A 288,358-nucleotide genomic window follows, 5' to 3' on the forward strand; every position below is an offset into this window, starting at 1 on the left:
TTATCAGGATATATCAAATCTTTCTGTACTATGGTGTGAAATAATAGGAAAATATATATATATATATATATATATAGGACTCTGACCCCAGTTCCTGGCACAGAGCTCCTAAAATCCTTGTAATTTCCTTGTAAGTAATAGGAATACCTGGAGTATCTCTTATTGTTTCTTTTCTTTTTTTTTTTTTTTGGAGTATAATTGCTTTACAATGTTGTGTTACTTCTCCATAGCAGCAGTATCAATTTACATTCCCACCAACAATGCAAGAGAGTTTCGTTTTCTCCACACCCTCTCCAGCATTTATTGTTTGTTGATTTTTTGATGATGGCCATTCTGACTGGTGTGAGGTGATATCTCATTTTAGTTTTGATTTTCATTTCTCTAATGATTAGTGATGTTGAGCATCTTTTCATGTGTTTGTTGGCCATCTGTATGTCTTCTTTGGAGAAATGTCTATTTAGGTCTTCTGCCCATTTTTTGACTGGGTTGTTTGTTTTTTTGATATTGAGCTGCATGAGCTCTTTGTATATTTTGGAGATTAATCCCTTGTCAGCTGCTTTGTTTGCAAATATTTTCTCCCATTCTGAGGGTTGTCTTTTTGTCTTGTTTATGGTTTCCTTTGCTGTGCAGAAGCTTTTAAGTTTTATTAGGTCCCATTTGTTTATTTGATTGATTTATTTATTTAAAAAATTTAGCTTCCACTTATTTTTTAAATTTTATTTATTTTTATTTTTGGCTGGGTTGGGTCTTCGTTGCTATGCGTGGGCTTTCTCTAGTTGTGGCGAGCGGGGGCTACTCTTCGATGCAGTGCGTGGGCTTCTCATTGCAGTGGCTTCTATTGTTGCACAGCATGGATTCTAGGTGTGCGGTCTTCAGTAGTTGTGGCATGTGGGCTCAGTAGTTGTGGCTCACGGGCTCTAGAACGCAGGCTTAGTAATTGTGACACACGGCCTTAGTTGCTCCATGGCATGTGGGATCTTCCCACACCAGAGCTTGAACCCATGTCCCCTGAATTGGCAGGTGGATTCTTAACCACTGCGCCACCAGGGAAGTCCCCCATTTGTTTATTTTTGTTTTCATTACTCTAGAAGGTGGGTCAAAAAAGATATTGCTGTGATTTATGTCAAAGAGTGTTCTTCCTATGTTTTCCTCTAATAGCTTTATAGTGTATGGCCTTACATTTAGGTCTTTAATCCATTTTGAGTATTTTTTTGTGTATGGTGTTAGGGAGTGTTCTAATTTCATTCTCTTACATGCAGCCATCCAGTTTTCCTAGCACCATTTATTGAAGAGATTGTCTTTTCTCCACTGTATATTCTTGCTTCCTTTGTCAAAGATTAGGTGACCATAGGTGGGTGGTTTTACCTCTGGGCTTTCTATCCTGTTCCATTGATCTATATTTCTGTTTTTGTGCCAGTACCATACTGTCTTGATTACTATAGCTTTGTAGTATAGTCTGAAGTCAAGGAGCCTGATTCCTCCAACTCTGTTTTTCTTTCTCAACATTGCTTTGGCTTTTCGGGGTCTTTTGTGTTTCCATACAAATTGTACAATTTTTTGTTCTAATTCTGTGAAAAATGCCCTTGGTAATTTGATAGGGTTTGCATTGAATCTGTAGATTGCTTTGGGTAGTATAGTCATTTTCACAATATTGATTCTTCCAATCCAAAAACATGGTATATTTCTCCATCTGTTTGTGTCATCTTTGATTTCTTTCATCAGAGTTTTATAGTTTTCTGAGTGCAGGTCTTTTGCCTCTTTAGGTAGGTTTATCCCTAGGTATTTTATTCTTTTTGTTGCAGTGGTAAATGGGATTATTTCCTTAATCTCTCTTTCTGATCTGTTGTTGTTCGTGTATAGGAATGCAAGAAATTTCTGTGTATTAATTTTGTATCCTGCAACTTTACCCAATTCATTGATGAGGTCTAGTAGTGTTCTGGTGACATCTTTAGAATTTTCTATGTATAGTATCATGCCATGCGCAAACAGTGACAGTTTTACTTCTTTTCCAATTTGGATTTCTTTTTCTTCTCTGATTGCCATGGCTAGGACTTCCAAAACTATGTTGAATAATAGTGGTGAGAGTGGGCATCCTTGTCTTGTTCCTGATCTAAGAGGAAATGCTTTCAGTTTTTCACCATTGAGAATGATGTTTGATATGGGTTTATTGTATATGGCCTTTATTATGTTGAGGTAAGTTCCCTTTGTGTCCATGTTTTGGAGAATTTTTATCATAAATTGGTATTGAAGTTTGTCAAAAGCTTTTTCTGCATCTCTTGAGATGATCATATGGTTTTTCTTCTTCAATTTGTTAATGTGGTGTATCACATTGATTGATTTGCATATATTGAAGAATCCTTGTGTCCCTGGGATAAATCCCACTTTATCATGGTGTATGATCCTTTTAATGTGTTTTTGGATTCTGTTTGATAGTGTTTTGTTGAGGATTTTTGCATCTATGTTCATCAATGATATTGGTCTGTAATTTTCTTTTTTTATGATATCTTTATCTGGTTTTGGTATCATGGTGATAGTGGCCTCGTAGAATGAGCTTGGGAGTATTCCTCCCTCTGTTATTTTTTGGAAGAGTTTGTGAAGGATAGGTGTTAGGTCTTCTCTAAATGTTTGTTAGAATTCACCTGTGAAGCCATCTGTCCTGGACTTTTGTTTGTTGGAAGATTCTTAGTCACAGTTTCAATTTCATTACTTGTGATTGGTCTGTTCGTATTTTCTACTTCTTCCTGGTTCAGTCTTGGAATGTTATACCTTTCTAAGAATTTGTGCATTTCTTCCAGGTTGTCCATTTTATTGGCCTATAGTTGCTTTAGTAGTCTCCTATGCTCCTTTGTATTTCTGCAGTGTCTGTTGTTACTTCTCCTTTTGCATTTCTGATTTTATTGTTTTGAGTCCTCTCCCTTTTTTTCTTGATGAGTCTAGGTAAATGTTTATCAGTTTCATTTATCTTCTCATAGAACCAGCTTTCAGTTTCATTGATCTTTGATATTGTTTTCTTCATTTTTATTTCACTTACTTCTGCTCTGATCTTTATGATTTCTATGTTTCTACTAACTTTGGGCTTTGTTTGACCTTCTTTCTCTAGTTGCTTTATGTGTAAGATTAGGTTGTTTATTTGAGATTTTTCTTGTTTCTTGAGGTAGCATTGTATTGCTATACACTTCCCTCTTAGAACTCCTTTTAGTTTCTCTTGTTCTAATAGTTGTTTTGACCTCTTTTCTGACACAGAGCTTCTGAAACCCCTGCAAATTCCTAATTGATAAGAGTACTAGGAACATCTTTTGTTCTAATAAGGTGACTCTGTGTGGACTCTTAGACGGCTTCTGGGTGGGGACTGGTCACCAGAAAGACGGTCATGACTAGAAGCTTGGAATTTTCAGCCCTGACCCCAATACACTAAAAGAGGAGACAAAGGCTGAAAATGGAGTTAATCATTGATCATGATTAACTACTTTAGGCTACGTGATGAAGCCTTCATAAAAATCCCAATAATATGGGGTTCAGAGAGCTTCCATATGGGTGACCACATCCACATACCAGTAGGGTGATGCATCCAAACTCTATGGGGACAGAGCTCCTGCACTTGGGTCCCTCCCAGACCTCTCCCTGTGTATCTCTTCATCTGGCTATTCATCTGTATTCTTGATCATATCCTTTAATGAACTGTTAAACATAAGTTTTTCCATGAGTTCTGTTTGCTACTCCAGCAAATAATCGAATCCAAGGGGGAGGGGTTATGGGAACCTCCAATTTATAGGCAAATCAGACAGAAGTTGTGGACTTAGGGACCTACTATTGTAGATTGGCCTCTGAAGTAGGGACAGTCTCATGGGACTGAGTGAATCCTTAACCTGTGGGATCTGACACTATCACCAGATGCATAGTGTCAGAATTTAGATTACAGGATACCCAGCTTGTGTCACAGAATTGCTTTGGTGAGGGGAAAAAAACCCCACGCATTTGGTAACCAGAAGTGTCAGAAGTGAATTTTCCTGTGTGAATCATAAAGGAGGCACACAACCATTATCCATTAACCATTATCACAACCACCAATGCCACCACCTTGCATCAAGGAACTCTTCGAGGACTGGGTATTTTGTATTCGATCCTCATTTTCTTAGTGTGAGTTATTGGCCGGGGTAGACATTAAGCATTGTGCAATTCTTATTAGATAACTGGGTCAAAGTCTTCTTTAACTATCCCAGTGTTTACGTCAGTTAGTGAGGTGTGTGTATGTGTGTGTGTGTGTCTAGTTTTCTAAGGGAAAATGTGACAAGGGGCTTGGATGATTTCACCCAGTTAAAGATACAGTTGTATAAGCTATAATTTCACTGTAGAGTCAACTCCATTGTTTATGTTCGCATTTCTTTCCTACTACTCCCCAGTCAATAAAAAAGGGGGAAAAATGGTTTCTCTCTAAATTTGGTATATGTTGGTTTCCTAGGGCTCCTGTAACAAATTACCACAAACATCGTAACTTACAACAACAAAAACTTATTCTCTCACAGTTCTGAAGGCTAGATGTCTGAAGTTAAGGTGTCTGTAAGACCATACTCCTTCAAAATCTCTAGGGGAGAATCCTTCCTTGCCTCTTCCAGCTTCTGGTGACTGCTGGCATTCCTTGGCTTGTGAGTATAACTCCAGTCTCTGCCTCTATCTTCTCATGGACTTCTTCCCTGTGTCTGTGTGTCCTGTCCTGTATCTGAATTTATGGCATAACTTAATCCAGTATGATCTTGTTGTGATCCTTACTTTAATTACATCTGCAGAGACCCTATTTCCAAATAAAGACAAATTCTGAGGTTCTAGGTAGACATGAACTTTGGGGTGACACTGGTCAACCCACTATCGGTATACTAGAAAGAACTTCAAAGATTTTGCCAACACACCCACAAATCTACTGGGTCACTGAGGATTGGCTGTATCCCCTCTATTAAAGGCCATTGCTCATGACTTACAGACCACAATCTCTAGATCTGGTAAATTGCTCCTTCAGCCCTAGGTAATAAGTATGTTCTTCTCTGTTGCTAGCCTTGGGGGTGCAGCAGCATCCTTGTTAGTTTCCCTTAACCCTCACCACAGCTTTGTAAATAACCACATTAGTAAACTATTACCGACTACCCCAATATATTGTCACATTTGCTGCTCAGTCCCTGCCTGATTCTACCTCCATGCCTTATAACAGATTTTAAAGGTAGTGTTTCTAGTTCCTCAATGAGAACTATATTTATTGTAGGTTTTTCAGATGTATACTTTATCATGTTAAAAAAAAACTTTTACTCATTTAATGAGGTTTTTAGATTATTTTGTACACTATCAGTTTTTTCTTCATGTGCTCAGATGATTGGATTTTCAAGTTTAATCTGTTTAACGTGTTGTACTGACCTGGGTTCTCTAGGAAACAGAACCTGAGGCAAGGATTAAAATGTTAATACTTTATTTGGGAGGTGCCTTGCGAACCCAGGGTAGTGAGAGAGAAGGAAACTGGAAATGAAGCAAGGAAAGATGGGAAGCTCATGAAGGGATGGAGTACCATGCCGACCACTTCATGATTAGCCATAAAAGAAACCCAGCTGTTCTCTTGGTAGTTGCATTCATTCAGCATCAGGAACTTCCGGAATGGGCTAAATAGAGAACTGTGTCTCCAAGCAGTAAACGGGAGGACGAAGCACATATCCAAGTTCCATCATCTGGTCCCTTTGATGGCAGTTCAGAATGCCAGGTTCCATGACCTGCAGTATGGCGTTTCATTCACACCTAGAATCACATGTCAAGAATCCAGGTATGTGACTGGTTGGCTCAGTTCTGCAGTGATAGCCAAAAGGGAGGGCCTGGTACTAATGAGGGAAAATGTCTAATCAGGTCCTAATGGTGATGGAAAGGTCTGTGCAGCATTTGAGCCGAGGCACAGATCTGAAGAGGCACGCAAGATTTGGGTCTAACACGAGGTGGGGGCCACCTTTATAGATCTTTCTAATACTAAACATTTGGATTCCTGGAGAAAACCCAACGTGGTCACTGTGGCAGCCATGAACATGTAGGGCTCAGATCTATTGTGCAGAGTATAATTGATTGACAGCCCCAGTTGCTGCCCTCTGGATGAAGCACCACCTTTGTGTTATGGCCATGTTAACCACAGGCCATGGTTGATCTTATTGGATGCTCAGCCATTATTTGCTCAGCTGATGATTGAGCCCAGTGGCAATACCAATACAGGCTCATTCCTGAGGGACATGGGAGTCCTCTGATGGGTGACTGACTTATGGACTCCTCAATGGCCTTGTCAGTACTTCCTGAGAACAGCACTGCAGTCTGAGGTTCTTTTTACTCCATTTCCTTTCTGCCCTCCTTTCACACCAGTCTGAAAGTTCTGCTGACTTGTGTTTCCTAAGCTTCACCCTTCACAGGAATTTCCCTCAATAAATCTCGCATTCATATTATCCCATGTCTGCTTCTTGGCGCACATGTATTAGCACAGTCATGGTCTATTACCTGTTTAAACATTGTTAGATTTGGTGTACTAACATTTTGTCTAAATTTCCCTATGTATTTTCATGAGGGAAATAGGTTGATTATTTTTTCTCCTCATGCTGTCTTTGCCTGGTTTTAATACCAAGGTGATACTGTCCTTGAAGTTTGGTAGAATTCATCTGGAAAACCATCTGGGCCTGCTGAGTGAGTGTGCGTGCGTGCGTGCCTGTATGCATGAGTGTGTGTGTGTGTGTGTGTTTGTGTATGTAGGAAGGGTTTAAACTATTGTCTCCTTTCTTTAATGACTGTTGGATTCTTAAAGCTTTCTATTTGTGTGTGTGTGTGTGTGTGTGTGTGTTTGTGTGTGTGTGGCAGTTGTGTAAAGATTCCTAGAAAACTCTTTTCAAATCCATTTGCAGAAAACGTTGCTATTACTATCTTTTCAAATCTTGGCTGTATTTGTATTTAGCCTACCTTTTTCATAGTTATACTTTTTCTCACCTAATGTTGCGAGAAGTTTGTCTGTTATTCATATTTAGTCTTGTCAATCAATTTTTGACTTTATCCTTTTCAATTGTATATATTCTATTTTATTTATTTCCACTATTTTCCTGCTATTTTCTTTTGCTGTTTTTCCAACTTCTCAGATTTTATGGTTATTTCATAAATTTTCAACATATATCCATTTTTAATGTGTTTATGACTATAAATTTCCCTTCAAGGACTGCTTTTACTGCATTCCACATATTTGTATATGTTGTATTTTTTGTTTGCTTGTTTGTAATTAAAATTTTAGTTTGGAGTAATTTTAGAGTTACAGAAAAATTGCAAGAATATTAGAATTCCTGTTTCCTTTGATAAGGAAAAATGTTATTTATCCAACCATTTTTTATCAGTACGGACACATGGAATTTTAAAAAAATTTGGGGGGTTATAATCCAATATTATAATTTAATTTGCTGCTTAAAATTTCCAGCTTTGGCCATTAGGGGCTCTTTGAGGTCCTTTGATATGCCCCCATTTTTTAAAATTAGCACTTTCTTTCCCCTCTCTATCACCCCCAAATTTGTATTCCTAGACCCCTCGTATTTACCTAGAATAGAGCAAATATATTTTTCTAGAGAAAAATTCTAGACTAAATTAATAAAGCATATTATGGTATCTCCAGTTTTGATATTTATTTATAAGAAAAATCAATTCTTACATGGATAAAAAGTAGTTATATATCTTTTAACTTGCTTTCAGGCAAAAAAATTAAGACTGCAAAATTTGTCAAAAGTGTCAGTTAATAACGTGTTATTTTCATTAATCATATTCTGTTGGAGTTAATAGCATATTGTTCCCCTCTTGTTTGAAAAAATCAGCTGGCTTAATTGTTAATTTTTTTGAAATTTCTTGTCAAGTCAAAGTAATTCATTTGGATTATCAAGAGAAATTTTATAGTATAATGGTCTGAATTCTGATTCTCAAAAGTTGTTAATCACTAGAAATTAATTGCATCCCACATCCATATTGGCAGTGAGGATGAATTTGCTTGTGTGTTATGATTATAGATTTGATTTCTCATCTGAGCAGATATAGAACTGGATGCCCCTCTGGTGCATCTCAAGATTGATTTGAAACTTTGAGAGTCCACTTAAAATATGGATTTGAGGAAGAGGTGAGTACTTGCTGTATTATATTATATATATTTGGCTCTATGTCATTTGCCCCAGTATATACGTATTATATACTTTTTTAATGCAACATTTAACAGACATATTCAGTCTTTTTTTTTTTTTAACAAATGGAGTTTTGGCAACTGTGTACTAATATGCCCACATACAAATACTATTTCTTGTGTAAGATTTTACCATTCACCAAAATGCACTGTGGATTTAGTAGAGGGTTATAGCTTACAGATCTTCCAGGTTGTTTTAAAGAAATAGAGAGTTGAGAACACTTAGGAAATTCAATTATTTATTTTCCTCAGTTTACTACATGGAAACAGGTGTGTATTATTGGAAAATTGTTCCACTCCTGGCAAACCTGTGTTTTTTTTCTCCAGGTATTTGATTTGCAAGTGGTTGAGAACAACACCTGGGAGGCTTATCTTTCTGTGTTTTCTAATAAGCCTATAATCACTGTTAAGCCCCTAGGGGCAGCCTTTGCCTAAACTGTCTCTTGAGTGGTCCCAAGTACTGACACAAATTGACAAATAATTAGACACATGTAAATATGCCCACTAAATTTGGACCTTGGGTTAATGTTTAATTATGTTATTTAGCGCATGGTAAAACACTTCAGATGATGACTAACATTTTGAAAATATCAAGTAATATCCAATATTAAGTATGATTTATCCAGGTGTGTAAAGGGGAAAATGGAAATTCAATCAAAGGGAAGGTCCTGCCAAGTCAACCTATGCCAAAATTATTAATAAAATGGAACTCAATTCTTTTTTTTTTTTTTTTTTTCTGCGGTACGCGGGCCTCTCACTGTTGTGGCCTCTCCCGTTGCGGAGCACAGGCTCTGGACGCACAGGCTCAGCGGCCATGGCTCACGGGCCCAGCCGCTCCGCAGCATGTGGGATCTTCCCAGACAGGGGCACGAACCCGTGTCCCCTGCATCGGCAGGCGGACTCCCAACCACTGCCCCACCAGGGAAGCCCCTGGAACTCAATTCTTAATGTTACCTTCAAAATCCTCCAACTTTTCCCTATCCCTTTGCCTAGATTTTATTTGGGGCTGGGACTGGACATTGGGGGGCCATCAAATTTGGTCTCTTCCAAAAAGGAACTGAGCTAGAAGAAACAACACATGGTGTACATCTGATTTCATCAACTAAGACCTGACATGAATTTTATTACTTCTAGATTAATCCAAAGAGATGTCTGTGTCGCCAAACTGGTTTATTCTATAAAATAGCAGAGAAAACGGATGACACACAGTTGTTTTGGTAACCTTATAGCTCACTTGGTAGAAACAGAAGTATGCAGGTGTACTGTAGTGGCTGTGTCAGTTACCTGCCTGTTGGCTCCTGTTCTCTTTCTGTCCTTCCCGTACTCTGCTGTGCATCACAAGGAGCTACATTTCTCTGGCCCTCTTTCTCTCTGGCTTCTGGTAGGTTTTCTACTAGGAAGTACAGGAAAAAAACTTGATTGCTGGAGGGGGAAGCCGGACTAATGCCCCCATCCTTACTTCCTGGGGTGCCTCCTCTGCATCCTTCAGGGATTCTACCCCTACACCCCTGACTGTTAACACCACCTTCCATTGTCCCTCCAGCCCTAGGGGTTGTAACACCTTTTTGTTACTGCTAATCACTGGACTGCCTCACTCATCTCTGTTGCTTGCCACCTCTCCCATCACTCATACGGCCAGTTTCCTGTAATTGATTTCTTCTTTGTGAAAGACCTATGGTTCTTGCTGTTTCCTGCGTGGACCTTGTAGACTGCTAGCTATGTCAGTGGACAGGTGTCAGTATGAGCGGTAGCCCCTGTTGATGTCCTGCTTGGATCCTGTTTGCCAGACAGGTGCACCCCACCTCCAGCTGTTACGAGTGTTGGCTACTATTAGCTCATAGACGTACTCTTCTCCAGAGAATTGCCCTTGCCCACAGATGCCTGGGAGGCTATGCCATCCCACCTGTGATGGCCCGTGACCAACGACTGACTGATTGAGGATACAAAATGTTGATACCTTGACTCAAGGATGAGCAAGACCATGGTGCCATTCATGCTCCAGTGCTTCCCATGCCATTCGTCAGAGACCAGACTTAGCCAAACCCATCTTCACTTGGCTTCTTTCCCTTCTCTATCCTGCTTCCCTTACTTCCTTACAGCTTTTCCTTTTTATTTTTTCATTTCACACTGTATTCTTTTTTTTTTTAACAACCTTATTGGAGTATAATTGCTTTACAACAGTGTGTTAGTTTCTGTATTATAACGAAGTGAATCAGCTATACATATACATATATCCCCATGTCTCCACCCTCTTTGGTCTCCCTCCCATCCTCCCTATCCCACCCCTCTAGGTAGTCACAAAGCACCCAGCTGATCTCCCTGTGCTATGTGGCTGCTTCCCACTAGCTATCTCTTTTACATTTAGTAGTGTATATATGTCTATGCCACTCTCTCACTTCATCCCAGCTTAACCTTCCCCCTCCCCGTGTCCTCAAATCCATCCTCGACGTCTGCATCTTTATTCCTGTCCTGCCCCTCAGTTCTTCAGAACCATTTCTTTTGTTTTTTTAGATTCCATATATATAAGTTATCATACAGTATTTGTTTTTCTATTTCTGACTTACTTCACTCTGTATGACAGACTCTAGGTCCATCCATCTCACTACAAATAACTCAATTTCGTTTATTTTTATGACTGAGTAATATTCCATTGTATATATGTGCCACATCTTCTTTATCCATTTATCTGTTGAGGGAGACTTAGGTGGCTTCCATGTCCTAGCTACTGTAAATAGAGCTGCAATGAACATTGTGGTACATGACTCTTTTTGAATTATGATTTTCTCAGGGAATATGCCCAGTACTGGGATTGCTGGGTCGTATGGTAGTTCTATTTTTAGTTTTTTAAAGGAACCTCCATACTGTTCTCCATAGTGGCTGTATCAATTAACATTCCCACCGACAGTGCGAGAGGGTTCCCTTTCCTGCACACCCTCTCCAGCATTTATTGTTTGTAGATTTTTAGATAATGGCCATTCTGGCTGGTGTGATATGATACCTAATTGTAGTTTTGATTTGCATTTTTCTAATGATTAATGATGTTGAGTATTCTTTCATGTGTTTGTTGGCAATCTGTATATCTTCTTTGGAGAAATGTCTATTTAGATCTTCTGCCCATTTTTAGATTGCATTGTTTGTTTTTTTGATATTGAGCTGCATGAGCTGCTTGTAAATTTTGGTGATTAATCCTTTGTCAGTTGCTTCATTGGCAAATATTTTCTCCCATTCTGAGGGTTGTCTTTTTGTCTTGTTTATGGTTTCCTTTGCTGTGCAAAAGGTGTTGAGTTTCATTAGGTCCCTCCCATTTGTTTATTTTTGTTTATATTTCCATTTCTCTATGAGGTGGGTCAAAAAGGATCTTGCTGTGATTTATGTCATAGAGTGTTCTGCCTATGTTTTCCTCTAAGAGCTTTCTAGTATCTGGCCTTACACTTAGGTCTTTAATCCATTTTGAGTTTATTTTTGTGTATGGTGTGAGGGAGTGTTCTAATTCTTTTACATGTAGCTGTCCAGTTTTCCAAGCACTGCTTACTGAAGAGGCTGTCTTTTCTCCATTGTATATTCTTGCCTCATTTATCAAAGATAAGGTGACCATATGTGCATGGGTTTATCTCTGGGCTTTCTATCCTGTTCCAATGATGTATATTTCTGTTTTTGTGCCAGTACCATACTGTCTTGATTACTGTAGCTTTGTAGTATAGTCTGAAGTCCAGAAGCCCAATTCCTCCAGCTCCATTTTCCTTTCTCAAGATTGATTTAGCTTTTTGGGCTCTTTTGTGTTCCCATACAAATAGTGAAATTTTTTGTTCTAGTTCTGTGAAAAATGCTAGTGGTAGTTTGATAGGGATTGCATTGAATCTGTAGATTGCTTTGGGTAGTAGACTCATTTTCACAATGTTGATTCTTCCAGTCCAGGAACCTGGTATATCTCTCCATCTGTTAATTTCTTTCATCACTGTCTTATAGTTTTCTACATACAGGTCTTTTGTCTCCTTAGGTAGGTTTATTCCTTGGTATTTGATTCTTTTTTTGCAGTGGTAAATGGGAGTGTTTCCTTAATTTCTCTTTCAGATTTTTCATCATTAATGTATGGGAATGCAAGAGATTTCTGTGCATTAATTTTGTATCCTGCTACTTTACCAAATTCATTGCTTAGCTCTAGTAGTTTTCTGGTAGCATCTTTAGGATTCTCCATGTATAGTATCAAGTCATCTGCAAACAGTGACAGCTTTACTTCTTCTTTTCTGATTTGGATTCCTTTTATTTCTTTTTCTTCTCTGATTGCTGTGGCTAAAACTTCCAAAACTGTATTGAATAAAAGTGGTGAGAGTGGACAACCTTGTCTTATTCCTGATCTTAGAGGAAGTGGTTTCAAGTTTTTCACCATTGAGAACGATGTTGCCTGTGGGTTGGTCATATATGGCCTTTATTATGTTGAGGTAAGTTCCCTCTATGCCTACTTTCTGCAGGGTTTTTATCATAAATCAGTGTTGAATTTTCTCAAGAGCTTTTCCTGCATCTATTGAGATGATCATATGGTTTTTCTCCTTCAGTTTGTTAATATGGTGTATCACATTGATTGATTTGCATATATTGAAGAATCCTTGCATTCCTGGAATAAACCCCACTTGATCATGGTGTATGATCCTTTTAATGTGCTGTTGGATTCTGTTTGCTAGTATTTTGTTGAGGATTTTTACATCTATGTTCATCAGTGATATTGGCCTGTAGTTTTCTTTCTTTGTGACATCTTTGTCTGGTTTTCATATCAGGGTGATGGTGGCCTTGTACAATGAGTTTGGGAGTGTTCCTCCCTCTGCTATATTTTGGAAGAGTTTGAGAAGGATAGGTGTTAGCTCTTCACTAAATGTTTGATGGAATTCACCTGTGAAGCCATCTGGTCCTGAGCTTTTGTTTGTTGGAAGATTTTTAATCACAGTCTCAATTTCAGTGCTTGTGATTGGTCTGTTTATATTTTCTATTTCTTCCTAATTCAGTCTCGGAAGATTGTGCTTTCCTAAGAATTTGTCCATTTCTTCCAGGTTATCCATTTTGTTGGCATAGAGTTGCTTGTAGTAATGTTTCATGATCCTTTGTATTTCTGCAGTGTCAGTTGTTATTCTCCTTTTTCATTTCTAATTCTATTGATTTGAGTCTTCTCCCTTTTTTCTTGATGAGTCTGGCTGATGGTTTATCAATTTTGTTTATCGCCTCAAAGAACCAGCTTTTAGTTTTATTGATCTTTGCTATTGTTTTTACAGCTTTTTCTTGAAAGTACACTCTTAGAAAATCAATTGCATAAGAATCCCTATATCTGTTTGTGCTTCTAGGGAACCTGACCTAAGAAAATATATTTCACAGAGGAAATGGAGAAAATCAGTTAATCTTCTGAAATGGTTAAATGGAAGTTGTGAACAGAGTTTCAACTACAGTGCCTAATAGGGTAGTGATGATGAGAATGAAAAACCCATAGCTGGAGGATCCTTGGAGGAATCTGCAGTTGTTGGAGAACTCAGAGTTTAAATATATAGGAAAATAGTGCCTTATAGAATTAAGAAGATGTAGAAAGGCTATGGCAAAAAGATGATACTGTGTTTTTGACTAAGTGTAGAGTGTAGAGCCCCAAGAGTATTCAAGGGTTAAATACTGGGGGGTGATTAGAAAAGCAAGTATGATCTAAGACTAGGTATACAAACTCTCTGAGACAATTATATAAAGGCCACTTTTCTCAGATTTGAATAACACGTAATTATCCTTTGGAGGAAAAATTCTCTTGTATCCCCCATTATGACTTAAATTATTTTTAGTACAAAATTATTGCTTTTTTGAGGTACTGGTGACCCTTCCATGTGGCATGTTATTTGGTCTTCAGTTGATGAAAACATGGCTGCCCTGTCCTTATTAACATGGGACAAAATGGTCCAGCTTGATGCCAAGCAAAGGCAACATTAACACTGAAATTGTGTAGCAGCATTTTAAAGTGGTCACCTAGGAGACTGAGAATAGGGGTCAGTTTATCACATAAATAAACATAAAGTTCCTCAGTGACGTTTAGATCAGGAAGAATACATCATTGGACCATTTGAGGGGAAGGTGGAGGGATGAAATCTCAAGAGTGACTGTCTCTCAAAAAAAAAAAAAAAAAAAGAGTGACTGTCTCAGACTCTACTTTGAGGGCAACACAAGCTACGACAAAGACTGGCATACCCCCTTCAGGGTTACAATGACTTCATGAGAGCCCTCCTTTTCTCCTCAGGCCCCAACTAAATTCTCCCTAATTTACAAGGCACAGTTCAGATAATATATTTGAGGGAGCATGGATGGCTTCACAGCGGAGGTGTCACTTTCTCTTCTGAGCATACATCATTCCCAGTAGACGTCTAGCGCGTCCCACGTTTAGTGTAGTTGTATATCCCTTTCCGCCGGACTGGACTGTGTGAAACACATTTATTTTTGTCTTTGTGCCCAGAACACCAGCAAGTTGGCAGTCAAACTGTTGTACTAACAAGTACTATTAGTATAAACTGTTGTACTAACAGAGAAAAAGATATTGAGAGGGAAAGTAGAGGAGGTTAGGGGGCAGCCATTGAACCACACTCCATATCTTTGTGAGCACCTACTCTTTTGTCACCATGAGCAAAGCAAATCCTGTAGTGTCTCTTGGAAAAAAGCTGTCTCCACTCCCACATCCTTAGACTTGCCTTTAGCCGTTTTGTGGATTCCTTCTTCTGTTGAATCTGTTCTTGAAAGTCATTGCTTCTCAATTTTAAAATATGACAGGAATACTGTTGGGGGTGAGGGAAGTTGGCAGGAGAAGATGAGGAGCTTGCCTTGGCCCCAGATTTCTTAAGCCCTGGCCTGGCTATTCCCACAGCTCTTTTCTCCATGTCTTTTTTTTTTTTTTTTTTTTTCCCCGGTATGCGGGCATCTCACTGCTGTGGCCTCTCCCGTTGCGGAGCACAGGCTCTGGACTTGCAGGCTCAGCAGCCATGGCTCACAGGCCCAGCCGCTCCGCGGCATGTGGGATCTTCCCGGACCAGGGCACGAACCCGTGTCCCCTGCATCGGCAGGCGGACCCTCAACCACTGCGCCACCAGGGAAGCCCTTCTCCATGTATTTTGCAACTTCCTCCTGTCATAAGACAAGCTGAAAAGACAACAGAAAGTAAGGAGAGGATGATAGAATGTGAAAAAATATTTGTGTACCTACCCTGTAGAGCTAGACATTTTATTTCATCAAGTTGTTGTGGGGATTGAAAAGCCTATTTGTATCCACTGCTACTCCCAACCCCCATTTTACAGGTGAAGGAAGACCTTAAAGACTATTGTATGATCAAAGTCCTATAATTAGTAAGTTTTGAAACTGGAAGTAAAAAACCAGGCCTAACTCCAGAACTCATGCTCTCACCTGCCTCCTGCTAAGGCACCTCCTGGTATTGACAACAAGGCTCAGGTTCCCCACTATGGAAGGAGCCCACCACTCTGAGTTGGGACTTGACCCCCTACTCATCTGAATACAAATGTTGCTGTGCCTACCGAGAAAGATGCCAGGCTCTGTACCCAAACTTCTTTTCAGCTCTTCAGAAGAACAAATGCCCTTATTTTCCCAGATGGATTGAAAATGGTGCTTTTTGTACTCATGTTAAGTCTTTCTTCAGGGTCTCTCACCCTGTGAAATTAACTTTAAGGTGGCTCAGCGAGCATGTGCCAGGTTGCATTCTTCTGTCTCCCCACCCTCGGAAGAGCTTTGAGATCAGAACTGAGCCCTGGGTGTTTCATACAAGTGCCATGCACACTGACTGAGTGTATTCTGTGGCTCTGGAGACAAGGACGTTGGCAGCTGGAGAATCCTCAGATATGACAGTGAGAACGTGGCCTCTCACTGTGTGGAATGGGAGTAACAGTCTCCTGGAGCTTAAGCGCGTGCTCAGGGTACATGTCTGTGTGCTGCCTCAGAGCTGTGAGCCTCTCCTTTGCCACTTGACTCTTCAGTTCATCCTGCCGGCCAGTCAGTATCTCCCGCAGCGGCTGCAGATTGAGAGGAAGCACTTGGTGCTCACCGCTGCTCACCCTCTGTGTAGTCTTAGGCAAGTCTGTTAACTTCTGCTACAGTTCATCTGTCATGTAAGAGGACAAGGCTGGCTAGCATTCCAAGAAGCTTTTGACTTTGAGGATTCTAATCTGCTTGAGTAGGCAAGCTATTAGATAAACTGAGATGACTTATCTTACGGTGGGAACTTTCTCTATTGGAAACTCAGGGGGCTTTTCTCTGAGATAATAAAGCTCTGTCAGATGCTACAGGTGATGGATGCCTTAGCTGAGTAATGAAGCCAGTCGGGGGTTATTAGCCTACATATGTTTTGGGTTAAATCCTTTTTATTAGAAAACAATGCAGAATTAGAAGATTAATTGAGATTTGGCCCAGTTTTAAGTACTATTTACCAAGCTAGAGATGGCTAGTCTGATCATTTTGAATGTTAAAAGCAGACCTACAGAAGCCTTGTTTTCATGGGAGAAAAGAGTCTTGATGCTTCTTCAAGTTCTTTGGAAACTACGTCAGCTGGCAGCTGGCTTTTCTTGGTGTTTTAAAAGGCACATAATAATCATAAATAGAAATATATGTGGTGATTTTCTTAAGGTTGATTGTTTGTTTTTAAACTGGAATGCCATACCTTGCATATTCTTTTCTCTTGATTTTCAAATACCTATTGCTCCCTTAAAACTACCTCCATTCACAAGCCTGATCTATTTGCGTGGTTTGTACGTGGCTGATGTTTATTTGGGTAATCTGAGGTAGCAGAAGAGGAATATATTTAATCATCTAACCTTTACAGTAAGGAACATTTGAAATGTCAGCATTTTATTTCAGGAACAGGTGAGCTATTGCACTAGAAGGCCTTTATTTATTTATTTACACCCTGTGTCTTTCTGAAAAGGAATCTGAAGCAGCTTAAAGCAGCTTATAATAAAGGGTAAAATAATATGAAAAAAATAGGAAAGAGGAAACAGAGTAAATATTCCAACCACAGGAGTCAACATAGTTGCTGTGATGAAATATGAACCTGTGTCTAAGATTCTTGGAAACTAGGCAAGGTGAGAAACAAATTATATAATCTTTAATATTCAAAAGAAGGGAACAAGTTCTTCTGGTTCAAAACTCAGATCTCTAAGAGAGCACATTATATAAGAGATGTTGGTTTAATCCATTCGACAAATATTTAAGCACCTATGATGTATTCAGATATGTGTCAGGTGCTGGAGGCAAAGCTATGTAGATTTGAGCGCTCTTTTCATGAAGCTCACAGTCTACAGGTGTGATAAATATTAAACTTATGGATCTATAACCAATTCTACTTTTCTTTTGTATCAATTAGTGAAATAATAATAATTCTTATATTCGCTTAAATGTCTCGCCTTAGTATTCTTCCCTGATTTTCCAATCTGAGACCTGAAAGATGAGTAGACATCACCCAGGTTAAGAGAACAGAAAGAGGAGGCTGGGTGGGCTGCAGAACCTGAAGAGAGTGGTACAAAGGAGCCTGCAAAGGCAGGTGGTGGCGAGCATGTCAGCAGTTCCCCAACACACTGATTCAGCCTTACTTTATCAAAGTAAAAATGTGGGTCTAAGTAGATAGCTTTTATTTCTTGAGAAATATTGCCCTTTTATTTTAAAATTACTATGCTGAGTAAATTACATACTTTAAGTCTTATTTCTTTCAAATAAGACTTGGCAACCCTATGTCAGTTCCCAAAATAACTTTAAAGAAAGTTGGTCCCTGAAATCCGAAAAGCTGGGAAACATTGGTCTGCATAGGATCCTCAACAAATATGGCTAGAGAGATGTCTATCAGGATAATAGAGGTTTAGAGCTGAAGCATGATTAAGTAACAGGATTTCCTCAGGGAACTAAGGTAATGTCTTCTAAGCACATAAGCCATGGCTGCCCTGGACATGTATTCAAATTACACAGTGTACTAGGGCATCCGGCTCTGGGATGAGTGGAGATTGAAATTTTGTCCGCATTCCTGTCCCCAAATCATGTACCCTGGTTTAGGGCAGGGTCTGCCTGGAAGAAAGGGAGCCGCCTTTTTCTTTTTTTTTTTTTTTGCTGTACGTGGGCCTCTCACTGTTGTGGCCTCTCCCGTTGCGGAGCACAGGCTCCGGACACGCAGGCTCAGCGGCCATGGCTCACGGGCCCAGCTGCTCTGCGGCATGTGAGATCTTCCCAGACCGGGGCACAAACCCGCGGCCCCTGCATCGGCAGGCGGACTCTCAACCACTGCGCCACCATGGAAGCCCGCCTTCCTTCCTTCCTTCCTTCCTTCCTTCCTTCCTTCTTCCCTTCCCTTCCCTTCCCTTCCCTTCCCTTCCTTCCCTTCCTTTTTCCTTTCTTCCTTTCCTTTCCTTTCTTTCCTTCCTTTCTTTCTTTCTTTCTTTCTTTCTTTCTTTCTTTCTTTCTTTCTTTCTTTCTTTCTTTCTTTCTCTTTCTTTCTTTTTCTTTCTTTCTTTCTTTCTTTCTTGACACTGTGGCAACACACATCATCTTCCAGCAACCTAGTCTGATTCAAGGATAGAACTTAACAAGCCTATAGGAGTGTATATGGAATGCAGTTAGGATCTCTGAGACAATTCTTTCAGCCAGGTATATTTTTTAACATACACAACTATTCTTCAATACCCATCAGCTAGCTGCTGATGATTAAAAATGGATCTAGATATTTTAGAAATTAAGCTGACAAGTGGAATTGTAAGTAACAGTAAGGAAAGAAGGGGATAGCTTCATGTCCCAGTCATTGATATAGGTACCCTATTAACGTAAATAGTACATAAGTTTACCAAAAGAATCCTGATGAGTCATATCCTAGAGAGGGTAAGGTAGCCTATAATACAGGGAGTTTGCTTCTTGAGAAAAGTATTAGCTTTAACTACAGTCAATTTGGAATTTAGTCCTTATTGGAGCAGTATTTTTCTTAAGCCCTATTAAAAAGTAGAGATGGTTCTCTTTCAAAGCTTTTTAGAGAGGGTATAGCTAGTTATCATCAATAGCCATGGGAAAATAGATCTTGACTAAAAGGTCTACTTTCACAAATATGACCTACTAAATATGCCTCACAGGATGAATTAGCTGCAAAATGCATCCATAGGTTACAGGGTTAATTGACCTGTTCTATGGAGTTCCTTTATAATTGACCATTTATGTTGATGACTGTGCTGAAAACAATGACTTGACTTTGCTAATGTTCAGTCTAATTGCTGGAAATAAGTAATTACTCAAATCATTTTTTCCCAGCATCTTTTTCTTCATATTATACCAATTCATGTTCATTGTAGAAAAATTAGAAAATACAGATAAGAAAAGAAATCATTCATAACCCTATCCCGTAAAGAAATAATACTAGCATTTTATTCATGCTGTCAAATATTTTCTACTTACATATATTTTGTGTCCATGTATATTTTTAACTAAGATGTCAGTTGTGCTGACCCTGCCTCTTTCGATCTACCTCAGATCAGCTTGTAATACCACTGCACCCCCCCAGTCATATGGGAAGTTCAGTGAATGTCCTAAGATTCCTAGAATTACTCAGGGACTTTGTTAACCTTGATTATCATTTCTTTCTTCATCTTGTAGATGTTTCCCTATCTCCACTTGGCATACAGCTCCTTTTCCTCATTCTCCAAAACACATACAGTGTCACTCACAAGGCAGCATAAAGTCCTTTGGCCTCTGAATGCCTTATTATTTTGCTCTTTCTCTGTTTCTTTGCTCTTTTCTTCTTCACATCTCCCACACCACAAATTCACAGTGTGTCTATTTCTTATTCACAGTGCCTTAGGAAAAGGCCTTGATAAGATCACTGCATGTGGCATTTAGGACCTAGTGACCTGGTTGGGAAGATGTCAATGTCCCTAAAGGAATTCTAGTGATAGTGAGTAAAATGCTTTAAAAAATCCCATCATATAATGTTATTGACTTTAAAGTAAAGAATGGGCCCATGCTATGTTTACATTGAAACCACACACATACATCTAACTATGTTGTTAACAGATTTCAGCGAATTTGGCCTTTTTACAACCGTCAGATTGCACTCACAATCTCTCTTCTCTAGATGGTTTGTCTCCATCTGAATTCTGCCTCACATACTATGGCAGCCATGAAAATACTCAGGTCTCCTGCTGGGGGGAGTATAATTGACTGGCAGTGCCAGCTGCTGCAACTCTGGATCCACCACCTCATTTGTACTAATGTCATGCTTCCCATGGCCAATCCCAATCACTGAGCACAGTTGGAGGTATTAATGCAGGCCCTTTGCTGCAACACGAGTGACTTCTCAGATGGATGACTGACATAAAAATTCCCCATCAGACTGGTTAAGGCTTTCTTGGAACCCCACCGTAATCTAAAACTTTTCCCACTCAATCTTCCTCCCCTGTCTTCTTTACAAGTGTCAGAACTTCTTCATCATCTGAAGGCCTTCTCTGCCTTCTCCAGCTCCCTTCTGTTTTCCTTCATGGGTGTGCCCCCCAATAAATCTCCTGTAATAATCCTCTCGACATCTGCTTCTCAGAAGTACCCAAACTAATACAGACATTTAGCAAGTGACCATAAAGCGTCATAAAACCTGTTTCTGCAAGTTTGGTGAAGTACTGAAACTCTTGTCCTATAGGTACTCAAAGTTCCTTGCCTGACAGGTTTATAAGAGGCAGACACTGCTCTTATAAACTAATTCTAGTGCTAACAGCTCTTGTAGTCATAGGCTTCTATTACACTCCTGTTTATGCAAGAGCAGATATGCTTGTACCTTTCACCAATGAATAAATATTTTTAGCATCTCTCATGTTAGTTGGCAGGTCCTTCAGTGCTGATGGAGTTAGTTATCACTGAAGCACTGACAGTAGCTGCTTCTGAAGCACGTGCTCCCGAGTGTACACACTGAACAGTGTTCCTCAAATATTAACTAACTACCCCTGGGGAGTAAATTAAAACCAGTGCATACACCTATTATATGGTCTATGCTTAATTATTTTAAACTAATCACAGTGGAATGTGAACTTTACCCATGTCAGTGTGTCAGTAAATGCGTCATATCTAATGACTGCATAGAGGTCAATTGCATGAATATCCCACTTATTTTAATCAATTCTGCAAGAGTTGGGGTTTGGGATTCCTAATTTTTAACTGTCAGTTTCTGATTTAGCAAAGCCTTTGTGTATACTTTGGAACATTGTCCAAATTTTTATAGAATATATTTTAGAAGTAGAATTATTTGGTCAAAAAGCATACACAGCTTTAAGGTTGTTTTTTTTTTTTTTTTGCGGTAGGCGGGCCTCTCACTGTTGTGGCCTCTCCCGTTGCGGAGCACAGGCTCTGGACGTGCAGGCTCAGCGGCCATGTCTCACAGGCCCAGCCGCTCCGCGGCATGTGGGATCCTCCTGGACTGGGGCACGAACCCGTGTCCCCTGCATCGGCAGGCGGACTCTCAACCACTGTGCCACCAGGGAAGCCCAGCTTTAAGGTTTTTGATATTCATTGCCAAAGAGTCATCCAGGAAGTTTGTTCCAATTTACAGTCCAACTATTACTGTATGAGTAGGCTTATTTCTTTATCCTTTATTTTCTGCATGTGAAATTACGTGTAAAATGTAAATGTTTAATCGAAACAACAACAAAAACCTTTGAATCCTCCACCCAGGTTACAAATTAGAATTTAAAATCCTTCCGTGTTTGTTGCTTCGAAACATGCCTTACCAGGCCTCCCCTCCTACAGCGGGGCAAATACAAAGCTAGCTGTGCGAGGGAAAAAAGGCAAGACAAACTCAATAATCTCTGGCTCTTGGGCTTCTGCTTCCAGGGAGTTTATAAGAGCACCTTCTGGGGTATTCAGTGGGAGAAGGCCATTCATGAGTTCTAGGAAATCTGAGGCTCACCACAGTCTATGAATTTGGAAGGGTTGTAGTGTAAAACAGGTACTAAACATCTGATATGCCAGAGTGAAGTGAACTGCCCTAGGTTTCTTGCTTCCAAACTCACCATGGCCTTCTTTCAGCTCTCAGAACTAAATAGAGGCAGGAAAGTTCAGTGGGATGAGATAAATGCCCACAGGCAATATAGGCATCAAGACCTGAAGGAAAGAGCAACACACTTATCAGCAAATTGTCAAGAAGACCACATTTTTACCTGGGTCAGACTCTCCAGGGCATTTATCCAGGTGTTTATTTTAAAAAAGACTACACCAAGGCAGTAGGGATCATGGCCATACATCCTGTAGCATGTCTATGTGGACTCTTGATGCCCCAATCTGGTCTAGTTTCCATCTAGCATCTTGGGATGTCTGTTCCCTGTCCTCCTAGGAATTCCTTCATCCCTCTTCTATCTGGAACTCTTTTTGTTTCTCCTGTACCATGTCTTCCTTTTTCTTTGTTTATACTTTCATTTTGGTGGAACACATTTTCAGTAGCTTCTTGAGAAAGCTTATGGGTAGTAAATTCATTTTTTTGAGGCCATCATTCAACCCTCACAAAGTTTGAGAGTTTGACTATAACTTTATGTTACAAGTTATTTTCCTTCAGGAGTCTGGACATAACACCATTTTCTTTCTGCTTGCAATGATCCTATTGCAAAGTCTAAACTCATTATGATTCCTCATCCTTTCTGATCTGCTTTTTCTTCCTGGAAGTTGATAGAATCTTCTTTTCCTCTAGTGTTTTTAAGTTTGAGACGTCTTTGTGTAGATATTTTCATCTACTACTTCCATTCAGTAAGATTTTTTCAGTAATAACAGTTTACTTTCTATTCTGAGAAATTTTCTTTTTTATTGAAGTATAGTTGGTTTACAATATGTTATCACTTATATGTGGAATCTAAAAAATAAAATAAATGAATGAATATAACAAAACAGACTCACAGACGCAGAGAACAAACTAGTGGTTACCAATGAGGAGAGAGAAGGTGAGCAGGGAAAGATAGGGGTAGGGGATTAAGAGGTACAAACTACTGGGAAATTTTTTTGAATAATTTTTTTTGTTTTCTGTTCTGTTTCCTCTTTTCTTTCTTTTTTTTCTCATCAGTTTTCTGGGGTTGTCATCCAATTTTCTTTTTTTTTTCTCCCATTTTCTGCTTCTTTGTCTTTTTTGCTATACTTTCTAGGAGACTTCCCCTACTTGTTCTTCTAACCTTCTAGTGACTTCATTTCTGTTATGTTTTCATTTCTAAGCTCTTGTCTGTTCTCCTAAATTTTTATGGCATCCTGTTCCTCTTTTATAGATGTAGCATTTTCTTATTTCTCTGAGGATGATGATAATTTTATTTCATTTGGTTTTGTTGATTCCTCCCCCTCCTGCATTATTTATTTACTTCAAGATGCCTTTTTGAGGGAGATCAGTTTTTTTGGTTTCTTGGTTTTTGTTTTTTGTTTTTTGTTTTTGCGGTACGTGGGCCTCTCACTGTAGTGGCCTCTCCCGTTGCGGAGCACAGGCTCCGGACGTGCAGGCTCAGCGGCCATGGCTCACGGGCCCAGCTGCTCCGTGGCATGTGGGATCTTCCTGGACCGGGGCACGAACCCACGTCCCCTGCATTGGCAGGCGGACTCTCAACCACTGTGCCACCAGGGAAGCCCGGGTTTTTGTTTTTAATTACTGTCTTCCATGATAGGAGCTTTCCTCAGATATCTGGTAATATCTAAATGTCTGCTTAATATAAAGAATGAGGGGATCTAAAAAGCTCCTCTGTGGCTCTCAGAGCTTGAACTATGGGCCAAGCTTATCAACTGAGTTCACTGTAGAGTGATCTACAGTGAGGGTGGGGGAGGATCTCTGTATTCAGCATTAGGTGTAGGTTGGACGCTTTATCTTAACCTTTACTCTAACTCTAATCTGTGCCAGGATCATCACTCCAGACATCTTGCTTTTAGTTTCTCCAGAGAACAAGCTTCCAGATTTCTCTTGGGAAGGGCTATTACTCAGCAAAGTAGAATAGAGGAGGGAATCTGGAAAGTTTAACTTCTTTTTTTTTTTACATCTTTATTGGAATATAATTGCTTTACAATGATGTGTTAGTTTCTGCTTTATAACAAAGTGAATCAGTTATACATATACATATGTTCCCATATCTCTTCCCTCTTGCGTCTCCGTCCCTCCCACCCTCCCTATCCCACCCCTCCAAGCAGTCACAAAGCACCGAGCTGATCTCCCTGTGCTATGCGGCTGCTTCCCACTAGCTATCTGCCTTACGTTTGGTAGTGTATATATGTCCATGCCTCCCTCTCGCTATGTCACAGCTTACCCTTCCCGCTCCCCATATCCTCAAGTCCATTCTCTAGTAGGTCTGTGTCTTTATTCCTGTCTTATCCCTAGGTTCTTCATGACATTTTTTTTCTTAAATTCCATATATATGTGTTAGCATACAGTATTTGTCATTCTCTTTCTGACTTACTTTACTCTGTATGACAGACTCTAGGTCTATCCACCTCATTACAAATAGCTCAATTTCGTTTCTTTTTATGGCTGAGTAATATTCCATTGTGTATATGTGCCACATCTTCTTTATCCATTCATCCGATGATGGACACTTAGGTTGTTTCCATCTCCGGGCTATTGTAAATAGAGCTGCAATGAACATTTTGGTACATGACTCTTTTTGAATTATGGTTTTCTCAGGGTATATGCCCAGTAGTGGTATTGCTGGGTCATATGGTAGTTCTATTTGTAGTTTTTTAAGGAACCTCCATACTGTTCTCCATAGTGGCTGTACCAATTCACATTCCCACCAGCAGTGCAAGAGTGTTCCCTTTTCTCAACACTCTCTCTAGCATTTATTGTTTCTAGATTTTTTGATGATGGCCATTCTAACTTATTAAATAGTATAATAGGGTCTGACTGCATATTTTGTAAATCTCTGATTGCTAAGAGATTTCAAGCTCTAGTTTATTCCTGCCTCTTCTGCCCCCTATTTGGGCAAGCTGATAAAAAAAGCCAGGGCACTCCTTCCTTTGGCACCAGAGGGAAGTTCAAACCACTCCAGGAGTGAATTCTTCCATAGTCCCACCCCTTAACCATGATAAACACCAGGGCCACTCGCTCTCACTCTCAAGACACTCAAGCCAATTCCAGACCAGCTTGAGTGCTGTCCTGCTCTGCCCAGAAAGTTTCATGATGTGAGTAATACAGTTTGTTCTTACCTCTTAATGTATGCATGGTGTCATCAATCTAGATGTCCCACCTGTTAATAGGGAGGGCATCTTAGTGTGCTTGGGCTGCTATAATAAATTACTATAGACTAGGTGGTTTAAACAGCAAACATTTATTTCTCATAGTTCTGGAAGCTGGAAAGTCCAAGATCAAGGTGCTTGCAGATCCAGTGTCTGGTGAGGGCCCAGACATCTGGTTTGTAGATGACTGTCTTCTCACTATATCCTCACATGGTGGAGAGCAGAGAGAGAAGAAAGTTCTCTTCTTATAAGGACACTAATCCCATCTGAAGGGCCCCATCTCCCAATACCATTTCATTGGGTTATTATAGGTTTCAACATATGAATTTTGGGGGGATACAAGCATGAAGTACATAACAGAGAGGGTCCATGTCACCTGCATTGGATGGCTACAAGAAATAGCTTTCATGGAAGATTTTCTTAGTTTTTCTTTTCCTGCCAGTCCTATGCCTTTAAGCACATTGTGGTATAAATTGACTGGCTCCCACACCTTCCCAGTAGTAGTAACTAGAGATTAGATTTATTGGGTCTACTAAGCCAATTACTACTTGCCCACCTATCTCTAGCTTCCAAAATTTTGCTTACTTTTTTCCCTTTTCTGTTTTTCTGGTTTGTATCTCTCTCTCTCTCTCTCTCTTTTTAATTTATTTTTTATTTAAAAAAATTTTTGGCCAAGCCACACCGTTTTCGAGATCTTAGTTCCCAGACCAGGGATCGAACCTGGGCCTACTGCAGTGAAAGTGCTGAGTCCTAACCACTGGACCACCAGGGAATTCCCTGTATCTTTCTCTTTAAAAAAAAAAAAAAAATTCCTTCCCTAAATTTTTATTGACTTAAGAAGGTAAAAAATAAAATTAGAAACATGCATTCAACTGCTGTTTTAACCTGGAAATCCTGGGCAGCTCATTTCTTCAGAACTTGTAGACAATAGGTGCTATCTTTTCATTTATTGCTAAATTCCTGAAATGTATACTGCATTTAGTTCTAATTGCTCTGACAATTCAGATTATTGATATTATTGGATTCTGATCTGGTCCTCTGTTCATATGACTAAAAACCTAAAGTACAATTTCATGAGTCATGGCAGATTCTTAAATTCAGCCATTCAGTTTTCCCTAACTTTGCTTCCTAATTTTAGTGGCACTCCATTGTAACGCAGATGGAAGCCTTCTATCAACGTTCTAGAAACAAGTTGAAATGAAAATGAATTATCTATATCTATCTCTATTCCATTTGTGTGAGAGATGGAAAGATAATCAATTCATGGGTGTCTGTTTAAAATGAAAGCCACTCTTCTTCCCTTCCTGGTTATGAAAATTTGACCCATCTTTTGAACAAATTTAGCAATGATTTAAAATTCTTGGTTATACGTTCCAGATTTAAATTATGATTTCAAAATGCAGTTGTTAAGTTGAAAATAATGATCTTATCAAATGGTAAGCCTGTTTTGGCTTCACATTTGATTTATAGGTTGGTAAAAAAATTTTATTATTAATTCAGAAGTTATGTTTACAGTAAAAGCATATAGATGAAAATTAGTCCCTTTCTTCCATAAACTTTATCAGAGTCCTAGTTTTCTTTCTTACAAGCAGCAGGCCATATTAAATTTATGTCTTGAAAAATGATCTGTGTGAAGATAAGCAGGTATATAAGTATGTGGGCTTTTTTATGCTGACAAGATCATACGATGTATGCTGTTCTATACCTTATTTTATTTAACTGTATATTTCTGAAGATTATACCATATCATCACAGTTAGATCTCCCTTATATTTTTATTATGGAAATAGAATTTTTTGTGGAAATAAAACAAATACAGGAAAGTACACAAAATACATATGTTAAATGAATCAGCACAAAGCAAAAGCCCATCAGTTAAACACCACCTGGCCAGCCAAGCAATAGGATGTTCCTAACCCTTTATGTCCCCTCCAAGTTTTTACCATCTCTCCCTCAAAGGAAACCTCTTCCAAACTTTTATGATATCATTTTCTTTCCTTTAGTTTTACTACCTACATATAAATCCTTAAATCTTATAGCTTAGTTTTGCCTGTTTAGAATTTTTTGCCTGGGTTAGGATTTCTGGCAATTTAAATCCTGCAAATTTAGCAATGATTTAAAATTCTTGATTATACATGAATTGTTTCATGTCTGGCTTACTTAGTGCTTTCTATTTGTCCCATTTATTTTATGTTTTTTTTTCCTTCAAGAGTTTCTTCTTTCTGGCCCTTACCAAAAATTTATTACTCTACTTTTCTCTTTACTACCTTGAAAGTTACACATTATTTTGCAGTTCTTTTACTGGCTAACCACGAAATTATGACATACATTTTTGGTTTTGAAATCCTTATATTAATTGGTATTTACCCTCTTCATGGGCAACGCAAGAACCTGAGACTCCTTTTAGATATCTTAACTCTTTTATCCCTTTTATCCCCTCCGTTTAACCACTCTAAACTTTTAAGCCAGTATTGTTATGTCCTTTAGTTCTGTCTATGTTTGGAACACTATCATCATTGTCATCTCATCATCATCATCATTGTCCGTTTACTTATTTAAATTCACCTTTTCATTTCTCTTCATTCCTTCCTAAATCTGGGACTTCTGGTATCATTTTTCTTCTTCCTGAAAAAACATGCCTTTAATATCCCTTTTAGTGCTGATCTACTGGTTACAAATTTTGATTTGTGTGTCTTAAAATTATTTCACTCTATTATTGAAATATATATTTTGCTAAACTTATAATTCTAGGTTGGTAGTTATTTTCTTTTAGTATTTTGAAGATATTATTTTGTATCTTCTGGTTTCCATTAACTCTACTAAAAGTCAGCTATCTGCCTAATTGTTGCTCTTTTGAAGGGCAGTCTGTCTTTGTTTACTTCCAACTGCTTTAAGATTTTCTTTTTCTTTGGTTTTTAACATTTCACTATTAGGTGCCTGGTTGTTTGCTCATTATGTATTCTGTTTAGAGTTGTTTTGCCTTCTTAAATCTGTAAATTAATGTCTTTCATTTTTGGAAAATTCTTACCCATTATTCCTTCAAATAATTCTTCTTGCCTATTCTCTCTTTTTCCCCCTCCCTAGAATTCTACTTATATTGCACTTTCTCACTGTATCTTCAGTTTCTTACCTTCCTTTTTAATCTTTCCAGTCTTTTGTTTCTCTTTGCTTCATTCTGGATAGTTCTTTCTGACTGATCAATATCCAGACTACTAATTTCCTTTGACTCTCTAAACAGCTGTTAAATCAGTCTATTAAATTGTTGTTAATTTTAGTTATTATTTTCCAGTTCTTGTAATTTCTGTTTATGGTTTTCAGTCTTCCGCCAAAATTCTCTATCTTGTCCTGATTCCTTGAACAAAGTAAGTATGGTTATTTAAAAGTCTATGTCTAAAAACTCTGCCTCTGAAGTACTTGTGAGTTTTATTTTCAGTTATTTCTGTCTGTTTATTATCTTGTCTCTGAGTGCCCGGTTACTTTTTATTGTGTGCCAGATGCTGTATTTACAAAAATGTTTTAGAAATAATTTTCAGCTTGGAATAATATCTTCTTGTAAAGAGGATTTGCATTCTGCTTTTTTTCAGTCATATGGAGTACCAGTATTCTGAAATAACCTTAATCTAATTTCATCCACACAGCATGTAGAAGAGTACAAATGCTACACAAGATGTGATGGTGATGCCTCTTTTGAATGATGCTAAAGTATCTTCTATGGTAAATTGGGAGATACACAATCAGATTTCAGTATAATCTGTACTGGCTACTTGTCTAACCATCAACTGTGTACCAGGTAGTAGTTTAAGTGCTTTCAAATATCATTAATATAGTTCTTAAAACAATGATTCCAAGATGGATATTACTATTATCCCTATGTTACGGATGTAAAATTGGACAGAGAGGAGTTGGGTTACTTAGCCAATGGTACATGGCTTTAAATGGAAAAGCTGAGCTTTGAATCCAAGTAACCTGGGTCCAGAGTCTCTGATCCTAACCAATGAAATAGAGTGAGAATTTTCTTTAGGGGAAAAAAATTGTAGGTTATTGTTTATGCCAATTTCTCTGAGCTTCTTTAGCTCAGTTCCTGGATGCTGAATGTACTGAACCAAAGGGCAAACACCATTAATAGAATCATTTCACTTAAGTTCTTTCTAGGGGCAAGTTTTGTGAATGGTCACTAGGCTAACTTAAAGAAATTGGTTTGCTAAGAAATAATACTGTTGAGGTGAATTTAGACTCTGAGTACTATATTATTCTGGGAAATGGCAAAATTTGGAATTATGTGGGGAAGGGCAGCTAGGAGTGGGGCTCTTGACTTTGTTTAATGATTACAAATTTAAATTAAAAATGCATTATCTGTTATTTTGGCAGTAGTGTTGAGTGTTTAGGAGAAAATCACAAAAGGATTATTATGTGGGTGTGGGGATCGCATTTTGTGTAAACTCACTGCTGTGGTTCAGAATTGGGAGGAAGCAGAATGAATAGTGGGTTAAGTGTGTGGCCTCTATAGACTCCTTTGCACTGAGAGTAGTTGGAGAAACTGCATCTTAAAACTCAGGATCTTTGCTTGATTCATGTGTGGGATTTGTTTATTGTGTTTCTTTTCACAGTGACTGCTCAGGCTGTTTCAGAACAGTTGGCTGAATACCCAGAGAGTGTTTGATTAGCTAAGTTAGGAAGCAAGATGCCATCCAACATAGAGGAAATTTATCCTGGATAAATGTAGATCATTTAGTCAAATTGCTAGACTCTCAGCATGCTATGGCTTCCCTGGGAGAAAATACCATAGGCACTTTCTTAGAAACACAAGTAAACAGAACTTATTTTTGAGGAACCTGAAGAGCATGACTTAACATATGATTCAGGACCAGCCAATATGACCTTAGAGGGAAAGATTCAATAAGAAAAGAAAATGATCAGAGTAAGGCATGAAACTAATCCTACAGAGGGCTTTTTGAGTCAGAACTCCTCTTAGTTGCAAGTGACAGAAACCAGATTTCAGCTTAATCACAGCCATCAAGAGATGGGGAAGAGGACCAAATTATGGTCTTTGGGCTTACTACACTGCATTTCAGTATAAATTTATGCTCATTTTGTTGGATGGACAGAGGACCAAAATAGTTTCAACAGGACTAAATGTACTTTGGAAGGCTCTGAACTTAAAGGGGGCGGGGGAGAGAAAGAATGCATTGGCTCATAATACTGGGAATAACAGGCATGGCACTAAATTACACTTGACTGGATCCAGAGGCTGAAAAGATACCACTGTTGCCCTTGCACCATCCAACATACCCTTGCTCTCTGTTCCTCTCTTTGTGGGCTTATTAACTCCTACTGCATACGTGCTTCTCCTATGTTATTAGAGAAGAGGGACACAGATATATTTCACTCTTTCTAGATTAGTCAGGCCTGAGGCAAGTGTTGTATTGGTTACCTACTGATGCATAACAAATAATCCCCAAACTCAGCAGTTTAAAACAACAAACGTTGATCATCTCACACAGTTTCTGAGAGTCAGAAATCTGGAAGCAGCTTAGGTTAATGGTTCTGGGTCTCCCATAGGACTGCAGGTAAGATGTTGGCCAGGGCTGCAGTCATCTAAAGAAGCTGGAGAAACTGCTTCCAAGCTTATTCCTGTAGTTGTTGGTTGGGAGATTCAATTACTTGCCACATGGATCTCTCCACTAGGGCTACTCATACAGCATGACAGCTGGCTTCCCCCAGAGTGAGCAATCAGAGAGCAAGAGAAACCAAAATGGAGGCCACAGTTCTTTTATAACCTAATCGCAGAAGTAACATATCATTTCTGCAGTAGTCTGTTGGTTACACTGTACCAGAGTTGGTCTGTCTAGGATACAAGGGTCTGAATGCCAGGAAATGGAGTGATCATTGAGGGCCATTTAGAGGTCGGCTCCCACAGGGGCTGTAATAGGCAGAACTCTCAGGTGGCCCCAGGATTCTTGCTTCCTGGCGTACACACTCTGTATGATTCCCTTTGAGTGTGGGCTGGGCCTGTGAATATGACTGGGTAGTCACAGCCTTGATTAGAATACACTCTGTGACAGAGGTGAAGGGATTTTGCAGATGTCATTAAGGTCCCATAACAAATGATTTTGAGGTAACCAAAAGAGACATGATTCTGAGTGGGTCTGACCTGAGCAGTGAGTCCTTTAACAGAGGGTCCGAAACTTGAAGCAGTGAAGACACTCTCCTGTTGGCCTTGAAGCAGCAAACAGCCAGGTTGTGGAGAGGGCCTTGTGCCAGGGAATGATGGGTGGCCTCTGGTTGCTGAGGGTTTCAGCACTACAGCTGCAAGGAACCAGATGCCACTGATAGTTAGCAATCTTGGAAGACAACTCCAGGCCGCAGGTGAGATAGCAGCCCTGGCTGACACCTTGATTGCCACCTGGTGAAACTCTGAGCACGAGATGTAGTCAAGCTGTGCCTGACACCTGACCTACACAGATTGTGAGATAATAAATGTGTGTTTTTCTCAGCTATTAAATGTGTGGTATTTGTTTTGCAGCATAGGTACTAACATAGGTGTCTACCTGTGAAAAGAGATAGGTGGATGTCACCTCTGTTGATTTCTCCTCATATTGTGAATTGGGAGGAAAATCCCCAAGGAAGGAAAGACGCTGTTAGAGAAATGAGGGAATGGCAAGGCTGCTGGCAAAACAAACTTAGCTCTCAGAGTTTATTATAACATTTCAAACCTGGAGACCCTAGCTATTTCAAGGATGTGAATCATCAAGCAAACAACATCCTCCACTAATGTCTAAAACATTGTTCTCAAAATGTGATCTGTGTACGACCTGTAATGGAACTCTCTGGAGTGTTTGTTAAAATATGGGCCTCACTCCAGATATAGTGACTTAATCTCTGTGGGGGATATAGCTTAGAGCCATGCATTATTTTTATTTGTCACTTCACAGAGTTTTTTTCATTTGGAAGATTTTTGAAATCAGAAAAAAGTTGAAGTACAGCGAACACTTGCTTGCCTCTAACCAAGATTCAGTTGATGAATATTTTACCCAATTTTCTTTATTTCTTGTATACATGTATGTGTACACTATTCTATTGCTGAACCATCTGCAAGTAAGTTACAAGCATTATGACACTTTACCCCTAAACACTTTAATATAGATCTCCTACAAATGAAGTAATCTCATATAATCACAGACCCTTACCACACTGAAGAAATGAAACATTGATGTATTATCTAATATATAGTAAATTTTTTCCAGTAGTCCTCAAAACTGCCCTTTAGATTATTGCTTCTTAAAGTTTGATTCATAAACCAGCAGCTTAGGTATCACAGTATTTTAACAAGAATCCAGTGGTTTCACATGCGCATCAGTTGGAGAAGCCCCGTAGCAATTTTTTGATTGAGGACCTAATCAAGGATCACGTTGCATTTTGATTATCAAAGTTTTCTTTACCCTCTAACATCTTTAAACTAGAATAGTCCAAGGTTTTCCTATTTTCTTTCTGTTCTCTCCTTCTGCTCCCTTTTTGTTTACCTTTCTTCCCTTCATCTACACTGGCAAAAACAATGTGAAATTTAAAAACTCCTCTATGCTTTTGAAACTAACCACAGAAAATTGTGTAAGTGTTTTTTTTTTGTAATAAAGTATTTTTACATTAAAGTATGTACATTGTTTTTCTAGACTTAGTGCTATTGCACATCTAACAGGCTACAGTATAGTGTAAACATAACTTTAAAAAAATTTTATTGGAGTATAGTTGATTTACAATGTTGTGTTAGTTTCAGGTGTACAGCAAAGTGATTCAGTTATACATATACATATATTCTTTTTCAGATTCTTTTCCCATATATGTTATTGCATAATATTGAACAGAGTTCCTTGTGCTATACTGTAGGTCCTTGTTGGTTATCTATTTTTTCAAAGTATTTTTTAAATTTTTCTTTTATTTGTTTATTTATTTATTTATTTATTTATGGCTGTGTTGGGTCTTCGTTGCTATGCATGGGCTCTCTCTAGTTGTGGTGAGTGGGGGCTACTCTTTGGTTGCAGTGCATGGGCTTCTCATTGTGGTGGCTTCTCTTGTTGAGGAGCATGGGATCTAGGCACATAGGCTTAAGTAGTTGCAGCATGTGGGCTCAGTAGTTGTAGCTCATGGGCTCTAGAGCTCAGGCTCATTAGTTGTGGTGCCCGGGCTTAGTTGCTCCATGGCACATGGGATCTTCCCAGACCAGGGCTCAAACCTGTGTCCCCTGCATTGGCAGATGGATTCTTAACCACTGCTCCACCAGGGAAGTCCTGGTTATCTATTTTATATATAGTAGTGTGTGTATGTTAATCCCAAGCTCCTGATTTATACCTCCCACCATGTTTTCCCTTTGGTAACTGTAAGTTGGTTTTCAATATCTGTGAGTCTGTTTCTGTTTTGTAAATAAGTTCATCTGTATCATTTTTTAGTTAGATTCCACATATGAGTGATATCATATGATATTTGTCATTCTCTGTCTGACTTACTTCACTTAGTATGATAATCTCTAGGTCCATTAGACCTAGAGATTATTCAAATGGCATTATTTCATTCTTTTTTATGGCTGAGTAATATTCCATTGTATATAAGTACCACATCTTCTTATCCATTCCTCTGTCAATGGACATTTAGGCTGCTTCCATGTCTTGGCTATTGTAAATAGTGCTGCTGTGAACATTGGAGTGCATGTATCTTTTCAAATTATGATTTTCTCCAGATATATGCCCAGGAGTGGGATTGCTGGATCATATGGTAGTTCTATTTTTAGTTTTTTAAAGAACCTCCATACCATTCTCCATAGTGGCTGTACCAATTTATGTTCCTACGAACCGTGTAGGAGGGTTCCCTTTTCTCCACATGCTCTCCAGCATTTATTTTTTGTAGACCTTTTTTTTTTTTTGCAGTACGCGGGCCTCTCACTGTTGTGGCCTCTCCTGTTGCAGAGCACAGGCTCCGGATGCGCAGGCTCAGCGGCCATGGCTCACGGGCCCAGCCGCTCCGCGGCATGTGGGACCTTCCCGGACCGGGGCACGGACCCGTGTCCCCTGCATCGGCAGGCGGACTCTCAACCCCTGCGCCACCAGGGAAGCCCAACTTTTTGATGATAGCCATTCTGACCGGTGTGAGGTGATACCTCACTGTACTTTTGATTTGCACTTTTCTAATAATTAGTGATGTTGAGCACCTTTTCATGTGCTTCTTGGCCATCTGTATGTCTTCTTTGGAGAAATGTCTATTTAGATCTCTGCCCATTTTTTTACTGGGTCGTTTGTTTTTTTGATATAGAGTTGCATGAGCTGTTTGTATATTTTGGAGATTAATCCCTTGTCGGTCACTTTGTTTGAAAATATTTTATCTCATTCTGTAGGTTGTCTTTTCATTTTATGTACGGTTTCTTTTTCAGATTATTTTCCCATATAGGTTATTACAAAATACTAAGTATAGTTCCCTGTGCTATATAGTATGGAAACTATTGACTGTGAATAGTAAAATGGTCTCTGGGTGGTGAGACTAGTGAGTTTTAATTTTTTAGTGTATTTCCTGCCAGTTTTTTGCAGAAAGGAATAATTGTAAAATCCTGACTTGCATTGTAAATTTCATAGGAGAACTTCCCACAACATTAAATATCAATCTAACATTTAAAATCACCTCATAAATAATGTATGTTTATATACCATATTATGGTATATATTTTAATCATATACCATATATGGTATATATTTTAATCTTCCTTTTATTGGACATTTAAATTGCTTCCAATTCTTCACTGTAACAGAAAGCTTTGTCCATACATCTATTACATCTCTGATTATCATTATAGAATCCTAATGGGGTTGCTGGTGCAAAGCTTACAGTAGACTCTAACTGGGGTGTGTGCCCAGCTCATGTTGACTCCTTCAGAGGCTCTGGCTATGTCATCATTCTCAGTCCTTGTACCTCTCATTCTGATCCAGGAACAGAGCACTTGAATTCAACCTAGTCCCCCTAAAAGATTTGGAAACCTGACAGAGGTAGAAAAGATGGGGTCATCTCAAGTAGGGACGCGGTGCAATGACCTCAGTCTTCTGCAGCTGGGTTTTGACGCTGCAGTACTCCTACTCCTGTCCTTCCTAAAGCTAGTTCGTGCAGCCCTTGTTTGAATCATTTGAGCACTTTAACTCCTTCCTTTCAAATCCATGTCTTACTTGTTATTCTGGGTTCCTTTCTCTAACTGATCCTGATGGTGGTTTGCATACAGCAGGCACATAGAGAAAGGTAGTACTGATATTTGGAATTAGCCATTGGACCTTGCTGAGGTAAAAGGCAGTGAGGCTCCCTTCTATGATCTGGGATAGAAATGTGAAAGCTTGTGGTAAGGGGTTGTCAAATATCTCACCAATCTCTCACTCTCAGGCAACTGGGCATCTCCTTGGGGGTATAGCTGAGTGTCTGGATAGCTGTTTCCAAAATTAAAAGAATGGAGGCTGATGAGTCACCCTGGCCCTGCCTATTATACTGCTGGTTCTGGTCCAAGATCACAAAGTCTTTAAGTGTATGTGATAGGATTCAAATTTAGGCAATCTCACTCTTTAGCCTTAGTTCTTAACCACTTCTTCATAGGCTCTGCTAAATGCAGCTAAGTCATCTTTTATGAAAAGATGCTAATGCCAACTGCCCCCACTGCAGAGTGCTGTTAGAGTTAACAAACCAAAAAACAACTATCCATTAAATCTGAATTCCAGATAACCAATAAGTGATTTGTTTTCGTGTGCATATGTCCCAAATATTGCCTAGGACATACTTGTACTAAAATATTATTAGCTGTTTATCTGAATTCAAATTTCACTGGAGGTCTTATATTTTATCTGGCAATTCTACATGGCCCAACTCTTTATGTCTCTTTTCATTATTGTTCTCTAAGTAACACAAAGTAATTTAAATTCAGCACACACATGCCTTAGAGGAGACAGTGAAGAAAACATTTTCAGAGGAAATTTCAGAAATTCAGATTTGCTAAAATCATGGCAGTAGTGCTCACCAGGTAGTCTGTATTCAGTGAGCTAGCCTAGGCCGCCAGCTTTAATTTCAAGTGTGATGGCCTGATAAGTGCAAACCATTGCTTACTACTGTCCTACACTAGGTGACATTGAATTTCTTCTCCTCTATCATTCTGGGGTTTTCCTTGCTCTCAAAGTCTGCAAAAACTAAAAAAAAAACCCATTAGTTTGGATATATCTGTATGTGTCTGGCCCATCTACCTCTCATTTTGTTCTGCTATTGGAGGTCAGAAAAATCTTCTTTCCTACAAGAGACAGATTGCTGAGCCAGGCTGAAGAGTCCTGTAAAAATGCACATTGCCAACTCTTTTCGTAGGCCAGGACTACAGAGAAGATGCAGTGAAAATGGGATCCCTAAACTCAGCAGAGTTAAGAATCACAGTGAAGGCAAGTGATTGCAGCCCAGGTGGATGTGGTCAGAGATCCAAAGCCAGTGTAGTAATCAGGGCTCAGGAAATAGACAACCAGAAATCTTTGGCTCAAATCAAACATGGAATTTTTAGGAATTAAATTGATGATCCAGCCTTTATAGTCTAGTTTTTGTTTGCTTGTTTGTTTTTACTTTTTTGATATATTTAAAAAAAAATCTTCAATTGTCATCAATATTTTCAATAGCTAAACCAGGGCACTGGATGTGAATAAGGTATGACTATCCATATGTACATCTTTCAAGATTTTGAAAATATCCTAGGATGTGGTGTTGCTTTTGATCAACTCTTTTGAAGGTACGGGGCATGCGAATAGTTACCATTTGGCTTTCCTACTCTAGGTAGCCTTCATAAAAGAGGTCAAAGAGCTGATGTAGGGATTCCAAAAGTTGTCAAGGATAGACATTTCTAGTATATACTCAGAGAAAAATGTGTTAATTATAGTCCCTCGGGGACTAGTGTGAGTAAACCTAGCTGACCCACAGATAGTCCTTCTGGGAAAATAGCATCCACTTCAAGTATTTACAACAGAGAGAATTTGATGCAGGAAACCAGGTGATAGAGAAGTAGGGAAATCAAATAGAAGAGACTGAGGAACTCAGGAAACAGTAGGAAGTTACTTCTATGATGGAAGGAATTGATGCTATGGGATGCCAAGAATGAGGTCACCCTGTGGAATCTGGAACCCTGGCAGGTCTGCCTGACAGAAGTGTGAACCATGGAAAAGATGGAGCTCGTGCCAGAAATGCTGCCCAGCACATTATTCTTTACTCAGGTGGTGATTCTCATTGTAACTGCTGTCCATATGTTGTTTCCTGGTAGGTCAGCCTCTGCTCAGTTCTGTTTGTTTCTATAGCTAGAAATTCTCCTACAGGGGTTCCTGGGTTCAATAAAGACACTGGAAAATTCAGGCAGAGAGAGGGAGATACCAACCAATGCTACTAGGAAGATTTTTTAAAGTGAGGTGTCTTTGCCCGTGTCCCCATCTGTTCAGGCAGTGAGATCCAGGCCCAGCATGATTCACTGTGGAATGATGATTCTGCTTCTCCTTGCATTGGATTCTGGTCCTTACTCTCCAAAGATTAGCTATCACCTTTGAGAAATATAAATTCTCTCATCTACTCACCTCTTTATCAAACCTATCTTCTGGTAATTCCTCCTTGTCTCACTTCTGTCCCCTCTTTCTTTAGACCCTAGCCCTTCTATGGATCTACCACCACCCTTGCCCTCCCTCTCTCCCCATGCCTACGGACACACTGAGTAACATTCCTTGGCCGCATTGCTCTCTCTAATTATGATCCTAATTCCCAACTACCTTACCTTAACCTTCTGAGTTGTATCTGGGACCATATCTATTGCCGTTCCTTCTCACTACATACTAACTAAAGTTCTGTGAACCAGGCTTTTTTCCCTACACAGCTGCTGCATCCAGGAGTAATAATAGACTTGACAAAGCCAATGCTTATTAAAATCAGTGCTTCTCAGTTATCTGTAGTTAAATGAACAGGAAAGTTTTGTTTCTAATCTGTCATGGATAAATTCATCAGGAAGATGTAATAAAAATGGATTGCCAGAAAAATGAAATTCAAAAGAACATAAAATGCAAGCCTTGATTTTTTTTATTATTACATACAGTAAGCATAGAGACTTTGATACCAATTTGACAGAGTAATTTTAAATGCTTATTCTCTATTCCTATACTTACATTATGAACCAGTAATAAACAGTTCGCTGACTGGCACCACCCTGCAGATCCCCCACTTTGAGTAGCTCTGCTTTAGATAATATTCCCCCTCAAATTCTGCTTCTGTCTGTGGTCCAAAAGAAATACTTCACCACTACCAAAACACTCTCATACAATATAGATATAAAAGAAGGCGTTTTATTCTAAGACATGGCACAGGCTATAGTCATTCTTTCTGCCACTTACCCCTAAGCCAGAGCTGACATTTATGCCTTCCTTTTCCTATTACCCATTCTGTAATCTTACCTTGGGCCCGTCCCTCAGCTCTTTCCCCAGCAGGGTAACCTGAACCTTGATTCTTGAGCTGTTTTATTCTTGGTGCTCTTGCCTATAAAACAGAGATGGTCTCCCATTAACTTCTTCCACAGAACATCAAAAACAAAAGACAAAATGGAAGGGATCCACTAAGTTCCTATCATATTCCTCCTAGCTGTACAGCAGTAATTGCAAGTTCCCTTATTAGTCGTGGTCAATCGCCCCAGGCAAGACAGTTTCCCACTTTTCTGCCATTTTCCCCTGGCATGAAGAACCCAAATGACCAGTTTTAGCTTCCAGTTCAGAAGAACCATGCTGTGTCCCATGATAAAAGCATTCTTCCCTTAAGTACTAAAAGAAAGGATGAATGGACACTAAAAGGACAGTGAATAACAGTCATGAGAGCGGGTTAATCAGTTATACTTGTTAGACACACCAGTTCCTCTTCACTCCGTGGTTCTTAGATCCACATCTTGTAACCAAGGGGAGGCAGTGCCTTATTTAGCACACGGTTCGGAACCTAACCAGTAGTCTGCCAAGTAGTTATGTCATGTAGCCTCCAAGGTGGAAGAAGATGCCCTGTAAGATAGCAGAGCTAAGTTCTTATAGGCATTCCACTATGTTAGAAGGCTAACAGCTTCATTGATAGGGAACATAAAATAGTGAATTACATTTGAATTAGTCCCTGGCCTTCTTTCTTTGTTTTTGACCAAGGAACTCCCTTCACAGCCAATTTGAGTGGGATAATATGATGGTATATGGAGTGTTCAGTAAGTCTGCAGTTGGTAGTTCTGACTGAGGCATGGCCAGGAGGAAGTGGAAAAGGGAAATACTGTCCCCTTCTCTAATGAAAGTGATTAAATATTATCCAACAAGAAGCAGACTTGTCTTTGTTAGGTATGATGCCACATCAGAGATGTGAGCTGATCCCTAAGGCTGACAAGTTGAGCACTCAGCTGTGGCATAGCCTAGTCCACTTTGGTGCAGGAAAGGATTAGAGGGAAAGAATCTCTCTCCCTGCTGCCATGGCTGCCTTATTCAGGTTCCATGTGAATGCTTGCCAGAAAGGTTTCACCACCGAAGAGGCTCTCAATCACATGAATAGGTAATGATGGAGTCAGGTCAGCTGGGCCTCCTTTTCCTGCTTGCTCAATGGACTCCTGAACAATCTCATGCTCTGGATTCATTCGGAATGTTCTATACTAACACCGCTTTTCTCAATCTTCTAATCAGCCTTCTTCTGTAGCGTTGCCCAAAAATGTCCAAAAAAGTGGTACAGAGCCTGGCTTAAGGCCTCTTCTTCATTTAGCCAAAACTACATTACCCTCTACTCAACGTCCTACTGGACTGGAAGTTTCCCCTACTCCCTTGTCCTTCAGGGTTACCCACCAGGGGCTCTAGTCCTACAGAGCCTATTTACAGGTGGTGGCAGCTATTACTCTGCAGAACCGTCCTTGGTGCTCAACAGCTTGTTAGAGGAACCCCCTTTGAGGCCATAAGTTCTGGTTGAAGATGAAACAGCAGCATGGTAGGCTCCATGGGCATGTAAGCAATCTGCGTGTGGAATTTATTTGTTCTTTCAGAGCTTGATGGAATGCTGGAAGGTGCGCTCAACTTTGTTTTTACTTTTGTTGTAGATATTGGATCTCTGATCTGTAGAATCTAAAACTCGAGTATCTTCTTCATAAACTCTGTTATCTGATCCTCCTAGACACAATTTCTGGAAGAAATATCCCTTGCTAAAGGGAGTAAAGCCTTTCTTCAAAACCTAGGAGCTTTTATTGCAATTCTCTTATTAGGAATTGTCACAGGCATCGTTCAACATCTGGACCTGCCTCAGTCATTGTATTATCTGGTCAGCTTGGTCTGTGAGGAGACCAATATATTCATGCGCACAGATGTGTCAAACACATATACCCTGTGTTTGAAAGGTCAGAAGACCAACTTAAAGCTTTTATATTGTCCCTTCTTTAGTCTTAACTCTACAGACTCAACACTAAACTTACAGTGTTGAAGTACACATGATTATGTCATGACATGTCCAATTTATTCTTTCTACAAATGTTCATATCCTAATTGTATACTAAGTTACCTTACTGCTATATAACCTTATTTTTAAAGGCTCCTTGAAACAATTATTTACTCTTTTTTTCTTTGAAAGAAAGAAGGAGAAGCAGGAACCCTAGAGAGTAAAATAGCTAGGCAAACTCTTTTCTAGTTGTATAATAGAAAACTTCCATTATTTGCAAGGTAAAGCTTCAGCTGAGAATCAGTATTTTCCTTTTAATGCTTACACTAGAAAGAAATAGGAATTTTAAGGTTAGTGTGGTTTTGTTGTTAGAAATCTCTTCCTATAAAAAACATAAGGCACATTACAAACTTCCGTTGACTCGTAACTAATGTTTATTTTAGCTTCAAGATTAAAAGTAGTTTTTCACCATTAGCAAGAAAATGCATGTCTCTAACTTTACTCTGAATGCATGTCTCTAACTTTACTCTGGTACAACGTGATACAACTTCCTTCAGTATTTTGTTGTAGTGGGAAAAGAGATTATTTTTTTCTTTTATTTATGTAGACAGAAATGGAGCCTACTTCCTGTGTCAGCAGCTCTTCCTCAGGTAAAAGACTTATTTTTATTTTGTGTCACTTTGGAATGTTTGGAGACATTTGAAGACCCAACTAACAGCAATTTAAACTTAACAGGAAGTCTAAAGATATAAAATCCATAACAGGCAGATATAGGGACTCAAAATATTATTAAAAGCCCAGATTCTTTCCATCTTTCTGCTCTGTTATTCTTATTTTGTTGACTTTGTAATCCTCATACTTGTTTCCTCACATCTGTAGGATGGCTGCTACAGCTCCAGGCATCAAAACAGTGCTCAGAAAGTAGAGGGAAGGGGTTTGCCATTAAGTTCTGCTCTTGCATCTATCCCTGTTACAAGGATTCCATAGAAATCCTCCCAACAGACCTCTGTTTATTTTTCATTGTCCAAAATAATATCAAAATGTTTGTTTTTTCTGTTTGATTTTAGTAGTTAATTTTGGATACAAAGCAGTACAAGAGGCTGGCCACACTTTCCTACTTCTTTAGTCTCAGAGTTAGGAGGAGGAAAAGGTGGACATACAGACATATAATTGGTTCAGTACTCAAGAGTGGGATAAATATGGTTAGCTACCAGACTCTCAGTTTGCAAGAAAGTTGGGAAGTTCTGACTGGTTTGCGCCCCTGATGCAGGCCCAGCTCTTCACAGTGTTCAGCACCCTAGTTTCTCCTTTCCCAAATGAAGAGGACTTCTATCCCACATGAGTCATGGTCATCTCATTTACATTTTCTGAACCCCACCTCAGTTCTCCTTTTAGCTAGAGGTGGTCATACCCTGCACAAGGCTGGGTGGAGGGCGAAGGAGTTTGGTTAGCAAGAAAGGAAGGAAATGGTACCAGTGGCTATCACAGTGTCCTTTTCACTTTATCTATTTCACACTGTTAAGTTTGCTTTTAAATGGTTTTCTGTCACATCTATGTATTGATGCTTACAAGCTGGCTCCTTTTATTCATTTTCTGAAAAACAAATCTGACTTCATCATTAGCTTTCCATTTCCTTAGTATCGATTACAGAAATGGTCATGATTGAACCCTTGCACACCTTTCCAGCATTTTCTCTTCCAAGTTGCCTGCTTGTTTTTTTATGTTCTCTCTTTTAGCTGTATCTTTGTTCTATTGTCTGCCTAGACTATCTTCCCTCATCCACTTCCCTCTTCTCTTCTTTACAGGTCAGTTTCTCCTTATCTTTCGAAACCGATGCTTCAGGAAGCTTTCTTTAACACCCCGTCCCCTCTTAAGCTCCAATATTTTTCCTCTGTGCTTCCAGAGCACCTGGTGGGAGTCCTTGGTGCTGCCTGTATCTCTGCATTCTGATTTATTTGTTTATATAATCCATCTATCTTTTGGTACCACACTGAGCTTTTTGAGATGAGGGACTATCTGACTTACAGTCCCGTGATCTGTAGGAGATGTTCAAATCGTGTGGGTTTTTTTTGTTGTTGTTTGCTTGTTTGTTTGCTTTTAAAATAAATTTATTTATTTTATTTATATTTTTTTGGCTGAGTTGGGTCTTCGTTGCTGCGTGCAGTCTTTCTCTTGTTGTGGTGAACCGGGGATACTCTTTGTTGTGGTGCGCAGGCTTCTCATCGTGGTGGCTTCTCTTGTTGTGGAGCGTGGGCTCTAGGCGCACAGGCTCAATAATTGTGGCTTGTGGGCTCAAGAGCGCAGGCTCAGTAATTGTGGCGCACGGGCTTCGTTGCTCCGCGGCATGTGGGATCTTCCTGAACCAGGGATCAAACCCATGTCCCCTGCACTGGCAGGTGGATTCTCAACCACTGCACCGCCAAGGAAGCCCCAAGTTGCTGTTTTTAATGACAGAAAAGATGGTAGGCTTGATGGATGACTGGGGTTCCATACAAAAAAAGATCTAGTCCTGTATCCTAGAAGGTCAGGATTAATTTGAGGTATTTCACTTTCTCTTGTTTCTCAGAACTTTAATGTTTTCTGACTTTAATTTAGAAATGAGTTGTGAGTAAAAGATAGGGCTGAAGCAATAGAGCTTTACAAACAAAAGTTGTTTGGCAGGATTGACTCTGAGCTGTACAGAAAGCTCGTTGGTACAAAGCCAACCTGATAACCACTGTACTTTGGCAATGACCCACTGAGCTGTGCACACAGAGCTAGGCCAGCAGTCTTTCTTTTCTTCTGGTTTATTCTTTGAGTTAGCTACAGCTTTAAATTCTAAGAACTGAAAGCCCCTAATTCAGGTCTACATAGGCACATGTACCCGCCAGAAAGCAGTCCATTGTAAATCATCACTTAATGAACACTCTAAGTGTTGCCGAATGAGGTCGTATAGACCCCTGCTTGGGCCCTAGGCTGGCCGAGGGCCCCTGCCTCAGTGGGGAAGTTTCTTTTTCTGCTCAGGTTCATGCAGCCAAAAAACAAAACTGAATCAGAGATTGAAGCAGCACAAGCTTTGTTCAATGGCCAGAGAACGGAGAAGCAGGAACTTAGTTCACAAATAACTGCTCACCTGGGGGACAATTAAGGCAAGATTTTAAGGGCAAGGCTAATGAAGAGAAGGCATATGCACTGGTTTTCTGGGAATAGGCTGGATTCTTCCTGGAACTGGGGTGCCATCTCTTTTCTGCCCTTGTATGGTCCTCTAGCATCTGGGTAGGAAGCAGGTCGAACCATCTTGGTGCAGACAGGCAGAGATCTTACTATAACAGTGAGATGGTAATGAGCTGCAGGGGGACCTTCGTCCCACTTTTGAAGCTCAACCAGCTTGCACCAGTTTTCTTGTAGTTAGACTCTCTTATTCCTGTGCTGTGAACACAGCTAGAGAGTATGGTTAGTTGTGGTCTTCTGTAGGTTTACCTGGAGGGAGGAGCAGGGGTAGGTTCTGGGGCAACAGCACTGGTAACATAGCAGCTAAGAATAAGTCTTGTCAAGATTGCGTTTTGCCTGTTCTTCACACTAAATCCTTGATTCTGATATTTCGCTATAGGTCACTCAACCCTAAAACACCCTGATGTGTAGATACAAAGAGGAGTTATTTACTTCTGTATTTGAAAGGATGATACAGGGATTGAGTTAGGATGGTTAATCTCATTCTGAGGAATACTGAATATATCACTTACCCTACAAGGTATTTAAATGCAACAACTGTGACCATCACAGGATGGGACTCTGATATCAGAATTAGGTGATAAACCTAAATCAACGTTAGGAAGGAAGCCTTCTATTGCAGTCTAGCCCAGATTCTTTGACCTCCAGGTACTGTTGCTGGCCCTCCGTAGTACAGAAACATTGTCTCACACTATCTGTGGTGAGAATGCAGAGTACCGTTTTAGAGCTTTCATTATTTAGCTGAAATCCTTCCGTTGGACACAATCAACCCTAGTAGTTGGTCTGGTTAAAAAGAAGTGAGGTATCCAAATTATGTATTTTTTTTTTTTTTTTTCTGTACGCGGGCCTCTCACTGTTGTGGCCTCTCCCGTTGCGGACCACAGGCTCCGGACGCGCAGGCTCAGCGGCCATGGCTCACGGGCCTAGCCGCTCCGCGACATGTGGGATCTTCCCAGACCGGGGTACGAACCCACGTACCCTGCATCGGCAGGCGGACTCTCAACCACTGCGCCACCAGGGAAGCCCCAAATTATGTATTTTAAACATTTTTAAACTTAAAATACACAGCTGTCTATTCATTTTCTAATTTTTTGAGTGGAGAGCACCAAGGCCTTGTTCTGAGTATAGGGCCACTGTATGATTTTCTATATTATCTTTCTTACACAGACTAAATCAATAACTCACCATCCAGTATTTCCAGTTTTTGTTTCTTAAAAGTGTCCAGGGAGCTTGGCATTTAGATTGTTAAAAAGAATTCAATTCCTTCTAGAGCTTTACAATTTGCTTTCAGTCTTTTACTATTGTTTCTCCCACACCTAATATAAATAGCTGAATTTTCTTCCCTCCTTTTTTGTGCTTTTATTTAGCTTCTCCAAAGCATTCATCTTATTTAACTTAGTTGTTGGAGAAACACCAAGTTTGTCTTGTCCTCCCGTTTAATCAATTAACATAATATATAGTTGAATTATTTAATGATGATAACACACGTTCTGAACAGAAGGGAGTAGAAGTAGACAGGCACAGCCAACAGGCTTCCTGGAGGCATTTGATGTGCCATGGGCATTTTTCAGTGTCTGTTAAAGAGGGAGAGGTGACTGTTTCCAGGAAGTCCTTGGACTTACATCTGCACATGTTCCAAACTCACCTCACTTAATGCAGTCTTGTTCAATTACTTACTACCTTTATGTGATTGGCAGAACACCTGCTGTCTGCCTTGTTAACCCTGGCATTTTTTTTGGTCTGTCACATTGGCTTTGCAGCCTTCTTGCTAAAACAAAACAAAAAACAAAACAGAAAAAACCCCTCCACTCTGTCCAGCTATATTCTTTCTCATATAGAGCACTGTTGAGGAGGATTATGTAATCTATGCTTTTGCCAAGAAGAAATATTTCATGATAGAAGTCTGAACTGGAAAATGGTCCTTGAAGGCTAGTAAGTGCCCTGGTCCCTTCTATGTAATGTAGTTTCCTTTACATGTGCTTTGTCTAGGGCTCCACTTCTAGGAGACCAACCCCTTTGGAGATGGGGGTTTATGGACAAGAATGAAGCTTGTCCCATAAGGAAGAAAACCGTAAGGAAGTGTGGGAAGCAGGATGGGGCAGAGATAGAAGCTAAGCAAGGATGGGGCTTTAGGTGAAATGTCAACCTCATTTCCATGGTGGGGCTCTGGACCACAGAATGTCTCTTGACTTGAAGCCACCACTGGGGCGCAGAGTAGGGAGGGAGTGTAACTGCCAGAACCATAGCTTCCATCACCTCAGGACAAGCCTCTGAAAAAGGCTACAGTGATGTGAGCAGGTAGCACTAACTGAGCAATGTGTGCTTGAAAATGAATGGATAAAAGTGATCGCAGGGGATCTGAACAGGTGATTAATGGTCTGCTAACATACAAAATATTAAATATGTGGCATTTTTGAAATAGCTACTATTATTCGGCCCAATTTATGACCTCCCTAGATTTTCTTGGCCTCACCTGTTTCCTGGGCTTTTAACTGGTTGGACAAAGACAGCTCCTTCCCCAATGCCACTGCCACATTTCCAAACCTCAGCAGCTGACCCTGCCTCCCCTGGGGAGGCCAACTTCAGCATGTCCTCCATTGTACCCTGCACAGTGGAAGCTGCAACAGCTACAGGATCCAGACATGACCCAAGGAGACTCCCAGAGGCTGCAGTTTCCCTTGCCCCATATTTCCAGATTCAAAGTGTCATCCTGGGAGACATGACGTCTGGCTTCCTTAGCGGCTGTCCTGAGGGGCCAGGTGCACAACCAGAAAGAGCATGAGAGTTCAAGCCCCATGGGGTAAACTTTGACCAGTGGAGAAAACCTATAGATAAGTTCCTTTTGTTCTCCTCCTCCGATGGATTGTTCTGAGGTGCTGTGTTTCTGCAGAGGATGCCTGGAGAGCGTCCCCTGTGACTGAGCAAGTGGCTCTGCGTTCTAAAGCTATGGCCCGCAGGGCAACCGCTACCTCGTATCTGCTTTTCCTCCTTTCTTGTTTCACTCCCCTTCTCCTTCACTCTTGCTGCTCTGTAGCTGCACCTTTTCACCTCCCCCAAAATGTGTTAGCACGTGCTTTTAACCTGGGTTCCAAACAAACCAAGAGCTACTCCCTACACCCGCACCCCACCCCCAAAACGAACTTGAAGCGAAGACAGTACCTCTAGAGATTCAAAATTTCAACCCAATATATGAATCCTCAAGTGGAGGATTTTCATCATAAAACAACGGGAGATTTTTTTGAGTAAGGAGAAGGTAATCCTAAAATTGTTCTTTTTTCTATCTAAACAAAGTCAATCCTATTAAGATCTAAGTGGATGCTGAGGAGAAATCCCTAGGATGCTACAGAGTTTTCCTTTGTTATGACTTCTTTCACAGATTGCCTCAGTGCCCTGAGCACTGTGGAGAGGCACTGAATTTAAAAACAATGCAGCGGAGAAAGGAGCACCCTGGAAGCCACTTTTCCTGAAGGAATTCATAACGTGAACCGGCATGATTCAAGTGATGTGAAACATTCTTGTTTATCGAACAAGAAAATTGACCTTCTATGTGCAGCTGGTCATATCTAGGCCAGCAGTTATGAGGCCAGGACTAGTCTTGACTGTTACTAATGTGCAGACTAGAGAATCTGACCTGAACACAAGTGAAGTTTGTCATTGTCCCAATTAGTGCTGATGGCCTCAGTCAGTGTGGTCTGTAGCTATTAAGATGAGTATAGGAGTAGCTGTTCTGTTCTCTTTATTTTATGTTGTAGAATGGCCTCAATTTTTTCTTCTGTCTGGTTAGTCTCAGCATCTGGATTTCTTTTTGCCATGTTTCATTACAGAGGCTGCTTCTCTTTGCCTTTCTCCCCCACATCTGGAATCCAGCCAAAATGTACCAGAACAAGATGCTTTCTAACATTTGAGCCCTTTTGTGAAGGGTGCTGATTGCAACTTGGGTAGTTTCAGTTTAATCCAAGGTGGAAGATTTCTGCTGCTTTTAGGGAAGAAAATAAGTGTCTAAAAATAAAACTTAGGCATGAAAATAGGGCCAAATACTCATTAACTGCCTCACTTAGCTGAATGCTGAAATTATTTCAAAAGCATTAAATCAAGCATTTGTGTAGAAGAGGTTGAGTGTGTTTTTTTATTCACAGTACTTTATCTTAGATGATAAACGGGTTACTGTAATTTCTCATTTTATCCAAAAGACATGAATTAACTAGTTTTCAGGGGCCTAATTTTCAGCTCATGCTGACCCTTGAATTGGAGCCCTTGTGTTCACAAGCCTTTTGGAATGTATGGTGTGGGCGAGTCAGGGTATCCATCCAAAGCTTGATAGGCTAGGGTTAAGAATTCGATCCGAGTGTGGCTGGAAGTCTCTGAAGGGATTTAAATAGGAGGCTGTTGTAGACTCATTTATATTTTTAAGGTGCGACCTCGTATGCTGTGTTGACAGTGGATTATAAGGAGGCAAAGGTAGAACAGTGGTATCCATCCAGATAACTATTTTCGATATCCAGGTAAGAGATGTTAGTGGCTTTGGAGTAGAATGGTAATGGTAGAGTTGGAGAGAAGTGCACAAATGATGGAGTTTTGTTGATCCATTAACAAGAGACTGGTTAATGGATTAGATATGGGACATGAGGGAAAGGAAGAATCAAGGTTGATTTCTAAGTTTCTGGACTAAACAGCATGGAGGATATTGAGATAAAGACTGGAGGAGAAATAGGGTAATTTTTATGGTCTTGTTCAGGGTGGAGAACAATGGTAAAGGGAATGAGGTATAAATCAAGGGATCATGTTTGTTGTGTGATGCCTTTAAGGCATCTAAATGAACAGGTCAAATGGGCAATTGAATATATGACGTTGACTCAGCAGATAAATTTAAGAATCCTTGGTGTACAGATGTCACTCAGAGCCATGGAATACAGGGATCTGTAAGCAGCTCTTTGCAGGAAACCACACTTAGCAGGAAACACCTTTGTCTTGTCACTTTAGCAGAGCTATATTGTAACTAATCTTAAACCAGACACCCCCATGCTCTACTCATCTCCAGCCCAAGCACACCTATCAAGTCTTTGGATCACACAATACCTTGCCTAACCTGTTGGTTCTTTCCGTAGATCAAAGAAGTAGAAATGAAGGATAAGTAATCAACAGATGACCATATCTCTTCCCTAGCTTCCCCTTCAGTAATCTTGTGAACAAACTCTGTTAACAAGACAGCATCTAAAGAAAGATTACAAGAAGTCGAAAAGCCTGCACACAAGCCTGTACACAGTCGGGGCTGGTGACGACTCTGACCCCCTATCTCAATGATTCACTGAAATTACTTCCCTTTAAAAATTTTCACAGCCAAGCAGAATCTTCGGAGTTGGTTTTGTGGGGACATGAGACTGCCTTCTTACCAGATTTCTGGCTTTCTGATAAAAAGCAGCTTCCCTTTCTATCAACACTTGTGTTTCTCTCAGGTATTGATTTTCAAGCAGCAAGCAGCCGGACCTGAGTTCAGTAACAGGCTTATCTAGGGAGAGAGTACCATGAAAGTATAAGTCCTGAGAACTTTCTATACTTCCACATAAATAGGGCAAGCAAAGGAGGAGGTCCAGTAAAGGACTAAGGAGGAGCAGCAATGAGGAAGGAAAAACTAGGAGAATGTGGTGGCCCAGAAACAAAGAGAAGAATCCTCCATAAAAAGGACAAGAGCCAATTGTGTTGAATGCTGCTGTGAGATTGAATAAGATAGGGACGAATTGTATCCACCATTTTTGGCAACATAGAACTTCTTGGTGTTACTGACAAAGGGTAGTTTATGCCATGTCATGTAAGCAGGGGCCTGGAGTGGATTGGGGGGAAATTGTAAGGGGGAAATGGGGGTGCTATTTAGACAATTATTTCACAAAGTTAATAGAGCTGAGAAATAGGTATATAGTTAATCCAGAGTCAGAGGAGAACGCTGTTTTTTCTCATGTTCTTTTTTTAAAATATTTATTTATTTATTTGGCTGTATTGGGTCTTAGTTGCAGCACGTGGGATCTTTGTTGCGACATGTGGGATCTTTCATTGCGGCTCGTGGGCTCCTCTCTAGTTGTGGCACACAGGTGCCAGAGCGCGCAGGCTTAGCAGTTGTGACGCGTGGGCTTAGTTGCCCCATAGCATGTGGAATCTTAGTTCCCTGACCAGGGATCGAACCCGTGTTCCCTGCATTGGAAGGCAGATTCTTAACCACTGGACCACCAGAGAAGTTCCTCTCATGTTCTTAAGATGGGACAGGGCTTCCCTGGTGGCGCAGTGGTTGAGAGTCCGCCTGCCGATGCAGGGGACACGGGTTCATGCCCTGGTCTGGGAATATCCCACATGCCGCAGAGCGGCTGGGCCCGTGAGCCATGGCCGCTGAGCCTGCGTGTCCGGAGCCTGTGCTCCTCAACAGGAGAGGCCACAACAGTGAGAGGCCCGCGTACAGAAAAAAAAAAAAAAGATGGGGCAAATTGAAATATTTTGCTCATGGGATGGATCTAATAGAGAGAAAGAACCTAATCATAGAGTAGAGAAGGGATGTAATTACAGGGACAGATTTCTTGAATATAAAAAATGATGTGCGATGCAGAGCAAAAGTGAAGGATTTGGATTTGGGTAAGAGGAGAAGGGGAGGCAGAAAGAGTGGACAGGTGTTAATGGGTTGGTTAAATTGGTGGTAGGGGGATGAGGGAACATCCCTGGTTAATTTTAATGAATTAATGAATCAAGAACATTAGCTAAAAGGAGGATGGGAAAAGGGGATATTGGAAATTTCAAGAAAAGGTAGAAAATATTGCAGTCATCATGGAGAATGGGAAGTTGAACCTGTAGTACAAAAGTGGAAATGGAATGCTCCAGAGTTACATTAAACAAAGTGGAGTTAGTTTTTGCTTGAAAGAGATTGATTAAATCTTAAATTGTTTTTTAATAGCCTATAAAGGTGAAATGTATTATTACATATTTACATATATTCATAGTAGAAAATGAATTTAATGATTACTTTTAATCTTACTATTCAAGAGATAAACCTTGTGATATATATCTTTTCATATATTATACAAGCAAATACAACTATAAGAAAAAATACAAAGGTCTTATTTTCATAACTACTACTCTTTTACAAGTTTTTACTTTGCCAAGCACTTTATTTTATTTTTGTTTTATGTTACATTATTTTAATACTATGTTGGTTCCTATTACACGAGAGTGATTTAATATTTCTATATATTTCAAAATAACCACCATGGGAAGTCTAGTTATGATCTGCCACATTACAAAGATATTACATAATTATGTACTATATTTCCCCCACACTGTACATTTCATACCATGATTCAATTATTTTGCAATAGGAAGTGTGTACCTTTTAATCTCCCTCATGCATGTCTTTTCTTCCCCCTACTCCCTTCACCTGTGGCAACAACTTGTTTGTTCTCTGTGTCTATAACTCATGCTATTTTGTTATGTTCATTTGTTTTGATTTTTAGATTCCACATATGAGGGAAATCATACAGTATCTGTATTTCTCTGTCAGACTTATTTCCATTAGCAAAATACCCTCTAGTTCCATCCATGTTGCCACAAATGGCAAGATTTCATCCTTTTTATGGCTGAATAATATTCCACTGTATATGTATATCAAAACTTCTTTATCCATTCATCTATTGATCAGCACTTATGTTGTTTGCCTATTGGCTATTATAAATAATGTTGCAATAAACATAGGGGTCCATATATCTTTTCTAAGTGGTGTTTTCATTTTCTTTTTATTTAGTTATTTAGTTAGTTGCACCAGGTTGTAGTTGCAGGAGGCAGACTCCTTAGTTGCAGCTCGTGGGCTCCTTAGTTGTGGCATGCAAACTCTTAGTTGCGGCATGCATGTGGGATCTAGTTCCCTGACCAGGGATCAAACCTGGACCCCCTGCATTGGGAGCACGGAGTCTCATCCACTGCACCACCAGGGAAATCTCTGGTGTTTTCATTTTCTTCAGATAAATACCTAGGAGTGGAATTTCTGGATCATATGATAGTTGTACTCTTAATTTTTTGAGGAATCTTCATACTGTTTTTCACAGTGGCTACATCAGTTTCCATTCCCACCAACAGTGCACAAGGGTTCCCTTTTCTCCACATCTTTGCCAACAGTTGTTATTTGTTGTCTTTTTAAATTCTTTTTTAAATTGAGGTATAGTTGATGTACAATATTATATAACTTTCAGGTGATTCACAATTTTTAAAGGTTCTGCTCCATTTATAGTTGTTATAAAGTACTAGCTCTATTCACTCTGTTGTACAATATATCCTTGTAACTTATTTATTTTATACATAGTAGTTTGTTCCTCTTAATCCCAAGCTCTATCTTGCCCCTCACCCCTTCCCTCTCTCCACTGGTAACCACTAGTTTGTTCTCTATATCTGTGAGTATGTTTCTTTTTTGTTATATTCAGTAGTTTGCTTTATTTTTAAGATTCCACCTAAAGTGAAATCATACAGTATTTATCTCTCTTTGTCTGACTTATTTCACTTAGCATTATACCCTCCAGGTCGAACCATGTTGTTAAAAATGGCAAAATTTCATTCTTTTTTATGGCTGAGTGGTATTTCATTGCATATATATACCACATCTTCTTTATCCATTCATCTGTTGTTGGACACTTAGGTTGCTCCCATATCTTGGCAACTGTAAATAATACTGCTATGAACACTGGGGTACATGCATCTTTTCAAATTAATGTTTTTGTTTTTTTCAGATATATACCCAGGAGTGGAATCGACGGGTCATATGGTAGTTTTATTTTTAGTTTTTTGAGAAATCTCCACACTGTTTTCACAGAGGCTGTACCAATCTACATTCCTACCAACAGTGTAAGAGGGTTCCCTTTTCTCCACATCCCCACCTACATTTGTTATTTGTGTTCTTTTTGATGATAGCCATTCTGACAGATGTCAAGTGATAGCTCATTGTGGCTTTGATTTGCATATCCCTGATGATTAGCAATGATGAGCATCTTTACATATGCCTTTTGGCCATCTGCATTTCCTCTTTGGAAAAGTGTCTATTCAATTCTTCTTCCTATTTGTTAATTGGGTTGTTTGTTTTTTTGATGTTGAGTTGTATGTGCTGTTTATATATTTTGGATATTATCCACTTATCTGTCATATCACTTGCAAATACTTTCTCCCATTTGGTAGGTTGTCTTTTCATTTTGTTGATGGTTTCCTTTGCTGTGCAAAAATTTTTAAGTTTAATTAGGTCCCATATGTTTATTTTTGCATTTATTTCCTTTGCTTTAGGAGACAGATCCAAAAACATATTGCTATGATTTATGTCAGAGTGTTCTAACTATTTTTTCTTCTATAAGTTTTATGATTGCTGGCCTTACATTTAGGTCTTTAATCCATTTTGAGTTTATTTTTGTATATGGCATTAGAGAATATTCTAATTTCATTCCTTTACATGTAGCTGTCTAGTTTTCCCAACACCACTTATTAAAGATTCTGTCTTTTCTCCATTGTTTATTCTTTCCTCCTTTGTCATAGATTAATTGACCATAAGTGTGTAGGTTTGTTTCTGTGCTCTCTATCTGTTCCATTGATCTATGTGTCTGATTTTGTGCCAGTACCATACTGTTTTGATAACTGAAGCTTTGTAGTATGGTCTGAAGTCAGGGAGCATGATGTCTCCAGCTCTGTTCTTCCTCAAGATTGTCTTGGCTAGTCGGAGTCTTTTGTGTTTCCATACAAATTTTAAAATTATGTGTTCTAGTTCTGTGAAAAATGTCCTCGGTATTTTGACAGGGATTGCATTGAATCTGTGGATTGCCTTGGGTGGTATGGTCATTTTAACAATATTCTTCCAATCCATGAACACAGTATATCCTTCTCTCTGTTTATGTCATCTTCAGTTTCTTTCATCAGTGTCTTATAGTTTTCCAAGTACAGGTCTTTTACCTCCCTGCGTAGGTTTGTTCCTGAGTATTTTATTCTTTTTGATGCAATGGTAAATGGGATTGTTTCCTTAATTTATCTTTCTGATAGTTCATTGTTAGTGTATACAAATTCAACAGATTTCTGAATATTAATTTTGTATCCAGCAACTTTGCCAAATTCATTGATGAGCTTTAGTAGTTTTCTGGTTGCATCTTTAGGATTTCTATGTATAGTATCAGGTCATCAGCAAACAGTGACAGTTTTACTTCTTCCTTTACAATTTGGATTTCTTTGTCTTGGCTGATTGATGTGGCTATAATTTCCAATACTATGTTGAATAAAAGTGGTGAGAGTGGGCATTCACTGTTGAGTATGATATTAACTGTGGGCTTGTCGTATATGACCTTTATTATGTTGAGGTATGTTCCCTTTATGCTCACTTTCTGGAGAGTTTTTATCATAAATGGATTTTGAATTTTGTCCAAAGCTTTTTCTGCATCTATTGAGATGATCATATAGTTTTTATTCTTCAAATTATTAATATGGTATACCACATTGATTTGTGGATATTGAAAAATCCTTGCATCCCTGGGATAAATCCCATTTGATCATGGTGCATGATCCTTTTAGTATATTGTTAGATTTGGTTTGCTAATATTTTGTTGAGGATTTTTGCAAGTATGTTTACCAGTGATATTGGCCTGTAATCTCCTTTATTGTGATATCTGTGACTGGTTTTGGTATCAGGGTGATGCTGGCCTCATAGAATAAGTTTAGAAGCATTTGTTCCTCTGCAGTTTTTTGGAATAATTTGAGAAGGATAGGTGTTAACTCTCCTCTAAATGTTTGGTTGAATTCACCTGTGAAGCCATCTGATCCTGGACTTTTTTTTTGGGGGGAGTTTTAAAATTACTGATTAAATTTTATTACTGGCAATAGGTATGTTCATATTTTCTGTTTCTTCCTGGTTCAGTCTTGGAAGATTGTACATTTCTAGGAATTTGTTCATTTATTCTAGGTTGTCCATTTTATTGGCATTTAGTTGTCCACAGTAGTCGTTTATGATCCTTTGTGTCTCTGTGGTATTGGTTATATCTTCTTCTCTTTCATATCTGTTTTTAATGATTTGGGCCCTCTCTTTTTTTTTCTTGATAAGTCTGGCTAAAGGTTTATCAATTTTGTTTATCTTTTCAAAGAACCAGCTCTTGGTTTCACTGATCTTTTCCATAGTTTTTTTAGTCTATTTCATTTATTTTTATTCCAATCTTTATGATTTCTTTCCTTCTACTAAATTTGAATTTTATTTGTTCTTTCTCTAGTTGCTTTAGGAGTAAGGTTAGATTGATTATTTGAGATTTTTCTTGTTTCCTGATGTAGGCTCGTATCACTATAAACTTCCTCTTTTAACTGCTTTTGCTGTGTCCAATAGATTTTGGATCTCTGGTTTTTCATTTTCATTTGTCTCCAGGTATTTTTTTAATTTCCTCCTTGATTTCTTCAGTGATCCATTGGTTGTTTAGCAGCATATTGTTTAGCCTCCACATGTTTGCTTTTTCAGTTTTTTTTTTTTTCTTGTAGTTGATTTCTAGTCTCATAGCATTGTGGTAAGAAAAGATGCTTGATATGATTTCAATTTTTCAAAATTTACTGAATCTTGTTTTGTGTCCTAGCATGTGATCTATCCTGGATAATGTTCCATTTGAACTTGAAAAATCTGTATAATCTGCTGCTTTTGGAAGGAATGTTCTATATATATCTCTTAAGTTCATTTGGTCTAATATGTTTTCTTATTGATTTTCTGTCTGGATGATCTATGCATTGAAGTAAGTGGGGTGTTAAAATCTCCTACAGTTATATTACTGTCAGTATTTCTCTTTATGTCTGTTAATATTTCCTTTATCTGTTTAGATGTTCCTGTGTTGGTACGTATATATTTACAGTTGTTATATCTTCTTGGATTGATCTCTTGATCACTATGTAATATCCTTCTTTGTCTCTTGTAACAATCTTTATTTTAAAGTCTACTTTGCCTGATAGAAGTATTGCTACCCTGCTTTATTTGATTTTCATTTGCATGGAATACTTTTTCCACCCCCTCACTTTTGGTCTGTGTGTGTCTTTAGATCTGAAGTGATTCTCTTGTAGGCAGCATATATACAGGTCTTATTTTTGTATCCATTCAGCTACTCTATGTCTTTTGACTGGAGCATTTAGTCCATTTACATTTAAAGTAATTGTTGATATGTATGTTCTTATTGCCATTTTGTAATTGTTTTGGTGTTGTTTTTGGTTCCTTTCTTCTTTTGCTCTTGTCCTTTGTTATTTGATGAGTATCTTTAGTATTATGTTTGGATTCATTTCCCTTTTGTGTGTGTTTATACATTATAGATTTTTGGTGTGTGGTTAACATGAGGTTTATATATAACAGCTTATATATGTATCCATGATTATTTAAAGTTGCTGATCTCTTAAGTTTGAACACTTTTTTTAAAATGTAAATTTATTTATTTGTTTTTGGCTGCATTGGGTCTCCATACAAATTAAAAATTTTTTTTTCTTTTTTTAAATTAATTAATTTCTTGGCTGCATTGGGTCTTTGTTGCTGCACGTGGGCTTTCTCTAGTCACAGCGAGCAGGGGCTACTCTTTGTGGTGGTGCGCAGGCTTCTCATTGCAGTGGCTTCTCTTGTTGTGGAGCACAGCCTCTAGGCACGCAGGCTTCAGTAGTTGCAGCACGCAGGCTCAGTAGTTGTGGCGCACGGGCTTAGTTGCTCCACGGCATGTGGGATCTTCCTGGACCAGAGCTCGAGCCCATGTCCCCTGCATTGGCAGGTGGATTCTTAACCACTGCACCACCAGGGAAGCCCTGAACACATTTTAACAACTGTAACAACCTTGCATTTTTATGCCCTCCTCCATGTTTACTGTTTTAGCATAATATTTTACATATTTTGTGTATCCCTTAACTATCCATTGTGGATATAATTTTACTACTTTTGTCTTTTAGTCTTCCTCCTAGCTTTATATGTGGTTGATTTACTACCTTTACTGTTTACTTGCCTTTTTGAGGTTTTTCCTTTTGTAATCTTCATACATGACCTTTTCTTTGTGCTTGGTGAAGTCCCTTTAACATTTCTTATAAAGTTGGTTTTGTGCAGCTGAGCAATTTTGCTTTTGCTTGTCTGTAAAACTTTTGCTCTCTGCTTCAGATCTGAATGATAGCCTTCCCTGGTTGAGTATGCTTAGTTGTAGATTTTTCCCTTTCATCACTTTAAATATATCATGCCACTGCCTTCTGGCCTGCAGAGTTTCTGCTGAAAAGTCAACTGATAGCCTTATGGGAGCTCCTTTGTACATCACTTGTTGCTTTTCACTCACTGCTTTTAATATTCTTTATCTTTAAATTTTACCACTTTTTTTTTTTTTTTTTTTTTGTGGTACGTGGGCCTCTCACCGCTGTGGCCTCTCCCGTTGTGGAGCACAGGCTCCAGACGTGCAGGCTCAGTGGCCATGGCTCACAGGTCTAGCCACTCCACAGCATGTGGGATCTTCCTGGACTGGGGCACGAACCCGTGTCCCCTGCATCGGCAGGCGGACTCTCAACCATTGCGCCACCAGCGAAGCCCTAAATTTTACCACTTTAATTGCAGTGTGTCTAGGTGTGTTCTTCTTTGCGTTGATCCTGTTTGGGACTCTCTGTGCTTCCTGGACCTGGATGTCTGTTTGCTTTCCCAGGTTAGGGAAGTTTTCAGCTATTATGTCTTCAGATATGTTCTCTGTCCCTTTCTCTCTCTCTTCACTTTTTGGTACCCCTATAATGTGAATATTAGTGCATGTGATATCCTGGATGTCTCTTAAACTGTCCTCATTTCTTTTTATTCTGTTTTTTCTATTCAGCTTCAGTGATTTCCACTACCGTTTTCCAGTTCACTGACCTGTTTCTCTGTATCATCTAATCTATTGATTCCTTCTAGTGTACTTTTCATTTCCATTATTGTATTCTTCGTCTCTATTTGGTTCCTCTTTATATCTTCTAACTCTTTGTCAAAAACTTCTGACTTTTCACTCTCTTCATCCATTCTTCTCCCAAGTTCTTTGAGCATCTTTATAATCATTCCCTTGAATTCTTTATTGGGTGGATTGCTTACCTCCACTTCACTTAGTTTTCTTCTGGGGTTTTATCTTGTTCCTTTGTTCAGAACATACTCATTTGCTGCCTTAATTTGCCATTTTTATTTCTATGTATTTGGTAGGTTATATTTCCTGACTTTGGAGATATGGCCTTTTATGGGAGGCATCCTGTGTGTCCCATCAGTGCTGTCCCCTCTGGTCACCAGAGCTGTATGCTCTAGTGGTTCTCCCTTGTGGGCTGCATGTGCCCTTCTATTGTGGTGGGCTGACTACTGTGGGTGGTCTGGTAGGTGTGGCTGGCCCCTGGTCCTGCGGGTTGCCAGGCCTTGTGTTGTATAGGGGCTGCCAGCCACTGGTGGGTGGGCCCACATCATGTGGTGGCTGGCTGCAGAGCCCCAGGGGGCCCTGGGGCTAGTTGTAGCCCATTGGTGAGCAGAGCTGGGTTCTGGGTGGGTGGTTGCTCAGCCAGGGGTCCCAGATATAGTGTCAGCCTACTGGTGGGCAGGACCAGTTTTCTGACACTGCTGGTTATGGGCTCTAAGTTGTCCCAAAGCTGGTATTGGCCTACTGCTGAGTGCAGCTGGATCCTGGGGAGGCTGACTGAGGGGTCCAAGGTGTCTTGTAGCTGGCGTTGGCCAGCTGGTCGGCATGGCTAGGGTTCAGGGGTGTCCAGAGCAGGTGTCTTCCTGCTGGTGGATGGGGCCTGGGGCCAGGGTGTCCTGGGAATAGAGCCTGTCAACTGGTGGGTAGAGTCATTTCCTGGGGTTTCTGGCTACATGGCCCAAAGTGTCCCAGGGCTGGTATTGGCCTGCTGGTAGGTGGGGCAGGAGCCCCAGGGGTTCCAGAGATGATGCCATCCTGCTGGTTTGTGGGCTGAATCCTGATACAGAAGGCTGTGGGACTGCAGTGGTCTTGGGGCTGGTGTCCGCCTGCTGGTGGGTTGGTCCATGACCTAGGGGATCCAGGGCTAATGCTGGCTCAGTGCTGGGCCAAATTGTGTCCTGCAGTCTCTGGCTGCCAGGCTAGGGATCCTGGAGATGATGCTCATTCTCTGGTGGTCTGTGCAGGGTTTAATTCTGAATCATTGGTGGACCAAGCCAAGTCCCAGGTTCTCTGGCTACAGGGCCTGGGTGTCCTAGAGCTGTTATTGATCATCTGGTGGGCAGGGTGGGAGCCCAGGGGTCCCAGGGCTAATACTGGTCCACGGAGAGTACAGCTGTGTCCTGGGGCCCCTGGTTACAGGGACCTGAAGGTCTCAGAGTTGGTGTTTGGCCTGCTGGCGGGTGGGGTGGGGTCCCAATGGCTAGCTTTGGAGCCCCAGGACTCCCAGGCCTACTGCTGGTGTATATTGGGTGGGGTTGTGTCCTGGGTCCTCTGCTGGACAGGGCTGGGTCCTGGGGCTGTTGAGGCCTCAGGAGGTCTTGAGGTAGCAGGCTTGCTGGTGGGCAGGGCTGAGTTGTCCCCACACTGGTGCTGACAGGCTGGTGGGCGAGGGCAGGTCCCGTCACTAATAAACTAGAGGGAGGATTCCAGAATGGCACTTGCCAGCACCAGTGTCCTCACCATAGAACGACCTCCCCAGAATGGCTGCCACCAGTGTCTGTGTCCCCAGGGTGTGTTCCAATTGCCTCCTGCCTCTCTGGGAAGCTCCTAAAGACCAGCAGGTGAATCTGACCTAGGCTCCTTTCAAATTACTGTTTCTGCCCTGGGTCCCAGAGTATGTGAGATTTTGTGTGAGCCCTTTAACAGTGGAGTCTCTATTTCCCACAGCCATCTGGCTCCCAAATGTAAGCCCTACTGGCCTTCAAAGTCAAGCATTTTGGGGGTTCATCTTCCCAGTGCAGGAAACTTGGCTGGTGAGGTTGATGTGGGGCTCAGACGCTTCACTCCTTGGAGAGAAGCTCTGCAATTGTAATTATGCTCCTGTTTGTGGATCACCCACCCAAGGGTGTGGGTCATGACCATACCACATCTCTGTCCCTCCTACCCCCCTCTTTGTGGTTTCTTCCTTATATCTTTAGTTGCAGAAGATCTTTTCTGGTAGTCTTCAGGTCTTTATCATCAACAGTTGCTCCGTAAATGTAATTTTGATGGGCCTATGGGAGGAGATGAGCCTAGGGTCTTCCTACACTGCATTTGGCCACTTGCCAAACATTTTAGCTATTGCTCTGAGAAAGATGGAAACTATTAGAGTGATAATTTTGACATATGGCAAATGTTTTCCCTATTTATTTGTATTTTAATATGTTTTTCTTGCTTTTCCAGTTTTTTAAAGTTTTTTTTTTTGTTTTGTTTTTGGCTGCTCCACTCGGCTTGCAGGATCCTAGTTCCCCAACCAGGGATCAAACCTGTGCCTTGGCAGTGAAAGCACGGAGTCCCAACCACTAGACTGCCAGGGAATTCCCTGCTTTTCCCATTTTTATGTAGACATATCTGATATAGAAAAGTATAGCCATGTTAAAAAGGCCCTTTTCCAAGGCTGTATATTCATTTATTTTATTTTAGTATTTAAAATATAAAAATGAAACTATAAATTATTAATTTACCAGGTTTCATTTTGATAGGATATTATGAAGGAATCTAACTTTATTTTTTAGAATAGTTTTAATCATTCTTGCAACTCATATCCTACAACAGATTGAGTACAACTTTGTAATAGTAGAGCTCCCAAATGATTTCTTCAAAATTTTCTTTTAGAGGTTTTAAAAATTATCTATAATCCCATCACCAGAGAAAATCAGTTCTATTTACTTACTTGAATTTATACCATGGGTGTATGCATTTTGCCATCTATATTTTCTCACTTTTTTTAGTTTTCAAAGTACTGTTTGTAAACCATGATTTTAATGGCTGCTTCATAATTTGCACAATTATTGGACTTAAGAATATGTTTTCAGGTTTTGTTTTTTTAATGTGTGATTATAAATAACACCATAGTTAACATCATTGGCATTTAATTTTTTTTTTTACATCTTTAATGGAGTATAATTGCTTTACAGTGGTGTGTTAGTTTCTGCTTCATAACAAAGTGAATCAGTTATACATATACATATGTTCCCATATCTCTTCCCTCTTGTGTCTCCCTCCCTCCCACCCTCCCTATCCCACCCCTCCAGGCAGTGACAAAGCACCGAGCTGATCTCCCTGTGCTATGCGGCTGCTTCCCACTAGCTATCTACCTTACGTTTGGTAGTCTATACATGTCCACGCCTCTCTCTCGCTTTGTCACAGCTTACCCTTCCCCCTCCCCATATCCTCAAGTCCATTCTCTAGTAGGTCTGTGTCTTTATTCCTGTCTTACCCCTAGGTTCTTCATGACATTTTTTTTTCTTCAATTCCATATATATGTGTTAGCATACGGTATTTGCCTTTCTCTTTCTGACTTACTTCACTCTGTATAACAGACTCTGGGTCTATCCACCTCATTACAAATAGCTCAATTTTGTTTCTTTTTATGGCTGAGTAATATTCCATTGTATATTGTGCCACATCTTCTTTATCCATTCATCCGATAATGGGCACTTAGATTGTTTCCATCTCCGGGCCACTGTAAATAGAGCTGCAATGAACATTTTGGTACATGACTGTTTTTGAATTATGGTTGTCTCAGGATATATGCCCAGTAGTGGGATTGCTGGGTCATATGGTAGTTCTATTTGTAGTTTTTTAAGGAACCTCCATACTGTTCTCCACAGTGGCTGTATCAATTTACATTCCCACCAACAGTGCAACAGGGTTCCCTTTTCTCCACACCCTCTCCAGCATTTACTGTTTCTAGATTTTTTGATGATGGCCATTCTGACCAGTGTGAGATGATATATCATTGTAGTTTTGATTTGCATTTCTCTAATGATTAATGAAATTGAGCATTCTTTCATGTGTTTGTTGGCCATCTGTATATCTTCTTTGGAGAAATGTCTATTTAGGTCTTCTGCCCATTTTTGGATTGGGTTGTTTGTTTTTTTCTTATTGAGTTGCATGAGCTGCTTGTAAATTTTGGAGATTAATCCTTTGTCAGTTGCTTCATTTGCAAATATTTTCTCCCATTCTGAGGGTTGTCTTTTGGTCTTGTTTATGGTTTCCTTGGCTGGGCAAAAGCTTTGAAGTTTCATTAGGTCCCATTTGTTTGTTTTTGATTGTATTTCCATTTCGTTAGCAGGTGGGTCAAAAAGGATCTTGCTGTGATTTATGTCATAGAGTGTCCTGCCTATGTTTTCCTCTAAGAGTTTGATAGTTTCTGGCCTTACATTTAGGTCTTTAATCCACTTTGAGCTTATTTTTGTGTATGGTGTTAGGGAGTGACCTAATATAATTTTACATGTACCTGTCCAGTTTTCCCAGCACCGCTTATTGAAGAGGCTGTCCTTTCTCCACTGTACATTCCTGCCTCCTTTATCAAAGATAAAGTGCCCATATGTGTGTGGGTTTATCTCTGGACTTTCTATCCTGTTCCATTGATCTATCTTTCTGTTTTTGTGCCTGTACCATACTGTCTTGATTACTGTACCTTTGTAGTATAGTCTGAAGTCAGGGAGCCTGATTCCTCCAGCTCCGTTTTTCGTGCTCAAGATTGCTTTGGCTATTCGGGGTCTTTTGTGTTTACATACAAATTGTGGAATTTTTTGTTCTCGTTCTGTGAAAAATACCCATGGTAGTTTGATGGAGATTGCATTGAATCTGTAGATTGCTTTGGTTAGTAGTCATTTTCACAATGTTGATTCTTCCAATCCAAGAACATGGTATATCTCTCCATCTATTTCTGTCATCATTAATTCCTTTCATCAGTGTCTTATAATTTTCTGCATACAGGTCTTATGTCTCCTTAGGTAGGTTTATTCCTAGATATTTTATTCTTTTTGTTGCAATGGTATATGGGAGTGCTTTCTTGATTTCACTTTCACATTTTTCATTATTAGTGTATAGGAATGCCAGAGATTTCTGTGCATTAATTTTGTATCATGCTACTTTACCAAATTCATTGATTAGCTCTAGTAGTTTTCTGGTAGCATCTTTGGGATTCTCTATGTATAGTATCATGTCATCTGAAAACAGTGACAGCTTTACTTCTTCTTTTCTGATTTGGATTCCTTTTATTTCCTTTCTTCTCTGATTGCTGTGGCTAAAACTTCCAAAACTGTGTTGAATAAGAGTGGTGATAGTGGGCAACTTTTTCTTGTTCCCGATCTTAGTGGGAAGGCTTTCAGTTTTTCACCACTGAGGACACTGTTGCCCGTGGGTTGGTCATATATGGCCTTTATTATGTTGAGGAAAGTTTCCTTTATACCTACTTTCTGCAGGGTTTTTATCATAAATGGGTGTTGAATTTTTTCGAAAGCTTTCTCTGCATCTATTGAGATGATCATATGGTTTTTCTCCTTCAATTTGTTAATATGGTTTATCACATTGTTTTGTGTATATTGAAGAATCTTTGCATTCCTGGAATAAACCCCACTTGATCATGGTGTATGATCCTTTTAATGTGCTGTTGGATTCTGTTTGCCATTATTTTGTTGAGGATTTTTGCATCCATGTTCCTCAGTGATATTGGCTTGTAGTTCTCTTTCTTTGTGACATCCTTGTCTGGTTTTGGTGTCAAGGTGATGGTGGCCTCGTAGAATGAGTTTGGGAGTGTTCCTCCCTCTGCTATATTTTGGAAGAGTTTGAGAAGGATAGGTGTTAGCTCTTCTCTAAATGTTTGATAGACTTCTCCTGTAAAGCCATCTGGTCCTGGGCTTTCGTTTGTTGGAAGATTTTTAATCACAGTTTCAATTTCAGTGCTTGTGATTAGTCTGTTCATATTTTCTATTTCTTCCTGATTCAGTCCTGGCAGGTTGTGCATTTCTAAGAATTTGTCCATTTCTTCCAGGTTGTCCATTTTATTGGCATATAGATGCTTGTAGTAATCTCTCATGATCTTTTGTATTTCTGCAGTGTCAGTTGTTACTTCTCCTTTTTCATTTCTAATTCTATTGATTTGAGTCTTCTCCCTATTTTGCTTGATGAGTTTGGCTAATGGTCTATCAATTTTGTTTATCTTCTCACAGAACCAGCTTTTAGTTTTATTGATCTTTGCTATCGTTTCCTTCATTTCTTTTTCATTTATTTCTGATATGATATTTATGATTTCTTTCCTTCTGCTAACTTTCGTTTTTTTTTGTTCTTCTTTCTCTAATTGCTTTAGGTGCAAGGTTAGGTTGTTTATTCGAGATGTTTCCTTATTTCCTCTTTGATTTCTTCAGTGATCACTTTGTTATTAAGTAGTGTATTGTTTAGCCTCCATGTGTTTGTATTTTTTACAGATCTTTTCCTGTAATTGATATCTAGTCTCATGGCACTGTGTTTGGAAAAGATACTTGAAACAATTTCAGTTTTCTTAAATTTACCAAGGCTTGACTTGTGACCCAAGATATGGTCCATCCTGGAGAATGTTCCATGAGCACTTGAGAAAAATGTGTATTCTGTTGTTTTTGGATGGAATGTCCTATAAATATCAATTAAGTCAATCTTGTTTAACGTATCATTTAAAACTTGTGTTTCCTTATTTATTTTCATTTTGGATGATCTGTCCATTAGTGAAAGTGGGGTGTTAAAGTCCCCTACTATGAATGTGTTACTGTCGATTTCCCCTTTAACGGCTGTTAGTATTTGCCTTATGTATTGAGGTGCTCCTATGTTGTGTGCATAAATATTTACAATTGTTATATCTTCTTCTTGGATCGATCCCTTGATCATTATGTAGTGTCCTTCTTTATCTCTTCTAATAGTCTTTATTTTAAAGTCTATTTTGTCTGATATGAGAATTGCTACTCCAGCTTTCTTTTGGTTTCCATTTGCATGAAATATCTTTTTCCATCCCCTTACTTTCAGTCTGTATGTGTCTCTAGGTCTGAAGTGGGTCTCTTGTAGACAGCAAATATATGGGTCTTGTTTTTGTATCCATTGAGCCAATCTGTGTCTTTTGGTGGGAGCATTTAGTCCATTTACATTTAAGGTAATTATCGATATGTATGTTCCTATTCCCATTTTCTTAATTGTTTGGGGTTTGTTATTGTAGGTCTTTTCCTTCTTTTCTGTTTCTTGCCTACAGAAGTTCCTTTAGCATTTGTTGTAAAGCTGGTTTGGTGGTGCTGAACTCCCTCAGCTTTTGCTGGTCTGTAAAGTTTTAATTTCTCCATTAAATCTGAATGAGATCCTTGCTGGGTAATCTTGGTTGCAGGTTTTTCTCCTTCATCACTTTAAATATGTCCTGCCAGTCCCTTCTGGCTTGCAGAGTTTCTGCTGAAAGATCAGATGTTAACCTTATGGGAATTCCCTTGTGTGTTATTTGTTGTTTTTCCCTTGCTGCTTTTAATATGCTTTCTTTGTGTTTAATTTTTGACAGTTTGATTAATATGTGTCTTAGCGTGTTTCTCCTTGGATTTATCCTGTATGGGACTCTCTGTGCTTCCTGGACTTGATTGAGTATTTCCTTTCCCATATTAGGGAAGTTTTCAACTATAATCTCTTCAAATATTTTCTCAGTCCCTTTCTTTTTCTCTTCTTCTTCTGGAACCCCTATAATTTGTATGTTGTTGTGTTTAATGTTGACCCAGAGGTCTCTGAGACTGTCCTCAGTTCTTTTCATTCTTTTTTCTTTATTCTGCTCTGCAGTAGTTATTTCCAGTATTTTATCTTCCAGGTCACTTCTCCGTTCTTCTGCCTCCATTTTTCTGCTATTGATCCCATCTAGAGTATTTTTAATTTCATTTATTGTGTTGTTCATCGTTGTTTGTTTCATCTTTAGTTCTTCTAGGTCCTTGTTAAATGTTTCTTGCATTTTGTCCATTGTATTTCCAAGATTTTGGATCATCTTTACTATCATTATTCTGAATTCTTTTTCAGGTAGACTGCCTATTTCCTCTTCATTTGTTAGGTCTGGTGGGTTTTTATCTTGCTCCTTCATCTGTGGTGTGTTTTTCTGTCTTCTAATTTTGCTTATCTTACTGTGTTTGGGGTCTCCTTTTTGCAGGCTGCAGGTTCGTAGTTCCCATTGTTTTTGGTGTCTGTCCCCAGTGGCTAAAGTTGGTTCAGTGGGTTGTGTAGGTTTCCTGTTGGAGGCAACTAGGGCCTGTGTTCTGGTGGATGAGGCTGGATCTTGTCTTTCTGGTGGGCAGGTCCACGTCTGGTGGTGTGTTTTGGGGTGTCTGTGGACTTACTATGATTTTAGGCAGCCTCTCTTTTAATGGGTGGGGTTGTGTTCCTGTCTTGCTAGTTGTTTGGCATAGGGTGTCCAGCACTGTAGCTTGCTGGTCGTTGAGTGAAGCTGGGTGCTGGTGTTGAGATGGAGATCTCTGGGAGATTTTCACCGTTTGATATTATGTGGAGCTGGGAGGTCTCTTGTGGACCAGTGTCCTGAAGTTGGCTCTTCCACCTCAGAGGCACAGCACTGACTCCTGGCTGCAGCACCAAGAGCCTTTCATCCACATGGCTCAGAATAAAAGGGAGAAATAGTAGAAAGAAAGAATTAGTAGAAGAAGGAAGGAAGGTAGGAAGGAAGGAAGGAAGGAAGGAAGAAAGAAAGAAAGAAAGAAAGAAAGAAAGAAAGAAAGAAAGAAAGAAAGAAAGAAAGAAAAGAGGGAGGGAGGGTGGGAGGGAGGGAGGGAGGAAGGAAGGAGGGAAGGACAGAAAAAAGAAAGAAGGAAAAAAGATAAAGTAAAATAAAGTACAATAAAATATAATAAAGTTATTAAAATAAAATAATAATTATTAAGAAAAAACATTTTTAAAAATAAAAGAAAAAAAAAAGGACGGATAGAACCCTAGGGCAAATGGTGGAAGCAATGCTATACAGACAAAGTCTCACACAGAAGCATACACATACACACTCACAAAGAGGAAAAAGGGAAAAAATCATAAATCTTGCTCTCAAAGTCCACCTCCTCAATTTGGGATGATTCGTTGTCTATTCATGTATTCCACAGATGCAGGGTACATCAAGTTGATTGTGGAGCTTTAATCCGCTGCTTCTGAGGCTGCTGGGAGAGATTTCCCTTTCTCTTCTTTGTTCTCACAGCTCCCGGGGGCTCAGCTTTGGATTGGGCCCCGCCTCTGCGTGTAGGTCGCTGTAGGGCGTCTGTTCTTCGCTCAGACAGGACGGGGTTAAAGGAGCAGCTGATTCGGGGGCTCTGGCTCACTCAGGCCCGGGGAGGGAGGGGCACGGAGTGTGGGGCGAGCCTGCAGTGGCAGAGGCCGGCGTGACGTTGCACCAGCCTGAAGCGCGCCGTGCGTTCTCCCGGGGAAGTTGTCCCTGGGTCCCGGGACCCTGGCAGTGGTGGGCTGCACAGGTTCCCCGGAAGGGGGGTGTGGATAGTGACCTGTGCTCGCACGCAGTCTTCTTGGTGGCGGCAGCAGCAGCCTTAGCATCTCATTCCCGTCTCTGGGGTCCGCGCTTTTAGCTCCAGCTCGCTCCCGTCTCTGGAGCTCCTTTAAGCAGTGCTCTTAATCCCCTCTCCTCGCGCACCAGGAAACAAAGAGGGAAGAAAAAGTCTCTTGCCTCTTCGGCAGGTCCAGACTTTTCCCCGGACTCCTTCCTGGCTAGCCGTGGCGCACTAAGCCCCTGCAGGCTGTGTTCAAGCCGCCAACCCCAGTCCTCTCCCTGTGCTCCGACCGAAGACCAAGCCTCAACTCCAGGCCCCGCCCGCCCTGGCGGGTGAGAAGACAAGCCTCTCGGGCTGGTGAGTGCTGGTCGGCCCTGATCCTCTGTGCGGGAATCTCCCCGCTTTGCCCTCCGCACCCCTGTTGCTGTGCTCTCCTCCGCGGCGCCAAAGCTTCCCCCTCCGCCACCTGCAGTCTCCACCCACGAAGGGGCTTCCTAGTGTGTGGAAACCTTTCCTCCTTCACAGCTCTATCCCACTGGTGCAGGTCCTGTCCCTATCCTTTTGTCTCTGTTTATTCTTTTTTTCTTTTTCCCTACCCAGGTACGTGGGGGTTTTCTTGCCTTTTGGGAGGTCTGAGGTCTTCTGCCAGCGTTCAGTAGGTGTTCTGTAGGAGTTGTTTCACGTGTAGATGTATTTCTGGTGTATCTGTGGGGAGGAAGGTGATCTCCGCATCTTACTCTTCCGCCATCTTCCCGGAAGCCTCGGCATTTAATATTTAATTGAATTTATTTTTAGTATATTTCCTAGAAAAGCAATACATGTCCACTGTAGAAAGCTTTAAAAATAACCGACAAAAACTATTATCCAGAGAACCACTATTTAACGTATACCAAATCTTTATTCATTCAACAGCCATTTTTCAATACCTATTATGTAACAGGTACTGCTTTAGATGTGAAACCTGTTCTTCAGAGTTAACATCCTTCTGTAAATTTAGTGATATGTCATGTCAGCCTCCTATGTGCAGAAATGTGTGTGCTTTTAAAAAGGGACTATGCTTCTTAAAAGTAGCATTGTAATCTGATTTTTCTCCTGTAACATTAAGAGCTTCTTTTGATGCCATTGACCCATATTTTACAGTATTATCTTTAATGGTTGCAGAAGAATTATTTGTGTGAATGTACCATAGTTAATTTAATGAATCTCCTATAGGCAGACACTTTAATTCTTTCTTTTCCAATTCCTGTTTGTACTTAAAATCTGTAACTTGTATATTTTGCTTCTCTTTGATAGTATAACTAATACGACCTCCACATGACATGAAGGCACAGGCAGCTCTGTCTTTCTTCTTCATTCTTATATCATCTCTATGTGGATCTCAAGGTAAGCATCTTTATAATACACCCACGTGTCAGTTGTTTGTATCATTAGATAGGAACATGAGCCACAAGGCAAGGGAGCTGTTTCCTCTGTAGCCATAGCTTATCAACTTTTCTAACTTTTCTTCTATCTACTCTAAGGTTCTTTCTAATCTGTTATCTGCTACCAAATATAAAATCACTAGAAAGGCAAGTTTGATTGATTGGTTGATTTGGTTTTTTTTTTTTTAAGTGTAAGCTTGGTACTTACTTGACACTTGACAAAAGGCGTTATCAGCTTTGCTAGGCCCTGTGGCAGGCATTTTAAATTATCCAATGAAATATTAGAGGTGTTTAGTAGATCAATTAGGGAGGTCGACAAAAACACTCCTTTTCTTTCCCACCTTTCCATGTCTTTCTTCTCAGCTTGATGCCACATTCCTCTAGCACTTGGTACAGAGATAGACTAAATCTCTCTAAGGCAAAGTGGGACATAGAGTGGAAAGAGCCTCAGAGGAGGGGGCAGAGGAAAAAGACTTTGTGACAAGGCCATATGAACACCCGATTATCCCATCTAGGGTAGCTTTGAGCAAGGTCAAAGGAGTTTAGTCCATTGTCCGTAAGATAAGGTCCTTTCCAGTGCAAATATCACAGAATTCATAGATAGGGCATATGATCTACTAAAATGTTTTGTGAATTGGTTAAAAAATCTGGATACTGCCTTCAGTGATTATGAAATGGGTAAGTAGATTTTCTTTGCAAAAACCTGATTGTGATGAGTCCATTTGCTTTTTAAAATCACCTTCTGAAGTTGACAGTAAATATATATATATATATATATACACACACACACACACACACACACACACACATATACAAACATATATATTAGGAGGATTGGACCTCTACATTTATATCCAGAATAATATTCCTTAACTATATTTTGACGGACTCATAGTATATCCTGAGAGTTGTCTTAAAGCCAAAATAAATGAATCACTTCATTTCCCCTTTTGGACTCCTCCTCTTATGTGCACCCTTTCTTGAAACGAATGTCTACATATTCCCAACAGACCCCTTAATGCAGCATTGTCTTCTACATGCTCCAAATATTTCCTAACCCAGCCAAGTTAAGTTTATTCTATTCTTTTAGGGCCTGCTAGCTCCAGCTAGCTGGATAAACTAATTTGTTATTGTTATAGTAGGTGTTAAAAATGAATGTGTTCAGGAAATAAAAATCAACAGGAATCTTTAATTTATATAACATACATAATTTCCAGCAACTGTAGCAGGCCAGGATCAGAGGAGAGATGAGACTATTGATCAAGCATGGAACAAAATTTCTATGCTTTATGCTGTTGTCAATTCTCATGGTTACATTGAATACAACAGATACTCGATTGAAATTTCAGACACTCAAACATAGAGCTTCATGGCTTGTTTCTAGTAATTAGACTAGCAAGTGTTCTTGATAGATGATGTGGTCTGTTAATGATCAGGCTGCTGACCTAGGATAGTTCTTCTAGGTAGTCCTGGTATAACGCTTGATAAGCACCCATCACTAATTCTCTTCATAACTGCTCTTGTTTTTAGATACGTTCTTTTTAGCTTCCATAAGTCATCTTCCTATGAGTGAGCAAATAGTCATTGGAAGACTTGATGAAGATGTAATTCTCCCTTGCTCATTTGAGAGTGGGCCCGATGTTGTAGTTCACTGGAAGAATCAAGATAACTATGTTTACTCATACTACAAAAACAGTGACCAGTTGGAAAAGCAAGATCCCAGATATGTAAATAGGACATCCCTCTTCCTTGATGAAATTCACAATGGGAATGCCTCCCTATCTTTCAAAAGATTAAAGCTTCAGGATGAAGGAACTTACATATGCTACGTGGGAACATCACTTGGAAAAATCATAAACAAAGTGGTACTAAAAGTGGGAGGTAAGTGTACATATACCATTTTACAAAACATGACAATGATACCATTCCATGTTTTCTGTAATGCCTTCTTCTTAATTTAATATGCTATGGGCTTCCTTCCAAGATAATACATACAAACTACCTCATTATTTTTAATGCATAGTGTCTCATAGTTTAGACATGCTATAATTGATGCACCCGTTCCTCCATTAGTAAGTATTTAGGTATTTCTAGTGTTTTACGTTACCAAAAATGTTGTGATGAACATCCTTATATTTAATACTGGGAAATGGTCTGAAACAAAAGTATCAGAAGTAAAATTTTAATATGGCACTTATACCAGCAGCATAAGAGTATACATTTTCCCCTTAAGTCTTATCAACACCTAATATTACCCATCTTAAGACATTCTGCCAATATGATAGCTTAAAAATATTGAATTGATTTAAATTACATTTTTCTGTTTTCTAAATGAAGTTAATTGTAATACTATATGCTTTCCTCCTGTTTGTATTAACTTCATTTATCTAATCATTTATTTATTGGGAGGGGCATTTTCTAATGGGTTGTTTTATCTAGCTCATGTTCTTTCTCCCTCTGTTCCATTTATCTGCTTCAGACCTTGACTCAGAAATCTAAGAATTATGGGTAAACAAAGAATCAAAAAGGCTCTGAGTCAGTACCTGAAGAGTACAAACTGCTGCGTGAGCTCTAGTTTATCAGCTTTGACACCCACATTTTGACTGCTCAGTGAGGCCATTAGATTTTTTTCTAGAATTCTTTCTAGAGAATTGAGCTTTCTAGTTGCTATGTATCCATACATGCTCTTTTTTCCTTGTAGATCACCAGACTATATCTTAAGGTTCTACAGAGTTTTTGCTGTTTTTCCTTTCAGAAACTGCCAAGTTTTGCTCGCAAAGCTTAGCTTTTCATTTCATGGGTATTAAAATAATGTGTTCTGCGCAGATGGGCTAAAAAGAAGCTAATGACAGTTCCTCACGTGCCCTTCTTTCTCCCACATAGCTTTTGTCACACCTGTGATGAAGTATGAAAAGAACACCACAAACAGCTTCTTAACATGCAATGTGTTAAGTGTTTATCCTTATCCAATTATCACATGGGAAGTGGATAATACACCAATCTCTGAAAACAATAAGGAAGAAATCGGATCTTTGGGTCCTTTTTATATTAACAGTAGAGTAAATATTACAGGATCAAATTCATCTTATCAATGTGCTATTGAAAACACATTGCTGAAGCAAACATGGACAGGGAGATGGACAATGAAAGGTAGGCCCCACAAGGCTTTCTATGTACCTGTGCTGTCAGAGATAGGGAGGGAATGGGGTTTGATTTACAGGTTAAGAGAAGAACACAAAGGAAGGAAATGCATTTGCAGCAGTTAGAAGACCAGGACTGGAGTCCCAGATCTAATATTACTGGTTCTGTTACCTCACACAGTCATTTTTACTTCTGAGCGCTGGTTCCTGGTTGGTAAAATGGAAGTAATTCTTACCTTGCAAGGTGTTTATGAGTTGAAGGAAAACAATTGTGAAATGGAAAGCAGAAAATACATCCATGAACATTGTTGTATTTCTCTATGGTTCTTCTACATAGAATTTTCTACTTGCATTGGACTTTAGAAGATCAGAGGAGAAGGAAAGGATACTTGTTTCCGAGCAGGTCACAACCTCTGATTCTTGCCAGTTTTTCAACCAACAGAAATTAGTATTGCTTCTGTTTAGTCTCTTTCTGTTTAGTCTTCTTAAGTAGTATTAGCCCATTAATCTTCATCAGCACCTCTACTCCTTCCTCTCATTTATTTGAACAAACCCAAACTCTCACCAGTCTCGATATCTATAAGCTACTGTTTAAGAAGAGTTTAAGGAGAAGAAAAATTAATTTGGCACCATTTATCTAATTCTGAGGAAAATTATCAATATTCTTTTATACTTCACTAGAAGCAAAGCAAATTTTTTCTGTAAATCTCTATTATGTGGTGAAAGTGGAGGTTAGCTTTCCTTTTTGGCCTTCTCTTCCCCTGAGTTTCTATTTTTAATATTTAAATTTATTGAAGTATAGTTGACTTACAATAATATTAGTTTGGGGTATAAAACATAGTGATATTTTTATAGATTACACACCATACAAAGTTATTATAAAATATTGACTATATTCCTTGTGCTGGACATTACATCTTTGTGACTTATTTATTTTGTAACTGAAAATCTGTATCTCTGAATCATCTTTAACTATTTCGCTTCTCTTCCCATCCCTCTCCCTTCTGGTAACCACTAGTTTGTTCTCTGTATCTGTGAGTCTGTTTCTGTTTTATTATGTTTGTTTTTTAGATTCCACATATAAGTGAAAACATACAGCATTCGTCTTTATTTCTCTACTTATTTTACTAATTATAATACCCTCCAGGTCCATCCATGTTGTCACAATAGCAAGATTTTATTCTTTATTTATGGCTTGGTAATATTCTACTTTGTGTGTCTGTGTAACTCAAATCTTCTTTATCCATTCAGCTGTCAATGGGCACTTGGTTGCCTACATATCTTGGCTATTGTAAATAATTGTTCTATGAGCTATGAACATTGGGGTGCATATATCTTTTTGAATTAGTGTGTTTTTTTTCTTCAGATAAATATGCAGGAGTCAAATTCCTGGATCATATGGTAGTTCTATTTTTAATTTTTGAGGAACCTCCATCATGTTTTCCATAGTGACTGCACCAATTTAAATTCCCACCAACAGTGCACAAGGATTCCCTTTTCTCCACATCCTCACCGACACTTGTTATTTGTTGTCTTTTTGATAACAGTGATTCTGACAGGTGTGAGGTGATATCTCACTGCAGTTGCATTGATTTGCATTTCCCTGATGATTAGTGATGTTGAACATCTTTTCATGTGCCTGTTGGTCATCTGTATGTCTTATTTGGGAAAATGTCTACTCAGGCCTCTGCCCATTTTTAAAAATCAGATCTTTTTTTGTTTGTTTGTTTCATATTGAGTTGTATGAGTTCTTTATATGTTTTGGATATTAAACCCTTACCAGGTATTATATCATTTACAAATATCTTCTACCTTTCAGTAGGTCACCTTTCAGTTTTACTGATGGGTTCCTTCCCTGTGTAAAAGTTTTAAAATTTGATTAGGTCTCATTTGTTTATTTTTGCTTTTGTTGCCCTTGCCTGAGGAGACAGATCAAAAAAGTATTGTTAAGACTTATATCAGAGAGCATACTACCTATATTTTCTTCCAGGAATTTTATGATTTCAGTTCCTACATTTAAGTCTTTAACTTGTTGTGAGTTTATTTTTGTATATGGTATGAGAAAATATTCTAGTTTTATTCTTTTACATATAGCTGTCTAGTTTTCACAACACCACTTATTAAGGAGACTGTCTTTTTTCCACTGTATATTTTTGCCTCCTTTGTCATAGATTAATTGACCATAAGTGCATGGGTTTATTTCTGGGTGCTCTATTCGGTTCCAGTGATCTATGTGTCTGAGCTTTGTGCCAGTACCATACTATTTTGATTACTATAGCTTTGTAGTGTAGTTTGAAGTCAGGGAGCATGATAACTCTAGCTTTCTTCTTTCTGAAGATTTTTTTGGCTATTTGGCCAAAAAAAATCACTAATCATCAATAATTTGTGTTTCCACACAAACTTTAGAATTATTTGTTCTAGTTCTGTGAAAAATGTCATGGGTATTTTGATAGAGGTTGCATTGGATCTGTAGATTGCTTTGGGTAGTATGGACGTTTTAACAATGTTAACTTTTTCCAATCCATGAACACAGAATAGCTTTCCATTTATTTGTATTATTTTCAATTTCTTTTATCAGTGTCTTACAGTTTTCAAAGTACAGGTCTTTCATGTCCTTGGTTAGATTTATTCCTACATATTTCATTCTTTTTTATTTAATTATAAATAAGACTTTTCTTAATTTCTCTTTCTGATATTTTTTATTAATGTACAGAAACCCAACTGATTTTTTGTACATTGACTCTGTATCCTGCAAATTTATTGAATTTGTTTATTCTAATAGCTTTTTGGTGGAGATTTTGTGGTTTTTTTATGTATGGTATCATGTCATCTGCAAATAGCAACAATTTGGATTCTTTTCTTCTAATTTGGGTTGCCTTTTATTTTTTTTTTCTTGTCTGATTGCTGTAGCTAGGATTTCCAATACTATGTTAAATAGAAGTGGCAAGAGTGGCATCCTTGTCTTGTTCCTGATCTTAGAGGAAAAGCTTTCAGCTTTTCACCCTTGAGTATGACGTTACCTGTGGGTTTGTTATATATGGCCTTTTTATGTGAATGTATGTTCTCTCCAAACCAACTTTGTTGAGAGTTTTTATCATAAGTGGTTGTTGAATTTTGTCAAATGCTTTTTCTGCGTCTTTTGAGATGATCATGTGATTTTTATCCTTTGCTTTATTAATGTGGTATATCAGATTGATTGATTGATGGATATTAAACCATCCTTGCATCCCTGGGAAAACTTATACTTGATCATAACATATGATCCTTTTAATGTGTTGTTGAATTAATTTGGCTTACAATATTTTGTTGACGATTTTTGAATCTAATTTTTGGGGGGATATTGGCCAGTAATTTTCATTTCTTGTAGTGTCTTTGATTGGTTTGGTATCAGGGTAATGTGGCATTGTAGAATGTGTTTGGAAGTGTTCTCTCCTCTTCAATTTTTTGGAATAGTTTGAGAAGGATAGATATTAACTCTTCTTTAAATATTTGGTAGAATTCTCCTGTGAAGCCATTTCATCCTGGACTTTTGTTTGTTGGAATTTTTTTAGTACTGATTCAGTTTCATTACTAGAAATCAGTGTGTTCAGCTTTTCTATTTCCTCCTAAATTAGTCCTGGAAGAGTATAAGTTTCTAGGAGCTTATCCATTTCTTCCAGGTTGTCCTATTTGTTGATGTATAACTGTTTATAGTATTCTCTGATGATTGTATTTCTGTGATATTGGTTGTAACTTCTCCTCTTTCTAATTTTATTTATTTAGCACATCTTTTTTTCTTGATGAGTCTGGCTAAAGGTTTTTCCAATTTTGTTTATCTTTTCAAAGAAACAGCTCTTAGTTTCATTGATCTTTTCTATTGTTTTTTGGTCTCTACTTCGTTTATTTTCACTCTGACCTTTGGTATTTCATTTCTATACTAGCTTTGGTCTTTATTCATTTTTCTTTTTCTATATCCTTTAGAAAAGATACGTCATTTGAGATTTTTCTTGTTTCTTGAGGTGGGCCAGTATCGTGATATACTTCCCTCTTAGAATTGCTTGTGATGCATCCCATAGATTTTGGAACATTGTGTTTCTATTTTCATTTGTCTCAAGGTGTTTTCTGATTTCCTCTTTTATTTCTTCATCAACACTTCGTTTTTTAGTAGCATATTGTTTAGTCTCCACGTTTGTGCTATTTCCAGTTTTCCATAATTGATTTCTAGCTTTATACTATTGTAGTCAGAAAAAATGCTTGATATGATTTCAGTCTTCTTAAATTTATTGAGATTTGTTTTATAACCTAGCATTGTGACCTATCCTGGAGAATGTTCCATGTGAAGTTGAAAAGAATGTATATTCTGATGTTTTTTTGTATGGAACGGTTTCTAGTTATCTATTAAGTCCATTTAGTCTAATGTGTCATTTAAGATCATTTGCTTATCTGGGAAACTATTTCTTCTTCAATTCTGAATGATAACCTTCCTTGGTAGAGTAACCTAGGTTGTAGGGTTTTTCCCCTTTCAGAATTTTAAATCTATCATATCACTCCCTTCTAGACTGCAAAGTTTCTGCTGAAAAATTAGCTGATGGTCTTATAAGAGTTCCCTTTTATGTGACTCTTTGTTTTTCTCTTGCTGCCTTGAAAATTTTTTTGTCTTTAACTTTTGCCATTTCGATTATGATATGTTGGTGTAGATCTCTTTGGGTTCATCTTGTTTGAGACTCTTTGAGATTCCTGGACCTGAATATCTTTTTCCTTCTTCAGATTAGGGGAATTTTTAGCCATTATTTCATCAAATATGTTTTCTACCCCTTTCTCTCTTCTCCTTCTGGAACACCTATAATATGAATGTTAGTATGCTTGATGTTGTCCCAGAGGTCCCCTTAAACTATCCTCATTTTAAAAATGTATTTTTTCTTTTTTGTTGTTCTGATTGGGTGGTTTCCACTATTCTATCTTCCAGGTCACTTATGCATTCTTCTGTATTACCTAATCTGCTCTTGATTCCAATTTTCATTTCAGTTATTGTATTCTTCAGCTCTTTTTTATATTTTCTAATTCTTTGTTGAAGTTCTTACTGTGTTCCTCTGTTCTTTTATTGAGTTTGGTGAGCATTTTTTGTTGTGTTTTTTTTTTTTTGCCGTACTCGGGCCTCTCACTGTTGCTGCCTCTCCCTTTGCGGAGCACAGGCTCCGGACGCACAGGCCCAGCGGCCATGGCTCACGAGCCCAGCCACTCCACGGCACGTGGGATCCTCCTGAACCAGGGCACAAACCCGCATCCCCTGCATCGGCAGGTGGACTCTCAACCACTGCGCCACCAGGGAAGCCCCTGGTGAGCATTTTAATGACCATTGCTTTGAACTCTTTATCAGGTAAACTACTTATCTCCATTTCATTAGGGTAGTTCTTTCATTTGGGACATATTTCTCTGTCTTTTCAATTTGTTCAACTCTCTGTTTGTGTTTATAAAACTAGGCAAGACAATTACCTATCTCAATCTTGAAGGTATGTCCTTTTGTGAGAGTCTCCCTATGCAGTCTCCGTGTGCCCAGTGGCTTTGGTGGGAGAGCTGGATATGAAGCAAGCATGGAGAGGGGCCTTTTCTGGGGCATACCAGGGCTATCACTGGCACGGGCTGGAGCTGGGGGGTGGGGTGGGCTAGAGTTGGAGCCTGGTATGGACTGGGGCTTCTCCTGAGGTGTGTTGGGGGCTGCTGCCTTGGTGAGGGGTGGGGACTAGAGCTGAGCCAATCACAGGCCAGGGCTTCTTCTGGGGCATGCTGGGGGTGCAGCCTTGGTAGGTGCAGGCTGGAGCCAGGGGGGCTAGAGCTGGAGTCTGGCACAGGCCAGGGCTTTTCCTGGGGCATATGGGGACTACTGCCTTGACAGGGGTGGAGGTGGAGCAGTGCAGGGTCTCCCTCATGGGTGTGGGTCCTGACTAGATCACTTCTCTTCCCCTCCTATTCACCTTGGTGTATTTTTTTCTTTATATCCTTAGTTATAGATGAGCCATTCTGCTGGTCTTCAGGTCATTCTCAGAGAGAGTTGTTCTATATGTAGTTGTAGTTTTAGTGTGTCTGTGGGAGGAGGTGAGCTTAGGGTCCTCCTACTCTGCCATCTTGGCCCTGCCTGTACCCCTGAGTTTCAAATTCTCAAAATATTCACCAAGAAGACACTAAAAATATGAACTATTCACTACCTTTATATGATGTCAATAGTGTGAGCAGCCAGTGTTCTCTGTTCATCAGCCAGGCAGCAATGGAAACATGGGAAAGGGTTGAAAATATTAAATTGCAAATATTTTCTAAGGAAAATCATAATTTCTCATGTTTATTCAGAAATGAGTATCCTGGAGTTCCAACAGTTCCTTAGGCTCAGCGTTATTTTGTCTTGTTGAGGATCTATTATGTACCAAGCTTTGTCACTCTCAGACTGTGAACTTAAGAACCGGATGTGTACTAGATGCTGTGGACTCTTACTTCTGGATCCACAGCATCTAGTACAAACATGTAAAAATAAAACTAAACCAGGAATGCAGCATACAAAGAGAGTGAGTAATTCTGTTCACCATGGTTGGGTGTGGGTCAGGTTTTTACAGAACATATGCTTAAGGAAGTTGCATAAGGGCAGAATTTTAAAAGAGCAGTAGGAAATTCCAGGAGAACATAGGCATTCCACGCAAAAAAACATACTAGACACAAAAGCACAGAGGAGTAAATATTGCTTGAATTTGTGGAAATATAAATGGTTGAGGGTTAAACTGAAGTATCAAAAGATAAGCCTAGAGTAGAAGGCAAAAACCAGATCAAATGGCTTCATCTTGCTGAAGAGCTTGAGCCAGCCCTGGAGGTAGTATGGAGCCAAAGAAGGATATGAAATATTGGAGCGACTGGAAGTGGCATTTTAGATGGCTTGCTTTGGCATCACTCTCGCACAGGTGGACTGCAAAGTAGGTATGTCTAGAACCAGGGAGAACAATTCATGGTAGTCCATAGAGGCCAGCTGACAGAACTAGAGAATAGGAAGGACAAGATGGAGTTAGCTCTGGAGGGACAAGCTAAGAATACCCAGCAGAGTCCCTGTTCTAAGAGCTCGGTCCAGTGAGGAATTACCTACACAGTTAGAAATATACTTCTTACGTGCAAGAAAAGAGACTCTGTCTTGAAAGAGAGATTAAGAAGTGGTTGAGACCATGAAATTAGCAGAGACTGCCACGGTGTAGATAGTGACAAGGACGTAACTCCAGCACTCAGGGTCAGCAGAGGAAGATCACTGAGTTTAAAAGGCTGATAACCATAGCAACATTCTTGAGTGATCACCGCCAGGCTGTAGGAGTTAAAAACCAGGTGTGTCACCTCCCTAGCTGGCCCAGGCTTAGGTCTCCTGAAGCCTAAGCTTAACCTTGGTGGGAGACTTTGAAATAGTGGTAGTAAAGCTTTTAATAAACTCCACAGTACAAATATCTCATTACTTTCCAAAAGGTATTTTCAAAGATATTTCTAGGTGTAACTTAGAAAATTCATTTGAAAATTTTGTTTTCATTAATCTTTACTTTTCTATTCTGTTTTTAGATGGCCTTCGTAAAAATGAAAGGGAAAACGTTTCACTCTCGTGTAAACCTGAAAACAGTTTTTTCCTACCAAATGAAGATTTCAGGGTCACTTGGTCCAGGGTGGACAGTGGGAATTCTTTGGTCCTGGCTCACTTTCTGAACTCCTCACAAGAAACAATTATCAATGAACCCCTACTTTCACGGAACAAAATTCTGATAAGCCTGCATGACTTCTCTTTGACTTTGAAGGATCTTCGTCTTTCAGACAGTGGAGAATACCTGTGCAACATTTCTTCAAGCAAATATACTTTACTCACCATCCAAACACTGTATGTAGGTAAGTTACAAGTAGGGTTGCATAATGGGTTTCGGGTACAGCAGTAGAGATTGTGAACATCAAACAGGAAAATTAGGTTGCCATTTCAAGAATACCTTTGAATAGAATTTCTGAAAATACTGTTTACAGGGATACTTCCAGTCAAGACAATCTCCTTCCTTCAACCACAGGCAAGTCTTGCATTGAAAAAAAAGAAATTACTCCCAGAAGATTTCCTTTTGAGGGTTTCAGGGCTTCAGAAATGAAGAGGGAACCTATATGTTTTGTTACTCTGTGGGCTGAGCATCTTCAGTTCCTGTTACCACTGTGCCTCAGGGTCTGGGTTTGGGGAGTTGAAGCTGTGTAGGTACAGGAGGAAGTTAGAATTTGGACTCTGCTGGATGCTGGGGAAGCATGGTCTGTGAATCTGGTGAAAACAGTTACCAAAGAGCATTTGAAACATTACGTGTATGCCTGATTCGGCTCATTTTTTTCTTACCTCTATTGGTAGCTAACTGGTAAAACTCATTAATTAAAATATTTCTAGTCCAGTATCCATAGAGTCATAGACTGTGTACTCATGAAGTTGACTTTCAAGGTGGGCTGATCACCCTTACCCTTAAGTGATCAACTTGACATCATGGGAGACCACGGCACTCCTCTTTCTATTCTTTATTAAAATATAAGTCAGTGGAACATATGTTTTAGAAATATTTTTATCATTATAGTTATGAAAATTAGGAGAAATAACAGATTTGAAGGTTTGGAGATTCTATGTAGTGCGTTTTGGAGATAAGAATACAGGGTTGTCCTTGGGTCAAGGACAACTTCAAATAGATAGAAACTTCAAGACACTGAGTGATAACACTCCCTTTGTAGAGTTGCTACTTTGAGGGTACTGAAAACTGAGATGCAGATGAAGCTCCTATTTTTCCCCAAAATAGGACTGTCACTTTTACATAAAATACAGTTAAGCTTTAATTCTATTTTCTTAAATGTCGGATTCATTTTGGAGTTTAGAAAAATAATCAGGAAGAAACAGTCTGAAGACCACATCTGGCCCATCTTTCTAATTAGAGGTCTAATTTTCAGTTTACACAAAGTGAAGCATCATGACCATTCCACCTCTGTCAAAGAAAAGCTTTTCAGAACCTCTCATTCTGAAGTAAAATACTGGTCAGTTGAGACTGCAAGAGGGTTTGCCCATACTTCCCCCCAGAAAGAGGTCTATAGCAGGAACTACCCCATCGGGGCAGGGAACAGGAGAAACACTCTTTCAAGGAAACTTGCTGTTCTGTACTGAACTGCAATTTTCTGCTTGCTGCCTTGCCCAGGAAATACTGCAGTATTTGAAAAGGAGGCCCAGATAGTGGGGCTTATGATTCCTAGAGTCTGGATCTTCTCTAGAAAGGTTGCACTGAATTGAATGAAATTAAATAATTCTTGCTAAATTTTGCTGCTGAATCAGTATGTGATCTTGGACAAATCCCTTTACAGATGGGGGAACTGAGGGTCATGGATAAAGTAAGAAGCTATACATTGCAGAATTTTCTTCAGGAGGAAAAATATGCCTATGAAAACACTTTAGGAAGTCAACATTTCTACTTAATTACTCCTTCTCTACGTGGGTATAGAATTTCAGGATGACAAATGTGTGGAGAGATTAATGTTTTATTGGTTGTAAAACATTAAGTAAAAGTATATTCATAAAAACTGACATCCATTATATAGAGCTGTTCATTTTAAAGAAAAGCCATAATTATCTTCCCCCCTGAATTTGACCTCTGTTCTCTAATGCTTGCTCCTTACTCTTTGGTAGAACATGGATTATAAGATTAGCTGATTCTGACTTTGGTTACTCAAGGTCTCCAAGTTTCTGGCTTCTGAGTTCCCCACTTCCTTTAATACTAATTATACCAATGCTAGTTCCAACCAAGATGCTGAAAAGAGTTCTGGCTCCTCCAGTTATTCCTGAGGAGCTCCAAGCACTATCGGTTATCCTGGTGGTCACCTGTCACCTTTTACTCAAGATCATGGCTCCTACTCAACTCTTCTCATCCCCTCTGCACTGCTCATCTCTATTCCTCTAGGATCCTGCCTTGTCCAAGCCAAGGGTACACTGCAACCTCCCTTCATCCCCCAAGGAATACACTAGGCTGAGGCTAGTTTGTAGTCATAATTATTCCTTTGTAAAAGTGTGTTGATTATCTTATTACAGTAAAAAACAATAGAGACTTAAAATACATAGAAGACTCATTGTCTCTCAAGTTTTCAGACTTTTTCTCTCCTGACTCTCATCCCCACTAGGCCCCAAATTGGTTAATATCACAGCTTTGGCAGGTTTCCCACAATAGACACATTGAGGTTGGGAGTTATTATTTATGCTCATGAACAACTCTGGTCCAGACAGGGCTGTTGTTCATATCTTTAATGGGTCTTTTCACTAGCAAGAGTTTTTTCACTAATATGAAATCTGTCTCCCATCCAGAACGCAGAAATAGCTAGTTATAAAATTAGTAAATATACTCTACTCACCATCTATACATTTTCTTTTATTTTCTGGTAACTTTTCTTCCAGCTTATAGACTTTTTGTTGAAGCAAGTCAAGGAACAGTTGTCGGAATAATTTCAACATTGGTGGCAGTCATGGTGGCAATTTTGTTAACTCTAGCTGTTAAATCAAGAATACGCATGTCTTCCTACACAGGTAATATCTCATGGAGGATTTGGTCTTGTGCCTGGGTGTTCAGGTAGAGGTGTATCAAACATACACCTGCAGCTGCACACCTACACTGCTGCTAGGCATGTAAATAGATCTGAATTTTCTGCAGAGCTGTTTTTAAACTTTTTCAAAAATTCTTTAAAAGGTGCCCACATTTCCACCTAACTATTTACTTCTAGGAAATTATCCGGAGTTAAATGGTCAGAGACACAGCAAGCTATATCCAAGCACATCCATTGAATCACACTGCCAGTTTTTCATTGAATTTTTTTTTTTTTTTTTTTTTTTTTTTTTTTTTTTTGGCGGCACGCGGGCCTCTCACTGTTGTGGCCCTCCCGCCGCGGAGCACAGGCTCCGGACGTGCAGGCTCAGCGGCCAAGGCCCACGGGCCCAGCCGCTCCGCGGCATGTGGGATCCTCCCGGACCAGGGCACGAACCCGCGTCCCCTGCATTGGCAGGCGGACCCCCAACCGCTGCGCCACCAGGGAAGCCCCATTGAATATTTTAATAATAACAGGAAATTGATTAAATGAATTGAAAGTCACGTGTTATTTAAGTTGTTTTACTTCTCTTTTTTCTACTAAAGAGAGAAAATTTAGATATGGCAGTAAAATAATACACAGGATGATCTGAATTATCTTGCATTGAAAAATAGCTGAAAAGAAGCCAAAACGTTCTTTGCCTTTGTAGAGAGGTACTACACATCTCTCCACCACACATCTGCCCAGGTACTTCTATTATGTCTGGACTTCCTTAAGTCCCTGGGCTCTGTTTTCGCTTTCTTTGAGTTTCGCCTACAGTTGCTACTGCTCAAAACAGCATTGTCCTTGATTGGCTATTTTATTTTAATCCTTGTTAAGTTTTTAAAAAAACTTTTTTCTAAGTTTTCTGCTAGAAAACTGTGTTACTTATAGCAGTTTAATTACTTGTAGTAATTTAACATGATACATTAAGATTCCATGGTCACAGGACTTCTAAAAAGACTTTGCTTTTATCAACAGAATTAGATCTATGAAAAGCTTGAATTTACTTATTTCCACATTTTACAGATCAGAAAACTAGAATCCAGAAAGTTAACACAAATTCTAAGTAGGTATGTGAAACAGACTCTTACAAGCACCACCTAAGATGACCCAGTTAACCAGTGGCAGAGGTAGATCTAGGGCCCAAGAAGCTCTCCCTCCTTTCATAATCTCTCCGAGAAAGCTCTGAGTGTCCTGGGAGGTTTAAATAGATCCCATGTCCCTTATTTTGATTGATATTTGCCTATTGCCCCCGCTGAAGTTAGGGTTATTTGATATAGCAGACACCATTATTGAAGGTAGGATTTTAAGGATGATAGTGAGTGAGAATTTCACCAGTTGTAGCCCTGTGATTGTTTATACTAATAGGTCAGTCCCCTTACTTGTTGCTCCTCTTAGCTGCCAGAAGTAGAAAAAGATGGGAGGTTGCAGGTAGTCTAGTTTGTCCCCCACATGTAAACCCTAATATGATGATACTTGTGATTAGATAGGTTCCAATTATAGGAGAGGGGCCACTACATACTGCTCAAGAAGGATGGTTTAGTTTCTATATTGGAAGTGTGCACAAGTCCAACACAAAGTACCTGGCACACTCAAAACTGGACAAAGGGGAGCACAGAAGATAGTGCATTCCCCCAGAACTTTGCTAGAAAACCTGAACTTGAAGGGACAAGAAGAAAGAGCAGTGCCCAAAACCTGCAAGGAGAGTCATGGAACAAGCTGTGTTGTGAGGGCGACCTTCACTCAGAGGACACAGATAGACTATAGGGAAGGAGCTAGAATAAGTACCTGATTTTGCCCTTCCCTCCCTTTGATCTCCACCCCAACTGGAAACCAGAGGGCAGAGAAGCCCTGCAGGTAGAACCCATCCAGGTCAGCTTCCCGTGGCAGAGAGCAGGATGGATCCTGATTCTGGAGGAGCAGTCAGGAGATATCAGAAAAAACCATGTTAGGGTATTGACCACTTAAAATAAAAAGAAGTTCCACAGTTCTGTAGTTAGGTGGGCTGAAAATATATTTCAAGCTGTTAAACTAAAAGTCACAAAACCTCCAGTTCCCAGGCTGTTGTTTCATATGTATGTTTTCTTTTTAAAGTCCCTTTTCTATTACTCTGTTTTAAAATGCCCTTAGTATAAATTATCCTAGATTTTAGCAAGACCCAGAAGGAAGGCCTTCCTTGAGAAATGACATTATGTCTCTTTTTCCTATCCATCACCACCTTGGCTATTTTCCATTGTTTATATCTGGTAGGAATCAGGCCAACAATCTTAAAGAGCCAGGAATTGCTGGCCTGGTTGAATTGCCTTTATCCCTGCTTTGGAGGACCCTGAAACAGCCATAAGAATTTACTGCTGTCTGTTTCTGATGAGGTATTTGTACATTAAATTCATTTTTAATGCTGTTTGTTGGAAAAAAGATTTGAAGAGGGGAGTAACTAACGTGCTTCTAATAATATAATTATACTGAGGAGGGAATAAGGGAGAATTTGGGTGTTTGCAAAGCCATGTTTTTTTAAGTTCTGTTTTTTCTTGTAGTGGGGCATCCATCTACTGATCAGAGATCTAGCCATGACGGTACTGTAGAAGAAAACGTGGTAAGGCATTTCCTTTATCAAACTATTTATAGTATAAGGATGCTTCTGTAAAAGGTAATTGAAGTTTTGACTGATTCACACATCATCATGCAGGACTTTTACACAGAAAAAAAGGCAGGAGGGATTGCAGGATAATAGAATGGGGAAAAAAATACACTTAGGCTTTTCCCACTGTAATTAAACATGCTCTACTTGCTTAAATAAGTGTGTGCTCTTATCATCTCCAACTGTTATTTGTAAAGATGATTTCAAATGGCACTATGTACCAATATACTTATTATTCTGATGGAAACATGGGATTGCATAGGAGTGGAAGGCAATACAGACAGATAAAGAAGAGAAAAGCAGACTATAATTTCTGCCCGGACTCAGACTGCTGACCTTCTACACTTTTCCAGCCACTTCTAGGTTCCTTCAGAACTTATAATTCACTTACGAATTATAGCGTGATTGCATACTTCCTTTTTGCTGCACACCTTTTATTATTTATGAGTTCCATTAATCAGAATAAATAACAGTAAAGAGTGGGGTAAACTTGTTTTTCTACTTGTTAAAATCTCAGGAACATCTAGCAGGAAAATTAAAATTACCTGATAAGACCCAGACTTCATAACTACTTATTTTATAACTGTCTCATGGATCTTGGATTACAGATGCAAACAGTAGCTTAAAGCTCCCTCCTTCCAAAAAACAAAACAAAACACTACCAGCATTTAAATACTTAAGATAAAAATGGTTATTCTGACATGAACAACGGTGATTTTGAGTCCATTTTTCTTGGTTCTAGGCTCTTTCAGAATATTCATTCAGTAAAGGAAGTGAAGACAGGAATTGACAACACAGCACAAACATCCTTAATATCCAGTGATCTCACCTCCCCTTTCTTCACTGCGATTCCAGCAATGGCTTGTCATGACCCAACAATTCTGCCATTGCAAAGACTTGTGATAGTGGAAAGAGAATAATTACCTTCTTTCTCACGCCCTAAGAATCATTCATTGACCCCCCTACATGCATCAAGATTATAAATGCCTGGATGCCAAGGGTTCCAGTTCAGCTTGGAAAAGAACTATCCCATTCATTTACATTCCTGCTGCAATCAGCCCAGGAGGCTACAGTGAGGTTTCCTCCAAGAACTCAGAAGAAATGAATCACTAAGAGATGATTCAAAATCTGATTAACTAATGATGGGTGAGTGGTAGAAGCAGAAGTCACTATAGTGAAAAGGTGAAAAACCAGAGCCTAGAAAACAGGCAATGGATTTGCTAAAGTATTGTACTCTAGTTTTATATGAATGGTTAATATCAGTTTAATCAACTAGATTTAGTATGGTGAGTCTTAGGAGCCCCAAAGAGTAAGAATGTCAGTATCTCTAAGACTACCCAGGGTGCAAAGGGCCCTATCAACTCAAGAATTGACATCTCTGGGGTTGGGTTGTACCCTTCAACACCAGGGTTTGCATAGCCGAGTGACCCTAGTTATGAAGATAATTTGATTTACTCTTTTGGCTCAGTTGTCATATTGTTAATCAGATTTCTAATAAATTTAGATTTTCATAAATTTTATGCAAGGAGAGAATGGATAATTCAGCTGACTAGATGATCTGTTCTCAATTTCATCATCAATATAAAAGAAAGAAAGCCAAACCAAGACTTTTGTTAACTTATTCAAGTTTTTAACCGTATAGCTTACAGGAGAAAACCAATCCTCAATTGTGTATTAATACTATCTGATCGAGAGAGAGGCATGGACATATATACACTACCAAATATAAAATAGATAGCTAGTGGGAAGCAGCCGCACAGCACAGGGAGATCAGCTCGGGGCTTTGTGACCGCCTGGAGGGGTGGGATAGGGAGGGTGGGAGGGAGGGAGACGCAAGAGGGAAGAGATATGGGAACATATGTATATGTATAACTGATTCACTTTGTTATAAAGCAGAAACTAACACACGATTGTAAAGCAATCATACCCCAATAAAGATGTTAACAACAAAAAATACTACCTGATCCAATTTTCTTTATCAGCTGGACTTCTTTCACAATCTCCTACTTTGCACATAGCTCTGTTGACTTCAGGTATTTGCTACAATGTTGTGACCAGTGTTCATCACAAACGGTAAAGTATTAAGGACGCTTAAAGAAAAACTTTAGAAAAGCACATAAGACACTTGGTGAGGAGAAAGTGCTCAGAATTGCTCTAGTCTACTTACGGTGATGAGGGTGATAAATATAAAGACCAAAGCCAACACATTGAGGATGGTGGACAAGAAGGACTCTGTGTCCTTCAACGCCGCTGAGTCCCTGAATTAATCTTAGAGCCACCTGTGTGAAGCAGGTTGGATCAGAGAGGCAGACTGCTGAGAACGACAGAATAAGGATTTATTATAGAGATTCAACATTATAGAACTGTGGGCACTGGTGAAGAAGTCTGCACCAGGCTGTCCCCTCTGCATCTGGTGCTGGGCCTGAGGTCGCTGTCGGTCAGTTGTGCCAGCGGTCAGGAAGGACAGCTGGACACGGACTGAGGATGGACTGGAATTTATAAGAACAAACTGGACCCCATGCAGTCTCTCAGGGCCTCCAAAGTCAACACTGTGAGTGACCTGTAAGATGATAAGCTGGCGCCCATTGCCATGGAGCTGCATACCTGCCGGGCGAGGATTCTGACAGGAGCTGAGAGAGCTGTGGGTCCACAGAGCTGTGGCCCATCCCAGCTAACTCACCTTTTTAGCCTGGAGTAATAGTTGCCAGCTATCACTGTGCCTGGGGCCATACAATGACCTTATGAGCACAGAAAGAACCCAGCTGTTCCTTCACTTCTTCCTCCCAAATCTGGTGCATATTTCTCTTGTGACCAACTTTAATCCAGAACCACACAGGAAACGTACCTCCAGCTTAGCCAAACTGGTACAATACAAAGACAGCATACCAGCTATCACTGATCTGAACATCTTGAGTGGGTGTTGTTTCAGTATTGCACAAGTATGTAGCCTACATGGTTGTCCAGCAGGAGGGTTTTACCCACAAGTGCAAAATGACCAACTATGACTATATGTAAATCACTATAGAATGCTAAGAAAAGCCTGTTGTCTCCCACCATCAGTGGCTAAAAATATAGACTCACGGATGTAGAAATAAGGCCAGCAGAGTTCACTAACTTCAGTAATAACCATTTACCAATATGCCTTAGTCCCCGTGGACCATAACATAGCTCATGTCTTCTGTGAATATTACTCATTAAGAAGCAATATGGACAAAGTATTTTTTTAACATCAGAATTTAAAAGATTCTTGCATCTATTTAATTTTTCATGGGAAATGTTTACTTGCCTCTGAGGAAAGTTAAAAAAAAAAATCAAAAAAATCCCCACTACACTTGGAAGCAACAATATTCCCTTTTATTATTTCATTTTCTGATCACCTTGTTTAAACTACTTTTGACACAGCATAAACATGTTTTTTAAAATGTCTGTCTCACAAATGAGTGGATATATCAAAACAGAGACTTATAGATACAGAGAACAAACTAGTGGTCACCAGTAGCGGGAGGAGTAGAGGGAGGGGAAGGGGATTAAGAGGTACAAACTACTAGGTATAAAATAAATGAGGCACAAGGATGCAATGTACAGCACAAGGAACATAACCAACATTTTATAATAACTTTAAATGGAGTATAATTTACAAATGTCGACTCACTGTGTTGTACACCTGAAACTAATATAACGTTGTATATCAACTATACTTCAGTAAAAAAATTAAGTGTATGTTTCAAATGCAACTTAAGTTTCTGGCCATAAAACAGTACCTCCTTGTACTTCTCCAGCCTCTGTCCTTTATAAACAAGGACTGGTCATTCTTCATGAACCTGAAAAACAGAATATCAGCGTGTTCTGTGAGATTCCTGTGACTTTCATTAGTGCAACGCATACCAAGAACCAAACCCAGTGCTTTCCAGACGTAAGCAGGACTTAGCCAACTCTTCATTAGCTTCAAAGGGAGGCAGGGAATTGAGGCAATTGTCTGCATCAGAGAAAGCAGACACCGGTAATTCACCGCAAGGGTGTGCTGGGTCACTTAATTTTTTGCTCGCCTTGCATTGCCAGCGAAGGCAGCGCGCTCTATAGAAGACCCCATGAGGGAGACACTAGCCACATCACCGATTTGCTCCACAGACCTGATGCACAGTTCTATGAGAAAACCTTTTCCTTTGGTTTATGACAGTTGAAGGAATTTCAGGCTCTCCTCCTGTGAATGGAAAACAGTTAGTCATTGCACTGCCAAGGACGATTTTCCTATTCATCTCTGGCCTCTCAGAAGCAATTTCTGCTTCACTCATTTTATTCTTTGTTGGAAATAATCGTGACAAAGTCGAATGCATTACATCTGTTTCCGAGGCCCTTCGACCTCCTGCAGCTGAGTGCAATTGCCGCACGTGTGAAGTATTTCCCTAAACAAATCCATTACGTGGGGTTGCTGGGCAGGTTCTGCACAGAAGACCCCAATCTGAGGCCATAACTCTTCTCAAACTGAGGCCAGAGTTCAAACCACTTAACTGGATCTCTCCATATAGGCCTTATCCCTGAGACAACTACTTGCTCATCGATAGGAAACTTCTGGAGTCTGCAAATGTCTCATATTTCTCATATTTGGATCCAAATATATTCAATATAACCAACCAGTCTCTTCTTCAAAAGAGATCCTTCACCCTCCCATAAGGTAGTATTTATTATTGGCTGCCCTATCTACTTATCTTGAACGGTTATTAGTAATTCATTTATAATAAATAAGAAAGACCAAGCATGTACCATGTTTTTAAAACTGAAATGATGGTGCCTGTGCTAAGTACTCTGTAGGCATTCTGTGGAGGGTATCCAACCCCCTTTAATTCTCTCCTTCTAAAGCCAGATCACACTTTAAAACTGTGTTTCTGGGAACAATCTCAATGAGGAAGCTCAGGCTACTCTAACTGCCACAGTATGAAGTTTGTGTCCCCGCCCACAAAATTCATAGGTTGAAATCCTAACCCCCATGGTGATGGTAGTAGGAGATGGGGCCTTTGGGAAGTGATTAGGTCATGAGGGTTGAGTCCTCGTGACTGGGATTAATGCCCTTATGCAAAAAAGACCCCAGAGAGCTTCTTCCTTCTCTTTCTACCATGGGAGGTTACAGTGGGAAGAGGGCCGTCTACAGGGAAGTGGCCCTCACCAGATACCAAACCTGCCAGCACCATGACCTTGGACTTCCCAGCCTCCAGAACCGTGAGAATATTTGTAGTTTGTAAGCCATTCAGTCTCTGGTATTCTGTTATGGCAGCCTGAACAGACTAAGATAATGACGCTGCCAAGCCTACAATTTAGTGCTGTCACTCTATCACTTTACCAGGAAAATTAGGGCACTGGCCCCTACTATTGGATCAGAACTAAAGTTTGGGGGACCAGAGATGTAGACAGTCCCTTTCTCTGTTTTAGGGAAGATAGCTAAAAAGCAGGACTCTTGCATTTGTTCTCATTCATGGCCTCAATTTTTTTTTTTTTTTTTTTTTTTTTTTTTTTTTTTTTTTGCTGTACGCGGGCCTCTCACTGTTGTGGCCTCTCCCGTTGCGGAGCACAGGCTCCGGACGCACAGGCTCAGCGGCCATGGCTCATGGGCCCAGCCACTCCGCGGCATGTGGGATCCTCCCGGACCGGGGCACGAACCCGTGTCCCCTGAATCGGCAGGAGGACTCTCAACCACTGCGCCACCGGGGAAGCCCCATGGCCTCAATTTTAAACGTGTCCGCCTGGGGTCTCCATATCAATATGATACAAAGTCACATACTTGCCCACAATAGAAGGAGTTCACTTAGAATTTCAAGCAGATCCATCTGTGCTTCTTTAATCATCTTTGCTCCCTGGACTTCTGACGGTTCTACCCACATGAATCTAGGCCCTGGAGCTCAGAGCCTGCACATTAACCTAGAATTAAGCATTTGAGAATCGTAAATACAGTGTGCATCCCACTCAAATGCTTAGTGCTTCATACTCCCTGGACAAGTAGAATTAATAAATATAGGAAAATTTTGTCAGAACCAGTTGTTTTTGTTTGTTTTTTTTTGCGGTACGCGGGCCTGTCACTGCTGTGGCCTCTCCTGTTGCGGAGCACAGGCTCCATATGCGCAGGCTCAGCGGCCATGGCTCACGGGCCCAGCCACTCCGCGGCATGTGGGATCTTCCCGGACCGGGGCACGAACCCACGTCCCCTGCATCGGCAGGCAGACTCTCAACCACTGTGCCACCAAGGAAGCCCCAGAACCTGTTTATTGATGTAGTTTTTTAAAAGCCTTTAAGAGAGAAACAAGAAATTTCCATGTGATGACATGAACCTGAAACACAAATGCTTTAAAAGTTAGAGCAGAGCTGAATATCTGACGTACCTTTTCCCCAAACTCTTTTGCTTTAATCTTGAGCTTATTAACTTGAGATTCGGCTATCTCTGCCCTTTACTTAGCTTCATTCTACTCATGTTGCTGCTTCTTATACTTGGAAAGTTATGGACTAGCTTCTGCTTCCTGTAAAAATAAAAAATGAAAAAAAAAAAGGAATCCCTGAGCCTACTACTCATATTTTTGTTCTTCTCTGACATTAGAAAGTTGAAAAATGTGTGAAAGTAAACTAAACTTCTGAGTATTGAATGGAATATCATATATTGGTATGATATATATGGATTCAGATTCCTAGCAGGCACCAGATCCATTTTACAACTGTTGTTCCCTGGAAATTTAGAACATGGTCAGCACTTTCCACAAACTGGATGTAGTCCAGCTTTCACAGATTTGGTATGTAATAGATTAACTGCAGTCATTTGTTTTGTAATCAGTTTAACATCCTATTCTGGGTAGAGGGAGCTTGTCTTTACAATTATAAGGGTCAACAGGTAATTATTAGACATAGCAGTATTTTAGCCCAAAGCATTTAAATAATCAATTCAAAACCCTTCAAGATATATTATTATTAGGCATAAGCCATTATATATGGTGCTTTTCAATTACATTCCATGGAGCTACGGCTACTCACCAGGGTTGACAAGTACATTTCAAGAGATGGTAGTTTTGGCCACAGTTATGTCCAGGCGCATCAGATAAAAGGACTGTGGGCTGCATTTATGCTCAAGCAAGGTTTTAGAGTAAGGAAAGCCCTAGGGTGAGGAAGGTCTCAGGGTGATTACGCAACCAAAAATTTTCCATCTTTACATGATACCATGCTGTTATTTGGCTCATTTTTTTGCAATGCACATGTTTGGGCATAACCACAAGGTCAAGGGAGAGAGCTCTGTCTCCCTGAAGGGAAAAGTTGCACAAATTTTAACGATAGGTAATAATTCTAGTATGAGAAAAAACAGAATGAGCGGACTAAGCTGAGCTGGTCCTCTCTGACAAGCTGCTCATCTAGCTTAGGGCCACATATCTCTATTAATCAAAAGTAAATGGGGGGGAGGGGAAGATGACGGAAGAGTACGACACGGAGATCACCTTCCTCCCCACAGATACATCAGAAATACATCTAAAGGTGGAACAACTCCTACAGAACACCTACTGAATGCTGGCAGAAGACCTCAGACCTCCCAAAAGGCAAGAAACTCCCCACGTACCTGGGTAGGGCAAAAGAAAAAGCAAAGACAAAAGAATAGGGACGGGATCTGCACCAGTGGGAGGGAGCTGTGAAGGAGGAAAGGTTTCCACACACTAGGAAGCCCCTTCGCGGGCGGAGACTGCGGGTGGCGGAGGCGGGAAGCTTCGGAGCCGCAGAGGAGAGCGCAGCAACAGGGGTGCAGAGGGCAAAGCGGGGAGATTCCCACACAGAGGATCGGGGCCGACCGGCACTCACCAGCCCGAGAGGCTTGTCTGCTCACCCGCCGGGGCAGGCGGGTCTGCGAGCTGAGGCTCCGGCTTCAGTTGGAGCGCAGGGAGAGGACTGGGGTTGGCTGCGTGAACACAGCCTGAAGGGGTTAGTGCACCACGGCTAGCTGGGAGGGAGTCCAGGAAAAGGTCTGGAGCTGGCGAAGAGGCAAGAGACTTTCTCTTCCCTCTTTGTTTCCTGGTGCGCGAGGAGAGGGGATTAAGAGCGCTGCTTAAAGGAGATCCAGAGACGGGCGCAAGCCGCGGCTGACAGCGCGTACCCCAGAGACGGGCATGAGACGCTAAGGCTGCTGCTGCCGCCACCAAGAAGCCTGTATGCGAGCACAGGTCACTATCCACACCTCCCTTCTGGGGAGCCTGTGCAGCCCGCCACTGCCAGGGTCCCAGGATACAGGGACAACTTCCCGGGGAGAACGCACGACGTGCCTCAGGCTGGTGCAACATCATGCTGGCCTCTGCCACCGCAGGCTTGCCCCACACACCGTACCCCTCCCTCCCCCTGGCCTGAGTGAGCCAGAGCCCCCGAAACAGCGGCTACTTTAACCCCGTCCTGTCTGAGCGGAAAAACAGACGCCCTCCGGGGACCTACATGCGGAGGTGGGGCCAAATACAAAGCTGAGCCCCTGCGAGCTGTGAGAACAAAGAAGAGAAAGGGAAATCTCTCCCAGCAGCCTCAGAAGCAGCGGATTAAATCTCCACAATCAACTTGATGTACCCTGCATCTGTGGAATACATGAATAGACAACGAATCATCCCAAATTGAGGAGGAGGTCTTTGAGAGCAAGATTTATGATTTTTTCCCCTTTTCCTCTTTTTGTGAGTGTGTATGTGTGTACTTCTTTGTGAGATTTTCTCTGCATAGCATTCCTTCCACCATCTGTCCTAGGGTTCTATCCGTCAGTTTTTTCTTTTTAATTTTTTTCTTAATAATTAATTTTAATAACTTTATTTTACCCTTCCTTCCTTCCTTCCTTCCTTCCTTCCTTCCTTCCCTCCCTCCCTCCCTCCCTCCCTCCTTTAGATAACGAATCATCCCAAATTGAGGAGGTGGACTTTGAGAGCAACATTTATGATTTTTTCCACTTTTCCTCTTTTTGTGAGTGTGTATGTGTATGCTCCTATATGAGATTTTGTCTGTATAGCTTTGCTTCCACCATTTGTCCTAAGGTTCTATCAGTCCATTTTTTTTCTTAATAATTATTTTTTAATTTAATAACTTTATTATATTTTATTTTATTTTACTTTACCTTCTTTCTTTCTTTCCTTTTTCCTTCCCTCCTTCCTTCCTTCCTTCCTCCCTCCCTCCCTCCTTCCTTTCTTTCTTTATTCTTTCCTTCCTTCCTTCTTTCTTTCTTCCTTCCTTCCTCCCTTTCTTTCTTTTTTCTTCCTACTTTACTAATTCTTTCTCTCTACTTTTTATCCTGAGCTGTGTGGATGAAAGGCTCTTGGTGCTGCAGCCAGGAGTCAGTACTGTCCCTCTGAGGTGGGAGAGCCAACTTCAGGACACTGGTCCACAAGAGACCTCCCAGCTCCACATAATATCAAATGGCGAAAATCTCCCAGAGACCTCCATCTCAATGCCAGCACCCAGCTTCGCTCAACGACCAGCAAGCTACAGTGCTGGATATCCTATGCCAAACAACTAGCAAAACAGGAACACAACCCCACCCATTAGCAGAGAGGCTGCCTAAAATCATAATAATTCCACAGAAACCCCAAAACACACCACCAGACGTGGACCTGCCCACCAGAAAGACAAGATCCAGCCTCATCCACCAGAACACAGGCACTAGTTGCCTCCACCAGGAAGCCTACACAACCCACTAAACCAACTTTAGCCACTGGGGACAGACACCAAAAACAATGGGAGCTACGAACCTGCAGCCTGCAAAAAGGAGACCCCAAACACAGTAAGATAAGCAAAATTAGAAGACAGAAAAACACACCACAGATGAAGGAGCAAGATAAAAACCCACCAGACCTAACAAATGAAGAGGAAATAAGACAGTCTACCTGAAAAAGAATTCAGAATAATGGTAGTAAAGATGATCCAAAATCTTGGAAATAGAATAGACAAAATGCAAGAAACATTTAACAAGGACCTAGAAGAACTAAAGATGAAACAAACAATGATGAACAACACAATAAATGAAATTAAAAATACTCTAGATGGGATCAATAGCAGAATAACTGAGGCAGAAGAATGGATAAGTGACCTGGAAGATAAAATAGTTGAAATAACTACTGCAGAGCAGAATAAAGAAAAAAGAATGAAAAGAACTGAGGACAGTCTCAGAGACCTCTGGGACAACATTAAACGCACCAACATTCGAATTATAGGGGTTCCAGAGGAAGAAGAGACAAAGAAAGGGACTGAGAAAATATTTGAAGAGATTATAGTTGAAAACTTCACTAATATGGGAAAGGAAATAGTTAATCAAGTCCAGGAAGCACAGAGAGTCCCATACAGGATATATCCAAGGAGAAATATGCCAAGACACATATTAATCAAACTGTCAAAAATTAAACACAAAGAAAGCATATTAAAAGCAGCAAGGGAAAAACAACAAATAACACACGAGGGAATCCCCATAAGGTTAACAGCTGATCTTTCAGCAGAAACTCTACAAGCCAGAAGGGAGTGGCATGACATATTTAAAGTGATGAAGGAGAAAAACCTGCAACCAAGATTACTCTACCCAGCAAAGATCTCATTCAGATTTGATGGAGAAATTAAAACTTTACAGACAAGCAAAAGCTGAGAGAGTTCAGCACCACCAAACCAGCTTTACAACAAGTGCTAAAGGAACTTCTCTAGGCAAGAAACACAAGAGAAGGAAAAGACCTACAATAACGAACCCAAAACTATTTAGAAAATGGGAATAGGAACATACATATCGATAATTACCTTAAATGTAAATGGACTAAATGCTCCCACCAAAAGACACAGATTGGCTGAATGGGTAAAAAAACAAGACCCATATATATGCTGTCTACAAGAGACCCACTTCAGACCTAGAGACACATACAGACTGAAAGTAAGGGGATGGGAAAAGATATTTCATGCAAATGGAAACCAAAAGAAAGCTGGTGTAGCAATTCTCATATCAGACAAAATAGACTTTAAAATAAAGACTATTAGAAGAGACAAAGAAGGACACTACATAATGATCAAGGGATTGATCCAAGAAGAAGATATAACAATTGTAAATATTTATGCACCCAACATACGAGCACCTCAATACTTAAGGCAAATATTAACAGCCATAAAAGGGGAAAGCGACAGTAACACATTCATAGTAGGGGACTTTAACACCCCACTTTCACCAATGGACAGATCATCCAAAATGAAAATAAATAAGGAAACACAAGCTTGAAATGATGCATTAAACAAGATGGACTTAACTGATATTTATAGGACACTCCATCCAAGAACAACAGAATATGCATTTTTCTCAAGTGCTCATGGAACATTCTCCAGGACAGATCATATCTTGGGCCACAAGTCAAGCCTTGGTAAATTTAAGAAAATTGAAATTGTATCAAGTATCTTTTCCGACCACAGCGCTAAGAGACTAGATATCAATTACAGGAAAAGATCTGTAAAAATACAAACGCATGGAGGCTAAACAATACACTACTTAAAAACGAAGTGATCACTGAAGAAATCAAAGAGGAAATTAAAAAATACCTAGAAACAAATGACAATGGAGACAAGACAACCCAAAACATGTGGGATGCAGCAAAAGCAGTTCTAAGAGGGAAGTTTATAGCAATACAAGCCCACCTTAAGAAACAGGAAATATCTTGAATAAACAACCTAACCTTGCACCTAAAGCAATTAGAGAAAGAAGAACAAAAAAACCCCAAAGTTAGCAGAAGGAAAGAAATCATAAAAATCAGATCAGAAACAAATGAAAAAGAAATGAAGGAAACGATAGCAAAGATCAATAAAACTAACAGCTGGTTCTTTGAGAAGATAAACAAAATTGATAAACCATTAGCCAGACTCATCAAGAAAAAAAGGAAGAAGGCTCAAATCAATAGAATTAGAAATGAAAAAGGAGAAATAACAACTGACACTGCAGAAATACAAAAGGTTATGAGATATTACTACAAGCAACTCTATGCCAATAAAATGGACAACCTGGAAGAAATGGACAAATTCTTAGAAATGCACAACATGCCATGACTAAATCAGGAAGAAAGAGAAAATATGAACAGACCAATCACAAGCACTGAAATTGAAACTGTGATTTAAAATCTTCCAACAAACAAAAGCCCAGGACCAGATGGCTTCACAGGCGAATTCTATCAAACATTTGGAGAAGAGCTAAGACCTATCTTAGCTTAACTCTATCTTAACTCTTCCAAAATATAGCAGAGGGAGGAACACTCCCAAATTCATTCTACAAGGCCACCATCACCTTGATACCAAAGCCAGACAAGGATGTCACAAAGAAAGAAAACTACAGGCCAATATCACTGATGAACATACATGCAAAAATCCTCAACAAAATACTAACAAACACAATCCAACAGCACATTAAAAGGATCATACACCATGATCAAGTGGGGTTTATTTCAGGAATGCAAGGATTCTTTAATATACACAAATCAATCAATGTGATAAACCACATTAACAAATTGAAGGATAAAAACCATATGATCATCTCAATAGATGCTGAGAAAGCTTTTGACAAAATTCAACACCCATTTATGATAAAAACCCTCCAGAAAGTAGGCATAGAGGGAACTTTACTCAACATAATAAAGGCCATGTATGACAAACCCACAGCCAACATCATCCTCAATGGTGAAAAACTGAAAGCATTTCCACTAAGATCAGGAATAAGACAGGGATGTCCATTCTTGCCGCTTTTATTCAACGTAGTACTGGAAGTCCCAGTCAGAGCAATTGGGCAAGAAAAAGAGATAAAAGGCATCCACATTGGAAAGGAAGAAGTAAAAGTCTCTCTATTTACAGGTGACATGATATTTTATATAGAAAACCCTAAAGACTTCAATAAAACTGTTAGAACTAATAAAAGGATTTAGTAAATTTGCAGGATACAAAATCATTATACAAAAACCAGTTATGTTTCTGTACACTAATATGAACTATCACAAAGAGAAATTAAGAAAACAATACCATTTATAATTGCAACAAAAAGAATAAAATACTTAGGAATAAATTTAACCAAGAGGAGTGAAAGATTTGCACACTGAAAACTATAAGACATTAATGAAAGAAAGTGAAGAAGACACAAATAAGTGGAAAGATATTCTGTGCTCATGGATTGGAAGAATTAGTGTTAAAATATCCATACTACCCAAAGCAATCTACAAAGTCAATGCAATCACTACCATAATTACAATGGCACCTTTCACAGAAATAGAATGGAACCACAAAAGACCCCGAATAGCCAAAGCAACCTTGGGAAAGAAGGACAAAGCTGAAGGCATCATGCTCCCTGATTTCAATTTCAAACATATTACGAAGGTATAGTAATTGAAACAGTATGGTATTGGAATAAAAACAGACATGTAGATCAACTGAACAGAATAGAGAGCCCAGAAATATTCATATATAAATGGCCAATTTATGACAAATGAGTCAGGAGTATATAATGGAGAAAAGACAGCCACCTCTTCAATAAACGGTGTTGGGAAAATTGGACAGCCATATGCAAAAGTATGAAATTTGACTGTTATCTTACACCATACATAAAAATGAACTCAAAATGGATACAAATTTGAATCTAAGACCTGGAATCATAAGACTCAGACAACAGAAGACAACACAGAGTGTAAGCTCCATGACATTGGTCTTGACAAGGATTTTTTTTCTTATTTGATGCCAAAAGCAAAAGCAATAGAAGCAAAAATAAACAAGTGAGACTACATCAAACTTTAAAACTTCTATACAGCAAAGGAAACTATCAACAAAATGAAAAGGCAACCTGTGGAATGGGAGAAAATATTTTCACATCATTTATCTGAGAAGAGGTTAATATCTAAAAAAATAAAGAAAGTATACAACTGAATGTCAAAAAAATTAAAAACCTGATTAAAAATGGATAGATGATCTGAATAGACAATTTTCCAAAAAAAACATACAAATGGGCAACAGGTACATCAAAAGGTACTCAACATCACTAATCATCAGGGAAATGCAAATCAAGACCACAATGAGGTATCATCTCACACTAGTTAGAATGGCTATCACCAAAAAGATAAGAAATAACAAGTGTTGGTGAGAATGTGAAGAAAAGGAGTCCTTGTACACTCTTGGTAGGAATGCAAATTGGTGTAGCCACTATGAAAAGTAGTATGGAGTTTCCTCAAAAAAGTAAAAATAGAACTACCATATGATCCAGCAATTCCTCTTGTAGGTATTTATCTGCAGGAAATGAAATCACTATCTCAAAAAAGATATCTTCACCCCCATGTTCATGGCAACAGTATTTACAGTAGCCAAAATATGGAAGCAATCTAAGTATCCATCAACAGCTGAACAGAAAAAGAAGATGTGGTGTGTGTGTGTACACACACACACACACACACACACACACACACACACACAGGAATATTACTTAGCCATAAAAAAGATGGAAATCCTGCCATTTGTGACAACATGGATGGATCTTGAGGGCATTATAATAGGTGAAATAAATCAGTCAGAGAAAGACAATATATTATCTCATCTATATGTGGAATCTAAAAAAACTGAACTCACATAAATATGAGAACGGATTAGAGGCTGCCAGAGGGGGGTGATTGGGGGTGGGGTAAATGGGTGATTGTGGTCAAAAGGTGCAAACTTCTAGTTATAGGATGAATAAGTCCTGGGAATGTAATATAGAGCATGGTGACTATAGTTAACAATGCTGTATTGTATATTTGAAAGTTGCTAAGAGAATAGATCTTAAGAGTTCTCATCACAAGAAAAAAAAATTTGCAACTATGTGGGGTGATGTGTGTTAACTAAACTTGTTGTAATAATCATATTGCAATGTAAACATATATCAAATCATTAAGTTGTACACCCCAAAGTGATACAATGTTATCTGTTATATATATATATATATATATATATATATATATATGAAAGGAAGGGAGGGAGGAAGGAGAGTTTGGTTTAACCAACTCTTTGTGTTGCCTAGAGCACTCCTCCCCCACTTCCACCTTAAAGTACAATCTGATAGTAGATAATTAATTACTAATTTTAAACTTCCTAAGGCAGGGGCCAATATATAAGAAATAACCTGACTCGGGAAATGAGATATCTACTTTAAAAATAAAATCCCTCTTTGTTTTAATCCGCCTAGCTCTCTACCTCTCAGGTTTAAGAAACTTGAAGACTCACAGAATTATGTGGTCGTAGGGAATTCCAAACCCAATAGAGGTTTAACTGCTTAAAACCAATTTACTCAGGTGAGTAAATTTACTGTGTGGTAAAGGAGGCCACACAGAAGAAAACTGAAAAAGGCTAGGTGGCTGCTGCTATTAATGTTCCCCCCACGTGGGGAGGCAAAGCCTCTGTTAGGTTTACGTTCATATCTCAGCTCCCTCCAAGGCATTAAGTAACTGTGGTTGCCATAGTTGTGCAGGGCTCAGATTTCCCTTCAAGAAAACAACCTGCCACTCAGCTGTGAGGCGTGCAGGTGCCTGAAACCCTCCAACTGCAGTGCCTTTGGGATCTGCTGTAGCATTTATACTGAGATCACACACTCCCCAAGCAGCCCCCAGCCGATAGTGGGGCACAGCCAAGTTACCAGGAGCTGGCATTTTTGCCCAGCATCGGACTTCTTACAGCAATCTATGTGCTGGAGACTTGCCCAGAGCTGCACTGCAACCGGAGGCTCCTTTTATCCCATCCTCCTTCCTTCACCCTTTCCTTTCACAGGTGTCAGACTCGCAAGGTGCTCTGAAAGCTTCCTCTGCCTCAGCCTGCTTGCTCTCCCCTTTAACTTTCCCAGGTGTTACCTCCAATAAATCTCTTGTACTTTAACCCCATCCTGGCATCCAGTTCCTGGAGAACACACCCAAGACTAAATTTTGTTTTCTTATCCCTAGAAATGAAGATACTATATCCATATTTAGATTGGTAAGGATTAAATAACATCTACACACAGATCCCTGAATATAGGAAGCAGACAAAGGTAACATGGAGCAGGTGGATGGAAAGGTGGGAGGAGGGGAGGAAAACTGTCTTTACCTTCTATAACGAGTACAGGTTCCTAATCCTATGTCCTGCTTTATAGCATACCTTTTTAGACACTGGGGAGAGGAAAATAGGATGAATTTCCAGATGCTAGAGGGACATATTGGGGAAGATAAATGCTCAGTGGGGACTGGCCATAGAACTGTTGTGGATGGGGTGACTCTTGATTCCCTTTTCCAATACAGTATGATCTTCCTGGAGGATTTTTCCTAGGAAAGGAAAACCGTATTTATGTCCCTTTCAAAATGACATTTCACAATGGCATCTACAATGTACTGTCACTAAACACCCTGCCTCATAGTCCTTATGGTTATTTTGATGTTAAAGGAGAACAGATTGAGTTGACTCGACATCTACCTTGAACATTTCAAAACCAGGCATTGATATCAAAGAACGTGGAGAGCTCTCTAATGTCTCTTTAAACTGACAGGGTCTAGCCTGTTATCTTGCATAAAAAGGTACTCAATAGGTATTATCTGACTTGATGGCAGAAAATCACTGCATAATTGAATAGATATACTCTAAACATTGGGCAGACACTTGGAAGAAATCAAGAAGTACACCACCATACTAGTACAAGGGAAACACTAAGATTATTGCTACCAAGAAACAAAGATAAAAATACAATAGAATAAGATTGTATTCCTTGGGACAACAGAAACCAAAGAAAGTATAGCTTTGGTGCATTGTTTATGATGAACCTGTTTACAGAAGAAAACGGTAAGAATAATCCATAGGAAAATAGAAAGAAAAAGCCAGACATAATTAACAAGCAGCATTTTGCTTCCTCGTGTTTTATCCTTGCTCAAGAAAAGAGTAGAATAGCACACCTTTCACGTTCCCCAGGTGTTTACTTCCTCAGCCACACATTCCATGGGCGCATTCCCCAGTGTCAGACTGACCCGCCTTAGAAAAGAACCACTTATTCAGCAAAGAAGAACTGTGCAAATAGCTCATTTCATTTCATCTTAATTAGCCCAAGATGATGCTTCTGAAGCGTTCTGCTTTCTTATCAACACTATCCTTCCTACTGCAAGGAAGGAAGACTTTGATGTCTTTGACACCAACTCAACCTCAGGGACCAGCATCGGGACCAGCAGATCTTGCGTGAGTGCTGTCCAAGTTGCTGTAAAGCAGGCGCCTAGGATGGGTTTGCCTTTTCATTGGAACAAGCTGTACTGTGCAGCGGAGAGGGCTAGAAAGTGACCTTTGGCATCTGTGTTTAACAACTGAAACACGTGCACTTACTCTGTGCTGGGAAGGTGCTGGGCCCAGAGTGATGAGCACTGTGCCACTGCTACCATGGAATCTCTGGTCTTCTCCATTTGAAGGAAAGGGAAGAAAGGCTAGAAAATGAAAACACAAGTGAAGGAGTACGTTGCTAGTTTGGCAATACATTAGTTACCGGTAAGAAGTCTGCCCACCTCTTTTCAGTTATTTGCTTAGACCAAGGCTAGTCCACAGGGAAACAGTCAGAAAGCTGCAGGGGCCTCTCAGCATTTGCTGTGTTTCCACCTGGCACCAGCACCAGATAGAGTCCTCGGTGGCCTGGAGTGTTCATGCGGCCAGAAAACAAGAGTGGAAATGTCCCCTGCTCCAATTAAGCTAGCGTCCCATGCAACCTGATGGCTGAGTCACACACACCCCCCTTCCCCGTCTCTGCCAGTCACTTCATTTACACATTGTTCTCACTCAGCCTCTCACAGGAAGACGTCTTCCTGAAAGTGCTTGCAGACATTATGTGTGAAAAAAACAAGGAGAGTATAAATAGCTTTTCCCTTCTAATTGCAACTTGCTGCTCACATTTTGCCTCCTGAGAGCTCTGAAACGAGACTACCCCAAACCAATAGCAGCACAGGAGCCCTGGAAGGGCAGGTTGATGTCTCCCGCTGAAGGAGACCAAAGATGGAGAGCGAACTACAGGAGACCTAGGGGGTCGTTTCAGACTTGAGGGAGCACACCCGCCCAGGGTGGAGCACAGCCAGGGGAACAGGAAGTGGCTTTCTGGAGTACCTGGTGGGTCAGCTCTTTGATGCATCGCTCAAACCTGCGGGCTCCCCACTGGGCCTCCGCGATGCGTCGGACTTCGCTTTCCAGTTCACCATCCAGTTCACAGACCTGCAAGCAAACCACGGTCTCAGATGACAGGCGGGCAGCCAGCAAGCCAGGCGGGCATTGCATTTGCCTGTCGGCACGATCATTTGAAATAGTGACACCATCAGGGAAGACGGGTGCACTCTCATTCTGGCCGTGGTGAAACAGGGCAAACTCTCTGGGAAAACCGCCTTGCCAAAAGTGAGCTGGCTGAACTATGTGAGCTCATAAAAGGGCTGTTTAGACTCAAGGATGTGAAAGGCTACTCCATGCAGAGGTGATAAACTTCCCCTCTTGGATTACAAAATTACACACACATATGTATGATGAGTGTACGTAGTGTATAGAGAGAGAATAAGCTATATATAGCCCTCTTTAAGAATTCAGCCAATGTACTGCCTCATCTTAAGCTACTTTCTCCGTGTTAAGCTCTGACTCTCTAAAGAAATCAGACTCTGAGTTTTTGTCACACATATGTCACCCACAGCCCCATAGCCCTGCTTTGTGGGAGAGCTGTAGTGCAGATGAACAGCTGGCCTGCAGCCTTACAGAGTTATACAACCAAGGTTAACATAATATTCATTCAACAAATATTTGTTGCCTACTATGCACCAGACACCAGGGCCAGGGATACAGCAGGGAACAAAACAGACAAAAATCTCTCCCCTCTATAAGCATCCATTCTAAGGAAGGGAAACACACAAACGAAACAAAGTAAAATACAGACTATGTTAGATCGTGATAAGTGGTATGGAGAGAAATAAAGCAGCTCACGGGGTAGGGGGTTGAAGGGGGAGGGTGTGTTTCATATGATTTTGCAATCACACCAGCTACACAAGTTGCATTCAGAAGGTCTAGCTTTTATCTCTGTGTTCTCTTCCTATGAGTAATTGTTTTTATTAGTCCTTGTTTTATTCTGTCACCAATTCTTTTTGAAAATACAAGCAAATGTGTACATGTCTTCATATTTCCCCTCTTTCTTGCACAGAAGTTTGTATACCCTCAACATCGCCTGTACCTTTTATCATCATTATACCACTAGCCATGATCTCCAGGACATTACAGAGCTCTTCCTCGCTCCTTTCTAATCAGTGTGATTATATGGATGTACCATAAATGTGCATTGGTATTCCATTATACGGATACACCATAAATGTGCAAAGGCAATACTTTATTTTTCAGGGGCCCTTCTGAACCATGAAATCCCAGTCAAATATTCTTTCCATCCTTATAGCATTTGTCACATGACCTATACGGTGTCACTGAAATTGATTCGATAATTTTAAAAATCCTATTTTCAAGCTAGGTCTTCCTATTTATTTTTGAGCTCCCTAAAGGCAGGTACTACATCATTTCTGTCAGGCCTTACTATATTTTCACTAAGTCTTTTTTGATCCTTGATTTAGTTATTTCCCTCCCCTTTCTCTGGCTGTTAGGAAACGGGCATTCTCCACAGAGGAAATAACAGGAGCAAAGGCACAGAAGCAAGACTGCGAGGGTGTGTTTGGAAACAGTTGGTCTCCCTGGCTGTGGGGAGCCCTAGAGCTGGCGCAGGTGAGCGGGAGGTACCGCATTGTCACTTAGCAGGATGGCGGATTGCACCCAGTCCAAGAAAAGTCCTATTTAGTGGCCCAAAGTCAAGAAGAATGAAAGAATATACTGAGCTCTGACACTGTCAAAGATCAGAGCATGTTACAAGCAAAAGTGAGGAGGGAGGCAGGGACTATCTGGTGTGATATTACGGGACAATAAGCTTCGAATTGGGAGTTGTCAAGACCCCATGATTATGCAGGTGAGCTCCTACCCTGGATTCGAGTTTCTGGCTTTGCTTTCTATTCCCTATCACGACAGTCTGCTCAGCGTCATCCAGCCTTTCCTGTAAGTCTCTGTCCGCTCCATGTTCTCTCTCATCCTCTCCAAGCGGGCATTGGTGTCTTGCTCCTTCTTCAGTTCTTCTGACGTGTTTGCTACCTAGAAAAGAAGGAAAGGGACTGAGACAGTCCAGCAGCCAATCAAGCTTAACATTTCTACCCACAGTCTTCTGTTCCTGATGTGACTAGGTGCCATGCCTTGCCTCTGTGTACTTAATCTCTTCCCACCACGCTCTCCCTGACCTCTGTGGCCCTCGAGTTTGTTAACCAGAAGGCAATCACGATAGCAGCAGCTACTGGAGATTAGGGTGAGGGGTGGTGGAAACAGACCAGAGATGAAACACCATGTGAATATTATTATACAACCCCTGTATTGAAAGAAAGATGACCAACTGAAGGTACAGCTTTTAACTGAGTAAAGCACCAGGACGCGTCCTGTTAACATCATGCACCAGGAAACGTGTGGAGTGCCTATGAGAACCTTTTTCACGTCTCACTTCTATAATTCTGTGATTCGCAACTGCAAACAAATTTAGGCTCCAGGAATTTGGTAGCAGCTGAGGCTCTCAGTGCCAACAATCTGGCACAAGGAGGGTTAATTCTTGTGAAGCCCACTCCTGGCTTTGTCTATGTACACTAAGGGCTTGGCGTCTGGCTGCAATTGTTAAGAACTGTTTCATGACTCTCTCAGTGCCTTTAATGTAAGAACACTGCCCTCCCAGACAAAGTTTCTCTATCTATCAGGTTACCAACCATCTGTATAATTTAAGTGTGAGACGTCTGTGTAGATGGTGGGGGCAAAGAATGAACGACGGAGGTAACTGGGTTCTGCTGTGTGGGGTTGGAACTCACAGCTGAACGATTGGAGGATTAAAGCGAGGAAAGAGGTAGTGAGTTCATTTCTCAACATTGCCAAGGAAATCTTATAAAGGTGAGGTTATGCAGATAGAGTCTTCCTAACGTGTGACTGCATATACCTACCAAGCAGGAGTAAAAGCTCTTTTTATTCCTTTCTATCCATGTGGATTTTCGTGAATGTTAAGCATATTATTTTTTCCTTGGCCAAACGCTTTTAAGCTTTCACACACCTCCTTTCCATCAGAAAGCATCTGCTTTGATACAAAATGGCTGAGTGCTAGGCACGCTTCCCCATTCGTCTGGATTCTACAGTGATCTGGTAGCTAGGATTTGGTGCAAAAGTTTTGTTTAGCTCCCCAAATGCTAAATAACTCAGTAAGCTTTTCCCTCCTCTTGAATTTTAAAACGACTAATGTAAAATCGAATTGAATATCTTGTCTCCTCGATTCCCATATACTTTTTAGCGAGAGCATCAGTTTTCATTCACAGGGCAAGGTCAGGGCTGCTGCATGTGTTTGTGTGTCTGATGGACTACACAGACCACCTGATGGGGATGGAGTGGGTGGAGGCTGAAATCAAGCCCAAGCTCTTCTCAGCAAGTACTGGCACTTGCAAGGCTGGGTTCTTCACACACACACTTCTCCTCACCTCCCTCCTCCATGACATTTTTTTTTTTTTTTTGCTGAGTATTGCCTTCTGCTTGCCATGCCTTTTGAGAGAAGTCTGCATCTACCCACGGTGGGGGTCCAGCAGGTGTCTTTTTCCAGTTCCCACAAAGGTACAGTCAAGGCAGCCAACCCTGAGCTTAGTCTCATTCAGGAAAAGCACCACTATCAACAATTTTAAACTTGCAGATAACGAAGGTACACCAATCCTGAAGCCCTTCTTCACCAACCTGACTCTGTTACTGAAGCAATAGTATGGGCTGTAAAAAATAAGTGAAATAGGGACTTCCCGGGTGGCGCAGTGGTTAAGAATCCACCTGCCAATGCAGGGGACATGGGTTCAAGCCCTGGTCCGGGAAGATCCCACATGCCGTGGAGCAACTAAGCCCGTGTGCCACAACAACTGAGCCTGCGCTCTGCAGCCCGTGAGCCACAACTACTGAAGCTCGCATGCCTAGAACCCGTGCTCTGCAACAAGAGAAGCCACTGCGATGAGAAGCCCGCGCACCGCAATGAAGAGCAGCCCCCGCTCGCTGCAACTAGAGAAAGCCTGTGCACAGCAATGAAGACTCAGTGCAGCCAAAAATAAATAAGTAAATAAATAAATAAAAATTTTAAAAAAATAAGTGCAATAAGCATTCTTTGCAGATCATCATAAAGCTATTACAGACCCCAGGAAAAATAGCTATGGGTAAGGAAACACAAGAGGAATTGTTTCTAGACACTAGATACATTGATTTTCAAGTGGAAAGTGGATTAACTTTTTAAAAAATCTCTTGCTTTCATAAGATTTTGCCTATGGCAATTCAGCTGCTCCTTTTCACTGTGTGGACAGGGTGGAAGGGAGGAGCCAGTTGGCCTAATTTTTCAAAATGGGGACAGAGGCAGAGGGGTCAGCTAACCTCCCGCTAGCTATATGGAGAATCAATGGAATCCTTTTTGTCTGCAGCTTTGCCCTTGCCCCTTGGCTACCGCTCCCATCAACTCTGAAAGACAGGAGTAAGCAGACAGTCAATGGACCCACCTCTGTAGGGGGCTTCTTGACCTTCTCTTCTGCACTTTGACACCCTCGCATCGCCTCTTCAGCTTCCTTCTGCATCCTGGCAACATCAACCTCCAGTTTCTTCTTCTGGCTGAGGAGACTCGCGTACTAAGGAAAAGCAACATCCTCATTAGGCAAGTTGAGATCATTGGTGCAAAGGCAAGCTGGTCTGTTCAGAACATGCAATGGGAGGGGCTCTGACCAGGAGGGTGTTTTCCTCTCCTCAGCCACACTCATGAAGCCATACTTCCAGGCCCAGGAGACCACGTTAGACTTGAATGCAAGGGATTTCATCCATCAAAGGTTTAGTACCGGAGAGATGACAGCCTGAGTCAGAAAGGAGAAATGGACCCAGACAACCTACAAGCCCCAAACATGTGTTTGGTTTTCAGCTGGCTGAGGAATACGTTTTTCTGCCTTTTGCTCTTTGATGGGGAAGGAGCAAGTGTCCCAGAGCAGAAGTCAGGGTCAAAAGCAGACATGTGGAGAGCAGGGGTTTAGGGAATAAAACTCAGTTTCCTGCATGCTGCTCCAGGGGAAGAACATCTTCCTCACTATCTACCTCTGCTTCTATTAATTTTGCAGTGAGGGGGTGGGCAAAGCAATTTAGATGAGCCTCATTCCCCAGGCCTGAGAAACCTCCATTACACTGGAGGATTATTTGTGTTCTTTGGCTGACGCTGCCCTAATCCTTTCCTTCCTGGGTTGTGACATTAGAGGCTGAAACTCCTTTTTGGTCTGTGTTTGTAGCACAGTTTTTCTGAGGGTGTGAAATCTTAGCATAGAGAATGTATTTAAAAGGCATAGCCTTCCTATTTTTAATTTCTCTTCTGTTCATTCACTTTTCCTCTAGCTAGTACCTCTCTCAGTAGCAAGATTAAGCCTTTGGAAATAGGAAGAGAGATACTCCAGCCTCACAGGTTCTACCCTACCTCCTTGATGGCGTGAAGCATCTTCATCAAGGTTGCTTCTTCTGTCCTTATGGAGAGCCAGGCTCTGTGTGCCTCAGGCCTCCCACTGCCATGGGTGTGGCCTGGAGGGATGAGGGTATTTCCTGGAGTATGCTGGGATGTAACTCCATAGGAACTCTTTCTTTGTAAAGAAAGGTACAATATAAATGGTGATTCGTTTATACATAGAATCATTTAAAACCTGCTAGGGAGTTGATGGTTAAAATCTTTTCAAGCTGAATGATTGGTTTGGTTTGGGAAGCAGCGGGTGAGGGAGTACTGTGCAGAAGAGCAATCTAGATTGTCACAGCTCAGGTTTGAAAAAGGACACATGTAATTAGACAAGGATAAGTTTGGCCTCATATGTTTGTTCCACGCTAGAAATCTGGGGATGCAGAAGGTTCTAGAAAATACCCATTGTATGTCAATCAGAAGATTGACGGTGTTCCAGTAATTGCAAGGGGGCCACCAGTGGCTAAGGTGGGGGAGAAGTCCTTCGTGAGCAACACGTCACCTAGGCCAGAGCTGCTCAAAGGGTAGTTTCTGCACTGGCAGCATCACCTGAAAACTCGTTTGATTCCTCCTACTGCAGAGATTCTGATTCAGTGGGTCTGGGATGAGGCCTGAGAATGTGCATTTTTGTGTTAGTTTCTCTTGTACGCGTAAAGTTTCAGAAACTCTGCTCTGGAGATCAGGGCTATTACCTAATTTTCTTTCTTCTTTTTCACATCTATCTCCTTCTCTCTATGTCTGCTTTTGCTCTGGTTGATGTCCTTATCTCTCTCTAGGCTAGTGGTTTTTCATCATACTGGGACCCACTGGTATACCATCAGTTATAACATGCATGGCAAATAATTTGTTACCAACAGATATTAAGTACTACAGACAGTGAATGATTTACTTTTTAAAAATTCAATATTCTACTTTATAAGATTCCCACTCATCGTATTTAGTTAAGTTTTCTTGAGAGATAAAGAAAATATTGAAGTAAGTTAGCCTGTTGGGAATTATGCATAACGTATAGCCTATTTGTTTTATACCACATGGTATCCTAATAGGATCGTGTCATGCACATGGGCACAAACTGTAGGCACAAACTAAATGCACTGCCTTCCAGCAGGTACATCTTTGGTTTATATCAATACTTCCTTTTATCCAGTGTTTCTCAGTGGGGTCACAGTTGGCATTCTGGGAGGAGCAATTCTTTGGGATGTTGAGTTATCCTGTATCTTGCGGGAGCATTAGTATCTTTGGACCTTGCCCACTAAATGTCAGTGGTACTTCCCAGTCTCTATGGCAACCAAAATGATCCCACAGATGTTTCTAAATATCCCAGAGAATGGCACATCTGCCCCTAGTTGCATTAATCCATCCTTCACAACAATCACCAGAGTAAACTTCCTAAAATGCAAATCTAATAACTTGCCTCCCAGTTACTCACAATTCTTCAGCAGACCCCCATTAGCTGCATGATAGAATTCAAACTCCATCAGTCTCAAAGTCAAGATCCCTGGTGACCTGGCTCTACCTGCCTCTCCCTTAGCATCAATTCTGCTGACCTCTCCCACCCACTACCGTATGCTATAGTAAGTATATCAATTTTCCTTAACATCCTAAATTCCCTCTTTTCCCCATGCCTCTGACCTTGACTTTTCTCTCTACTTGGCTGACTTCTTCCATGTCCTTCATGACTCAGATTAAGCATACTGTGCATCTACCTAAGTCTAGGATCATCAGGGAAGGCTTTCTGTAGGGGTGTGCTTGCTTTATCACTACAATCCCAGCAGTGCACTGCAGTGTGTTAACTTAGATCTCCACCTTTTTAGGACGATGGAGATATTTTGCATCTGTCTATACCATGCATACCTGTTCAGCTTACGGTGGGTGCCCTAAAAATGTTTATCGAGCTTTTGTCCTAGCCACTATGGCTTCTCCTGATTCCATGAGAATGGCAACGATTTAAGAATTCTTGCTTTGTGTCACTTACATAACCTTCCATGAGAAGCCAGTCCTGACAGTTCATCATATCTGTCAGCAGCCACTCAGAATTGTTTGAAATCTCCTGGCTCTGAAGCAGGAGCATTTATTTCGAATCCTGGGATGCTCAGGGAATACATGGCTTAGCAGGAAAAGGAGAAGCAGGCAAATGATTCTGGAACCCTAGCGAATGTTCCTCTCTCTCTCCCCAGCATCCTAGCTATGAGTACCCTGACAGTTCATTCTTCTGGCAGGGCTTAGTGTTTTGGTTCAAATTGTGTCCCTCCCCCCAAAAACATATGTTGAAGTCCTAACCCCCCAATCCTCGGAATGTGACCCTACTTGGAAATAGGGTCTTTAGAGAGGTAGTCAAGTTAAAATGAGGTCATTAGAGTGGGTCCAAATCTAATATGACTGATGTCCTCATAAAAATTTGGAAATTTGGACAATGACAGATACAGAAGGAAGATGATGTTAAGACGCAGAGAAAATGCCAAGTGAAGGAGGTGAATTGGAGTGACGTATCTATAAGCTACAGAACACCAATGATTGCCAACAAACCACCAGAAGCTGGGAAAATGCAAGGAAGGACTCCCTGCAAGATTCAGACGGTGCACGACCCTGCCAATGCCGTGATTTCAGACTTCTAGCCTTTAGAACTGAGAGAGATTACATTTCTGTAATCAGTTTGGGAACTTGGCTGCTGCAGCCCTAGGGAACCAATGCATCTGGGGATGAATGAAGGGCGAGACCGCCACTCTACTGCAAAAGGCTCTCCCTGCCTCACCGGCCACCTGCAAGGCTCCACGTGGCAACCGTGTACCGTCCTAGGCCGACCAGTGTGGATCCATTGCCTCCCACCAGCTGACATGGCTAATGGCGAGTTTACGGGCCCCACTTGGGTGTGGAAAAGATTGATTTTTTTCCTGTGGCTTTCAGGAGCTCTTCCTCTGCCAGCCTGCGCCCGCATTCTGTCTGCTCATGCGAGGCCCTCAGCTCCTCGAGTTCAGCCTGGAGAAGAGCGTTGCGCAGCTCGGCCACCGCCAACTGCTGCTTCAGCTCACTGTTCAGGCGTGTGCTGTCCTCCAGCTGCGCCCGAAGGTCCTGCGAGAGAAAACACGTGCGGGGGACGTGGATCCCTGGCAGTTCAGTGGGATCTGCACTTACGCATGCGTGCTCTGAACAAGCCCCAGCGATTCAACGTAAGCATCTTCCTGCTCTCCCGAAGGATTAGATTTGCTGTCCTCACGTTTATTGCTCAACACAACCTGCCGCTTGGTTTGCTCCCATAAGCAGAGACATCCCTGCCTCACCCCTGCATTACAATTGAAAATACCTTGATCTGGATCTGAAGCTGGCCCAGGGATTTGGTTGCCTCTGACACCTGGCGGTTGACACGGCTGAGCTGGAGTTCCATCTCAGTGAGGTTCCCTTCCATGCTCCTCTTCAGCCCAGTGGCCTCAATTCTGCTCCGAACTTCAGAATCCAGACTCGACTGCAGGGAGTCAATAGCACACTGCTGCTTCCTCCTAATTTTAGAATAACATTCAGGGGAAAAATCATACACCCAAATTAAGAAAGGTTACCTGCTTTGTACACACAACTGTTTAGGAATCAGAAAAAATTAAAATTCAAGAAAAATTCTGTGTAATTAACAAAATGGGTCTAAAGGGTCTTCATTTGGAAACCATGGAGATGGAAGGGTTAGATCAGTAAGCATTTGTCCATCATAACAGACTAATGTCCATCATTCCCAGACCAACTTCCCGGAAAAATCAAGAAAAGCACCAGAATCTTTTTGAGGTTCCTGTGGGGCAGTCTTCGCCTTATCTAAGAACCCCTCCAGGACGGTCTAGATTCCCTAGAGTGGCTAAGGGTGAAGGAAGGATGCATTTTCAGACAGGCATAATATTTAAATACTTTCAACGGTGAAACATGTCTGAACACGGCAAGAAAGAGCCACCCAGGTTGGAATAAGTCCTGATCGCCAGCAATCCTGCTCTAACAGCCTGTGACACCAAATTCCCCTAGAATAGCATGGTTATCTTTCTCCAGGAGTTTGGGAGTACAACCAAGGATAGGCTGAGAAAACCAACTGCTGTATGATATTGAATTACTTCAATATGCCTTTATAACAATGAAAGGTCCATGCTGAAATCATTTTTGCAAAGTGACAGAAGCTTACACAATAGATGTGTGTTCAGAGAGACAATGAAAAACTGTGGGGAACCCATGGCAATCATTTCCTAGGACTCTTGCAGTAAGTCTGGGACCATGTGACTGAATGCTGACCAATGGACTACGGCAGAAGTGTTTCCAAGGCTCACACATACAGCCTTTTACTTGTGTGATCCTGTGCTCTCTCTTCCCCATCTATAGCAAACTTGGTGGCCACACATGGATGATCTGGCATCAGAAGATGGAAGGAACCTGGGTTCTTGAGAGACTTGGGATAGTGGCCCACTCTCCATCCTACCCCACATTGGACTCTGACACAAAGCAAAAATAAGCTTTGATGGTTTTAAGCTATCAAGATTTGGTGGTTGTGCGTCAGGACAGTGTAACTCTTATAACACAGGCCCTGTTAAGCTCACCCTATGAAACAGGGCCTAGAACTGGGCAGATAAGACAAGACATACTCATAGAGCCCATCAGCACACAAATGGCAGACACATATTCATCTTGAGTCAGAATTAGGTTCCACACTGAGTTGTCTTTGAGCCTGTATTGCGATCTCTGAGGCCAGCAGCGAGTCACACAGCCTACAGAGGAGTAAGAGTGTGGTCAGAGTTTCCCATTGGGTGACAGGTGGAGGGGCCACTTTTTGTGACCACCCTCCCCCCATGGATGGGGCGGAGGTTTCAGAAGTAGTTATGCAAATGTACAGGAAAGAACTCTTTCTGGTTCCAGAGTCAGCACCTCTCTGTTGCCAGTGCCATGTCCTGGCTCCCACATGCTGTGGCCAGCCTCTCCTGCCTATCCTTAGGTCCTGGGCTTTTGTTCTGCTCCCAGATCAGAATCCTACAGGAATGCCAGCATGTAATGTTACTAGAGACTGTTATGGCTGAATTTTGTCCCTCCTCTCTTCCCCCCAGCCAAATTCATATGTTGAAGCCCCTAACCCCCAGTACCTCAGAATGCAAGTAAATTTGGAGACAGGGCCTTTAAAGAGGTGATTAAGTTAAACGAGGCCCTTAGGGTAGGCCCTAATCCAATCTGACTGATGTCCTTATAAGAAGAGGAAATATGGACACACAAAGAGACACAGGGATGGGTGAGCACAGAGAAAAGAAAATGTGAGGACCCAGCAAGTTGGCCACCTGTGAGCCCAGGAGAGAGGTCTTAGGCCCAGACTCGCCAGCAACTTGATCGTGGACCTCCAGCCTTCAGAAATGTGGTAAAAGAAATTTCTGTTGTTTAAGCCACGCAGTCTATTTTGTTATGGCAGCCCTAGCCCATAATACTACAGTGACACACACTCAGCATCACTGAAAGCTTTAAGACACTGTTCTGTCTTACATGAGGAAACTCATTTTTGCCACAGTTGACTCTCCTTTTGCAGGAACACTAAGGCGTCTCTAAGCTGGTGTCAAAATCCTCTGCACAGAGATATATTCTACTTAGGCAGACAAAATGAATGTTTCAAATTGTACTTTTTCCACCGTTGTTTATGAAACTTCATGAGTGCCTACAGACAAGTAGAAAGTGCTACGGTTTAAGAGGCTTCTGTATAACACAGGCCTAGAGAATGGCCACTAAACAATCAGTGCATTCCATGCAGAGTCAAGAAATCTTTAAAATGAAAGCTCCTTGAGTACGTTTCTTAAGAAAAATGAAGCAGTCAGGACCAGGGCAATACGGTAAGAAGTTCCTTTTCTTTCTTTCCTCTTTTTTTTCTGAACTGTGAAACACAATTTGAGGAAAGAAACCAAATGCAAACAAGAACAGAACCGTTCTTTTTTAAAACTTGAAAAAGTTAAGGATTTAAATTGACAGTCAATTCAATCAGTAATATTTTTCTCTTGCCATGTTGCTCGTCTATATCAGGGAAATGAAAGATTTTCCTTACTTCTAATACATGTGTTTCAGCTTTAAAGTGATTAACAAGATATTTTGCTAACTAAATGCCATGTCTGAGTTTGAGCTGCTACTTCTTGAAGTCGCACTAAAATATTTTACTTAGAAATGAGAAGAGATTTAAACATATTCTTCTGGCAGAGACTCAAACAATAAAAGAAATTAAGTTGGATAGTACATGTAAATTGAGACCACGTGGCAAAGTTCGCTATTACTGAACTCAGAGGAGTGAACAATATGGAAGGAAAAGATGATGGAATGTTACCAGGTACCTGAGGCCATAGGCTGGGGGTGGGCAAACTATGGGCTATGGGCCCAGCCATGACCATTTACTTTCTTATGGTCTATGGCTGCTTTCAAGCTACAATTGCAGAGTTGAGTAGCTACAACAGAGACTCTATGTCCTGCAAAGCCAAAAATATCTACCGTGTGACCCCATACATCTAACCCTTCCACAGATGATCAAACCAAAGCAAACAAGCACACTTCGATAGAGTAAGGCATTTTGATACCTCATTCCCAAAAGCTCCTTCCACAGCACCTCGCTGGGTGTGTCCAGGGAGAGCAGAATGCAGGCCAGGGGCACCCTGGTTCTGGGTCACTGAGAAGACTGCCACACATTTCAGCATTTCCTTGAATATCCTGAGTTGGGAGGGGGATGTATATAGTCAGTGGCCCCAGGAGATTCAGGATGCAACTGACCAACTTGTTCTCGACCCAGTCTGGGGCCTTGCAGCAGGGCCTGACTTAGACTGCAGTCATGGCCGCCAGCCGGCCTTCAAGGAGCCATGATGTCACTCTTCCTTTCCTGTGTGGATGAGGGCAAGGATCAAAGCCGGACATCAAAGCTCCTCCCCTCCTTCCAGCAGTGACTGCACTGTCACCTGCCTACCTCTAGCTCTGCTAATTATAACATTTGTAGGGAAACAAAAAAGCCCTAACACTCCATAAAAGTTTGGGAAGCCCCGTCTAGAAGAGCAGGCACAGCGTCTTGCCAACATGAAGCGCTCAGATATCTGTTGAGCAAGTGAAACATACAACTCGTGTACCAGCTGCTCATTCTTTCACCACCAACAGGCTTCCAGCCCGGCTCATACAGGATCAGTCCTCACCGAATGGAAGAGCAGCGGGCTGGGTGGCAGAGAATGAATGAATGAGTTACCCAGTTTGCAGCTCTACCAAGGTTTTGCCTTTGCCTCTGAGTCTCTCTCCTGTCCTCCTGGTCCCTTCAGCTTCTCGGGTCCTGCTTCACAGGCCTCCTTCGGTTTCTATGGAGCTTCCCAAGGATTATGTGAAAGAGGACCTTGAACCTCATCTTTCCCTCAGGCAATATTTCCCTTGAGTTCTGGATTTTACCTGGTTTACCCCTGATTGCTCAAAATCGTCTGCTTTGCTAGTATTTCCCCCTGGCATTCTCTTCAGTTTCCTTAAGATCCCATCCTCTCCTAGCCCTGAAGTCAGATTAAACCCTTGGATTTGACCGAGGCATTGTGATCCAATCTCCACTGGCACAGGGCACTCACACCGAAAGGGTCTGCATGGTATTTGTGATATTTTGTTAAGATATGCTCATCTTTCCTTTCTGGATGTACCTGTGACAGTTATTATGAATCATTAACTAAAACTCATGAATAGCTTATTCCTCCCTTCAGCCCGCCCTTCTTTTTTCAGCCCCTTCGCAGCTCCTGCCTCGTCTTCAGTTCTTTCTTCTCCCAGCCCTAGCTGTTTGGATCTCCAGCTTCCTTTGCACTGAAATTATTATAATTGGGGAACAGCTCTACAACATTCAGATGTATCTGACAAGATGCAGACTCTCAGGGTTCAGTTGTACTTAGCTGGGTTTATTAATAGGCACAGGTTTGACGTTACCTGAAACGAGGGGGTTTTTTTTGTTGTTTTTTTTTAACGGCGCAAGGAGACATTCGTTTTTGTTCCTCATGGAAGGAAGTAGGGCAAATATCAAGGCCCAATGTTTTTGCCCTCCATCAAAAACAAAAAATTCTTTTACACATGGACTCAGAGCCTCTTAAGTAGACCAGAATTCACCCCTACAGTCAGTCCTACAGAGGAAAGTGCCAGTGAGTGAGAGCAAAGATAACTCAAAGCACACAGAGGACCAAATTTGGCTTGACATCCTCATTAAAAAAATGACCCCCATGGGAGTTTTGTCTGAAGATGGGCTATGGGTAAGAGGCCAGTTCAACTGAACATGGTAACTTTTTCTTTTAATTGTTTAACAAACACGTTAAAAGCAAGTTGCCAGTCGAACCTCAGACTCAAAAATGCTTTTCCATGCTGACATACGGCATTGACTTAAGGGAACAGATCAGATGCATAATACAATCATAGTTAATTCCATGTGTTTATAATTGTGCCTTTGATCTAGAGTGTGAAGTGCTTTGCCAACATCAGCTTACTGATCTTCCTCACCACCTTCTGTGACACGGAGGGGGCTGCTTTCATCCCCTCACTTCACTGAGAAGCTAAGAAGCAAAATTTCTAAAATCATCAGCTTGTTATTATGAAGCTAAGAAGAGATCCTGCAACCCAGGACTCCTGTTTAATTCAGTTTCCTGACTATTAAGACTCAGCTGCTTCAACAGGGATTCATAAGCAGCTTAGCTCTTGGCTCCGGCCCCTCTCCAAACAAACGGCTACAGGTACAGGCAGGGGGGATGTGGAAACTTCACTCTGATCTGACATTAATTTTAATGCCCAGCATCACATCTTTTAGTTCTTTTCCTCCACTGTTTAGCATTACCAGTCAGTGTCTTGAACGCTCAAGAAAGCAGCTTGTTGTAGGGAAACCCAGACAGTATACACGGTCCTTGTCCACATACTTATTCTTTTTTGGTGTGTTATCTTGAGTCTTGTATGCAAGTAGAAGCTGCTCAAAAAGAATTTTATAAGGGCTTCCCTGGTGGCACAGTGGTTGAGAGTCCACCTGCCAATGCAGGGGACAGGGGTTCGTGCCCCGGTCTGGGAGGATCCCACATGCCGCGGAGCGGCTGGGCCCATGAGCCGTGGCCGCTGAGCCTGCGCATCCGGAGCCTGTGCTCCGCGACGGGAGAGGCCACAGCAGTGAGAGGCCTGCGTACCGCAAAAAAAAAAAAAAAAGAATTTTATAAGAAAATCATAAAAAACTGATAGTAATCGTGTAGAGGTATTCCTTTATATTAACAGTGCTGAGCTTACTAGAAAGATTCTAGTGTTGGGTTAGACTGGCTGTTTCTTTGGTAATAGTCCAACAAGGGTCATAAAAGCAGCCAAACACAGTGGGTTCTGTTCAGTTAAGGATTCTAAAATATGCAATTGTTGCTCATCAAAATAATTGTAAATACCTACATTTTTCTATCTCTTCATCTGTCTCTGAAAGCTTTCTTTCAATTTCCGCTTTAGTTTCTGAGAGTTCAAGCTGCAGATGAAGAATCTTGCTTTCGTTGCGTTCCAGAGCCTCCTGAAATATATAAATAAAAAGCACTTAATTCAGCCCACTTTTGGACAAAATTTTTTTTTCTCTAAACGTATATCATTAACGGAGCTCTCTTTAGAATTGCTAGGAATAATCTAAGGTCAGATCACATCCCTGAAGATTGGAACAGGATGAGAGACAAGTGATTACTTTTGTTTGTCACGTCACCTATAGATCTGATGTTCTGAGGGCCTTCAGCTGTAGTTCAAGAACTGGAATCTAAAGCATTTTTAAAATAGACATTTTCAATCTTGTCTGTGACTATATTTCATTTTTTTAATTTATTACCCTTGACTTTTTCTAATGTTTCCATCGTTGGGATGAATCAATAAAAGCATCAAAACTAAAACAAGGAAGGTGATAACTCCTACCTGGAAACTTTTATTTATTTCTGGACATCACAGGGGGATAGAAAAAAAGTTGAAAGCATTCAGAGAGCAAGAAACAGGACAGCACTCAAATAAAGGAATTTATGATTTATGATTAAAGGATTTATGATTATGTACTTGACACATAATGCTTGGTGTGAGCCATTATCACCATAATTACTACTATTATTTCAAATGGATTGCTTTGACAGGCAGGGAGATTTCCTGCCCCCTTGAGTATTTAAATATAGGCAAGGCACATACTGCCAGGGATGTTATAAAGGTGTTTCAAGTTTGAAAGCGTAGGTTTGATTAAATCTTTAAAGCCTGTTCCAAAGATAAAATTCGTATAGAAGAAATAAACAGAACACTGGGGGTGGATGTTTATAAAGGGCACAAGGGGTGACCACCATCTATTAGTCAGTTAACCATTGGCAGACAGTCCTGAGGGCAAACGCAATTTTTCTAGCCCCTTCTGAGGAGTGCTTAGCACATACCATCAAAAGTAAAAGGTAAAACTGAATAGCAATTTCAAAATAAAAATAAGAAAGATGTTGGGACTTTAATATGGCTTACAGCCTTGCTGCTGTTCTCTCAATACTAACTTCAATATAATAGAAAATAAATAAAAAACAAATGCTGGTATAGCAATTTCCCGAGGGAATGATGCCCTTCCTTCAGGAGGAAACTGTCACCTCTAACCCTTTTGAATGCACTGAGAAAGTGAAGCTTTGAAGGTGACCTGGGATAATTTGAGTTTTGTGACTTCAAAAATAATCTGATAACGTTTTTCATAAAGGCTCACTCAGGAAAAGAAATAACCCAGTTTTACAAATACATGTCCAAGCTGATGAAGTATTTATGGATGCAGCTGAAGACAAAACTTGAGAAAATGCGAATAGAATATAATGCCATCTAGTGCTACTGAACGGTATGAGCGCTGGGGCCTTAGTCGTCTCACCTTCAACGGGCAGCTCAATTTAACGTACAAAGATGTTAGTCTACACGTTATATAGGACTAAAGTTGCCCCGCCCAATCACAGCTCTCATTGGCTTCTCATGTTGCTTGAAATTTCCACCATAAAAGTTACTTCTTTGGGTTAAGGTGGTGGCTTTAGAAAGTCCCTAGCCAGGGTGGCCAGAGAACAGACGGGGAACAAAAGGAACAAGTGAATGAGACAAAGTTCACCCACTTTACGAGGACCGGCCTTGTTAGGGGACACCACACTGCCAACTGAAAGGATTCTACATAAAATGTAGAGGCCTCAGAAAACAATTTGCATAAAAAGACAAGAGCTGTGTCAAGAGCGGTCCACTTGACACATCTTCTGTCTGGTAGATTTCTTACAGAAATGTGGTGGTGAGGTAAATTGATCGGACATTGCTTGACTCAGAGCAATCCTCTGGGGTCTAATTTTTTCATTATCACACCTTTGAAAAGGCCCATGCCTGAAATGGACTTGCTATGCCTTTTAAAAATTATTGTCTCTGTTGGAGGGTGAGTGGGTGAGGGATGCATTTTTAATGTGACTGGGTGTTTAGTCAAAGGGTAGGTCAAGAAAATGAAATTCAGCTGCGAGAAAAGAGGCCTTGTAGGCCTTGTTGACTACTTAATGACCGTGACAGGATAACTACCTTCTGAGTTCACCCTCTTTGGCAAAAAGATTTTCTCAGGGGTCCTTTCAATCACTAGCACACACCTAGGGATCAAGTCAGAGATTTTTCCTGAACTTTTAATCCATAACACTGAAAACACTCCTGTCAAACAACCCACACAAAGATAAGCTTTCAGCAACAAATGTTTGAGAACATTGCTTTGAATTCATTTTTCAAACTACCTAAAGTTTTTTTTGCAAAAAAAAAAAAAGTGTTTCGACTGATTTTATTTAAAGAGAGGGGCAGGTATGAGGATATTTAGCTATTCAACATTCAACAAATATTTATTGAACCGCTACTGTATGCCAGGCAATGTTCTAGTCCAGTGCTTCTCAAATGTTAGGGTAAATATGAACCACCCAGGGATCTTGTTAAAATTCAAATTCTGATCCAACAGAGCTGGAGAGAGGCTGAGAGTCTGAATTTCTAACAAGCTCCCCAGTGATGCCCACGCAACCAGTCCACAGGCCACGTTTAGAGTAGTGAGGGTCTAGGTACTGAGGATAAATTAGCGAACAAGATAGACATGGTTCTTGTTTTCTTTATAATCAAGAGAGTTGCATCCACGATTGTTTATCCTGTCCCCCTAGCCTCGATTTCCTCATTTGTACAATGAGGACAATAGTTTGCTAGGGTGATTACATAAAATAGTGCATACAAAGAGCCAGGCATAGTGCCTAGCACGCAGTTAACCCCTGAATAAGGGTCAAGGGTTATAAGCGTGTTCTTGCTGTTGTTGTGACTAGAATGCAGGTCTTCTGCACTGTCACAGTGATGGAAGCCTGCTTTGCTCCCTGGAGGTAATACCTCGGCCTCTTCCGAGGTATGCCATTTGGACTTCAGTCTTTTCTTGTTCAATCTACTTCTTGATCTTTTCCATTTCACTTAAGTTCTTCTTTCCTTCTTTCATCTGATTTTTCAGATTAGAAATCTCTTCTGGAGAGGGATGAAAAACAAAGTTAGTGAAAAGAACCAGTCTCAGATCCATGATGTCAGCCAAAAGAGACTGTTCCCAGAGGCCCACTGGGAGCCTGGTCATGCCATCCTTGGTAACTTGATGGCAAGGCCACCGCTGGCACGTATGGGACGTTTGTTTGAATTAGAAAAAAGAATCCCCTCTTCAAAGTATTCTTTTGGCATCTGCCACAAAGTTGCCTACAACAGCTGGTGAGGATGGTGTTTCTTAGAGTATTGTGCCTTGAACAACCTGTGTGACTGTACATGGCGGTCCTGCTTGTCAGAGCCATGCCAGATATTGCCTGGTGGGGCTCTAGGACCCAGATCTGGAATCCTATCCAGTGGAAGAGCTTAGCTATCAACACGGGTGGCGGCCACTGTGTCAGCTGTCGCTCAACACCAGAATGGGAACTTACAGCATAAGCTGGGTCACTGTCTGCCAGAAGCCAATGCGTGAACCCTCTGATGAACACACGTCTCTGAAAGAGCAAGGCAGCCAGAAGTGACAAAACCTCCAGCACCTGACACTGTTACTGACACTGACTGACACAACACCTGACACTGTTGTTGACACAGTAACCTGTTGTTACTGACACAACACCTGACACCGTTCATGAAGGAAGCCTCTGCAGCCTAAGGTGTGGAGCAGGGCCAAGTGCTCTGGGAATTACCCACAGTCCAGAGGCAGTGGAAGGAATTCAGGGGCTTGACCACTCCTCTGGCTCTGAGATCCCCAGCTAGGATAGGCTGTGACAAGAATTTTTTAGTTACAAAAACAAACCCATGAGATGGCAAGTCTCATGTGAATAATAAATCCTTCTCTGATAAAACTTCTCCAGAAGAGGGGCTCCCAGGAGAAAACTCAAGGCAGTGGTTCTCTACTCTGACCATACCGTAGAATCACTCAGAGAGCTTTTGAAAAAGACTTCTTCCCAGGCTCCAGCCCAGAGCAAGTATGGTCCCCACACGAACAGCCAGCTTCGCTTGGGGACTTCTTAGACATACAAACTCTTAGACCCCCTCCTAGACTTACTGGATCAGAAACTCTTGACGGTGGGACCCAGCCAACCGCGTTTTAACAAGCCCTCCAGGTGGTTCAGATGCCATGAAAGTTTTCTAACTGTTCCAGCACCTCTCACAGGCCCAGTCAGTGACCTGCTCATGGACTAGGTAGGTCAACAGAGAAAGCAAGTTTCATTTATGCCTCCAATAGTAATGAACTTACTCCCAGGGCATCTCAGGGTTGTAATGCACATCACTGTTGGTGCTGGTATAAGTTGGCAGCCTCTTTGAAGGGCTGCTGGGCAATATCTCAGAATTTGAAAATTCACTCCTTTAATCTTGCAATTTCATTTCTAGGAATCTACCCTACTGAAATATTTGTACACGTCCCCATTGTACACGGATGTACAATATAGGATTATTTATAATTGTGAAAAATTTTATCGAAAATTAATAAGGTCTAGTTAAACGTGTTAGTCAGCCTTATCATAAAACACTGTGTCGCTAATAACAGTCACTTGGTAGGGCTCCAGCTACAGGCACATGGGAGGTGGCAGAGCCCATAGTTAAGTGTGTATATGCCGGAATCAAGCTGGCTGGGCTCAAACCTCAGATCTGCTACTCATCAAATGTGAATTTGGCCAAGTTCTTAACCTTAAATGACTCAATCTAATCTGCATTTTACAGATAAACTAACACATAAGGCTGTTCTGAGACTTAAACAATGAATAGTTATATATAGAACAGTGCCTGGCACGTAGTATGGGCTATAGAGATATTTGTTAAATTAGAAAATAAGTTAATAAATGGAAAAAATTAAAAGTATAGAATAACGTGTAATTTAAGTAAAAACTACCTGTATGCATATTATGCAGGTTATGAATATAAAGAAATTCTTAATAGGCTTCCTTTACGGACAGGAACTGGGGCTAAAGTTAGGAAAGTACTCTTATGTTTAGAACTCCTTTAATGAAAATAGTATCTGTAGTATAAAAAAAAAGACAAAATCCAAAGCTAGTATTCAAAATGGAGAAGTTAAGACCCAAGCGAGGCCAGGACGATGCTAAGGTTTCTGCGCATCGAGGCAGCCTTGCCCTTGGCGCAGGGCCCTCCCGGGACCCTGCTCCGGTTCCCAGGGCAACGTACCCTTCAGGTTCTTGTTCTCCCTCCGGAGGGTCCGCTGGCTCGCGGTGCTCTCCTCGTAGGTGTGCCTGAGATCGAGGAGCCGGGCGCTGAGGGCCCGGGCCTCCTCTGCGGGGCGTCGGGCATCGCCTGAGGCTACTCGTGCTCCCGCCTCCAGCCGTGCAGGCACTGGTTGAAGTGCTGCTGCCACCGGTCCAGCGCAGCAGCCGCGCGGTGCACCTTCCCACGATGCGACAGGGTGTCCCCGAGCTCGAGCTACGGTCGGGGCCTGGCCCTCTCCAGGGAGGCCCTTCTGGCATGGGCCACCCCCATGGCTTCGGCAGCCTCCTGCGACCGAATTGCCAGCTTCTTCCTGAGAAGGGGAGGTCCAAAGGGCGAGTGAAGCCACAACCCTCAGAGAGCTCGTGCAGTGTGTCCTTATTAAACACAGCACTTGGGTACAAATGGGGGGTGGGGGGGCTCCTGAGGGTGGCTTCATAGTCTGAAGGGGAAGCAGCTTGTGCCTGACAATGACCTCCTTGTGCCTGTGGAAGCCAGATGTCTGCTGACCACCACACTCTGGCTTCTGTGTCCACATGTCCCTTATTCCCTCCCCACCCTTTGCCAACCTGGACTTGACACTCAGAACCTCTGAATCCCTGTAAGTATCTGCTTCCCCTGAACCTTAAGTAAGCAATACAGACTTTATCAAAGACTTCATAAGAAATGGGAGAAAGAGAAAGATGGTACTGAACACCCAACAGTAAGCAACCGTTAAAAGTTTGGGGGCACGTCTAGTCTCTAAAGAGCTCCTTGGCTTTATTGCTTCCAAGCAGCATTCTTTGGCTCTCTCCTGCTCAGTCTCCCCCTCTCATCATGGGACTCCTAAACATGCCTGAGTATCTTTTCTCTGAATTTCTTCTCCATCTCAGCTCCTCTCCCCAAATTTATATACCCACATCCATCCCAGCGTTATGCTCACTTATCAGGTCCTACTGCTGTCAGGGGTACTTTAGCCCCTGTCTGTCCTCCCTCCAGAATCCTCTGAGATGCAGTGGCTTATTAAAATGCTTCCTCTACCGTCCTTACAATGTTCATTCACTTCCTTATGGATGCAAAGTGTTCTCTTGTTCCCATCTCCTGCAGGGACACTGGCAGTCCCATTCTTACTCATTCATCACACCTCTTAGTTGAAAGGTACTGTATGTACCAAAGCTTTTTCCAATCTCCAGTTATTAAACAGAAAAAGATCCTCAGGAATTAACATGTTCCACACAGCAGCCCAACAGAGCAGTGTGCTCATAAAGCCCCCTTTTGGTGGAATCCTGCAAAAACCAGTCTGTGCTCAGTGTCTAAGAAAGACCTGGGCTCTAACAACTACTCCTTGCTCACTGGCTTTCTAACCATAGTCACTTCACGTCTTTGCTTCATTTTTCTTAACTGGTAAGAAGAGATTCTTCTGTACCACATGGTGACTATCATTAATAATACTGTATTGTGGGCTTCCCTGGTGGCACAGTGGTTAAAGAATCTGCCTGCCAATGCAGGGCATACAGGTTCGAGCCCTGGTCCGGGAAGATCCCATATGCCGAGGATCAACTAAGCCCGTGCGCCACAACTACTGAGTCTGTGCTCTGCAGCCCATGAGCCCCAACTGCTGAGCCAGTTCTCTGCAACAAGAGAAGCCACTGCAATGAGAAGCCCGCGCACTGCAATGAAGAGTAGCCCCCGCTCGCCACACTAGAGAAAGCCCGCGCACAGCAACGAAGACCCAGCACAGCCAAAAATAAATAAAATAAATAAATTTATAAAAAAATAATAATACTGTATCTTATATGTGAGAGTTGCGATGAGAATAGAGCTTTAGTGTTCTCACCATGACAACAACAATAAAATGGTAATTTAGTGGGGTAAAGGAAGTGTTAACCAATCATGCTGTGGTAAAGATTTCTCACATGTGCATATAACGAATTATCACATTCTACACCTTACTTGTACACCCTACACAATGGTATATGTCAATTATATCTTAATAAGGGAGAAAAAAAAAGGAGATTCTGATGCTTTATCCCACCTAAAACAGGAGTCTTGTAAAACAATTACACATATTTTAACTACTTTAGAAATGCTCAGTTGGAACCAGAAAATAGGAATTTTACTTTGGGTGACCAACTGCGGGGGACTGAGGGGTTGTACCAGGACACGGGGCTACCAGTGCTCAAACTGGGCAAGTCCAGGGCAAACTGGACAATTGATCACCTTCATTTGATTGATAACGTTGCTCTACATTTACTACCAGCTACAATTTTGCTGCTCAACTTGCCAACCATAAGCATCTATGTAGTTTCCTAGAATACGCAAGAAGGTGTAGGAGATGAAGAAATCAGATTCCTATCCTTGGGGAACTCAGAAGCGGTAAATGGGGTCTCAGGGGAGCTTGATTCCACTAAACTAACTCATCATGTGAACCGCAGCCTGGAAATCTAAGTAGACAGATCCTCAGCTTTCCAATTAAAAAAAAATGGAATCCTAGATTTTTTTTGCAGTTCCACGTCCCTTAGGGGTTTTAGTGGGAAATCATAATACAGACAATGCTTTATTTATTTGATGTTCAACTAAGTTTAAAGCAAAAAAAAAAAAAGTCTTTGGATATTATCTCATTTGCCCATCATTTCTCTTCAGTTGTCATGTACTACTGGACCACAATTTGTTAGTTCCAACAAATCCATGTGGTCATAAGTAACCTATATACTTTCCCTCTTTTCTGTCCCTCCCTAGGAAACCTTCAAACAGAATGACTGGTAGACACTTTCACCAGAATTCTTCAATTATTAGGAAAAAAAAAATCTTGCTTTAGAAGCAAATGCCATATTTTGGATATGAGGCGCCATTTCAGTTCAAAGCCCCACTTTTCTGCAGTCCAGAGTTTTGAACACATTTACTGCAGGTATTTTTAGTAGCTGTCATCCCAAAGCCCTTTTTAAGTTACTGTGGCTACAGAGACAGATTGCTTGGTACCCCTTCAGGGACAGAACACAGCAGCTGTTCAGCACGTGCACAGCAATGCCTTTCAAAGATTTAGGTGAAGAACTGAAAAAATAATATTTTTGGTTGATGCTAAAGAGAAATGTATTGATCTTCCCTGAATTTCTGCCAAGCTACCAAGCCAGGGATACACTCTTTCGAGTCAACCTTTAATGATTATAAGCCGGGGATGGTTTGACACTTTCTCTCAAAGACACACAGTCCTTTGACCTCTGAGCAAAATGCTTTAGAACTACATCCTGGTACTAAGTCTTGATTCATGTGGGCCCCAAACTTCTGTAGTTCCTGAGAAGAACTGCTAAAGCCATTATGTAGTGTTGGCTATAAAACCGATATCCTAACCTTAGAGGTGACCCCAAAGTGTTTTCTTTTCAAAGAAACCTTTGTCCCATAGGCAGGATGACAAATCCTAATACGTTTCCAGCTGCCCCTGTCCACCTTCACAGACCACTTTGTAGTGTACAAGTTGTAGACCAGAGACATGATGACTTTAAGGTACGGAGACATGTACACACATGGATTCCATTATTTTGGCGTTCCAAATGAAACACAGGATTTTCGTGCTAGCCTACTTTCAAACCCTAGTTCAAAGTCACATCTATGAAGACTTCCCTCGTACCCCTAGAAATAACCTCTTTTTTTCCCCCAGGACTTCTCTCTAGTCTTTGTCACTCTGTATTATAATTTTCATTTTTGAACCCCTCTAGAGCATGTGCTTCTTGCCAGTGGTGGCTGTTTCAGCTTTGGTCTTGGGTTAGTTCACACACTTGGTGAGGATTAGCTTAGTGTACACATGTGGCCTTGAAGACACAGTCACTGTTCTCAGAGTCCTCTGTGCAGCCCTGCCCCACTCACTTGGCATCCTCCAAGTCCTCAGTGCTCCGGATGGTGTCGTCTTCATACTTGGTTCTCCACTTAACAATTTCAGCATTGTCTTTGAACAGGGCCCAGAGCAGCTCAGCCTTGGCCTCTTGCTCTTCCTGGTACTGCTCTCATAGCAGGTCACAGTCACGCTTGGCCGACTTCACGGCCTGGGCCAGGGCACTCTGTGACTGCAGGGGACACAACACATGTTACAAAAAGGCACCACGGCCATTAACAAACAATGAAAGGCTTGGAGGTGACATCATCTTTTTTAGATAAGGTTAATAACCACCTGTCACAAATGCAAGCCGAACCTGAACCTCATAAGATGATACCAGGGAGAGAATTTGGGACAAGAAGAGAAAGGAGAGAGTATCTAACTGCTGCCGTTACAACAAAGAAGAGGGTTCTATTTAGGGAAATGCCAGCCTGACTATGTGGGCTTCAACAATAGACAGGCCTGGAGTTCTAGAAATAGTGCAGAATGCAACGGTAGCAAGAGGAACACTCACCATCATTTAGGTAATCAGATTTCTATTTAGCAATATACAAGAGTTAGATCTTGTTTGGACTAGAAAGGACCAATGAGTTTTGCCTAGCCTTTTCATTCTATTCATAAGGAGAACAGAACCTTTTATTTCACATGTAAATCCCTAAAAACTTTAAAACTTTAAAGCAGTACTAGCCAATAGAACTTTCCATAGTGATGAAAATATTCTATATGTGCACTGCCAATATGGTAACCACTAGCCACGTGGCTGTTAAACACTCAAAATGTGCCCCAGACAAGGTCAAATTCAGTCAAAACTAAATTTAAAATTTATTTGATTTTAATTAATGTCAATTTAAATTCAGGTCGCCACCTGTAGTGTAGGAGTGGCTGCTGTATTTACTGGACAGTAGAGCTCAGTTTAATGACTACTGCTGGCACTTAAGGGGTGGTCTGGTTAACCTAGCAACATCATTCCCAAGAGGTAACCTAGTCTAGTGTGAAGAACCAGGGTCGCTGCCAGTCCTCATGGGTCCTCAATGTAAATTAGGAAACAGCATCTTCTTAGGTAGATGCAGCTCTGAAAGCACAAGGCTTGGTTAATGGCAGTCTCAGGCAGACACCTTTGGGCAGTGAATGAGGAGCCCTAAGAAGGACACAGGCTTTGGAATCTGGGAAACTTGGCTTCAAATTGCTACCCTTCCTCTTATTTAATATATATTTATTGAGCGCCTGTTCTAAGCAATAGTGTTAATTGAAGTAAAAGAGATGGAGACAAAGCCTTTGTCCAACAGAGCTAAAAGGAGTAAGAGGATATGTAAAACAATCATGTACAAAAATTACTAAATAAAATTGCTGACTGCACTGAGAACGTAAAACAGATTGACATGATGAGGAATGGTTGGTTCTTTCTCATCATCCCCCAAAGGCCTTGGGGAAGGGCCTTCAAACAGTGGGAATAGCAGCTACAAACGTCCTAAGGCCTGAATGATGACAGCTTGTATAAGGGGCAGCAAGGAGGCCAGGGTGACTGGAGGGGAGTAAATGACAGAGGCAGCTGTGGAAGGTAAGGTCACAAAAGGAGGCCGGAGCCAAGAAAGGGGGCCTTGTATGCCAGTTGGAAGCCACTGGGAAGTCAGCCAGAGAGATCTTCTAAACTATAAATCTAGTCATTTCACAACCTGCTAAACTTCCTTCACAGTATACTACCAGCTGTATGACCTTGGATGAGTTGTCTTCTCAAAGCCTTGGTTACTTCATGTAAAAAAATATAATTCTACCAGTTTCATATGACTTATATATGAAGGTTTATATGGCATGAGAGAAGCGTCTAGCATGATGTCTGATGCACAAATCATGACAGTAATTTGAAAATGTACATATGATATAGAAAATAAGGAGAGTGGAAGGAATAAAATAAAACATTTAAAAACTGAAGTCTGAAGAGTTGCAGTGAGATTATATGCAAGTGAAGTCTTTTGGGGTCTTAGTAAGAAAGAGGCCTTGAATATGAACTAAGAACAGACTTGAATACCAGGGCTCAAAAATCCATCTCTCATCTTAGTCACTATGCTTTAACATTAAAGAACCACTTTCACTGTGGTCACCTGCGAGCAACATTATATATTCTCTTGGGAAGAAATGACTAATAATGACTAATATTTATAATATATTGACAATTTGAAATAATATTGAGCTAATCCAGCCCCATTCATTTTATCCTGCTCTTTTATTTAATTCTTTTATTTAATTAATTCTTTTATTTAATTTCTTTGTGCAATTCAGAATCAAAGACCCATAAAGAACTTTGCCGACTTTCTGTTCTAGCAATAATGCAAAATGAAAATGCATACTTTGTTTGCTCTAAAGCTGACAAACTAGAGAAGTGATCTAAATTACTGAGGATGTTCCTTCAGTGATCAGAGTCCTCCCTGGCACGTATAAGATCCAACACATCTTTTTCCATAACTTCTAGGGCACTTTCCCCCCTTCTTTTATATGAGAAGATATTCAGGCTGACCTAGCAAGCACTATTTTTTTTTTTTTAACATACAGTCAAGCTCCTGGTGAGAAACAATAGATGCATGACTTTGGTCTCTTCTGCCAATTGCCATTTCAGGTCTTGAGTCTGCAGAGTGAAGGTGATATTTTCCCTGGAAAGTTGGTTTATCAGAGCTTCCTTTTCTTCTAGCCTTTTTAGGAACTCACCTACAAAAAATTTCACAAAATAAGTTAATCATGGTCTTCTTATCTACTGCCTCTCCCACTTAACTTGCTGGCTTAAGAGCAACTAATATGATCCACATATTTTTGATATTTATAAAGAGTCGAGGGTCCAGTTATCAGCAAACCATGGCAATGATCCTTTCCAGAACTCTCGAGAGTGAGCTACCATTTATTGAGAATCTTCCATAGAGCAAGTACTTTATATATATTACCTAGTTTAATTCTCATAGCTACTTGATAACATAGGTATTATGTTACCCATTTTTCAGAAGGGAAAATATGGTAACTGACTTAAACGTGATTGAGACACAAACCTGGTTACCAGCTATGCAATGGACGCAGATTCAAGTTAAGCTCCTAATCCTGAGGAACGCATTCTTCCTTCTGTGCCCTGCTCCCTTGTGTACTATGTGGCTCTACACATTTCTGACCATATGATCTTTAGATAATTACAACTTCTTTGCCTCATTTGTAAATTGAGGATGGCGATAAAATATTGTTAATGAAAATTAAATGAGTGTGAATGTACTTTGTAGACTGACTTGCTAAATAACTATTAGAAAGCGTCATTAAATGGTACAGAATGTGACCAAGAGAAGGGTAAATTTTATTTCACTCTAGTCTACTCTCCCAGCTTAGCTTACTTCATTAATGATAGGTGAGAAATGCCTTGGTTATTAGAAATGGTATTAAAGCAGAGCCAATCCTGATCAAAGGCAGTTACTTCTATTATGCAATTAGTGCAATAATAAAAGCCTCAAATATTTATGATTCCCACCCCTCTTGCTACAAACAAGTTCTAAAACTCTCAACATTATAAGAGTGTTTGGGTTAAAACAGCAATTCCCAAACTTTTGGGTCTCAGGAACACTTTATACGCTTAAAAAATTTTGAGGACCCCACAGAGATTTTGTTTACATGAGTTTTATATTAACAGTGTATTCGAAATTAAAAGAGGAATTTAAGGTATGTATTTACTCATTTTAACATAATAAAAATCTTAATGACATGTTAACAGAAGCAACGATTTTTAGAGGGAAAACTATGTTCCAAAACAAACAAAAAATTAGTGAGAAAAATAAGCTTATTTTATATTTTTTTAAATCTCTGGCTTAATAAAAGTCAGCTGGTTGAAGAATCCAACTGTTCTGGTTGAAGCATATGAAGAAATCCAGCCTCTCATAGATAAGTAGTTAGAAAAGGGAGATGTGTTTTCATAGTCTTTTCAGATAATTGTGACTATTGTTTGATACTGTACCAAAACTCAACAAATAGAAGTTTCTTAAGGGTTAATGGTATAATCCCTATAAATGAATTTTTTATTCTGTTACATTAAAATTCATGCACCTGTCTTAAACTTTGAATGGATCTTTTACCTACACATGATTTTGCAACATCAAGCAGTGGTGATTTGAAAAGTATACGTTTACTGAACTATGCAGATTTTCCAAATGTTAACACATTTCATCACAGAATATTAAAAAAAATCATATCTGTTAACATCACCACTTATCTCATAAGAAAAGCCTTTAAGGTTCAGCTCAAGATGGGGGAGTTAGAAGATCCTGAGTTCATCTCCTCCCATGGACACACCAAAACTACAACTACGTATAGAAAAACTATCTCTGAGAACAGTCTAAAGACTAGCAGAACAGATTTTCTACAACTAAGGCTATAAAGAAAAGGCCATGTGGGGAATGTGTAAGAGGGCAGAGACATGGTCTAATCAGAGCCCACACCCCCGATAAGGCAACTAATAAGTGGGAGGGATATCACAACTGTGGAGGTCCCCACTGGGGAGTGAGGGGTCCAAGCCCCACATCATGCTCCCCAGCCCAGGGTTCTTGCACCGGGAAGACAAGCCTCCGTAATGTCTGCCTTTGAAAACCAGTGGAGCTTAGGGCCGGGAGGGCCAGAGGACTGCGGGAAACTGCAGACAATGCTTGTGTACAAACTCACTTGCTCCTGGTCCAATAGAGAGGCAACAGCTTGAAAAACACCTGAGTCGTACAAGAAGGAAATTCATTGACTAATATTAGGACATATTTTGGAGGGGCAGGGATCTGGCAGAACTTTCTCCAGTGGCAGAAGCACTTGTGCACACCTTTTTATTTTTATTTTTTTAACTCTTCTGCCACCTAGCTGGCTGGCCCAGGACTGGTGGGCACCATTTCTGTTACTTTCAGTCAACCTAGCTAACACAGTGTATCCTGCCCCAACATTCCCTTGAGGACCCACCTTGGAAGGCCCCTCAAAAGCCACTCCATGTCCACTCCATTGGGCAGGTGGCACGAGCTGGCACTGGTGCCCCTCCAAAGTGGCTCTTACCCCGTCCAACCTGGTGAGCCACCTTGGCCAGCATCAGCACCCCCTCCAAGAAGCTCCCACTTGGGGGTCACCCCAAGTGACCCACAGCACACCTACAGCAGTCACAACCAAGCTATGCAGCCAGCCAGGCCTGGGGCCAGCCCCCTCAACCAGTGTGCCCACAGCAATTGTGGCCCAACCACAATAAGAGGGTGCATGAAGCCCAAACAGGGGAACCCCGGGAAAAACTGGCTCTGGTGACCATGGGGAATTGTGCCACACATAAGGCCACTCTCTCAAGACTAGGATATGGGGCTGATCTACCTAATACATAGGAACAAACACAAAGAGTTAGGCAAAGCGAGGAGACAAAGGAATACTTTCCAAATGAAAGAACAAGACAAAACTCCAGAAAAAGAACTAAACAAAATGGAGATAAGCAATTTATCAGAAAAGAATTCAAAGTAATACTCACAAAGATGCTTACCAAACTTAGGAGAAGAAGGGGTGAACTCAGTGAGAACTTTAACAAAAATATAGACAGTATAAAAAAGAACCAATCAGAACTGAAGATTATAATGACTGAAATGAGAACACATTAAGGGAATCAACAGCAGATTAAAAGATCCCAAAGAACAGATCAGCAATCTGGAAGATGAGGTATTGGAAATCACCCGATCATAACAGCAAAAAAGAAATCTCTCTTTTTAAGAGAGATTAGTTTAAGGGACCTCTGGGACAACATCAGGCATACTAACATTTGTGCTATAGAGGTCCCAGAAGGAGGGGAGAGAGAGAGAGAGAAAGACATAGAGAGAGACAGAGAACATATAGAGGGAAAATACCTCAACATAATAAAGACCATCTATGACAAAAGCACAGCTAACATAATACTCAATGGTGAAAACTCAATGGTGAAGATGGCTCAAAGATCAGGAACAAAACAAGGATATTCGTTTTTGCCACTTTTATTCTACACAGTACTGGAAGTCCTAGACATAGCAATCAGAAAAGAAAAAGAGATAAAGACATCTAAATTGGAAAGAAAGAAATAAAACTGTCACTATTTGCAGATGATATGTTACTATACATAGAAAACCCTAAAGACTCCATCAAAAAACTATTAGAACTAAAAAACGAATTCAATAAATTTGCAGGATACAAAACCAATATACAGAATCAGTTACATTTCTGTACACTAATAACAAACTATCAGAAAGAGAAATGAAGAAGACAATTCCATTTACAATTGCATCAAAATGAATAAAATACCTAGGATTAAATTTTTTTGTTTGTTTGTTTTGTGGTACTCAGGCCTCTCACTGTTGTGGTCTCTCCTGTTGCAGAGCACAGGCTCCAGACGTGCAGGCTCAGTGACCATGGCTCACAGGCCTAGCCGCTCCATGGTATGTGAGATCTTCCCTGACCAGGGCACGAACCCGTGTCCCCTGCATCGGCAGGTGGACTCTCAACCACTGCGCCACCAGGGAAGCCCCCTAGGATTAAATTTAACCAAGAAGGTGAAAGACCTGTACTTGGAAAACTATAAGACACTGATGAAAGAAACTGAAGATACAAGTAAATGGAAAGATATTCTATGTTCATAGATTGGAAGAATTAGTATTGCTAAAATATTCCTACCCAAAGCAATCTACAGATTCAATGCAACCCCTATCCAAATACATTTTTGGCATTTTTCACAAAACTAGAACAAATAACCCTAAAATTTGTGTAGAACCACAGAAGACCCAGAATAGCCAAAGTAATCATGAGAAAGAACAAAGCTGGAGGTATCATATTCCTTGATTTCAAACTATGCTACAAAGCTACAGTAATCAAAACTTTATGATACTAGTACAAAACTAGACACATAGTTCGATGGAACAGAATAGAGAGCCCAGAAATAAACCCACACTTACATGGGCGGTTAATTTACAACTAAGGAGCCAAGAACATACAGTGGGGAAAAGACAGTCTTCAATAAATGGTGCTGGGAAAACTGGAAGTTAAATGAAAGGAATCAAAATGGACTATTTTCTCACACCATGCACAAAAATAAATTCAAAATGACTTAAAGACTTAAATGTAAGACTTGAAACTATAAAACTCCTAGAAGAAAACATAGACTATATACTTTTTGACACTGGTCTCAGCAATATGCTTTTGGGTCTCTTTCCTCAGGCAAGGGAAACAAAAGTAAAAATAAACTAATGGGACCTAATCAAACTAGAAAGCTTTGGCACAGCAAAGGAAACCATCACAAAATGAAAAGACAACCTACTGAATGGGAGAAGATATTTGCAAATGATATATACAATAAAGGGTTAATATCTAAAATATACAAAGAATTCACACAACTCAATATCAACAAAACAAAAAATCTGATTTAAAAATGGGCAGAGGACCTGAATAAACATTTCCCCCCCCCAGGGAAGACATTCAAATGGCCAACAGACACATGAGAAGATGCTCAACATCACTAATCATCAGGAAAATGCAAATCAAAAGCACAATGAGATATCATTTCACACCTGTCAGAATGGATACATCAAAAAGACAACAAATAACAAGTGTTGGTGAGAATGTGGAGAAAAGGGAGCCCTCATGCACTGTTGATGGGACTGTAAATTGGAACAACCACTATGGAAACAGTATGGTGGTTCCTTAAAAACTTTAAAAAATTTTAAAACCTTATACAATCTATCAGTTCCACTTCTGGATACTTACTGGAAGAAAATAAAAACACTAATTTGAAAAGATATGTGCACCCCTATATCCATAGCATCATTATTTATAATAGCCAAGATATGGAAGCAACCTAAGTTGTCTTTCAATAGATAAATAATGAAGATGCAGTGTGTGTGTGTGTGTGTATGTGTGTGTATGCAATAGAATATTACTCAGCCATAAAAAATAGTGAAATTATGTCATTTGCAATAACATGGATGAGCCTAGAGGGTATTATGCTAAATAAAATAAGTCAGACAAACAAAGACAAATACCTTATTATTTCACTAATACGTGGAATCTAAAAAAAAAAAGGAACAAACACAACAATACAGAAACAGACTCATAGATACAGAGAACAAAGTGGTGGTTGCCAGAGGGGAAGGTGGTGGGAGGATTAAGTGAAACAGGTGAAGGGGATTAAGAGGTACAAACTTCTTATTTTAGTTATAAAATAGGTAAGTCATGGGGACATGATGTACAGTATAGGGAATACAGTCAACGGTACTGAAATAACTTTGTATGACAGATGGTTACTAGATTTATTGTGGTGAGCAATTTGAAATATAAATAAATGTTGAATCACTATGTTATATACCTGAAACTAATATCATATTTCATGTCAACTATATTTCAATAAAAAAGAAAGAAAAAAGAAAAGTCTTCAAGAATTGATAGCCATCAAGCTTATGATGGTACCTAACTGTTTTCCGAAATCTAATTTTACCTAAAAGCTCCACTTTTATTATTGGCAACAAATATTGTCAGCTGTTTCCCTTGTAGTGACAGGCTCATTTTGTTCATTTTTGAGAAAATATCTGCAATATCTAAGTCTGAATAAGCATAGTTTGTCAAATGTTCTTTCAAGTAAATATGATTCTTCCTGAAAAGATTGCTAGTTCAACTCAGAACTTGCACAATCACACATCCTACTTCAGTATGAAATGGAAGTGCTTTATGCATACTTTTTGTTTTGTCACACAGAATATTAAAAAGATATATACTCGGGGTTGAGATGTAGTATAATCAATTTTTACTTTTTCATTAAAGACATTCTTAAGTAAAACTGACTTTTTTTATTTTAAACTGTTGAGTATGGACCAGCAAATACAATGATTATAACTGCAGTGTGGTGCTACTGCCTCAGCTTGTGATAAAGCTCCAGCAGTTTTAATCGTCATTGCTTTTGCACCATCAATAACAGCAGCAAAAGAATTTAAAAAGCAAACAGAATCTTAGTATTAGAATGAAATAGTTCTAACCTCTTACTTAGTTCCCCTAAAAGAGTCTTGACAATTGCTGGGGTTGCATAGACCAAAACTGAGAAGCTCTGGGTGATACATCATATTTAAAAGTTTTCTGGGGAAATGCCAATCCATTAGGGCAGCAGTCCCCAACCTTTTTTTGCACCAGGGACTGGTTTTGTGGAAGACGATTTTTCCACAGACGGGGTCGTGGGGGATGGTTCAGGTGATAATGCAAGCAATGGGAAGCAATGGGGAGCGGCAGATGAAGCTTCGCTCTCTCGCCCACCACTCACCTCCTGCTGTGCGGCCTGGTTCCTAATAGGTTGTGGACCGCAGCCCAGGGATTAGGAACCCCTGCATTAGGGGGTTAAGACAAACATATCACATATTTTATAGAACTAGGACCCACTTAACATGGCTTAATTGTTCACATTTACTATTGGTCTCCTTTGAAAGCAGAGTATAATCAGTGGCCAGGACAGGCCATGAAAAAGAAACTTTGGTGATAGTAGCAAAAAAAGCAGCAAAAAATCTGGAGCATAGACCTAGTGAGAGGAGGGGAGGTTTGGATAGGTATATACCTAAAATTTAATTTGTACAAAAGCCAAAAGGTAAAGCTAAGAATAAAGGAGGAAATAAAAGGTCCTGCATCCTAAGCAGAATTATCATCTCAGATCCACTTTCATTTCACTCACCCACCAATTTCCTCATCAAAAAAGTGAGTAGAAAATTAATGCCAATAGGTAGAGAGGTAGGCAATGCCTATGAAAAAACTTGTATACAATACTACCTTCAGAGCTGAACAAAAAGGTATACTCCAGCTTAGTCTCTGAACTGAACAGTCCCCACACAGACTACATCCTAAATGGCACAGAAGATCAAACTGGGGGTTTTGTAATGAGGCCAAGTGTGATACACCCTGTCACCAGCATAAGAGTCCTACTTAGTGTCCCTGCTAGAATCCAAAACTCTTTCCTCTTCTAGATTTCCAGGTTTGTTATTTTGCCAGTTCATTTTAATTTAGCTTTGACTCTAGATTAACATCTAGAAACAGAGGTGTCCATAGGCAGAAGGATAAACGGTTTTCACTCTCGTTTTAAAGTGAGTGCCTCTGGGCATCAAAAACACATTGTTTATTTTCATTGACCTAGGAATTCTATCTTTGGGAATATATTACTAAAAATAATTCTAATTACAGACAAACAGCTAGTCACATGCTGTTCATAGCAGACAAGCAAGTTACAGGACAAGATGAAGTAACCATTGTCCATCTACTTGATGGATTCGAAGCACTCTTGTAAGTGATTGAGTATGCAAGATACAAAAAAGCTCATGACAAACTGAAATTGAAAAACCTCAAATAGATTGCCACCATGTAAAATATAGGAAAAAGATCTAACTAACAATAGCGGTTGACAGTTAAGAATAAGCCAACGGAACATTGTTCTACTTTCAATTGATCAAATGTTTGTGGATCTCCAATAAGTGGCAGGCATGGTCTAGATGACTGACAAAAATCAGTGATCAAAACAAAGACCCCTGCCCTTGTGTAGGGTACATTCTGGCAGGTGGAGACATGACAAACTTATTTATTATGTCAAGCATGTAGCGTCTTTGAAGGTATTAAATGCTATGAAAATAGAAGCACATGGAGAAAACTGGTTGAGAGCACTCAAATGTCACCTTCCCAACAAGGCCAATCCTGACTCCTCCCAGATCTATTTGATTAACCCTCATCTTTAAGTCTTTGCTGAAATAGTCAGGACAAGGGGAAATAGTCAGGGCAAGACTCTAGGGTGGGAGTGTGCATGGTATGTTCAAAACACAGCAAAGAGGTCAAAGTGACCAAGGCAGAATGAGAGAAGAGAAAGTAGAAGAGGTCAGAGAGATAATGGGGCCCAAGCATCTGACCCTTGTAGGCCATTGTACAGACTATGGCTTTTTTTTTTTTTTTTTTTTTTTTGCAGTACGTGGGCCTCTCACCATCGTGGCCTCTCCCGTTGCGGAGCACAGGCTCTGGACGCGCAGGCTCAGCAGCCATGGCTTACGGGCCTAGCCGCTCCGCGGCATGTGGGATCTTCCCAGACCGGGGCACGAACCCGTGTCCCCTACATTGGCAGGTGGACTCTCAACCACTGCGCCACCAGGGAAGCCCCAGACTATGGCTTTTACTGAGTGTAAAAAAGGGGTGTGGGTTCATACTACCCGAGGCAATCTACAGATTCAATGTGATCCCTATCAAATTACCAGTGGCACTTTTCACAGAACTAGAACAAAAAAAATTTTAATTTGTATGGAAACACAAAAGACCCTGAATAGCCAAAACAATCTTGAGAAAGAAGGACACGGCTATAGGAATCATGCTCCTTGACTTCAGACTATACTACAAAGCTACAGTAATCAAAACAGTATGGTACTGGCACAAAAACAGACATATGGATTAATGAAACAGGATAGAAAGCCCAGAAAAAAACCCACACAATACGGTCAATTAATCTATGACAAAGAAGGCAAGAATATACAATGGAGAAAAGACAGTCTCTTCAAGAAGTGGTGCTGGGAAAACTGGGCAGCTACATGTAAAAGAATGAAATTAGAACATTCTCTAACACCATACACAAAAATAAACTCAAAATCGATTAAAGACTTAAATGTAATATTGGATACTATAAAACTCCTAAAGGAAAACATAGGCAGAACACACTGTGACATAAATCACAGAAGTATCTTTTTGCATCTGTCTCCTAGGGTAAAGGAAATAAAAACAAAAATAAATTAATGGGACTTAATTAAACTTAAAAGCTTTTGCACAGCAAAGGAATCCAGAAACAGAGGAAAAAGACAACTCTCAGAATGGGAGAAAATATTTGCAAACAATGCAGCCCACAAGGTATTAATTTCCAAAATATACAACAGCTCATACAGCTTAATATCAGAAAAACCAACAACGCAATCAAAAAGTGGGCAGAAGACCTAAATAGACATTTCTCCAAAGAAGACATACAGATGGCCAACAGGCACATGAAAAGATGCTCAGCTTCACAAATTATTAGAGAAATGCAAATCAAAACTACAATGAGGTATCACCTCACACCAGTCAGAACTGTCATCATCAAAAAGTCGACAAACAATTAATGCTGGAGAGGATATGCAGAAAAGGGAACCCTCCTACACTGTTGGTGGAAATGTTAACTGGTGCAGCCACTATGGAGAACAGTATGGAGGTGTCTGAAAAACTAAAAAAAGAATTACCATATGATCCGCAATCCCACTCCTGGCCATATATCTAGAGGAAACCAATGTTCATAGCAGCACTATTTACAATAGCCAAGACATGGAAACAACCTAAATGTCAATCCACAACTGAATGGGTAAAGAAGCTGTGATGTGTATGCGTATATATATATATGTGTGTGTATACATATATACACATACACACACAATGGAATATTACTCGGCCATAAGAAAGAATGAAATAATGTCATTTGAAGCAACATGGATGGACCTAGAGATTATCATATTAAGTGAAGTAAGTCAGAAAGAGAAAGACAAATATCATATGATATCACTTATATGTGGAATTTTTAAAAATGATACAAATGAACTTATTTACAAAACAAATAGTAGACTCACAGACATAGAAAACACACTTATGGTTACCAAAGGGGATAGCAGGGATGGGGGAGGGACATAAATTAGGAATTTGGGATTAACATACACACACTACTATATATAAAATAGGTAAACAAGGACCTACTGTATAGCACAGGGAACTATACTCAGTATTTTGTAATACCCTACCATGCAAAAGAATCTGAAAAAGAATACATATATATGTATAACTGAATCACTTTGCTGTACACTTGAAAGCAACACAACATTGTAAATTACCTATACTTCAATTTTAAAAATAAATTTAAATAAATTTAGATATAAAAAAGAGGTGTGGGTTCATTACTGAAAATTAGGAAAAATACCTATTTCAATGAGGTAGATGTGATGAAGAGGCATGTTTGTAGACTGTGTGGACAGCCTCTACCATCCTTTGATCTTGAAAGCTGCTCCAGTCAACTGCATGTTGCATTTTCCCTTCAAGGAGGAGACCTGGGTGGGGACTCCCAAGGTGGTACAGAGGTGATCTTTCCCAGACAAGAGCGTGTCTGTGGACAAGGTAACATCAAGGGCCTCATTTGTCCCCTAGAATTTTTAAGTGCCCACTCAGGCTCAATAACTGTTTCACCATTTCAGTGGTCTCTCTACCAGTCTATGGGATTGAGACTCATAAGTGAAGCGTCACTGAAAGTTCACTTACCATTTTCACTCCGTAGCGTTGTTTTCTGTGCTGTCAGATCATTTGCCAACTGAGTCACTTCATCTAGTTTTGCATTTTCTTCATTCAAGTGCTCTCATACAGACTACAGAGCTTCTCAGCATTACCCTATGAGTTGAGAAGGAAAGATTGGACATGGTTTATAGAGACCAGGCTGAATTAGCTGCATAAGGAAGGAGGGGAGGGGTGGTTCCTGGGACCCTTGTGCTCTCCTCTGCCCTGAAAGCCACAGCCAGCATTGGGAAACCATGTCTTCTAATTTAGGAAAGCACAATACACTCAGGGTCTGGGCCCCTCAGAGGCCCAAACTTTTCAGATTATAGGTATTAATGGAGAAATGACTCTTTGGGTATCGGGGACCCTCTCTAGAATTCACTGCTTTTCTGAAGAAGAAAACGTGTCAGTGATGAAGTACATATTCACTTCCTGACATTGTATTATATATTTAACCATCTTTCTTTCCTGCTAGAATATGTTTCATGAGGGTAGAGATTCCATCTAATCACAGATTATGCCCCCAGTGCCTTGAATCGTGTCTAGCACGTATTAGGAGCTCAGTTAACACGGGGGTAGGCTCAGAGGGAAGGGAAAGGAAAGATGGGAAGAGATGGAGGAGGAAGGAAGGAAATCCAAAGGGCTGACCAAGAAGGATAGGAGAAAGCAGATGGATCTGAGCTGCAGGAGCACAATCACAGAAATTTAAACTGTCAAAACAACTGGACCCTCCCGATCACTAAGGCTGCAGGCTCCTGATTACCCTGTTGAGTTAACATGTCAATCCTAAACTCTAACTCTCAGAATTGTTCATGTTTGAAGAAATGGATATGCCATGTGGCCTTTGCACTTCTACCTGGTTAAGTAACCAATCTAATCATCAGACTCTTGCCACACTCTGGAAACTAATGCCAATACCATGAAGCCCAATATTTTCAGGATGAAGAGCTGCCAAATGTAAGATGGTGCTACCCTCTTTACCTAGCTATAATTTGCATTCTCATTATTAATATGGTCAGAAGTCATAAAATGACACTGGTGGTACTCTAGAACCACAGTTCCATAGATTTCACATAGCTGTTTTTGTGTTTTGCTCTTTACATGTATTAAATCACAATTCATAAAACAGCCCTATGAGACTTTGTCTCTATAAAGAAATAGTACTATGGAAAAAGTAGGAAGAGGAGGGACAACTACAACAAAGAAAGTATCACACCAATGGCATTCCAAGAAAATAGTGAAAACTGTGAAATCTGGTAGTGAGTCTAATAGTTTCCATGTTAAACTAATTTTTATGATATGGCAATGGCCAAGGACCAAAGACATTTCAAATATGACACCAGGTTTGGTCCTCTGGGAAACTTCTGAATCAGCAAATATTGGAGCTCTTCTGCTGGAGCCTATGCTCTGTTGAAGACTGTTCTCTTTAAGCTTACCCTAATGACTATTTTAAACTCTTTATGAAAGACTCCTAGATTACATCTTATATTCCGAAGGCCAAATGTAGTGCTTGACACAAAATACGCACTTAATAAATGTCTAGGACACTCAAATTACTGCAGACTTTTGTGAGAGGTTGGCCAACATACCCACCATAGTTTACTTAGAAGTCACCTTCAAGTTTTCCTTATAAATCCCAACCTCCAGACTTGTTTTGTTTTGTTTTGTTTTGTTTTGTTTTGTTTTGTTGGTACGCGGGCCTCTGGCCTCTCCCGTTGCAGAGCACAGGCTCCGGACGCGCAGGCTCAGCGGCCATGGCTAACGGGCCCAGCCGCTCCGCGGCATGTGGGATCCTCCCAGACTGGGGCACGAACCCGCGTCCTCTGCATCGGCAGGCGGACTCTCAACCACTGCGTCACCAAGGAAGCCCTGTTTTGTTTTTTTAACTGACTTGGGATATTATCCACTGATTAGCAAACAAGGGAAGAGGCACATCAGGTGCCTGCCCATTTGGAGGCTGACAAGGAATAGTTCTATTCTCAGATGTTCCATAGCACACCCACGCTTAGTGGTGGTTATGAAACCAGACCTGGCAAAGATTCAATGATCAGCTCCCTCTACAATGCCATCAGCATCACGTAGTTTAGAGCACTGATGGCAAATGCCAGCCACACTCAATTATCCACATTCTCCACTTGCTACTAGAAGCTATAGTAGTGACACAGGTAACAGTTTTTAGATAGTCTGTACTTTCTAATATTTCAAAGGTTGAATATGTTTGCTCCCACTTCTGAAAGTCATTTGATAGTCAAAGTTGGCACACTTGCTGTTTTCCTCACAATATTCCTCAAGAACTCAGATTGCCTCTGTTTTATAGATGAGAAAACAGAGTTAGAGAGGCTAAATACCTTGCCCAAATTCACACAGCTAGTATGCATTGGGTTTAGGATTTGAACTGATAATTGCCTGTGCAGATGCAAAAAAAAAAAAAAAAAAAAAAAAGTTAGGCACTAGATACCTAAGCATCCATTGTATGATATAACAACAAAGGAAATGTTAAGGATGAATTGACTTAACGTCCTAGTTGGCTCAAACTGTCATGAATCCTGGGTCCCAGAAGAAACTGGATAAAAATATGATGACTCTGTGAACCATCTTTATTTTATGTTCTCTCCAATAATAAATGACACATGAACTGGGGCCAAGAGGAACACAGCCAGATGGGAGAAATGCCAATTCTGCTTGTGGTCATGAGTGTGCTCTGCTACACGCCTGTTTGCTGAGGGTAAAAGAATACAGATCTCTATAAGACAACTTAGTCAGTTTTGTGGATATGGCAAGCAAAGGAGCCAGAGAATCTCCAGTTTTCAAGAGAAGCTGGCTGTGCACATCTGCAGAGTAGGCAGCCACTGGGCACACAGGAAAGACACTTGCCCTTAGGCACCGCTTCAGGTCGTAGTTATCCATGGGCATTGTTTACACTGGTATAGTATTTTCAATTGGAAAAGTATTTTCATAAGCAGGGTCTGCAAAAGACAATGAGGTTGTTCATCTAAAGGTGGCCTGTACAGAGGTATAACATTCAAAGGGGTGGTACCTTCAAAAGAACTTCAAGTTTAAGCCTAAAGATAGACACTAAATTTTGATACCAAGAAGGAAAAGGTTAATGAAATAATGCACACTCATCCTAAAGCTGGCTCTTAAAATGATGCATAAAAATGCTGCCTCCTAGAAATTCAGGAACCAATGGGAATTCAAAATGATCAAGATAATTGTGAGATTGCCTATAACTTCTAAATTTCCCTGGGCCTCTCTGTCAGCCGAATATACTTTCAAAAATGCTTCAGTTTCCACCGTACCACGGAGTATTGGCATTTCTGGCATTATAAGTCAAGAAAAGATGAAGTAAAAAAAAAAAAGAAAAGAAAAGAAAAGATGAAGTAAACAATACAAGATAAAGTTCAGCATAATGGATATGCCTATGAGGGTGAACAGAATCACTTTATCCCACCAACAAATATGTAAGGCAGAATGAAGTCACCCACAGATATACACAGGATTTGGAGCTGAGGCCCAGCTCTGCCATATAATTTTTGTGACCCTGGACAAATTGTTAAACCCATGAGCCACAGAATTCCCAAGAGACATATGTAACAGATTAATGCTAGTAACTGAGTGTACAGATTATGGAAAGCATGTAGTAAACATGAGTAAAATAAGACCTAGCTTCTGCCTTAGAGATGTCTTCTATTGAAGCAAAGTGAAAAGACCATACAATGCAGCAGTAAAGGGGGACACCAAAAGTGCTACAAGAATTAAGAAACAGATAAAATTTTAATATGAAAAGTTGAACTTGAGCATTCCAGGGGGACAGTTTAGTTGGAAAAGGCATATTGGTGGGAAAGTGGATATTTGGCTGAAATAGAGGGTCCAGGAAACAAAGTACCAGAATCTAAAATATTCAGAGAAAGTGGAGTCAGATCACAAGCCATAGGGTACCTTGAAGGGCACAAGTTTGGAGTTCACTTTGAAGCAGGGACATGATTCAATAAAGCCATCTCTCAAAATATCCATACAGATACTATTTAAAATAGAGGGGAAAAAAAAAGACTAAAAAAACATAATTTAGAAAACCACTGCAATAGTCCAGTTAAAAGATAATGAAAGTCATACATGTGAGTGGGAATGGAATAAAAAATTGCAAGACAGTGCAAAATTGACCTGCTGTAATAATTGACTGGAAAGCCAAGAACAGAGAGGAAACAAATAATCAATTCTAGGCTTAGAGTCTGGGTGACGGAAGAAACAGGGTGCTGCTGGTAACAAAAATGTCCATAGGAAATGTGTCAGCTTCAGGAGAAGGGGATAAGTTTGGTTTTAGACATGCTAATTTGAGGAAAGGGAGACATTACTGAATTTTGAAAGAACCAATTAAGAAAATTCTTTTAAGAGAGACCTTCAAGATGGTGGAGGAGTACGACGTGGAGATCACCTTCCTCCCCACAAATACATTACAAATACATCTACATGTGGAACAACCCCTACAGAACACCTACTGAACGCTGGCAGAAAACCTCAGACCTCCCAAAAGGCAAGAAACTCCCCACGTACCTGGGTAGGGCAAAAGAAAAAAGAAAAAACAGAGACAAAAGAATAGGGACGGGACCTGCACCAGTGGAGGGAGCTGTGAAGGAGGAGAGGTTTCCCCACACTATGAAGCCCCTTCGCGGGCGGAGACTGCGGGTGGCGGAGGCGGGAAGTTTCGGGGCCGCGGAGGAGAGCACAGCAACAGGGGTGCGGAGGGCAAAGCGGGGGGATTCCCGCACAGAGGATCAGTGCCGACCAGCACTCACCAGCCTGAGAGGCTTGTCTGCTCACCTGCCGGGGCGGGCGGGGCTGGGAGCTGAGGCTCGGGCTTCGGTCGGAGCGCCGGGAGAGGACTGGGGTTGGCAGCGTGAACAGAGCCTGAAGGGGTTAGTGCGCCACGGCTAGCCGGGAGTGTGTCCGGGAAAAAGTCTGGACCTGCTGAAGAGGCAAGAGACTTTTTCTTGCCTCTTTGTTTCCTGGTGCGCGAGGAGAGGGGATTAGGAGCTCCGCTTAAAGGAGCTCCAGAGATGGGCGCGAGCCTCGGCTATCAGCGCGGAGCCCAGATACGGGCAAGAAATGCTAAGGCTGCTGCTGCTGCCACCAAGAAGCCTGTGTGCGAGCACAGGTCACTATCCACACCTCCCCTCCCAGGATCCTAGGCAGCCCACCACTGCCAGGGTCCCGTGATCCAGGGACAACTTCCCTGGGAGAACACACGGTGCCTCAGGCTGGTGCAACGTCACGCTGGCCTCTGCCGCCGCAGGCTCGCCCCGCACTCCGTGCCCCTCCCTCCCCCCGGCCTGAGTGAGCCAAAGCCCCCGAATCAGCAGCTCCGTTAACCCCGTCCTGTCTGAGCGAAGAAAACACGCCCTCAGGCGACCTACATGCAGAGGCCGGGCCAATCCAAAGCTGAACCCCAGGAGCTGTAACAAAGAAGAGAAAGGGAAATCTCTCCCAGCAGCCTCAGGAGCAGCGGATTAAATCTCCACAATCAGCTCGTGCCCTGCATTTGTGGAATACCTGAATAGACAACGAATCATCCCAAAACTGAGGCAGTGGACTTTGGGAGCAACTGTAGACGTGGGGTTTGCTGTATGCAACTGACTGGTTTCTTGTTTTATGTTTATCTTAGTTTAGTATTTAGAGTTTATTATCATTGGTAAATTTGTTTATTGATTTGGTTACTCTCTTCCTTTTTTTAAAAATATATAGATATATATATTTTTTTCCTTTTTCTCTTTTTGTGAGTGTCTATGTGTATGCTTCCTTGTGTGATTTTGTCTGTATAGCTTTGCTTTTAACATTTGTCCTAGGGTTCTGCCTGTCCTTTTTTTTTTTAATAAAGTTTTTAGCACTTGTTATCATTGGTGGATTTGTTTTTTGGTTTTCCTGCTCTCTTCCATCTTTCTTTTTTTAAAAAAAAACTTTAATTTTTTATTTTTAATACTTTTTTTAGGTTTTATTTTAATAACTGTAATTCTTTTTATTTATATTTTTTCTTTCTTTCTGTCTATCTTTTTTCCCTTTTCTTCTGAGCCATGTGGCTGAGAGGATCCTGGTGCTCTGGCCTAGTGCCAGGCCTGTGCCTCTGACGTGGTAGAGCTGAGTTCAGGACATTGGTCCACCAGAGACCTCCTGGCTCCACGTAATATCAAACGGCGAAAGCTCTCCCAGAGACCTCCACCTCAACACTAAGACCCAGCTCCACTCAACAACCAGCAAGCTACAGTGCTGGACACCCTATGCCAAACAACTAGCAAGACAGGAATACAACCTGACCCATTAGCAGAGAGGCTCCCTGAAATCATAATAAGGTCACAGAAACTCCAAAACACACCACCGGACGTAGTCCTGCACAACAGAAAGACAAGACCCAGCGTCATCCACCAGAACACAGGCACCAGTCCCCTCCACCAGGAAGCCTACACAACCCACTGAATCAAACTTACCCACAGGGGGCAGACACCAAAAACAATGGGAACTACGAACCTGCAGTCTGTGAAAAGGAGACACCAAACACAGTAAGTTAAGCAAAATGAGAAGAAAGAGAAACACAGAGCAGATGAAGGAGCAAGGTAAAAACCCACCAGACCAAACAAATGAAGAGGAAATAGCAGTCTACCTGAAAAAGAATTCAGAGTAGTCATAGTAAAGATGATCTAAAATCTTGGATATAGAATGGACAGAGAGAATGAAACGTTTAACAAGGACCTAGAAGATGATGAACAACAAACAATGATGAACAACACAATAAAGGAAATTAAAAATTCTCTAGAAGGAATCAATAGCAGAATAACTGAGGCAGAAGAATGGATAAGTGACCTGGAAGATAAAATAGTGGAAATAACTACTGAAGAGCAGAATAAAGAAAAAAGAATGAAAAGAATTCAGAACAGTCTTAGAGACCTCTGGGACATTAAATGCACCAACATTCGAATTATAGGGGTCCCAGAAGAAGAGAAAAAGAAAGGGACTGAGAAAATATTTAAAAAGGTTAGAGTTGAAAACTTCCCTAATATGGTAAAGGAAATACTCAATCAAGTCCAGGAAGCACAGAGAGTCCCATACAGGATAAATCCAAGGAGAAACATGCCAAGACACATAGTAATCAAACTATCAAAAATTAAATACAAAGAAAAAATATTAAAAGCAGCAAGGGAAAAGCAACAAATAACATACAAGGGAATCCCCAAAAGGCTAAGAGCTGATCTTTCAGCATAAACTCTGCAAGCCAGAAGGGAGGGGCAGGACATATTTAAAGTGATGAAAGGGAAAAAACTACAACAAAGAAAGATTACTCTACCCAGCAAGGATCTCATTCAGATTTAACAGAGAAATTAAAACCTTTACAGACAAAGGAAAGTTAAGAGAATTCAGCACCACCAAACCAGCTTTAAAACAAATGCTAAGGGAACTTATCTAGGTGGGGAAACATAAGAGAAGAAAAAGACTTACAAACCCAAAATAAATAAGAAAATGGTAATAGGAAAATACATATCAATAATTACCTTAAATGTAAATGGATTGAATGCCCCAAACAAAAGACACAGACTAGCAGAATGGATACAAAAATGAGGCCCATATATATGCTCTCTACAAGAGACACACTTCAGACCTATGGACACATACAGACTAAAACTCAGGGGATGGAAAAAGATACTCCATGCAAATGGAAATCAAAATAAAGCTGGAGTAGCAATTCTCATATCAGACAAAACAGACTTTAAAACAAAGACTATTACAAGAGACAAAGAAGGACACTACATAATAATCAATGGAACAATCCAAGAAGAAGAAAAACAATTGTAAATATTTATTCACCCAACACAGGAGCATCTCAATACATAAGGCAAATGCTAACAGCCATGAAAGGGGAAATCGACAGTAACACAATCATAGTAGGGGACTTTCACACCACACTTTCACCAATGGACAGATCATCCAAAATGAAAATAAATAAGGAAACACAAGCTTGAAATGATACATTAAACAAGATGGACATAATTGATAGTTAAAGGACATTCCATCCAAAACCACAGAAGGCACTTTCTTCTCAAGTGCTCATGGAACATTCTCCAGGATAGATCATATCTTGTGTCACAAATCAAGCGTTGGTAAATTTAAGAAAATTGAAATCGTATCAAGTATCTTTTCTGACCAGAATGCTATGAGACTAGATATCAATTACGTGAAAAAATATGTAAAAATTACAAACACATGGAGGCTAAACAATACACTACTTAATAACCAAGAGATCACTGAAGAAATCAAAGAGGAAATCAAAAAATACTTAGAAACAAATGACAATGAAAACATGACGACCCAAAACCTATGGGATGCAGCAAAAGTAGCTGTAAGAGAGAAGTTTATAGCAGTACAATCCTACCTCAAGAAACAAGAAACATCTCAAATAAACAACCTAACCTTACACCTAAAGCAATTAGAGAAACAGGAACCAAGAAACCCCGAAGTTGGCAGAAGGAAGGAAATCATAAAGTTCAGGTCAGAAATAAATGAAAAAGAAATGAAGGAAATGATAGCAAAGATCAATAAAACTAAAGCTGGCTCTTTGAGAAGATAAACAAAATTGGCAAACCATTAGCCAAACTCAACAAGAAAAAAAGGGAGAAGACTCAAATCGACAGAATTAGAAATGAAACAGGAGAAGTAACAACTGACACTGCAGAAAAACAAAGAATCATGAGAGATTACTACAAGCATCTATATGTCAACAAAATGGATAACCTGGAAGAAATGGACAAATTCTTAGGAAAGCACAATCTTCCGAGACTGAATTAGGAAGAAATAGAAAATATAAACAGACCAATCACAAGGACTGAAATTGAGACTGTGATTAAAAATCTTCCAACAAACAAAATTCCAGGACCAGATGGCTTCACAGGCAAATTCTATCAAACATTTAGAGAAGAGCTAAAACCTAACCTTCTCAAACTCTTCCAAAATATAGCAGAGGGAGGAACACCCCGAAACTCATTCTACGAGGCCACCATAACCCTGATACCAAACCAGACAAAAATGTCACAAAGAAAGAAAACTACAGGCCAATATCACTGATGAACACAGATGCAAAAATCCTCAACAAAATACTAGCAAACAGAATCCAACAGAGCATTAAAAGGATCATACACTATGATCAAGTGGGGTTTATCCTAGGGATGCAAGGATTCTTCAATATACGCAAATCAATCAACGTGATAAACCATATTAACAAATTGAAGGATAAAAGCCATATGATAATCTCAATAGATGCAGAGAAAGCTTTCAACAAAATTCAACACCCATTTATTATAAAAACCCTCCAGAAAGTAGGCATAGAGGGAACTTACTTCAACATAATAAAGGCCATATATGACAAACCCACAGCAAACATCGTTCTCAATGGTGAAAAACTGAAAACATTTCGTCTAAGATCAGGATCAAGACAAGGTTGTCCACTCTCACCACTATTATTCAAAATAGTTATGAAAGCTTTAGCCACAGCAATCAGAGAAGAAAAAGAAATAAAAGGAATCCAAATCGGAAAAGAAGAAGTAAAGCTGTCACTAGTTACAGAAGAAATACTATACATAGAGAATCCTAAAGATACTATGAGAAAACTACTAGAGCTAATCAATGAATTTGGTAAAGTAGCAGAATACAAAATTAATGCACAGAAATTCTTGCATTCCTATACACTAATGATGAAAAATCTGAAAGAGAAATTAAGGAATCACTCCCATTTACCACTGCAACAAAAAGAATAAAATACCTAGGAATAAACGTACCTAAGGAGACAAAAGACCTGTATGCAGAAAACTATAAGACCCTAATGAAAGAAATTAAAGATGATACAAACAGATGGAGAGATATACCATGTTCTTGGATTGGAAGAATCAACATTGTAAAAATGATATACTACCCAAAGCAATCTACAGATTCAATGCAATCCCTGTCAAAGTACCAATGAAATTTTTCACAGAAGTAGAACAAAAAATTTCACAGCTTGCATGGAAACACAAAAGACCCCGAATAGCCAAAGCAATCTTGAGAAAGAAAACCAGAGCTGGAGTAATAGACTCCCTGACTTCAGACTTTACTACAAAGCTACAGTAATCAAGACCATATGGTACTGGCACAGAAACAGAAATACAGATCAATGGAACAGGATAGAAAGCCCAGAGATAAACCCATGCACATATGGTCACCTTATTTTTGATAAAGGAGGCAAGAATATACAATGGAGAAAAGATAGCCTCTTCAATAAGTGGTGCTGGGAAAACTGGACAGCTACACGTAAAAGAATGAAATTAGAACACTCCCTAACACCATACACAAAAATAAACTCAAAATGCATTAAAGACCTAAATGTAAGGCCAGACACTATAAAAACTCTTAGAGGAAAACAGAGGCAGAACACTCTATGACATAAATCAAAGCAAGGTCCTTTTTGACCCATCTCCTAGAGAAATAGAAATAAAAATAAACAACTGGGACCTAATGAAACTTAAAAGCTTTTGCACAGCAAAGGAAACAATAAACAAGACAAAAAGACCACCCTCAGAATGGGAGAAAATATTTTCAAATGAAGCAACTGACAAAGGATTAATCTCCAAAATATACAAGCAGCTCATGCAACTCAATATCAAAAAAACAAACAACTTAATCCAAAAATGGGCAGAAAAACTAAATAGACATTTCTCCAAAAAGATATACAGATGGCCAACAAACACATGAAAGGATGCTCAACATCACTAATCATTAAAGAATGCAAATCAAAACCACAATAAGGTATCACCTCACTCTGGTCTGAATGGCCATCAATAAAAAACCTAGAAACAATAAATGCTGGAGAGGATGAGGAGAAAAGGGAAGCCTCTTGCACTGTTGGTGGGAATGTAAATTGATACAGCCACTACGGAGAACAGTGTGGAGGTTCCTTACAAAACTAAAAATAGAACTACCATATGACCCAGCAATCCCACTACTGGGCATATACCCTGAGAAAACCATAATTCAAAAAGAATCATGTACCACAATGTTCATTGCAGCTCTAGTTACAATAGCCAGGACATGGAAGCAAACTAAGTGTCCATCGACAGATGAGTTGAGAAAAGATATGTGGCACATATATATGATGGAATATTACTCAGCCATAAAAAGAAACGAAATTGAGTTATTTGTAGTGAGGTGGAAGGACTTAGAGACTGTCATACACAGTGAAGTAAGTGAGAAAGAGAAAAATAAATACCGTATGCTAACACACATATATATGGAATCTAAATAAATAAATAAATGGTTCTGAAGACCCTAGGGGCAGGACAGGAATAAAGACGCAGATGTAGAAAATGGACTTGAGGACATGGGGAGGGGGAAGGGTAAGCTGGGACGAAGTGAGAGAGTGGCATACATTTATATGTACTACCAAATGTAAAACAGATAGCTAGTGAGAAGCAGCCGCATAGCACAGGGATATCAGCTCGGTGCTCTGTGACCACCTAGAGGGGTGGGATAGGGAGGGTGGGAGGGAGACGCAAGAGGGAGGAGATATGGGGATATATGTATATGTATAATTGATTCACTTTGTTATAAAGCAGAAACTAACACATCATTGTAAAGCAATTACACTCCAATAAAGATGTTAAAAAAAAAAGAAAATACTTTAAATATAATCAGAGGAAATAAAAGAAATTGCAGGGGTTAAAGGAGTAGGATGTAGTGAGGTATATACCTACTTGTGGGAACTAGTTCCCAAAGATGGCCCCCCAGGGAGCCACAGTCTCTAGTATTTGCAGCCATGTGTAGACCTTACCCCTGTGACTCATCACTGTTGGGAGTCACACAGAATCACTCCACTGTATTGTAAGCCTTCCTCACAAGAGTTTTTGCACCTTTGGTCTCTTGGAATATTTGCTTTTAGTGCCCTGAATTGCCATGTAAGAAGTCCAACTCCCCTATGCCTGCCATGCTATGAGGAAACCCAAGTTAGCTACATGGAGAGGTCACACAAAAAGAGAGATTTCCAACCAGCCCCCAACTGTCTAGCTATCCCAGCCCAGGAGCCAGACACACAAATGAGTAAACCTTCGGATGATTCCAGTCTCAACCGCTATCTGCGATAAGCCTGTCAACCTCCAGAACCAAGAGAGAGAATAATAAATTATTGTTTTAACTCTAAGTGATTTGTTACATATCAGTAGATAAACAGAACATTACTTTTTGGTCAAGGAGTCAGATTAAGACAGATATGGACAGACTTTGCTTTTTTCTCAAAATACCATTCTTAGTGTGGAAAAGCCTTTTGTTTTTGGCAGTGGGTGAATAATGCCCATGTGGAAGAATATTTTATTCTTTGGAACAAGAAGGAAATAAATGGATGAGTGAATAGCTTATAAGGTGAAGAGAGAAGTTATAATTAATGGTCTTAATCTTATCAGTAAGATGTTAACATTTATTAAAAGGAAGGATTCAGAAAGGCAGCATTTATTAAAAGGAAGGATTTAGAAAGGCAGGGTTAGAAGTCTGTTTTTCTTCTAAAATAAAACAAAGTGAGTTAGAAGAACAAAGAACTTCTGAGCAGCAATGAAATTCTATAGGAAGTTGGAAAGTATAAAATTCACACCTAATTAGTATGGATTTATGGTGAACCTATCAACAGTTTTATGATTTTATGACTTCCTACTAAAATGTACAGAAACAGAAGAGTTCCTGAGGATGAATGAGAGGCAAAGAGTATGAAGAGAGTGAGGTCTTCCAGGGCTCACTTGGGCTGACAAAAGAAGATGAAGCCTACAAGGGCAAGGAGTGAGAATATTTTCATTGTTGAGGACAGAATCGATACAAAATGCAGAATACAGAAGAGACAGAGGAAGAGAGGTCCTAAGTCCTCACTAGATTTATATTCTAAGATAATTGGAGGTGGGTTGGCAGGGACAGTGGAAAGAAAGAGAAGGAAAAGCAGGGTAGTTGTGTTTCTACTCAACGTGGTCTTTAAAGGAAATTAATGCTAAACGTTTCAGGAGTCACTCAGTAGCTGAAGAAATTCTACATTTTTCTGACCACCGTCCATAAAGATCAAGCTTTATTGTTGGTTCGCCTTTCCCGGGTGACTATAAATTCTGCTCACAAGGACAATTTGGCACCAGCTACTTGCTCTGTGTGACCTCAAGCAAGGCTCCTCTCAACTGCCAGGAGGTAAGGCAGCTCTCACCTGTGATCTGATACTAGTCATTCAAGATGAGAGCTGGCAGTGTAGAGATTAATGGGCTCAGTGAAGAAGGAACATGTGATAAAGTTTCTCCTAGTGTTGGCTCGTTAAAGAGATGCCAGAGGACATGAAGGAGAAAAAGTTCTCTCCTCCCCGCAAAGCTATTTGTGCCGCCATTTGTTCAGAAGGACTCAAAGTACCTGAGCCCCACCGTGGAGTGCTCCCAACTCAAAGCCATCCTTCAAGAGAGAAGCACCACTCATGAGCTAGTGGTTTCACTTGTCCAGTCTACTTACTACATCATCACTAGAGAGACTCACAAGGAACATGGACTGGAATTCCAATGAAACCAGAAGCCACTGTCAGGCTACCTTCAGGGGATGGTCATGTGACTTTAACAATCACTGAGATTAGACCTGATCCAGCCAATCTGAAGATCTCTAGCCTCCACTGGCAAATACTCTGAGTCATCAATTTGCTTTAACTTTCTTTTCCTTCCCCTCCTCTGCCTACTTCCATGTCCTAAATCCTCAAGGAGGGCTTGGCAATGTTCCTTACCTTAGCTCTGGTCATCTGCTCAACATGGGTCAGGACATCATTCACTTTGAGCTGCAGGTCACTCTTGTCTTTTTCCAGTGTCTGCTCGACCTGTTGTAGATTTTCTACCTGGCTCTCCAGCTCAGCCAGGCTGTCTCCGTGCCTCTTCTTCAAAGAGGCAGAGGTTGCCTCAAAGTGCAGTGTGGACTCTTCCATGTCTCAGCGGAGCTTCTGGAATTTTGTTTCTTGTTTCTTAGTTATTTCCAGTTGAGCCAAACTGGCCCCTGCTGTCTCCTCCAGCCCCTCATTCAGGTCTTCCAGCTCTCGGTGAGGTCAGTTCTCTCCCTTTCTACCTTGGCTCGAGTGGTCCTTTAAGCTTCCAGTTCGTCTTTCAAAACCTGTATCTGAGCCTGTAGCAATAAATAATTTTGATTTTACTAAGCACTTGTAGCATATTTTATATTCAAGAGCTCTACTGTATTTTTTTTTATTTTTCACAACTAACACTTTTGGTTCTCATTTTATAGTTAAAGAAGATAGAATACAGAGAAATTAAATGATTTGATCCAAACCAATACCAAGAGCAGGATTAAAATTTGTAATTCCTCTCAATTTCCCAGGCTTTGGTGATAAGCAACCTCATTATACTATATACATGAAGAGGAAATTTTAATAAAGAGCACTTTCCAAAGGAATAGAAAATATTTTTCATATAACAAGGAATCATTTTAAAGAGAGCTTATTAAAAAAATAACATGATGAATGTTATATACAATACCTCATTTATCTGGAATTTGCTTACCTGACAACCTCAACTATTGGAAACTTGGGCAAAAATCTGATTAATAGACTAAATATTTTGAGTTCAAGCAGCTAACTCACAAGCATCAATTTAATTTTACACACAATTCTGACAAACCTGGTTACTTGGTTTCTTAGTGTGTAGGTGATTTAAGGTAGCAGGAAAATTGAAATAAAAAATAATTTTATTTTGGTGGAGGAATGAGACTACTAAATTGGATAGTAATCTGATATCATTAGAAGCAGAATTATAAGACAAAGAAAAGAAGTGATAAGAACTCTCAGAGCCCAAAAGTCTTTCAGTGTAACGGCAAAGAGCTCGACAAATCTTGATAGCATCATTGTGGGACAGTACAGTAAAACCAAGGATGGTGGGCTTCCCTGGTGGCACAGTGGTTGAGAATTTGCCTGCCAATGAAGGGGACATGGGTTTGAGCCCTGGTCTGGGAAGATCCCACATACCGCAGAGCAACTAGGCCCGTGAACCACAACTACTGAGCCTGCGCATCTGGAGCTTGTGCTCCGCAACAAAAGAGGCCACGACAGTGAGAGGCCCGCGCACCATGATGAAGAGTGGCCCCTGCTCGCCGCAACTAAAGAAAGCCCTCACACAGAAACAAAGACCCAACACAGCCAAAAATAAATTAATTAATAAAATAAAATTAAAAAAAAAACAAGGATGGTCATTAACATCACCTTAAATAATTAGGCATAGGTTAGAGTATAGGGAAAAAAGGATAACTTCTATTTTAGAATATTAAAAATTTCATTAAATGAGTATGATTGCTGAGAGGAAGCTAATTTCTAGACCAGCCCATTAAGTAAGTCTATCTAATCTGTAGATGAGTTATGACAGAGAAGGTGCCAAAAAATGTATGATTTCCACATCCAGGTAATCGTGATCCCCTTCCAATTAGTTATCTTGGGATCCAATACCTTTATTTATAACAATACTGTCACTGAACCAAACATTTCTGAAACATTTCTTTAGAAATAACTTTAGTGCTACAGTAATCAAGACAATATGGTACTGGCACAAAAACAGAAACATAGATCAATAGAACAAGATAGAAAGCCCAGAGATAAACCCACGCACCTATGGTCAACTAATCTATGAAAAAGGAGGCAAAGATATACAATGGAGAAAAGACAGTCTCTTCAATAAGTGGTGCTGGGAAAACTGGACAGCTACATGTAAAAGAATGAAATTAGAACACTCCCTAACACCATACACAAAAATAAACTCTGAATGGACTCGAGATCTAAATGTAAGACTGGACACTATAAAACTCTTGGAGGAAAACATAGGCAGAACACTCTTTGACATAAATCACAGCAAGATCTTTTTTGATCCACCTCCTAGAGTAATGGACATAAACACAAAAATAAACAGGTGGGACCTAATGACACTTAAAAGCTTTTGCACAGCAAAGGAAACCATAAACAAGACCAAAAGACAACCCTCAGAATGGGAGAAAATATTTGCAAATGAATCATCAGACAGAGGATTAATCTTCAAAATATATAAACAGCTCATGCAGCTCAATATTAAAAAAACAAACAACCCAATCCAAAAATGGGCAGAAGACCTAAATAGACATTTCTCCAAAGAAGACATACAGATGGCCAAGAAGCACATGAAAAGCTGCTCAACATCACTAATTATTAGAGAAATGCAAATCAAAACTACAATGAGATATCACCTCATACCACTTAGAATGGGCATCAACAGAAAATCTACAAACAACAAATGCTGGAGAGGGTGTGGAGAAAAGGGAACCCTCTTGCACTGTTGGTGGGAATGTAAATTGATACAGCCACTATGGAGAACAGTATGGAGTTTCCTTAAAAAACTAAAAATAGAATTACCATATGATCCAGCAATCCCACTGCTGGGCATATACCCAGAGAAAACCATAATTCAAAAAGACACATGCACCCTAATGTTCATTGCAGCACTATTTACAATAGCCAGGTCATGGAAGCAATCTAAGTGCCCATTGACAGACAAATGGATAAAGAAGATGTGGTACATATATACAAAGGAATATTACTCAGCCATAAAAAGGAATGAAATTGAGTTGAATGAAATTTGTTGAGACGTGGATGGATCTAAAGACTGTCATACAGAGTGAAGTAAGTCAGAAAGAGAAAAACAAATATCGTATATTAATGCATGTATGTGGAACCTAGAAAAATGGTACAAATAAACCAGTTTGCAGGGCAGAAGTTGAGACACAGGTGTAGAGAACAAACGTACGTATGGACACCAAGGGGGGAAAGCCGTGGGGGGGTGGGGATGGTGGTGTGATGAATTGGGCATTTGGGATTGACATGTATACACTCATGTGTATAAAACTGATGACTAATAAGAATCTGCAGTATAAAAAAACAAACAAAAAACAACTAATACTAAACTTTCTTTGGGTTATTTGTATGGAAATATGTTAATATAAATGTTTCAGACATTAAAAATAAAAAGAAATAACCTTTAGATAGTATTTTTTAAATCATCAGGGTAAGAAAATTTGTATTTTGGATAAATTGAACATTTTTTGGATAAAGTATCATTTGAAGAGAAGTCTGGTGAATATGATAGGCAGTCACTTGGAGATTAATATTGTCTGAAAGCTTGCCCATAAAGTAGTGAGACTGGTCTAATTTGGCTCAAAATATCTCAGAAAGTAATAATCAGAAAAAAGTTCCAAAATTATTTTGAATAATAGTTACATTAGTGAGATAACTACTTAGCTTCAAAGGAAAAAAATCCATCTGCATGTATACATGAGGAGTTAAACGTATCCATGCTTTAAATTACTTTATAATGTGGTCATATAGTATAAAACAGTTGCCTGGTCTCAAACTTATAAATAGCTGCCCATTATCAAATAATGTTTTGAGGCTACAAGTAGCTACAAGACAGATTTTCAGCATAATTGCCTTCTAAGCACAAAAACTAATCATCATAAAAAATTAAATTGGTAGCATTGAATGCTTACCATGGGTCAGGCACTGAGCTTACCACTTAAATGTACTGTTGCATTTAATTTTAGCTCAAAGGTTGTCAGGAGGATTAATGAGTAAAAATGTAGATGTCCAGGGTTTTAGCACAATACCTAGTTTATGTCAAACGTTCAACAAATTAGCTACTTGTTTTTTTCTTACCTTCGTGATTAGGAAATCTAAGCTTAAACAGTAATGTTCTCCAGAGTCACGTATCTATAGAATGCCAGGTTACCTTCTCAACCACTGCTCTTTTCTGCCTCATCTATAGTTGGCTAGAGCTATGGGTACCTTTGCAGAGCGTTTGTCACTGAAGTCAATCATCACCCATGGATCTAACTACAGGTGCACACAGGTATTTGATAAATGATTCCCTGGAGCCCTTTAACCATCTTCTGAAGCTGAGCCACCAGGCCTTTCTCATTCTCCACCTTTGAGCTCATCTGATTCATTTCTGATTCTTTCCTGTTAGGGAAAAGAGGTATCAAGTGGAATTGCTCAGCGTAATAACATTTTGTTTAAATATTCTTTAAATTATAGTAATAACACATGAAGTCATTCACTGTAAAAAATTCAACTATTACATCTATAGCTGAAGTCTTCTTGGCTATTATACCCAATCTCTCTTCCTTGCCTAGAGGTAACCACCATAATCAATTCGGTGTGAATCCTCCAGACATTTTTCTGAGGATTGACATATGTTTGTGCTTATATATCAGTAGAAATAGTTTCATTTTCTTTACTGTGAAAGGTATAATACTGTATACATTTGAATTTATAATTCTACAACATTTTTAACCCAATAATACATGGAGATTTTTCCATGTTGGCCTACACATAGATTACTTCACTTAAAAATTAACTGTGACATACTAGTTTATGATTTAGATATCATGTGGTTATTTATCCATTTTCCTATTAATAAACATTGAGGTTTTCCCCCAAATTTTACTTTTACAAATAATGCTGTTCATATACATGCACCCTTGTGTACATGTGAGTGTCTCTACAGAGTGGATATTGAGCAGGGAATTGGTGCGTCGGGTATAGGTATGTGTTTAAAAACTTATAACCTTGCCCTTTGGCCTCCAATAGCAGTGTGAGGTTATTTCTCTACATTTACACTTAACATTAGCACACTTCTAAATTTTTCCTAATCTAACAGATTAGTATGTCATTGTTTTATAATGAATGTCCTTGTTTACTAGTGAGGACAGCATGTTATCAACTATGAGGATTTTAAAATGGGCAATAAAACAAATGAACTGTGTCCGTTGCCCATTTTTCTGTTAGGTTGTTCATCTAATTATTGAATTATATATTTTCCTTTAATACTCTTGATCTTTATTTTTTGATATCTGCTGTAGATATTTCTCCCACTTTCTAATTTGCCCCAGTTTTATTTATGTTGGCTTTTGCCACATAAATGTTTAAAATGTCGAGGTATCAACATCAAATTTATCAATATATTCCTTTTATGCCTTTGGATTTTTGTGACTCATTCAGTCTGACCTGCCAGTTTCCTAAGACTTACCACCTATATTGTCTTTTAATGGTTTTGTTTTTTAATGGTTTTTGCTGTTTTTTTTTAATTGAAGAACATTTAACAGGAGATCTACCCTCTCAACAAATATTTAAGTATACAATTTTATTAACTATAGGCACAACATTGTATGTCACTCTAGAACTTAATCATCTCTAGAACTTAATCATCTTGCACGATGGAAGCTTTATGCCCATTGAAGAGCAACTCCACATTTCCCCCTGCCTCCAAGCTCCTGGACGCCACCATTCTACTCTGTTTCTATGAGTTTGACTGTTTGGGATGCCTCATATAAGTGGAATCATGCACTATTTGTCCTTCTGTGACCGACTTATTGCATTTAGCATAATGTCCTCCAGGTTCATCCATGTTGTTGCATACGGCAGGATTTCCTTTAAAAAGAGGCTGAATAATGTTCCATTAAATGTATACACCACATTTTCTTTACCCATCCATCCATCAGTGGGCATTTAGGTTGTTTCCATATCTTGGCTATGGTGAATAATGCTGCATTTTCTAATGATTTTAAAGCTTGATTTTTGCATTTAATTCTTTAATGAAACTGGATTTTGTGTTTGTGTGAATAGCGTGAGGAAGAAATTTAACTTTTATCTCAGAAGATGAAGAGCTTATAATCTGTGTTATTTATTAAGTAATCTATCCTGTCATCACCATTTTAAAATGCCACATTTTCATGTATTGTCTCCATATATACATGGGTCCATTTAGAGAAAATGCTGTATAATAAATTTATCATTTCCTGAAAACATGGGTTTCTGAAATGCCAGAGCTCTTTGACCTGTGGCCTACAAGGACATAGAGTATCATTTTCACTTTGCTGAGCTGAAACACAATCTTCAAAATTGAATGCTTAGGGAACTCTATCATCATTTTACCTTTCACGGTTCCGTTACATTCATAGGGTTACTTATTTCATCTTTTCCTACCTATCAGGTCGGAAACACCTATACAGTTCAGTAACTTATTGGCAGGCTATTAATCAAGTCTGACCACAAGCATGTGTAATGGAAACTCATGTACACAGACAGGAAAACCAGAAGCTCATAGTTGCTCACTTGACTTTCTTCTTCACTGTGGGCTCCAATAACCAGTGGGCTCCCAGCTTTAACCTGGCCTTGTCTCACTCTTAGATCTCACTGTTTCCCTCTCTTATTTGATCTATTCCAAATAACTGGAAAATCCCTAATCGTTAGAAGAAAGTCTAGCTGGGGACTCCCCTGGCAGTCCAGTGGTTAAGACTACGGGTTCCCACTTCAGGGGGCATAGGTTCAATCCCTGGTCAGAAAACTGAGATACTGCATGCTGCATAGCTCAGCCAAAATTTTTTTAAAATATGGAGAAGAAGAAGAAAGTCTAGCTGAACAGAGGAAGACAAAAGGGACAAGGTGAGAAAATCCATTTCACTGAATGATGAAACTAAACTGAGAGGGCCGTCTTGCCCTGAGCTCCTTGGGAATCCATGTGAACTGAAGGTCTACTGATTTTGATCATGTTATGTTTTGCTTTCAATTTTAAGGTTTAATACTTATACGGTAAATTATTTGACCAAAAAAAAGTTAGATAAATGTTAATGAGGTTATATCTGGCAAATAAGTTTTGTTTTGTTTTTTTTTAAATGATCAGATGTTATATGGGACTTCATATTAGGATTTCTTTTCTTTTTTTTTTTTTTTTTTTTTACTTTAGGCCATTGGTCTCATCATGAGTAAAAGAAGTGAGCGATTTTTATTTTGACTTGTAACTTCAAATTCCAATAATTCGCATCTCCTGTGCCTTACACCTTTCATTCGCATCTACTGGTCAGCCTTCTCAGTTACTTTCTTGTAGGTTATTACATAATTATAAAAAGAAAGTTCACATAAAGTCTAGCAAAAGAAAAAAAAATCAATTTCCTAGGCTTGTTATCCTTCTTATCCTCCCCTTCAGGTCTTAAGACATCTGGCCCTAGGGTCATGAGGATAAATGACATGAGAGAGCTGTTTCCTCCGATAAAAGGTCTCCCAGAATCTCGAGTCAACAGAAAGGTGACTCACCTCCTCAGCTTTCCTGCTAGCTGCAGCTGCCTGCTCTCCAGGTCCTCCATGCTTTCCCGGTTCAGCTTTACCTCGCCCTCCAGTTTGCACTCTTCCTTTTCCCAGTTCATTCTCGCTTTGCTCTCCTGTTCAAGGGCACCCTCAAGCTGACAGAAGGAGACATTATTGAGCCCAATAAATAAGTAAAGTTTATACTTTACTAGATGTGTTCATTAACCACTTACCTTCTGGAAAAAGAAAGAAAAATACACGCAGAGTCTGTAAATGATGCCCAGTTATGTAGATATTTTAAAATAAATATTGTACACATCAATAGGACAACAAAAGAATCTAGAAATCATGGTGATGAAGGAAAACTTTAAAGATTAAGGAATACGTGTTCTAGCCTACAGAAGAAGCCAATAATAGATGTCTAGTGAGTCCTTGTTTGATTGCTTTCCAGTGATGGGAAGCTCACTTCTTCACATGGCAGCTCACTTCATGGGTAGATAAGTCCATTTACTCAGGAGCACTTCTTCATAAGAAGCCAAAGTAGTCTCTGTAAGTTCATCCCACCGGCCTAAGCTCTGCTCCCTGGAGCAGCACAAGCAAATCTGTCTCCACATGATCATTCACGAATATTAGGCAGCTGTCCTGAGTCTTCCAACTCAGTATCACTGACCCTTTCAAACGCATCTCACATGGCGTGATTTCCACACCCTCCTTTACCACCTTGGTACCCTCTATGGTCCATAACATTGTGTCATATTCTGGTACCTCCAACAAGGTGATCAGAACATTCAAGTTCTGTCTGTAGTGTTGCCAACCATGATGTTGAGGTTAGCTTAGCGGGAGGCTAAATAACAGTTACAATATGGCTAGTTTTCAGTGATATATTTACTTTGCCACAATAGAAGCTATTTCCCGTGACTAGCAAAAGATATAAAATTCGAATAGGGGAGAAGGGAGAATTTCTGGAGGGCATATGCAAAAACCTGAAGATAAATGAACTCTGCGAGAGAACAAGTGTGTGTGTTGTTTGCACACAACCAATAAATCCCCATATTGAGGCTTTGTGAGATATGTATCAGTGGAAATAGGAAGAGAAGTCAGACGACTAATAGGTAATAGAGGAAACTGATAGAAAGGCATGAGGAAAAAGAAGCAGATAATAAAAAAAAAAACCCTAACCACCCTTGTCAGCAATTTAATAAAAGCTAAGCTTTGGGGACTAATAAAACAGTGAATGCACACAGTGTCAGCTGGGAGGAAACAGGAAGAGTGATGAACCTAACCACTGAGACTCGTCTGAAGCATCTTTATTTCACAAGGTATTTGGAGGCAGAACAGGGGCACCATCTCCAGAATCTTACAAGTGTTTTCCAATAGTGTTGGTAGAACACAGCTTGTGACTTACATATCTTTTTACTTTAATAAACCTCAGTGCATGGCTGGAGACACAACAGGGCCTTAAAGCAATCCTTCAGTACTAGTGTCAGATAAAGCGCCAACATATCTGCGGGGCAAAACACCAGGTTCTGTGGGGAACAGTCAGTCAGATTGATACCCCTTCACGATTCATCTCAGTGTTCTCCCACTGCCCAGGGTTGTGTGAAAGTTGCATATAAAAACAGACAGATTACATGCTGGGGCCCTTCTTCTACTGTAGTGGCTCACCTCTTATTTCTAAATAATGAGGGAAACTAACCATGCTACTAAGTTTTCCTGAAAATGTCAAGATAAATGAACTAAGTAAAAAGTGGAGGTTTGTACAGATGTAGACACACAGCTAACTAGCAAGACATATCACTACTGACCTCGTTCGCTGGCTGCTCTAGTGTCAGCTTGGTTTTGCTCAGGGTAAGGGTTTTCTCCTCTTCCGCGTGCAGGTCCTCCAGGGTCTGCTGGCAGGCCTCCCGCGCACCCTGGCTGCTCGCTGAAGTTTGCTGACGTCCTCACTGAGAGACTCCACCTCCTCAGTCAGATTCTTAACCTGTGGGGAGAAGACGACAACAGTTCCATGAGAGCCACTTATGGAAGGTGGGGTATAAACACTAAGGGCCATCTCCTCTCTTTTCTAGGACCAAAAATCTCATGCGGTATCCACTGTTATAAAGAACTAAATTTAGCCAAATTCCTGATGGACTTTTTAAAACTCTAAATTCACTTTTTCTTTTACACACAGACACAAATGATCTGTTAGCTCTCCTGGTCGGGGAATGGGGTATTCTGGTTAATCAAATATTATCAGCATAGTGGCTTCCCTGGTGGCGCAGTGGTTGAGAATCCGCCTGCCAATGCAGGGGACAAGGTTTCAAGCCCTGGCCTGGGAAGATCCCACATGCCGCGGAGCAACTAGGCCTGTGAGCCACAACTACTGAGCACGCGCGTCTGGAGCCCATGCTCTGCAACAAGAGAGGCCCACGCACCGCGATGAAGACTGGCCCCCGCTCGCCGCAACTAGAGAAAACCCTCGCACAGAAACGAAGACCCAACACAGCCAAAAATTAATTAATTAAAAAAAAATATATATATATATATATATTATCAGCATAGGTCAGTGGATGGCCAGTATTCAGAGTGCCGTATTATTTGTATAACAAGAACACCACTAAAGGTAATTTAGCTTTCTTTAGAGTATTCGGGGCAATATTAATCTTGTGCCTCAAATCCTAAGAAAGTGGCAGTTAAAGAGAGTTCCAGCTGATAAAATAGGCAAAGGTGTAAGCCATTTATATCAGGTCCAAGTGCTTTTTATGAAAGGGAACTGATGTACAAGAGTTGCTATTTAATCATATGCCAAAATTACGATATTATTCTGGAGACTTTTTTTTTTTATCAAAGGTTTGATACAGACCCCTCAGCTGACTTCAGTCTATACACAGATGCACAAGATAAAAACCTCAGTTAAAATGAACAAAACATTAAGGTCCTTAGCTGGAATTAAAATGACATCTCAAGGTCAAGCTCCAAATCAACGACAGAGGTGGGAATTCAGACGTGTCCCAAATCACCTTTCAATAAACTGCATCCTGTTCCCTCTCCTTCCAAAAGAGGATACTTAGAGAGGCCCAATGAAACCATTTTGCTCTTTCTATCAGATTTCACATGCAATTAGATTGGAACAAATGAAAACATTTCATTTGGGAGATTAAGTGGGGTTCCATAAATTCAAGTTGGAACTTTGAATTAGGATGGCACAGTTCACCAGATCCTTCATTTGATGCCAGTTCTGACTCCCAGTGCTGTAAAGTTGCGGACCACTGTGTTAATTAATATAAACAGAGCAAGTCTGGTCCTGGAGCCCGATTGAGAGTGTGGAATTCAGGCATCTAGGCCTTCCTGACATTATAGAAAAAGTACCTTGTACTCTGAAGCACGCTTCTCCTTCTGTGACTTTGCCAATAGTGTCTCCAGGTCATCGATTTCTTTCTTCTTCGACGCGGAACATTCATCTTCGAGTCTCCGCCCTCCGGCAGTCAGCTGGGAATTTACCTCCTCTTTTTCCTCCCCCCAACCCCCAACGCAGGCAGCGCCTGGACGCTGGCCTCCAGCTGGATCTTGGATTTAATCAGCGACTCGCGCTGCTCTTCAGCATTTGCCAGGGTCTCTCGTTCCCGCCATGATGAGGAGAAAATTGTTGCCAACAGCTGGAAGTAATTTAACAGCCAGGCGAAATGCTGCTTAACACACAGCAGAGAGATAATTGCCTGTCCTCTGCCCGGCACTTTCACCTACCTTTCCTAAGCAGTTGAAATAATATTCCCAGTTCCCTGACCCTATGGTTGAGAAGTGGAGGAGTTGCTTGTGTTTGGAGGTGCTTTTGATCTTTCAGGCCATTCAGTAGATTAGATTACCTCTTCTAAAGCACTTAATAGAATCCTGGTGGGCTAAAGGAGCTAATATCCCTCCAAAAATCAGTGGTGTGCTGATTAAATCACAGCTACTGGAAGCATCCCTGCAGGCATATAGTTTGAGGGCGGTACCTGCTCAGAATATGGTCTTTTAAGAAAGTGGTGTTCCCTCAGACAATAGAATATTTATAATATTATTATAAGGACCCTGATGCACTTATTTAATATATAAGCATCTTCTAATAAATAGAGCTGGGCTGTATTTTTTTTATTCATAAGCTGAATTTACAATTCATGAGGTTCCTTGAATATCACTAACTAGACTTTACTATTATTTCCAACTAAAATATTTTTCTTGAAGGTTCTGCCAGCAGTAAATTCCCCAAGTTATAACCATAGAGTGTGCAATCCTCCTTCCTCTTATTTTTTCAAACATACTGCTGCCAACTCTCACTGTGTGGCCCACTCTTTCTGTGTTATGGTCCAAGTCAAAAAAGAAGGGGCCGATTGCTTTTTGCTACAAAAGCACCTGTGTAACTTTGAACTCCTTTCACTTGTCTCCATTTAGAGGCTAAATAAAACCTCTTTTCTGTGAGCAAGTTCTTAATTACTAGAGGTCTCGTTGTGACATAACTTCACACATATCTCCATATTTCATCTTTAGACCTCATCCATCCTCTGCAATTTGGGCAATCTATTACCTAACTATTTGCTTGGCTTACGTTGTTTCATCTACTTAGATCAAGAGCAGAGAAGGGCAAAAATCCAGGCTATTGGATCCTGGCTAACTCTCAGCCTGTCTGCCCAACAAATGGGGCTCAAAGAGGCACAGATGGGGGAGGTATAAAATAGTGAATCTCCAACATCATTGAAGACCCAAGAGAAGGACTAAACTAAAAACAAACAAAAATGTTAAGGATCCATGCATATCAGAGAAGCTTCCCATGCTTGAGCAATAATGGGGATATTTGATCTTAGCTCATCCAAGGTTGACAGGCAGAATAGCTCTTTGCTCTCTTCCATTCAGCACTTGTACAGGACCTGTCACCATCACCAAATGAAGCCAACAATCCAATCGACCATCATCGATCCTCTCATTTAACATGATGGCAGGTTTGGGGCCAGCTGAGCAGTGGTGTGACAGCTTAACAGTAGGGACATCCTTTCCCCAGTGGCAGTTATTTTCTCATGTACTCACAGTGTTAATTGAAATGGGTTCACTCAGTGCTTCCGGTATTTTGAGTTAGTGAATAATTTGAAAAGAATCCTTGTTTCCTTGATTCCTACTGTATGGAGGTGTGTTTCTTAAAAATCAATGAGATAAAAAAAATCAATAAGATAAAATATTTCATAGCCAGGTCAGCTTTTTAAATCAGTTACAATTTGAACTCATCTCAGCCTTCCAGGACTTGCCCTGCAATTGGCTTCATGTGTCTCCTATGCTCCCCACAATGATCTTTATTCATGTATCCCAGACTTTTACCCACCTTTCCCTTCACAAGTTGGGTGTATTTCTATCCCCACATCAGCCCAGGTAGTACTGGCCACTCTTTTTGTTGAGAGGAAGAATGATGAAAACTAGGAGGCCAGGTCTCATCCTAGGCTCCCTGTGTCCTAAGCCAGACAAAATATGATATTACAAACCGTGATTCTCACAATATGGATCTTAATGTAGGTTTGGAGCGGGGCCTAGGAATCTGTATTTCTAACAAGCATCCCAGGTGAGGCTGATACACACTAAAGTTCTTGAACCACTGCTATATTAAATATGTATCAGAAATGTGGGTCTGAATGTAAACTCTCGTAAAATACGGCCTATTGGAACACTGATGGGTAGCAGAGTCCCAAAAGAAACGAATAACTTCGGTCAGCCTAAAACTACTAAATTTTCTGTTTTCCGTAAGTCCAAAAAGCAGGAAAAAATACAATATGTTTATATAATGTATTTGAACCCAGTATTATTTAACTTAGCACTGTGCTAAGTGCAGTGGAGAGTACAATAAAGGTGGATAAAATTTCATACCTGCCTTTGGGATGTAACAGTAGTCCTGGTAGCTAGAGAAGAGGAATAAAAAAGGGAGTGAATAAGGGCACATCGGCATCAGATTAGAGATGGAGGCTCAGATGCCTGGGCCAAGGGTTTGGATCCTATAATACACATATTGCAGGATCTGAAGCTTGTTCATCAGGGAAGCAACATATTTGTTCAAGACAATGGTTCTCAATCCTGGCTGGATATCAGAATCACCCATACAGATGATTTGGACCCACACAAGACCCACTTAGTCAAAGTATCTGAGAGTGGAGTCTAGGCACCTTTCTTTTTATTTGTTAATGCTTCACAAATAACTTTGATGCAAAGTCAAGGTTGAAAACTGCTGTTTTAAGAACTCACCTCATTGTGATATTGACTTGGACTGGGAAAGGGCAAGTAGGGAGATCTAAATCAGGAAAACCAGTTAGGGGCATACTGCAATAATCCTGAAGATCTCAGTAAAGCTTTTCTCAGGACCTATTAAGATCCTATCTTTTTTTTTTTTTAACACCTTTATTGGAGTATAATTGCTTTACAATGGTGTGTTAGTTTCTGCTTTATAACAAAGTGAATCAGTTATACATATACATATGTTCCCATATCTCTTCCCTCTTGTGTCTCCTCCCTCCCACCCCTCTAGGTGGTCACAAAGCACCGAGCTGATCTCCCTGTACTATGCGGCTACTTCCCCCTAGCTATCTATTTTATGTTTGGTAGTGTATATATGTCCATGCCACTCTCTCACTTTGTCACAGCTTACCCTTCCCCCTCTCCATATCTTCAAGTCCATTCTCTAGTAGGTCTGTGTCTTTATTCCCATCTTACCCCTAAGTTCTTCAGGACCTTTTTTTTTTCCTTAGATTCCATATATATGTGTTAGCATACGGTATTTGTTTTCCTCTTTCTGACTTACTTCACTGTGTATGACAGACTCTAGGTCCATCCACCTCACTACAAATAACTCAATTTTGTTTCTTTTTATGGCTGAGTAATATTCCATTGTATATATGTGCCACATCTTCTTCATCCATTCATCCGATGATGGGCACTTAGGTTGTTTCTATCTCTGGGCTATTGTAAATAGAGCTGCAATGAACATTTTGGTACATGACTGTTTTTGAATTATGGTTTTCTCAGGGTATATGCCTAGTAGTGGGATTGCTGGGTCGTATGGTAGATCTATTTGTAGATTTTTAAGGAACCTCCATACTGTTCTCCACAGTAGCTTTATCAATTTACATTCCCACCAGCAGTGCAAGAGTGTTCCCTTTTCTCCACACCCTCTCCAGCATTTATTGTTCCTAGATTTTTTGATGATGGCCATTCTGACAGGTGTGAGATGATACCTCATTGTAGTTTTGATTTGCATTTCTCTAATGATTAATGATGTTGAGGATTCTTTCATGTGTTTGTTGGCAATCTGTATATCTTCTTTGGAGAAATGTCTATTTAGGTCTTCTGCCCATTTTTGGATTGGGTTGTTTTTTTGTTATTGAGCTGCATGAGCTGCTTGTACATTTTGGAGATTAATCCTTTGTCAGTTGCTTCATTTGCAAATATTTTCTCCCATTCTGAGGGTTGTCTTTTGGTCTTGTTTATGGTTTCCTTTGCTGTGTAAAAGCTTTTAAGTTTCATTAGGTCCCATTTGTTTATTTTTGTTTTTATTTCCATTTCTCTAGGAGGTGGGTCAAAAAGGATCTTGCTGTGATTTATGTCACAGAGTGTTCTACCTATGTTTTCCTCTAAGAGTTTGATAGTTTCTGGCCTTACATTTAGATCTTTAATCCACTTTGAGCTTATTTTTGTGTATGGTGTTAGGGAGTGATCTAATCTCATACTTTACATGTACCTGTCGAATTTTCCCAGCACCACTTATTGAAGAGGCTGTCTTTTCTCCACTGTATATTCTTGCCTCCTTTATCAAAGATAAGGTGACCATATGTGCATGGGTTTATCTCTGGGCTTTCTATCCTGTTCCATTGATCTATCTTTCTGTTTTTGTGCCAGTACCATACTGTCTTGATTACTGTAGCTTTGTAGTATAGTCTGAAGTCAGGGAGCCTGATTCCTCCAGCTCCATTTTTCATTCTCAAGATTGCTTTGTCTATTCAGGGTCTTTTGTGTTTCCATACAAATTGTGAAATCTTTTGTTAGAGTTCTGTGAAAAATACCAGTGGTAGTTTGATAGGGATTACATTGAGTCTGTAGATTGCTTTGGGTAGTAGGGTCATTTTCACAATGTTGATTCTTCCAATCCAAGAACATGGTATAACTCTCCATCTATTTGTATCATCTTTAATTTCTTTCATCAGTGTCTTATAATTTTCTGAATACAGGTCTTTTGTCTCCTTAGGTAGATTTAGTCCTAGATATTTTATTCTTTTTGTTGCAATGGTAAATGGGAGTGTTTTCTTAATTTCAATACAATCTTACCTTAAGAAACAGGAAACATCTCAAATAAACAACCTAACCTTGCACCTAAAGCAATTAGAGAAAGAAGAACCAAAAAACCCAAAGTTAGCAGAAGGAAAGAAATCATAAAGATCAGATCAGAAATAAATGAAAAAGAAATGAAGGAAACAATAGCAAAGATCAATAAAACTAAAAGCTGGTTCTTTGAGAAGATAAACAAAATTGATAAACCATTAGCCAAACTCATCAAGAAAAAAAGGGAGAAGACTCAAATCAAGAGAATTAGAAATGAAAAAGGAGAAGTAACAACTGACACTGCAGAAATACAAAAGCTCATGAGAGAGTACTACAAGCAACTCTATGCCAATAAAATGGACAACCTGGAAGAAATGGACAAATTCTTAGAAATGCACAACCTGCCAAGACTGAACCAGGAAGAAATAGAAAATATGAACAGACCAATCACAAGCACTGATGTTGCGACTGTGATTTAAAATCTTCCAAAAAACAAAATTCCAGGACCAGATGGCTTCACAGGCAAATTCTATCAAACATTTAGAGAAGAGCTAACACCCATCCTTCTCAAACTCTTCCAAAACATAGCAGAGGGAGGAACACTCCCACACTCATCCTACGAGGCCACCATCACCCTGATACCAAAACCAGACAAAGATGTCACAAAGAAAGAAAACTACAGGCCAATATCACTGATGAACATAGATGCAAAAATTCTCAACAAAATAGTAGCAAACAGAATCCAACAGCACATTAAAAGGATCATACACCATGATCAAGTGGGGTTTATTCCAGGAATGCAAGGATTCTTCAATATATGCAAATCAATCAACGTGATACACCATATTAACAAATTGAAGGATAAAAACCATATGATCGGGCTTCCCTGGTGGCGCAGTGGTTGAGGGTCTGCCTGCCGATGCAGGGGACACGGGTTCGTGCCCCGGTCTGGGAAGATCCCACATGCCGCGGAGCGGCTGGGCCCGTGAGCAATGGCCGCTGAGCCTGTGCGTCCAGAGCCTGTGCTCCGCAACGGGAGAGGCCACAGCAGTGAGAGGCCCGTGTACCGCAAAAAAACAAACAAACAAACAAACAAACAAAAAAACCATATGATCATTTCAATAGATGCAGAGAAAGCTTTCAACAAAATTCAATACCCATTTATGATAAAAACCCTGCAGAAAGTAGGCATAGAGGGAACTTACCTCAACATAATAAATGCCATATATGACAAACCCACAGCAAACATCGTCCTTAATGGTGAAAAACTGAAACCATTTCCACTAAGATCAGGATCAAGACAAGGTTGCCCACTCTCACCACTCTTATTCAATATAGTTTTGGAAGTTTTAGCCACAGCAATCAGAGAAGAAAAAGAAATAAAAGGAATCCAAATCGGAAAAGAAGAAGTAAAGCTGTCACTGTTTGCAGATGACATGATACTACACATAGAGAATCCCAAAGATGCTACCAGAAAACTACTAGAGCTAATCAATGAATTTGGTAAAGTAGCAGGATACAAAATTAATGCACAGAAATCTCTGGCATTCCTATACACTAATGATGAAAAATCTGAAAATGAAATTAAGAAAGAGCCTGTCTTTTGATTTGCTAATGGGTTACGTGCTAACTACAGAATTTGAATTAAGATCCAGAGCTTCCTGACTCCCATGATAGATTTCCATCTGTTTATATAGTTAAAACCCATCTAAAAGTTTGTCCCTTTTTCAAAGACATACTGTCAATGAAATCACTTCACTGTAAAGGGTGTCTCTCTAAGTGTTTCCACTGTCTGTGTTGGATGAAATTCTACAGTATTTGCATAGCACGTGCCTCTATTTTTTTTCAAGTCAATACTGCCTGCAAAACAAGGGAATCTAATTAGAAACTTGATTTGAAGAAGAAATGGTGGGGCTAGTCACAGCCTGCAGCTGAAGAAGCAAGTCATTCTTTTCCTGGTGTAGGGAGATTTGCTTGGCTTTCAGCTCCTCCCTCGGAGATTCTGATTTCGCCAACGCTTTTTGCAGCTGCACACACTCTTCCTTCAGTCCAGCTACCTCCCTTCCCATTCCAGCAGATCTAACAAAAGGCTTGATCTTGAAGAAGAGCCTCATCCACGGCCAGCCCTTCACAGCCATGAAAGCTCTTACGTTCCACTGGATCAAAAGAAGTGCATCCCTAAGTTGAGGGGGAAAAAAAGAAAAGAAAAGAAAGTTAACCTAGACTATTTAAAAGAGTTACTTTCCGGATTTCCCTGGTGTTGGGTGGTTAAGAATCTGCCTGCCAATTCAGGGGACACAGATTCAATCCCTGGTCCAGGAAGATCCCACATGCTGCGGAGCAATTAAGCCCGTGCACCACAACTACTGAGCGTCCGAGCCACGTGTTGCAACTACCGAACCCGTGTGCTGCAACAACTGAAGCCCACATTCATAGAGCTCGTGCTCTGCAACAAGAGAAGCCATTGCAATGAGAAGCCCGTGCACTGTAATGAAGCGTAGCCCCCACTTGCTGCAACTAGAGAAAGCCCACACGCAGCAACGAAGACCCAACGCAGCCAAAAATAAATAAAATTTTAAAAAATAAAAAAATTTAAAAGTAAAAGGGTTATTTTCCAAATTAAGATCCCTAATAAGCACATCTTTTTAGGAGTCATTATAAATCCTCATTAGTCTTCAAAGCACTTCTACATCCAAGCTCTCATCTGATTCTATCAAAAACCCTTTGAGGGACTTCTGGGGCTAACAATGTTGTGGACTATTTGTCCTGAAAATGTTTCCACTACAAACATCCTTTAAATGAGAGCTGACCCTTAAAGAGGGTAAGAACTATAGAGGGCGCTAAAAAAAAAAGCAGAGCGAAGAGTGAATGCTTGTACAGTTTGACCATCCTTATGGAAGGAGGAAGCCAGGCTTGGTATTGTAGGGTTTGTATTTTTATATCCTTGTGGATAAAGAGACAGGCTGTGATTTTCAAAGAATTTCACCCTTAATGAAAAGGAGGATTTAAAAATTCACCCACTGGCACAGAGAGAAGTCAAAGAGAAGCACATCTGATTTGGTCTGGGCTCAGGGTGAAGAAAAAAGATCCTACGCTAAGAATGTTTTTTATATACTATGAACCAGCATCACTGGCGTGTTTGAGATTTAAATTATACTACCTGATTAGTGTAGAAATACACAAGAAATTAGCATAATCATTTTTTTACACTGGTAATAAATACCCTTTGGGCCCTTGGGGGAAAAATACAAAAGTGCACTGAAGAAAATACCCTAAAATCAAGCACTAGAGATTTTCTTAAAGTCCCCTTGAAGATGAGCTTACAGTTCAAAATTACAAAACACATATAGAGGGGCTTCCCTGGTGGCACAGTGGTTGAGAGTCCGCCTGCCGATGCAAGGGACACAGGTTCGTGCCCCGGTCTGGGAGGATCCCACATGCCGTGAAGTGGCTGGGCCCGTGAGCCATGGTCGCTGGGCCTGTGCATCCGGAGCCTGTGCTCCGCAACGGGAGAGGCCACAACAGTGAGAGGCCCGCGTACTGAAAAAAAAAAAAAAGAAAGGAATTAATCTAAACTGATTCAAGAAGAAAAAAATCTCAATAGGCTTATATCTATTAAATAAATTAAATCAAAATTGTAAAATCTTTCATGAAAGAAACACCAGATCTAGATGGTTTTATAGGCAAATTTTACCAAGCACTCAAAGACAGATAATCAAAATAAATTGTTTCATGTTTTGAAAAGAGAAAATATTGCCTAACTCTTTTATGAGGTTAAGGTAACCTTGATTCAAAGTCAGATAACAGCAGAAGAAACAATTACAGGCCAAACTTATTCATGAACATTGAGGCAAAAATACTATAATACTATAAACCATCCCACAATGTATGAAAAATATCATATTTTATAAACAAAGTGGGTTTAACTTTTTTTAATCTATTAATTTAATTCAACACATTTATGGGTTAGATGCAAAAGAAGAATTTAACCCTTTCTTGGTAAACGTGCTTAACAAAATAAGATGGAACGAATGTCCTCTATACAATAAATCATATCTACCAAAAAAAAATCTACAGAAAACATGATATTAAGAGGAAAGCGATATCTTTCCCCAAAGTCAGAAATATGACTAAGTCTGGCAAAAGTTTTCGAAGTTGAAATACCACAAGTTGGTGAGAATATAGAGCCATGTGACTTTCATATACTTCTGGTAAAGAGCAAAACAGAAAGCATTTTGGCAACATCTCATAAAGTTGGAGTTGTGTATAGCCTAAAACCTAATAATTCATACCTTAGAGAAATGCCACTCAAAGTGTGGGCCTCAGTCAGCTGCTACCTAGGTACTATCAGCCAGTGGACCAGCATTTTGAGTAACATTGCCCTCAAGAAACTCTTGCATATATGCAGGGGAAGACATTTACAAAAACGTCACTGCAGAACTGTTTGTAATAGCAAAAACTTTTAAATAACTTAAGTTTACTTGAGCTGGGAAATGGATAAATAAATTGTGGTATATTCATATGATGGAATACTATATACGAGTTAAGATCAAAAATCTAACCTTAGATTTATCAACATTAATAAATTTAAAAGCTAGTACTGAATGTAAAGAACAAATTTTAAGATAATACACAGAGCATATTTATGTGAAGACTAAAAACATGCAAAATCATGTAACTTTTTAAGGACCCCTGCATATCTCCACAGAACTTGGATCAAGGGAGAAATATGCAAGGGGCTTCAACTGAGTCTGTTAGTTTATTTTTTAAATATATTGTGAGTAACTACAGAAGAATGTTAAACTTTATATGCTTTATATATGAAATATGAATGAAACAGAGGGATAAAAATGAATTCAGGATCTCAGGAGCTAGGAATAGGATCTGGATCAAGGGAGAAATACACAAAGGTTTCAACTTTTTTAATTATTTATTTTTAAGAGAAAATGTTAGGAACTGATGTACTTTGATGATAGTTCCATGAGTATGCATTATAATATTTTCTGTATTTTTTGTATTTTAAATATTATATAATAATTCCTTTAAAGTCATTCTATGATTTAGAGAGAATGGATAGTAAAGACCTCATTTTAGAGATGAAGGAAGTGAACTTGAGAAATTAAGAGTCTTACCCAAGTTTACAAAACTGGTCATAGAAGGCATATCTCCTGAACCCCAAACTCTCATAAACTCCCACACCACATTGGGCACTGTATGGAGGTCACAGAAGACTCTTAGTAAATGTCTCTCTAATATCGTTGACATCACTATGTAATAATATTTTTCTTCTTCGGGGAAACAGAGGGAATTAACAGACTGTCAAGTAAGCAAATTATACCAAGACCTGTGGACCTCTCTCCAGAAGGTAAACTGTGGTATGGTAAAAAGTAAATACGACAACCACAGAATCCCTTACTCATAGTCCCTCTATTTGGAGATTTTGTTAGCTTGCTTTCCATGATTCTATTAAAGGTTTTCTTCTATTAAACAAAATCTATGCCTCAGTGTCCAGAGGTGATGATAAATGTCCCTAGTGAACCTGCCTGAAATGAAGTAACAGAGTTATGGTTACATGTCACCAAGAGTAAGTTTCTGACCCAGGGGAGGCTGTAAAGTGATCAGAACACCTACCTACTTTGCAGCAAACTTCCCCACAGAGCTGGCTGTGAGATGTATGCAAACACTTCTAGGTCTGCTTCTGTTTTGAATTATGAGTCACACTGCTCTCAGAGATCCAGACTTGGCCAATTATAAAGAATCCCTCCAAAGGGAAGACTGGAAGCAGTGCAAGAAATATCTGAATTATGCTTATTCTTAGTTAGATAGGGTAATAGAAGCCCTTTGTGCTCTGTTTGGTGTTCCATAATTTTAAAAATTTCAAGTTAAGTCCCAGACTAAGCAGAGGTGGCAGAGCTCTTTACCCTGACCTATTGTAAGGCAATGAGCTAAAGTCACATTGACTGAGGCACACCATTACTCTAGCAGTGGGGACGCAGGGTGGGGATATCATACCTCTCTCCCAGAATCCTCTGGAATTTGATTTGCATCAATTTTCCCCGTACCCTGGCTTGGAACAATGTAAAGACTTTAGATGGTCTCTCATCTCTCATTGCTTTCAGTTGGCCCAGAAAGCCGGCTTTTAAAAACACCTAAAAGAAATGTCAGATGTTACTTCTACTCATAGTGGGCATTCAGTAAATGCCTGTTGAATGGCCCTGTGAGCGATTGATGTATTTGTTTATCAGTTCTACTACTTGTTAATATTTCTTAATGTGTAAAATGTAAATTCTAGAAAGTTTGGTTTTATAAACCTAAAGTTTGCCACACACACACAAAAAAACAACTTTATTTAATCCTGTGGTTATATTGGTTCCTTAAGAACTTAGACTATCCTCCTCCTGATCTATTAGTAATGTCTAGGTTGTCTAGGGAACTTGGTTTACGTTTTAAGATAGGCCCAGGCAGGGGTCTGCACAGTTTTTCTGTAAAGGGCCAGATAGTAAATACTTTTAGGCTTTACAGGCCACACACAGTCTCTGTAGAACCTCCACTCCCACCCCCATCGCCCTCCTCCTCCACCTCCTCTCTTTCTTCTATTTCTTCTTCTTCCTCCTCTTTAAAAATAACCCTTAGAAAATGTCAAACTATATTCATCTAGGGGGGCCATATAAAAAATAGGCCATGGATATGACCCTTAGGCCATAACTTGCTGACCTCTGCTCTAGAGAAAGTCACTTTTGTCTTAGACAATAAAAAATACACATAAATATTTTTTCAAGAATCATTAGTAATGGCCAAGATGAGGTGAGTGAGGTACCTAAAGCACAAATTTTAAGGAAGCACTCACTTTCAGGGTTGTACAAGTCAGTACTTATACAACCTGAAGAGTGAGTGCTGCCTTAAATTTTGTGCCTTAGGAGGCTGTCTCAACTCATGCTAGTCCTGCCCTAGATGAGTAGTATACAGCAAAAATAACTAAACATACAAGGAAGCAAGGCACCAGGAGTGAAAATCAGCAGAAACAGACTCTCAGGTATTCAAAATGTGGGAGTTGAGTAATATTTTATAATCATGTCCAACAGAGTTCTTTTTTTAAGCTCTTCATCCCAGACCCTCCAATTCTCCTTCAAATAATTTGGCCTTTATATGGATGTCATTAGAAACAACCTGATATTGACTAATGGATAAAATCAAATCTGTTAGTCAGAAGCTTCCCAAAATATGTGGATCATGTTAAGATCTTCAAGATGAAGCAGAATTTAGTGAATCACATTTAAGGAAATTAATTTTGGATTAATTTTTTGGATGGTAGGGTTGACCTTAACATTTTTTTTTTTTTTCCTGCGGTACATGGGCCTCTCACTGCTGTGGCCTCTCCCGTTGCAGAGCACAGGCTCCGGACGCGCAGGGTCAGTGGCCATGGCTCACGGGCCCAGGCGCTCCGTGGCATGTGGGATCCTCCCGGACCGGGGCACGAACCCGCATCCCCTGCATCAGCAGGCGGACTCTCAACCACTGCGCCACCAGGGAAGCCCGACCTTAACATTTTTAGACAGTCTTTCAGAATTAATTTCCTGAAAGTGTACTTGTGGATGAATCAGTTCACATGCAGACAAGCAGTTATCTCCAGTAAGTTGGTTCAATTTTGTCTAGCTCTGATGTGTATACACATTTTCTAGCACACTAAAGTTGATTCAGTATTTTATATCTTGGCACAAACTTGCTTAGATGAATAATTATAAAAATGTAAATGTAGTCAAGACTGAGGTTCAAAAAACATTGAATTTTGAATTCGCTCTCTCAAATAGTGCTGAAGTTTTCAGTTTCACCGGAGCTCTGTTTGTATTAGTTGTGGTCACAAGAGCTGTAGAATGCCTTATAATTGCACTTTCATGGGTATTTTAAGATACACAGACTTTCCTCCCACTCTTCTCCAAAAGCATTCTTTGTAGTTCTCTGGTTACCTTAGTGATTCCAAAGTGGTACTGTGTATGGTCTATCTCCAAGGAGCCAAGTAATTCTTCAGCTGCTTTTCTGCTGCTCACAAACTTGCTCTTTGGAAAGGCCCTTTGGTTCAGAATGTAGTACCTAATTTAAAATAAATAAAGAATAAATCCTGAGGTTGAGGTGCAAATAAAGAAAAATCTGGACAAGTGAGACAAAAGGAGGTATATATAGACTTCCACCCCTCCTACCAATATGTTCAATTTTCACAAAACTCTTGGCAGTAATAATGAGGATACGAGCAATAATTCCTTACTTTGGAATAATAGTTTGTACTTTTCATAGTGCTGTAGAGACCACCTCACTTGATTCTTGGCTCAATTAGGGAGGGAGGGAGGGAGAGATTAGGAGAAAAAGAAAGAAAGAGGCAGGCTTAAGTACATCTCTATCGTGCAGATAAGGAAACTGAAAAGCAGAGACGTTAAAGGTCTTTTCCAAGATTCCCTCACCCTAATGGTGAATTGGTGGAAAGCTAGAAATATACTTCTTAATTCTGACACAGGTACTCTTTCTACTCTACTCTACTTTGCTCACATTTGCTTGATCACCTATAATTTACACATTTAGAATTTGGGAAATAGAAAGCAAAGGTGCCTCTTCTGCCTTCTGCTGCACTCCCTGCTGGCTTCCTTCCTCTCACAGGATTGCTAGTAAAGCAACAGCCTGCTTGGATGGCAGCTACGATTAAGTACATACAACATTTCAGAGACTCAATTCAGCTTCTATATCGTTCTTCTCTATATATTTCTTCTATATGTGGGTCTATTATCCAGTAATAGAGATTTAAGGATATTACATCTACATAGATGTTGGATTTAAGGGGAAATAATAATGGAACTCTGTCATCATATATCTCACCGCCACCAAAACACATCGATCTGTAGTCTGGAGGATATCAACCAAACAAACAATGCATGCCTAAACACTCCAAGAGAAGAAAACGAAATGGACTGCCCCAGGCTTCTTGGATCCTGGGGTGTATGTTTACCTTTGTTTAAAATCAGCATACAGCGGTCGGTTTGGAAAACCTTCACTGCATATCCTGATCCCTTCCAAGACACCATTACAGCGCAGCTGCTGTAGAACCAAATAAGCATCCATTACATCTGAAGAAAAACGGTCACAATGAGTCCATGTCTAAAAAAATGCTTACCCTAGATTTTGTCCTAATTGCTGCATCTGAGGTTAAAAGAGTTTGAATCTAGTGTTCTCTACGTCATAGGTAAGAGGATTCACTCACTCCCAGCCTCATGGCACTCAAAGTACCCATCCTATTATGTAGGAGTCTCCGAATAGGATTTACCTGGAATGAAACCTTTAGTTCACAGTTAGTCAAGATTTTATAAGCAAATACTCCTAGAAGATGAAAAAAATACATTTTTGCTAGAATGCAAATGACTGGCATTATACTCATTTGCCAGCCAAAAACCAGCTAAAGAGGGGATAAAACACAAAAGAGAACTGGCATCTCCAAGTAAGAAGGGGAGGGATTACAAGAAGGGGGAATACAATGAAAGGGGAAGGTGAGAACAGCCACAACATTGTGTTTACTGTTCTGTATTAGGAAAGAATGGGCCACATCCCGGCCTACGTTCTCTCCTGATTATCTTGAGAAAGCCTAAGTTGTATTCGATAGTATAAGCATTCTCCTAGTACCCCTTTGTTCCTGAGATGGAGCCCACTAGAACTGCAGCTGCAATCTCTGATAGGAGCCTTAGAAAAGCCAACCAATGAGCCACTGTATCTGGCTCTCAGCAAGGCTTCTGGAAGAAGCCAAGCAGCACTCTCCTAACAAAGACCTGCTAGAGTGTTATAAGGAAAATGGAATGAGATGATTCTCTGCTTATGCCCGGGGTCACAGAAATAAACTCTAAGCCATATATTCATAGTCCTGCACTCCCATCCCTTTCATAGACAGAAACAGATCATCTGTAAGAAGGAGCAGAAGTGGAGTTCTATGACACAATAGGGTCAAGCATGCTCATTCCCTTTAAGGACATATGAAGAACTGTTTTGATTAGATCATGAAGCTTTCCTTATGACTTTCTCTTAAGACTTAGAAAAAAAAAAAAAAACCTGCTGAAATCAGAGCTGATTCGATGGGAGTCAACTCTAATAGGTAACAGAATTGCTCCAAAATAGAGGTAGCTAATTAGATTCCTTGCTAGATGGAAGCAGTGTCCCTGGATGCATTCAGAAACCCAGCTGATAAGAAACAATGAGGCAAAAACATACAGTGTGAATGCACATGAAGGGTTTGCATTGCAAAAACTCAAACTGCAGCATCATTGTTTAGCATCACACTTTCCCAGAATAGGTCACAGGCTGTCAAGATGGGAGTCTTAATTACAGGAGGTTAATAAAAATGCAAGGTACTACAGAACCTCAGAAATCAGAATCAACAACATCTGGCTACATATTCCAAGGGTGATTAGTGCTCTGAAGACATAAGTGCTTGTCACATATACAACTTTGAGGCTGACAGCCTCCAACCAAGCTCCACAGAAGCCTGTAATTCCAAACAGAAGCCTGGGAATCTTCAAATCCAAGATGTAAGGAAAGTGATCCATGTAATTAATATCTGTAAAAACTTTGTTTTGTTAATTAAAAACATAAATAATTCACAACCACCTATCTATCTCATCACCACCCTAGCACCATCCATTCATCAACAAGTATTCACTACAAAAGCCAAGAAATGGAAACATTCTAAGTGTCCACTGATGGATGAATGGATAAAAAAGTTGTGGTATATGTGTATAATGGAATATTATTCAGCCATATAAAAGGAGGAAATCCTGCCATGTGTGATAACACAGAAGGACCTCGAGGGCATTATGCTAAGGGAAATAAGCCAGACAGAGAAAGACAAATACCATACAATCTCATTTATGGTTCTAGATATTTTCACCATAAGCTTCTTTGTCAAAAGCATTTTTGCTACAAATGTTTTCACTGCATAACTAATTGGCCATGCAGCAATTTTGCCATAAAAGATAAAATAACTGGTTGACAGTTTAGTTTCAACTGGTTGACAATTTGGTTTCATTTCTCCATTGACACAATACTCCCATTTTCTATACATGAATCTGAAAGAGGCTGAGGGCCTCAGAGGTGCAGGGTTGAACCCACATTTTCCATAGAACTTGGAACATCTACCAACAGACATGTGACAATATGCCAAGTACAAACAACAGTGTGGAAGGCTTTCATAACACAACACAAAGCTGTTACAAACATGTATCCTAGTATTTGGAAACCGATACCTCTCTCAATGAGGGAAGAAATTTTAGCAAAAAAGAAAATACGTGATGCAGAACGAGGAGATGAATCAACAAGCCAAAAAATGTATAATGAACTATGAACAAAGACTTGGAAGATAAATGCTTAGGTTCAACCCACAAAGTAAAATCAGATATTTGTACCATATTGTCGTGAATCTACACACATTTTAAATTTATTCAAATATTTTATATTTCACAATAGTCTTTTTAATTTTGTTATTCATTTTTCATGTTTCATTATGTCCTTTTTAATGTCCCTCTTTTATTTTTTGTTATTTTATCTTTTATGACAAAATTGCCTTACCGCCAATTAGTTATGTGGGGAAAACGTTTGCAGCAAAAATGCTTGGGGCAAAGATGTTAATAGCAAAGAAGCTTATGGTGAAAATGCCAGACACACTCACTTAAATGTGGAATCTTCAAAAACCAAACAAACTCATAGAAAAAGAGATTCGATTTGTGGTTACCAGAGGTGGGGTGGAGGAGTGGAACTTGGATGAAGATGGTCAAAAGATACAAACCTCCATTTTTAAGATAAACAAGTACAAGGGATGTAATGTGCAACATGATGACTATAGTTAACACTGCAGTATGGTATGTTGAAAGTTATTAAGAGAGTAAATACTAAGAGTTCTCATCACAAGGAAACTTTTTTTTTTCTCTTTCTTTTTTTTGTATCTATAAGAGGCGATGGATGTCAACTAAACTTATAATCATTTCATGATGTATGTAAGGCAAACCATTATGCTGTATACCTTAAACGTATAGAGTGCTGCGTGCCAATTATATCTCAATAAAATTGGAAGAAAAATAAAATACTTCTTAAAAAGTATCTACTGCCCAGAAGTACATAACTAAAGAGACAGGTAGTTTTAAGGAGAGGGAAGATATTACTATTATGAAGGAAGACTAGAGGGAGTTCTCAACAATTAGAAATGGATTTAGAAACTCTCTTTATGGTCAATTTAGATAATTTAGAACAAATGATTTCCTTTATGCTTAAATATCTACTTTAATCCCCAAATTGATTATTCAATCCCTTCTTATTATACTTTGCCCTTGTAGACAATGGCACAGAAGCTCATCCACATTTTAGCGTGAAATTCAAGGAGGAGTTTAAATGATAATGTCAAGCATTCTAATGTTATCCAATTGAGTCTGCTTTGTGAAATCCTTCTGTATGTCCACTTGAATCTCAATTCAAAGGCAATCTTGAGGAGGTTTAAAAAACTCACTTTTAACTTATTTTAGCTTTTCTATCTGAAAATCTACCCTTATATAAAACAAACTGGTAAATATTTCATTAAAACATTCAACATAGCTTAAATCAAATGAATTTCCTAGTGTGGATTACAAAGAAATCTATTTACCTGACATTTTGTTCACATTGGGATTTATGCATCTCAAAAATGAGGTGCTGTTGATTTCAGGTTAGTCATCAACTTATTTAGGTTTTCCTAAAACAGAGATCATAACCAACACAAAATCACTTTGCAAATCATTAAAAACACCAATCTATGCCACAAAAGTCTCCATGTTGACCAACTTAGTCTTAAAGCCAGATGCATAGCAACAATAAAATAATGAATTCAACATTCTTCCCTGCTTACCAAAATACATTATTTCCTTCCCTTGACAAGTCAATATTTATCTGACTGACATAGTTCTGTTGTGTATCATATCTACCTGTTTTAAATTTGGTAGCAATACTTTATGAATGGGCAATAAAATGGCTTGAAGAAAGAAACTGTTTCTCAAGTTTCCTGCCTGGAAAATTTTTATCTTAGCTCAGTTTCTCTGGAAGCAGAATCTGAGATGGAGATTCTCATTCAAGAGATTTATTTGGAGAAGGAGGGAAGTACAGTAGGGCAGGGGGAGAAAAAAGCAGTGGTATGGACTCAGTTTAGTCTGAGTCCTGCAGAAGCTCTGAGCACAAATGCACCAATTATACTACAGTTGGTACCTCCTTGAGACAAGGGAGGGGCCAGAATCTGAAGAGGAGAGTAAGGAGACAGATTAGCTTCCCATTCGACCAAGGGCAATTCTGGCAACTGTGAATTATTATGAGCTAATATTTTCATAAGTGGTAAGATGGGCTGATAAAGAGGATCTAAGTAGGACACTGACAGTGTCCACGAAAGTCCATTAATATCAAGATAATCTTTAACTTTTCCAACTTGGTTAACTTCAGATACTTTATCCTTATTTGAAGATGTAAAATTTCAAATAAGTAATAACATATGCAGATTGTGAGGTAGTTAATATATGAGTAGATGCAATTAAAAATTACTTTATGCAGAGATGCAACCATTTGGAATGAAGCTCCTTTCTTGCCTTTCTTCTCCCCAAACTGTAGAGCTAAAAAAAGAAGAAGAAAAGCACTAAAAAGGCCCTTTTCTGTCACATTACCAAACCCTGCCGATGAAAGCATAAATGTGTCAAAGTTCTAGAAGCAATATGGCTATGTCTACCAAAAGCTTTAAAAATATTCATGTCTCAACACAAAAGTCTATTTCTGGTGCTTTTCCTTAAGGAAATAGGCAACTGTGCACAGATACTCATTGCAGCATTGTTTAGTCATTAAAAAAAAAATAAGCAAAAAATTTAAATGGTAACAAATGTCTACCAACAGGAGATTGGTTACTTAAATTATGAAAGAGTATGCGTACAATGAAACACTGCAATCTTTTAAAATGATGATGCAGATCCATAGAACTGGCATGGGAAGATTGCTCGGATTTATTTTGAGAGAAAAATTAGGCTACAAAATAGTTTGTATATTATGATACTGAGTGTGTATACATGTTTTTAAGTGTGATTGGATTACGGGTGACTATATACATAAAAAATGTTGGGTAGAGTATACACTAAAATATTAGCAATTGTGATCTCTCTATGTGAGATCAAAGGTAACTTTTATGTTCCTCTTTTTAGTTTTTCTGTATTGTCTGTGTTTGGGGCAACACTCATGCATTACTTCTGCAATTTATAAAAACAATCTATTCCCACTTTCTTGAAGCAAAGGAATCTATGCTAAGCCAAACTGTTTTACAAACATTTGTGTAGCGCTAACTCATGAAGGTACAAAAGCATAACAACAAAATCCATAGGCAATCTGGAAAAAAAGGGCCAGCTGTCAATATGAAAAACTGATAAAATACTCTCTAGCTTGAGTAGCAACTGTGCTGAGGCAGATGTCATGAAGTTTAATCACTGATGTCCTATTGACATGCCCCAAGCCTTCCAAGTGGATCACTTGACTTCTTTGTACTTCCCCATGGAAAGGGGATACTACTACCTTCCTTTAATTTTTTAAAAGAATTGTAACTGGTTTACAGTACTTGGATTCTCCAGAAGAAAGTATGGTTATTATGAGTAATTTAATTGGGATGAGTCAGAAATTTGGAGGCAAGTCCTTTTTCAGGGGGTCCTTAAAAAATAATGAAAAAGGACATTCTGGACAATTCTCTTCTAGTTCAAAAGAACACAGCACACCCGGAAGAGTCAGAAGATAATTTCCTCTCTCATTCTCTGCCCAAACCACTCTCTGATTTCTTATGACCAGAGAATTACTCATCTGGGAGCCATACACTTATGTGGCCACTGTTTATCAGACTTCTCAGAGGTACTTCAGAAGCTATTAGAATCAAGCAAACGCACTACCTGCAGATTTTCAGGGTCCATACACAATAGATTCCATTTCTCAAGCTCCTCTTGAGGCGGGCCAACAGGATTTCAGGCATGCTTCTGAATTATGTCATCACGTGCTAATGCGGCTGGGAAGTGCTAAATTCTCTCCATTCCCTGGCCATGCCATCAGGAGTCCCAAAGCAGGCAACAGGGGACAGGAGTGAGCTTGAAGCTGGGTGTAAGACAAGAGGGTGAGAATGTCAGAAAGTAAGAGGACACATCCCACTTAAAGAACAGCTAGTACAGTTTGCCCCATTGCTACAAGGGCATCTGAAATCAGACTGGCCAGATTTTCTATTTTCCCATAATTTCCATTTTTCAAAAGAAAAAGGAAACCCAAATGTGTACGTGAGAACTTCCAATTTTTTTTTTTTTTAATCAGTGTGGACCAAACGTGTTTGAAGACCAGTTCTGCTCAGGAGATGCCAATCTGGCAGCTATGAACTGTGACAACTGTGTCCCTCTGCTGCTGGCAGTAGTCCAGACGTGAGGGTAATGGCAGCAACCTGGCCTCTGTGTCCTCCAAGGCTTTGTATCACGGTGCAGAAGTCTGAATTGGATCCTGAATCCAGGTAGCCTGTCCATCTCTCTGTTTTGTTTTTTTCCAGAAGACAGTGAGAGTGGAATAGGCACGAGGCTAGTAAGCACAAGTCCTGTTTCCTACCTTGCCTTTGCCATTTAGTAGTGTTAAATTAATGAAGCAAGGAGGCCATCAGACTGAGGTGGCTCTAATGCTGTGTGGCAGCCTATGTAAGCAAACAAAATCCAAGTCTGTTAATGCCCCAAGGTTACCAAATCAAAATGCTAAGGACAACCAATCGCAAACAGCCAACTGGGCTTTAGATACAGCTAATCAATAATTTCTTTACTTTGCTTCTATCTTTTTTCTATAAAAGTCTCTCCCTGAGCTCCTGTGGGTGGAATGCTGTTAACCACTTCTGATTTGGTGCTGCCCAATTTCAATTGCTTTTTCCTCAAATAAACTCTTAAAAATTTTAATATGCCTGAGTTTATCTTTCAACAGTAGATTTGTGAAACTTTAATTCTGTACTTGCTCCTATAAGATAGGGAGAGATTTCCCTTTACATGAATCTAAAAGGGCTAGGACAAGGATTGAGTAAGATAATGAATCTAAAAGTACTTTGTAAATTACAGACTACTAAACAAGATTGGTTGTTAGTTGGTCAGCAAGTATTTATGGAGTGCCTGCTAAACAGGCATCTGCTACATGCTTGAGGATACACTTGAACAAGTGAGACATAATCTCTGCTCTCATGAAGCTTACAAAAACCCCATTACTATAATATAAAAGCACTGTGAAAGAGAATTCCAAGATACTTGGGGGATATGTATTAAAGGAGCTTGTTATCTCTCCCAAATCACTTATCAAAACATGGTTTTCTGCTGTCTCTTCAGCTTGGTTAAGTAGAAGATAAAAGCAGGCTGGAGCAGTCTCCTTGAAATCTATCCACCTTAGAGCACCATTTCCCCGAAAAACCACCAGCCAGAGGACGGAAAGGCTAATAAGAGGGGATGACGCAGACCACGGGGATCAAACACAGATATCACAGGAAAGAAGCCAGGATTTTATAAGTGCTGAGGTAGACATGGGTTCCATTCGGAGGCTGAAAAATTGAGGAAGATTTTTCAACTCACCAGTGTTGGTACTGATGTAATTTTCAAAGAGTTTTGCCAGGAGTCTGTTGGACGACTTCTGAAATATAGCCACCACTGTTTCATTAAGAAAGGCTTTGTTCTTGTCAAGCCAGCCACTGACGTTATAAGGCACCTTTGGAAAGGCATGCAGTTCAGGTAACAAAAGAGATGAATGCGTAAGTTACTTAGAAAATTGTGTATTCCTTTTAAAAAAATCATAAATTGTGTGGGTCCTTTAATTTTAAATCAGTTTGATGTAACAGTACTGAATAAATACTCCAGAAATCTATGTGCAACCCAAAGAGATGCTCAGGCTTTACCATTTACATTGTGGAAAGAAAGGACGAGAAGGGGAGGGAGGGAGAGGGAGAAAGAATCAGGGAGGGAAAGAAACACCAAGGAGAGGGAGGAAGAAAGAGATGACGTTTCCAGGAGAAACAATTCACATCAGCCCTCCTTCATAGGCAAGAACAGATGCAATAAAACAACTGTCTCTGACACACAGTGAGCATTCCAAAAACATTATCAATGATATTTTACTATAAATATCATTATAATTAATATTCAAGGATATCAAAGAAGAGATTTACAAACACATCTAGGTACAACTGGCAGGTCATTTTTAGGTCAAAGTATTATTTTATCCTTCGTCAGTTCTCTTTTTGTGCCATTCAGAATTACTGACCAGAAGCATAAAAGCAGAAAGAAGGGGCATGTGCACGCACACATACACACACACACACTCCAGTGGGGAAATGAGGAGAGGGAGTGAGGGTTATTAGGAATCTTTGTTGGTCATAGTTTGGAGACCATTACTTCACAGTACTCTTTATGAGAGAAGGGAAAAAAAATCTTCAATAAAAAGATCAATTGAAATCACTCATTCACACAATGTTAAGTTGAAAGGAAGGACAAGTAAGGAAAAGCCCATGTCTTTGATGGTCTCCATAACTTTCTGAAGCTGTCTTACTTTGAGTTGGGGTGACAGAGTCGATTTTGAGATTTTTGACCTCTGTTTTTATAGTATGGGTGTTTCATATCCTAAGTGCTAAAAGGCTACACCAACGTTTTTCGGGGACCTGAGATTTATTTTGTTCATCTCTTTAATCTAAACTTTACTTATATATTATCTAAGGATTTGGGCTGAGTACATTTGAAACAGAGGCAGGAAAATTCAGGGCTGAGGGTCTAGAGGTAACTTACCACTCCTGCACAATGGACAAGGTCAAAGTGAGCTTCATCTTTCTTCTTATTGTCAGGCTTGGGCTTCTGGAAATGAACTGGCTTTCCAAAATGGTTGTCAGAAAGTTTGGTCTTGAAAGTCACATCTGCAGCCTGATGAAACATACATTCCTCTTCAAGGATGGAAAAGATGCCCATTGGCTGTTGGAGATACAGATGAACAGCAGCTGAAAAAAACACCAGTAAGCAGTATTTTCAGTAGAGGGTCAATGTAAATTCTTTCCTATGAACCTAATTAGTTGACAAGGAGAAACGAGCTTCACTACATATAATTAGCCAATCATCCATTCAACAAATATTTATTAAATACCTACTAGGTACCAGGCACCAGCAGGAGCTGGGGATGAAGCCATGAGCCACATTCACAAAGTGTCTGTCCTCAGGGTACTTACATTCTAGTGGAGCAGACAGACAATAAACAAGTAAACACTAAATAAATAACTTAGTTTCCCATAAAGGCTCTGAAGAAATCATGCAAAGTAAAGAGAGAGGATGACTGGGGCTATGTGAGAGCTATTTTAGTAGGAGAGTCCAGTAAAACCCTCTGACCTGAATGAGAAGAGCAAATCCTGAGAAGACCTGTGCACAATTGTACTGGGCAGAAAAATGAAGAGCGCAAAGGTCCTGAGGCAGGAGCACCCTTGGCAAATTTCAGGTCCTACCAGAGGCAAGTGTGGACAGAGCAGAGCTAGTTGGAGAGAGTGCGTGGAAGGAGAGATGCAGTACTGGATCCCAAAGGCTTTACAGGCCATGGTAAGACATTTGGATTTTACTTTAAGTGTAATGGGAGGACTTTGGAGATTTTTTAAGTGATGTGATTTAATTAATACTTGAAAAGGATTATTTGTTTAGGAAGGGGTTGGCAAAGTAAAGCCTATGGGCTAATCCTGCCTATGGTCTGTATTGGAAAGCCGGTGAGCTAATAATGTTTTTTACATGTTTAAAGGGTTGTTTAAAAAAGCAACCAAGAAAGGATATGTGATAGAAAACTGATGACAGCATCAGAAAGCTTTTTCTCTAAAGGGCCATATAGTAAAGCTCTTAGACTTTGTGGGCCACAGAGTCTCTGCTGCTCCTTTGCCATCAACTCAGTCATTTCAGTCCTGAAAGCACTAATTGACGATATGTAAATAAAACAGGTGTGACAATGTTGCATTCAAACTTTATTTACAAAAATAGGCTATTTTTACAAAAATAGGCTGACTTTACAAAAATAGGCTGACTTTGGCCCACAGGGTCATAGTTTGCTGAACGCTGATCTAGTTGATTGATAGTGTTGGAGACTGTGAGAGGTCACTGAAACGTGATGCTGGTGGAGAGTAGAGCTGAGTCATAGCTTGCTGATGGATAGAACGTGGGGTGTAGTAGAAAGAGGAAGGATGACCAGGTTTTGGTTTGAGCAAATGGGTAGTGGATGCTGCCATTAACCAATACAGGGTATATACACATGGGGAAAAACAGGTATGGGTGGGGGGGAAAGATGAAGGATTCCTACATTTGCAAATCTATTTGTGGATTTGTATGTTCATTTATCTACTCCACAAACATTTTTGAAATGCCTTCTATGAACAAATCACTCTACCAAACACTTTGGGTTATAACAGAAGAATCAGACATGGGCTCTGGCTGCAGAGCATCTAACTGAGAAGACAAGACATGCACATAATATGTAGACTACAAAGCAAACAGAAAATGTCATGAGAGTTCCAAGATAGAACCATGACCCCTTGGTCCAACAACATAGATTTCATGATTCTCTACCAATCCTTTGTACCTAAGAACCACAAATGCTCAGGTTTGGGAGAGACATAGGTCTGGCCCAACCCACCAAAAAGCTCCTTGAATTCCATTTACAATTTCTCTCTAAAAAGTAGGTTAGCCTATGCTTGAATATTTTCATGGAGAAGGAACACACCAACTCAGAGTCAAGGCTCTGGCTGGGTGATATATGAAAAGAAAATTTGTTTGTGGTTTAGAATTCTTTGTTCAAAATTATGCCACTGGAGCATACGAATGGGTCTAATTTGGATTATTACATTCTTGAAGAACATGTTTTTTATCCACCTGAGTCTATCATTCTAATATATGGACTATGGTTTTCTACCTCTTTTGTCTAGTCTCATAGGCTTAGAATCTGCACTTTATAGAAAATGTATTGAATGACATTCCATCAATAACTCTTGTACTGAAGGGCTCTGGCACATCTTCTTTCCTCCCAAGCATCCAGGTGGGGGATGATGCACTGAGTAAATATGCAAAGTCTTGCTCCTGGCGGCACTGACCTTGCAAGTTCTTGGCAAAGTGAGAAATGTGGAGGAGAACAAGCAGGAGGAAGGAGAACCTGATAAAACTAAACAATTGAGTCACCAGTACAGGGTCTTAGAGGTGTGGACTCCATCTTGTAGTGCATATTTTCCTACCACAGAAATAGTCAACCTTCAGTGAACACTAGAATGAATCATTTAAAAATGTAAGCATCTCCTGGGATGGTGCCTGTTAACAAGAGGGATGTGGCAAAGCCTCACAGGGAGAAGCAGCCCCCATCTCCAGCAGAGCCACCTTCCATACATGAGGACCATCGTGTCCCTGGGACACCAATGAAGCCATCTTCTGTTTGGAGATGAATGGATGTTTTATGCAAAGCAAGTAGATGTCACAGCTCAAAACGTAACAATTAAACCACTGAGGAGGGAAAAAACGCTATTTCTTCAGGGTCTTCTCTATTTCTCCAATGCTTAGGAAGTATAAAACCCCTAATAAATTTGAGGCCTTCTAGCAAATTAATTTCCAAATAGGTCAGGAAAAAAAGTAATTGTGTTCTGTCCCGTAGCATCAATTGTCTTCTAGCACACAGTATATGGTCTAAGTCAGTTGCCCTGACTCTGAACATTAATGCTGTAACTTCTCCTTCTTCAAATCTTATCAATTCTGCCTTCCTCTCTTTTTACATCTGTTACTTTCTTATTATTTCCATGTCTGCTGTCCTGATTCAGGGCCTCTATTTCTCACCTGCTGTAATAGATTCTTAATTGCCCTAACTCTAGCTTTCCTCCCATCCCAGACCCCATACATAAACCCACCAGATTAAACCCAAGCATCTATGACTGCCCCATTGCCCAATGTGGAAACTTCTCTGGCTCCCCATTGCCTAAAAAACTGGCAAAATTCATTAAGATCCCTTCACAGCCTGACCCTCCTTTTTTACTTCTAGATACTTCCGTTTGTATACTCCGAGCTCTAAGCAGATTTTGAAATGTGTCCATTGCTTTCCTGTCTCAGGCTTTGCTCTTGCCTGTCCCTTCACATGCTCACTATCTTCCTCTTTTCACCTGCTGAAATCATATCCATTTCTTCAGACCCAGTTGAAAATTTACCCCCCTTCCCAGCAGGCCTTCCTAGATTCCTGCAGGCAGAGGTGACCTCTGCTCTTCTGAGCGCTGTGGGCCTTTGTCTGTGCCTTTACTGCATTTATCCTGACACATATTTCTACATTTATTAGACTTACAAATATCCTATTTGACTGCATACATCCTAAGGGCAAGGGCTATTTTTAACAAATGCTTAAGTTTTCCACAGCATTTCATTCAAAGTTTTATAAATAGTAATGTAGTATTAGGCCTAAAATTAAGGTCCAATATTTTGTGGGCTTTGACATCAGGGGAACACCAGGAAAGCCTCAAATGACCTGATCAGGGGTTCCCTTCCCCATGTACTACAGTGGGTTAGGTCATCCAGCCATGCAACATTCTTTATCATGGGAACAGGCACAGAGCCTGCTTCTTCTTTTTTTAAAAAATTTTATTTATTTATTTATTTTTGGCTGCATTGGATCTTTGTTGCTGCACACGGGCTTTCTCTAGTTGCAGCGAGCGGGGGCTACTCTTCGCCGTGGTGCACTGGCTTCTCATTGCAGTGGCTTCTCTTGTTGCGGAGCACGGGCTCTAGGCATGCAGGCTTCAGTAGTTGTGGCACACGGGCTCAGTAGTTGTGTCTCATGGGCTCTAGAGCGCAGGCTCAGTAGTTGTGGTGCACGGGCTTAGTTGCTCTGCGGGCAAGTGGGATCTTCCCGGACCAGGGCTCCAACCCGTGTCCCCTGCATTGGCAGGTGGATTCTTAACCACTGCGCCAACAGGGAAGTCCCGAGCCTGCTTATTCTTGAGCAAGTGATTTCAGTTACCTGCAAGCCCATATTCAAACAAGACAATCACATCCTCCAGTGGGAATCAGTGTCACCTCACCCTATTATTACTACAAAGCCCGGCTCCCACAGCTCTCGCTTTTTCATTCTGCTCCCAAGTGTAACTTCCATGTGACCTCACATTGCAGGCAGTGTCCTCCTCCCCCAGGCTGTGAGTATATGTGACTTATAAGCTGCTGTCAATCTCATCTGTCCAGTGTCAGGGGTCATATGTTCAGCCATTCCCATAACCCTAGGATAGGAATTCCTCTCTCACCAGTGGAGTGAGGAGGAAGTGATCAAAACAAGTAGTTGCTAAATACATTTACTTGTTAAACTTTGGAAACTAGTAAAATTTTGGTCTTAAGACATCTTTGCAATTATATCCTCAGTACCTTGAGTGCCAGGATGATGTCTCTGGTTTGTGTTTCTCACAACCCTTAGCAGAGTAGGCCCTGAGGTGACTAAAATCTAGGTCCTCAGCAAATTTCTGTTAAGGAATTGATTGATAAGTGAACACTAAGACATACAGGTTCAAGCTTTGGGACCTGGGCTGCTTTGCTGTGGGCAATAGTTAGGCAGAAAGTAAGAGTTGTGAGCCAAAAAACACAATGTTATATGTTTAAAGAAAATATTCATGTGCATACAAGGGATAACTAACTAGATATTAATGTGATTCACTTTATAATAAAAACACCAGAATTAGCATATCCAAAGAACTCTACTTGGGAGACAACAACAGTCATTGCCAGGATGCTACCAGGATTTAAATATTTTAGAAACTTCTATGGGATATCTGACACCTTTGACTATTGGCATGTGGAAACATCCTGTTGTCTGACCATGGATCATTGCATAGAAACAATCACAAGTTATTTGGGTCAAGTCAGACAAATAAGGTGAAAAATGTGACAAAGTTGGTAATACAGTTTGGACTCAAAAACAGTTAAGATGATCAGTATTAAAGTTAATTTTCTCTCAAAGATAGTAACAATCTAACAATTTATCCCAATCCCTGTCCCATGAGGGACTTTTTCCAAAAGGGCTGAATTGTTGGAAGAAGGACGTAGCCTCTCAAGGTGACTCATTGAAGGGGCAACAGTTTTTAAATATATAATTTTGGATGTATTTGTTTTAAAAAATAATAAAAAGTATCTCTTTACCAATACCTAATGTAAAACCATAAATGTAATCAATGTTAATACTTTGATATGTAAATTATTGATGCTCAAGTTCTAAACAAACTAGAACATTTCAAGTAATCAGATAAGTGTGAGCTAATCCTGTAATAGATCTGTTCACTGCATATGTATAGAAGATTACTGTACGTTTGAAGACTAAATTAACAAAGTTGGTATGAAAATACTTTTTTTTAGTTTGATATAAACTTTTCTGTACAGGTAAAAACACAAAACTTACATGTATGAAAATCTCTCTTTTCCTGATATACACACACACAGATGCATTCTATAAGACATATTACATGTACTGATGTATTTTAGTTCCTTTGAAAACTTCCCATGATGCATTCTGTTTCAAGGAGTGAGTTTGATCATTAATATTTCCTACAAATTTCCTTCACGTACCTGAGCAAACACAACGATCTTTTCAAAATATAGAATCGTTTCAAGAAACATTTTGGTATTCTGCATTTGCCTGATCTGACCACCTTTGAAATCATTCACAGGAAACCAAAGACTTATCTTTTCCTTCTATCATCTGCTCAGTTTTGTTTCTTTTTTCTCATTTTATCATATCAGTAGAAAGTACAACAGGAAATTACATCTAGGTTGCTAGTGTCTTATTTAGAATAACCTTGTCATAAATAAGATAACAGGCTTCAGATCAACTACAAATCAGTAGCATTCACAGGGCTATTAGGATCTGAATAATGTCTGCATCCCACCTTCCTGCCTGAACACAGTATCTTGTCATAATCAGAGTAAGTAGATATTATAGGTGACAATTGCCCAAAGTTAAATCTGCCCCTAGAAGGGGCTCCAGTTCTATTGTTTCATTTCTAATTAGGAAACTATAGCTTTAATAATGCCACCAAATATTTACCAGATCATGGTTAGGTCATTATTATCATTATTTTTAATCAGCTCACAAGCTGGTTCATTATCATTATTTTTTTAATCAGCGTGTCCTCCCCCCAGGAAGTTCACTGGTTATAAAACAAGAAAAATCAATGTGATGTCCACTCCTGTTAGGAATAATGGTTACTATCAAGAAAGATTTAGTTTCATCTAAGTCTAACATATAAAATGGGTGGGACAGTGATTGATACAATCTGGACCCCACAAAGGACAGTGAAAGGTCAGTCACCCTTGCCCCTTCCTGACAGGATTGCTGAGAATCAGATGTGACAGCACAGCATAGCTTCCTAGACCTGTGTCCAGAATTCACTGCAATCCATGGCTATAGCAAGACACAAGGGCATGTAGCTGCTCACACCCCACCATGGTTGCTCCCTTGGACAAAGCCACAGGAAAAACCATACTGAATTTCCCCAGAAAATCTGGTTTATCTTTTCCAGAACACATGGAAATAGTTCAAAGTAGAGGAACATCATCGAATTCAGAAACCATACACTGCAGCTAATTTACTAATAAGCCATGAAGTATTGTCATAAATTACTTAAACTAACTGGTACTTGTCCAATTAAATGAACAAACTACATCCTTCAAGGTAGAGGCCTTGAGGATTTATGGCAATGGTTTGTTTGCCTGCTAATTTGCCAAATTTCGTTAAGCTGCTCTGGGTCTACTCACGCACCTTATGTTAATCAGCCAGGCCCTACAGGGTTCATCTTTTCAGCTCTGTGTTTTTCCAGTCAAGAACAGGACCCTTTTTCATCTCAACAAGCTTCCTCACCTATTAACAGTGGAGGTCATGCGTAAGCAGCAAATGTGTAGCGACAGTGTGAGTTAGAGATGATGGAGTAGGTAACTGACGTGAGAGTTTAGTTACGATGCCACGGTGCTGCACAAAAAAGAACATTAAGAGAAAATGTGCAGAGCTCTCCTGCCCTATTTCCCATCCCCTTCACAGAGCCTGGGTCCTGACATGGATCAACATGGCAGGCAGGGACAAGTCTCCTTAAACGAAGACGGATGAGGAGAAAAACATGCATCACCTTCTCAATGAGATCTTTGCAGGCTTGCAAGTCCAGGACAAACTCAATGGACACCCAGTCAATGCCTTGTCTCCTCTTTTCCTCTTGCTTCAAAACCAGCATGTGCTGACTGAAGAACTGTTGTAAATTTTCAATGGTAAAATTAATGCAAATTTCTTCAAGGCTGTTATACTTCAAGGCTGTGATTAGGTAGGAAGAAGAGATAAAAATAAAATTGAGAAAATGGTTATTATTGAAGGTGATGGTAAATTAACTTGATTGTGGTGATTATTTCACAGTGTATATGTGCACCAAATCACTAAGTTGTGCTACTTAAATATATACATTTTTTAGTTGTCAAATATAACTCAATAAAAAAATGAAATAAAATTGAGGTCCACTTGCAAAAATGTAAAGAGAAAACCATAACCACTATCATATGTTGGCAAGTAGACCCAATAAGTAAAAATAGCACAATTAAATTCTTACCTCCTTCATCTATACCTGTAAACTAAAGATTATGACAGTCAAATAACACTTAATGATACTACAATTCAAAATCATAAAAGATGTCTTTATTTACCTCTATTTAAGGCTGAATTAATTTCTTAGCACTATTAATTATAATAATAGTTATTGTTATTTGCTACTATTAATAATAGCTTTTTCCAACCAAAGTAACTCTTCAGGTTTGCACAGAATGAATCTCACCATGCTTTGACTAAATTTTCTGAAATTCAATTCACATAGTCTAATCTCCTTGTAAATATACATTGACTTCATTCTTACTAAATATACTTACATTAAGCATCTCAAAACCAACGATGTCAAGAATGCCAATGAAGATTAGCTTCAAGATGGCGAACAAGTAAGACATGGAGATCACCTTCCTCCCCACAAATACATCAGAAATACATCTACACGTGGAACAACTCCTACAGAACACCTACTGAACGCTGGCAGAAGACCTCAGACCTCCCAAAAGGTAAGAAACTCCCCACGTACCTGGGTAGGGCAAAAGAAAAAAGGGAAAACAGAGACAAAAGAATAGGGACGGGACCTGCACCAGTGGGAGGGAACTGTGAAGGAGGAAAGGTTTCCACACACTAGGAAGCCCCTTCACTGGTGGGGACATGAGGTGGCAGGGGTGAAGCTTCAGAGCCACGGAGGAGAGTGCAGCAACAGGGGTGCAGAGGGCAAAGCGGAGAGATTCCCGCACAGAGGATCGGTGCCAACCAGCACTCACCAGCTCGAGAGGCTTGTCTGCTCACCCACCGGGGCGGGCAGGGGCTGCGAGTTGAGGCTCGGGCTTCGGTCGGAGCGCAGGGAGAGGACTGGGGTTGGCTGCGTGAACAAAGCCTGAAGGGGGCTAGTGCGCCACAGCTAGCTGGGAGGGAGTCCGGGAAAGTCTGGAGGTGCCGAAGAGGCAAGAGACTTTTTCTTCCCTCTTTGTTTCCTGGTGCGCGAAGAGAGGGGATTCAGAGCACCGCCTAAATGAGCTCCAGAGACGGGTGCGAGCCGCGGCTATCAGCACGGACCCCAGAGACGGGAGCCTGTGCAGCCTGCCACTGCCAGGGTCCCGTGATCCAGGGACAACTTCCCCAGGAGAACGTACGGGGAACCTCAGGCTTGTGCAACGTCACGCTGGCCTCTGCCGCCGCAGGCTCGCCCCGCACTCCGTGCCCCTCCCTCCCCCTGCCCTGAATGAGCCAGAGCCCCCGCATCAGCGGCTCCTTTAACCCCGTCCTGTCTGAGCGAACAACAGACGCCTTCGGTGACCTACCACAGAGGTGGGTCCAAATCCAAAGCTGAACCCCGGGAGCTGTGCGAACAAAGAAAAGAGAGGGAAATTTCTCCCAGCAGCCTCAGGAGCAGCGGATTAAATCTCCACAATCAACTTGATGCACCCTGCATCTGTGGAATACCCTAATAGATAACGAATCAACCCAAATTGAGGAGGTGGAGTTTGGGAGCAATGATATATATATATTTTTTCCCTTTTTCTCTTTTTGTGAGTGTGTATGTGTATGCTTCTGTGTGTGATTTTGTCTGTATAGCTTTGCTTTTACCATGTGTCCTAGGGTTCTGTCCATCAAATTTTTCTTTCTTTTTTTTTTAGTATAGTTTTTAGCGCTTGTAATTGGTGGATTTGTTTTTTGCTTTGGTTGCTCTCTTCTTTCTTTCTTATTTTTTATTACTTTTTAAATTTTTTTATATTTAATAATTATTTTTTATTTTAATAACTTTGTTTTATTTTTCTCATTCTTTCCTTCTGTTTTCTCCCTTTTATTCTGAGCTGTGTGGATGACAGCATCTTGGTGCTCTGGCTAGGTGTCAGATTTGTGCCTCTGAGGTGGGAGAGCCAAGTTCAGGACATTCGTCCACCAGAGACCTCCCAGCTCCACGTAATATCAAAGGGTGAAAATCTCCCACAGATCTCATTTTCAACATCAAGACCCAGCTCCACTCAATGAACAGCAAGCTACAGTGCTGGACATCCTATGAAAAACAACTAGCAAGACAGGAACACAAGCCACCCATTAGCAGAGAGCCTCCCTAAAATAATATTAAGGTCACAGACACCACAAAACACACCACCAGACGCAGACCTGCCAACCAGAAAGACAAGATCCAGTCTCATCTATCAGAACAAAGGCACTAGACCCCTCCACCAGGAAGCCTACATAATCCACTGAACCAAACTTAGCCACTGGGGGCAGACACCAAAAACAACAGGAACTACAAACCTTCAGCCTGCGAAAAGTAGACCCCAAACACAGTAAGTGAAGCAAAATGTGAATACAAAGAAACACAAAGCAGATGAAGGAGCTAGGTAAAAACCCACCAGACCGAACAAATGAAGAGGAAATAGGCAGTCTACCTGAAAAAGAATTCAGAGTAATGATAGTGGAGATAATCCAAAATCTTGGAAATAGAATGGAGAATATACAAGAAACTTTTAACAAGGACCTAGAAGAACGAAAGAGCAAACAAACAATGATGAACAACACAATAAATGAACTTAAAACTTCTCTAGAAGGAATCAGTAGCAGAAAAACTGAGGCAGAAGAATGGATAAGTGACCTGGAAGACAAAATAGTGGAAATAACTGCTGCAGAGCAGAATGAAGAAAAAAGAATGAAGATAATAGAGGACAGTCTCACAGACCTCTGGGACAACATAAAACGCACCAGTATTCGAATTATAGGGGTCCCAGAAGAAGAAGAGAAAAAGAAAGGGACTGAGAAAATATTTGAAGAGATTATAGTTGAAAGCTTCCCTAACATGGGAAAGGAAGTAATTAGTCAAGTCCAGGAAGTGCAGAGAGTCCCATACAGGATAAAACCAAGGAGAAACACGCCAAGACACATATTAATCAAACTACTGAAAATTAAATACAAAGAAAAAATATTAAAAGCAGCAAGGGAAAACAACAAATACCATACAAGAAATCCCCATAAGGTTAACAGCTGATCTTAGAGCAGAAACTCTGCAGGCCAGAAGGCAGGGGCAGGACATATTTAAAATGATGAAAGGGAAAAAACTACAACCAAGATTACTCTACCCAGCAAGGATCTCATTCAGATTTGACAGAGAAATTAAAACCTTTACAGACAAGCAAAAGCTAAGAGAATTCAGCACCACCAAAGAAGCTTTACAACAAATTCTAAAAGAACTTCTCTAGGCAGGAAACACAAGAAAAGGAAAAGACCTACAATAACAAACTCAAAACAATTAAGAAAATGGTAATAGGAACATACATATCGATAATTACCTTAAATGTAAATGGATTAAATGCTCCTACCAAAAGAATAGACTGGCTGAATGGATACAAAAACAAGGCCCATACATAGGCTGTCTACACGAGACCCATGTCAGACCTAGGGACACATACAAACTAAAAGTGAGGGGATGGAAAAAGATATTCCATGCAAATGGAAATCAAAAGAAAGCTGGAGTAGCAATCATATCAGACAAAATAGACTTTAACACAAAGACTATTACAAGAGACAAAGAAGGACACTAAATAATGATCAAGGGACCAATTGGAGAAGAAGATATAACAATTGTAAATATTTATGAACCCAACAAAGGAGCACCACAATATATAAGGCAAATGCTAACAGCCAAAAAAGGGGAAAATGACAGTAACACAATCATAGTAGGGGACTTTAACACCCCACTTTCACCAATGGACAGATCAACCAAAAAGAAAATAAATAAGCAAACACAAGCTTTAAATGATACATTAAACAAGATGGACTTAATTGATATTTATAGGACATTCCATCTAAAAACAACAGAATACACTTTCTTCTCAAGTGCTCATGGAACATTCTCCAGGATAGACCATATCTTGGGTCACAAATCAAGCCTTGGTAAACTTAAGAAAATTGAAATCATATCAAGTATCTTTTCTGACCACAACACTATGAAACCAGATATCAATTACAGGAAAAAATCGGTAAAAAATACAAACACATGGAGGGTAAACAATACACTACTTAATAACCAAGAGATCACTGAAGAAATCAAAGAGGAAATAAAAAAATACTTATAAACAAATGACAATGAAACCACAACAATCCAAAACCTGTGGGATGCAGCAAAGGCAGTTCTAAGATGGAAGTTTATGGCAATAGAGTCCTACCTTAAGAAACAGGAGGAATCTCAAATAAACAACCTAAACTTACACCTAAAGCAATTAGAGAAAGAGGAACCAAAAAACCCTGAAGTTGGCAGAAGGAAGGAAGTCATAAAGATCAGATCAGAAATAACTGAAAGAGAAACAAGGGAAACAATGGCAAAGATCAGTAAAACTAAAAGCTGGTTCTTTGTGAAGATAAAATTGATAAACCATTGGTCAGATTCCTCAAGAAAAAAAGGAAGAAGGCTCAAATCACCAGAATTAGAAATAAAAAAGGAGAAGTAATAACTGACACTGCAGAAATACAAAGGATCATGAGACATTACTACAAGCAACTCTATGCCAAAAAAATGGATGACCTAAAAGACATGGACAAATTCTTAGAAAAGCACAACCATCTGAGACTGAACAAGGAAGAAATAGAAACTATAAACACACCAATCACAAGGACTGAAATTGAGACTGTGATTAAAAATCTTCCAACAGATAAAAACCCAGGACCAGATGGCTTCACAGGCAAATTCTACCAAACATTTAGAGAAGAGCTAACACCTATCCTTCTCAAACTCTTCCAAAATATAGCAGAGGGAGGAACAAACCCCAAACTCATTCTACAAGGCCACCATCACCCTGATAACAAAACCAGACAAAGATGTCACAAACAAGAAAACTACAGGCCAATATCACTGATGAACATAGAAGCAAAAATCCTCAACAAAATACTAGCAAACAGAATCCAACAGCACATTAAAAGGATCATACACCATGATCAAGTGCAGTTTATCCCAGGAATGCAAGGAGTCTTCAATATATGCAAATCAATCAGTGTGATAAACCACATTAAAAATTGAAGAATAAAAACCATATGATCATCTCAATAGATGCAGAAAAAGCCTTCAAAAACTTCAACACCCATTTATGATAAAAATCCTCCAGAAAGTAGGCAAAGAGGGAACTTGACTTACCTCAACATAATAAATGCCATATATGACAAATCCACAGCCAAAATTATTCTCAATGGTGAAAAACTGAAACCATTTCCTCTAAGATCAGCAACAAGACAAGGTTGTCCATTCTCACCACTATTATTCAACATTGTTTTGGAAGTTTTAGCCACAGCAATCAGAGAAGAAAAAGAAACAAAAGGAATCCAAATCAGAAAAGAAGAAGTAAAGCTGTCACTGTTTGCAGATGACATGACACTATAAATACAGAATCCTAAAGATGTTACCACAAAACTACTAGAGCTAATAAATGAATTTGGTAAAGTAGCAGGATATAAAATTAATGCACAAAAATCTCTTGCATTCCTATATATTAATGATGAAAAATCTGAAAGAGAAATTAAGGAAACACTCCCATTTACCACTGCAACAAAAAGAATAAAGTACCTAGGAATAAACCTGCCTAAGGAGACAATGCCTCCTTAGGCATTACAATAGGCATGACATGGAAGCAACCTAAGTGTCTATCAACAGATGAATAGATAAAGAAGATGTGAACATATATACAATGGAATATTACTCAGCCATAAAAAGAAATGAAATTGAGTTATTTGTAGTGAAGTGGATGGACCTAGAGTCTGTCATACAGAGTGAATTAAGTCAGAAAGAGAAAAATGTGTATATATATATATATATATATATATATATTCCATATATATACGGAATCTATAAAAAAAAGATGATCATGAAGAACCTAGGGGCAGGATGGAAATAAACATGCAGGCCTACTAGAGAATGGAATATCTTTTTCCATCCCCTCACTTTTGGTCTGCATGTGTCCCTAGGTCTGAATTGGGTCTCGTGTAGACAGCCTATGTACGGATCTTGTTTTTGTATCCATTCAGCTAGTCTATGTCTTTTGGTGGGAGCATTTAATCTATTTACATTTAAGGTAATCATCGATATGTATGTTCCTATTACCATTTTCTTAATTGTTTTGAGTTTGTTATTGTAGGTCTTTTCCTTCTCTTGTGTTTCCTGCCTAGAGAAGTTCTTTTAGAATTTGTTGTAAAGCTTCTTTGGTGGTGCTGAATTCTCTTAGCCTTTGCTTGTCTATAAAGGTTTTAATTTCTCCATCAAATCTGAATGAGATCCTTGCTGGTTAGAGTAATCTTTGTTATAAGTTTTTCCCTTTCACCACTTTAAATATGTCTTGCCACTCCCTTTTGGTTTGCAGAGTTTCTGCTCTAAGATCAGCTGTTAACCTTATGGGGATTCCCTTGTATATTATTTGTTGTTTTCCCTTGCTGCTTTTAATATTTTTTCTTTGTATTTAATTTTCAGTAGTTTGATTAATATGTGTCTTGACATGTTTCTCCTTGGATTTCTCCTGTATGGGACTCTCTGCACTTCCTGGAATTGATTGACTATTTCCTTTCCCATATTAGGGAAGTTTTCAACTATAATATCTTCAAACATTTTCTCAGTATATTTCTTTTTCCCTTCTTCTTCTGGGACCCCTATAATTCGAATGTTGGTGTGTTTAATGTTGTCGCAGTGGTGTCCAAGACTGTCCTCAATTCTTTTCATTCCCTTTTCTTTATTCTGCTCTACAGTAATTATTTCCACTATTTTATCTTCCTGGTCACTTATCCATTCTTCTGCCTCGGTTATTCTGCTATTGATTCTTTCTAGAGAATTTTTAACTTCATTTATTCAATAATGTTCATCATTGTTTGTTTGCTCTTTAGTTCTTCTAAGTCCTTGTTAAACGTTTCTCGTTTTTTCTCCATTCTATTTCCAAGATTTTGGATCATCTTTACTATCACTACTCTGAATTCTTTTTCAGGTAGACTGCCTATTTCCTCTTCATTTGTTTGGTCTGGTGGGTTTTTACCTTGCTCCTTTATCTCCTGTGTGTTTCTCTGTCTTCTCATTTTGCTTAACTTACTGTGTTTGCAGTCTCCTTTTCACAGGCTGCAGTTTCATAGTTCTAGTTGTTTTTGGTGTCTGCCCCCAGTGGCTAAGGTTTGTTCAGTGGGTTGTGTAGGCTCCCTGGTCGAGGGGACTAGTGCCTGTCTTCTGGTGGATGAGGCTAGATTTTGTCTTTCTGGTGGGCAGCACCACGTCTGGCTGTGTGTTTCAGGGTGGCTGTGACCTTATGATTTTAGGCAGCCTCTCTCCTAAGGGGTGGGGTTGTGTTCCTGTCTTTCTCATTGTTTTGCATAGGGTGTCCAGCACTGTAGCTTGCCGGTTGTTGAGTGGAGCTAGGTCTTAGTGTTGAGATGGAGATCTCTGGGAGAGCTTTCGCCATTTGATATTACATGGAACTGAGAGGTCTCTGGTGGACCAATGTCCTGAACTCAGCTCTCCCACCTCAGAGGCACAGGCCTGACACCCAGCTGGGGAACCAAGACCCTGTCAGCCACATGGCTTTTGGAAAGTCTGATGTCTTCTGCCAGCGTTCATTAGGTGTTCTGTAGGAGTTGTTCCACATGTAGATGTATTTCTGATGTAATTTTGGAGAGGAAGGTGATCTCCACGTCTTAATCCTCCACCATCTTGAGGGTCTCCCCCCATCCCAGACCTATAAACCAGAATTTTTACTCTAACACAATCCCCTCTGACTCCTACACACCATAAAGTTTGAAAAATACTGGTAGAGTATGTTAGGAATCTCGAATCCCCAGCCCTCGTCCTTCTGCTGCTGTTGCTAATAAATTGTATAACCTTTGGCAAGTGACCTAACCTCCCTGGGCTGCAGTCTCTTCACCTGAATTATGCTCTTAAAGATTCTTTCCAGCCTCAGCTTCCACCTTCTTTATTATATTAATTCCCAGGGCCGTTCTCAACTCTGTGCAGGGAGAATGGCAATTTAGTGCATCATTCTGACTCAGATTCTCCTACTATAAAACTCAGGCTGCATTTCCCCTCCCTGGAGGTGTGTGGCAAAAGCTCTCTCATAACCTACTAGGGAGAGCTCCAACCTCTGTGCCTGCTGCTGCTGTACAGATGCAGATCCTGTTGCCGTGATGCAAAGGCACTGCTGTAGTAGCAGGTTTCTGATAGACTCCAAGTAGGAGTGACTTTCAGCTGGACAGTCTCCAAGCCTGGAAGCAGAATGTGCTCCAACGACTTAACATTTAAAATAGGCCTATTGCATCCATCCTTTAGCTGCCCAGGAGAGTGAACACAGCAGGAGCCAGTTTGTGTCTGGTAGTGATTTAGTTATGAGTCACTCACTCCCTGATCAGTTATCTTGAGTCATTTCCACAGTAATCCATAAGCCGATGGCATCACAGTTTTTTATTATTGGCGTCAAGAGCACACCCGCACAAATAAAGCACCAGGAATGATTTTTATCCTCCGGAGCACCGAGGAATCACTCTCTGTCTATAGCAGTCACTTTGAAAGTTAAAAAGAACATGACTAACTTGCTCACTCCCTTTTAATTCCCTAAATACTTGAGAAGTAGGAGTGGGAGAGAAACTGGCCATGGGTGGGGAGTAGCAAAAAACAGGAAGAAAGCCTGAAGTTGTAGCAGAGGAAGCAATGGATGGTATGATATGTGCTGAATCAATTAATAAAACTGATAATCCAATATACTGCTCACCAATTAATCATTTTCATCACTTTCTGTCCAATGAAGTACGACAGAGGCAGGAAAATCTACATGCCCACTTTTCAGGGACTAAATGGACCTATGTCTGAGCTCTTTTCAAAATAACCTCACAGAAGACTTTGATTACTTGGGGTTCGAGAGTATATGACAGAAAAAAACAAAACTGAAAAGAAGTGGAGTCAAATAGCCATATTTTTAACCACCTTGATCCCTCACTTTCTCATCTGTAAAATAACAATATTAAAATATTCTTGTCTCATGGTTGTTGGGAGAGGTTCAATGAGACAGTGGATGTAAATATACATAGCACAACATTTGACACTTAGCATCCAATAAATATTAGTTCCCCCTTTCCCATCCCTTTTCCACTTTTATCACTTCCTCACCCTCAATCCAGTATTTATTACCCATGTTGCCTTGAGCAGTTAATCGTTCTAAGGTTCACTGTCTTTAACTATAAAATGGAAATGTAAATAAGATCAATTTTGCAGGCTTGCTGTTAGATTAAATAAGCTATCCATACAAAGCACATAGCATAGCACCCATAGTGAACATTCAATGCCTCTTATTATTATTATTGTTTGATCATTATTAATCTTTTTAAAGTAAAATAACTTATTTCTGATCAGCACAGTCAAAACTCTCCTGGAGTCATAAAATACTAGGCCTGAAGAACCTTACTTCCTGATAATCACGTATAGTGTCTCTCAACTCGGGATGGTGCCTCCCCCTAAGGGTGGGGGGCATTTGGAAACAGGGTGGGCATTTTTCCATTGTTATAGTGACTGAGAGTATTACTGGTATTTAGCACCTTGGAGCAGGAATGCAAAGCCTCCTACAATGTGTGAACATGCTCATACACAAAGAATTATCCCCTTTAGATGCCAATCACCCCACCACTAAGACACACAGAAGAATTTAACTTCTTCATGGGTGCTCAGAGAGATGGAGTATTTGACCAAAGTCCAAGAGTTAGTTAGCATTAGAGCTAGAACTAAATTTTGTATAGCGTGTTAACACTGCAAGAATTTTTGCCATCTTTTGCAATTGTCATCAACAGCATATACATCTCTATTCTTAGCCATGACAATTGTCTCTATAAAGTCAGTACAATTCCTAAGAAAAGAAAAGCCTTACAGTGTGCTTTCTTGCTTTGTCTCCAGGAGATGGAAGAAGAGAGAGAGAGAAATAGAGAGAGTGCATGAGCAAGAGGGAGAGTTGGGGAGGGAGGGAGAGGATGGAGGATGAGGGTTTCTTTTCTTTTACTGTTGAATAATAATATATTAGCTTGCTTCACTGATTCCATTATAGTAGAGGCTGGGGTAGTAACTCAGTCCCTGAGAACACAATATTAAAGAGACGAAGGTTTGATTTCAGTCCTCCTATGGGTTCATTAGTTTTACACAGAGCAAGTCCTCTTCTATAATCATAGCATGTCATGCAGGCATGTGGTGGCGAATGTCTTAAAAGGCAAGAAGCTGCCAAACACCTATAACCTCACTACCAAGAAATAGCTTAGCTACTTGTCCTGCTGAGTATGGTTCAACATCAGCTCAATATTTTATTTTAACATTTATGGCTGTGATTAGATGGCCACTGTCTTGAAAGAGTGTGGGTGAGGGGCTGGTGAGCACAGGGAGCTTCCAGGGGCTGAGTGAAGAGGTGTCTCTGATGTCCGTGAAGAACAGTCAGGGATCAGTGTCTTTCAAGGATGTAACTGTAGACTTTGGCAGGGAGGAGTGCCAATTGTTGAACCTTGCTCAGAAAAGTCTGTACAGGGATGTAATGCTGGAAAATGATTTCAATTTGATCTCAATGGTGTGTCAAGTTCCCAAACCAGAAGTCATTTTCAGCTTGGTGAAATATCAAGCCAGAGCTGTCTAGAATACATAGGAAGTACAGAATGGCTAACATACACCTCTGCAAAAAAGAAACACAGGCAGACCTTGAAGACAGCAGAGGAATAAGACGTGGAGATCACCTTCCTCCCCACAAATACATCAAAAATACATCTACATGTGGAACAACTCCTACAGAACACCTACTGAATGCTGGCAGAAGACCTCAGACTTCCCAAAAGGCAAGAAAATCCCCACATATCTGGGTAGGGCAAAAGAAAAAAGAAAACACAGAGATAAAAGAATAGGAACAGGACCTGAACCTCTGGGAGGGAGCTGTGAAGGAGGAAAAGCTTCCACACACTAGGAAGTCCCTTCACTGGTGTGGATGGGGGTGGGAAGCTTTGGAGCCACAGAAGACAACACAGCAACAGGGGTGCAGAGGGCAAAGCAGAGAGATTCCCACACAGAGGATCAGTGCCAACCAGCACTCACCAGATTGAGACGGTTGTCTGCTCACCCACTGGGGCAGGTGAGAGCTGGGAGCTGAGGCTTGAGCTTCAGAGGTCAGACCCTAGGGAGTGGACTGGGGTTGGCTGCATGAAGACAGCCTGAAGGGGGCTAGTGCACTACAGCTAGCCAGGAGGGAGTCCGAGAAAAAGTCTGGACCTGATGGAGAGTCAAGAGACCATTGTTTTGGGGGGTGTGAGGAGAGAGGCTTCCTGCTCCATGTGCCCACAGATGGCAGAGCACCGCCTAAGTGAGCTCCAGAGACAGGCATGACCAATGGCTAACATCTTGGACCCCAGAGGCAGGCAAAGACCTCTATTACTGCCGCCACTGCCACCAAGAATCCTGTGTGCAAGCACAGGTCACTACCCACACCCCTCCAGAAGGCTGTGCAGCCCGCCACTGCCAGGGTCCCATGATCTAGGGCCACCTTCCCTGGAAGAACACATGGTGCACCTCAGGCTGTTGCAACATCATGCCAGTCTCTGCCACTGCAGGCATGCCCCACATTCCAATTATGACTACCATACTCCTCCCTCTAACTAGACTGAGGGAGTAAGAGAGCCCTAATCAGCCACAGCTTTAACACCCTCCTCTCTGGGTGGGGAAGAGATGCCTGAGAGCGGCCTACACGCAGAGGTGGGGCCAAAACCAAAGCTGAACCCCAGGAGCTGTGCAAACAAAGTAGAGAAAGGGAAGTTTCTCTGTGCAGCCTCAAGAGCAGCAGATTAAATCCCCGCAATCAGCTTGATAAACCCTACATCTGTGGAGTACCTGAATAGACAACAAATGTCCCAAAATTGAGGCGATGGAATTTGGGAGCAACTGTAGCCTTGGGGTTTTCTTACTGCGTTTGATTCGTTTTTGGTTTTATGTTTATCTTAGCTTAGTTTTTAGTGCTTGTTTTCATTGGTGGGTTTGTTTACTGGTTTGGTTTCTCTCTTCCTTTTTTTTTTTCTCTTTTTGTGAGTGTGTGTGTGTGTATGTTTTTTTGTGTGATTTTGTCAATTTAGTTTTGCTTTTACCATTTGTTTTGGGGTTCTGTCTGTTCACTTTTTTTTTCTTCATTTTATTCCATGCCATGCAGTTGGCAGGGTTATGGTGCTCCAGCCGGGTGTTGGGCCTGAGCCTCCAAGTTGGGAGAGCTGATTCCAGGACACTGGGCTGCCAGAGACCTTCAGAGTCCTTCCAGCTCCACATAATATAAATTGGTGAGAGCTCTCTCAGAGATCTCCATCTCAACATTAAGACTGAGCTCCACCCAATGGCCAACAAGCTCCAGTGCTGGAAAACCCACGCCAAACAACTAGTAAGAGAGGAACACAGCTCCATTCATTAGCACACAGGCTGCCTAAAGTCATATTAAGTTCAAAGACACCCCAAAACACACCAGATGCGGCCCTGCCCACAAAAGAGACAAGATCCAGCCCCACCCAAAAGAAGACAGGAACCAGTCCCCCCCACCAGGAAACCTACACAACCCACTGAAACAACTTCACCCACTGGGGGCAGACAAGAGAAATAAGAGGAACTACGAACCTGCAGACTGCAAAAAGGAGACTGCAAACACAGTGAGTTAAACAAAATGAAAAGACAGAGAAATATGCACCAGATGCAGAAGCAAGGTAAAAACCCACCAGACCAAACAAATGAGGAAGAAATAGACAGTCTACCTGAAAAAGGATTCAGAGTAGTGATAGTAAAGATGATCCAAAATCTTGGAAATAGAATGGAGAAAATAGAATAAATGTTTAACAAGGACCTAGAAGAACTAAAGAGCAAACAAACAATGATGAACAACACAATAAATGAAGTTAAAAATACTCTAGAAGGAATCAATAGCAGAATTACTGAGGCAGAAGAATGGACAATGACCTGGAAGATAGAATACTGGAAATAACGGCTGCAGAGCAGATAAAGAGAAAAGAATGAAAAGAACTGACAACAGTCTCAGAGATTTCTGGGACAATATTAAATGTAACAACTTTTGAATTATAGGGGACCTAGAAGAAGAAGAGAAAAATAAAGAGTCTGAGAAAATATTTGAAGAGATTATACTTGAAAACTTCCCTAACATGGGAAAGGAAATAGTCAATCAAGTCCAGGAAGCACAGAGAGTCCATACAGGATAAATCCGAGGAGAAACATGCCAAAACACATATTAATCAAACTATCAAAAATTAAATACAAAGAAAAAATATTTAAAGCAGGAAGGGAAAAGCAACAAATAACATACAAGGGAATCCCTATAAGGTTAAGAGCTGATCTTTAAGCAGAAACTCTGCAAGCCAGAAAGGAGTGGCAAGACATATTTAAAGTGATGAAAGGGAAAACTCTACAACCAAGATTACTCTACATAGCAAGGATCTCATTCAGATTTGACAGAGAAATTAAAACCTTTACAGACAAGCAAAAGCTAAGAGAACTCAGCACCACCAAACCAGCTTTACAACAAATGCTAAAGGAACTTCTATAGGTGGGGGAAAACAAGAGAAGAAAAAGACCTACAAAAACAAACCGGAAACAATTAAGAAAATGGTAATAGGAACATACATATCAATAATTACTTTAAATTAAATGGATTAAATGCTCCAGTGAAAAGAAACAGACTGGCTGAAAGGATACAAAAACAAGGCCCATATATACGCTGTCTACAAGAGACCCACTTCAGACCTAGGGACACACACAGACTGAAAGTGAGGGGATGGAAAAAGATATTCTATGCAAATGGAAATCAAAAGAAAGCTGGAGTAGCAGTTCTCATATCAGACAAAATAGACGTTAAAATAAAGTCTATAACAAGAGACAAAGAAGAAAACCACATAATTATCAAGGGATCAATCCAAGAAGAAGATAAAACAATTGTAAATATTTATGAACCCAACAAAGGAGCACCTCAATATAAAAGGCAAATGCTAACAGCCATAAAAGGGGAAACTGACAGTAACACAATAATAATAGGGGACTTTACACCCCACTTTCACCAATGGACAGATCATCCAAAATGAAAAAAAATAAGGAAACACAAGCTTTAAATGACACATTAGACTACATGGACTTAACTGATATTTATAGGACATTCCATCCAAAAACAACAGAATACACTTTCTTCTCAAGTGCACATGGAACATTCTCCAGGATAGATCATATCTTGGGTCACAAATCAAGCCTTGGTAAAGTTAAGAAAATTGAAATCATATCAAGTACATTTTCTGACCACAATGCTATAAGACTAGATATCATTTACAGGAAAAAATCTGTAAAAAATACAAACACATGGAGGCTAAACAACATGCTACTAAAGAACCAAGAGATGACTGAAGAAATCAAAGAGGAAATCTAAAAATACCTAGAAACAAATGACAACGAAAACACGATGACCCAAAACCAATGGGATGCAGCAAAAGCAATTCTAAAGGGAAGTTTATAGCAATACAATCCCACCTCAAGAAACAAGAAACATCTCAAATAAACAACCTAACCTTACACCGAAAGCAATTAGACAAAGCAAAACAAAAAAACTCCAAAGTTAGCAGAAGGAAATAAATCATAAAGACCAGATCAGAACCTCCTAGAGAAATGGAAATAAAAACAAAAATTAAAAAACGGGACCTATTGAAACTTCAAAGCTTTTGCACAGCAAAGGAAACCATAAACAAGACCAAAAGACAACCCTCAGAATGAGAGAAAATATTTGCAAATGAAGCAACTGACAAAGGATTAATCTCCAAAATGTACAAGCAGCTCATGCAGCTCAATAACAAAAAAAACAAACAACCCAATCCAAAAATGGGCAGAAGACCTAAATAGACATTTCTCCAAAGAAGATATACAGACTGCCAACAAACACATGAAAGAATGCTCAACATCATTAATCATTAGAGAAATGCAAATCAAAACTACAATGAGATATCAACTCACACCAGTCAGAATGGCCATCATCAAAAAATCTAGAAACAATAAATGCTGGAGAGGGTGTGGAGAAAAGGGAACACTCTTGCACTGCTGGTGGGAATGTGAATTGGTTCAGCCACTATGGAGAACAGTATGGAGGTTCCTTAAAAAAACTACAAATAGAACTACCATATGACCCAGCAATCCCACTACTGGGCATATACCTTGAGAAAACCAAAATACAAAAAGAGTCATGTACCAAAATGTTCATTGCAGCTCTGTTTACAATAGCCTGGAGATGAAAACAACCTAAGTGCCCATCATCGGATGAATGGATAAAGAAGATGTGGGACATATATACAATGGAATATTACTCAGCCATAAAAAGAAATGAAATTGAGCTATTTGTAATGAGGTGGATAGACCTAGAGTCTGTCATACAGAGTGAAGTAAGTCAGAAAGAAAAAGACAAATACCATATGCTAACACATATATATGGAATTTAAGGGGAAAAAATGTCATGAAGAACCTAGGGGTAAGACAGGAATAAAGACACAGACCTACTGGAGAACAGACTTGAGGATATGGGGAGGGGGAAGGGTGAGCTGTGACAGGGCGAGAGAGAGGCATGGACATATATTCACTAACAATCGTAAGGTAGATAGCTAGTGGGAAGCAGCCGCATGGCACAGGGATATTGGCTCGGTGCTTTGTGACCGCCTGGAGGGGTGGGATAGGGAGGGTGGGAGGGAGGGAGATGCAAGAGGGAAAAGATATGGGAACATATGTATATGTATAACTGATTCACTTTGTTATAAAGCAGAAACTGACACACCATTGTAAAGCAATTATACCCCAATAAAGATGTTAAAAATAAATAAATAAATAAATAACAATATAAAATAACCCAAAAAAAAAGAAAAGAAAAAAAATGATGAAGAAGAAAAAAACTATCCTCTATAGTTCACCCCCACCGAAAAAAAGTATTAAATATAATATTACTTAAAATTCACAGGAGGAGAAACAAGTGAAGGTGAAAGTATTGCTAAAATTAATATAAAATTTTCCTCAAAACAAGAGCTATTAGTACTGAAAAGTTCCATTTAAACAGTTTTTAAAAATCAAGTTTATCTCTTAGGGGAAAACATACACAGAACACTCTATGACATAAATCACAGCAAGATCGTTTTTGACCCACTCCTAGAGAAATGGAAATAAAAACAAAAATAAAAAAATGCTACCTAATGAAACTCAAAAGCTTTTGCACAGCAAAGGAAACCATAAACAAGATGAAAAGACAACCCTCAGAATGGCAGAAAATATTTGCAAATGAAGCAACTGACAAAGGATTAATCTCCAAAATTTACAAGCAGCTCATGCAGCTCAATATCAAAAAAACAAACAATCCAAAAATGGGCAGAAGACCTAAATAGACATTTCTTCAAAGAAGATATCCATATGGCCAGCAAACACATGAAAGGATGTTCAACATCACTAATCATTAGAGAAATGCAAATCAAAACTACAATGAGGTATCATCTCACACCCGTCTGAATGGCCATCGTCAAAAAATCTACAAACAATAAATGCTGGATGGGGTGTGGAGAAAAGAGAACCTTCTTGCACTGTTGGTGGGAATGTAAATTGATACAACCACCATGGAGAACAGTGTGGAGGTTCCTTAAAAAACTAAAAATAGAATTACCATACGACCCAGCAATCCCACTACTGGGCATGTACCCTGAGTAAACCATAATTCAAAAAGAGACATGTACCCCCATGTTCATTGCAGCACTATTTACAATAGCCAGGACATGGAAGCAACCTAAGTGTCCATCGACAGATGAATGAATAAAGAAGATGTGGTACATATATACAATGGAATATTACTCAGCCATAAAAAGAAACAAAATTGCATTATTTGTAGTGAGGTGGATGGATCTAGAATCTGTCATACATAGTGAAGTAAGTCAGAAAGAGAAAAACAAATACTGTATGCTAACACATATATATGGAATCTAAAAAAAATAAATGGTTCTGATGAACCTAGGGGCAGGACATGAATAAATACACAGACACAGAGAATGGACTTGAGGACATAGGGGTTGGGAGGGGAAGCTGGGACGAAGTGATAGGGTAGCATTGACATATATACACTACCAAATGTAAAATAGATAGCTAGTGGGAAGCAGATGCATAGCACAGGGAGATCAGCTCAGTGTTTTGTGACCACCTAGAAGGGTGGGATAGAGAGGGTGTGAGAGAGGTGTAAGAGGGAGGAGATATGGAGATATATGTATACATATAGCTGATTCACTTTGTTATACAGCAGAAACTAACACAACATTGTAAAGCAATTATACTCCAATAAAGATGCAAAAAAAAAGAAACCCAACCATTTATGGAGCACCTACTGCTTGCAGGGCACTGTGCTAGATGCTGAGGTATTAAGATGAATTAGACACAGTCCATGGCCTCAAGAAACTCTGATTACCACAGAGGACAAAAATGTAAGCAAATTATTCCCATAGAATTGGTATTACGGTAGAGGAAGAATTATTGATTTATAGAGTAAGCTGAACTAGGAAATTGATTTTGATTAGTTGTTGAACTGTTTTAAATAACATAGTCACACCAGATGCCTTAATAAACCAAAAGAAAGAGAGTTTATTGTAGTCAAAATAACTGTCTTCTATCACAAATTTCCACATTTGTCTATCTCATTTTCAGATTTAAGATGTATACAGAGTAAGACAGTCTAAGCGTCACCTGAATACTAGCTGTATGTCCTTTGGAATGTTATTTATGTTCCCTAAGCCTTGGTTTCCTCAACTGGAAAAAACATAAGTTAAGTATCCCTGCCCTACTTAACTCTGAGTATTGTTGTAGGAATGGAAGGAGATAATATGAATGCTTTATATATATTATATGTGATCAAACCACTTCTTCTTTCCAGAAAGACTACATTTCTGAGCCCCTTGTAGCTAAGGAGAGAATTCGACTAATTCTCACCAATAGAATATTAGTAAAGGTGATATCACTTCTAGCCCTAAGCATTTAAAGTGGGTGTATTTTCTTCACAAATCATCTTTTCCCCTGTGCAGCAACATGGGAGGCCTTGCATTCCAGATTGCCTAAGTACAAAATTGAAGAAGGTGGTCCAATCTGTATTGGACTTGGTATGAGTAAGAAATAAATGCCTACTTTATTGTCACTGAGATTTTACTGTGTGTGTATTACTGCAGCATGGCCTACCTCATACTGACTAACACATAACAGATGTAAATTATTATTTTGAAATGCACTAGCATACTTAGATGGTCTCATTACCTGGCAGCTCTGGGACTGTTTATTGCAAAGCCTCAGGATCAGCAGTCCTCAGAGCACTTGTTATTCTATAGTTAAAACATTCTCCTGAATACTGAATAAAACCTATATGACCTTCCATCTCTCACTTCTGGTCTCATTTTTCCCCTCTCTTCAAATCAAATGCTAACTTCAGCATATGTTCTGAAACTCTTAATGAATGTGTCTGATTGCCTAAAAAGTCAATATTCCAAATAGGTGATAGATGTCAATTTGCCAATTTTATTCATGTCAGAAACCAATAGCTTTAAAAACTTCTTAGCTGGACAACAAAGATGTTGATCACAACAAGTAAAGGACTTGTCTGCATCTGCAAAGAGACTTGTTACCTAAGGGAAAGCTGTCAAAATGGTATATTTCATACTAGAAAGACTCAACACAAGAGCATTTACTGTGGTGTACATCACAGATGAAAACATTTGGAATACTTACCAAAGTCACTTTTTTATAGAAGTTCTTGTTGCAGACATCATCAGAAGTTGAAAAATACACAAATACGAAATGTGTACAATTACTACAAGATCATAGAATCGTAATGCTCTGGAAATACCTTACCTGTTCTAAATTTGGCCTCTAGTAACATATTCATTACCAACTTTGATTCTAGGATGGATCAAGCCCTTCACCAGCTCAGAGGAGTTAACGCCCATGAGGAAAGCAGCTTTGTCAGCATCTGGTCAGAAGAAAGGAAGGAAAAGAAGGGAAGGAGGGAGGGAGAGAGAAAAAGAGAAGGAGGAAAGTGGGGAGGGAGAGAGAGCAAGGAAAACACTATTAAAATTCATTCCACTGTAGCCCAATAGACTATCCAAAAGATGGAAGGATGGTTTGTTTAGAATGATATAGCAAGGTAGATTGTAGTTTGGGAATAAATGCATGAATCCTAAATGTTTAAAAGCCTCTATTTCTTAGAAATGCAAATCAAAACCACAATGAACTGCCACTTCACACCCACTAGAATAGCTATAATCAAAAAGACAGACAATAACGAGTTTTGGTGAAGAAGTGGAGAAATTGGAACCTTCGTACGCTACTAGAATATAAAATGGTACAGCTGCTATAGAAAACCATTTGGCAGCTCCTCAAGAGTTAAACATAGTTACTATAGGACCCAGAAATTCCACTCTTAGGTATACACCCAAGAGAAATAAAAAGTATGTTCACACAAAATCGTTGTACACAAACGTTCCCAGTAGCATTATTCATTATGGCCAAAACACGAAAAAAACACAAATGTCCATCAGCTGATGACTGGATAAACAAAATGTGGTATATTAATACAATGGAACTTTTTTAGTCGTAAAATGGAATGAAGTATTGATGCATGCTACAACATGGATGAGGCTTGAAAACTTTATAGTAAGGGAAAGAATCCTGACACAAAGGCCATATATTGTACGATTTTATTTATATGAACTGTCCAGAATAGGCAAGTCCATAGAGACAGAAAGTAGATTTGTAGTTGCCAGGGGCTAGGAGAGAAAGGAATGGAGAGTAGCTACTTTAGGGTAGCTAAAAGTTCCATTACTTTTTGGAGTAATGGAACGTTCTGGAATTAAGTAGGCGTGATGGTCACACAACATTGTGAATATGCTTAAACTCACTAAACTGTGCATCTTAAAAGGATAAATTTTATAATACGGGAATTATAACTCAATTTTTAAAAAGAATCTTTTTCTTGATACTGGCCCTCTTCTGAAAAGAACTATTTATCTGAAGGACATGAAAAATCTCATTTTCGTTATTTGCCTATTTTCCCCTTCTACATATACATTTGTAGATCCTTTCAATGAAACCGGAACTTGGACCATGTCATTGGATAATTCAAGACAGCTGCCAATCAACAGAAGCCAGAACACTTGCCCAGTATCTTTCAGAAACCTTTCCTTTTCCTGTGAAATCTCTGCCCCATAGTGCCCTCTGCTGCGTAACAAGAATACTTACAACCCATACAATTGTACTTTTATAAAACAGCACTTCTATCTTCTAAGGAAAGAAGTGAAGAATAAGTGTTATCAGAAGGAAAAGTAAATAGACATGTATCACACCACGTGTTAAAAAATGGCAATAACACAAAAGAATGCCACAGGCAAAAAGTTATAAACACATTTCAAATTGCAGATTTTTTCAGTTATCAGACAAAAGAAATATTTTACTCAATTGAACCTCTCTGCTGTCTTCCATTTTTTTTTTTTAGCGGTACGCGGGCCTCTCACTGTTGTGGCCTCTCCCATCGCGGAGCACAGGCTCCGGACGCGCAGGCTCAGCGGCCATGGCTCACAGGCCCAGCCGCTCCGCGGCATGTGGGATCTTCCCGGACCGGGGCACGAACCCGTGTCCCCTGCATCGGCAGGCGGACTCTCAACCACTGCACCACCAGGGAAGCCCTGTCTTCCATTTTAAATGGATCCTGAGATATGCTAGTATATCTGATGTAGTAACTCCATAAAATTAATGTCTTAATATAGAAGAAAATCCAGTCTTTCCTTACTTCACTAAGAAGTACAAAATTTCCTGAGCAGTAACCACAAATAGAGAACAAAGTAAAAACAAAACACATTTAGAGAGCTGTATGTCATTTGTACTAACAATATCCATTTCCTTTCTGTCAGCCTTTAAAATTTTCAAAGGCTTGAAAAGCTTGAAATGTTTGATTTGCTTGTTAAATAAAATCAATGTATACTATACATACATTTCTAGAAGCTCTACACCTACTCCATATCAATGATAATGGTCTAGGTACTCAGTTGCTATGAAATCTTTCAAAATGCAAAGCCTTTTGGGAAAATAAATGGAAAAATCAAAAGTAAAGCAGATATGCTCATCCTATGCTGAGTTATTCCTGCTAGGAGTGCCATGTTTGGAGACAAAAGCCTGATTATTTCAAGTTGAGAAGCCAATGGGTCAGAATCATAGACTTTTTGAACCAGAAGAGACTTTAAAGAGCATCTAACCCAAAATGAAAATATTTCAAAGGAAGGGAGAAATGCAGCATGCCTGATGAATCTGAGCAGAGATGAATAGTAACCAACAATGTGAAAAACGAACAATTCCACAATATCTGTCCAGAAAAAAAAAGACAGGAGTTTGATTTTCTATGCATTGGAAGCATTCAGATGGACAATATAGGTAACAATAGTCTCAATCTCATACAACCTTTTCCCAGTGTTAAGGACAGTCCTTTGAGTCTATTTTTATCCATGAACAAAGGAAACCAAAATTCTCTGTACAGTATCCCAACTTAAGCTCTAACAGAAATAGCCTTCAACATTACAGAATTATTTCTCATCTACTCCAGAGACACTCAAGGATATGCAGATAGAGGAGTAGTGGATTTATCCCACAGGTGTACATTAGACATCTCATGTTCTCCTTTTTTTTTTTTTACAGAAAATAATAGTTGTCATCATATTCCAAAAAAAAAAAAAAAACTTCATTTGCATTAAAAGTTAAATCTATGAATAAATGTCCTGACATTTAGGAGATGCCATCATGAAGACAGCATCATCTGTAAACATATTTTCAACATGTAAGCTGATGTGTTCCCCAAAGAGGCTTTATGAAATTCCTATCAATAAACATCATTTTCTAGGACGTTGTGAATAAAACCATGAATTTTAACTTAGGTTTTATGATATTACCTGGGAGAGGTTTAGCTAGAGGGGGTTCTCAAATGGTGGTGTGGATTAGACTAGCCTGGGGAGTTCATAAAGGAACAAAGGACTAGCTCACTGAAGAAGGTTAGGGTCTGGGCCCATGTTTTAGCATGTTTGCTGGGTGATTCTGATACACATGAGGGTCTGAGAACAGTCCTTCTCAGAGGGTCCTCAACCTTGTCTGTACATTGGGGTCACCTGGCAAGTTATAAAAACAAATCCTTATGCTTGCATCCTCCCTCAGAGATTGGTTTCCTTTGGTCTGGGTGAGGCCTGAGCTTCAGGAATTAAAAAGCTCCCCAAGTGCTTTCTGATGTGCAACCAAGTTTGAGAACTACTCTCTAGAGAAGGGTAGACAGGTTTGGTGAATACATTTAGAAGATGGAGAGAACAAAGTCTGACTGCAACTGAAAACAGGTAAGGAGGTAGAGAAAAACAAGAGGCAATCCTTTCCAGTGTGACAATTCTATCCCAGTTCTATCTGATCTGTAAATAACCAGATACAAAGAAACAAAATCCAGTTTTGTCAAACCACAATCTGGCTAATGTGGAAAAGGGTTTTGAAAATGATCTTCAATTAGTCTTTTATGTAGGGTTATAATACGGTTTCTGAGCCGTTCAAACTTCCTTAATTTATTGAACTGAGTTTCTGAGCACTTGCTATGTGCAAGGCCTGGTGCTAGATGCTATAGTAAGAAGATAGATAAACAAGACAAAAATCCTTGCTGTCAAGGGGTTTATAATCCATGAGAGTAAATAAAACACAGGCAAAAATAGCAAGTCAATAAAACAACTGCCTATAGGAGACAAATCATGAGTATCATGAAAGTTTGAAAGAGAAAGAGATCCCTTCTGGACTGCATGACCAGAGAAGACTTCAAGAAAGAAACAGCATTTCATCTGAGCCTTGGAGGATGAGAAGGGTTTTGATGGGCAAGTATGAGAGAACAAGCATTTCTGAGACAGGGAACAGCATGACTTAAAGGCCCAGAGGCAGGCAGTGCAGCGATGGTCAAAGACGGTGGATAGTACCAACAAGTTAGGAAGTGAGATAAACAGAAATGTGGGTGATTTGTGGTCTCAGGAGACATCTGATGCCACTGTAGGTATTAATTAAATAATGGGGATATGTTAAAGGGCTGTTAGCAGAGAAATGACATAATAAGAGTCAGGCTTCAGAACGATTAATGTTGTGGAAGCATGCAAGATAGACGAGAGTGAGATTACAGAGAAAGCGAACCCACTGTGGGACACTGGAGTGCAAAAGTGCTGAAAGTCTAAACTAAGAACGGGAAAGGGAAAAAGAGAGACTGAGAAACATGACCAAGAGGTTTCTAACCCAAGAAGCAGAGAGAAGAGCAGTACTGTGAATATGAATAGAAAAGTCAACAGGAAGACATCACTTGGGGGACGCGATGATACACTGAGTTTTAGCCATGCAGGGTTTAGGGTAGCAGTAGAATATGCAGTAGAAAGTTAGAAATATGAGGTTGGGACTCAAGAAGGAGGTAAAGGCAAGGATGTCCCCTTAGGTTTGGGTCCCTTCCCCCTTTCCATCCTCTTCTCCATCTGTCCAGCTCCTTCAATTCCTTCTTAAATGACTGGGAGGAAACGTACAAGTGCTTAATATATTAATATTAAGAGCCCTTAGATATCAATAAGAAAAATCCCATACCTCAATTTTAAAAATGGGCTAACAATGGAAATAAAAATTCAAAAAAGAAACAATACAAATAGGTAATAGCCCACAAAAATGTTAACTTTATTAATACTTAAATGTAAAATAAAATCTGGCTAACTGGCAGGAGGAAAATTGTAACTGCTAATATTGGTGAGCATATTGAGAAAGTCACTCAACTAGAAAAAGACAAAGGATATGTCCTATGTCCCTGAGTGGGTAGGATTCATTTAACAAATAATTATTTACTACTACAGTAAGGGCTACTATGATACGGTGCCAGGCACTGTATTAAAACCTAGAAATACAGCAGTGCATAACAAATTAGGCCCCTGCTCCTAGGGAGCTTACATCTGATGGAGACTGGGGAGTAAGACACCCAATAAAAAACAGCTGTATGAATGACACAAACAAAAATATTCAGGGTAAGGAGATAGAGGATGATGAGAAGGAGGTGGGAGCAGTCATGGAAGGGTTTTCTGATAACATAACATCCAAGAAGGCACCTTGACAAAGTGAGGGAGTCAGCCATGAAGATACCTAGGAAGAGTCCCAGATAGAAGGAGGAGTTAGTGAAAATGTCCTGCAATAGGAGAGCTCGAATGATCCCAAAAGAGCCAAGAGACCTGTGGGCTGAGTGAGGGGAGTGAGTGAATGGGGAAAGGGTAGGTAGGTGGGGGTTCTGCACCTGATTCCACTGAGGTGCGTGGGTCCTCGCTAGGCAGTTCTGTGGCACCAGCTGGATGTCTCAACTCTTACACCAACTACCTGGAGATAGCATCAGATTCCACACATTAAGAGTTCAGTCCTACAAGACTTCAGATTGCTTCCTCCAATTCAGATGCCAATTGTGAGTCCAGGTTTTCACTTAGGCTACTGACCGACCATCTACAGATTGGAGGTTCCAACAACACCCTCCTTGGGTTCAGTTAATTTGCTAGAGGCTCACAGAACTCAGAAAGACACTTTACTTATTAGATCAATGATTTATTGTAAAAGAATATAATTCGGGAATAGCCAAATGGGAAAGATGTATAGGACAAGGTATGCGTAAAGGGTACAGAGCTTCCACGCCTTCTCCAAGGATGCCAGTTTCCCCAAATCTCCACGTGCTCAGCAACCAAGAAGATAGCTCAACACTGTCCTTTTAAGATTTTATTTTTTAGGCTTCATTACATAGGCATGTCGATTGAATTATTGGTCACTGGTGATTGAACTCAATCTCTAGCCCTGCTCCTCTGCCCTGACAGGGGTGGGATTGAAAGTTCCAGCTCTCTAATCATAGGGTTAGTTCTTGTGGTGACAAGACCCTATCCATAGGTACAGTCCAAAAGTCACCTTGTTAACATAAAAGGCACCTTTATGGCTCTCATCACTCAAGAAATTCCAAATTAAGAGCTCTGTGCCAGATATTGGGACAAAGACCAAATATAAATTTCATATTATCAAGCATAATATGGAGATGGGATGATAGAGAGATTTAGAGAGGTAACAGAAGGAGGCTATGATGAGGATTGAGGGTTTATTTTGAGTAAGATGGAAGCCACGCATGAACCTAGCACCGAGGAGGGAACAAGGGCTAGTTTACTCTATGAAAGGATCACTGCTGGCTGCAATATGTAACTACAGTGATGGGATGAGGGAGGAGACAGGGAGATCAGTAAGGAGGTTATCACAACAGTCTGGTGAGAAATGGTGGCTCAGGCTAAGCGGTGGCAGTGAACATGTGATTGTGGGTAGTTGTGAGTTTTACATATATTTAAAGGTAGAGACAACAAGAAAGAGAGAAGTTCAGGATGACTCTAAGATTTGAGTCAGGAGAATCCAGTTGACATTTATTAAGAAGACTGAGAAATGAAGGGGCAGGAAGAGATGAAGAGTTCAGTTCTATACATGTTGAGTTTGAGTTGATCAGCTAAGAAATGAGCAGAGAAAAGTTTCAAGAGTTGAGCTCAGCAGACTTATAGCAGTTAGAAGTAAGGAAGATGAGGACGCTCCAGTAAAGAACCTGAGAAGGAACCACCATGGAGACTGTATGAGATGTGTTGCTTCATTTGCTTATCTGTATTTTCTAATTAATAACTATGCCTTGTTTTTGTAATAAAAATGATTTTAAAAACTTTGTTTCAAAGCGTTGGAAAAGCAAAAAAAAGAACAAGGACAAAAACAGCAAAATAAGGCAGCAAGATGCCATGAAAGCATATATTAATATATTAATATAGAAGATGTTTACACAATATTCAGGGCACATTTCCTTACTGTATTTTCCTCTGAGCTCAAGTGTCCTCTTCTCTGAGGGGACTTTCTGACCACCCTATCAACGATAACCCCCTAACTCCTATTATTTTTTATTCTTTTACTCTGCTTTAATTTTTTCATTCTGACTTCACGCATATTTGTCCATTTATGTATATATTGTCTATCTCCCACACTAGACAATCAAGACAGGGATTATATCTTGTTCATAGGTATATCTCTAGCACCAGGAATAGTCCCCCACACAGACTGCCCCCCAAAAATATTTGTTAAACAATAAAAAAACAAACAATGCAACCAAAAAATGGGCAAAGGAATTGAATAGATATTTCTGCGAAGAAGATATACAAATGTCCAATAAATACATGAAGATACTCAACATCACTAATCATCAAGGAAATGCAATTCAAAACCACAATGAGCGTGTCTCCCCACAACTAGAGTACCTGCTGGCTGCTGGTGGGGGACCCTGGTGCCCAAGGAGATAGGAGGAACCCCCAAGTGAACTGGTAGGATGTGGGGGTACTGAGGGAGGAGGAGAAGTGGAGACCAGACAGATCAGTGACCCTGAGGCTGGGGCGATCAGGAGAGGCAGGTGGGAGAGGCCCTCTAGGAGGAGCAGGAGAGGAGGCAATTGCCCCAGCCACTCAGGCCTGGGGAGCCTGCTGGGCTCCCAGGCTGGTCCCCTGCCCTCCAGGGCGCACCCCCTCCCCCTGGCCACATTGGTCCTGGGGACATAGGAGGGAGGTCAGGAGATCAGGAGAGGCAGGTGGGAGGGGCCCTCCAGGAGGAGCGGGAGAGGAGAGGGCATTTGTCTCGCCCACTTGAAACCAGGAAGCCTGCTGGGCTCCCAGGTGAGGTCCCTGCCCTCTGACATGGGGGCGGGAGGCATGCCTGGGCCCCTTCTGTTCTGTTGAGCCTAAGCCCCGACGCCCCCACAGCCCCCAGGGCATTTTCCAGCCCTGTGGGTCCTAAGGATACACCCCACCCACCACCCAAACCTTGCCCTTGCTTAGGCCCCACCTTCTACAGCTAAGGCCCTCACCCCCCCCCCTTTTTTTCTTTTCTTTTTCTTTTCCCTCCTCCTCTTTTTTTTACTATTGTGGTACGTTGTACCTTCCAGTTGTTGATTCATCTATATTTTAATTTTTTTATTCTTTCTAATATATCTGTTAGTTTTCTAGTCTAATTTTGTTTTTTACTTTGTTATTGTACTCTCTCTCTCTCTTTTTTTTTTTTTTTGCAACCCCATGTGGCTTGCGAGCTCTTGGTTTGTGAGCATGGGTTTGGGCTGAAGCTCCTACAGTGGGAGCTCCAAGTCTGAACCACTGAACTAACAGAGAACCTGAGACCCCAGGGAATATACATCAGAATGAGGTCTCACAGAGGTCCTCATTTCAGCACCAGGACCCAGCTCTACCCAACAGCCTACAAACTCCAGTGTTGGAAGTCTAAGGCCAAACAGAAAGTAAGACAGGAATACAATCCCACTCATAAAAAAAAAAAAAGAGAGAGAGAGATGGCAAAAAATACGTCACAGATGAAGGAGCAAGGTAAAAACCTACAATACCAAATAAATGAACAGGAAATAGGCAATCTACCTGAAAAAGAATTCAGAGTAATGATAATAAAGATGATCCAGAATCTCAGAAATAGAATGGAGGCACAGAATGAGAAAATACAAGAAATTCTTAACAAAGATCTAGAAGAACTAAAGAACAAACAAACAGAGATGAACAACACAATAACTGAAATAAAAATACATTAGAAGGAATCAATAACAGAATAATGGAAGCTGAAGAAAGAATAAGTGAGCTGGAGACAAAATGCTGGAAATAACTGCCAAGGAGCAGAATAAAGAGAAAAGAATGAAAAGAATTGAAGACAATCTCAGAGACCTCTGGGACAACACTAAATGCACCAATATTCGAATTATAGGGGTCCCAGAAGAAGAAAAGAAAAAGAAACGGTCTAAGAAGATATTTGAAGAGATTACAGTCCAAAACTTCCCTAACATGGGAACAGAAAGAGTCATCTAAGTCGAGGAAGCACAGAGAGTCCCATACAGGATAAACCTTAGGAGGAACACACCAAGGTACATATTAATCAAATTAACAAAAATTAAATTCAAAGAAAAAGTATTAAAAGTAGGAAGGGAAAAACAAAAAATAACATACAAAGGAATCCCCATAAGGTTATCAGTTGATTTTTCAGCAGAAACTCTGCAGGCCAGAAGGGAGTAGCAAGGTATACTTAAAATGTTAAAGAGAAAATTCTACCCAGCAAGGATTTCATTCAGATTTGATGGAGAAATCAAAAGCTTTTCAGACAAGCAAAAGCTAAGAGAATTCAGCCCCATCAAACCAGCTTTACAACAAATGCTAAAGAAACTTCTCTAGGTGGGAAACACATGAGTAGAAAAAGACTCACAAAAACAAGCCCAAAACAATTAAGAAAATGGTAATAGGAACATACACATCGATAATAACCTTGAATGTAAATGGATTAAGTGTGCCAACCAAGAGACACAGACTGGCTGAATGGATAGAAAAACAAGACCCATATATATGCTGTCTACAAGAGACCCACTTCAGATGTAGGGACACATACAGACTCAAAGTGAAGGGATGGAAAAAGATATTCCATGCAAATGGAAATCAAAAGAAAGCTGGAGTAGTAATACTCATGTCAGATAAAATAGACTTTAAAATAAAGACTGTTACAAGAGCTAAGGAAGGACACTACATATGATCAAGGGATCAATCCAAGAAGAAGATATAAAAATTATAAATATTTATGCACCCAACATAGGAGCACCTCAATACATAAGGCAAATGCTAACAACCATGAAAGGCAAAATCGACAGTAACACAATAATAATAGGAGACTTTAACACCCCACTTTCACCAATGGACAGATCATCCAAAATGAAAATAAATAAGGAAACACAAGCTTTAAATGACACAATAGGCCAGATAGATTTAACTGGTATTTATAGAACATTCCACCCAAAAGTGGCAGGATACACTTTCTTCTCAAGTGCACACAGAACATTCTCCAGGATAGATCACATCATGGGTCACAAATCAAGCCTCAGAATATTTAATAAAATTGAAATCATATGAAGCATCTTTTCTGACAACAATGCTATAAGATTAGAAATCAATTACAGGAAAAAAACTGTAAAAAACACAAATACATGGAGGCTAAACAGTGCACTACTAAATAACCAAGAGATCACTGAAGAAATCAAAGAAGAAAAAAAAAATACAAAGGAACAAATGACAGTGAAAAGATGATCCAAAACCTATGGGGCGCAGCTAAAACAGTTCTAAGAGGGAAGTTTATAGCAATTCAATCTCACCTCAAGAAACAAGAAAAATCTCAAATAAACAATCTAACTGTACACTTAAAACAATGAGAGAAAGAAGAACAAAGAAAACCCAAAATCAGTAGAAGGAAAGAAATCATAAAGACCAGAGCAGAAATAAATGAAATAGAAACCCAGAAAACAATAGCAAAGATCAATAGAACTAAAATCTGGTCCTTTGAGAAGACAAACAAAATTGATAAACCCTTAGCCAAACTCATCAAGAAAAAAAGGGAGAGGATGCAAATCAATAAAATTAGAAATGAAAAAGGAGAAATCACAACTGACACTGCAGAAATACAAAGGATTATAAGAGACTACTACAAACAACTATATGCCAATAAAATGGACAACCATGAAGAAATGGACAAATTCTTTGAAAGGTACAATTTTCCAAGACTGAACCAGGAAGAATTAGAAAATATAAACAGAAATATCACAAGTAATGAAATGGAAACCATAATTAAAACTCTTTCAACAAACAAAAGTCCAGGACCAGATAGATAGAATTCACTTCACAGGCGAATTCTATCAAACATTTAGAGAAGAGCTAACACCCATCCTTCTCAAACTCTTCCAAAAAGTTGTAGAAGGTGAAACACTCCCAAATTCATTCTATGAAGCCACCATCACCCTGATACCAAAACCAGAAAAAGATATCACAAAATAAGAAAATTATAGACCAATATCACTGATGAACATAGATGCAAAAATCCTGAACAGAGTACTAGCAAACAGAATCCAACAACACATTAAAAGCATCATACGCCATGATCAAGTGGGATTTATCCCAGGGATACAAGGATTCTTCAATATACGCAAATCAATCAATGTGATATACCACATTAACAAATTAAGGAATAAAAACCATATGATCATCTCAACAGATGGAGAAAAAGCTTTTGACAAAATTCAACATCCATTTATGATAAAAACTCTCCAGAAAGTGGGCATAGAGGGAACCTACCTCAACATAATAAAGGCCATATACATCAAACCCACAGCAAGCATCATACTCAATGGTGAAAAACTGAAAGCATTTCCACTAAGATCAGGAACAAGACAAGGATGTCTACTCTCGCCACTCTTATTCAACATAGTTTTAGAAGTCCTAGCCACGGCATTCAGAGAAGAAAAAGAAATAAAAAGAATACAAATTGGAAAAGAAGTAAAACTGTCACTTTTTGCAGATAACATAATACTATACATAGAAAATCCTGAAGATGCCACCAGAAACCTACTAAAACTAATCAGTGAATTTGGTAAGGTTGCAGGATACAAATTAATGCACAGAAATCTCTGGCATTCCTATACATCAACAATGAAAAATCAGGAAGAGAAATTAAGGAAATAATCCCATTTACCATCACAGTAAAAAGAATAAAATACCTAGGAATAAACCTGCCTAAAGAAGTAAAAGACTAGTACTCAGAAAACTATAAAACACTGATAAAAGAAATCAAAGATGACATAAACAGATGGAGAAATATGCCATGTTCTTGGATTGGAAGAATCAACATTGTGAAAATGACTATACTACCCAAAGCAATCTACAGATTCAATGCAATCCTTATCAAACTACCAATGGCATTCTTCACAGAATTAGAACAAAAAATTTTACAATTTGTATGGAAACACAAAAGGCCCCGAATAGCCAAAGCAATCTTGAGGAAGAAAAACGTAGTTGGAAGAATCAGGCTCCCTGACTTCAAACTATACCACAAAGCTACAGTAATCAAGACAGTATGGTACTGGCACAAAAACAGAAATATAGATCAATGGTACAGGATAGAAAGTCCAGAGATAAACCAAAACACATATGATCACCTAATTTACAACAAAGGAGGCAAGAACATACAATGGAGAAAAGACAGTCTCTTCAATGAGTGGTGCTGGGAAAACTGGACAGCTACATGTAAAAGAATGAAATTAGAACACTACATAACACCACACACAAAAATAAACTCCAAATGAATTAAAGACCTAGATGTAAGACCAGGCACTATAAAACTCTTAAAGGAAAATATAGGGAAAACACTCTTTGATATAAACTACAGCAAGATCGTTTTTGACCCACCTCCTAGAGTAACGGAAATAAAAGCAAAAATAAACAAATGGGAGTTAATTAAACTTAAAAGCTTTTGCACATCAAAGGAAACCATAAACAAGACAAAAAGACAACCCTCAGAACAGGAGAAAATATTTGCAAATGAAACAACAGGCAAAGGATTAATCTCAAAAATATACAAACAGCTCATGGAGCTCAGTATCAAAAAACCCCCAAATAATCCAATTAAAAAATGGGTGGAAGACCTAAATAGACATTTCACTAAGGAAGACATACAAATAGCCAAGAGGCGCATGAAAAGATGCTCAACATCACTAATTATTAGAGAAATACAAATCAAAAATCAAAACAATGAGATATCACCTCATACCAGTCAGAACGGCCATTATCAAAAAATCTAGAAACAATAAATGCTGGAAAGGGAACCCTCCTGCACTGTTGGTCGGAATGTAAATTGATACAGCCACTATGGAGAACAGTGTGGAGGTTCTTTAAGAAACTAAAAATAACTACCATATGACCAAGCAATACCACTACTGGACATATACCTGAGAAAACCATAATTCAAAAAGAGACATGCACCACAATGTTCATTGCAGCACTATTTACAATAGCCAGGACATGGAAGCAACCTAAATGTCCATCAACAGATGAATGGCTAAAGAAGATGTGGCACATATATACAATGGAATATTACTCAGCCATAAAAAGGAAATGAAATTGAGTTATTTGTAATGAGGTGGATGGACCTAGAGTCTGTCATACAGAGTGAAGTAAGTCAGAAAGAGAAAAACAAATACCGTATGCTAACACATATATATGGACTCTTAAAAAAAAAGTACTGATGAACCTAGTTGCAGGGCAGGAATAAAGATGTAGACATAGAGAATGGCCTTGAGGACACAGGTAGGAGGGGGAATCTGGGGTGAACTGAGAGTAGCATTGACATATATACACTACTGAATGTAAAATAGTTAGTTAGTGGGAAGAAGCAGCATAGCACAGGGAGATCAGCTTGGTGCTTTACGATGAACTAAAGGGGTGGGATAGAGATGATGGGAGGGAGGCTCAAGAGGGAGGGGATATGGGGACATATGTATGCATATGTCTGATTCACCTTGGTGTACAACAGAAACTAACACAGTATTGTGAAGCAATTATATTCCTATAAAGATCTATTTTAAAAAAAAAAACCACAATGAGACACCACCACCTTATACCCATTAAGATGGCTCTTATCAAAAAAAAAAACAAAAAAAACACGGAAAACAACAAGTGTTGGTGAGGATGTAGAAAAATTTGAACCCTTGTGCATTGCTGGTGAGAATGGAAAATGGTACAGCCACCATGGAAAATATGGTGGTTCCTTAAAAAATTAAACATAGAATTTCCATTTAATCCAGCAATTCCACTTCTATGTATATACACAAAAGAAGTGAAAGCACAGACTCAAACAGGTATTTGAACACTAATGTTCACAGCAGCATTATTCACACTAGTGAAAAGTGGAAGTAACTCAAGTGTTTATAAAGAGATGAATGGATAAACAAAAAGTAGAATATACATACGATGGAATGTTATGCAGCCTTAGAAAGGAATGAAATTCTGACACTTAACACAACATGTCTTGAAGACATCATGCTAAGTGAAATAGACCAGACACAAAAGGACAATATATATTGTATGAATGCACTTATATGAGGTACCCAGAGTAGTCAAATTCAGAGATAGAAAGTAGACTAAAATTTTCCAGGGGTTAGGGGTAGGTGGTAATAGGAAATTATTGTTTTATGGGTATAAAGTTTCAGTTTGGGATGATGAGAAAGTTCTGGAGATGAATAATGGTGATGGTTGCACAACAATGTGAAAGTACTTAATGCCACTAATATGTACAGTTAAAATGGGTAAAATTTTATGTTGTGTATATTTTACCACAATTAAAAATATAAAATTTTTAAAATTATTTGTTGAAAGATTTGAATGAATGTTTTTTCCTTTTTGTTGCAATTGCCAGGAATTTTAATATTAAATGAAATAATTATGACTATGATTCCTTCTTTTCATAATTGTGATTTTCTATTTTGATGATCATTCTAGACAGATAACTCATTATAGATCTTTTTGGTAAGCAGGCATGACTATAGATTTTTAGAATATGAATAAAAAACAAAGGGAAAAGAAGCCATTTTGTTTTCAACCCAGTGGATAACTCCTGCTTTGGAATTCTACAGATCTTTGTTCACACCTTCATTATGTCACTTCATACATCTCATGGTAATTTGTTCCTTTTTCTGTTTTTCTCAATAGTCTATATGCTGAAGGCAGGCTACGTCTTAGTCAATCCTATGTCACCCAAGTTTAGCAAATTTACTGGCATCATCAATAATTAATTAAGGAATGTGTCTTATCCTGAGATACAAGGATTCTAATTCAGAATGTTGGCTGAGAGAATAATTTGGTGGCACAGAAATTGAGTGAGATTGCTGATTAATTTCAACATTTTCCAAAAACTAAGAGGTGAGTTTAACTGCAAGGAAAAGGGGAGCAGACCTGGGGTCAGGGATTTGAAGGGCATACATGCCATGTCTTTAAAGTAATCCTTACTTTCTGTGCCATCTGCTTCCACTTGCTCTTCTCTGGGCTTCTGTTTAAATTTCATGTTTCTGAAGTGCAGGATGGCTCCAGTGAGTTTGTAGGATCCGTACTTCTCATCAGGAAGAAAGCCCAAAATGTCCATGGCTTGCTGTAAAAAGAGAAGCAGATGGCCAAGTCTTCAGTTGCCTAATGGCTGCAGTAAGCACCTCACCCCCGCTGTGTGTCACACCTCCCTCCACTCAGTGGGCTGTGGGCTGCCAGGAGACAGATCACCACAGCCCTGAAGTGAAGTGTGACAGCTCTGCTCAAAGCAATGCAAATTGGCCCTGTTGGTGCTTGGTCACCCACAGTCTGCTTATCCCTTTAAAAGAGAATTAGGAAGGCTTATGACTTGACTTGTTTAATTTCCAGTAGTTTTAGAACTTTCCGCGGCTGCCCTGACCCCCTCCTCTCCTTTCCAATAATCTATCATTAACTGGCTATATGAGCTAAATTATTTTGCCTTTCATGGTTATGGAAGAAAGTAGCACCATATCTGATAGGTTGCTTATTTCTGGGATCCCATATGTTCTCCCAGCTTTATTCCAGATACATTTTAAAGACTGGCAAAAGGAAGTATTTAAGAAAAGAAAAACCATGTCACCAAAGAACAGCATCCTAGGAAGCCACTGCACATGGTAAGAAGTGTGTTCTCACACACTCCAGGAGGATAGAAATCGGTACAATCTTTCTAGTGTTTAATTTAGAATATGTATCAAGAGACTATAAAAAATCCATAATCCTACCTAGTAATTTCACTTTTAGGAATCTAGCATACGGTGACTCTGATATATAGAAAAAGCACTCACCTACAAAGACATTCACCACAGTAGGAAAAAAAAAAAAAACACAATCTTGAGTCTAACAGTAGGAGAATGATTAAATAAACTATAGGATTAATGTCTGATAAAATATTAAGTATCCATTTAAGTGTTTATGAAGTTTGTAATAACATTAACAATGCTTAAGAATAATCAAAAAAGCAAAGTATATATCACATAGCATATGCAGTATGATTATAATCTTTGATTTTAAAAAAACCACCAAAACAACTATGTAACAACAATCCCAAATAGAAAAAAATAAAGACTAAAAACAATGGTTGTCACTGAGTTGAAGCATCTTCCTACTTTTCCATATGTACCGAAGTCACTATATTGACAAAATAAATAAGTATAAAACTTTGGACAGAAACCGTCCTGGAGGGGCTCCTTCCACTCTCCACCCCCAGGGGAAGGAAGGTCACTTCTCCAGGACCCTTTGGAAGAGAGGAGATCTATGATGCTTTCTTTCATTTCTCATTGTCATTACCATACTTTGATAACTAACAAGCCTTACATCTGTGGCCAGCAATTCTTCAGCATCATCTGAGCTCTCCAGAGCAACTGCTCCATGAGAGCAAAAGTGAAAGTCAGAGGGATTTTCAGACACAAGGAGCATATCTGCAGTGGGAAAACCATCAGTTAAACAGCTTAAAGAAATCCACAAGTCTTTAGAAAATAAGTGACCAATATTCACAGTTTACTCTTACGGCTTACAGCATACTTGTAAACAAGCCAAAATAAAATCCATAGTCTACACCCAAACCTCTGCAATCAATTTCTGCCCTCTATTAACTTGTCAGTCATGTGTTAATGCCTCCCAAGAGAAGACTAGGCAGGCCAAATCTGAAAGCAGATTCAATTGCAGCAGCTTGAATTGATGTGCAAAAAAAACAGATACTGCATGTTGGCAAAACTTTGAAAACAGGAATTTGGCCTAGATACATGGTTGAGGGTCAGAGGACAAAAAGTGGTTTGTAAATTATAACAGGCCTGAGCTTCAAAAGCTAAGAAGCAGGCCGACCCTGGGGTCAGCACCCAGGGAACATTAGCAGTGTCATCCTGTCACATCACGTCCTCCCTATTAGGAGGCTGAGTCTGTCTTTCAAGGGATCCGTAAATCAGCTACTGTGTTCAGTGCTGCACCTCTGATATGTCTAAGACTCCTCACATGATTCACTTAGTCAGGAAGCATAATGCAAGCTGAAGCCAAGGCAAGCTGTCAGCAGCACATCTGCCACCGACGTGGCCAAATCACATTAACCTCTTAAAGCCTGACACTCGCTCCCAGTGAAGTTTTTTGAGCCAATCTGAGTTTTGTTTAGCACTCAATGAAGTGAGACTCTATTATCCTGAACCCCAAATCTCAGAAACAAAGAAATTGGGCTACGTGAATGTTCATAGCAGCTCTATTTGGAAACAACCCAGATGTCCATCAGTAATTAACAGAACATTGTCTAGCCACACAATGGATTATTATTACTTAGCAAACAAACGAATGAACTATGAATATGTGCTACAACATGGAAGGATCTCAAAATAATTATGCTGAGTGAAATAAGCCAGAAAAAGAAGAGTATATACTGCGTGATTCCATCTTACAAAATTCTAGAAATGCAATCTAATCTATAGATTGCAGAGACCATATTAGTGACAGAAAACATATTAGTGGTTGTCTAGAGACTGGGTTAGAAGAGGAGGGCTTGAGGGTGTGAGGATGGGCAGGAGGGAGGGATTACAAGAGATAACGAGAAAACTTTTGAATGGATACCTACATTATTTTGATTGTGGTGATGGTTTCACTTCATAGATACACATGTCAATACTTACACTTAGGTCAATAATACTTTGATAAAGCTATTTGATAAAAGTAATTGGGCTAGCCCAAAAGAAATCAGGCTGAATGCAAGGACAATATATAACTTAAATAGAAATATAATTCATAATAATTTTTTTAAGTATTTACTTCAATGGTGATTCAAATGTCCCTGAAATGTTACTACTTCTCAGGAATCTCCTTATATTCTTCCTTATGCTTCACTTCATATTAACAAATATTTGTTTGAGATCCAATAATATGCCAGGCATTATTGTAAGTTTTAGGGATACATCAGTGAAAAAAAATCCCATTCCTGCCCTCAGAAAGCTTATATTCCAACAGGAGGAGACAGAAGTAAAAAAATAATAATAATGAGTAAAATATATGACATGTAAGATAGTAATTGCTATGGAGATAAATAAAAGCAGGGAAAGGGAGTAAAATGTGTTGGAGATGCAGAGTTGCAGTTTTTAATAGGGTGATCAGGGAAGGCCTCCACAAGTCAAGTTTGAGTTATGGGAGAGAATCATGGATAAGTAGGGAAAGAATGTTCCAGAAAGAAAAAAGCCAATGCAAAGGCCCTGGGGTGGAAGGTTGCCTGGGATTTTTAGTTGCTATAGTTGGTCAAAGAAGGGGTAGATCATGAGGTCAGAGAGGCATCAAGAGTGCCTCACAGGCTATGTTGAGGATTTGGGCATTTCTGCTCTATGTGAGATATGAAGCCATTACAGGTTTTTGAGCAGAGGAGTGACATGATCTGATTTTTTTTTTTTTTAATTTACTATGGCTGCTGGTTAAAGACAGAGGGACAGGGTGGGAGCAGGGATACCAGGAAAGGGTTAATTCAGGAGGGAGATGGTGATACTTGACTGGGAGAATAACAACAGACATGGTGAGAAGTAGCCAGAGCTTGGGTTTTGAAAGTAGAGTCAATAGGATTTGCTGATGGAACAAATGAGAATAATGTGGGAGGAAGGCTGATCAAGGATAACTCCAAGGGTTTGTGCCCAGGCAGGTGGAAGGATGGAGATGACTTCAGCCTACCTGGGAAACACTGTGGTAGGAGCAGGTCTTGCGGGGTGGAGTTTAGGAACTAGGCTGTAGGGATATGAAGTTTGAGATGCCTATTCAACATCCAAGTGGAGACATAAAAGAGTCAGTTAGCTATCAGTCTGAAATACTAAAGAAAAGTCCGGACTCATGATCCAACTTTGCAAGTCATCAGATAGAAATGATCTTTAAAGCGGTCAGCCTAGATGATCTATCACCACAAGATAGAGCCAAGGACTGAGCCCCAGGGTACTCTGAAGTCATGGACTGGATGAAAGAGAGAAACCTGCAAAGCTATGCCCAGAGATTTAGGAGAGAAACAAGGGAGGGTGGTCTACTAGAAGCCAAGGTGGGGAGATTTTCAAGGAAGAGGGAGTCAGCAGGGGTATCAAATACTGTCCCAACTGTATACTGTCAATAATCTCTCTATATATTCTTTTGCAAGGTTCATTCATGACTTTACTGATGACTCTCAGATCTACATTTATTTTCTGAGCTCCAGACCTAGTCTCCAACTTCCCATTGGACATTTCATTGTGGATGGCCATAGGTAGCTTAAACCCAACATTAACACAACCAGATGGATGATGTTTTCCTTATCTTCCCTGAAGGTATTCCTCTTCTGTGGTTCCTTATGCCAGTGAATGTCACCACCACACCCAGGCCAGATATCTGGGTGTGACAATGTCCTGTCCCTTCACCTCCTTCACAGCTCAGATACAGACATCATCTCCATTTCTTTCAAATCAAAGCATTTGTTTAATCTTTTTTCTCTACCATAGGTATATGCTATGGGAGGATGTAAGGATACAAAACTAAAATAGTCCTTTCCCTCGAGGAGGCTGGAGGAACCACACACCTAAACAGGAAACACTGCCGTGTGTCTTTAGGGGGTGGGGCATGTTTCAGTGGCTGACTCGTTAAAAAAAAAATTTACTTTCCAAGATTGCTTTGCCATGAATTACCTGTTAGATCATTCTAGATCAACCTTTCATAGAATTTTCATTTTACTCTCATGCTTATTATGTCATTTTTGATCATTTTCATCCTGGTCATGATGATCAAATGTGCTATATCTGACATTATTTTCTGCATGTTAAATATAGGAAAATGGAAGGCTAGAAAGGCTCACTACTTGCCCAGGGCCAAATTAATGATAAAACGAACTTAGAACACAATCTCTAGTGTTTCTGTTAGACTACGCCACCCACAACTGAAACCTGTATGAGTAAACATGACGGGATTCCATTTCCTCCTTTGTCATAGACAGAAGCAGGGTCTTACTTCTGTGCAAGCTCAACATCGGACAAACACAGAGGGAGGCAGAGCAGGGGGCAAGAACGCCACATGCCCAAGGACTAGAGGACCAGGTGGAGGGAAAGAGCCAAGATTCAGGAGGGGGCTGGTAATAAGACAGAATGGTGAGCCCAAGTGATATATATGCATTTCTCCCTCAGCCCCTCCCCGCTTCCAGATGCCTCATTTCTGGACGTCCCTCAGCACACGCGATAGACTTTCCTGCCATCCCCTTACAACCAGAAACATGGCTGCCGCAATGGTAACCATTCACTGGAGCAGCTGCCCTCAGCATGAAGTGGGGGCTTCAGAGAATGCTGAGGCCAGAAGCATGACTGTTTGAGGAACTCTGAAAGGCCTTTAGATCAAACATCTTCCCTGCCCTGGGTCTTATCAAAACTTATTTTCAAGGAACAGTAAATTTTAATTGGTTTGAGGCTTGAGGTTATCTCAGAGGAGTATCATGTAAACGGGGATTCCTTTATTTAGTTAATTTCTTTCTACCGCGGGAAATGGCCTTAAGAGAATAAGAAAAAGAACTAAATGCATTTTTATGAGACACTATTAGAGTCAGAGAGACTGTCTAGGCCAGTAAGGGCCCACACGGAAGATTGTTGACCAGGCTGGGGCACCTGGAGGATGGGAGGAGGCAGGCGGGGACAGGGAGTGTGTCATGAAGGATGGGGGTAGGGCAGAAAGAGAAGGGGTGAGGGGATGCTAAAGGTAAAAGTCAACTGCTTCACAATTCCAAAAAGTGCAGGTGTCAACCGTTATATAGGTTCATTTCTAGGGCCCACTCTCCAGTAGGAGATGCAGAGAACCCATTAAGGGTGAGTGTTTTATCATTCAAGGCTTTGTTTCAGACACAGACCTACTAGAGAATGGACTTAGGGATATGGGGAGGGGGAAGGGTGAGCTGTGACAGAGCGAGGGAGAGGCATGGACATATATACACAACCAGGCGTGGGGTAGGTAGCTAGTGGGAAATAGCTGCATAGCACAGGGAGATCAGCTCAGTGCTTTGTGACAGCCTGGAGGGGCGGGTTGGGGAGGGTGGGAGGGAGGGAGACGCGGGAGGAAAGAGATATGGGAACGTATGTATATGTATGGCTGATTCACTTTGTTATAAAGCAGAAACTAACACACAGTTGTAAAGCAATTATACTCCAATAAAGATGTTAAAAAAAAAAAAAAAGGCTTTATTTCATGTCATCCTGACTTAAATTTTACTTTCTGAATGGCTGAATGTTCTCCAGGACTGTGCTCACTATGAAAAGGAGTGAAGCTGACACTGAGCCAAAAATAAACAGTTTAGGATCTCACAAATGAAGTTCTGTAGCTAGTGCCTCTATGCCACATTACCCGTCATTACCTGTTCCTCAGTGGTGCCGTGTACAGCTGAAGAGGTTGTGCACTGCCCAACTCCAGAGAGAATCATTCACATAGTCTATGGTTTGAATTGCATTCTCTCGAGTTGGGAAGCACACAGTCTGCACAACCATACACACATCTTATGCCGCTTAATAACCAGTGGGGAGAAAGTGAGTAAAGATATGAGACTAATTCAAGAGAGACCTAATGGGTAAAGAGGATAAACTGAATATGCTCCAGAATAGGAGGTCCAGATGCTGACCACTTCCTTCCCCAGAGGCATTCAGGGCACCAGTAGACATTCTCAGGCCCACCTCTTGGCAACCACCACTGTGTATTACTGTCACTTTATGGAGTGAGTTCTCAGGGCATTAGGCAAAGTGTCAAGGATTCTAAGAGTCAAGGACTTGTTTCCTGACCTCCTCTCCTGAAGTTTACACACCACTTGAATAGCAAGAGTGAGCACGATAAATAAACATAAAGAAAAAAATCAAATAAAAGAAGAGAAAAAGGAAGATATATGCCAGACCAAGATATACAGATGATGTTGAGAACTAAAGGATTTCAAGGAGCCTTATCTGAAGGGACTGGGGAAGTGGGTTCTAGCTGTACCTGGAACAAGACTCAGCCTTAACTGAAAGGAAAGGGGAGATGAGATCTTCCAGGCCAGGTAGAGGCTAAATGAGGACTGGCTCTGGGGTGACACATCACTCCATTTCCTTGGCTCCTTGAGTGGGTGGCCAGCCTCTGCTGTCATTTTTCACACCCGATTCGTTTGTCATGCACAAATACTCCTATTTTTGGAAATTTGGACACAGTCCTCATACTGCTTAGCTGTGCCCTCTTGTGTCACTCCTCAGGACACTCTAAAGCTCTTCTTTGGCAGCCATGAATAGAGTTTAAAATTTTTAAATACCCCAAGAATGACAATTGGTGTCATAAACAAATGAACTGACAATACCAAATTTTCACCACCAGATGTCAGCCTTTATACACTAATCAATTTCAGCAGCCCACAGACGGAACAAAGTACATGAATTCATGATAAGCATGAATTTTCCATAGCAGCCCAGAGTCTTCAGATGGTTCTGAGTAAACAGAGATGCTCCAAAATATCTTGCAGTCGCTGCTGGCACTCACATTGGACCCTATGTGTCAGATACCCTGCACAGCATAGAAATGAGTGTCAAGAATGTTAGATTTGGCAGGGCTAGTCAAAGGAAGACCAAAACAAAAAAGAAAACAAAAACAACCTGTTCCAGGGTTATGTAGAGAGAAGGTGGGAAAGAGAGTACATGCTGCTTTCGTATCACCAACTGCACCCATGGCAAAAATAACTGTCCAGTTTGTAGAGCTTTCTCCTTTTGGAGAGAAGAGTTTGGAGTTGAAGACCATGTAGTCAAAACGCTGCTGGATTTATATCATACGTCATCTAAGCATAATGGGCTGTGGGGGATTCTTCCCCATCAATTTGCTCACCTGGATCTCCAATCTCATCCCACAGTCACTCCTGTGGGAGTACTGTTGTCCTCAGTGACAGATGCAATACCTTTGAAATCCAATCAGCTTGTCAATCTCCCCTTCCAATGACTTTCCATAGCACTCGAGATGTAAACTCTCATCATAACCTGCAAGGTGCTGCTTGGTCTGACCCAGCCTATCTGCCCGTACATTACCCCCTCCACCCCTCCATTCTGCCCCTGACGATGGCCATTGTTCTATTCCAAGAATAAACCAAATGCATTCCTGCGTCAGGGCCTTTGCACTCACTGTTACTTCCTCCTGGAAATTTCTTCCTAGAAATCTTTGCCTACTTGTCCCTTACTCATTTAGGTATCTGGAAAAACCTTGCCTTCTTCTTCCCCCCCACCCCCCTCGCCAAGAAGCTTTCAGGATCTTAGTTCCTTAGTTCCCTGACCAGGGATCAAACCCCGGGCCCCTGCAGTAGGAACATCAAGTCCTAACCACTGGACAGCCAGGGGATTCCCAAAACATTGCCTTCTTAGAGAGGTCTTATCTGACTCTTCTATCTAAAATATAACCTCCTGGGGAGTTCCCTGGTGGCCTAGTGGCTAGGATTCCAGGCTTTCACTGCCGTGTCGCCTGGGTTCAATCCCTGGCCAGGGAACCGAGATCCTACAAGCTGTGTGGTGCAGCCAAAAAAATAAAAATAAAATAAAATAAAATAGCAAAGGAAACATAAACAAGACGAAAAGACAACCCTCAGAATGGGAGAAGATATTTGCAAATGAAGCAACTGACAAAGGATTAATCTCCAAAATTTACAAGCAGCTCATGCAGCTCAATATCAAAAAAACAAACAACCCAATATAAAAATGGGCAGAAGACCTAAATAGATATTTCTCCAAAGAAGACATACAGATTGCCAGCAAACATATGAAAGAATGGTCAACATCACTAATCATTAGAGAAATGCAAATCAAAACCACAATGAGGTATCACCTCACACCAGTCAGAATGGCCATCATCAAAACATCTACAAACAGTAAATGCTGGAGAGGGTGTGGAGAAAAGGGAATCCTCTTGCACTGTTGGTGGGAATGTAAATTGATACAGCCACTATGGAGAACAGTGTGGAGGTTCCTTATAAAACTAAAAATAGAACTACCATATGACCCAGCAATCCCACTACTGGGCATATACTCTGAGAAATCCATAATTCAAAAAGAGTCATGTACGACAATGTTCACTGCATCTCTATTTACAATAGCCAGGATATGGAAGCAACCTAAGTGTCTATTGACAGATGAATGGATAAAGAAGATGTGGCACATATATGCAATGGAATATTACTCAGCCATAAAAAGAAATGAAATTGAGTTATTTGTAGTGAGGTGGGTGGACTTAGAGTCTGTAATACAGAGTGAAGTAAGTCAGAAAGAGAAAAACAAATACCGTATGCTAACACATATATATGAAATCTAAAAAAAAATTTTAAATGGTTCTAAAGAACCTAGGGGCAGGACAGGAATAAAGATTCAGACATAGAGAATGGACTTGAGGATACGGGGAAGGGGAAGGGGAAGCTGGGACGAAGTGAGAGAGTGGCATGAACATATATATACTACCAAATGTAAAATAGATAGCTAGTGGGAAGCAGCCGCATAGCACAGGGAGATCAGCTCGGTGCTTTGTGACCACCTAGTGGGGTGGGAGGGAGGGAGACGCAAGAGGGAAGAGATATGGGAACATATGTATATGTATAGCTGATTCACTTTGTTATAAAGCAGAAACTAACACACCATTGTAAAGCAATTATACTCCAATAAAGATGTTAAAAAAATAAAATAAAATAACATCATCCAAACCCCATTTCACTGCATCTCCTCACCCACTTTATTTTTCTCTATAGACCTACCATTCTCTGGAATTATATGTTTCTTTGTTTACTTGTTTGTTACCGTCTTCCATACTAGAATGTAAGCTCACGGGGGCAGGGACCTGTGGGTCTTGTTTACTTCTCTATCCTCCATGCTTAAAAAGCAGTGTATACACAGCAGCCCCACAATAAATATTTGTTGAGTGAATACAGGAAATTCGTTCTCTTACCCTACAAGTTGCTTTTCCATTTCTGTTCATGGCACTTCTTTTATCCCAGTCAAATTACCAAACCTGGGAGTATTTTTGACTCAACACTTTCCCTCATTTCTACATTTTATCATTGCCTAGACTTTTCTATTCTTCCATGAGTCCATCCCCTTGCCCTCTATTCCCACAGACAGTGCCTTAGACAATTGTCTTGTCATCTCATCCTGGGACTATTGCAATCACTTCCCTCAGTATTTCTGCCTCCAGTCTATCCTGCCCATCACACCAGCCTAACTGCCACTGCCCTCAACAAATCACGACCTCCTATTACCCCATCCCGCCCCACAAAACACAGGAACACATACACATACACACACTCACACACACACATGCACACAACACCCTCCCAACTTCCTGAGTTCAGACCCCATCAGAATAAAATCTCTACTATTCCTCTATGAAAATCCTTTCCTCCAGTTCATCTGGTCTCTCTGTTCCCTGATCTTGCCTTACCTTTTCCTGACATTGTGTACACTGTTCCTCTTACCGGAAATACCCTCCACACATTACTCTGGTTACATCCCCTTCCCATTCTCCATATCCCAACCCAAGTCCTCCTTTCTTTACAAAACTCCCATTAACCACTAAACATTATGGTGATGTCTCCCACCTCTGGCCTCTTGCCTATAGCACCCACTTAAATGATTAGTGGTTTTAATCATTTAAGTCTTTAAAATTTTCTAGTGCTTTTTACACACACCCACACCCACACACACACACGCACAAGCATGTGTGCAGACATGCATACACACACATTCATTTACCTCTGCTGGGCATCCTACCCACCTCCAAATACTACCAAATTGAAACAAAGTGTTACCATTTACTCTCTACCCATGTAAAATTACAGAACACTGGTTCTATAACTGGTTCAATTTCTTAAGTTTTAGGATGAACAAACTGAGTCCTAAAGAGGCTAGGAGACATTAAACAGCACTTTTCCAGTTCCAGTAATCTGACTATTGTCTCTTGTTTTAGAATGAACTTCAGCTCCAGAATAATACACTTACCATGAAGTTCTTTTTTCCCAGACAGAATTTGATAGAATATATGGTAGTTCCTCTCTCCAGGCTGCTGGAAAACAACCCGGGATTTTTCAAGCAAATCTGCATGATGAGACATGAGTAAAGATTCAAACGTAGGTGTAGAAGAAAAGTAATTAGACAGTGCTATGGCTACTTACAGATGTCGATGTCTGCAGATGACAGCTTGCCTCTGGCACAAAAGTGCATCCCGATGAACTGGCCCTGGGTGGACACAGAACACAGTCTCCTATTGAAACATTCCAAGCAGTTGCAATGGCTTCATTACACACATCACTCCCAAAGTGACTACTTGCCCCAAAGTTAAAAAAATGCAACACGGGTCTGTGATGGCACCAATTAATGTCGAGAGGCAGCTGGAGTGTCATCAGGACGAGCAGTGGTCCTGGAGTCTAGCCTCAGACCTGCTCATTGCTGGCTGTGTCTTCTGTTTCTCTTCTTCTTATTATTTTTTTTATTGAAGTGCAGTTGATTTAAAATGTACTAGTTCAGGTATACAGCAAAGTGATTCAGTTATACATACATATGTGTGTGTGTGTGTGTGTGTGTGTGTGTGTATTCTTTTTCAGATTCTTTTCCATTACAGCTCACTACAAGACACTGAGTATAGTCCCCTGTGCTATACAGTAGGTCCCCATTCATTATCTATTTTATATATAGTTATGCGTATATATTAACCCCAAACTCCTAATTTATCCCCTCCTCCTTGGCTGTTCATTCTTGCGTGCATTATAGAATCTCTCTGGGCCTCAGTGTTCTTATCTAAAAGTGAGAAAAATAATATCTGCTTGGCGTATTATTCCATTTATTAAACAGACATTCGTTGAGCATCTGCTATGATCCAGAAAACCTGCTAGGCACTGGAGATACCACATTAGAAAAGTAGGTGTGTTCATGGCTCTTCTAGATTCTAGGTGTAAGCAGCTAGAATGTAGGAACATCTGGTGTGTTTTGAAATCAAAAGAAAAGGCAGTTGTGCAGGAGTGTAGCAAGTAAGAGAAAAGGGGGCAGAAAATGGAGACTGAGGCAGGCCTGTCAATGAAAAGCCATAAGATAGGATCTAGTGGGGCAGAGAGTCTGCCCAGAAGTGACAGAGCCCAGGTGCATCAAGACGCAGCCAAGGAGGCAGTCCAGGGGGTTAGAGCCCGCAGGACGAGGATGTTAGTACAGAGGGGAAGGCAGACTGGTAGACGTATACCCATGCAAGGAAGGAATCAGACCAGGACTGCAGCCAGGCAAGAGAAGGAGAGTGGCCAATACAAGGTGATTAAGCCATTAAGTTAAAAAATGGAGGGCTTCCCTGGTGGCGCAGTGGTTGAGAGTCTGCCTGCCAATGCAGGGGACACGAGTTCGTGCCCCGGTCCGGGAAGATCCCACATGCCGCGGAGCGGCTGGGCCCGTGAGCCATGGCCGCTGAGCCTGCGCGTCTGGAGCCTGTGCTCCGCAACGGGAGAGGCCACAACAGTGAGAGGCCTGCGTACTGAAAAAAAAAAAAAAAAAAAAAATGCAGGCTACTGGGAGTCACACACACAAACATACACATGTATATATATATATATACATACACATATGTGTACCTCTATGCATATGTACATTTACATATAAATATGTGTATTGTCAACTGAAAAAAATGCACAACCTAAAAGTTGAGAATTATGCTTATTCGGCGGACATTCTGAGGACTTAAGCCCAGAAGACAGCCTCTCAGGTAGCTCTGAGGGACTGCTCCGCAGAGGTAAGGGAGGTCTCTGGATATATAGGAGTTTTTGCAACAGAAACCAGGTAGTCAGAACATCAAAAGATTATTGCTAATTAAAGAAAATCAGACATCTCAAGTTAATGAGTTTAGTGCTTTTCGATGTATGGGAAGATGCAAGAGTCTGGCTCATTGAAATTGCCCCTTTGATATGCACCTTAACTATCTAGGGCCAATATCTTGCTTTTCTCCAACCTGAATCCCCTCAGGGTGCACAGTGGTGGGGTAGGGGGCGACTACAGTGGCTGATGGCTTGATGGCTGCAACATCCTTTTTTACTGATATGGCAGGTGACATTCTTTGTGCATAGTATACATACAGAGTATTAATCGAAAGAATTTAACCTGCATTTCTTGATTTTCTGAACCTTCTTTCCTTCTCCCTTCTTTCCTTCCTTCTTTCCATTCATCCATTTTGTTTACTTTGCTTTTCTACTTCTTTATTTCCTTCTATCCTTCCAACTTTTTTCTTGTTCTTTTTCAGTTGCTTTCTTTCCTTATTTACGTTTCTTTCTACTTACTGTTCTTTTCTTTCTTCCTTTTCTTTTACTCTCTTCCCTTTCCTTTATCTTCCTTTTTTCCCTCCCTCTCTTCCATCTTTCCTTTTGCACTCTCGGTTTTTTTCTTTTCAGCTTTCTTTCTTTCATATTTAAGCGGAAACTCCCTCCACATTCTAACAAATCCCCAATCTAGCAGTTGTTTTATTGCCCAGTATTAGTACCCACTACGCAGCCGGACATAGCAAGCAGATATAAGTGTAGTCAGGGCAGCTCTAAGGCTTTGGAGGGAAACCAGCCAAATCAGCAGGAGGCTGTTATGTAATTACGCCTAGAGTCAAACAGGAAGCCTTCTGCAAATGTCCTTGTAAATTATATCGTGGCTCCCTGCCACTCATTCTTGGCATAAAACGGATTAGTGAAGCTTGAGTTTGAAATCCAAATCCTTCTTCTATCATGGGACTGCTAGTTATCAAAAGCTACTTTAAAAAGTGCTTTCTCCCCGTGCCCCTCCAAAAAATCCTCAGTGAAAAATATGCAGGGGCAGGGGGGCCATAGGCAAGAGTAGAAACAATAATTGTAGTAAGTGAATTTGGAAGTGCTTCCTAAAATGACTTATTACAAGGAGTATAGGAAATTATGAAGGAGAAAGTATTTACAGATCTGTAAAATGTACTAAAATACAAAACATTATTAGAATTTGCTGAATGAGCTTCCCTACTGGGAGTATAAAGGAATTTGACACTATTAAGATAAATATTTTCTTCCTGAAATTGACCAAACCGCAGAAACTTCTCAAGCACATATTTCTATGTATTTTTAATTGTCTTAATGATGAAGCTGGCGGACTTCCTTGAGGAATCTAACAATATTATGAACATTAATCAATAACCTTCTTTGATGTTCTAAAAATTTTTTTGGATCTGTGTGCTCAGGCATGAGTTTTACCATTTGCTAAACACTAAAGACTGATATATTGCTCAATCATGTTACTTACAAAGCGAGAGGAGTTGTCATTTCTCAGGGTTTTGGCATTTCCAAATGCTTCCAAGACAGGATTCACTCATTTGATTTGATTTTGTAGAGTCCCCTGGGATACAGGTAAGAGAAATACAGCTGATGAAACTTTTCCCAGAATTCTGTAATATGGCAAGTCCTCCATACCCAGGTCAAACCTCATTCTTGTTTTGGTAACCAGTAGCCAAAAACTACTTCCAAATTTGGTGATGAAAGGTTATTTTGGAATGGTAACTCAAAAATAGATGGATGAGGGCTTCCCTGGTGGCACAGTGGTTGAGAGTCCGCCTGCCGATGCAGGGGACACGGGTTCATGCCCCGGTCCGGGAAGATCCCACATGCCGCGGAGCGGCTGGACCCATGAGCCATGGCCGCTGAGCCTGTGTGTCTGGAGCCTGTGCTCCGCAACGGGAGAGGCCATAGCAGTGAGAGGCCCGCGTACAGCAAAAAAAAAAAAAAGATGGATGAAAGATTGACAATGTATGATGCCCCATGACTATATGTGGGAGTTCATTTACTTGCAATGCTTCTCTTTTGGTTGACATTGGCCTGAGTAGGAAAAGAAAACTGGTATTTTACCAAAGTAAACAACAACAAATACCATAGCCTATTTCCAAACTTCATTCCATATATTCCCCCTCATTGCTAATCTGCCTCTCTTCCCATTCAATTCTCACACCTGGAAATTTATCCAAAAATAATACAGCAGGGCTTCCCTGGTGGCGCAGTGTTTGAGAGTCCACCTGTCGATGCAGGGGACACGGGTTCGTGCCCCGGTCCGGGAAGATCCCACATACCGCGGAGCGGCTAGGCCCGTGAGCCATGGCTGCTGAGCCTGTGCGTCCGGAGCCTGTGCTCCGCAACGGGAGAGGCCACAACAGTGAGAGGCCCACGTACCACAAAAAAACAAAACAAAACAAAACAAAAACAAAACAAACAAAAAATAATAATAATACAGCAGATGCGGCATTATTAAATTACATTTTTGTTTGCTATTATTCCTAAGTAACCTAGAGGTTCATACCAAGCAGTGACTTGAAATGGTATTATTGGTCTTGAATTTGAATCATATTGGCTCAGGCTGATGGGCCAAAGCAGGTCACCTACACTGAGAGAGTCCTAATGACCACTTAGCACCTAAACTGCAACATAGCTTTGTTTTTTTCCAGTCAGCCTCAAAGATACATTTTATGGGGGGCATTTTATAGTATGTGGTATTTAAGAATTTATAGATTTACAAATACTATATTCCTTCTATGTATTATGGGTCTACTGTCCTTTAAAGAAATAAAAGGGCTATATAAGCAAACTTTTTCACAGAACTTTTATGTATTATGTATTGTGTTATGTATTACCATAGGGCTCAATGGTTAGACCAAACAAACAAATGCACACAAAACAACCTAAAATGTACACACAAATGAAGTAATATCTAGTGAATAATAGAATCCAGTGATACCTAGAGAAATCGATCAAATTCAGGAATGTGGTGGTCGGAAAAGAAACTTTCCATGGTGTGGAAATTGGACTAGATTGCTATTTTGATACACTTCTTATCTTGCAAATACAGCAGGAAACATCTAGGATCATACGGAAAAAGCAAAGCAGCAATGCCAGACATAGATGAGAGGCTCCAACAGCTCAGTAACTCATTGATTTTGAGTTTTGCTCAGCATTATCTAATCTTATTTTACATACCAACTCTCATGGTCTAGGTATCCTCAGATTATTACCATCAACCTGTTAATGGAGCTAAACAAAGTAAGCTAAAGCAAAAATTACCAAGGATTAAAATAATTAGAGAAAGAGAGAAGGTAAAGTTTTCAGAACGTAGAATGTGATTGCAGTTGAGTGTACATCCATTGGGCATTTGGGATTTGGTCCAGAAGTTAGTGGTAAAGGAAGCAGAGTTCTTTCTATTGGTACGTATTTGAGGGATTCTGACAGCTCACAGCAGCTAAAGAAATACCACAAAGAAGATATTTCAATATTAAGAAATATCAAAAGTGGCCATTCAAAACATTGGTAAACCTAGTTTTGGGGGAAGGTGGTTTGGATCTTAAGTAGCTAATTCTCAGAGGGTCCAAGCAACAAAGATCAGGCCAGTAAATGCCCCTTGAAGCAGATCTGAAACAAATTATGTAATTTAATGTTTTCGGATTATTGGTTCAGAGTACTTGATGATCCTCCCAAGAGGCAAAGGAAAAATGGGGAAGATGACTTTTCTATAATTTTTTAATTGTTCTGTGGTGCGGTTTCCTCCTTTCTCCCCATAAGTGATCGGGGCAGAGCCTCCATGATTAGCAGATAGGGCCACCCACCTTTTCTGCCAAGATTTATAAACACTTACTGGCTTTTCTTCGGATTCACCCGTGGTTGCTATGGTGGCAAAGTACTGGATAATATGACACAGTTCAATGACACAGCTAACTGGTTGAGATTATAAATGCAATGAAAGATAAATAATTTGAACCATATAAACTAAGGCAAGAGGGAAAGTTTTATAGAAAAGTGGAACTTAAGAGGGAACTTGAAGGAGATGCAGACATTTAGTTGTTTGGGAGAAGGAAAAGGACATCTCAGGCTGGAAAAACATCATGAGCAAAAATCTAGAGTAGGGAAAGATCAAAGACTTTATAAAAATAAGAAGCCTGTTCCTCATGGTCCTGTTAACAAAAAGCTGTAGAGTATCTTTGCTAATTAGAGATAGGTCTCCTCACCACCAACTATTCAAGAGATTGTCACATATGAAGGCTACCATCACATGGCCAGGTCCCTCGGAAGAGAATCTACCAAACATTCTACCAGGAAGTTGAGCTTTAGATTTCCCTTTTACCTTTGATAATCAGCTAACTTTGTAATGTGGAGAGAACACAACGGTGAATTTATAGCCTCTCACCCAAAGCATCATAGGATCAAGGCCTGCCTTTATCTGCCTGAAACTCCAGAAAATAGTCTATCCTCTGCAAAGGGCTAAACTTTAACCACCCTTCTAGCTCTAAGATTCTGAGACCTATTATTTTTCTGGGGATGGCTGAAGTCAATGGACAGCCCAACACACGTGGCAGCATCCTCACTGCATAGAAAGAGCAAGAATTTGAGCATTTGACTGCTTCTAGAGTTCCAGCCTCTCCCCTCAACCACCAGGCTGACAGTTCACCTGGCCAGCCAATGCTCTGCCTATCAAAATCAACATACAATATGGTATCAGTGAAATCCTTTCCATCCTTCTTCTTCACTCCCTTTTCTTGTCCCTCTAAGCCTCACCATCTTTTAGTTCCCACTACTTAATGTACCTTGGCCTGCCCCATTCTGGTTGCTCACAACAGCAAGTTATCTATTCTGTGGTCATACCCACTGGACTTTCAGTCTTTCCGCCCAGTTAGCCAGACCAGAGAACTTTGAAAATGATTATTTGGACAGGGAGCTCTCTTCATCAAGAAAATGATTAAGACCAGCATGTGCACCGCAGGTTCCAAAGGATCTTCTAAAATGTGAGGCAGCCTAGCTGGCACCATATTTGGCTAATCACTGACTAAAGTGTTATGACAATTTCCTATCTTACTCTTGCCTAGAATGTATTCGGTACCTAAAGAACAACAATTCAAAGGCAGTGAATTTATGTTTCATAGCCAGTGAAATGTAGGTGTCTGCTTCGATTGAAACACTCACTGCTGGCCAAAAAGAAAAAGCAAGGCAAACACTTCACGTGAAGAGTACAGACTGATTCTTTCGACCTACAAAAGAAAGGAAAATGTCAGATCATTCTTCTCTCAGAGCTGCCATGTATTGGCACGAACTTATTCAAAATTTCCTTGGTTACAGTTTGAAGTCAGACACAAGAAGGATTTGCTCTGTATACAGTTAGAAAAAATACCATTTCAATGGTACAAAGTAAAATAGATTTTCTCTTGACTCTATGTAGGCCAGCCATAAGATCATACAAATTCTATCACTCTCTCCTTGCTCCAAATACAAACGGTAAATGACGAATGGTTGACATATCGCTATTTTAAGACTTTTATTAAGCCTGGTGTAATAATAGCTACAGAATAACCTCTTTGTGCCAGACATTCTAGCAGGTACTTTTTGTAATAAAAGCTGACATCTACAGGGGGCTCACTCTGGGCCAGACACTGGGCTGAGCACTTTCAAGGCATTATCTCACTTAATTTGATATGCGAGCTAATCGTCCCCATAACCCTAGGAGGTAGGCCCTATTTTGCTCACGTTTTATCCAGAAGGAAGCGGAGGCTTCAAGTGATTAGGCAACTATAAAGGCCATGCTCCGCTCACAATGCCTACCTGCCTCTTAGTGACACGGAGAAAAAGGAGATCAGATATTTTTACCCTTCATTTTGTAGGGCAGCCACTTACTGTGAAGCATATCTTGAAAGGCATTATTGGCCACAGCGAAGATGTGAGGGGGAGCCTCTGATCGCCTCTTCCCTTTGTAGATGGCTGCCACTGCTCTGTGTTACTGGAAGCCACTTTTGAGGCTCACACAGGAGAGACCCGAATATATCTGACAGAAGATCAGAAAAGATTTCCAAAAACAGGTTAGGCATACTTCCAGATTTGTCAGCTCTTTCAATGTCAGGTAACATTTGCTCGAATATTTACTTATAAAGGAACTAAAAGAAAGAGAGCTTTTGGATTCTTGCACAGTAGGGACTTCTGATAGGAAGAGACAGAACCAGGTTAGAGTAACAAGGGGGCCTGGGATTACCTCTCCCCTCGGAGATCTGTCAACCACTAACTTGTCTGACACACACACACACGCGCACACACACACACACACACACACACACAACTTTGGAAGACAAGGAGGACGCTGACAGAAGCCTTGTTGATTTTGGTAACCCGCTCTCAGGCATTTGAGGCCCAAAGGGAATCTGTGCCTCAGCAAGATTAGGAACCTGATGATTAAGGCACTGGGGTAATAGCTCATGTGGGTCACTCAAACTGTGGTGGCTGGACTGTGGCTCCCCAAAAGATATGTACACGTCTTAATCTCCAGAACCTGTGAACGGCATCTTATTTGGAAAAAGAATCTTTGCACGTGTAATTAAGGTAAGGACCTCAGGATGATATCTGGATGGGCCTTAAATCCAACAGCTAATCACCGTATAAGAGACACACAGAGGAGAAGGTGATGTGGAGATGGAGGCAAAGATTGGAGTGACGCGGCCACAGGGAATATGCCAAAAGCTACTGGAAACCAGCACAGGTAAGGAATGATTCTCCCCTAGAGGTTCCAGAGGGAGTGTGACTGCTGAGCTTATTTGATCTTGGACTCCGGCCTCTAGAACTGTGACAGAATACGTTTCTATTGTTTTAAGCCACCCTGTTTGCGGTAATTTTGTTATAGCATCTTAGGGAAACAAAGACAGTCACACTGTAAAACAGAGTGCCCAGGAGCAAGCTGGCTGCATGGCAAGGCTGCTATAGCAATGGGTCCCAAATGCCATCATCTTTGCCTCATCTGCTCAGTGCAGCTCCTGCTGAATAGATTCTGAGTGAATTAAAGAAGCTGAGCAACCAATCATCACCTACTTAATGATGATGAAACAAAATTATTCCATTTATTGAGCACTAACTAGGTAACAGGCACTGAACTACATGCTTTACATTCTTTTATTTATCCTCCAAGCTACCATGGAGAGACAGACATTATTATCCCACTTTACAGATAAGGTGACTTCGAGCAGAAAACTACTAGTGAGAAACAGAGGTGGCATTTGGACACGGGTCTATCATGCTCCGAGCCTCATGCCTTTACTTTAGGATGAAAACCTGTGGGAAGGGATATGAATACTGACCAAATAAAACTGGGGAAACGCTAAGATAATGTCCCTTCCTAGTGGGCATTTCTCAAGGATTATTCTCATATGAGTATGCTTAAATTCAATATCTTTTTCACCCAAAAGAGGGCTGGGACATCGCCAATGTGATGCCAGCATTCTGTTTCAGTAGTGAAGCATATACACGTACATAGATCATCCAATGGTTATAGCGCCTCTTCAGGGCATGCAGCACAGATGCTTCATTGAGGTGAGTCAGCATTGCCACGTCTTCAATCATTTCAAACTCTGGGGGATTCATCTGCTGGATTTCGTCCTCCTTGACACTCAGACTCTGCAGAGAGGAGAAAAATGTAAGATATATTCCCCTATTTCTTCTATGCTCATTCATTATTGCCATGCATTGGGAAGAATTTTCAAGGAGTTAAGAAAAAGGTGCCTCATTAGAGGACGGAGCCAGAGGAAGTTAAACCAACCTGTTTTTCCCAAGAATTCCTCCGACTCATGTTCTCTCCTTGCCCGAAGATGAAGTTTTTTAAAAGTGGTTTTGTTGGGCTTCCCTGGTGGCGCAGTGGTTGAGAGTCCGCCTGCCAATGCAGGGGACACGGGTTCGTGCCCCGGTCCAGGAAGATCCCACATGCCGCGGAGCGGCTGCGCCTGTGAGCCATGGCCGCTGAGCCTCCGCGTCCGGAGCCTGTGCTCCGCAGTGGGAGAGGCCACAGCAGTGAGAGGCCCGCGTACCGAAAAAAAAAAAAAAAAGTGGTTTTGTTGAATCAAAATTTTCTAAATTGCAGTGCCCTGATCCTGTGGCTCCTCAGACTGAGATTGCCCCTGAGAGAACACACATTATATTGCTCATGATCTAGCCTGATCTAACCTCCCCTAGGCTCTGATTCTATTTTTCTCTCCTTTCGTTACCAACTTTAAGTATTACTCTCCACCCACTGGCTTTATTGCCTTTGTTAATGTTACAAAGACCAAAGGTGATTGGAAGTGTAGTCACTTCTAACATCAGGAGGAGGAAGCCTGGAGCCAGGGAGACGCTGGCCCCAGAGTGGGGCTGGGGGGAATGGGACCTCCATTAGATGGTGAAAGGTCAAGCAGAACAAAGCCACCCACCTTTAGACTCCTCTTTCTATATCATTAACTTGTTGCTTTCATGTTCTTCTTCCTATGATTTCTTTCATCGTTGTAACCACATTATATTCACAGATCATCATAAATACTGTTAAAAAGACAGCAGTTTTAAAAAATGTGCTCAGAAGAACAAACTTCTCATCTGGAGGCCTAATAAAATTGAACTGGACACAATCAAGAAAGTGAAAAGACAACACACAGACTGGAAGAAAATAATTGAATCCCTTAGTTTCCTTATTTAAGACATTCTGAATTTTTCCCTTGCCTAAATATGTATATTCCTATTGATAAGGACCAAGTTCTGCCCTTAATTCCATTAATTAGTTATATAAAAATCTACCTAACTTGTGATTTTTTAAATGTACAGACACCATCAGAAGGCATATTAGGACATCATAAGTGGTAGTTTTTGAGTGGCCTCCAGAATTTTACAATTCAGATGGCAATGCTTTAGATCATAAATTGTCTAAATACAAAGATAAGGGCATGAAAAAGACAAACTTTCTTGATAATGATCGTACCTGTTTGTTTTAGGATGTGGCTTGTTATGGAGTCGGGAAGGGCAGAATTGGAAGGAGATTGGTGAATTGCATATGGGCAGGAAATGATCTGTAAAATCTATAATGGAGTGTTCATCCAAGTCAGGGCAGAAATAGGGCCCAATTCTCTGCCATGGAGCTGGCAGGCACGTGAGGTCAGTGATGCAAGGCAAAGGTTCTGAGAGTAGGCTGTCTGTACAATATTGCCCTGTTGCTCTGAATACCTTGGTGACAGGCAGAAGGGGTTGGGGACTGTTACAGTCTCACTACACATTCTCTCTATGACCTCTCACAGTCTAACTTATGCCCCAACACTTGACCTAAGCTTCTCTTTCAAAGGTCATAGGTGACCTCCTAATTCTGAAGTTCAAGGCTCTCTCCAAGCCCTAAATCTCTTTCTCTAGCGTTTGACATTACTGACCATTCTCCCATTTCTTGGTTCCTCTGACACTGTTCTATTTTTATTCAGATTATCCCACTCTTTCCTGATCCTACAAACATAGCTTGCTTCACAGTTCCTAAGGTCATTATTTACTCCAAGATGCACCTTTAAAAAAGAACTTGAGGGCTTCCCTGGTGGCGCAGTAGTTGACAGTCCGCCTGCCGATGCAGGGCACACGGGTTCCTGCCCCAGTGCGGGAAGATCCCACATGCCGCGGAGAGGCTGGGCCCGTGAACCATGGCCGCTGAGCCTGCGCGTCCGGAGCCTGTGCTCCGCAACGAGAGAGGCCACAACAGTGAGAGGCCCGCATACCGCACAAAAAAAAAGAACTTGAAATACGATAGAAGAAGTGGAAAAAGTTGTGCATTCTAGAGTCAATGAGCTTTACCACTGGCAGCCGGTTTACTCTGATTCTTCAATGTCCGTCATTACATCTTTGATAGTTAAGTGGAGGAGCTTCTTAAAGATTAATGAGTTTTCTAAAGTGTATCAGTGGCATCTCCTACCCCAGGTTTTTAACAAAACAATTGGAGAAAGGACACACCTAATTATTAAATTAAATAGAGAACTTAGTCACCAATGGGCTGAAATAAAGATTTCTTTACCTTTCCATCTGTTGTCTCAACAATTATTCTGTCATCATCTCCACCCCCTTTAATCTCAGCCTCAACATAAGCATTCTTCACATCATGAATCCAGCATTTCTTCTTCCCTACAGAGGGGAAAAAAATGGATATTTAACTACAGTCCCTGTAGGAAACGTACATTGGACACTTTCATACTGATGGACATGGTCTCATTTCTGCTAAGTCTGCTTGTTGACCTGGCATCACCAATATAGGAAGTTGCAAAGTTAGATAAGATCATGAACGCTCACCCTGAAGATAAACCTACATAAGGACTGTTTAGGAGCAAGAAGCGTTTCAGCAAGTGGAGATTGGGAACATTTTGCTACCAGACGGTTACCTGCAAAGCCTTACCCACCTCTCCCAATCCCCACACTTACCTCCCACTCACAGCCCCAGGTGCTTGGTGGTTGGCCTGGTGCTCTCACCCTTCCCAGCTCCCTCCAAAAAACTTCCCTCAGAAAGGTCTGGTTACAGCTAAGTGAAAATTTAGGTTAGTGGCCATGTCTGTCCGTCAGGGTTTCTTTAGACCTTATTTTTAATTTTGGAATGAAAGCCTGCTAAGAGAATTATACGGTAGACTTGGAGGGGGGAGAATTGAGGAGAAAGAATATGGATGATTGCTGTCATAGAGCATAACTGAGTCATATTATTTTTCCCCATATATTGTTTTTCTCTCCCCCTGCCTCCTCAACCCCATGTCTCACGCCTTAGCAAAGCAGCCCTCTACAAAGCAATGAACCAATAAGAGGCTTTGGGTGACACGAGCCAGAATTCTTCTGAACGTCTGAGGCAGCTTCTCTTGGCCTCCTGGGATGCTTCTCAACTCCTCTCCCACCTGAGGCAGATCTCTAGGGAAGATGAATAAGAAAGAGTCTCTTAAAGGAAAGTGAGTCTTACCAGAAGCTCACAGAAATCCCCGTTCACAGCTCCTCAGGTAGATGGGGGGAGGGGGCAAGGAGAGCATTTGGCTGGAAGAGGGAAAACCTGTGCCTAGGGCTGTGGGATGCACAGGGGAGACCCTACTGCAGCCACAGCACTGGTAGGTAGTGCCAACTCCATCCCACCTCCCCAACACATGAATCACAAAAGCTAGCAAGCCTCACTGCTGCAGGATGGGCAGCCTCGCCAGACGCTCTCCCCAGAGGTGGACGATAGGACTTGAGGACTGAGTGTGGAAGAAGGAGGTGAAGCAGGGCAGCACGCACCCCTCTTCCATCACACTTGTCTCTGAAAAGAATTTCACTGCTCACTACTTTCCTGCCATCACCACCTACACTGTGCTCTCTTTCCCTTTCCCTGGTTACAACCAATTCACCACTCAAACTGCTGGGCAAGAGGATTTTTGTATTCCTATCTGATTGATTTTGCATTTGCTTCTACTTGTTGTTTGCATTTTAAATACTGGTTTTAATTGTATTGATCATTTTGGGGTTTTTTTGCAAAAGCTAATTTGGCTTTGTGTTATGTCTATGAAAATAAGCTTGTTTTTGAAAAGCGCCCATTTGCATACATTGTGTGTGCTTAAGGTACTGCATTTTAAACCAAGTGTTATTACTTGAAAGAAACATGGGTACCACCTGGCACAGATTTCCCTTTTGTCATTTTTATTTTTTTTAGAAAAAGAACCTGGGAAGAGAGATTAACAGACTTGTCCACAGTCACATAGCTAATTAGTGACAGTCATTAGAATAATGACACTAGAAATTAGATCATTTACCTCCTAAATCAGAGCTTTTCCACTAAAGCATTCTTCCTCTATATTATATGCTGAGCTTTTTTCCCTCCAGTTTTTCTCTCAGAAATTATGTTCATCACCTGCCTCATGATTAGCTCTTTCTTTTATCACCTCTGGAAGCAGTGGGAGAGAAGAATTTTTGGAAGCACTTACCTACTTGAGACCGAGTCCCAGAGAAGGATCGTTCTGAAGATGAAGTAAATAAACTCAGTCAACTTTTAATTCCTTGAATTCTCATGGATAATTGCAAGGATGGAAACATAGACAGCAATGGCTTTGATTCAGGCCACCTGGATTTTAGGCCTGGCTTTGCTAGTAACAAGATACAAGGCAATGCCTCAACTCTTTGGGCCTTAGTTTTCTCATCTGCAAGCTCAGGAGGTTCATCTCTATGATTTCATAGTTTTAGATGACTAAATATATTTTCCAAAATAAAGGTAACATGTGTTTATTGCAAAAAAGCTTTACAAGTAGAGAAATGTGTGAAGAAAAACATTTTAAAATAATCTCCCATAATGGAACAACTCAGAGATAACCACTGTTATCTATCTGAAGCATTTTTTTCAAGTCTTTTTTTCTATGATATTAATCAAAATTGAAGGAATATTGTATCCAGTTTTGTAGTTATTTTAACTAGATGGTTTACTTGTTCTATAAAAATCACTTACATTTGCCTTGAAATGGTGTTTTGTTTCTATTTCTGAAAGCACACTTCCTCCCTGACACCCAGCAATTCTAGTTTTCTAGGTAGCATAGTAATGCATTGTGTTTATTTTTCACATTTATTGTCTTCTTTGATCCTCATGAAGGAAGGTAGGCAGAGAAAGCATATGTTCCCATTTGAAAGATAAGGAAACTGAGGCTCAGGAAGGTAAAGTGATGTGCTCTAATTAGCCAGAAAGCATCAAGAACAGGGAATTTGAACCCAAAACTACTTGCCAAATACTCTTATCACACAGCTTCCATTTGGCCTGAGTTCCAAAAAGCAGACTCCATTGTCTACTAGCCCAGGGGGATGAAAAACTTCTGCTGACTCTCCTCTTTGTGCTGTCAGTGCATTTCTATGAGGAAGGATTGTTTGACCAAAAAAAAAAGAAATTATGTGGATTGTTATAGTTTAAGGAATTGTTTACAGTGCTGACTCTACTAAATGTATCATCCAATTATCTCGAATGCTTTGGCATTTTGATTTTCTCTCTGGTACCACTAGGATCTTGTCCCTCATTATCTAACTATTTGCGATAAGCTTCTGCATGACCAGTTCTGACCTCAGGGATAGTTCTGTTATTGTATTTGATTTGACGGATTATAATTAGCTACTCTAAAATCCAATCACAGTAATGACATCCAATGACTGGAAACTGGGAACTGATCCAGGACTGGTCTATGATGGAAATAGAATGTGCTACCTAACTGGCTTGAATTATAATTGGTCATATTAAAGTCTAATGTTGACTAATTCGGAGTACTGGAACAACTCTCAGTCGGGGTTTATGCTGTGCTGTTGAATACTTTTTGGAATTGAGATATATAGGTGGCTTGATGCTGGATCACACTGTGAAACTGACTGTAAGTCTCCAATTAACCAAAATTCAGAAGATGGCCATGCAGCCCAGACAAGTAAAGAAAGAGGGGGGAAATGTAACATTTATTTAGAGATTTTAATGTAGTACTCAGCCTTTATCTTACGGGTAAATCCTCATTAACCTTTGTCCTTGCCTATAACTGCTAAGAAATTACTCAGCAGGGTGAGAAAATCCCCCAATTATCTTCTGTTTAGTGTTGGCTGAGTGACCCTCCTGACCTAGGAGACAGCCAGGGGGCAAAGTTCCAGCATCAGCAAATCCTGAAGAGGGCCCAGGACAACTTCTGTTTCTCCCACCTTCCTGGAGCCTTTTCCTTCATTCTTCCTACCAGTGCACCAACCCCCCTGCAGTCTCAGCCCCCTCGCTCTCCTCTGCTATTTACCCACATGAAGAGGCTTCTGAGAAAGACTTTATCTGGGGCCATACCGGGGTGCTCCTTGAAAAGAAAACCTCTTGTAGGGCCCAGTAAGCAGGGCTTGGGCCTGGGTTGCCTCCCAGGCCTCCTGATCTTCCTTGCAAACTTCCATCTTTACCCTCCACACCCTGAGCTCCTCAACTGCTCAGTGGTTCATGGAGACAGATTGCACCCCAAGCAAATAAGTTAGGCTCCAGAACTGATGGCTTCTCTCCACTGTTCAGACAGTTGCCGCCTGGAAGCAGTAAAATAAAGTGAAGCCAGCAGGCGCCACAAGTCTGGCCATCGAAGGCCGTGGCCTGGAGCAGAAGCAGCTCAGCCTCACTTCTTCTGAGATAGGCCGCGGCCTCGCCAAGCTCTGACAGGTCCATCCTCCTTAAAGGGATCCACCACATCAGGCTGAGGCCTAAACGTGAGCCGAAAGGATTCACTCTGCAGAAGACGTGTAGGAAGGAACCAGGGGAAAGGAGACATCAGGCACTGAAGTGAGAAACTAGTCACCACAGATGGACCAACGAGGGTTAAGTCTTCTTTTTCACTACCTCTCTGCTGTGTCTCAAGTATATGACAAAACTGTACACAAGGAATCTTACTCTAGCAGGATCAACTTATCCACTAGTCACAGAAGGCCCAGTGCCTAGAGTCCATGATGCTTTTAAGGGCCCACAAAACTATTTTAATTTCTTTTAAAAGCAGAAGAAAAATATGAATATAATCTTAATGATATACAATAATGAAACCAGCCTGGATTCTGTTAATTGGTCTTTATACCAACACAGTTGTAAAATGCAATTTTTAATACTTTTTGTGAAGGAAGGGGCCCAGAAAGACAAAAGTGCCTACAGCCCATGAAAGTCATAATGCAACCTTAAAGAACAGAGCTCTGACCTGGGTGGGTGGTGGAATGGGGCAGACTGAGAAATGTCGAGCTGTGGACACCAGGGCCCTTGTAGGAGTGGAGGAAGGGCTTGCAGGTATCTAGGTGCATCCAGGTGGATGGAACATCGTAGGCAGATCATGGTGGCAAAGAGGGGAATGTTCAGCGTTAGAAAGTAAAGGAATAAAAAGGTGAGTACTGCAGCAGAGATGAGTGTCTAGAGCAGATGGTATATGAAACTGCTGGCAGACAGATCTTTAGGAAGCTGTCCTGGGGCAGCACATGCTGAAGGAGGGAAGCAGGCTGTGTGGTGAACGGAGTGAGTGGGTGTAAGGAGTTCATCAGCTCAAGCAAGGCAAGTTCCAGTCTTGGAGGGACTGAGTTCCTGGGCAAATTATCAGGGCTAAATTCATTGAGCATTCAGTCTGTACCAAACACTTTACTTATTTTATCTTTAATCTGCACACTTTACATTTGAAAATGAGAAGAAGAAATGAAATCTGGGCTATCACGATCCCAAATGAGAGGTCATTCTCTCCAATTGGACAGAAAAGGTCTTAGGCTTTTTCCTCTCCACTCAAGCTTGCACAGCAAGTCTTCTTAGCCCCATTTTATGGATGAGAAGGTAGAGAAGGACTTTCCAAGGTGGCTTAGCTCTGGGACCTCATGACTGAACAGCCCATTGTCTACCCTGTCCGGAATGAACTGCAATCACTTTGTATTTCATACGTGGGTGGAAATTAACAAGCCTAATCATGTATTTTACTGCACTTAATCTATTCTTTGCTTCGTGGTGACTTGGGTGCATCCATGACAGCACCTCTGGGATCTAAGGAGTGCGGTTTAAAGCAAAGACTGATGGTCCAGGACAAGAGCTAATTTTATCTCTGCCAGAAAATAAGCACGTGACTTGTAGGAAATCACTTAATCTCTCTAGGTTCAGTTTCCCTCCCTACACAATGCAAGTCCCTGTAATCTATAGGGACATTTTTCAAGATAGAGAGAAGAAAAGTACTCATGAGAAGCACGTGAGCCAAAGCCCAGAGATGGGAAACGGAGTGACATTGCCCAGGAGAAAAGGATAAAATTGACCTTTCTGCAGGTGAGCAGTCAGATTTAGGATTTGTAATAATAATACTTCATAAGTATTTGAATAGTTAACATGGAGCTCGATGAAGAAAAGCTCTGAAAGTTAGGCAGAGAAACTTTGGAACAGACTATAGGAAACATCATAGACTCTGGGCAAGGACACGAGGGGAAGCAGTATTTTAGGAAAATGGCTCTGGCAGCATATTCAGGGTGAATTGGAACGGGGAGAAACCATAGTCAGGGAGACAAGTTGTGAGTCTGTATTTGTGAGAGAATTAAACCTTCTCCTCCTCTCACTACGTGTGACTTCCTGGTGACTTGTTCAATAGACAGTAGAGCTCAGGAAGTGTACTTTGATATGGAAGATATCCATAAGTTTGTGTGTGGGTGTGTGTGTGCGTGTGTACACATTTCCTGGAAAGATACCTAAGAAACGGGTATGTCTCTGGGGAACAGGATATGGGTGGGAGAAGGAGACAGTTACCCTACACTCTGTACAATTCTGGTCTGTTTCAATTTGTGGCATGTGCATGTACTTTCATATATAACAGATTTTTTAAAGTAGTTCTTATTATAACATCCAAGGATAAAGAGCTCACATCAAAATACAGAGCACACAGCTGTGTAAATCTCTTTCCTAGTCTGCACCACTTAGCATAATTAAAGGTGTAGAAAGCAGCCCTGGACAGGAGGAAACTGCATTGCCAGGAGTATAACTGTTTGGAGGTAGGTAACTGAGGCCAAGAGGATGACCTACATTAGTACCTTTGAAGTAACTACAAAGTGCAGATTACATGTATCCATTATTCACAGGGTACTTAGGCAACATTGCTCTCAGAAAGTTAGCCTCAGACAGAGGCCTTAGATACTTATGCATGTTCGTGGTACAGCCAAACAACTATTACAGTTCTGTTCTAGCACTCACTTTTTCACTTTCTCAGGGACTGAGTAAATAAGTATATAAACCACCATGCTTCCATTTACATTGACATGATAACAATTTCCAGAGTTAAATGTGTCTTGGTTACCTAGTAAAGACAAGGAGTGGGAAAGCCTTATGTGAAAGGGAGAGTTGACATGTGAACTTTTCACCTTGGCCTGGAAAGGCTCATACTGGTCAGAACCTAGCTGCCCTTGATAGGCGATAAGTTAACTGTCATGTGAGAAGTGACGCCAGTGTGGGCGACTGGCCATTCCAGGTGTCTGGGGACTGAAGCATTTCCCAGGACTTGGGACTTTCAGTGCTCAAATCAGGAAAGTCCCACACAAGCTGGAACAATTTGGTTACCCTCCTTTTAAGTCTAGAGCATTTAGTTATTTTTAAGAATAAAATCTCTAGTTTGGAAATTAGCTATTTTTATGCTGGTTGTATTTTCTGTGGTTCTCTCTCTCTCTCTCCAGGTATTTCATCAATAGCTTTTTGAAAATGTCCATTTATTCTCTCATCCAACATGTACAAATTGCCCACCTACAACTGCCCACACTAGGCTTGGGGGCTACAGTAATGGGCAGGATAAATATGCTCTTTTCTCTCTTAGAGTAATAGACTGGGACTGGGTTGGACAGGGTCGGGAGAGGGAGTTCCTTCTGTCATGAATTACAGCTACACTTTAGGCAAATTTGAAGAGAAAAATCTTCATGCCCCCCCCCACCCGGGGAGGAATGGTGCTGGTCATGCAGCAGAGGTCAGAATGAGGGAGCCCAGGGGACGGTGGAAGCCAGGGGAAGAGGTGAGTTTGTACAGCTGTGACGCCCAGCTCACCACTCAGCTGAAACCTTAGGAGGGGTGATGATTTTCTTGACACGAGAGGCCTTTTCCTCACACTGTTCTTTCACAGGCTCCTTCTCGCCCCCAGCATCCTCTGCCTGCCTCTTCAATGGAAGGGTTCCCATCTTTGGAAATGAACGCTGCGAGTCATTTCCAATTTCTCCTTTTCTCTCATGCCCACATTCAATTGATCACCAAGTTCTCTTGATTCTATAATTCTCAGGTTCTTAGCCACCTTTAGCAGACACGGTTTGGAGTGTCCACTGAGCCCACACACTTCTCTGAGAAGTGCCTGCCTTCATACACAGAAAAGGAACCACAAACTGTCATGTCTGTAAGGTGACACTGATCACTGGCCCAGCTGATTACACCAAGTCTGAGTACCCAATCCAATCAGGGACAATCACGGTGTCTTTTCCTGGAAGACAGATTTGAGACTTAGATGCCACTCTCATTCTGGGTCTTTTGCTTGAACTGAGTGGTGCAGGCTTGGGGGTTGAGGTGGGCATTGTGGTGTGGTCACGTGGTGCCACATGCATGGTAATCAGCAGAAGCATCAACAGAGAGGGAATCATAAGAATGAGGAGAAGCAGCCATAAAGAGATGAGGAAAGAGAGAGAAAAAGAGATTGCTTGCCTGTGTTCCAAATAGCTTTCCCGGTTACAGACCTCTTGAGACCTAGATTCAATTCCTGCCTTTGGCTTTCAAAAAATCTTTCAATAACCTTCCAATAAATCCCTATTCCTTTCCCCTAAACTCAGCTTTAAATGGTCTTAAGTGAGTTTCTGGTTTTTCCATCAACATATCCTTAACGAAGACGTTATGTCCCAGTCTCTGTACTAATACAGGTTCTTATTTTATCTCCTAAGATGTTGTGAAGATTATATATAAATAAAAGTCAGCACAGTGTCTGGTGCATTGTAAAACTTCAATCAATGTTAACTACTCTTATTACTATTCACAAGCATTTGTTCAGGCTTTGAATGCTAACTTGATTAGTGAATCTGAAATGTGTAAAACTGTAATAGAGGACAATACCTTGGGGAAGTAGGGAGGGGAGATGGAAATTCACAAAGTGGCAGTTGTAGTTGGGTGGATGCAGGTGAAACAACGGGATCATTTACTTGGGCAGTGCTCTATCCTGGGAGGTCACGTTGACTCTAGTCCTCTCACTGATGACCACACTGAATCCATCACAGGGCAATCTTACCTTTTTCAATCAGGGCCAGACAATACATTTCTGGAGGGAGGAGACACAGAGAGTGTCTCCTTTGAAATCCTCACCACCTTGGCATTTTAGTGCTTTTACTGTAAGCAGAAATTCAATCGAAGCCTATTAAGTAAATTGTTAAAAGAGTTAAAGTCTTTTCACGTTAGCAACCTCAACAGTTTTCAAGTTGGTTTCCTCATAATTGATTAGATTCAATTGAGTTCTTCATCAAGTTAGGTTATTATGCATGTTTACTTTCAAGGGCTTCCACTGCTCGGAAACCGTGATGCAAGTAATAAGAAGAAATAGTAATATTCCTCTGAGTAAACAAACACTAAGAATCTCTTGACAAAGCCTCTTCCATTATTAAAATTGGAGACAAAGTGCCTGAAAACGAGAATGGATTTATCCAGATGTCAACAGAGGAAGGGGAGAATTATCAAGCACTTAAATGATTCCCTAAAAGCTGGAACGTGTGTCTCAAGGCAGAAGTGAAATACTTTTACTTACAAGGCCCAGTGAATGCCACAAACCTGGGGAAATGCTGCAAGATGCTCTTAATTAGTGGCATGACTGGGGAGACAAGCGATGCCGAGATCTAATATTCATGCTGCTGGGATAATCTGTTACGTGCTTCAACTCAGCAAGATTTACTCAGTAGAAAATTGCTAATCGCTTCATCTTTTTGCATAAATCCACCCCCCCTTAACCAGCTATAATACCTACATTTTATTTATTTATATGCTGATTAGCTTTCTAAAAAAATCAGGGACTTTAAGCAAGTTTACCTCCTTAGGAGAGAAATGTTAAAATATCGAGTTGAATTGAATTACAAATCAAGCAGATCGCAGAAATCATTGATTCTTTGGAGCACTCGTTTCAAAGGGTGATGATGATTATGACCCCACGTCTCCAGGCAATCCAGTGCACACTCGCCACTCTGCCCCCCTCCTCCTGGTCTCTCCCCAGCCCACCACCTCCATCACGCCACAGAAACTCTTCTTTCTAATGATCTAAAGACAAATCCTAATGGTGCTTTTTGGTCTCTAATCCTACTCCCTGGTTCTGGGATACCTTCCTCTTTCTGTTCTCTTCCCCTGTGTCCATTGACTAATCAAAGACCCATCCCCAACCAACATAGTGCTTATCAGTGACATTCCCCTTGAGCTCCCTCCTTCCACTGGTGCCCCTCTCCCAGCTTCTGGGGCCCCTTCTATCCTGTCCAACACCACCTTGCCACCTTGTCCTACTCCTTCCTGTCTCCCCACCTTGGATCAAAACTCTGATTCTCTGTACTCAGCTATTTGCTATTTACCCAAAGAAAAAATTCTGATTAAATTCTGTCATGCATTCATTTTTGAGTACGCCCTCTTAGGCTCTGTGGGTTAAAGGAGCAATAAGACCTCAAGAAGTTCTCATCCTATCTGGGGCTGGGCTACAGAGATGTGTATCAGCTCTTAGAAGCTCAAATGAGAACTGCTAGGATAGAGCTGTACACAGGGTGATACAGGTCATGGAGGCATGACTCTCTCACTTATAATTGTATTTTAAAAATAAAAGTTTGCACTCAAAGGAAAGAATCTCATATGCCCCTGCAATGATACCTGTGGATTCAGTAGCAACGCTATTTTATAAGTGCAAATAGTAGTTACCATTTCTGAGGATTTATTGTACACCAGGCACTGGGTTACGTGCTTTACATATATTAACTCTTTTAAATCTCACAGCAGTTCTATGAGGGACATATAAATAACCCACATTTTATAAAGATGCACACTTGGAGAGGTAGCAAGTGATGTCTCTGGTTTGGAAACGGGATACATGAGAATCATCCTTGATTCCTATTTCTCCCTTCACCTTCATATCCAATCATTTGCCAAGCTCTGCTGACTCATTATCTAAATATTGATCAGAACCATCTGTATTTTTCTATTTCCCCTCCAGCACCTTGATCAAGGCCATTATCATTTCTCTCTTGGCTTATGACTTTACTCTCTGAATTGGTCTCTTGACAGTAGCCAATCCAGAGTGAAGCTGCATATACAGAAACACAATCATATTACTATCTTATTTAAAACCTTTCCATGTTTGTTACTAGAGATAAAGTCCAAAATGTTAACAGGGCCTGCAGAGCCCTCCACCCGCTGGCCCGCCCATCGTCCCCATCCTGTCTCCCTTACTCTCATTGCAGACTTGACCTGGCTGGTGCATTCCTGGTGAGCACCAAGAGTGTCTCTGACCTCTGGGCATTCACACATGAGGTGAATTCTGGCTGGAACCTTCAGTCTTGCCCCTCTCCCTCTGGCTAGTTCCTCTTTACCCTTTGGGTCTCCATTAAGCAACCTTTCTACAGGAACATGTTCTCTAGGCTGTGTCCCTCTTAGATATGTTCTTAGATCCCTTTACTACGTGTATCATGGTAATCTTCATTCTATATTGTTACTATTATTTAATTGTCTAGCTTCTTAACTAAATGTAAGCTATCTTAGGGCAGGGACTAGGTCTGCTCCATTCAGAGCAGACTCCAGTCATTTGCACGGAGTAGGGCCTTAATAAACGCTTAGGGAATGAACCAACAAGCAAATTAGACCCACCAGTCTGACTCCTCAGTTCACGCTCCTAAGTGTGATGCTGTACAGCATCCTGGCTGAACTCCAGCTTAAGGAGGGATCATGTTAGTGGTTAGAAAAGCATCACTACCCCATTCTCTACTTTGGATGAGAAATGAAAATCTAGGTCTATGGTTAAAAGGAGTATGATGAAGATAAAAGTCAACTGGTTGATTATATCAAGAAAACTGAACTTGCAGGGAAAGGTTTAAATAAGTAGCTTATTTTTTAAAGAAAAGTATTTGTTAAGAAATCTGTATTTTATTATTCCAAAATTTTTGAATCCATGGACTTCTAGAACTAAAAGTTATTTATTATTAGCTATCTTAATGCTCCATAATTTATAGGTGAGCATAAAAGGTACCAGCAAAGGGCTTCCCTGGTGGTGCAGTGGTTGAGAGTCCGCCTGCCGATGCAGGGGACACGGGTTCGTGTCCCGGTCTGGGAAGATCCCACATGCCGCGGAGCGGCTGGGCCCATGAGCCATGGCCACTGAGCCTGCGCGTCCGGAGCCTGTGCTCCGCAACGGGAGAGGCCACGACAGTGAGAGGCCCACGTACCGCAAAAAAAAAAAAAAAGAAAAGGTACCAGCAAATAAACAATTGTCCCAAGTTTAACAGGCAATGACAGTGGAGCCAGGCTGAAAGTATGGACAGTTTTGAGCAGAGTTTAGAAAAAACTACTCATGATAGATCTATGAAGAGGAGCTGAAAAAAACTAAGATTAGGGGCTGTATCTTTGTGCTTCAGAGTTGAAGGCAAATATATTCTCCCATAATACACTAGTTATAACCACACTCAAAGAGTAAATATTAGATAGAATAGAACATTGTCACGATCTAGTACAATATTCCTTATGGTCAGTGACCCATAATCGGCATAACAGCTTAACACCGAGTTTAGAATTGCTGGTGCTATTATTCAGCCCAAATGATATGCATTAAATATTTTAGTAATTCTAAAAGGTGATGTATAATATAAATCAAAGGTATTATTTGTATTATTCTCATTGATTTTGTATTTTTCTAAATGATATGTTCTTAATCCAGGATAATTAGATGAGTTTCGACTAAGTACAGTTATAATCAACATCTTCACATGATTGATATTCAAAGATATACTCCTCTAAACTAAAACTGGAGTATTATGTATTCTAGTTCAATTAAATTAAACAAATACTTTTTGAACACCCAATAAGTGCCAAAAATTGGCAAAATACTAGGGATACCTGAATAATTAATACATGGCTTCTGCTCTCAAGCTTTAAATCTAGTAGGAGATAAGACTTGTCAACAAATTGTTTCCAGCGTAAGTGCAATAAGGGACATACATTTGCTAAGAGATTATAATGAAAATAAAACAAATTGTTAAAATTCTTACCTCAGAAGGATTCCATTCAATAAACACATTGAGTTTTTTGTTTTTTCCTTAAAATATTTCATTTCATGTAATGAATAACCCCCAAGGTAAAAATATCAGTAAAAATAGCAAATTGTCTTTCGTGCCTGTCATTCAATGTACTGGTGGAAAACAGAGAGATAAAAACCTACCTTGAAGAGAGCAAAGGAAATGAGTAGACCAGTGCTGAATCAAGACTTTATACACTTTTGTAAAGGTCAATAGTGACAACTTCAGACAATTTTGCCACTGTTTCCAAATTTGTCTACTGGTTTTTGAGAAGTTGACCCCATGGATCTGGATTTGGCACCCAAAATGTCTCTGAAGCAAGGGTGTAGGATGCCAGAAAACTATACCATTTCTATAACCAAAATCCGCAGACTAATTTAACTCATTCTTTAAATGCTTGCTGCATAGTAGGATTAGACAATATTAATAAGAGAAGCAGCAACACCCCTCTGGTGACATCAATTTTGGAGTCTTGGGGTCTAATGCTACCTCTCCCAGTGATTTTGAACAATCAAGTTAAGGGTCTCAACATTTTCCACGTTGGCAAGTTAACAGTTAACAATAGTTGTCTACTATTTATTTAGACCATTCTACCAATACTAAGAAAGAACACATATTAATGATTTACTGTGTTCCAAGCACTGTTCTAAGTACTTTGCATATATGAATGCATATAACAACACTAAAAAGTAGGACTTTTATTATTTCCACTTTACAAATGAGAAAATAGAGGCAGAGGTGATAAGTTAGTAATTTTTGGAGACAAGATTTGAGCCTAGAATTTGGGGCTTCAAAATCTATTCTTGTAACCATTATGATATACAAATATTCACTCATAATTCTGACAATGTTCTTTAATATCTTCCCCCAAAAATGTAATTCTAGAAAGTGTCCTTTCTATCCAAGGAAATATATTGCTATCTTCTTCCAATTGCCAGAACATTTTCTTTTGCTGCGGTTGCTAGGTAAAGCAAACAGCTGATTGCTATAAAGCTAAAAACAGCTAGACAAAGCCTTGGCTTTGAATCACTTTTCCAGGACTTGAAAGCCTTTTGCGAAACCTGAAAATGTCTCCCCGGAGCAAAGGAGTTTCTGAACTATGTTTAAAATAACTTGGGAAGTGATGTAAAAATGTGGAATTCTCTGAGGTTATAGGAAACAACTCATGCAATCAGTTCTCAGCACTGTTGGGCCAGTTCTGCATAACTTTTCACCCAAACCAATTAATTCACCACTTTCCGTTGAGGAAAAAAGAAGAGAGTCGAGAGATACCTATGCTGAAGCCTATGACAGCAGTGTTACGGGCAGAAATGGGCTAGTAGTAAATGCTGAAGCAAGTACTGCATAATTATAGCTAATCAGTTATGCTAAAGTGAGCCAATATGGCAGCCTAATTGAGATGATCCTTGTTGCTTCTTACAGGAATGCAATTTAATTAGAATGAGTACACTGACATCAGTAACCTCACAGAATCCCAGGCAATATGAGATAAGCAAGAGAAGTATCACCCTGGCTGGCTTTCAGTCTGTAGGAAATGGACATTGAAGCTGTCTACTTGGCCTATGGGATACTGGAAGTCATTTTTTCTGTGTGTTTAGGGCTTGAGAAAACGGGTGTGTTATTGTGTTTGGACATTTAAAGAAGAATCAATCCAGATAAAGCAGACAAAAGAGTTTAACGTGCATTTCAAGGAGCTCTGAGTTTTCAAAATTCCAAAAGCAGAAGAAACTAACCAGATTGGATTTTCAGAGGGGTCTAATTTGGAATAAATAAGAGGCAGCTATTAAGAGTCATAAACCTGTTTCCATTGTGAATAGTCAGGAGGAGAGACGGGTTCCTGTGGACTCTGAGGGCAGGTGGTGGGGAGGAAGAGGAGGGGTACATGCTGAGCGACAGGGAGTGTTTTGGTTCAGTCTATTGAAAAAAAAAATCTCAAGAAAAGGCAGGATCAAGGAGTAGCTGATGTGGCCTAGCTGGCATTTGGTAGCTGACCAACTTACAGGGTAGATAGGCAAGATAGCTCTGGATATTAAAATGTGGCCTCTGATATCTTCTGATAATTCCAGGAGAGTGAGGCAGGGTTACTCATTCTCTGGCTTAAATAGAGAATGGGGATCAAAACAAAAGCCTTCTTGTAAAGTTGTGTCTTAAAAAAATAAAACAGGTGAGAGCTAAATTTTGTCAACAGCTGCTATATTCAAATAATCAAATCCCGCACATAATTGACTGGACAATAATATTAAAGTCATTATGTATTCCTAACAGAGAAGCACCTTTGAAGATTTGCTGTATATTGATGACCAGAAGTCATTCTAGTTAAAATGTAGTTGATCAAGCACTCTAATACACAGACCCAAAAGTCAAATCTCAAATCTTAGTATAATAATTGTGAAGACAAAATGTTTTGCAACATTGACTGCACAGATGTTACTACCATTTGAGAGCCAAATAATTCACATGATGTTGCTTTGAATCACAATTTATTACAAGTAATTCTTTCTGTTTTTAACTTAGATGGAAGGGTCAATATCATAAAAGATGTTACAGTATGTTAGTGAATGGAGGAAGGGAGAGAGGAGTTTGCTGCCGATTTAAAAGAAGAAGAAAAACAGCACTATCAAATCCTCTCCCTTCCAGGGTGCCCATCTTTTTCCCCTCCCAACTCTATCGGTGCGATTTGAGGATGAGCACATTTGTCAAAGGACTTGATGTGTGGATGTAAAGTGATGCTTTCATGTTTGTTAGAAAATAAGATCATAGGTTTATGAGGAGGATAATTGTTAAAGAAGTGTGTGGTATTTAAATGAGAATGAGTTACAAAAGTATCATAGTGTATTTAAAAATTACTTGATGTGGGCTTCTCTGGCGGTGCAGTGGTTGAGAGTCCGCCTGCGGATGCAGGGGACGCCAGTTCGTGACCCAGTCCGGGAGGATCCCACATGCCGTGGAGTGGCTGGGCCCGTAAGCCATGGCCTCTGAGCCTGCGCGTCCGGAGCCTGTGCTCCGCAACGGGAGAGGCCACAACAGTGAGAGGCCCGCGGGAATAGTGGCTATCTCTGTGTAGTCGGATTATGGATTCTTTAAAAAATTATTTTGCAGCTCCATATTTTCTTTTTTTAAAAATTTATTTATTTAATTTATTTATTTTTGGCTGCATTGGGTCTTCATTGTGGTGCGCTGGCTTCTCGTTGCGGTGGCTTCTTTGGTTGCAGAGCCCTGGCTCTAGGTACCCGGGCTTCAGGAGTTGTGGCCTGCGGGCTCTGGAGTGCAGGCTCCGTAGTTGTGGCACATGGGCTTAGTTGCTCCGTGGCATGTGGGATCTTCCCGGACCAGGGCTCAAACCCGTGTCCCCTGCATTGGCAGGTGGATTCTTAACCACTGTGCCACCAGGGAAGCCCTATATTTTCTAATCTATAATAAACATGCATTTTTTAATATCGTTATTGGAGTATAATTGCTTTACAATGGTGTGTTAGTTTCTGTTGTACAACAAAGTGAATCAGCTATAAGTATATACATATATCCCCATATCCCCTCCCTCTTGAGACTCCCTCCCATCTTCCCTATCCCACCCCTCTAGGTCGTCACAAAGCATCGAGTTGATCTCCCTGTGCTACGTAGCTACTTCCCACTAGCCGTCCATTTTACATTTGGTAGTGTATATATGTCAATGCCACTCTGTCACTTCGTCCCAGCTTCCCCTCCCCCACCCGTGTCCTCAAGTCCGTTCTCTACGTCTGCATCTTTATTCCTGCCCTGCCACTAGGTTCATCAGTATAAACATGCATTTTTGTGTAATAAAAATTTATCTTAGGGCTTCCCTGGTGGCGCAGTGGTTGAGGGTCCGCCTGCCGATGCAGGGGACACGGGTTCGTGCCCCGGTCCGGGAGGATCCCACATGCCGCGGAGCGGCTGGGCCCGTGAGCCATGGCCGCTGGGCCTGCGCGTCCGGAGCCTGTGCTCCGCGACGGGAGAGGCCACAGCGGTGAGAGGCCCGCGTACCACCAAAAAAAAAAAAAAAAAAAAAAATCTTAAAATAAGATGCTGGTCAGTATTTCTGGATGTAAATTAGGGTCATAATTGAGTGTATGTCTTTATATATTCACATATATAATATATACTATATGCTTATACATATATAATTAACATATAAATAAGTCAAACATATTATACACCTTTTTTTTTTTTTTGGTTTGCCTTTGGCCTCTTGCCGTAATCTGTATCAGAGTTTACAGTTTCTTATACTTCCACTCACATCTTCCTTGCTTTCCCCCCTACCCCACACATGACCCAGGTTAACAATTTAGAATTCATCCTTTGATACTTTCCTCCATGCTGAAATGCTCACATAGGTATGCAAACACATCACACATTGCTCTTGGTTGTTTAACAAAATGAGATCAATTATATATAGGTCTCTAGGTCTTACTTTCCTCACTCAATAATGTCATTGAAAACCTGTCAAACCAACCACAGGAACTCTAATTCATTTTAATGGCTGTATGATATTCCATGGTGTAGATGTACCATAATTTATTCAGCAGTTCCCCTATTGAAGTTTCTAGATTTTTTTTGCCACCATGAAAAATATTGTGATTGGCATCTTTGTATGTGTGTCATTACTCAAAGTTTTATTACTTTGGGAAAGTGTCTCAGGAGTGGGAATATTAAGTTAGAGAAAATGCATTTAAAATTTTAATAGATATCGTCAGATTGCTTTCCAAAAAGGCAGTAACACTTAACAATTTCACCTGCCATGTATGAAAGTACACTTTTTCCTGCATTACTGACAGTAATTGCATTCTCATTCTTTTTAATTTTTGACAATCCAATAAGTGTAAAGTAATATCTCATCTTAACTTTAATTTCATTTCCCAGTCTATTAAAGAAATTGAGCATCTTTTCAAAAGCTTATCAGTCATTTGAATTGATTTTTGTCTGAGTTGTTTATTCTGCCTATTTATTTTGCCTATTTTCCTATGGGGGTGTTTCGTTTTTCTTTTCAATTTGCAGCTGTTCTTTGTACATTTTGTATGCCAGTCCTTTGCCATCTGTATTATCTGTTTAATTTACCAAATAATTTGTCTCCTGAATTTGTTTGTGGTAAGAGTTGTATTATATTTTGATACAGTTAAATATACCTATCTTTTCTTTTTATAACTAAGAATATTTATTTGTCTAGCTTTGGAGGATTATAAATGGTTATATTTAGCCAGTATTTCTTGGTAGTCCCAGTATTAGGTGCCAAGGCGAACGACAACAATAACAAAATTGCCTTTTGCAAATGGACAATTTGGGAACAGAAAACTCCAAAATAACAACTTAAATAAGACAGAAGTTTATTTCTGTCATAAAGTGAAGTTAAGAAGGACTTAATCCAGAGCTTGGATGTATACTCCACTGTAAGGGATCAAGTTTCTTCTTTCTTGATGATCTATTGTGCATGGCTTCTATTCCCCATGTCAGCTCATGACTCAAAATTCTGTTGGCGATCCAGCCATTTCGTCCATTTCCAGTCCAGAAGAAAGAAGAAGGAAAAAAGCGCCAAGCCCTTTAAAGATTTTTCTCAGAAATTGTCCACTATTTCCATTTACACCACATTAACATCACATTAAGAACTTAATGACACTTAATTGCAAAGGATGCTTACATTTCCCTGGTCACTAGTGAAGACAGACTACGAAACAGTCTTTACTTCAGGTGGCTTCTTGCTCAGCTAAAAACCGGGGGTTTCAATATTTTGGAAGATGACTAAAGCTTACCACAAGAGACCTTCAAAACAATAATTAGTCAAGAGACTTTGAGACTAATGATTTTGGGGAAAATATATCTTTTATGAAGGCTTTATACTACTCTAAATAGATAAATAAATGATGAGTAAATACATTAATGAATTCACTTCTAATATTTTTCCAGAGCTCACTTACTTTCCCTAACCTCTCTCTTCCAACACAACCACTCTCCAGTCATCTTCTTCTCTAGCCAAGTGGCAACAGACATTTTATAGCAGATGATGCCCACTTATTTGGAAAATTGTTATCAACCAAAAGTGACCAGACACCACTGAATAAAAAAGTGACTTTTTTTTTTCCCTATCCATTGCTCTGGTTCATCAATTGCCTGATGCTCTCAAGAATCTGGAAACTTCCTTCATGAGGCTGGTAAAAAGGATCGAAGAAAGAATTCACTGGAGAAAAAACATTTTCCAGTTAGAAGGCTAATGCTGCTGGGTGTTTTTTAATGAGTGGCTAGTGGCTAGACTCAAAAGAGTAACTGCTGTTTAGATGCTCTCATGTCTAGCTTATTTTTTAATAAGATTGCACATTGCAAAAGAATGTAATAAATTTTATCTTTAAGAAGTAAAGATAGAGGCAATGCAGATGCCATAGTTTATAATGTGGGTCTGTTATCTGGCTGCCTTTTGAACCCAAGAGATAAATTTCAAATTATATTTCCCCACCGTTTGCCATGTATTGAAAATAATGTAAACTTTTTAAGCAAATCAGGTCTCTAATTTTGAAATAAGATATCTGAATTATTAAAGAAATGGTCAGGAATTACAATTAGGGCCACATGACAGGCAGACATATGTCTTTTTATTTTATTCTTTGATCATGTCTAATAGAAATAAAAGAAAAAAAGAAGAAATAAATATCCGGTGCTGAGCTGCTCATTTACAATTCCACTATCTCTGAAAACTCCTGGATCTGTCATTCAGCAGGATGACTTTTTCCCTCATGATTGAAACTGAATACAAATACATGAAATGGGCCAATAAAGTTAGACTCTTAAGGCAGTGATGCTTCAATAAACAAACTTTCCATGCAGCACTTTATTAATCAATTCATGCCACCAACAAGCATGTTAAAATTATAAGTCATGCAAATCAGAGCTACCTGATTTTGCAGCTGTGAGGCATATACTTCTTTAGTCCTCACAGTAAACTGAAGATGGCAAAGTCGTCAAGTCTGAAATTTATTTTCCCTGTTCTGCTTCCTTTTCCTATCTCTGTTCTCTCACTTGTGAGGTTAATGTTCTCTGATTTTTTTACGCACTTCCAGTCAGTTCAGCTAATGATCTGATTATTGGGCAGCTGCGCATGGGGCTCTGTGCCAGTCATGAGGTGAACACTGGTAAATAGGCAGATCCCTGCCCTCCAGGTGCCCAGGCCCTAGAGCAGAACTGCACCGTCCTATGGTGAGACCTATTACAAATTATTTTAAATGGAATAGTACTTGTAATACTTATGTTTTCCAGTGATTTTTTTGATCAATTGTATATTTCTTTTTTTTTTTTAGAGAATATAATATTTATTTATTTATTTTTGGCTGTGTTGGGTCTTCGTTGCTGCGCGCAGGTTTTCTCTAGTTGCAGTGAGCAAGGGCTACTCTTCTTTGCAGTGTATGGGCTTCTCATTATGATGGCTTCTCTTGTTGCGGAGCACGGGCTCTTGGTGCCCGGGCTTCAGTAGTTGCAGCACGTAGGCTCAGTAGTTGTGGCTTGAGGGCTCTAGAGCGCAGGTTTAGTAGTTGTGGCGCGAGGCCTTAGTTGCTCCGCGGCATGTGGGATCTTCCCGGACCAGGGCTTGAACCCGTGTCCCCTGCATTGGCAGGTGGATTCTTAACCACTGTGCCACCAGGGAAGCCCCTCCAGTGATTTTTATTTAAAAAATATAAATTAGAATATGCAGAGAATCAGTGATATATATAATAAGTGTTTGATATGACATTAAAAAATATATAAATTAGAACAGATTTGAAAATATCCATACATTAATACATATTACTTGCAATCACTCACACATGTTTTCTCCAATGGAAGCATCTAGCTGACACCTGGTCATAAACTCCAGCCCATCTTGGTCTACACCCCAAACCCTAAGCCTTGATTTTATGAAAACTTGTCATGTATGTGACTGAGGAAAGAGATGAGGACTAGACTTATCTGATGCACTTGTCTCAGAAAAAAAAGAATTTGAAAACAGATCACATGCAGTGGGTTAAAATTCATTTACATTATCTGTAACTAATTCATCTTGAAGAGCTCTCAACTATGTTCTCACACCTTAATACTTAATATTAAGTATTAATATAATACTAGAATATATTACTATGCTATACTATAATAAATTAATATATAAAGTATTAATATAATACTTAATATTTCTAATTGGGGAGTCCAAAAGGTATCCTGCTAGAAGTGGCTCTTAAAATTTAGCGTCTAGGGCTTCCCTGGTGGCGCAGTGGTTGAGAGTCCGCCTGCCGATGCAGGGGACACGGGTTCGTGCCCCGGTCCGGGAAGATCCCACGTGCCGTGGAGTGGCTGGGCCCGTGAGCCGTGGCCGCTGAGCCTGCGCGTCCGGAGCCTGTGCTCCGCAACGGGAGAGGCCGCAACGGGAGAGGCCACAGCAGTGAGAGGCCCGCGTACCGCAAAAAAAAAAAAAAAAAAAAAAGACCAGACTCACTTAACCTTGCTCTGGTGACTTAGACACTGGCACACATAGTACGCCTCCAGACTCCAAGAGAGGAAAGTCTTCCCCCCAGGGCTCCCCGTCCCAGCACAGATCTACATGGAAATATCCTTTACTACCTCCCACTGCAAAGGACTCTCAGCTGTAGAGGCTATGTTTTATGAGACAATTTATGTTATTCTAGGTAGCTTCTCATTTTTAAAAAAATCATCACCCGTCCCACCCCCAAGTAATGTCTAGAATGAATTTCCACCATTCCTATTTTGTGTTGACCATGTCTCAGAACTTCTCAGTATCTACACTAGTCAGGCCAATTTGGGGTTTGACAAATATGTCACCATAGACAAAATCTTGTTTTGGTTTATCAGAAGAGCCTAGAGGTTAAGCAGTAGGCTCTGAAGTCAGGCTGCCTAAGTGTGAATTCCAACTCCACTCTTACCTAACAAGGTGACACTGAGCAAGTTCCTGAGTTTTCTCATCCATATTATGCCTACATCTTAAGGTTTTTATTTTAAATAAAATTATATCTATAAAGTCCTCAGAACAGTACATGGAAGAGAGAAGGTATTCAGTGGGTGGCAATAATTATTATAAAAGAACTGTAACTACATTGGGGCATATAGGAGTAGAATTTATTCAGTTTCTCACTAATTAAGAATGGCCATATCCTGGCAAGACTAATAGGCAGGTATATAATGAATTTCTTTGGATCTTCAACTTCTTGCAATAGTCTTCGTGGTGAAACAGGTTGAGCTCACAGACACATTAAAATCAGGGATAATGGCTGTGACTTTCTGCACTCAGTCAAACAACATGGTAAGGAATTTTGTCCTTAAAGAGCAATGACCCAATTTAGGAGGTTGAGCATACGTCTCAATTCATTTCAAAAGCACTAAACTCACACTGAGTGTGGCAGGAAGATCTGAGCTCCTATAAGACTCTGTGCTCTGGGTACTGTTATCATCTCCTGTTTATAGGGAAGGAATCGAGCCTTGGGGAGGGAGTGACTGCACAAGGTCACAGTGTTAATATCCAGCAGGACCAGTACTCAAAGTCAGGCAGGCTGACACCAGAAGCCATGATCTTCACCCTTCTGGCCCTTTGTCTCTGGGTTGGTCCCAGAGACAACTATTTTCAGTAAATAATTAGATTCATGCAGCTTTGGTGTCAGTGGAAAGAGAGAAGGTGACATGACATACTCCGTCCTACCAGGTACAGAGAACAGACCTGGAGTGCTGGAAAATTTCAGCACCACGACCCTTGGTGTCTGAGAAAAGGAAAGTGAGAAGTTGTGTGTTGCTGGATTGGACACAGAGCACACAGAATAAAATCACATGGAATGTTTTACCATCTGTCTGGATTTTTTAAAAGTAGGCTGATTACACTTATAATGTCATCTCATGATTACTCAGAAGTTACATCATAGCCTATTTTTATTCTGTCATATAGTAATTTGTGTGCTGCAAATTAAGACTAGCAAGAATAAAACTCCAGGCTCCTGCTGTCAGGCTATTCAACATTTTCTTAGACAGATTACAAACATATGTTGAACATCCACTCACTGCCCAGTCTTGGTGCTAAGCTTTTGGGAAAAATATAAAAATATCAGACACAGTTCCCATCTTAAAAGAGCACATGATCATATTGGTAAGATGAGGTAAATGCAACTAAAATTATTAGACCAAAATAGAGGATCAGATAAGAGGAAGGTAGCCAGGAAGATGGTGTTGCAGTGACAGCATGGGAAGACCTGTGGATAAAGAGGTGGAGACATACAAGCTGTATTTAGTCATTCTGCCTGCAACATGACAATACACTTGAAATTCATACTGAGGGCAGATTGTGGAGGGCTTTGGCTATCTGGCTAAGGACTTTAGATTTTACTCTAGATTTTAAAAATATTCCTCTAAAGGCCAAATACATTTTTCAAACTAACTACAATGTAAGCAACTTGACTGAAACTTCTGTATTTAGCAAGATGGAGAGATGGAGTAGATTTACCCTCTTACCTAAAACAGCTAAAAATATTCACAGGAGATGTGATACAACGGTTTACTAGTCATTATTCAACAAGCAAGGAAGGGCAATGATACTTTAGAGATGAAACAGACAAGGTGAGCCCCATGACAGCCCCAGGTGACTGCTTGGAGAGTTGCCAGGCCAGGGCATAGGGAGTTTTCAGCCATCTCCCTGAGTTAAGGAGATGGACCTGGGAGTCTGAAGTGACCAGGGTGGCTAGGGTTCATAGAACGGAGCATTGGAAAGGAGAGAGCTGCTCAGAGAGGAGTTCTGGGTACCTTCAGAGGATCTTCCCCAAGTCCTCAGCTGAGTAGTGATCAGTACATTCCTGTGAAGAAAGAACCACCCAAAAGGACCAGAGGAGAATTGTCAGAGTCCACCAGAAATAGTTCCTGTTTCCCCAAGTCAGGGTGGAAAATCTCATACTTCATGGGAAATCAGGAAGAATATTCAAAAAAGTTTTGCCTCAATAGCGGGGAAAATTTGCCCAAGGCTAAGCACTGTGCTAGTACTTCCTATAAAGCTTCAAAATCTGAATTGAAAGGGTCAGTTTCCAAGTAACTCAACTGCATACCAGAAAAAAAGCTCAAAAATATTTATAGGAATACAAATATGTCCAACACCCAATAAACTAAAATTCTGGCATCCAGTTAAAAAATTACCAGGCATTCAAAGAAGCAGGAAAATACAGCTTAAAATGAGAACAAAAAAATCAATCAAAACTGACCTAGAAATGACATGGATGATAGAATTAGTAGATAAGAACATTGAAACAGTTACCAAACTGTATTCCATATATTCAAGAAACTAGCAGAAATATTGAACATGATATGTAGAGCAAGAAATCATTGCTCTGGTCAAGAAATGTTAATGCTAATGAGCTAAATCATGTGTTTCAGTGAAGCCCAGTTTGAGAATTATTGCTCTGGGCTATCGGAAGCCATTGAAGACTTTTCAGCAAAATTTGACATGAAAATAATGAAATGAAAATATTTTAGGAAGATTGAATTGATAGTGAGATTCAGGATGGAATCGACGGGGAAACTAGGAGCAAAGAATTTAGGCAGGAGATAACTGTAATAATATAGCAGGGAAATGATATTTTGGCCTAAAAGAATAGAGGTGAAAATAGAGGTAGGGAATGGTTTGTTATTTTATTTATTTATTTTTAGCTTACATTTTGTTATTAAGGCCACCTAGTGTGCCTGGCAGTTTGTCCATTTGAAGGGAAGGATCAGTGGGGCTGTCTCTTAGGCTGATGACTTCAGAAGTCTGCAGGATAGCATTCAAGCCCATTTTGATAAACTTAGAGCTACACTAGGTATCCTGGAACAATGTCAAAAAAAAAAAAAGGCATTATCTTTGAAATTTCATGAAAACTGGGTCTTCTTTTTAGAAATAAGAAACAATAATTCATATGGTGTACGAAGGTTAATATTGTAAGGGTACTTGGTTTTAAGTATAGGCTGGTTAATTGACTGGGGTCAACCTTTGTGACAAGCCAAGTTATGAAGGAAGAGATATGGATTTAAGCAGAAGTTTTATGCACAAAAGACACTGAGAAGGAAAGAAGCAACTTAGGAAATGGAAGGTGGTGAATGAATGACTAAAAGCAGTGCTGTCTAATAGCAATGGAATTCAAGCCACGTGAATAATTTTAAATTTTCTAGTAGTCACATTAAAAAAGGTGAAGATAGGGCTTGCCTGGTGGCGCAGTGGTTGAGAGTCCGCCTGCCGATGCAGGGGACACGGGTTCGTGCCCCAGTCCGGGAGGATCCCACGTGCCGCGGAGCGGCTGGGCCAGTGAGACATGGCCGCTGAGCCTGTGCGTCCGGAACCTGTGCTCTGCAACGGGAGAGGCCACAACTGTGAGAGGCCCGTGAACCGCACAACAAAACAAACAAAAACAAACAAACAAACAAAAAAACACGTGAAGATAAACAGGTGAATTTAATTTTATTAATTAAACAGGTAATGTTTTATTTAAATCCACATATCCAAAATATGTGGACAATCTAAAAATGATTGAGAAATTTTACATTGTTTTAATATGAAGATACACACATTAATCTAGTGTGTATTTCACCCTTATAACACAACTCAGTTTAGACGAGTCACATTTCAAGTGCTTAGTAGCTGCACGTGCCTAGTAGCTCTTATATTCAGCAGCGGAGCCCATGATCATCAGGCAGCCAGCATTTCTCTCTTCTCCAGTTCTTTTTTTCCACCTCTAATTCTTTCAAGCATTTATTAAGTGCAAAAGACTTCCCTTACTCAGGTAGATTTTGGTATCTCAAAGCACTATGCACAGTCAGACACACTGCATAGAATAGAGTCCCATAACAAGTATTTTTGTGGAAGTGGTCTCTAGTTACTGCTTGTAGAAATAAAGGAGGGAATGAATAGAGCAAAGCTCCACGTGATTGTAATCCAGGGTCAAGGTAATAACCGTGCATGTGGAGGAAAGTGAGGATAAGAATACAGGCAATTTGGTTCTGCTTTCTGCTCTAATTTTGCACCCTTGGAATAATTACTTAACGTCTCTAAGTTTCAAGTTTATATGTGTAAAGAAACATGCAAAAACACTTGGAAAATATAAAATGATGTAAAAACAAAGTAGTAATATTAATTTTCTCAATTACAGGGCATTTTATTTACAAAAAAAGTTAAGTGAGTCTCAGTTGGAAGGAATGTAAGGGAAGCAAATATTACCACCATTTTACTGAGAGGAAGGTGTGGTGGGACATTGCACAGGGCCTGATCTGCCTTAGGCTGATAGCGAGTCTCTCTCCAGATGCCAGCACCCTTGGCCATTCCCACCCTGCCCAGAGAAGTTAGGCAATTCACCTAAATCAACAAGCTGGTGTCAGGAATTGCATTTAGATATTCTGCTTCCCAGTCCTCAACCCCCTTCTCCCCCTTCTACACTCCTTCCCCAAGGATGTGGACTTTAGATGTGACCAAAGAAATAAAAAGACTGTATCACAGAGAAGGAATTCCTGATGCCATAGAGGCGAAGACATGAAAACTGAAAAATAACTCAGATTTGATAGGGAGCTCCTCCCTCACCTTAGAATAAGCAATTTCAAGGGAGCAATCAAAAGGAAGGGAAACTTATGTATGAGACAAAATTTTGTTTTGGCTGATTTGTTCTTCCTAGTCTCTATATATCTTTTGTGACTGTGCTTTAATTCAACTCAGGTGTAGCAAAACAATAAAACATTTCAGAGTCCTTTTTTTTTTTTTTCCTTCTCATGAGTTTTGAGCAGGACAGGCAAAATGGGCAAGACTGTTTCATCTGGAGAACAGGATACCCTAGAGAAGGTCCCAACGGCAGGCATGAGAAAGAAGTTCAGGCAGAAGTAACGGCCAGAATTTCAGAGAAGTCTGGTACATGAGGAGGGTTAAGAAAAACTGATAGGGACAGAGTAAAGGCCAAAGTAGGAGATTAAATAGTTAATCCCACTAGGGGATTGTAAGTATAAAAAAGTTTGGGAAACCCCTGTAAGTTAATGATCACTCAAGAAAGCAGGTTTGCTTAACCACAAAACCTAGCAAGCTTGCTTAGCAACAAAACCGTGCAACAGAAGCATGAGACATGTCTCAAAACAATAAAACAATGGTGAAATGAGATCCACATCCTGCCCAGTGAGGTCAGTAACTTAATGATTCCTAGGACATGCTTCTCTGTGTGCACTAAAAACAAAAATCTAAGGAAAAGGTGACATTATACTGAAACCTGAGATGATTTACCATATTTTAGTATATGTTACAACCTTTTTGCTCATTTCCACTGTGCCATGATAGTCCCAGTTCGACCATGTAGGGACAAGAAAACTCCCCTGCCCAACATGGAGGGGGAGGAGAAGCTGATGAAGGAAGCTTGATGTCTACTCAAGAATGAGGAAGAAGGTGGTCTTCTACACCCTCCACTTTTCCTTTGATTAGAAAACTGTAGCCCACTAAGTTCTGGGGGTGGCACTCCCTTGCCCTCCCGCTTGTATCTCTCACAAGTGTCTTATACTAATAAATTCTTTCCTTACCTGTCACTCTGCCTCTCGCTGAATTCTTTCTGTGCCGAGACAGAAGAACCTACACTCTACCAAGTCCTGAGATGCATTCTGCTGGTTTCAAAACAGTACTGAGTTTATGTTCAGAGAACCCAACTGCATATCATTGTTGATTACTTACTAGCTCAGGGACCCAGGGCAATTTATTTAATCCTTCTGAGCCTTAGATTCTCTGTAATTAAATCAAACTGAAGTACTATCACCAGGCTCACCTGAACATTTCTGATGATCAAAGAAGAGAATGTATAAAAAATAAGAGTGGTTTGTCAAAGGTAAGGCCCTACACAGGTGTTGGTTATGATGATCTAATCGTCCAGTGGCAGATACACTTGATTCCTTACAGCATAGGGCAGGGAGTCAGATTATGGGAGAGAGTCAGGTTGTACTTCTTGGAAGACCTGGACAGTAGACAAGGCCCCAGTCATGAAGGAGTTAGGGTTCTGTATAGGAAACCAGAACACAGGTGGCAGGTTAGGAATCCATTTATTAGAACTTCATTTTAACGTAGGATTTAATTAAAAGATTAAAGCCTGCGTAGTGGAATCTAGACACCTGATTAGAGCTAGAGCTTCATCCTGCAGGGTTTTTAAAATGGTTCTCGGTCAAAGCCAGAACTGACCTCAAATTGTTGGGTGGGGCTGAAACTATAGATGGAGAGAGACCATGCCTTCCTAGATTTGGTGGTAGAGAAATACTAGATAGAGAGCCAAGTAGATCTTTCTTATAAGCATTAAAAAAAAATCACTTACTCTGAAAAAGATAAGCTCATTAATATGAGAAGCTTTTTGAAAGGTTCCTGTTTTTTATTCATGGGTTACTACCAGAGCATTTCTTGCCGTTAATCCAAGGAGTCCAGTGAAATATATGATCCTTCTCCAGCTGCTGCACAAATGATCACACTGCTCAGTAAGAGAATACTAATGAGATGCCTAGGTTCTTTAAGAAAGCTGAATGATAGTAATCATCAAAGCATACATCAGAAAATTCCAGTTGCATATGAAGATAAAGCAAATGTCAGGTGTATTAATTCATTTAACTTGCAAATAGAAAATTAGACCAGTCTATTTGATAATACATTATCTTCCAATAGGTTTATCCTTAGAAGGATGCTTGATAAAAATGCTATTAAACCAATGACATCCAAAACTAAATTAAAATCATGTGGTCTTCCATTAGTTCCCCCCCACTCAAAAAAAGTAAAGTATTCAATTATTATCAAACCAGAAAGTGGTTTAACTTTCTCACTTAATTTTTGTTAAAAATTCATGTGTTAAGAAATACTGATTATTAATTATTCTTTTTACATATTGTTCCTAAAATTTAAAGAGATTTGTACAAGAAATCATTAAAGAGATGTGAGAAGAAAACTATTTTCTTTTTGAGAAGGCAACTTTTGATAATGTGTTTTTTGCATTTGAGTCACTTCAGCACTTCTACTTTATCAAAATTTAACATAATACCCCTGCTCACAGAATCTGACATCATCTGGGGTCTATTATCCCAAAATAAGTGTGGAAAAAGATAACACAGCATTGATACTGTAAAAGAGCAAATTTCAAAGCGTGGTCCCCAGATCAGTACCATTACCATCACCTGGGAACATATTAGAAATGCAAATTCTTAGACCCATTCCAGACCTACTGAATCAGAAACTGGGGATGGGTTTCATGGGTCCCAGAACTCTGTATTTTTTTTTTTCTTTGCGGTACGCGGGCCTCTCACTGTTGTGGCCTCTCCTGTTGCGGAGCACAGGCTCCGGACGCGCAGGCTCACCGGCCACGGCTCACGGGCCCAGCTGCTGCGCGGCATGTGGGATCTTCCCGGACCGGGGCACGAACCCGTATCCCCTGCATCGGCAGGCGGACTCTCAACCACTGCGCCACCAGAGAAGCCCAGAAATCTGTATTTTAACAAACCATCCAGGTGTTCTTGATGTACACTCACATTTGAGAACCGCTAAGGTACTAACAACGTGAGAGCCCAGGAAAAAGGTACTAAATTTTTTTTTTGTAACTAAGGTAACCATGTTGAGAAAAAAATATTAATGATCAGACTTATTATTTGATAGCCTTATAATTAATGACAGACAGGCAGAAAGCATCCAAATCTGACATAAGTATCCTCTAGCCAAGACCCTCCCCTTCCCAGTTCAGAATAATTGGTGAGGGTTATTTATATGCATAATGACGTTTCCTTTGTTGTTTTTGTTGTCTCAACAAATAGCATTAGAAGATACTTGCATGTGCAAGACAGGAAGAAGGAGAGAGGGTTGGTGATACCTGTGTCTATCACCTTTTATTAGGAAAACAGAAGGTTTTCAAGAACAACACTCAACTTTGCAGATTTCTATGGCTCACTGGCCAGAACAGCGATTCAGGATAATCCCTAGCATCACGGGATAATGGGAAAGCAAGTATAGAATTATGTTTTCCCATATGGTAGAATTTATGGTTCTTTAAGAAAGAACTCATACAGGCAAGAAGGGGTTGACATGAGTAATAAGTCAGTCAGTCTATAGAATTATAAATAGGAAATGTCAGTCCAGGGAGCCATAACTAAAGTAAATATTTACAAGAAGGATCTTCAAGCTGCAGTGACAGAAGGGCAAGTGAAATGTGTCAAGGTGGAACCCCAAGTCTCAGGTCCCCAAGTTTCCAGTGAGGTGCTGTCCCCTACACCCAAAGACTGGACCACATTAGAATCTACACTTGTGGGGTTCCTCAGAGATCATCACTTGCTCTTCCTGGGAAAGAGGAAGTGCCTGGTGAAACTTGGGAGAGCATGACATCCATGACTACATCATTCTGGAGAAACACAGACAATGCAGGTCCACCTCTCTTTCTCTTGGGACTTTCTGTCCATAAGTGAAGTGTATTCTCCTCTTCAGTGACTTCTCTGTTGTGGTACACACTGGACAGCCCTCCTCAGAGTGGGGAGAGGGTTACTGCTTTGTCCCTGGTGACTGAATGGGAAAATTTCAATTGGGATAGGAGGGAGGCTGGCTTGCTTAGCTCTGAAACCTACAACCTATGAGGAATACATTAATAATATCGAATAAAATCAAATGTAAATGTTGGAAGGATCAGAGATAGTAATTTCTGAAGGTAGAAAGGAATATGAGTGTGATAGTCAGGGTTCCATCAGGAGAGCAGAACTACTATGGGTATTATGGAATAAAGGGTTATTGTAGGAATAAGAAGAACAATTGTGGAAGAAGATGGCCCTCCTCCAAAGGGAAGCTGGTGGATCAGAGACAATCTCCTAGCCAGCCTCCTGAAGCACTGAAGCAAGTTGGGAGCTTGAAAGAGAATCTAGGCAGCTGCCAGGGGAGACTGTGAAGGAAAGCTGGTGACATCTACAGAAAGCTGCTGCCCCCATGGACGGTGGTCAGCCTGGGGTGCTGTGGCTCAGTAGGACTGGCAGGTGGGAGGAAGAGTTGCATCCAGAGGAGAGAGTGTGAAGGTAACCTGGATCTCTTGCTGTCTCTGCGTCTTTCGCTCACCACACCTAACCATGGAAACCTTCAGAAAGTAATGGCAGCTGCTTTGTCTCTGTCTTCCAAATCTTATGCAGTTTCTCTATTGACTCTCTAATCATAAACCTTAAAAACGGGTTCTGATATATTTACTTCCAGCCATACTTAACTTACAAATAAAGACAGTAGAAAAATTATGCTTCCACTTAAAATGATTCATCTATCCCTGTACAAATCAAAACTTACCCTCTCCCCAGAGGACATAGAGTTCCACACCACCTCAGTCACTGGAGATGTCCATTCCTCATTGGGTTGCATCACACTACCCCTCTGATATCCTGTAACCTAAATACCAGGCCATAAGGTTAACCATTATTAACACATCTTAGGTTAGATAACAGGGGAAGAGAAGGTGGGGGGAGAGCAAAGAAAAAGAACTGAAATGGAAAGAAAAGAATACACACATTCACTTCAAAGTTGGGATGAAATACTCATAACTACTACAGGCCCTGTTTTGATAACTGAACATGTGGTTACTGCTGGTATTTCTATCTTCCTTCTAGCACTATCCATTCCATATCTCTTTGCTCTTAGCAAACACTTCAGGTCTTAGGCTGTTGCCTACTGGGGTGATGCAAACTGTCATTCCTAAAAGTCTGGAATCATTAGCAACTGATGAAGTTTTCTATTAATTTTCTCACAGACATAGGAGTACTAAGAGGCCCCTCAGAGACTCTCCTGTGTTCCAGACCTTGTCCTCCATTGTGTATTGTGCAGGATCATTCATCTCAGCCAGTACAGTAACCCCTTCTTTTCCTGGTGGTTCACTGGGCATTAGAAACTCAAAGAGCCAGGTGTTGGTCTCAAAGTCCAGTTTAATAGAACATTTGTTGTCCCCCCTCCCCAAGGTCAGGCATCTTCCCCAATGGGCAGTCAAGAGCTGTGAGATGGATCACTGAACTCCAAAGAATCTATATCATACCAATTCACATTTCAGGTAGGGTCTTAATTTCAACAAAACGACATCAAGTGTCACATCAAATATTGTTCAAGTGAAGCTTATTTGACTTTATTTATATTGAATTTGTTTATATGTTTTGGTTTTATAGCTATATAAGCATAAGGCATTTATACCAAGATTATATTGATATATTTTTACCAAACATTATAATAAAAATAATTTACATAAGCAAAAAAAAAAAAGAACATTTGTTGTACCCCTTGATGAAAGAATTTTACTCTGGGAAACAAAAACTCAAACCTAGCAGAGCCTAAGCTTGATGGAGCAGGAAGCTCCAATTCTGCTGCATCAGTGGGAATAGAGGAGCCCATCCTACTTACATCCTTCGCAGGGAAAGCATTTGTTAAAAATTTTAAATTCTTTTAAACTAAAAATAGAAAGCTTTAAAATCCCATAAAGCATTTCTTAAAAAAGAAATCAATCATACTTAATGGTGAAATGTTAACATCATACTGTAGGTGGTTCTCTTGGATTCTTTCAGGTAAATTCAGTAATAGTTTGGGTACAAAATATGAAACTGCTTATAGAAATCAATAGCTTTCATGTATATATGTGTACACATATATATTAAATCAGAAAATATAGTAGATAAAAAGATGGCGAAAAGATTAAATTTAACAACCTATAAAAACTATATACATATAAAATATTATTGAAGGTCATAAAAGACTTGAATCCATGGAAAGGCATATCATGTTAAGAAAAGTTGATTTAACATTATAGAGATGTTAATTCTAAATAATCTATGAATCTAACATTATTCAAATACAAATGTCAAACTTTTTTTAACTAGACAAGATGATTCTAAAATAATGCGGAAAAAATAAATGAACAAGTATATTCAGGAGAATTCTTAAATAAAAAATGAGGAGAGATCAGTTCTATAAAATATTAAAACATTATCAAGCTGCAATAGAAAAATTAGACAAGATTAAAAATTTAAAAAATCTTCATAGAAAAATACACCATAAACAAAGTCAAAAGTCAGTCAACTAACTGGGGAAAATATTTGCAACTTTTATCATAGGTAATTAGAAAATTTACTTACTAAAGACTGTCTGCAATCCAATAAGAAAATAATGGATGACCCAAGAGAAAAAACTGGAAAGGGGTTAAGCAATTTACAGAAAAGGAAAAAGAAAAGTAATTGTCACATGTACAAGAGCCATGAAAAGTTTAACACCATAATAAGTGATACTGTTTGCTTACAATAAAATGATGAGGATGTGGGGAAACAAACATTGCTGGTGGGATATTCTGAAATGCACATATATTTAGACTAAGTAATCCTACTTCAAATGACATTCATATAAAGATATTAATTGCAGAGTCTTCATTATAGCAAAAGATGAAAAATAATTTGTATTCATTAATATGAGTTGAATAATGATGGCATATCTATCAGTGGCATATTATGAAATTGTCAAAAATGATCAAGAAGTTCTACGCATGCTGATACCCTGGAACATTTTCCTACATATTGTGTGTTGAGAAAGGGAAAGTATAGAACAATATGTATAGAATGTTTTCATTTCTGTAACCCACCAAAAACATGTATATGCATATACATGTTCGTATGTATTATACCTCTATTTAAGACTATATAAAGAAACCGGTAACTAGTGAGTGATTCTGTGGAGAACTAGATGGCTAAGAGAGAGGAGTAAAAGGGAATAATTATCATGTATCTTTTCTTAACATTTAAAAATAATATACTTTTATTACTTACCCACTTCTTGGGACCCCTATTATTTACACCTTGCATTAGTCTGATATATTTATTACAACTGATGCACCAATACTGATATATTAACCATAGTTTACAGTTTACATTAAAGTTCACTCTTTGTGTTGCAGAGTTCCATGGATTTTGACAAATGAACGTCATGTACCCACTATTACAGTATCATACAAAATAGTTTCATTGCCCTAAAAAAACCCTAAGCTCCACCTACTTAGCCATCCTTCCTGCTATTCTCACCCCCACCTCTGGCAACCCGTTTTTACTGTTGCTAGGTTTTACTTTTCCAGAATGTCATGTGGTTAGAATTGTTGATCTAAAACAAACTGCTAGTTGTTTCTCCAGCAAAAATTGGTTTATTCGGATCAACAAAGAATTGCAATTCAGGGTTTGCAACATTAGTGAGCCAAGTGCCAATTCCTCACACAGTAAGGGAAGAACTCTTTTATAGAGGGGAAAAGGGACTTGGGAGGGCTATAGTAAACAAAGAGTCCATGGCTTTTCATTGGTTGAATCGTTGCCAGGACACAAGAGGAAGTCTTTCTTTTTCCTGTTGGCTCTGCTATTGTTGTAGGGTGTAAGAGCTCCCCCTTCTGGCCTCCTGACTTTATTTTAATTGAGATTCCTGTTTATTAATTTTTAGAGACTGACTCCTTTTAGAGACTGACTCCTTTCACTTAGCAATATGCATTTAAGTTTCCTCCATGTCTTTTCATGGCATGATAGCTCCTTTCTTTCTATTGCTGAATAATACTCCATTGTATGGATGTAACAGTTTACTTATTAAATCATCTTGGTTGTGGCTTATAATTCTTTTCAAACGTTGGATTCAATTTGCTAATTTTTGTTGAGGATTTTTGTACAGGCATACCTCATTTTCTTGTGCTTCACTTTACTGCGCTTCCCACATGCTGCATGTTTTACAAATTGAAGGTTTGCGGCAACCCTGCGTTGAGCAAGTGTATCAGTGTTATTTTCCAACAGCATTTGTTCACTTTGTGTATCACATCTTGATAATTCTCACAATATTTCAAACTTTTCCATCATTATGTTTGTTTTGGTGATGTTTGATGTTACTATTGTAATTGTTTTTCGGTTTGGATTTTTAAATGATGTACATTTTTTAAGACATATGCCATTGCATGCATAATAGACTACAGTATAAACATAACTTTTACATGTACTGGGAAGCCAAAAAATTTGTGACTCACTTTATTGAGATCTTTTCTTTATTAGCAGTGGTCTGGAACTGAATCTGCAATATCTCCAAGGTATGACTATATCTTTGGTTCATGAGATATTGGTCTTCTTGTAATGTTTGTCTGGTTTTGGTATTAGGGTAATGATGGCCTCACAGAATGATATGCTTCTATTTTCTGGAAGAGATTGTAGAAAAATTGTATCATTTCTCTCAAATATTTGGTAGAATTCACCAGTGAAACCACCTTGGCCTGATGCTGTTTTGGAAGGTTAGTAATTATTGATTTAATAGATACAGTCCTATTCAGAGTATCCATTTCTTCTTGTGTGAATTTTAGTAGCTTGTCTCTCTCACAAAATTGGTCCATTTCATCTAAGTCATTAAATTTGTAGACAGATAGATGCTCATAATATTCCTTTACTATCCTTTTCATATTAATGAGATAAGTAGCGATGACCACTCTCATTGAGTGGTCCTGTGTTCCTGGGCTGTAACCTTTACAAGTGCTTCTCAGCATTTTTTCTCCCTTAGGTGAGACTTGAAGTTCTAAAAGGGACTGGAGTTAGGTAATTACCCTTCCTCCAAGCCTGATAAGGCTTCAGTTTTTTCCTTGTCTGATAGGACTTTGTTATGGAGAATGTTCTGGGCTTATTTCAAAAGGGTTACTTTCCCTCTCCTCCAGGCCAAACATGGGGAAGTTTCCTCTGTGAGAACCTGGTGGGGCTCCCAGAGGTGAAACTCAGGAAAGTGTAAAAGCATGATGGTTCCCAGAAGTTTATAACTCTCAAGCTAGTTCACACAGCCTCTCGCAATTACCAAAGTTATTATTTAAGGGTTCCCATCATGCTTTTGCTGCAGGTAGGTTGATCTATATTCTCTGCATTCATGAGTTATCTCTCCTGTTTTTGAGGTGGTGGTTAGTCCGGTGACCCCAATTCTCCAAAGGATATAAAAAAGCCATTGATTTTTCAGTTTGTTCAGTTTTTTCTTGTTGTGACGGTAGAAGAGACAGCTTCCAAGCTTTACAT

General features: G+C 40.1%; 2 protein-coding genes across 2 annotated transcripts; one reads left to right on the top strand and one right to left on the bottom strand.

Moving 5' to 3' along the window:
* Window positions 1-69,575: 69,575 nt before the first annotated feature.
* HHLA2 (HHLA2 member of B7 family) lies at window positions 69,576-86,286 on the top strand. Its single transcript, XM_070045373.1, has 7 exons — window positions 69,576-69,579; window positions 70,432-70,782; window positions 71,785-72,051; window positions 79,596-79,913; window positions 82,471-82,599; window positions 85,172-85,230; window positions 86,018-86,286. The coding sequence occupies exons 1-7, from the start codon at window positions 69,576-69,578 to the stop codon at window positions 86,063-86,065; spliced, it is 1,176 nt and encodes a 391-aa protein (XP_069901474.1). The 3' UTR covers window positions 86,066-86,286.
* A 2,329-nt stretch (window positions 86,287-88,615) lies between these two features.
* On the bottom strand, window positions 88,616-241,143 carry MYH15 (myosin heavy chain 15). Its single transcript, XM_070045449.1, is given in 42 exon segments — window positions 88,616-89,476; window positions 91,049-91,185; window positions 91,644-91,778; window positions 102,601-102,698; window positions 103,366-103,470; window positions 105,251-105,333; window positions 105,336-105,417; window positions 107,865-107,990; window positions 111,708-111,734; window positions 111,737-111,913; window positions 112,146-112,338; window positions 118,228-118,343; window positions 121,190-121,201; window positions 121,203-121,318; window positions 123,488-123,592; window positions 123,595-123,836; window positions 127,364-127,560; window positions 129,952-130,070; window positions 140,682-140,774; window positions 140,777-140,807; window positions 154,483-154,790; window positions 154,793-154,871; window positions 158,619-158,730; window positions 161,863-162,008; window positions 163,659-163,774; window positions 163,777-163,834; window positions 165,205-165,354; window positions 165,357-165,451; window positions 172,073-172,335; window positions 176,170-176,306; window positions 178,122-178,245; window positions 179,150-179,267; window positions 182,816-182,851; window positions 182,854-182,902; window positions 183,736-183,803; window positions 186,792-186,924; window positions 187,995-188,174; window positions 195,350-195,528; window positions 214,706-214,823; window positions 229,780-229,918; window positions 240,786-240,881; window positions 240,959-241,143. Coding segments are annotated over 37 exon segments (4,389 nt in total). The 5' UTR covers window positions 214,740-214,823; window positions 229,780-229,918; window positions 240,786-240,881; window positions 240,959-241,143; the 3' UTR covers window positions 88,616-89,476; window positions 91,049-91,185; window positions 91,644-91,696.
* Window positions 241,144-288,358: the final 47,215 nt, after the last annotated feature.

Source organism: Globicephala melas, chromosome 4 (genome assembly GCF_963455315.2).
Source record: "Globicephala melas chromosome 4, mGloMel1.2, whole genome shotgun sequence".
In the NCBI taxonomy this organism is placed as follows: Eukaryota; Metazoa; Chordata; class Mammalia; order Artiodactyla; family Delphinidae; genus Globicephala; species Globicephala melas.

Coding starts and splice junctions, on each gene's coding strand:
- HHLA2 (XM_070045373.1), top strand. Junction 82,600..85,171: donor ACGCATGTCTTCCTACACAG/GTAATATCTCAT, acceptor TTTTTCTTGTAG/TGGGGCATCCATCTACTGAT. Junction 85,231..86,017: donor GTACTGTAGAAGAAAACGTG/GTAAGGCATTTC, acceptor TCTTGGTTCTAG/GCTCTTTCAGAATATTCATT.